The sequence below is a fragment of the Canis lupus genome, chromosome 31 (assembly GCF_011100685.1).
Source record: "Canis lupus familiaris isolate Mischka breed German Shepherd chromosome 31, alternate assembly UU_Cfam_GSD_1.0, whole genome shotgun sequence".
In the NCBI taxonomy this organism is placed as follows: Eukaryota; Metazoa; Chordata; class Mammalia; order Carnivora; family Canidae; genus Canis; species Canis lupus.
The window spans coordinates 14,386,020-14,666,575 of NC_049252.1; the positions used below are offsets into that span (position 1 = coordinate 14,386,020).

General features: G+C 39.3%; 2 protein-coding genes, 3 long non-coding RNA genes, 1 other non-coding gene and 1 pseudogene across 13 annotated transcripts; 4 read left to right on the plus strand and 3 right to left on the minus strand.

The window, feature by feature from the left end:
* Window positions 1–19,798: 19,798 nt before the first annotated feature.
* LOC119867044 lies at window positions 19,799–27,820 on the minus strand. 2 transcript variants are annotated; one of them, XR_005382164.1, is made up of 4 exons: window positions 27,673–27,820; window positions 27,132–27,269; window positions 23,414–23,493; window positions 19,799–20,407 (listed from the first exon to the last, which is right to left on the minus strand). It is a non-coding gene; the product is annotated as an uncharacterized LOC119867044 (long non-coding RNA). The 2 variants fall into 2 exon arrangements; XR_005382162.1 differs by lacking the exon at window positions 19,799–20,407 and adding an exon at window positions 22,262–22,311.
* LOC119867139 lies at window positions 26,966–27,069 on the plus strand. The gene has a single exon (XR_005382505.1). It is a non-coding gene; the product is annotated as a small nucleolar RNA U13 (small nucleolar RNA).
* A 47,798-nt stretch (window positions 27,821–75,618) lies between the features above and the next one.
* CXADR (CXADR Ig-like cell adhesion molecule) lies at window positions 75,619–134,256 on the plus strand. Of its 3 annotated transcripts, XM_038581254.1 has the most exons (8): window positions 76,095–76,245; window positions 100,087–100,253; window positions 106,642–106,846; window positions 111,821–111,976; window positions 113,418–113,540; window positions 114,280–114,418; window positions 115,479–115,662; window positions 133,926–134,256. In XM_038581254.1, exons 1-8 carry the CDS (start codon window positions 76,203–76,205, stop codon window positions 133,965–133,967), a joined length of 1,059 nt encoding a protein of 352 aa, XP_038437182.1. In that variant the 5' UTR covers window positions 76,095–76,202; the 3' UTR covers window positions 133,968–134,256. The 3 variants fall into 3 exon arrangements, with proteins under 3 accessions (XP_038437183.1, XP_038437182.1, XP_038437181.1); XM_038581255.1 differs by lacking the exons at window positions 76,095–76,245; window positions 133,926–134,256 and adding an exon at window positions 75,619–75,745 and having other exon boundaries at window positions 115,479–119,636; XM_038581253.1 differs by lacking the exon at window positions 133,926–134,256 and having other exon boundaries at window positions 115,479–119,636.
* Window positions 134,257–134,427: 171 nt separating this feature from the next.
* BTG3 (BTG anti-proliferation factor 3) lies at window positions 134,428–172,170 on the minus strand. Of its 3 annotated transcripts, none has more exons than XM_038581261.1 (5): window positions 172,073–172,170; window positions 150,125–150,303; window positions 145,906–146,043; window positions 140,384–140,591; window positions 134,428–135,108 (listed from the first exon to the last, which is right to left on the minus strand). In XM_038581261.1, the coding sequence occupies exons 2-5, from the start codon at window positions 150,295–150,297 to the stop codon at window positions 134,869–134,871; spliced, it is 759 nt and encodes a 252-aa protein (XP_038437189.1). In that variant the 5' UTR covers window positions 150,298–150,303; window positions 172,073–172,170; the 3' UTR covers window positions 134,428–134,868. The 3 variants fall into 3 exon arrangements, with proteins under 3 accessions (XP_038437189.1, XP_038437190.1, XP_038437191.1); XM_038581262.1 differs by lacking the exon at window positions 172,073–172,170 and adding an exon at window positions 153,621–153,755; XM_038581263.1 differs by lacking the exon at window positions 172,073–172,170 and having other exon boundaries at window positions 150,125–150,305.
* Window positions 172,171–172,227: 57 nt separating this feature from the next.
* Window positions 172,228–221,320, plus strand: LOC111093527. Of its 3 annotated transcripts, XR_005382160.1 has the most exons (7): window positions 172,228–172,331; window positions 206,538–206,743; window positions 206,927–206,999; window positions 211,543–211,627; window positions 214,824–214,959; window positions 220,589–220,786; window positions 221,265–221,320. It is a non-coding gene; the product is annotated as an uncharacterized LOC111093527 (long non-coding RNA). The 3 variants fall into 3 exon arrangements; XR_005382159.1 differs by lacking the exon at window positions 221,265–221,320 and having other exon boundaries at window positions 220,589–221,256; XR_005382161.1 differs by lacking the exons at window positions 214,824–214,959; window positions 221,265–221,320 and having other exon boundaries at window positions 220,589–221,256.
* Window positions 221,321–221,392: 72 nt separating this feature from the next.
* On the plus strand, window positions 221,393–222,989 carry LOC119877770. Its single transcript, XR_005382158.1, has 3 exons — window positions 221,393–222,064; window positions 222,301–222,451; window positions 222,931–222,989. It is a non-coding gene; the product is annotated as an uncharacterized LOC119877770 (long non-coding RNA).
* A 22,901-nt stretch (window positions 222,990–245,890) lies between these two features.
* LOC102156007 lies at window positions 245,891–276,981 on the minus strand (annotated as a pseudogene).
* Window positions 276,982–280,556: the final 3,575 nt, after the last annotated feature.

Here is a 280,556-nt window from a genome sequence, read left to right on the forward strand (position 1 = left end):
AAATAACCTGCAGCAACAAAACCAAATCATAAGTTAATATCTCAATAGTCTTGCCACAGAAGCTATATATTTGTCCTAATAATGAGCTTCATTAAAATATTTTCTAAAATTGCTTTTTTAAAAATTTTTTTTTAATTTATTTACGAGAGTCACAGAGAGAGAGAGAGAGAGAGAGAGAGGCAGAGACACAGGCAGAGGGAGAAGCAGGCTCCATGCACCGGGAGCCCGACGTGGGATTCGATCCCGGGTCTCCAGGATCGCACCCTGGGCCAAAGGCAGGCACTAAACCACTGCGCCACCCAGGGATCCCATAAAATTGCTTTTTTATATAATTTAGTAGCTATACAAGAGAAAATGCTCCTTTTCTGCAAATCACACCCAAATATGTATGTGCATAACTACAGAATTGTGATCCTTTTAGAACAATATCTAACTACACAGTTTTGGGTTTATAAATCATGTTATGATATGATCAATATTTAGTAAATGCTACTTTGAAAACAGTAGTACATAGTTACTATTGCCAAAGACCATTTTAGTGAGTATATAAATACAATAAAACCTATATAAACCCCATGATTCTCTTATTATATATTATGTCATCTTTATTGTTCAATATTCATATTACCAACTCTCAGGATAAATTATTTTTTAATAAAGATTTTATTTATTTATTATTTATTTGAGAGAGAGAGAGAGAGCATGAGAAGGGGGAGCAGTAGGTAGAGGGAGAGTGTGAGTGTGGAGTCTGACATGGGGCCTGATCCCAGGATTCTGAGATCATGACCTGAGCCAAAGTCAGACAGAACCGACCAAGCCACCCAGGCACCCTCAGAATAAATTAATTCAAAAGCATAACTGTTACAGAGAAAGTTTGCTCCGTAACATCATAACTCAATGAAAAAGGAGAATTTTTTTTATTTTGTGGGCACACCAATCATTAAATAACAAATGCAGAGAATAAAAATATTTTTCAAAAACATAAACATTATCGGTTTTTATTCTCATATTAAGAAACTTAGGTTACATGATAAATTCTTTCACCTTTTAAAAATCATTTAAGAGAGATTACAAAACTAAACAAATTCAATGAAGATGTAAAAATTACAGAACAAGATAGTTTAATGAACAAAATCACTCAACGTGCAGTTGAATCCATGAATGCTTATTGCTAGCAAGCACACAAATAAATAAATGGGGATGAAGCTTCAGAAAGCCTTGTCTTAACTTGAATGACAACTACTAAATATTGAAGAAATAATAAAGATAGAAAATCACTCTTTTGTGATCATCACAATAATTGATTCATGCAAGAATCAGCAATGGAGACTAAGAGATCATCAATGAATAAGAATTTGAGTAGAATAGGAAGAGAAAGAGATTATTTACAGCATTTCAAATTATCTCCCCACAGATGGCATTTCTGGCCTGAGGATCTGGGAGTGAAGCCCAGGGTAACTAGAGCCCACAGAGAGTGGGAGGGACATCACAGAAGGGAGAGAACCAGGGAAGTGGCAACCTGATTCTGTTAATGTCCTTATTCAAATTTATGGCTGACTTCAAAACCACATACACATGGTCAGACTCCAAAAATTTGCAGCTCAAGACAAAAATAAAATAACAATAATAATAACATTAATAATATTTTTTACTGCCAAGATTTTAACTTCCAAACTCCACAGGGGAGGCAGAAGTTACAGTTTAAGTCTAATCAGATTAATATTCTATAAAATAAAAACATTAGCACTCTTCAAATGAATATAACTGAGTCTAAAAATCTTTACAACATAGCTATCACAATGTCCACACATACCTCAAAATTACTTGGCATATGAAAAATCAGGAAAATGTGACCTGGTGAAATTTCTCAAGAGCTTCCATGTTAAAATGACCCAGATGTGGGAATTATCAAAGACTTTAAAGAGCTATTAGAACTACACTCAAGTAAAGAAGGCTTTACTTTAAAAGGCTTTTTAAACTATGCTTAGTGAAGTAAAGGAAATAAAAGGAAATCTCAGCAGAGAAATAGAAGATATTTTTAAAATCCAAGTGAAAACTGTAGTACTGAAAAACACAATATTTGAAGCTACAAAGAGAAAAAAAATGGTAAATTCACTGTTAAAATACTTGATGTTCACCATCTGAATCAAGTTATCAAATTGTACATCACCAGTAATGGGACAGACTGGTGTCATGTGACTTCTGATAAGATATTCTGAGAAAGACACACTGTAATTTCATAATATTTCTGCCAAAAATGTATAACCTAAATTTAAATTGTGAGGAAATACAAGATGAATCCATATTCATATTCTATAAAATAACTAACATATATTCTCCAATGTAATGAGAGACAGAAATATTGTTCCAGATTAAAGATGACCATGGTAGACAGCCTTTACAATGGCCTAAAATGATCCCTGCCTCTTTTTTTTTTTTTTTTTTTATCCCTGCCTCTTGATATTCATACCCTTTTGTAGCCCCCTCCCCTCTAGGGTGAACTGGACCTACTGCCTCAATTCTACTGAATTGAATACAGCAAAAGGGAAGGATGCCATTTCCAATACCAGTTTACAAGAAAACTACTTGTGGGGCGCCTGGGTGGCTCAATCTGTTAAACATCTGCTTTAGGCTCAGGTCACGATCCCAGGGTCCTGGGATCAAGTCCTGCATCAGCCTCCCTGCTCAGTAGGAAGACTGCTTCTCCCTCTCCCCATGCTCCTCCTCCCATCCTTGCTCATGCTCTCTTTCTGTGTCAAATAAATAAATAAAATCTTAAAACAAAATAAGACTACTTGTGTCTTGCTCAGTCTCTTACTTTCTCAATTGCTCTGATGGAAGTCAATAGCCATGAGCCAGCTGCTCACAACACAAGCTACTCTATGAAGAGGTCCATATGGCAAGGAACAGAGAGAGACCTTCAGCCAACAACCAGTGTAAAATTGAGACCCCTGGTCCAACAACCCAGGAGCAACTGCATACTGTAAAAGATCATATGGGGGATCCCTGGGTGGCTCAGTGGTTTGGTGAATGCCTTCAGCCCAGGGCGTGATCCTGGGGTCCCGGGATTGAGTCCCACATCAGGCTCCCTGCATGGAGTCTGCTTCTCTCTCTGCCTGTGTCTCTGCACCACCCCCCACCCCTGTCTCTCATGAATGAATAAATAAAATCTTAAAAAAAAATCCTATGAATGATCTTGAAAGTCCTTGGATCTTGGAATCCTTTTCCAGTCAAGCCTTCAGATGAGATTGTAGTTCTGCCTGACAACTTGATTACAGCCTTGGGAAGGATCTTAAGGCAGAGACACCCAAGTAAGCTGCACCTGGATTCCTGTCCAACAGTAATTATGAGACAATAAATGTCCTTTATTTTAAGACAAAGTTTTGGAGTAATTCTTATGTACCCAAAGAAAACTAATACAAAGACTAAGAGAGACATGACAATTAAATGTAATGTGTGGCCTGGGGATCCCTGGGTGGCTCAGTGGTTTAGCGCCTGCCTTCAGCCCAGGGTGTTATCCTGAAGACCCGTGATCGAGTCCCACATCGGGCTCCCTGCATGGAGCCCCTCTGCCTGTGTCTCTGCCTCTCTCTCTGTGTCTCTCATGAGTAAATAAATAAAATAATAAATAAATAAATAAATAAATAAATAAATAAATAAATAAATAAATAAATAAATAAAAAATAAGATGTGTGGCCCTGCACTGGATATTGGAAGCTGGGGGTGAGAGGTGGAGTAGATAACAGAGGATGGTATTGAACAAATGGCAGAATTTGAATGACAGTATTAGATCATAATATTAAACTTCCTCAGGGTGATCACTGTACTGTAGGTATATAAGAGAATGTCCTTTTCCTTAGGAAATATACACTTAAGTATTTATAAACAAAGGAGTATAATATATGCAACTAACTCTTCCATAATTCAGGGAAAATTAATAATAATATATATTATAAAGCGATGGAGTGATAAGGTATATGTGGCAAATTGTGAATTTGTTTCCTGGATAAACGGTATGCAAGGTATTGGTAATTTCCTGCAACTCATTTGAGTTTCAAATTATTGAGTTTTTTACTTTTAATTCCAGTATAGTTAACATACAGTGTTATAGTACTTTCAGGTGTACAGTATAGTGATTCAACAATTCTCTACATCACTCGATGCTCATCACAAGAAGTGTACTCTTTAATTCTTTTTTTTTTTAAAGATTTTATTTATTCATGAGAAACAGAGATTGATAGAGAGATAGAGAAAGACAGAGGCAGAGACACAGGCAGAGGGAGAAGCAGGCTCCACGCAGGGAGCCTGATGTGGGACTCGATCCGGGGACTCCTGGATCATGCCCTGGAATGAAGGTAGGAACTAAACCACTGAGCCACCCAGGCATCCCACTCTTTAATTCTCATCACCTAATTCTCCCATCCCCCTGCCATCTCCCCACAGGAAACCATCAATTTGTTCTTTAGAGTTAAGAGCCTGTTTCTTGGTTTGCCTCTCTTTGTTTTTCCTTTGTTCATTTGTTGTTTCTTAAATTCCACATATGAGTGAAAACATACGATATTTGTCTTGTTCTGACTTATTTCACTTAACATGTTCTCTAGGTTCATCCATGTTGCTACAAATGGCAAGATTTCATTCTTCTTATGGCTGAATAATACTCCATTGTATATGAAAGATTTTTTTAAGTTTTTTTCTAAAGTGATTAAAAGGAACAATTATTTATATATGACTCAACCTAAAATAGGTTGTTTCAGTATCTTAAAATAGAAAGAAGAGACTACATTTGTTTCATTTAATAATGAAAATTATTGACCTTTTCTTCTGGGTGCTTTTAAAACCAAATACTAGTATAAATGTATTGTGTGTATCATATTTTCAGGAAGGAATTGGATTTGGCTAATTTAGATTAAAACACTAATTACAATTTTCTGTATTTAAGTCCTACATTTCTTGTGAAACAAAGTGATTTTGGTCAAATAAAGAAATTCAAGAGAACAAATCAAAAGGCTAATAACCAACTCTAAAACAGATCTTGGGCAAAATGCCAAAATTTTATTTTAGTACCTTTCTTTTTTAAAAATTTTATTTATTTATTCATGAGAGACACACAGAGAGGGAGGCAGAGACATAAGAGGGAAAAGCAGGCTGCATGCAGGGAGCCCGAAGCGGGACTCAATCCCTGGACCCCAGGATCATGCTCTGAACTGAAGGTAGAGGTTCAACCATTGAGCCACTCAGGCATCCCTGATTTTAGTACCTTCCTGACATTCTATCTTGTCATGATGATTTGAATTGCCACCATACTCACCCCCTTTCCTAAGTTTATCCAAGGATATTTTCTGGTTAAAAATTTCATATTACTTGATTTTTTTTACATTTTAATTTATTGCAATTTAAAGCAAATGTCATGGAAACAAATATAGTCATGGCCCCTCACACCAATCTCCATTTGTCTCTCCCCTTTGTCCTTCTACTTCCTTCCTTTTACCTTCTTTGGCCTTCTACTTCCCTTTTCCCCCCATATCTTTCTCTATCTCTTTTTGACCCCTCCCTTCCTGCCTTCTCCTCAGTAATGCCACCTTAGTGCCAGCTTTCATCATTTCAGGCTTAGATCACTACAATTACCTCAAAACTGGTCTTCTGCCTCTAGGTTCCCCCAATCACCCTACACAATGCACATTACAAATTCAGCACCTTATACCTGTTTGTTATATTTGGTTTAAACTTCTCAGGGTAGCGCTCAGGGTCCTTCAGGACTGGTCCCAAATAATTCATGCCAGCACCTTAGATCACATAATTTCCCAGCACAAAATCTCCTCCCCACTCATCAAAGTCTTCTGTCATTTCCTTACCTCTAGGAGACCAAAGCAGATTTTTTCCTCCCTGAGTAACCTGAGCCAGGATTCCTGGCCTCATTTAGGACCACCTATTGCTAAAAGATCTAAGACAAGAGCTGGGAGGGTGAGTTCCACATAGCAATAGATGCCTAAGATATCCCGTGCTGCATCTCCTCTGCCCACCTGACATTAGTGTCACTAATGTGGACAGTTGCACACATGTTGCAGTGTTCTGCTTCCAGTGGGTAATGTAGTGTCCCTTGGGGGTATCCTCCAACACCATGGAAACTTACATAGTCAGAGCAGGGACACAGCCTGGAAGTGCAGAGGCATTAATAAATGATGGGGGTGGAAGTGAGTAGATAAATATCCCAGCTTCCTTGTCCTTCACTGGGATAATTCTGAGGCATATTCTATGTGATTCTATGGATGATCCCCAGAGTAAATGGGCCTTGGTTTCCATCTGGGTAACATACCATTTATCGGCTTTCTCCTTCCCTTGTCTCACTCTTTCCACTCCCTCACCTCTGCTTCCTAGGGTCGGTACCACCAGTCATTAGGTAAATGCAGATGAACTACCTATATCCAAGTCCTTGCCTTGGCCTCTGCTTTTGCAGAAATCCAAACTAAGGCATATAACAGTAATCGTTATTTTTCTCTTCCTTTAATAATTAAACCCCATGTTTTAGCTGTGTGTATGGCCACTTCGATATAGATTACATTCCCCACCATCCTTGCAACTAGATATGTCTGTATGATTTTTTATCAATGCAATATAAGTGATTTTATATGCCAAGCCATGCCTCAACAAGAAATAGGGTTGCATTTTTCTTGTTCCTTTTTCTGTTCCTGATGGATGAGATGAAGATGTGATGGCAAGAGACACAGAACCCAGATCACGAACCCAGAGATAGAAGCTATATTTTGGGGATGAACTTGAGCTTCCATCCACCCTGTACTACTTCATTGTGAGCTAATAACTTCTCTCTTCTTAAGAAATGGTATTGTTGGGATCTCTTTTAAAGTAGTTTAGACAGTATCCTTAGGAGGTTAAGACTTTGGACAAGTCACACAGTTTTTGAATCAGAGATTCAACAGCTTGAGCTCTTAGTAAGCCATTCATTAGTTGGGGAAGTGTGACATCCCTCCTACGTGTTCAGACACTGAAAAGGCTAAGAAATATTGAATTATCTATGGCGTCTTGCAAAAGAGAAGACTTGCCTCCCTTTTGCCCAAGAAGTAGGGAAAGACTGGTTCTAAGCTCCATCAAAATATAAATGAAAACAGAAGTCATGAAGCTAAAGAGAAAACTTGAATCTTTTGAGGTCAGTTTTGTCTTTTTTGTAAGACCCATGGCAGAATAAATTAATCACTGTTAGGGACTGAACTGTTCCTCTCAAAATTCATGTTAATGCCCTCATTTCCAGTGCCTCAGAATGTGACAGTGTCTGAAGATAAGATCTTTAAAGAAATGGTTAAGCTATAATGAGCCCACTAGTGTGGACCCTAATCCCTTCCGACTGGTGTCTTTACCAAGAAGACAAAATCTGGACACATAGAGACACCAGATAGGTGAACTCTCAGAGAAAAAAAACACATGAAGAGGCAGCAAGGGGGCAGCCATCTGCAAGCCAAGGAGAGAGGCCTCAGAGAAAACTAAATCCTCACATTGATCCAAGACACCTTGATCTTGAACCACAAACTTCCAAAACTGTAGGAAATACATTTCTACTTTTTTTAGCTACCCAGTCTGTAGTACTTTGTTAGGACAGCTCTAGCAAATTAACACAATAATTTACCTTCAAAACCATGGAAGAACTGGGATGGCTCAGTGGTTAAGCATCTGCCTTCGGCTCAGCACATGATCCTGGAGTCCCTGGATGGGGTCCCACATTGGGCTCCCTGCATAGAGCCTGCTTCTCCCTCTGTGTCTCTGCCTCTCTCTCTCTCTCTCTGTGTGTGTCTCTCATGAATAAATAAATAAAATCTTTAAAAAAAAATCATGGAAGAACCTAGACTCTATTTCCACCAGAGGAATAACTAAGTAAAGGAATAAGTGAATGGTGATGGTGCCATAGAGCTGAGAAATATTAAGAACATTTTACTCTGTAACAAGTCATTCACTAAATAAATACCTTTTAAGTCAGCTTGACTGAGGGAGAAGAGTGGCAGCATGACCTAGCTGAGATATGTGTTGCAATCAGAAAGGACACAATAGGGATAACTGGGTGACTCAGTGGTCGAGTGATGGCCTTTGGTTTGGGTCATGATCCTGGGGTCCTGGGATGGAGTTCCACATCTGGCTCCCTGCAGGGTGGCTGCTTCTCTCTCTGCATATGTCTCTGCCTCTCTCTGTGTATCTCTCATGAATAAATAAATAAAATCATAAAAAAAAAAAGGACACAAGAATCTCCATGAACTACTCCAACTTTGCTAAATATAAAATGACATTGGTCTGAATGCATCTGTAGCCAAGTCAAGAAATTTGAAATGATGAAGCAGCAGAATTCTGAACCACAGGCTGAGCAGCTGTGTGAATTTACTGAAGTGAAGAGTTTCTTAAATGAACCATTAAAATTTTATCAAAAGCAGGCCAGAAGAGGTCAGAGAGAAATGACGTTACATAACTCTAAAATAAAATATTGCTCGTGTTTGATTTCTAATGAACCGATATTGTTTCCATGTTTATAAGAAGCTTCCTGTATTCTGATAAAATATCCTTAAACACGAAATGTCAAAAAATGAACTTTTTTCCCCCTGGAAATTACCCTCTACTATATTCAGTTTTAGTTGGTGTCATCATCCTCATAGTGACCCAAACTAGAATTTCAGTTTTGTGTAGACCTAAGAACCAAACCTTCTCTGCCATCTCTTTATATAGAACAATATCCTGAGATTCCCAGATAATTTTAAAACTGTCACCACTTGCAACTATTTATCTCTGTGAATCAAAATTATCTTGCCACTGTACAACAAACAGAACTCAGACATAAAAGAATTGCAAAGCTGAGGCTGATATAAGACATAACTGTCATCTATAATCTCCATCAATTTTGTATTCAAACAAATGTCCGTATCTTCATTGTTTTAATTTGTAAAATAAGTGTATACTAATTAAAAGTCTTCTTAACCTAACTTTCATATTGGTGTATCATACAAGATTTAACTAAAAAAAAATCTGCTGCTAAAAAAAAAAAAAAAAAAAAAAATCTGCTGCTAAAATCACTTGAAAAAAATTTTTTTTAAATCACTGATCTGTGAAATAAAAAGCTACATGGGACCTAACAAGGCACACAACAGCATGACCCCTCTTATCTCTTCAGCCCTATCTCTTGCTACTCAGTCATACACAGATCCCTGAAAAACCATCTTGTTTCTCATCCAATCTTCTTCAGTCATCTTCAGTCTACAGTGCTCTTGCTCCTTCACTTGATCTAAGGCTCATCCTTTAAGACTCACTTCATACCTCTACAAAGTCTTTTCTGGCCCACCAAGGCCCTGTTGAAAGAGCCTCTTTCACATATCTCTTATAATAACATATTTTCGATTTTTAGATTTATTTATCTACCATACTCACCAAACTCTGAATTTCTGCTGCTAGAGGAATGTGCTGCTAGAGACTGCCTAGCGCATGGTGGACACTCAGAAATATTTGATGAAGGGGAAAGGCAAGATGCAGAATACAAGATTAATATAGAAAACCCAACAAGATACAAATTGAATTTGAAATTAAAAACATAATACCACTTACATTAGCACCCCTAAAGTTGAAATACATAAGTATAAATCTAACAAAATATGTGCAAGAGCTATATGAAGAAAACTGCAAAACTCTGATAAAAATCAAAGGGCCAAATAAATTCAGATATTCCATGTTCATGAAAGGAAGACACATTGTTGTCAGTTCTTCCCAACTTCATCTGTAGATTCAATGCAACCAAAATCAAAATCCCAGCAAGTTATTGTATAGGTATTGACAAAGTGATTCTAAAGTTTATATGCAGAGGTAAAAGACCAGAATAACCAACACAATATTTAAGAACAAAATTGGAGAACTGACACTACCTGACTACCAAGATTTATTATAAAGCTACAGGAATCATGACAGTGTGTTATTGGTGAAAGAATACACAAATAGATCAATTGAACAGAATACAGAACCCAGTGCTACAATCTCATAAGTATAGTCAAATGATCTTTGACAAATAATACAATGGAGCAAAGGCTGTCTTTTCAACAAATGGTGCTAGAACAACTGGGCATTCACATGCAAAAAACTAATAAATCTAGATACAGATCTTACACCCTCCACAAAAATTAACTCAAAATAGATAACAGACCTAAATGTAAAACACAAAGCTATAAAACTTCTGGGATATAACACAGAAGGAAACCTAAATAACTCTGAGAATGGTGATGACTTTATTTTTTTTAAGAGAGAGGACTTTAGATATAATACCAGAGACATAAGCCATAAAAGAAGTAATTGATAACTGGATTTCATTAAAGTTAAAAACTACTGCGGCTCTGCAAAAGACACTATCAAGAGAATTAAAAGACAAATCATAGACTGGGAGAAAACATTTGCAAAAGACATATATAGGCATATCTCATTTTACTGTACTTTGCTTTATTGTGCTTTGCAGATAATGCATTTGTTATAACCTTGCACTGAGCAAGTCTATTGCTGCCATTTTCCAACAGCATTTGCTTATTTCGTGTCTCTGCAACCCATTTTGGTAATTCTCACAATATTTCAAGTCTTTTTATTATTTCTGGTATGGTGATCTGTGATCAGTGATCTGTCATGTTACTACTGTAATATTTTGGGGTGTAACAAACTGTACGTATATAAAATGACAAACTTAATTTATAAATGCGTCTGTTCTGACTGCTCCACTGACCACTGGTTCCCCCATCTCTGTCCTTCTCCTCAAGCTTTCCTATTCCCTGAGACACAACAATAATAAAATTGGGCCAATTAAGAACCTATAATGACCTCTATGTGTTCAAATGAAAAGAGTGGCACTTCTCTCATTTTATTTTTTATTTTTATTTTTTTTGTTTTTTTTTTTTTTTTACTTCTCTCATTTTAAATGAAAAACCAGAAATGATTAAGCTTAGTAACAAAGGCATGTCAGAAAGTTGAGATAAGCCAAAAGCTAAGCTTCTTGCACCAGTTTGCCAAGTTGAGAATGCAAAGGAAAAATTCTTGAAAGAAATTAAAAGTGCTACTCCGGTGGATGCACACATGATAAGAAAGTGAAGCAGCCTTATCGCTGATATGGAGAAAGCCTAAGTGGTCTGCACAGGTCAGTCCGCCATAACATTCCCTTAAACCAAAGCCTAATCCAGAGCAAGACCCTCCCTCTCTTCAATTCTGTGAAAGCTGAAAGAGGTAAAGACACTGCAGAATAAAAGTTGGAAGCTAGCAGAAGTTGGTTCATGAGGTTTAAGGAAAAAAGTTGTCTCCATAACATAAAAGTGCCAGGTGAAGCAGCAAGTGCTGATGTAGAAGCTGCTGCAAGTTATCTAGAACATCTAACTAAGGTAATTAATGAAGGCGGCTACAATAAACAACACAGTTTCAAAATAGACAAAACAACCTATTGGAAGAAGATGCCATCTAGGACTTACATAGCTAGAGAGAAAGGCAATCCCTGGCTTCAAAGCTTCAGAGGATAGGATGATTCTTACTAGGGGCTAGGGCAGCTGGTGACTTTAAGTTGAAGCCAATAATTAGTTACAATTCCCAAAACCCTTCTGCCATGAGAGTTGTGCTAAATCTATTCTGCCTAATGCTCTGCAAGTGGAACAATAAAGCCTGAATGACAGCACATCTGTTTACTGAATATTTTAAGCCCACTGTTGAGAACTACTGCTCAGAAAAAAAATTCCTTTCAAAATGTTACTGCTCATTGACAATGTATCTGGTCACCCAAGAGGTCTGATGGAGATGTACAATGAAATGAATGTTCTTCTATGCCTGCTAACACAATATCCATTCTGTAGCCCATGGGTTGAGGAGCAATTTCGACTTTCAAGTCTTGTAACTGAAGAAATAGATTTCATAAGGCCATAGCTGTCATTGATAGTGATTTCTTCTGATGGATCTGGGCAAAGTGAATTGAAAACTTTCTGGAAAGGATTTACCATTTTATTTTATTTTATTTTTTAAGATTTTATTTATTCATTCATGAGAGACACAGAGGGGGGGGGGGAGAGGCAGAGACACAGGCAGAGGGAGAAGCAGGCTCCATGCAGGGAGCCTGACATGGGACTCGATCCCAGGTCTCCAGGATCACACCCTGGGCTGAAGGCAGCACTAAACCGCTAAGCCACCTGGGCTGCCCAGATTTACCATTTTAGATGCCACTAAGAATATTTGTGATTCATGGAAAGAGATCAAAATATCACCATTAACAACAGTTTAGAAGAAGTTGATTCCAGGGCACCTGGGTGGCTCAGTGGTTGAGCATCTGCCTTTGGCTCAGGTCATGATCCTGGGGTCTTGGGATTGAGTTCCACATCAGGCTCCTGACAAGAAGCCTGCTTCTCCCTCTACCTGTGTCTCTGCCTCTCTGTGTGTGTCTCTCATGAATAAATAAAATCTTAAAAGAAAAAAAGAAGAAGAAGTTGATTCCAACCCGCATGGATGACTTTGAGGGGTTCATGACTTCACTGGAGGAAGTAACTGAAGATGTGGTGGAAATAGCAGGAGAACTAGAATTAGAAGTAGTGCCTGAAGATAGGACTGAACTGCTGCAATCTCATGATAAAGCTTCAATGACGGAAGAGTTCCTTCTTATAGATGAGCAAAGTGGTTTCTTGAGATAGAATTTACTCCTAATGAAGATGCTGTAACATTTGTTGAAATGACAAAAAAAGATTTAGAATATTACATAAATTTAGTTGATGAAGCAGCAGCAGGTTTTGAGAAGATTGACTCCAATTTTAAAAGAAGTTGACACTTCACTAAATGCTATCAAACAGCATCACTTTTACAGAGAAATCACTTGTGAAAGGGAGTCAGTGTATGCAGCATGCTTCAATTTTATCTTATTTAAATAAATTGCCACAACCACCCCAACTTTAGTAACTACCATCCTGGTCAGTCAATAGCTATCTACATTGAAGCAAGACCCTATAACAGCAAAAAGATTATGACTTGCTGAAAGCTCAGCTGATGATTAGTGTTTTTAGCAAAAGTATTTTTTAATTAAGGTATGCATATTTTTTAGACATAATGATATTGCACACTTAGTAGACTCCAGTGTAGCATAAACATAAATTTTATATGCACTGAGAAACCAAAAAATTCATTTGACTTGCTTTTTTTTTTTTTTTTTTTAAGATTTTATTTATTTGACACAGAGAGAGAGCCTAATGTTAGGCTTGATCAGAGAGCCTAATGTGGGGCTTGATCCCAGGGTCCCAGGATCATGACTAAAGGCATGATGCTAAAAAGGCATAAAGCTAAACGCAGATGCTTCACCGCTTAACCACCACCCAGGTACCCCCATTTGACTTGCTTTATTGTGGTATTTACTTTATTGACATGGTCTTGAATGGAACCCACAAGTATCAGTATGCCTGTATCTGATAAAAGACCGTGATCCAAAATATATAAAGAACTCTTAAAACTCAACAATAAGACTCAACAATAATAAACAACTGGATTAAAAATGGGTTGAAATCTTAACAAATACTTCACCAATGAAAATATATAGATGGAAAATAAGTAAATGAAAAGATTGTCCAGGGACGTCTGGGTGGCTCAGTTGTTTAAGCACCTGACTCTTGGTTTCAGCTCAAGTCATGATCTCAGGGTTGTAAGATCGAGCCCGACATGGAGCCTGCTTAAGATTCTCTCTCCTGGGCAGCCCGGATGGTTCAACGGTTTAGCGCCACCTTCAGCCCAAGACGTGATCCTGGAGACCCGGGATCGAGTCCCACGTCGGGCTCCCTGCATGGAGCCTGCTTCTCCCTCTGCCTGTGTCTCTGCCTCTCTCTCTCTCTCTGTCTCTCATGAATTAAAAAAAAAAAAAAAAGATTCTCTCTCTCTCATTAGCCCCTTCCCTCCATTCTCTCTCGTAAAAAGAAAAAGTAAGAAAAGAGGGAAATAAAGGAAGAAAGAAAAGATGTTCCACATCATACGCTCCACCATGTTTCAGTGATCATGGTCTTTAGTGTTTATTCTAAGGAGTTAAAAATTTATGGATCAAATCTATACACAAATGTTTATAGCAGCTTTATTCATAATTGCCAAAACTTAGAATCAACCATGATATCCTCAGTAGGTGAATGGATAAACTGTGGTACATCCAGACAATGGTGCATTACTCAGTGTTAAAAAGAAATAAGCTAATGAGCCATGAAAAGAAATGGAGGAAACTTTTTTTTAAAGATTTATTTATTTATGAGAGACACAGACTGAGAAAGAGAGGCAGAGACATAGGCAGAGGGAGAAGCAGGCTCCATGCAGAAAGCCCGAGGTGAGACTTGATCCCAGATCCTGGGATCACTACCTGAGCCAAAAGCAGGTGCCCACCTGCTGAGCGACCCTGACATCCCTGGAGGAAACTTTAGTATATATTACTAAGTGAGGGGTACCTGGGTGGCTGAGCCAATTAAGCGTCCGACTCTTGATTTTGGTTCACGTCACAATCTCAGGGTTGTGAGATGGAGCCCCTTGTGTGCTCCATGCTCAATGGGGAGACTGCTTGGGATTCTCTCTTGCCCTCTGCCCCTCCCCACACTCATGCTAGCTCTCTTTCTCTCTCACCCCTTCTCAAATAAATAAATAAAATCTTAAAAGAAAGAAAGGAAGGAATGAGCCAATCTAAAAAGGACTCCATTTTGTGTGATTCCAACTATATGGCATTTGGGAAAAGGCAAAAGTTAGGGAATAAAAAGATCAGTGGTTGCCTAGGAGTGGGCAAAGGAGAGACATGAAGAAGCAGGGCACAAAGGATTTGTAGAGCAGTGAAAATACTTTGTATGATATTGTAATGATGAATGGATGTCATTATACATTTGTCCACCCCTCTAGAATATACAACACCAAGAGTGAACCCTACGGTAAACTAGACTTTGAGTGATTATGATGTGTCAGTGCAGGTTCGTCCTTGGTAAAACACACACACACACACACACACACACGCACACGCACACACACACAAGCCATTCTGGAGATACTGTGCATGTGTGGGGCAGGGGGCATATGATAAACCTCTGTACCTTTCTCTCAATTTTGTTGCAAACCTAAAACTGCTCTAAAAAAAATAGATTCGGTTTTGTTTTTTTACGAAGAAGGAAGGAATGAAGGGAGAAGAGAAAAGGAAGGAAGAAAACAAGTGCGTATTAAGAGGCTAATAGGGACGTCTGGGTGGCTCAGCGGTTGGGCGCCTGCCTCTGGCTCAGGTTGTGATCCTGGGATCCGGGATAGAGTCCCACGTCGGGCTCCCTGCGCTCCCTGCGTGGAGCCTGCTTCTCCCTCTGCCTGTGTCTCTGCCTCTCTCTCTCTCTCTCTCTCAGTCTGTGTCTCTCATGAATAAATAAATAAATCTTTTTTTAAAAAGAGGCTCATAAATGAGGAAATCTTTGCTACTACAGTATGATTTGAAGGAAACTCTGGCCGAGCTCTTTGCTAAAAATTATCCCTAATATTGGCCTTCAGCTAACTTGAAATTCCCACCACGAGAGGTTCAGAACTAGGAGAAAGTAACCATTTAACCTGAAATACTTACCTCTGCATCTAAAATATGACAGCATGTCCCCAAAGCTTCAAACTAGGTTAACTGAGAGGAGGGAGGGAAGGGTCTGGGAAGAAAAGACAGGAAAACAGAGGATGAGACCCATTATGTGCCAGTTTCCCAGGGTGGGTGGGAGAGAGAGGCTGGATTGGTACAGACTCACCCATGGCAATTCAGTACCCGGTTATGACATATTTAAATATTGCCTTTTGGTAGTTTGTTCAGCAACTCTGTGAGATGGGAGGGTGGCACATATTTCTTCATCTGGAGAAACTAGAAGAAACTTCGTTTTGAGCTCCTCAAAGACTAGATAGAGTCAGAGTTGGCAACAGTAGACTTCGCTCCCTGCCCAATGCCCTGTGCGAGAGAAGCTAGATTGCCACCCTAATGATAATGTGCTGATTCTGCTTGTTTAACTAAGGCTACACCAGATTAGGAAACCATAATTACAGCTAAAATCCATGTCTCTGATACAGTTGAGAGAATGTCTGTTTCACTGAACTGAGCGCCAAGGAAAGGTCTCGCTGGAGGTTAGGCCCGGCAGCCTCCTGCTCTCTGAAAGGGATAGTGCTGTTTCAGTGTCTCATTGGGTCCTTTATCTGAGCCGTGGGATTTCCTACAGCTTGGGTTTCAGATGGTTTACTTTGATTTCTGGGGGCGATAGAGAAGTCTGCCCATCTTTAAGTGGTATTTTTAGAGGCCACATCCTTGCAAAATCTTCAGTGCCTTCCTTTGGTCTGGGTGGGAAGATACCTGCCTTCTTATTGTTACACAAATTTACTCAGACTTCTTTTAAGGATTTCCACCCCTTCACCCCCAAATCTCTTCTTGCCTTTCATGCTTTGCAGAAAATACTGAAGTCTGTTGTTAACTGTCCTTCCTTCATTTAGTCGGCCTTGAATTTGATGCTTAGTTCCTGGAGAGTTAGAAACTGATCACTTCGCTCCGTCACTGGTGGTTGTCTCGGGTGGATCAGGGATCGGCTTCGCATTTTGCCAGAATCTTTAATACAGTTTCTGCTCTCTTCTCTGTCTGGTCCTTTCTCTATCCATTCTGGTCTGCCTTTAAATTATAAAGTAGACTATAAATCAAATTTGACTAAAATTTCAAGAAGTAAGTCAAGGTGAGATAAGTAAGTGGAGAACAGAATTGGACTAGAAAGAAACATTTGAAGGATTGTTTCATTTTTTCCTCAAACCATCCCAGACCTTCCTTAAATAGAGCCCACAGTTTGTGGGCTCCCTAATGAATAGGAGCCAAGCAGCAGCTTCACGTTTGAGACATGCTATTACCATTTTTTTCTCATTCCCGCTCCTTAATTAGGGGCTTTAAAGGAAGGTTGCCCACAGTTTCTGACAAACATCATTAGCTTTATCAGAATGAAATGCCTGATCCTGGACCTCTTTTCTGAAGAACTGACTGTTTTTGTTGAAAGATTGCTCGGAGTCTGTGACATTTTCTACCTTTGTAGAATGCAGGAAAAACACCTTGCATGAGGATTAGTCTTAAGAGTTTATGAAATCGAAAAATAAAGAGTTTATGAAATCGCTCTTCCTGAAGATCTAATTTCCGAGAATTGATTTTTGTAGACCTCAATTAGAGTGGGATAGACTACATCAGTTTTCACGGAGTTTCAGTTTGCTTGACTGCGACCCATGTTCTTATCTGTACAAACACACACACAAACACACACAGAGCCCCAAATTTTCACAAACAGTATTTACCCCAATATTTGCAAATCCTCTATTTTATTTCATTTTTTTAAATGCAAATCTCCACCCACTGAATTGATTTCCCACACTAAAGAGTTGCAACCCTCGGTTGGAAAAACACTCAACAGGATGCCCTTTTATTTTTTTTTCTAACCCTGTAATTCAATATAGTGTGATTTTGAATTGAGGACAAGCCTGATGAATTTGAGGTATGGAATAAAGGAATCAGATCAGCTCTGGGTTTGTTGTGTTTTTAAATCTCTCTGTGTGTTCATTCTCTTCACTCTGAGAGGATTCCATTATCTTTGCTCAAAGAGCAGACACTGCTCTGGCTGTTTCCCCTGCTTCTCTTTGATCCCTGCGGCTGAGCTGGGCCCTTCCCCCAAGCCCTCCCTTCTAGACTGGTTGAGGCTGTTCAGACCCCAGGGGTTTGCTGGGCTGGGAGCCTGCTGAGTGCTCACTGTGCTGTTTGGCTGTTCCCACCTCTAACCTGCTCCATCCCCCTGCTGGGTTTTCACTCCAGATCTGCCAGGTTAATGGGATATTATTGTTCTTCTCTTACTGCTTTTTTTTCTTTCATATTTCATACAATGTTTATCAGTTTCTTCCTCGGACAATTTTTAGTTTGTTAGTGAGATGATGAAAGTGGGTAAGGATTGTATTTTAGGAATAAATGTTTCCTCATCAGCCAGGACCTAATCTAGGAAGAATTTATTCACTCCCATGTAAAGTACTTCTGCAGGTAATTTAACAGATAAAAGGCAACACAATGTATCTGACACCACAAGCCACATTTAAAAAAATGTATATATCATCAACATTGAATCAATTACATGGCATTTTAGGTTCAAATTTTAATTTTGGTCAGAAAGATAAATTAATAAACAGATTGTATTATTTATTTTACCCATAGCATTCTATGACATTACTGAGCACCTGTTACGTAGAAAGCAAGATATGTAAATTAATTTTCTGACTTTAAGGCATCTAGACCTTCAGAAGGGAGATAAAAAATGAATGCAAATAACCATCTTATAAGATTTTAATAAGAAACTTGAATACATACAGTATAAAGCTCAATCAGAGTATTTCTTCCTGGGGATCCCTGGGTGGCGCAGCGGTTTAGCGCCTGCCTTTGCCCCAGGGCGCGATCCTGGAGACCCGGGATCGAATCCCACATCGGGCTCCCGGTACATGGAGCCTGCTTCTCCCTCTGCCTATGTCTCTGCCTCTCTCTCTCTCTCTCTCTCTCTCTGTGTGACTATCATAAATAAATAATAAAAAAAATAAAAAATAAATAAATAAAAAAAAAGAGTATTTCTTCCTTTTCAGAACCATGAGAGTCAAAAGAGAGAAATAATTTCTTTCTGTTCTGTCCTTTCAGGATATGAGACTGTCAAATTTCTCCATTCCCTATTCTCATTGAGTGTATGAATGGATGAATGAAGAAATGAATGAAACTGACTGCTTACTTTTGGGTGATGGAATGGCCTTCCTTTCTTCTTTCTTTTCTTTCTTTCTTTTATTTATTTATCTTTTATTTCTTTCTTTCTTTCTATTTAATTTATTTTAACAATATATTTTATTTAGCTCAATAATCTAAAATATTATTATTACAACATGTAATCAAGGTAAAAAATATATTACTTTTTTGTAATATATAAAATATATATTATGTAAAATATAATATAATAATATATAATATGTAAAAAAAATTTTACTTTTTTGTTTCTTTTTGGACTATTGTCTTCAAACTCTGCCATGTATTTTCCACTTACACACATCTCAGTTTTGACTAGCTGTACTTCATGAGTTCAAGATTCACAAGTCACTAGGACAACACAGTTCTAGATAAAAAGCAGAACAGAGGAAACACCTAAATACTTGATGAGTTTTTCCAACAGTTTGAGGAAAGGACTCATTTCATTGGGGGAGAGAGCTTGAAAATTATTTTTCTCTGAATATTAATGGAGAAATAGGAGTTGCCAACTCAAGAGCCACTCCTTTGTTTTCTTCTAGGCTCTCAGTCGCAGAACAATGAGATAGAACTGGCATAGTCTACTCTATTTCTCCAGTGCCTCAGGACCAGCACCTGTTGCAAGGACAACCCCTCTGGCCCTCACATTTGTACCACACCTTGTAGGTGATAATTGCTTTCATGTACAATATTTCATTTAATCATTTTAATCATACTATGTAGTAGTCAGTGGAAGCATTACTATCCTCATTTTACAAATGAATGAACCAAAGTTCAAGGAGTTTAAATGACTTGTTCAAAGTAGTACAGTTAGTATCCAAGTGTTTTGAAATTTAATCTAGTATGTATGCCACTAAATCAGAGCTTCCTAATGAAAGAAAATATATTATATATATGTAAATATATGTATATTTACAGAAATATGGAAATTTTTCTTCTTTGGCAACACTTCCAAAAATACCTCCCAAAAAAACAAAACTGGTGATCTGTTTACAAAAGTAATATACAAATAACTTCTTGGCCAATTGAGTTTTTAGCCAGGTTTTAGTATTTTTTTTAGGTTGGATATTGTCATTTAGTTTAGCAATTTTGAACATCTGAAGGTTGAGAGCAAGTTAATACATTACAAAGGCAAAGTTTCTGTGTTGGCCCTGAAGTATGTTGTAATCATTTTTGTCTGGGAAAACAAACAAAAGTGGATCAGCAACATGTTTGTTATATGAGATGCTGGCAGAGTCCCAGCCTCTAGGATGCTGGCTTACCTACCAACAATACCTCCCTTTCAGGCAATGCCAGCTGTTTTATGAGAATATCCGAGTTCTCTGGAAGGGAATTACTCCAGTCAGCAGGATTGAATTTTACTATTGCCATGTAGGGAATTAACAGTATAGATCAAAAGTTGATCAACTTTTGATGCATCCTTCTTCTGTCACTGTGAAAAAGACTGTGACATACTTTAAAGACAGTTCATGGGCAGCCCGGGTGGCTCAGCGGCTTAGAGCAGCCTTTGGCCCAGGCCGTGATCCTAGAGACTCAGGATCAAGTCCCACGTCGGGCTCCCTGCATGGAGCCTGCTTCTCCCTCTGCCTGTGCCTCTGCCTCTTTCTCTCATGAATAAATAAAAATCTTAAAAAAAAAAAAAAAGACAGTTCACCCTTGAGAATCAAAATTCTTTTGAAAAAAAGGTCCCTAGAATAAACAATATTCGATATGTTCATTACTCTCAATTTTAGAAACCTAATGGGCTTAAGAGCTATATTCACATTGATCTGTTTTAACTGTGCATGCTTTTTCTGCTCTACCCAACTGTGTTCCTATTTTCTATTCTTTTCATTCCACTCTGGAGCAGTTTGCCTCCTAGTCAGGCCACCAATTATACTCATTCAAAATATATGATTTATTTTCCTCATTTTTTAAAAAAATATTTTATTTATTTATTTGAGAGAAAGCAAGAGCCAGAGAGATCCAGAGGGAGAGGGAGAAGCAGACTCGCTGCTGAGCAGGGAGCCCGATGCAGGGCTGGCTCCCAGGACCCTAAGATCACAACCTGAGCCGAAGGCAGATGTTTCACCAACTGAGCCACCCAGGCAGCCCGCCTCTCTCATTTTATACCTTTCTTAGTTCCCAGCTACTTCTCTTAGTCAGCCTTTGACAAATCATAATGAACTAAGTTTAGCTTGTTGTAGAAAACAAGAGTCATTATGAAAACTGGAATGGTCTGGGAGCATCTTAAAAAATCATTTGGAGGGGTACCTGGGTGGCTCAGTCAGTTAAGTGTCTGCATTTGGCTCAGGTCATGATCCCAGGGTCCTGGGATTGAACCCCATGTTGGGTTCCCTGTTCAGCAGGGAATCTGCTTCTCCCTCTCCCTCTGCCCCTGCTATCTCTCTCTCCCTCTCTCTCATCCTCTCTCACATGTGTGTTCTCTAATAAATAAATAAAATATTTAAAAAAATAATTTGGTTAGTCCTCAGAATGTGGACAAACTGGTAAGATCCAGCTAAGAGACAGTGCATCCAGCTCATCTCATTCACAATAAATCCTCTGTAGTTTCCTAAAGCTGCCACAGAGATGCCAGTCATGGTGACTCGCTGACTAAAGTGCTGAGTAATGAACCCTGTGCCCCATTTATACAAAGTGTCCTAAGATTTCCTTAGTAGTAGGCAAATGCTGGAAACACAAAGGAAAGACACTATGGCCCACTAAACCACTCCCATTGTCTAGTTTATCACTCAGTTCTATCCTTCCTTCCTCTTTAGGAAATGAGGGTACATAAATGATAAGTAATATAAAACTTGCAAAAAAAATATTAAAATATCCAGGCAGTTTTGTATCAACAAGCATTTTTTCTTAGTGGACGTAAAGCATAAATAAAGGAAGTTATAATCCTCCATTCCTGCCTTCCCAATAAGTCCCTCCTTGGAATTCTTTTTTTTTTTTTTTTTTTTAAGATTTCATTTATTTATTCATGAAAGAACAGAGAGGCAGAGACATAGGCAGAGGAAGAAGCAGGCTCCATGCAGGAAGCCCAATGTGGGACTCAATCTCAGGACCCCAGGATCATGCCCTGAGCCAAAGGCAGATGCTCAATCTCTGAGCCACCCAGGCATCCCCCTCCCTGGAATTCTTATTCTGAACCTAGTAACCAGTCAATGTGGCAAATTATTTGATCTGCTGGGCCTACTCAAGGAGTTTATTAGCTAACTTTCTTTAGACTTTTTTTCTTAAAGATTTTATTTTAGAGAGAGTCAGGGAGGGGAGGTAGTAGGCAGAGGGAGAGAGAATCTCAGGCAGACTTCCCACTGAGTGGGGTGCCCGATGCAGGGCTTGATCCCATAACCTTGAGATCATGATCTGAACTGAAATCAAGAGTCAGATGCTGGGATCCCTGGGTGGCGCAGAGGTTTAGCGCCTGCCTTTGGCCCAGGGCACGATCCTGGAGACCCGGGATCGAATCCCACGTCGGGCTCCCGGTGCATGGAGCCTGCTTCTCCCTCTGCCTGTGTCTCTGCCTCTCTCTCACTGTGTGCCTATCATAAAAAAAAAAAAAAAAAAAAGAGTCAGATGCTTAACCAATTGAGCCACCCAGGTGCCCCTAGACTTTTTAAAAGAATAAATTTTTGCCCAGTAATTTACTAGCAAATGCAGAAAGTAATGAGGCTCATTAGCACTTTAGGGTTAATGTTACCAAAAACAGGCTGATTCAAAGGAACACATATTGGAATAAACATACCCTTATTCCATCATCTGCACAAGTTTGCATCCATGGGAGAACAGAAATTTATTGCAAGGTACATCCTTTTATAGTGGAAAATCTACTATACACTAATAGTTCCTCAAAAGAGACATATGCTGCTGAGATATTTCACTGATAAGATTGTTCCCTCTTCTCTGTCTCCTACATTTAAGGTTTGAGTGATTTCTCTTTCTAGGCTACCCTGTAATTTCTTTGTTGGTTAAAAAATATGCTCACATTTAAAGCATCTAATTAAATGGCTAAGAGCTGGCCTAAATGACCCAAGTTCTTTGCCTTTTTCACTCTCCATGCTCCCAACAACGTTTATTCTGTCTTTTCAACAAGCACCTCAAGAAGGTATCTTAAAAGTATCTTTTAAAAAAAGTATCTTACTTGAGAGGTGCCTGGGTGGCACAGATGATTAAGTATCCAACTCTTGAATTCAGCTCAGGTCATGATTCCAGGGTTATAGGATTGGGCCCCTTATCTAGCTCCCTGCTCAGCAGGGAGTCTGCTCAAGATTCACTCTTTCCCTTTCTATCACCTTCCCAACTCTCTAAAATAAATAAATAAATACTTTTTAAAAAAGTGTCTTATGTGGGTTTAAATGCAAGAGTATCTGCAAACACTAGTATGGCTTATAAAGTATACGGAAGAGTAGCAAGAAAAATGGTCCAATGGTCCATGTAGTCTGTGCATTGGCTTGGTTTCAGGTATTCTCTCTGAAAGTGCATACACACATATTCCCAGAAGCTGTCATCCAGCACTTCTTTTATTGTTTTAATAGCTCACTTCTTGGAATCTTAAACACATACACATACTGGCAATGTTCTTGGTTCAGCAGAATTGCTTAGGGCGACTGTATTGGAATAGATGCCAAATAGTAATGTTCTTACCTCTAAACACCAGAAAACACTTGACACGCCCTCCTGCCAGCTCTTCTCTGCCAAAAAAGTACAGGGCGTGATGAAGATCCCTGAGGGAGAAAGAAGCTATTGCTTTATTTTAAGTGAATAGAGTTTAAAGTTACAAACTAGGGGCACCTGAGCGGCTCAGTAGGTTGAGGGCCTGCCTTCAGCTCAGGTCATCATCCCAGAGGCCTGGGATCGAGCCCCACATCGGGCTCCTTGCTCAGCGGGGCATCTGCTTCTCCCTCTGTTTCTCATGCTGGTTCTCTCTCTCGCATAAATAAATAAAATCTTTAAAAAAAATGTTTTAAATAAAGTTACAAACTAGAGTAAAGTAAGAACATAAAACAAATATTTTTTGGGAAATAGTAAAAATATTAAAAGATCTGACGGGGCCATGAATCTTTCTTTGTCATCATCATACAAGTTAATTATTTTTATTTCATATGAAAGAAGCATAGAAATCATTAAGATGACTCAAAATTTCACTTCCTAAACATGTAAACAGAGTATGCTTGTGTCTTTGTAGACACATTCATACATATGGATTCTGATACAGACATATAGAGAAAGCTTTCTTAGCCAAATGATATCATAAATAATATTTAGTTGTACAAATTTGCCTTTAATACTTAACAAAAGATTATACATATCTCACCAGGTCAATAAGTAATTATCTACTATATCATCGTTAATGGATGCATAGTATTCTTTAATGTGGTAATGTAGTTATACCATAAGTTATTTAGCAAATACTCTATGGTTGATTTAATTGTTTCTGACTTTTATAAGAAATTCTACAATGAACATCCTTCCACATATATTTTTCTGTATAGGTCTGATTAATTTTTAGGGTAAATTCTCAGAATTGTGATTGATAGGTCAAAGGTAATGTTTATCTATCTATCTACCTACCTATCTATCCATCCATATTAGGTTTTAAATAAATAAAATTCTAAGTTACCCTATAGAAGAAGAGTGCCAGTTCATATCCCACCATCAATAGATGACATCTCTTTCTCCCACAAGTTTGCCATCATTTGGAAATCATCTTCAGATAAATGAAACATATATATATGTGTTTCCAGTCTGATAGGTGATAATTTGCATTTCCATTACTCTCAATGTGCTCTACTTTATAAGTAAAGTTGTATGCTATTTACATGCTTATTGACCACTTGTATCTTTTTTTTTTTTTTAAGATTTTACTTATTTGAGAGAGAGAGATGAGAGAGAGAAAAATCACAAGCAGGGGGGAGAAGTAGAGGGAGAAGCAGACTCCCTGCTGAGCAAGGAACCTGATGCCAGGGTTCCATCCCAGGACCTTGGGATAATGACCTGACCCGAAGGCAGATGCTTAACTGACTGAGTCACTCAGGTGCCCTGACTACTTGTGTCTTTTACTATTTGAATTGCCTTTGCCCTTTTATGATTTGTCTCTTCCTAGCTTAACTGAATTGGAAGACCATTATTATATAGGTTATTAGAACTTTGCCAAAACTATTGCAAATATTTTCTCATGGTAACCCAGATTTCGGATGTCCCCTAATTGGGTGGGGGAGGGGGTGGGGGGGGGATGAGACAATGTCCAAATAGCTGTCTTTGTATTTGATCCGTGCCTCAGACTACCAGGATACATGAGCTCAGCATCTCTCTTCTATTCTAAAAAAACATCTTTTCATCCAAAGACCTTACTGAACATAACTATAGAGTTTTCATAGGTTAGATGGAAAACAGGTTCTGCAAAACACACCTTAGAGAAAAATCCCTAGTGGACATGTCTGTGCTTATTCATTATCAGCTCTATTTGGGGCTGAAATAGGGAGTGGCTTGCAAACTTGATTGCAAGCCAGTCCATCTCAATTTGATTCCTCAAACTTGTCTTGATGTTCAAACAAAGGGCCCTCCAGTTACCAAAAATCACCCTCCTTAGAAGATAGTTGAGCAACCGTCTTATTTTGAAAATGTCCTTTGGGGATATCATGTCTTGCCCAACTCCAGCAGTTTGAGTATTTCTTCCAATCTTTTTCTGCTAAATCTCTCAAGAGTATTAACTTTTCTTCAACAACTTTCTACAATTTTGTTGTCAGCTTCATTTCTTTTTTTATATAAATTTTATTTATTTATTCATGAGAGACACACAGAGAGAGAGGCAGAGACACAGGCAGAGGGAGAAGCAGGCTCCATGCATGAAGCCCGATGTGGGACTCGATCCTGTGTCTCCAGGATCATGCCCTGGGCTGAAGGTGGCACTAAACCGCTGAGCCACCGGGGCTGCCCAGTCAGCTTCATTTCTAAGTATTTTCTTCTTTGGTTGCTACTACAATTGCTAATTTCCCACTACCACATTATCCAACCAATTATTCTATATATATCGGAAAATGATTGATTTGGATGTATTTTTGTGTGTGAAATCAAGTACTTTACTAATCTATCTCATTGTTCATAATGATATTCTCTTACTTATTTCTCTTAATCTACTATCATCTGCCAATAATGATTGTTGTGTCACCTTCTTTTAAATATCCATACCTCTCAGTACTTTCTCATGTCTAATTATATTAGTACTTCTAAACTGGGAGTACTAGTAGTGATGAGAATTCATCTGTCATGACAAAAACTTAAAAAGCTTCCATTAAAAATGATGCTGGCTTTAATATGTTGTGTATACACATGCATATAAAATTTTAATGTCCAAGAAGTTGTATCTTTTCCTATCACACTGATGGCTTGTGTTTCTTATTAATATATTTGTTTTCTTTTTCTTTCTTTTTCCTTAATTAAAAAGAAATGTTGGATTTGTCAGAATTTTTAAGACCCAAGTATAGGATTTGTCAAAGGCCTTTTAGGTACCAGTTCATTGATCCACACTAAATTTGAATTATCATTAAATATGCTTAGACATGTTAATGGACTGTTAGTTCCATTTTACTGATCTACAAGTCATTTCTAATACCAGTCTCATATAAGTTTATTTACTGACCATTGTGACACATTATAATAGCTAGTGACATGAGTCTCTTTATTTCTCTAGGGTTTTCTTGGCTAATGTGGCTCAATATTCTAATCATTATTTATATTGCTATCATGTAGATAGCAAAAATTAATAAAATAGAAAATAATACAAAATAATTTGGAGTACTTTGATTTCAAATTTTTTTAAAAATCAAGTACCACCAATTCTAGGGGAAGCAGAAATCAATATGAGCTTAAAAAGTGATGGACAAAAAAAAAAAGTGATGGACAGTTTTGTAGAAGACCTATCTTTTCTAGTTAAAGAAGAGAATAGGAGAAAGAGGAGAAAATTAATTTATAGGGTGATGAAGAAGGCAGACATCCTGATTAAGAGTTATTAGTTTAGGTTGAAGTATATTTGAGTAGGAAAGCACACTTGTTCTACTCTAAGAAGGATGTCTATGAAGAAAAACAATTTATTATTTAGCCAAATAATTACTAGAATAAGAACTAAGGAATTATAGTAAGATAAGGAAATAAAATCTAATATAAAATAATGATGTTGAGTCAAAGAAGAATAAGAGGATCCTTTTGTAGTTCATGAGCGTAATGATTGGGGGCTCATGCCGTTGTGTGACATGTGCCTCCCTGAAACCTTGTTATGACCATGGCACATTACCCATCTGACATGAAATTAAAAAAAAAAAAAAAAAAACTTTAAAAATCTTACAACATGAATAAATGTACTTACCAAACCAGAAATTTCCTATAAACATACTTTGAATTATTTTCTTCTCCAAGGAGTTTATTGTTTTATTTAAATATAATAGTATAAATCTCTGAAAACATCTAATTAATGCCACAGTGGTGGAGAGAGGTTGAGTGATTCCTAGGGAAGCGAGTAGAGATAATTATATGGATAAAGTTCAAATAAGATCTTCATAATATGCTCCCCCTATAACCTTTCCATCTTTCTCATCTCAAGCTGTCCACATTAGATTGAACTCTTTGCACTTCTCAAAGAACAGCACATCTTCCCCATCACCCCATCCTCCAGCATCCACTCCCTTTTCTTTTTTTTTTTTTTAATTTTTTTATTTATTTATGATAGTCACAGAGAGAGAGAGAGGCAGAGACATAGGCAGAGGGAGAAGCAGGCTCCATGCACCGGGAGCCTGATGTGGGATTCGATCCTGGGTCTCCAGGATCGCGCCCTGGGCCAAAGGCAGGCGCCAAACCGCTGCGCCACCCAGGGATCCCCACTCCCTTTTCCTCTAGACATTTGTACTCACAGTGCCAACATAGGATTCAAAAAAATTCTTCTATCTCCGTCCGGGACAGGCAGTGTTTTCTTGGCTTCCATTGCACCTCAGGCATACCTCTCCAAATCCCTGGTTTTCTGGACTGTCCCCCTCAGTATAGATACCATGGAAGGCATCTTCATCTTTCATTTAGCATTTAGTATATAGTGTTGGAAATAAAAATTTTTTATTTTAAATTGTGGAAATAAAAATTAACTCTTTAGAAAATCTTAAGAGGGACACCTTGGTGGCTCAGCAGTTGAGCGTCTGCCTTCAGCTCATGGCATGATCCTGGGGCCCAGGGAGTGAGTCCCACCCACATGGGGCTCCCTGTGAGGAGCCTGCTTCTCCCTCTGTCTATGTCTCTGCCTCTCTCTGTGTGTCTCTCATGAATAAATAAATAAAATCTTAAAAAAGAAAAAAATCTTAAGAGATTCAGGACACAAATTTGTTATTCACTTTTCACAACTCAGTGAGGTTAAAACGTCACATGATGGCATATCCATAACTGTGAATCAAATCAAGCAAGCCCTCCTCTTCCTATACTATCTATAAAGATTAGGTAGGAGAAGGAGTCCAAGTCATTAATATCAGAATAAGGGAATCATAAAGTTAGAAAGACCCATGAAAATCATTCATCCAGTGGTGTCTGGTTGAGCTTTTAATAAAATGCCAATGCCTAGGTCTTATCTCAGGGGAATCTGACTTAGCTCATCTAGTATGGCCAGACAGTTGTATTTTTGGAGTTCCCCAGATGCTTCTAATAAGCACTCAGAATTGAGAACAACTGACACAATCCTACTCCTTCATTTTGCCAATGAGGCAGACATGACAGGTGAAGTCATTTGGGTGGGTGGACCGGAGACACAATGAAAATAAGCAAGGTGCCTCAATATACAATATAGTTCTGTTTCCATCAAATCATATTTAATAACAAATTATTTCTGTAAAGGTGAGGAAATAAATCCTGTAAAGTCTAATGACACTATATGATTTATTACAGAAAGAATGATTAGGAAATCAGCAAATCCGGAAGAACCTGCTTTCTTAAGATGAGCACTGTGGATGAAATTAGCTGGACCGAAAGTAAATCAACCACAAGCTGCATGTGGTGGCACTTCAAAATAAATGTAATGAGAAGCAATTTGAAGCAAAAAAAAAAAAAGAAAAAAAAAGATTCCAACTGCCAGGCAAAGGCAGATTCTGTGCAGGAAATAACTTGGCTGAATAAATAGAACTAGCTAAGACTAGATTATACAAACATGATTTATTTCTAATTCAGACAAAGCTGAACTATACAGCAACTCTATCTACTTATGATTTCCTATCTGTGTAAATCTTAGGCTGGTAATAAGCATGTATTTACAGCTTTCTGCAAGTCTTATCCCTGACAAGGGGAAATAAAGGAGGGCTCTCAGGTTCACAGGAACTGAATATGGAAATTACATCGGTGTAAGAGGTCAAATTTTTCTAAGATTTATCTTCCAAATTTAGAATATTTAAAAAGTTAAATTGAGAATGACAATGAGGGAGGTCAATGGAAGAGACAAATTAATATTTATTGGCAGAGAAGGGACCAAGAAAGCATGTGGTGCTGTTTTATTTCCCCGCCGCAGCTCCAATCTCCATCCTCCACTCAAGTCAACTCTATTTCCAGATGGTCTTTCAGTTCCAAGACTCAAAGAAATAGTCTTATATCCAGGATAAAAACTGCTTGCCTTATTACTTGACATATATTTTCATAATTACTTTATACTATTTCTCAACTTTTTAAAAATATAATCTTTCAATATATAGGCATCCTATCTCAGTTTGTGATCCCGAACATATAGCAATATGATTTTCTGACTCATACAAACTTTAGGAATATTTCTTAGCTTCCTGTTTTTATATATATATATATACATATATATATACACACACACAAATTTCCATTTTTCATTTCAAGTTGAATTTTTGAGCTAAGAATATGTGATACATGACTCAAATTAGTGAAACTCAGGAAACTAAAAAATGTGCTATAGTCCAGAAAGGATAAGGCCATTTGGGTTCTTATGCTCTAAACCAGTGTTAAGGTTGATATTTAGGTATCACGAACAGAAAAATAAAACACTCTAAATAAAGACTATTATTAGCAAATAGGTTACATATATCACAGGTAAGTTGTAACCTTTATTTTTACCATATTAAAGTAATTTCTAGGGGTGACTGGGTGGCTTAATCAGTTAAGTTTCTGCCTCTGGCTCAGGTCATGACTCAGAGTTCTGTGATAGAGCCCTGCATGGGCCTTTCTGCTCAGCGGGGAGCCTGCTTCTCCCTTGCCCTCTGCCCCTCACCCCTCTCGTGCTGTGCTCTCCCTTTTTCTCCCTCTCAAATAAATAAATAAGATCTTCAAAACTATGTAATTTTTAGTTATTTCAAAGGCTGGTTGGTCAATGTATAGGTTGTGAAGACCCTTTCCATATCTGTCTCCTTCCAGTTATTCATGAGACAAACAGGAGTGATCTGAAAGGAAGACGAAGTAAATCTTTAACCCATCTCAAATGTTTCCTTTTAGTAGCTTTCATAGATATTGTGGCAATTTGGATGAAAGATAACTAATACTTAAGACTTAGAAATCATCCGTAGATGTTACTCATCCAGGTTCTCATAATGGAAAACTGCCAACTGGATCAACTATTCAAATCAGTATATTTTGTTATTGGGCCATGTGTTTCACAAACTCAGATCCCAAAGCTACAATTCCATTTTAGATCCAATTAAAATGTCAGTCAAAAAAAAAAAAAGAGGGGATCCCTGGGTGGCGCAGCGGTTTAGCGCCTGCCTTTGGCCCAGGGCCTGATCCTGGAGACCCGGGATCGAATCCCACTCGGGCTCCCAGTGCATGGAGCCTGCTTCTCCCTCTGCCTGTGTCTCTGCCTCTCTCTCTCTCTGTGACTATCATAAATAAAATAAAATAAAATAAATAATGTCAGTCACACCAAAATATCCACCACCCAACGTGATATCCCATAATCTTCAGGGTAAACCGGTGAGAAAATAAAAGCAGAAAAGACTTTCAGGCCCCCTATCTACCATCACTTACTAGTTTGTTTGAAAAAATTCAAATGGTTCCAATCTCAAAGTAAAGTTGACTCAATTAGCCAGGAAAATTCACCCCCAAAATGCACTCCTTCACTTTTACGCCTTAATCCATTACTTTTCCTTCCAATTTTTCCTAACAGAGTCCATGGAAAGCTTCTCGGATTTTTTTACACTTATCCCCCTGTAATCTCCTTCCATTCTCCCTACAAGGTACAATGGTATCTAATAATGAGTTGCAAACTTTTTCTGTTATTTGATATTTGCAGGACCTTTGCCATTACTAATCTTCTCTCAGCCAAGTTTACATCTTTAAAATAAGTGTATCCAGGGACACCTGTGGCTCAGGAAATGATCCTGGGGTCCGGGATCGAGTCCTGCATCGGGCTCACTCAGAAAGCCAGCTTGTGTCTCTGCCTCTCTCTCTGTATCTCTTATGAATAAATAAATAAAATCTTTATTTTTATTTATTATTTTTTTAATAAATAAAATCTTTAAAACAATAAAATAAGTGTATCCACCTTTGCCTTGTAAAATTATTGTCAAGATTTGTGATAGAGTGGGACGCCTGGGTGGCTCAGTGGTTTAGTGCCTGCCTTCGGCCCAGGGCATGATCCTGGAGTCCCGCGATCGAGTCCCACATCAGGCTTCCCGCATGGAGCCTCCTTCTCCCTCTGCCTGTGTCTCTGCCTCACTCTCTCTCTGTGTCTCTCATGAATAAATAAAATATAAAATAAAATAAATAATAAAATAAAATAAAATAAAAAGATTTGTGATAAAGTGTGTAAAGAAGCCCGATATATATGAAGCATTCATCAAGTGTTAGCTATTATTTTACTGTTTTCTCCTATGTTCTCTATATTCTGTATCTTGCATGAAGAGGCTCAAAGGGAAGATAAGAATTAAGTAATAAATGAAAGCTTGAAAAAAGTTTAAAAATAAATAAATAAACAAACAAACAAAAGCGGGTTTTCATTTCAGAGCTACTTCCTGATTAGGCAGGATCCTCAAGTCACCTTCTCTGAATCTTGATTCCACTGCACTTTTAGTTTGTGAAGAGGTGGCTTGAATGAGTCCATTTGAACTATTCAACTTACATCATTTGAGAAAATTCATAACCCTAGAGAGAGCTCTTACAAGCATGAACTAACAGAGCAAGCATGTCCTCAAACTCTAGAAGTTTTAAGTCTTATTTAGAAGAAAGCAGGGAGTCTCTCCTGTCTGTGGCAGAAACACCACATAAGAGGAAAATTAAAGACTTGTGTGATTAAAAAAAAAAAGTCAATTCATAAGAAGTTCTTTAAGTCTACTATTCCAAATCTTCATTTAGTTTCTAATACATTTGAGAGCCACTGAAGACTTGGAGAATAGTAGTGTGATCAGAACACTACCATGAATACCACAAGAAGGTAAGCCTTGTCACTTGGAAGAGATTAGAGGATAGAGAAAGTAAATGATAAAATTTTAGTCACTTGAACAACTGCTAAAGCTGTCCACTGGTAGCTATTACATATTTCAAGTTGTTGTAGAAAGTGTAGCTTTCAATAGGAGATGGAAAACCAACTGTTTCATTGATAAGGCTAAAGAAATAAAGAAGACTTTGTGGAGACATAACATCCAATTGAGTATGCACCAAACTTTTGTTCTCAAACACATTATCTCCCAAATGCACAATTTTTTAGATGTAAAATATTAATTAATTAATTAATTTTAGATGTAAAAAATTTTTTTTAAATACTTTATTTATTTATTCATGAGAGACACACAGAGTGAGAAAGGCAGTGGGAGAAGCAGGCTCTGTGCAGGGAGCCCTGACCTAAAGGCAGACACTTAACCGCTAAGCCACCTGGGCATCCCTAGATGTAAAATATTTATTTTTTATTTTATTTTTTTTAAGATTTTTATTTATTTATTCATGAGAGACACACACACACACACACAGAGAGAGAGAGAGAGAGAGAGGCAGAGACACAGGCAGAGGGAGAAGCAGGCTCCATGCAGGGAGCCTGACGTGGGACTCGATCCCGGGTCTTCAGGATCAGGCCCTGGGCTGAAGGCGGCGCTAAACCTGGGCCACCTGGGCTGCCCCTTAGATGTAAAATATTTAAAATTCACTTTATTTTGGACATTTCAGACCCTGATCTAGGACATGGGACTGTGTCACTGACCTTTTGAGTGACCTCTGGCAAACCATGTAGCTATTATTTTTTTTAAAGATTTTATTTATTTATTCATGAGAGACACAGAGAGGGGGAGAGAGAGAGGCAGAGACACAGGCAGAGGGAGAAGCAGGCTCCATGCAGGGAGCCCAATGTGGGACTCAATCCTGGAACTCCAGGATTATGCCCTGAGCCAAAGGCGCTAAACCACTGAGCCACCTAGGGATCCCCGCCATGTAGCTATTTTTATTTTAAATCTTAGGTATTTCGGGCAGCCCGGGTGGCCCAGCGGTTTAGTGCCGCCTTCGGCCCAGGGTGTCATCCTGGAGTCCTGGGATAAGTCCTATGTCAGGCTCCCTGCATGGAGCCTGCTCTTCCCCCTGCCTGTGTCTCTGCCTCTCTCTCTCTCTCTCTCTGTGTCTCTCATGAATAAATAAAATCTTAAAAAAAAAAAAATAAATCTTAGGTATTTCAAAAACCACCTTTGAAATCACTGGCACTCACAAGCTATCTTTAATCTTTACAATTCTTGTTATGCTCTAAAAAAGGTTTCTCTTGATTCATTCTGATTCATGGTACACTTAAATGTTGTTTTCCCAGATCTTTGGGAGAATTTGTGTTTTTTGTAGAGTTTGATGCGCCCGATAATTATGTGACCATTTCTTTAAGAAATATCAAGTTTAAAAATATATATATACATATATATTTATATAAAAATATAAGCTGCATTCACTGCTTCCCTGATTTTAAAAAAGATTTATTTATTTGAGAGAGAGAAAGCTCATGCAGGGGGAGGGGCAGAGGAAAAGGGAGAGAGAGTCTTAAGCAGACTCTGTGCTGAGTGTAGAGCCCAATGTGGGGCTTGGCTAGAACTCATGACTCTTGAGATCTGGACCTGAGCCAAAGCCTAGAGTTGGACACTTAACTGACTGTGCCACCCAGGTGCCCTGCTTCCCTGCTTTCTTAAGTAGACTGTACTAAATATGATTTGATGCTTTATTGATGACTCAGCACCATAATAAAATGCTTTCATTATAATGGTGAGCTGTGATTCAGTGCTGTGTGACCCAGCTGCCAAAGGAAGAAAATGCAAGGAAAGCCTACATACACAAAGTTCAGAATAAAAGGAGTAAGAGATGGTTTGTTTTCTAACTACTCATTTCACCCCTGAACTGGATACACCACACTGCACGTCCCACTTTAGGAAGGATATCAGCAAAGTAGAACATTCTAGGGCAACCAGGATGGTGAGTGGTCTTGAAATAAGGTCTAGCCAGGGAAATCACTGAAAGAAGAATTAGAGGTTTCACTTACAAGAGAAAACTTAGAAAAGATAAATATTTAAATGTTGGTAGTGTTGTCTTTTGAAGGTGCCTTAGCTATAAACTGCAAATACCTAAACTAAGACCAATGGGTAAAAACTATTACAGGGGAACACATTTTGGTTCATATAAAAAGAACTCATCTTTGTAATTTGCTTTCATTCACAATTCATATGCAAGATCCTATTTAGTTTCACAGGTAATAGAAAGATGAGTTACCTAAGTATAGCCCCCCCCACCCCCAATGAGGCAATAGCCTACTGCATTTGGAGCACAGAATATGTGAGATGAGAAGCATACAAAGTTAGAAAAGTAAATGGAACCAGATCATGAGGAACCTGGAAAGCTAAGTTGAGGACACTAGGTTGTTTTAAATAATAATCAGGGGGGTGTGCCTGGGTGACACAGTTAAGCATCAGACCCTTAATTTAGGCTCTAGTCACGATTGCAGGTCTGTGAGATCAAGTTCCATGTTGCACTCCACATTCAGTGGGAAGTCAGCTTATCTCCCTCATCTTCCGTTTCTTATCTCCCTAGCCCTGCGTGCACAGTTTCTCTCTCTAAAATAAATAATTAAATCTTCAGATAAATAAATAAATTTTTTTTGAAGATTTCATTTATTTATTCATGAGACACAGAGAGAAAGTGGCAGAGACACAGGCAGAGGGAGAAGCAAGCTCCATGCAGGGAACCTGACGTGGGACTCGATCCCAGGTCTCCAGGATCAGGCTCTGGGCTGAAGGCGGCACTAAACCGCTGAGCCACTGGGGCTGCCCCCAGCTAAATAAATAAATAAATAAATAAATAAATAAATAAATAAATAAATAAATAAATAAATAGGTTATTGGGATGAACAAAGCATTTTAAACCCCCTTTTAACTCAAATTTTATTTAGAAAAATAATTATAAAACAAGTTCACTATTAAAAATTCAAAGATAGCAAAATAGGGTACGTGCAGAGTGAAAGCTGACATCAAACCCAATTTCCCGGGGGTAAACATAAACAATTTAGCTTGTAGCTTTATTTAACCTTTTTGTGGCTCAGGATCTTCATCTGCAATAACAGATAATAACAGCACCTACTTCATAAAGGTGTTACAAGGATTGAGTGAATAATTGCCAGGACACCTGGGTGGCTCAGCAGTTGAGCGTCTGCCTTCAGCTCAGGACAATATCCTGGAGTCCTGGGATCGAGTCCTGTATGGAGCTCCCTGCATGGAGCCTGCTTCTCCCTCTGTCTATGTCTCTGCCTCCCTCTCTCTCTCTCTCTATCTCTCTCTGTGTGTGTGCATCTCTCATGCCTCTCTCTCTCTCTCTCTGTGTCATGAATAAATAAATAAAATCTTGTAAAAAAATTGCCAACTCCATGAAGGCAAGGATTTTGTCAAGTTCAGGGATTCTCAACCTCTGCACCATGGGCATTTTAGGTTGAATAATTCTTTGATGTGAGGAGCAGTCTTGGGCAATGTAGGATAAGTAGCAGCATCCTGGCTTCTACCTGCTAGATTCCAGTAGCAATCCCCCTATACATGCATTCTTGTGACAACAAAAAATGTTTGCAGACATAGCCAAATGTCCCTTAGGGGCAACATCACCCCAAATCAAGAACCACTGATTTCATTTATTGCTGAATACCTATCACTTAACATAGTATGCAAAGAATTATCTGTGGATGGAATTGATAAATACATTTAAAGATCCTTGAATGGTGCTTGTACATAGGAAGCCCTCAGTTAACTGCTAGCAATGTTAGCTATTTTTATTATACTATTTTCCCACAAGACTATGCCACATATAACTATTTCAGCATAAATGAGATCAAAATGTGTATATTTCACTGCAATTTGAAACTTTTAACTAATGGTATGTATTAGACATTGTTTTATGTCACCATGTATCGATACAGCTCTATCTCAATCATTTTCTTTTTTCATTTTATTTGAATTTCAGTGTAGTTGACATATAATGTTATATTAGTTTCAGGTATACATTATAGTGATTCAGCAGTTCCATACACTACTCAGTGTTCACCAAGATAAATGCACTCTTAATCCCTCCACCTATGTACCTCAATCATTTTTTTTTTTTTACCTCAATCATTTTCAATGAAATCATAACATTCTACTATATGGGATATATCCTATCATTTCAATTCATTTATTCAATTCACTACTGATGGATATTTAGGTTAATTCCAACTTAATGCTATTATAAATAATGCTGCAAAGAACACTTTCCATCAAGAATTTTTATTTATTTATTTTTAAAGATCTAATTTATTTCAAAGAGACAGAGAATGATTGTGGGGAGGGTAAGAGAGGGAGATGTAGACTCCCCACTGAGTGGGAACCCTGACACAAGGCTTGACCCTAGGACCCTGGGATCACGACCTAAGCCGCAGGTAAGACACTTAACCGACTGAGCCACCCAGGTGTCCCCATCAAGAATTTTTAGCCACATGGGACTCCTGGGTGGTTCAGGGGTATAGCACCTGCCTTCTGCCCAGTGCGTGATCCTGGGGTCCTGGGATCGAGTCCTGTGTGGGGCTACCTGCATGGAGCCTGCTTCTCCTATGCCTATGTCTTTGCTTCTCTCTCTCTGTGTGTTTCTCATGAATAAATAGCATCTTTAAAAGAAAAAAATAATTTTTAGCAACATAATGACACAATCTGAGCTATGCAATATGTTATGCCCTCAGTTTAAAGTAAAATAGCCTCATACTAAGCAGCAAAGCTGTATTATTTCTGTATTAATTCTTCAATTTTAGTAGAGAAGAACTTATTGGGACTATTTGTGGAATTTGTTTATATATTTGGTGCCTTGTTCCACAGATAATTTAGGCAGAAATGATAGGTAACTTAGGACAATACCATACCAGTGAAAAACTCTCCATCCAGCCATCTCACATATCTAGAACCCCCGACGGGAAAATAGAATAAACCACCAAGTCTCACTGCATTTAAATAGATGTTATAAGATCCATGCACTAAGTCAGTATTTTTCAATCATTAAAACACACACACGTATACACAGGCCCTCACCTATTACTTATTTAATTTTAGACGTAATTATAAGTTTGGTTATCTGGGTTATCTAGTCTGCAGGCAACCTGAACAGTACATTGCCGCACATTTCCTTGGCATTAACAATTCTACATAGGGCTTTGTCATCCATTATTAGTCGTTCAAATTCCACGAATAGTCCGAATAAGTTCTTCTCTACTAATAAATTGAAGAATTAATACAGAATTAATATGGTTTTGCTGCTTAGTATGAGGCTCTTTTACTTTAAAATTAGGTTCATAAAAAGTAATTTAAAAAATAATAAAATTAGGTTCATGTTCATGAAGTAAAGTTAGAAGTACAGGGAAAGGAAGAAATCCACTATTTAAAAATGTACCACTATTTATTTTTTGCTACCACTTTTTAGCACCTAGGCATTAAAATACATAATGCTTAGGCGTTAAGGGTATTCCATAACCTGTCATCATTCTCTCACTACAAGAGACCCATCATTAACCTTTCCATTAATTCCATATCTTCCAGATCTTCCTAAATCAACACCTACTCTAAATTACTACTCAAATTAAACCCTAGTTTTACATCTACATTCTCTCTGTTTTAGTCTGAAAAGCCTACAAGCTTTCCTGTCTAGTCTCCATTTCTGCCTCACTCCAGAATCTGGCTTGAAGCCTGGGCTTTCTCAAATCCAATTGCTTGCAAGTAAATCCTCTCTCAAACAGCTCTCTCACATGCCTGTATTAAAAATAGCTAATATGACTCACCAATGCTTTTTACTCACTCACACTAAAAGGCAGCTCTTGTGCCCCAAGGATGGAAGAGTGGAGGAGGGAAATGTGTGAAGAAAAGCACTCAATATTCGCAAATAATTTTCTGAATTTCATATTAATGTTGAATTTTATTCCTGTTATTTCCATCAGGAAACATATCTGCAAGTGATTTTATGTGGAATTGTCCTTTTTTAGCTGATGTTCCTGGAGAGTTATATTTTCTTAAATGTCTGGTACAGCTAATATGGCACTGTCATGTTTATTCATGGATCACCCTGTTTAGACTAATACTAGAATGGCTTTGGCTTCAAAAATGGCTTGTGTCAAACTCTCTTCTGCCTTAGCATTTTGAAATAACCCTGTAATCTATTCATTCCTTCATTCAAGAATCGTTATTGAATACTCTTTTTTTTTTTTTTTTTTTTTTAAGATTTTATTTCTTTGTGAGAGAGGAAGACAGAGTGTGTACAAGTGGGCGGAGGGAGAGGGAGAAGCAGACTCCCGGCTGAGCAGGGAGCCTGACTTGGGGCTGGATCCCAGGACCCTGGGATCATGACCTGAGCCAAAGGCAGACACTTAACTGAATGAGCCACACAGTCACCCCTATTGAATGCTTTCTATGGTGTACAGGGTTGCCAGGTTCCCCAACTCCAGAGAGCACTACTCTGGTGTTCTCTGGCATTGAGCTTGGGGGTGGGGGTACATTTTCTGCAGTTGTATATTTACTGATGGGGATTTTAAAAAGCTATATATGACACAGTCACCTAGCCCAGGCCCTCCAGGAGTGATTAATAAGCCTTTTTAAAAACAAGTAGATTATTGTGCATTCATTGTTATTTATTCATATGGGCTGGTCATTTGTTAATGAATAGTCTAAGTTTAGGTTTTCTTGGTCTCTGGTGGTTTTTCCAATATCCAGACACTCTCTCTATCCCTGACATGAAAGTACATTTAGTAATCACATAATCACAAACGAGGCAGAGATTTGAAAGTAACTATAAACTAGGCAATAAAAATACTTTCACATAAAGATTCTGTCTTGTAGAGTGTTGATAACTCTTATCAACCAATGGAATAAAGTCCAGCCCTGCACCCAACATAGCTGATGACATGACCTTCATAAATGACAAAAAGTCAAGTTTGATTATCATGTCCATTCCTTCTACTTTTTTTTTTTTTTTATCAAGCTAGAACAACAGAAAAATTGCTTCTCTTTAATACAAACAAGTCAGGAAGGTCAGACAATCTAGTCATGAGAGGTTTGTTATCATTTGTAAAAAAAAATAGTTCTTTTGGTAAGAAAATTTTTCCTTATAGTAACTGACCTTTGTCATAATTCTTTTTCACCCCTGCCAAACAGTCCTTAGATTTAACGCAACTACTTAGGTTAGTTGGATCAAAAACATCTTGTTACTCAGGTAGAAATAATTCTTCAAGCAGAGGAATTTATATGACTCACCTTTTACCATCCATTAAGCAGCTTTTTATGTTGGGCCTACTTGTAATGTGTATTACTGTCAGTTTGTAAGAGGAAATGACATTATTTTCATTGGTTTATAATAAGAAATCACTATTTCAAATAACATTCACTCAATTCTAGTCTGTACTGAGTGCTGGAAGGAGGTGGATACAAAGATGAACAGAACATTATCTGTTCTCTCTCTACGCATAGCCTGGTTCTTGAGACTCATGTCTGCTCCAGAGACAATCTAACAGTGGCTATAACCATGAGTTAAACAGAGAGCTTTGAGAAAATAGGAAAATTAACTCCAGATGAGGTATCTGAAGGTGTGTATAGCAACCCCATGGTGATGTCAGAGGAAGGAGATTAAGGAATGAAGAGAAATTTAAGAGAAAGTTTTGAGAAATTGAGGAATGTAAGTCTGGTTGATGAATTCAGACTTAACCCATGGAAATCCTAGGACTTGGAAGTAACATGTTCAGATTTGTGTTCCCTTAGTACAGTTCTATGCATTCTTCCGGTACCATACAGGGTACAGTCTAAATTGTATTACTTAAGGTCTACAAAAATCTCTCTCAACATACTTCTGTTGCTTGTCCTCTTGCCCATTCCATTCCTGTTTCAGGACTTCACTTCCATCAAATAGACTTTCACCTTGACCTCCTAGCATGTCTGGATCTCTGCCACCTTGGTTGTTTCCCTTAAATTGTACCACAAACCTTGAATCCTTCCCCATTCTTCTCCAGATATTCAATTTATACCCTCAGCACTTATTTAAATTACGTGTGTGTGTTTGCATGAATTACTGTTGTTGTTTTTTATAACTGAGGACCTAGCATACATATATTAAGCAGTTCATAAAGATCCGCTCTATTTCTCAGATCAGGTCACTACTAATTAAGGGATTCATAACTTGTCTAAATCCTATCTATCCTTTGAGAAAACTCCTCCAGACCAGCCTGGCTCCTAAAATTCTATGGTATATTCAGAAAGGTCAGTACCAATTACATGGAGGATTTAAATTATTTCCAGCAGGTGTCCTTTTCCTTGAAATGTTACTTGAAATATTTATTATTGTTTATTTTTCATCAGTTAACTACTGAGTACTTTTGAACAGAACAGGAATCCCATTTCATCTGTTTCTCCAGTAGCACTAATTAAAATGTTTCCTGTATTATAGATGCTACAGGTGTTCAACAAATAATTAGCACATACAAAAGAAGTTAATGGCCATATATATTCTATATTATAAATATCCTAAGTACAGACGCCTGGGTGGCTCAGTGGTTGAGCATCTGCCTTTGACTCAGGGTGTGATCCTGGAGTCCCAGGATTGAGTCCTGCATGGGGCTCCTTGCATGGAGCCTCATTCTCCCTCTGCCTATGTTTCTGCCTCTCTCTCTCTCATAAATAAATAAATGAAATCTTTGGGAATCCCTGGGTGGCTCAGCGGTTCAGCACCTGCCTTTGGCCCAGGGCATGATCCTGGAGTCCCGGGGTCGAGTCTGACGTTAGGCTCCTGGCATGGAGCCTGCTTCTCCTTCTGCCTGTGTCTCTGTTTCTCTCTCTCTCTCTCTAATAAATAAATTAATTAATCTTTACAAAATAAAAATAAATGAAATCTTTAAAAATAAATAAATATTATAAGTAGACATATATATATTATAAATATATGGAATAATATATAAATTAACATGATTGACTAGTGTTGAAATACAGTGATTATATCTGCATTTTAAATTTCATGAGCCAGTAATTTCTCTCTCTTTTTTTTTAAAGGTTTTATTTACTTGAGAGAGAGAGGGTGTACAAGTTGGGGGGAAGGGGCAGAGAGAGAGAGGGAGAAACAGACTCCCTACCTAGCACGGATCTCTATGGGGGGCTTGATTCCCAAGACCCCAAGATCACGACCTGAGTTGAAGGCACACACTTAACCAACTGAGCCACCCAGGTGCCCTGAACCAGTAATTCATTTAATTAATGTATATGTGTGTGTGTGTATAAACATATATATATGACAAGTTTATTTTCCTAATTAAGATTTCTTCAAAAAGCCATTCTCACATAAATTATATGACCATAAAGTTGAATGAAAAAAATCTGTTACTCTGGGATGCCTACTCTAAACCGCTGAGCCACCTAGGCTGCCCAGATTTACCATTTTAGATGCCACTAAGAATATTTGTGATTCATGGAAAGAGATCAAAATATCACCATTAACAAGAGTTTAGAAGAAGTTGATTCCAGGGCACCTGGATGGCTCAGTGGTTGAGCATCTGCCTTTGGCCCAGGATATGATCCTGGAGACCCTGGATCGAGTCCCACATCGGGCTCCCTGCATGGAGCCTGCTTCTCCCTCTGCCTGTGTCTCTGCCTCTCTCTCTGTGTGTCTCACGAATAAATAAATAAAATATTAAAAAGAAAAATCTGTTACTCTGTCATCAGATTTTCATAAATCTGAAAAAAGTCAATTTTTCATAAAAGTATAAATATTATTTCAGAATAAACTTTTAAATTAAATAAACATGAAAAAATCACTACAGCATCTTAATTATGTTTATTTTGCCATTTAGTTTGTTTTTTTATTTTGCCATTTAAATCATTTAAGTAAACTACAGAAATTTGGAAGAGAGACAGTGTTTGTGACATCAAAGTCCCTGCTTTCTGCCCCCTCCCCCTTTTTACCCCCAAAATAGGCTCCATGCCCAGCATGGAGCTGAATGTGGGGCTTGAACTCACAACCTTGAGCTGAGATCAAGAGTCAGAGCTTTAAAAATTAAAAAAAAAAAAGGGATCCCTGGGTGGCGCAGCAGTTTGGTGCCTGCCTTTGGCCCAGGGCGCGATCCTGGAGACCCGGGATCAAATCCCACATCGGGCTCCCGGTGCCTGGAGCCTGCTTCTCCCTCTGCCTATGTCTCTGCCTCTCTCTCTCTCTGTGTGACTATCATAAATAAATAAAAATTAAAAAAAAAAAAAAAAGTCAGAGCTTAACCCACTGAGCCACCCAAGCATCCTCAAATCCCTGCCTGTGCTGCTGTGCTGTGTCCCCTGGTACTGCTCTCAATGGAGGAGTACAAAGAAACGTTGAGGCAGTGGTGGTGGTTTAAATTAAACTTCCAGGGAGTGCTAGGTTTCTAAGGACAGACAGTAAAATATTCATGTATAAGGAAGAAATTGTGCTGAGACATGCTGCAGGGAATGTGGCGGATGTTGTGGCAAGCATCCCTCCTGGAACTGGAAGCATTCATTCATTCCCCCAACAGCTGGCAGGTTAGAACCACCTCACCCAAGAGCAGCTCACACAGATTAATTACTTAATGCGGGATGAAGGCCTAAATCCCTTGCCTCAACTCTGAAGGGTCACCCGGTTCCAGAATTCTGTTACAACTGCATCTCCTCCATCTTCAGCCTGATCCTATTTCCTTTGCTCCTCGGTACACCTTCCACATGCAAGTTTCCATTTCATCGTCTATTTCTCAGGAAAGAGGCCTATAAGGCAATAGGAAATATAACAAAACACAATATGGTATATAACAATGATATGAGGGAGATAAAACTCTGCTTGGAGAAAACCTTGAATTCCATGCTAGGGAATTTGGACTTTATCCTGTGAAACAATGGTTTCCAGGGTGGCTACAAGAATACTCAGGGGTACAGAAAGAAAACATTTATTATTTTTCATATTTATACAAATGTCTACTCTTCAGTTTTATAATATAGAAAATATATTAGTGAAGTAGTACAAACACACAAGGATACTTTGGTATGTGCTCTAATTTTTTTTAATAGATGTGTGCAATCAAAAATTGAGAGCACAGCTATTGACCCTGGGAACAAAACACAGTTTTGGTTTTGTTTCTGAGTTTCTTTTGAGAATAAAGATATGCACAAGATAAAAATTAGAATAGTGGTTCTCAACCTTCAACCCAGGAGAATTACCTGGGAACTACTAAACAATATTGATGGTCAGGCCCCACCCCAAACCAATTTATCATTCTCTGGGGGTGTGAACAAATATCAGTATTTTTCTTTGCCCTTGATGATTCTGAAAAAAGATTTCAATTACCTTTATGTTGACTTCAAACTTTCTAATTGATTAAGGTTTTTCTTTCCAGCTTCTCCTTCAACTCAGGCAAAAGACCCAATAGGCAAAGCATCCCTTGATGGGAACCAAAACTACCCCCTCAAGCGTTAAGAACTGCTTCGAGCCAGCAAGACCCATGTGGATTGACCCCAAGACAGTGGTAGATTTGGCTTTACTGCCCACCTGCATGGACTCGCCCACCTCTGCCACACATTTTCCTAATATAAACTTGGAAGTGTTATCAGCACTTTGGAGACAGTCTTTGAGGGCTTAATCCACTGTCTTCCTGGTTTTGGCCTCACTGAAATCCCTTTTTCGCTTCACCACCACTTGTTTCTCTGCCTTTGGATTTTGTCACAGGCAATGTCTATTTGGGACCCCCAGAGCCAGGTACTCTTGCACCCCGGCATCCCAGCTACAGTTCTAATGTTCTGGGGTTAAGAACCACCGATTAAGACTTAGAATTAAAGTTTGATCTGAATTGGCCAATAAAACATTATAATTCTTTGGGAGAGAGAGACAGACATAGACACAGACACAGCAACAGAGATGGAGAGAGAGAGCACAAGAGGGGAGGAGAATGAGAAGCAGGCTCCCCTCTGAGCAGTGAACCCGAAGCAGGGCTTGATCCCAGGACCCTGGGATCATAACCTGAGCCAAAGGCAGATGCTTAACCAACTGAGACACCCAGGAGCCGCAAAACATAATTCAAGCTATTAAAGATCCTTAAAAAGTAACCATCTAGTTACAGGGGAATACAAGCTAAAGATTTAAGAAATGCTTTCACCTTAAGTATTAGATCTGTATTGGAAATAAACGTGGTTATTTTCTCCACATTTTGTTTACTTCCTTATAAATCCTAGCAGTCCTACAAGTGGGAAGAAAAGAGCAACACACCCATTAAGCGACCTTTCATGTTAAACCACTTTCTTATCTGCTAGAATATGAGTGAGCTCTCAGCCTCTCAGCTTGTTTTCCAAGTTTACACAATAATAAAATACACACAATGACCCTCTTACTCTTCCTCACCAGCTGATTAATACTGATTAGCTTTGAAATGCAAATAGCCCTATCAAATAGCAAGCTGCTAGTCCTGGCCTGGGCTAAAACTGTATTGGAGTGAAAGCCAAAACCATTTGATGCAAAGACAATATAGTCCAGCTAAAGGCTCCTCAGAGATCTCCCATGATTTCAGGATTATATTCAGGATATGAAATTCTTTGTACTGACAAAACATTATCTTTACTCCTAAATGCATTAACCCTTTGCTGATCATTAGCTGAATTTTCAAAGCAAAGATAATGCTTTCAGCATTTGTGTTTACAACAAAAATGACCAGTAACAGCATGAGAGAGAATTTGTACAGAACAATCTAGGCAATTACGTTAGGACCACTATTTGTCTTAAACAGAGAGTAACAACTTTAAAGCAGCCGTATACCTTTGAGATTACCTAATTAATTCACCCTCTCCAGTTTACAGATAAGCGCCAAGATCTAGCATGCCTTTCCCAGGTCGGTATTTGGGTTGGAGGAAACGGGGTTGGGCTGCCGAATGTAAATTCCTGGTGGGGTGGAAACTGGCCTGGCATGGTCAGGCGGGTGTCAAACCAGCTGGAGTCCCTGGCCTGAAATTCAAGGCTCCCAAGGAAGGAGGAGAGGCTAAGCAGGGCCTAAAACAGGATATCAAGACTAGGGCTGATTTCTCAAAGCAGCAGGAGGGGAGGAGGCTGCGGTCAGGTCCCCTGGCAGCCCACAATAAGCCCCACAGAGAGCCAGGTGCTCAGGTCAAACTGGGCATTCCTCTGGGGCCACTGATGCCAAGAAACCAGATTAACATCTCAGTGGGATAGTTTAGAAATGATTTAGGCTTTCGATAGAAAAACAATGCCTGCCACAAGCTAGGGAAGCCCTATCCTGTTCCTTTCTCCTTAAAAATATGTACTATTAAAATTATCTTCCTGGTGGTTGCCAGGGGCGGAGGGAAGGGGAAAATGGGGAGTTAATGTTTAATTGGTGCAGCTTCAGTTGGGGAAGATGAGTAAGGTAGAAACGGAGGGGAGTAATGGTTGCATGATACTGTGACTGTCTTGCTGCCACCGAATCACTTACAAAGGGTCTCTGCCTCTCTCTCTCTCTGTGTGACTATCATAAATAAATAAAAAAAAATTAAAAAAAAATTAAAAAAAATAATAAAATTATGTTATATTTATTTTACTACAATAAAAAAAAAACACAAAAATCTGCCATTAGTTCTTCATTCACCAGCATCTGCCTTTGAATAAATTTCTCATTATTATTTAAAAAAAAAAAAACCCTCCAAGAAATTCAGGAATTCTGTTTGAGGAAATCATCAGCAGACTGAAAATGACTTGATATAGACAGTGAAATCTCTGAGAAAATCTTTTTTTTTTTTTTTAACATTTTGTCAGAAGCATTTGGTAAACAAAGAACACAAAGAACTGTTAATTTCAGAGAGCTAAAGTTTTCTCAGAACCCCAAATGCTAGTTTCGAACATTACTTCCCCTCCCAAATCTTTAAAAATAAGTAAATAAATAGCTAGGAACTGTCTCCTTATAAATATTTAAAACAAGCCAAAGAAAGGGGAGGGGCTGCTTTTTCTATTTGTTGCTGGCTATCATTTAATTGTCATTTTACAGCCAAAGGAATTGAGGATTAGTGAGGTTAAATGTTTTGCCCAAGGTCACACAGGAAGAACAAGGTCTACTGCTTTTCATATGCAAATGATTTCTTGCTTCAAGCTATGTAATAATTATAAATAATGCAGTAGGGATGGGGGTAAGGCAATGGCATTGAGTAATGCCCCAAACAACTAAAGTAAATTGCTTCTGTATAGTGGGAGAGTCCTCATAAAGCACTCCATCTGGAACTTCCCTCTAAAAGCAGGCCATCGGGGATCCCTGGGTGGCTCAGTGGTTTAGCACCTGCCTTAGGCCCAGTGCGTGATCCTGGAGTCCCCAGATAGAGTCCTGGGGTCAGGATCCCTGCATGGAGCCAGCTTCTCCCTCTGCCCGTGTCTCTGCCTCTTTCTCACTCTCTCTCTCTCTTTCATGAATAAATAAATAAAATCTTAAAAAAAAAAAATAAAGGCAGGCCATCAAATAAATAAATAAATAAATAAAATGAGGCTATCAATAAAACCATCCCACCACAGCAGTGGAATCAAAGGAAAACCATTTGCAAAGAGCAAAAGGAGAATTAGACCACGTACACAGGGCTGACTGTAGCAAATACAAAGAAATATCTAGAACAATTAGCATGTTGTAGATGTAAATTCTGAGCATTCCAGTCTGAACCTTGAACAGTTGTACACAGACCGAGGACTTCATACAGTTTCTATTCCCCTGCCCCATACCAGGAAATTCCCAGCCTGGCCTGAATCTGTATGATACAACCAAGGGTAAAGACTGGAATGAGAGTTACAAAAGGATCAGCAGGTGGATCAGAGCCAGAACAAGTAGAGATCTGCTTATCTTACTTTCAGCTACAGGTTTTTCCAACACCCTACTGAGAAAGTGTTGAGTCAATCCCTTCGTGATTATACATAGACTAAATATCTTCATACACATATGTACTTATATTTAGGTGAGCCAGGCCTAGGGTAAAAGTTTGGGCAAAAGCAGCCATAAATTTGTAGTTCCCCAGATCTGCTCCTTTTATTCTTTGGAAGTCCAGTTTTCTCATATCTTCCAGAATTGGTCTAAAGGGGTTGAGAGACTATATGTCCATAAAGCAACACGGTCTAGTTCTTGGAACCATGTTTCTCCTCTCTTACTCTACCTCACTGCGGTTATTAGATAGGACTCCACTCACTTCTGGTCTGCTGAATGGCAACCATGAGGCCAATGTTTGCTTAAGTTGCTGCCACTGCTGTTGAACATGAAGAGATGGGCCACTGAGGGGCCAATATCTAGATGTAGAAGGCAACATTCCCCTTCATCTAATCTAGGAAATCAAATGGCCTGGCTTCAAATTCAACTCTGCCGTCCACTAAGTATATCAATATGAAAGTGTGTTTGTGTATTTATCAAATGGGGATTTTAATAGCCCTTACCTGATTGAATTGTGACATGATGCATATATAGCACTTAGTTAACATTATTGAGTGCTTATTATAAACTGTCTTAATCCATTTGGGCTGCTATAACAGAGTACCACAGATGGAGTGGGTTATACACAACACAAAATTATTCCTCACAGTTCTGGAAGTTGGGAAGTCCAAGGTGAAGGCATTGGCAGATTCAATGAGAGCCTGCTCCCTGGTTCACAGGATGCCATCTTCTCACTGTGTCCTCAAAAGATGGAAAGGACAAGGGAGCTCTCTGGGGTCTCTTTTAGAAGGGCATTAATCTTATCCATGAGAAGCTTCAATCTTGTGATCTAATCTCCTCCAAAAGGACCCACCTTCTAGTACCATCACCTTGGGGCTTAGGATATCCACACAGGACTTTTGAAAGGACCTAATCATTCGGTCTATAGCTTGACCTAAGCAATGTACTAATCTTGTTTTTATTGGTAAGAAGCAAGGGGGAAGATGCGCTCTTTGCACTGTATACAATAAATAGTTCTGCCCCCCTTTTATTTATTTATTTATTTATTTTTTTTATTGGTGTTCAATTTACTAACATACAGAATAACCCCCAGTGCCCGTCACCCATTCACTCCCACCCCCCGCCCTCCTCCCCTTCCAACACCCCTAGTTCGTTTCCCAGAGTTAGCAGTCTTTACGTTCTGTCTACCTTTCTGGCATTTCCCACACATTTCTTCCCCCTTCCCTTATATTCCCTTTCACTATTATTTATATTCCCCAAATGAATGAGAACATATAATGTTTGTCCTTCTCCGACTGGCTTACTTCACTCAGCATAATACCCTCCAGTTCTATCCACGTTGAAGCAAATGGTGGGTATTTGTCATTTCTAATAGCTGAGTAATATTCCATTGTATACATAAACCACATCTTCTTTATCCATTCATCTTTCGTTGGACACCGAGGCTCCTTCCACAGTTTGGCTATCGTGGCCATTGCTGCTATAAACATCGGAGTTCTGCCCCTTTTTTTTTTTTTTTTTTTTTTTTTTGAGTTCTGCCCCTTTTTAACTGGATGATCTTGAAGAGAACCCAAAAATGGAAGAAAAGTTTTATTCAAAGATCTAAGACCTATCCCTGAAATGAAACAGAAACTAAATCTGTACACACAAAAAAGTCACCTCTAAGAAAATCTGATATAGAACATTCAACTCCCAAACTAAAGAGCTTTAAAAATAAATATTTTTTTTTCCAGGCATCTAGGTTTTATAGGTAAACTACTAGCAAGGGAAGGAATTTAGGCTGGTTTCTGACTTCTCCATGGTAATACTCAACAGAAGTAAGGAAAAGAGCAGTATCAGCCAGCTTCCAAGATGATCTTATATGATCCCCACCTCCTGGTGTCCATACTCTTGTGTGGTCTGCTCCCTCATTTTAAAGTGTTGGACTGTGCGACCAAAAGAATCCTGCAGAAGTAATGGTATGTCACTTCCAAGGTTGGGTTCTAAAAGCACTGCAACTTCAGTCTTGGTTGTACTCTCACCCTCTTGGGTCACGCATTCTGGGGTAGGTCAGCTGCTATGCAAAGGTCAAGGCAATGAAGAACTGAAGTCTTTTTGCCACCACTCAGGGAGGAAGAGCCTCCCAAGAACAACCACATGAGTGAATCATCTTGGAAGTAGATCTTCTAGGCCCTGCCAACCCCTGAGATGACTACAGTGCCGCATACAGCTTGAACACGTTATCAGGAGAGATCTGAGCCACCACCATACAACTAAGCCACTCTTAGATTCCTCACCCTCAGAAACTGCATACCATAAGAAAGATGTGTTGTAAATGGCTAAAATTTTGAGTAATTTGTTACACAGCCTTAGATAATTAAAGCAATCCTCAAAAAGAGAAATAAAGCATGAGCCAAGAATAATCTATTCACAGAAGATAGTATTCAAGAATAGAGTAACTTTGGAGCTCCTGGCTGGCTTAGTCCATGGAGCATGCAACTCTTGATCTCAGGATTGTGAGTTTGAGCCCCACAATGGGTGTAGAGATTACTGAAAAATTAAGTCTTGACATTTTTTTAATTAAAAAAATAAATAAACAGATATTTTCACAAGCAAAAACATTAGGCAATGAAGACCCATTAAAATTGTTAAGAAAAATTAGGCAGTTAAGAGACTGAAACAAAGAGCTCAGGAACAAAGAAACTGGTGAAGAAACTGACAATGAGTACTGGCTCTGTTAAAACGGAGAAATGACACTAAGTTACTATGGAAATTTTGCTATAGACCGAAAAATAAATATTAAAAATCATATGATGTACAACTATAATAAGAATCTAAATAAACAGCATGGGGAGGGAGGAATCGCAGGAGTGCTAAGGTCCTTGATCTTTCCTTAGCAAGACATTAATTACTATCAGCTAAGGCATAAAAATTGTATTGAGAAATAAACACAACTCCAACCTCATTATATTTTCCACAAGTCCTTTGTTAACTAACAAGGAATCTTTTAGAAAATATTACCTCTAAAAAAAAAAAAGAAAATATTACCTCTTGTAATGAATGAAGAGTTCTGTCCTGATGCTGAATTTCAACAATTTCTTTAGTTTCACTTGTTTCTTTTTTTATATTGTATATCTGAAGTAAATTGTGATTAGAGACAGGATTTATATTCTTATCCCTCTCCTTTCTTCCTTTCACCAAAAAATATAAGTGAGGTTCGCTACTGTGAACTTCTGGTTCTAGACAGGCTTGTGGGGCCAACTCCTCCCAGGCCCTGCTTCCCCTCTTGACTTAGGGTCAAGCCAGAGTCTAGCTCCCACAGTCTCATTTCAGGGGCTCAGCTACATGACTGACACCGGGGCCTCAGATGGGACTACCTAGTCCAAATCTATGAATCTACTTGAAGCCAAACCTCAGGTAGAAAACTTGGGGGGTCCAGGATAGGAGCAATTTGTCTCCCTTCCCAGAAGACCCCTGGGCTCCTGATGTAAATGGTTCCCTTCCACTTGTCAGTTCAGGAGCTGGCTTTACACTAAATGCCTTTTTTTACCTTTCTCCTATTGTCCATGCCTTGTCCGACTCACAAAGTGTAATGATCTGCTCAAAGATGGTCTTCCATCTCTATCCATACAAGGACAGAACATCTTTTACATAAGAAGAGAAAGGAAATACTCATGTAATTCCCTCTAGGGCAAAAATTTGGCAGATTGTCCCATTAGGCAAGTCAATAAAACCTTAATATTTATATACTTGTAATTCAGTGGAATTCAGTGAAATACTTCAAACAGTGCTGAGAATTATCATAGTAATTTGATACACTAGTAATCTAATACATTTTATCTATTGGTGTTTCAGGAGAATATGTATCTCTATTGTTTGTCAAGAGTATTACCTTGGTAGTTTATTAGTGGTATTTTTGATTAATCCTGATGTTACATGCCTTTTTTTTAAAGATTTATTTTTATTTATTTATGATAGACATAGAGAGAGAGAGAGAGAGAGGCAGAGACACAGGCAGAGGGAGAAGCAGGCTCCATGCTGGGAGCCTGATGTGGGACTCTTTCTGGGACGGGGATCATGCCCTGAGCCAAAGACAGATGCTCAACTGCTAAGCCACCCACGCATCCCTCTTTCTTTGGTTTTACATAGTTACAAAGGAGTGTTCACTCGGTGAAAATTCATCCAGCATACTTATGACTTGCGTACTTTTTCTATATGTATATTTCAATAAAATTTACCAAAAATAAATAAAAAGTAAAGATCTTTACTAGTCTCTAAATATGTATATGTATGCGTGCACACACACACACACACACACACACATACATTCTTTTGGTTGTTTTGTTCATTTTTAAAATTCTTTAATCCATTTGAATATGTTGTTATAAAGTGAACTAAATGTGTTTTTCCAAACTGTCAACTAGTTTTAGCAAACTAATTTTCCTTTGAATATGGATAGATTAATATCTTTTGTCCCTGCTGACCCTTAGCTTCCACAGTTGCAAAATGAGTAAGATGGATTGATCTCCTGGCTTCTCTCTGTGTCTAAATTTGTATGATGAAGTTACATAAATGTTTAATAATTATCAACAGTGATTTAAAACCATAAGAGAAGGAGACACTGAATCTACATATACCAACCAGGCACTTCATCTAACAAGTCCTGACAAACATGAATAACCAACCTGTTAATGGCAATTGTGTTCATACAAATGAAGTTCAAATTATTAAAAAAAAAAAAAAAAAGATGACAATGAAGGTCGAAAAGCTGTTTCTTCCAGGCTTAGACCAAGGAAGAAATTACCAGAAGCAGCAAATCTAGCCCCATCAGCAGCTAAGCACCTTCTACCTTCTGTAATGGGAGATCTATTTGGCCCCATGATTCCTGTTCATCTGTATATCCCTCCATCAGCTCCTGATATTGATCTTGGAAGCCCTGTAGACATTGACCTAGTTAGGCACAGACTCAAAATTGAATGAGCATTTTCATGTTCATAGAAGTCAATTATCATTTGCCCTTGAGCTCTTCAGGAATTGACACATTTAATGAGTACATTTTGGTATTGAAGATTTTTCTTTTTTTTAAGAGAGAGTACCCACGTGAGGGCAGAAGTGGGGGTAGGTGCAGAAGGAGAGAGAATCTTAAGCAGCATGAGCCTGACACAGGACTCAATCTCACGACCCTGAGATCATGACCTGAGCCAAAATCAGGAATCAGTTCCTTGAGCCACACAGGCGCCTGAGTATTAAAGCTTTTAATCCCAGAAACTGGACCTAATAGGGTTTAGTATAGAAACAAAGGAGGTAATTCTACTCATAATTACTAAATCACTATTCTTTCTAATGATTCTCATGGTCTCCTCATTGGAGAAGCATATGTTGCCATCATGTAGCCTAGCATCAATATTCTAGAATCTTTAGCTCCTGCTATCACTATCATGACTACCTACTACCAACTGTATTAGTAAATTCATGGAGACACCTATGCTCCCTCATAATTGTGAGGGCCACCCCACACCACAGTAACCTGAGGTACTTTCTTAATTCTTTGGTCTTTAGAACATGGGGATTCATGAAATCTGTATATATCCCTTTTGACTCAACATCCAAGTGCTCTTGGAATTCTGAATACCAAAGTTCATTAAAGACTCATAATAGCTATTAACATTATTGACAACACAATGCATGTTCATTGCTAAGAGCCAGGGTCAATAATAAATTGTACTTTGTATTTACTATTAGGAACAGACTGCCATTATCAACTAATATTTGTTTACTGTCTCTTTAATCTCAGGACATTTGTCAAAATTCTAGCATGCCTGGGGGCATCAGGGTGGCTCAGTTAGTTAAGCCGGACTCTTGATTTCAGGTCAGGTCATGATCTCAGGGTCATGAGATTGAGCTCCATATTGGGCTCCATGCCCCCTCCACCCCCCAAAATTAGAACATGCCTGGTTTGTACATCCACTCATTTGAGTAAGGGAAGTCAGGAGTGAAAAAATGAAAACTGCCTTCCACACCAGTATTGACCCTGATAACTATAATAGTATCTGTCACATATTCAGTGGAAAAAAAGAGAGTATTTTAAATCTAATAATTTTTTGAATTGGTAATACATGCATACAGTACAACATTCAAAAGACATTAAAGAATATACAGTAAAAACTTAGTTTTCCTCCTGTGTCCTCTTAGCTACCCAAATATCCTCCTCAGAAGTAATAACTATTATCTATTTTTTATGTCTTTCCAGAAATCATACGCATACATGCACATATTTCACACAAATGGTGGTATATACTAGATACAGTTTTACATCTTGCTGTCTTCAATTAATGAACTATCCTTAACACAATTATTTCATGAAGATACATTAATATTTCATAAAAAGCTACCTCAATGAAAGACATTCTAGTTTTCTTACCTAATCAATGAGAAGTTACCACTGTTTTTGCCTTCCAATGAGAATTTTGTAATTTATTTATTCATGAAAGACACAGAGAGAGAGAGAGAGAGAGAGAGAGGTAGAGATACAGGCAGAGGGAGAAGCAGGCTCCGTGCAAGGAGCCCGATGCGGAACTTGATCCCAGGATCCCAGGATCATACCCTGAGCCCAAGGCAGACGCTCAACCGCTGAGCCACCCAGGTGTCTCGAAGGTAATATAAGTTAATGCAGAAATTAAATGTCTTCCTGGATTAGAGTGTATCCTATAATTTAAAATTCTTCCAGAATGCCCAAGGTTTCAGACAGATCTAAGTAGAGTCCTTTCAAAGACTCAAGAACTTGTAGAAGAGAAAAGGTATTTTTCCCTTTGAAACTGTGAGTACTAAAAGCCACACACAAAAGCACCTACCAGGGCAGCCCCGGTGGCTCAGCGGTTTAGCACCGCCTGCAGCCTGGGGTGTGATCCTAGAGACACGGGATCGGGATCGAGTCCCACGTCAGGCTCCCTGCATGGAGCCTGCTTCTCCCTCTGCCTGTGTCTCTGCGAATAAATAAAGAAAATCTTAAAAAAAAAAAAGCACCTACCAGAATTAAAGAAGCAGAGTCAAAGGAGCTGGCTCATGTTGTGGTCATTTGAACCTCTCAATTCAGTTATGTGTCAGAAGTAAGAGGAGGCAAGTGAGGTACTCATCTCAGGATGGAAATTCAAAGGGATGCAAAAGGAAAAAAAAACAAAAACAAAAACAAAACCCAAAACCCTGCCATCAGGAAAAAAAAAACAAAAAAACAAAAAAACAAAACAGAATTTTAAACAGCCTTTTATTTTTATTTTTTTTTTTTTTAAACAGCCTTTTAAAAAAAATCAACATTAGTGTAAAAAAAAATCCATGATCAAAAAAAAAAATATTGACTTTTAAAAAATAAAAAGATCTCATTCTACACTTGCATGATATTGACTTTTAAAAAATAAAAAGATCTCATTCTACACTTGCATGACCTACCTCACTTGCCCCACCTTTAATCCCAGCTCTTAGACATCTTGGTTATGAGAGCAGTTAAATTCTATAACTTCTTATTTTTCATCCAGGTTAATTTTAGGTCTGTCATTTCCAAATGAAAGAGTTCTATCTACTATAGTACTTCACAATGTTATCACAGCATTTCGTGATTTAATGCATGTATAAGGCTTAGCAAGTACTTGATGCATATATAAATGGTGGTTGTTTAAGCTGTAGTTATTCCCTGAAATGTCATGTCCCCTTCCCAACAACCTTGAAATATTCTAATCTCTCACACAAATTTTTGCGCATATCTTCAAAATTATAAAACAGTCTCGTCTACATGAGTCCTGGGGAACAACCCCAGGTGTTGTGCTCTGAATCCACCACAACGTAGGCTCCCAGGTCAAGCTGCCTACTAGCTGCTCACAACAGATGACCAAGTGTGGCAGGGAAACAAAGGCAGACTCATTCTTCACTGGTGACTTTGCCTTGAGGACTCCCCATTGGCCTTGCTGAACCTTTTAGCATTCTAAGACTCTTCCCACCTACCATTCCTTTCTTCCCTCTCTCCTTTACAGGTGTCAGAAGGGTGTGGTGGCCTGAAGCTCTCTTAGGCTCCTCTATTCCCTCTCGGTTCATTTTCCCTCAAAGACATTTTCCCCAAGAAATTTCATGCACTTCTTATCTTGTCTTGACATCTGCTTCTCTCTAAATAACTCAGACTATGCAGAACTACCAGACTTGTTAAAACAGAGAGACAGACAGACAGACACGCACACACAAAGAACAAAAGACCAAACTTCTTGGCCACCAAGGTGGCTTTAGAGACGTGGCAGTGTTACTTAGGGGAAGCTGGGCTGTGGTTAAAATCACCAGGAACCACAAGCACTGGCAAATTATCAAGAAGCTGAATCATGGACAATAGTTCCTCATCTTCTCTATTCCTCCCTTTTGGGGGGCCATTATTTATTTAAGTCAGTTAAGAAATAGGAATGATTCCAGTATTTTCTAGCTTAATTTTCTGAAATACCTATATTCTTGCCACCCCTAAATTGGACTTTCTGCACATAAACCGTAGTTCTCATTCCCACTTATTCAGGCACCACATGGGAAACATGTAGATCAAATGTGTTGCTACCATTTACTCTTTTTTTTTGTCAATAGCTCCTCTTGGAAAACAAAGGAAAAGAATTATTAGGCTTTTAGGAGTTGTTTTATGATACCTACATTGAGCACCTTCTGTTTAAGACAAAGGCTCTATCTTGGCAACAAACCAGACTGCTCCCTGTCTTGCTCCACAACATGTGCCAGAACCCAAGACTTTTCAGGCTACATCCTCACCAGTCTCCTTCTCAAAGGAGAGTGGGCATGGGGGAACCATACTTACTGGTTTTATAATATTGCCTTTGTTCCAAGGTCATGATGACATCATAGCATTTATGGCTATTGTTTCAATACTGATTAGTTTTCCTAGGTACTGGGAATCTTTCCCACAGCCATCAACACTACTGTGCCAGAAACTGATAACAGTTATTGCTTCTGGAGAAATTCTAGATGACTGGCAGGCCATAAGGAAAAAAAATATTCTTATATGCTTTACTAAAATTAGAGCAAAATATAAAAAAATAAAAAAATAAAAAAATAAATAAAATTAAAGCCATACAATTGCATTACCTATTCAACAAATTAAGAAAATGTAAAATAAAATAGGCTTTTGAATTTTATGGGTTTTTAAAATTTATTATTATTTTTAAAGATTTTATTTATTTGAGAGAGAGAGAGAGAGAGAGCACAAGCAGGGGGAGGAGCAGAGGGACAGAGAGAAGCAGACTCCCTGCTGAGCAGAGCCCCTGATATGGAGCTTGATCTCAGGACCTTAGGTTTGTGGCCTGAACCAAAAGCTGATGCTTAACTGATTGAGCCACCCAGGCATCCCTGTTTTGAATTTTAGATGGCCTAACTAGAATCAAATCAGGTTTCATAATTTGCCCAGTTAGGGATGATACTTATTTTAGTCTGTTCAAATTGCTATTACAAAAATTCCATAGATTAGGTGGCCTTAACAACAAACATTTCTCACAGTTCTGGACACTGGAAAGTCCAAGATCCAGGCACTGGCAAATTCACTGTCTGGTGAAGACCTGCTTCATGGATCGTCTTCTTCCCGCTATGTATTCACATGGTGGAAGAGGCTAAGGAACTCTAGGGTGTCTTTAATAAAGGCACTAATTTCATTCACGATGGCTCAACTCTCATGACCTAATTATTTCCCAGAGGCCCCACCACCAAATACCATCACATCAGGAGTTAGGGTTTCAACATATGAATTTTGGGGGGAGTCACAAACATTCAATCTCCACCAATACCATTCTTCACAATACTGTTTTGATGCTATCTTAGTTATACCACCTGCTATAAGCACACCTGAACTTCCCTCCTTCACATCCCTAAGTCCTTCTAATAATGTCATCCATTCCTCCATCAAGAACATAATATTTCAATATAACAATGGGATCCATTTCATAATACTTTCTTTCACAAGGCTGTCTAAGATTGGTAATTCCCTAACTGGCCCCAATCACCCTGTATTCACTTTCCAGCAAAACGGGACAAGGTAACAATTTTCCATAGATCAGCATAGATTCCAAAAGATGGTGACTCTTTGGCACTTCAGGTATAACTTTAAATCCCAATAAGTTGAATACAAAATCATGTACATATAAGCACTTACTGTTTTTTTCTAGTGCAATGATCCAAAACTTTAATCAAATTGTCCAAGTGTTGGGCAGCCCGGGTGGCTCAGCGGTTTAGTGCCACCTTCAGCCCAGGGCCTGATCCTGGAGATCCAGGATCAAGTCCCATGTTGGGCTCCATTCATGGAGCCTGCTTCTCCCTCTGCCTGTGTCTCTGCCTATCTGTCTCTATCTCATGAATAAATAAATAAAATCTTTAAAAAAAAATTGTCCAAGTGCTTGATAACCAAAAAACCTTCAGAACCATGTAGCAGATGTTTTGGTGCCAGGCCTAGATTTACTCAGCATTTACTGTTCCCATACTTCCTATGGGGAAGAATCCATAGTCAGGAAAGACTGCCTGACTGCCTGAGGGTCTTCTCCAACTAAAGGAGTGTGCTGGACTCCGAAAGGAGAGATGGGGAATGCTGGGGAGTTAATATCCCAGGAACAGCTTCCAGCCATCAATAGATGGGAGTCGGTAAATAAACACCCCAACTCCTCACTCCTCAGATGAAACAACTACAACACTTACTCTACATAATCTACCAGGTTCTCCTATTGGGATTGATCCATTATCCAGAGTCAATCTGCTCATCAATATACCTTCTGTTGTTTTTTTCCCATGGTTGTCTCACTTCCCCATTTCCTTACTTGTGCTTCCTGGAATCACATTCTAAATAAAAACTTGCACTCGCATCTGTACCTCAGGGTCAGCCCAAGTCAAACCACATTGGTTCCCATATAGACTATCCATTCTGGCTATCATTTGGTTTATCTATACTCTAATCAACCAATACTAAAATCAGAACGCTTGCTAAATGGGTCAAGTTCTATATTCATCTTTGGAAACCAGCGGTGTTTCACTGATCTCCCCTATAATGATTACATTAGACCCTTGCCAACAAAAAACATCCTGGAATGCAAGGACTTTTTCAGAGACAAGGAAAACCTTAAATCCCATGCACTCTTGCAAACCAGGGAGATACAGCCTTTGGCTGCAAATTGAAAGTACACTCTAAAGGGGAAGGATTAGGCTCAGGGTTAAATGGGCAAAAACCGCAAGTTCTGTGCCCTTTTTGGGGACTGGTCAGACTTAAGTCCCAAACTGCAAATATCATGAGTGGAGTGGCAAGGACGATAAAGTTCACTATTTCTGGTAGCACTTTCAGGATGTGGCAGCTGTTTGAGAGCATGACAGGATGTGTTGCAGGGGTCTTTTTGCAAATTTTGCTGAATTTTGTGCAAGCTGGCCACCTTACATTGTGCTGACTGGTTTTGTCCCACATGGTCATTCAACCTGTTCAAAATCTTAGTTTTTTCTCCTTTGACATGAGGGAACCCATTTTGTCTTTCAGTAGTTACTGTCTAATTATTGGGGTCTTCTAACCCTATTTTGTATTTAACCACACTACATTCCATATCATGCTAGAGGTAGCTGATGGAGAAAGTACATTATTCTTGCTAATACCTTAGGCTTCTGTGCCAGCACCACACCACATATGATCATCTCAACAGAAGCAGAAAAAGTGCTTGACAAAATCTAATACCCTTTCATGATAAAAACACCATAAAACTAGGGATAGAAGGAAACATCCTCATCTGATAAAGAACATCTATGAAAAACTCATAGTTAACATTATACTTAATGGTAAGAGACTCAATGCTTTCCCCATAGGATGAGAAAGAAGAGACTAATTTCCACTCACACCTGTAGTAGAGGTTCTATCCACTACAATTAGAGAAGAAAAAGGATTAAAAAAAACACCCAGATTAGAAAGGAAGAAATGAAATAATCTCTATTTCCAGATGACATGATTCTGTAGATATAAAATCCTAAGGAATCTACTGAAGAAAAAAAAAAAAAAAGAACAACTACTAGAACAATAAATGAGTTCAGCAAGGTTGCAGGAGATAAAATCAACATACAAAAATCAGTTGTATTTCTATATACCAGGAACTTTGATCTTTGGTCAATTTAACATTGCTGAGCCACTGGTTCTTCAAATAATCAGAAAATGAAATTAAGAAATCAATTTTAGTTGTAACAACATCAAATATAATAAATTTAACAAAGAGGGCAACCCCGGTGGCTCAGCGGTTTAGCGCTGCCTTCATTCCAGGGCGTGATCCTGGAGTCCCCATGTCAAGGCTCCCTGCATGGAGCCTGCTTCTCCCTCTGTCTGTGTCTCTGCCTCTCTCTCTCTCTCTCTCTGTGTCTCTCATGAATAAGTAAATAAAATCTTAAAAAAAAAAAAAAAAACTCTTAGAAGAAAATGTAAGAGTAAATCTTAATGAGCTTGGATTAGGCATAGGCTTCTAAAACACAGCACCATAAACACAGGGAGAAAAGAAAATTCTCAGCAGCCCTTTGGAGTCCAAGGGGAAAAATAAAAGGGTGTGAAAAGGAGCTGACCTAGGATAGTGGGAGGCTAAATGTTTATTTCCTCATTCTGTTGAAGATTATAATCTACTTTGGTTTATTTGGTTTTCTACTTGAATTGAGACCCTTCCTTCTTGCTGCCTTTACTGGGCTCTCAACCTTGAGAGAATGGCTGGAATCTTAGTACCATTCTAAGAAGTTGGCCCCTGGAATTCTGCAGGCATGTCTTTTGGCAGATGGCTTTTTGCAGTTCTGCAGACCAAACCTAATTATCCATTTTGAATTATCATCTGAGTTTCTATTTGAGTTGCCAATGTTTGTCCATTTGATTCTTCTCCTGTCCATTAAGCAATTTTAGTGCATGAAAGAGCATCTAAAAGAATGTCAGGAAACCAGCAGCCATTTGTTGAGAGCCATATGGGATATCCTGGCACTATTCACCAGAAGTCCATTTTTTTCCTTAATCAAGCAAGTAGGAAACATATTATTGTAATAAAAAACTCAAAAAAAAAAAAAAAAGGCCTAACACATCTGTAGCAGAAGCACTCTGCAAAATTCCTATCATGTTAATGGAATCCAACATACACATCGAATGCAATTCTACTTGGTCAAGAAAAAATGTACTTAATCTCTATCAGAGATTACAAAAAACTAAAATGCCATGAATTGGAGTTACCTAATAGCTTTTTTTTTTTTTAATTTTTATTTATTTATGATAGTCACACAGAGAGAGAGAGAGAGAGAGGCAGAGACACAGGCAGAGGGAGAAGCAGGCTCCATGCACCGGGAGCCCGACGTGGGATTCGATCCCGGGTCTCCAGGATCGTGCCCCGGGCCAAAGGCAGGCGCTAAACTGCTGTGCCACCCAGGGTTCCGCCTAATAGCTTTTGAATAAATACATATTAAATATGCTTAATATTCTTTCCTCAGTTTTCTTAAGTGTCTACAAAAGGGCCAAATTCCATCCTCATGCCCACTCCCACATAGCATCTCTTGTCAATTATGAAGCTTTGGGGATGCCTGGGTTGTTCAGTGGTTGAGCCTCTGCCTTTATTTAGCTCAGGTCATGATCCCAGGTCCAGGGATCGAGTCTCACATCAGGCTCCCTGCAAGGAGCCTGTTTCTCCCTCTGCCTGTGTCTCTGCCTCTCTCTGTCTCTCATGAAAAATAAAACCTTAAAAAAAAAAAGTATGAAGCTTTGTCTTATTCAACAACACAACAGAAAGTAATCTCCTTTCAATGATACTTCCTATATTCCTTTCTTGCTTAGCAATAGCAACAGAAGGGAAATTAAACAGATCCATTAGCCAAAGTTTATTTTATTTTTTATTTTTTAAGATTTTATTTATTTATTCATGATAGACACACACACAGAGAGAGAGAGAGAGAGAGAGAGAGGGAGGCAGAGACACAGGCAGAGGGAGGAGCAGGCTCCATGCAGGGAGTCTGACATGGGACTCGATCCTGGGACTCCAGGATCATACCCTGGGTGGAAGGCAGGCGCTTAAATCGCTAAGCCACCCAGGCTGCCCCCAAAGTTTATTTTTATATGCAATAAAGTTTTCATAAAAGTTAAATGATAATGCTCAGTGGTGACAAGAATGCTTTTTAATGATAAGTGGGCTTCTTCAATCTTTCAAGTGCTTTTGAATCAGGAATGCATAATGGACTTTTAAACATAAAAGCAGGGACAAATAGGATCACCTTGATAGCAAGTCCATCCACACAATAGTAAAATTCTTCCTTTATTAGAAATTTACAAGTTTCCTAGTCCTTTAGAGCTGGTGTTTCAAATTAGGGTATGTTCTCACTATTAGCAATCTGAAATTAGAAATATCCAATGTACCTGTGAAAGGCTGTCCTAACCAGGGAGTCACCTGGTGGTCTAAAGAATAGCATTTCCCTGCCCACTGCCATTGCCCCTGGGCACCCTCTCTATTTCATTCTCATTCTCTTCTTCACTACTGATTAGCAGACTGCATGACTGATGACGGTTCTGCTCTCCAATTTTTTAAAAAAGATTACTTCTTTATTTTTTAGTTTATTTATTTAAAATATTTTTTAGTTTAAATTTTTTTTTATTTTTTTTTAATTTTTATTTATTTATGATAGTCACAGAGAGAGAGAGAGAGAGGCAGAGACATAGGCAGAGGGAGAAGCAGGCTCCATGCACCGGGAGCCTGATGTGGGATTCGATCCCGGGTCTCCAGTATCGCGCCCTGGGCCAAAGGCAGGCGCCAAACCGCTGCGCCACCCAGGGATCCCTTAGTTTAAATTTTTTAATGTAATCTCTACCCCCAACATGAGCCTCGAATTCATGATCCTGAGATGAAGAGTCACATGTTCCACTGAGGTACCCCTTCTGTTCCCCAATTAAAATGTGTGTCAGGCAGGGGAGGGGGCAGTTCTACACCACCAAGTAATTCTCCAACACCAGCCAGGTATCCTACAATTCAACCTGATTCTGACACTATCTACCCAGAGATTGCATCAGATTCTGTAGGTTGAGGGCTCAGTTCTACACATGGCCCCTTCCCTACCTTATTATGTGTGCTTCTGACCAACTAGCTATAGATTGGGGGTTCCAAAAAACCCCTCCTTGGGTTTAGTGGACATCAGATGCCAGGTGTCAAGACCAGGTTGACATCTGTGCTTCTGATTGGACAGTGATAAATCAGAGATTTCCACAACTCCCTCTTTGGGTTTGATGGTTTGATATGCTAGAGAGGCTCACAGAACTCAGGAAACCCATGTATCCACTTGAGTAGAGTATACAAAAGATATTAAAGGATACAAATCAATAGCCAATAGCCAGATGAAGAGATGCACAGGGTGAGGGCCCAAACAAAGGGGTTTTTGTCACTGTGGTATTTGGGGCCCCGCATGGTGGCACATGGGAGAGTTTTGGTTCTCCAACAGAGAAGCTCAGCTCTTTGAAGACCACCCCCCCACCACCACCCTTTTGGATTTTTATTAAGGCTTCCTTACATAGGCATGACTGATTGAACCACTGACCACTGATGACTGACTCAACATCCAACTCTTCTCCCTTCCCCAGTGAGACCCAAAGTTCCATCCTTCAATTTCAGGTTATTTCAGGTTGGTTCTCTTCATGACCAGCCCCCAAAGTTAGGGAATTTCCAAAAATCACCAACTTAGTGGTGGTCAAAAGGGTCTGGCTATGAATAACAAAACACCCATTTCATCTGCATGGTTCTGAAGCATTTTCAGGAACTGAAGATTAAGAGGCCAAATATTATAACAAAAGAAGTTCCCATTGCTCTTATTACTGTAGAAATTCCAAGAGTTTTGGCAGCAATGGGTCAAGAGCTGTAAATGAAGATCAAATATATATGAGAAGTATTTCTCATATATATTTGGTCATTCAGGTGAACAAAAGATTTTTTTTCTTAAATGATCAAAAATATATATATGTTTTTTCTACATGACCACACATATATGTATATATATATTTCTTATAAATCACAATATCAAAAAAAGAATCACAATATCACAGCTGATACCTTCCCAAACTTATTGATAAGGCTGCCAAAGTTGCCTGGGATCTGTGGTCCCAAGCTTGCTTTCTTGCTGATTCAGCACTCCTGCTACTCCCACATTCACTCATTCAACTCTAACCAGGGTCTTTTACTCCAATTTTCCACTGTATTCCCACCAGCATCTATTGGTGCTAGATCACTAGATAATGTGCCAACTCTCTCCTTCACTTCTTTAAATGCAAATACAGTCCCTTCTCCCTAAAACTATAAACAACGTTAGTGCCGTACTCTAAACATACACAACTTGTCCTTTAACATTCTATGCTCCATTGTTCCTGGGAAAAGAATAAGGTTTGGCAAAGAAGTCTTGGCTCCCAAATCTATGTCTGAGGGAGAGAAGCTGCTTTACTGGAGTGCAGAGTTGGCCCTGTGAATGCAAGTCCCCAAAGAAACATTCTTACAAAGGATGTTTCATCCTGCTGTGTCAGGAAGACCATAGGGTAAATAGGTGTTTGTCAGCTTCCATGGGAAATTCACATTTATGGCATGGCTTCTGGGAGATTTACAACCAACACAAAAAACAAATGAATTCCTCAAAGGAGTGTAATCTAGGTTCCAAAATCTGGATCTCCAGCCAGGTCGTCTCTCTTCCTGGCATCTTCACTTGGAAGTCCCCCAGGCGCCAAAAACCTAGCATTTATACTCCACTAAACCTGCTTGTCTTCTATTCCCTATTTAGTTAATAGCACCCTTATCCACTGATTGCCCCAACCTGAAACCTGAGCTGGCTTTGTTTCCTGTTCCTCACAGTCCATGTGCAACTGGGCTCAAATTCTGCTTGTCCTTTCTCCGAAATGCTCCTAGTCTCTCACCACAACTGGAGTTCAGACCCATTGGCTTTTAACTATGACAATGATTTCTTCAAAGATCTCCTCCCTTGTTTCTTCCTGCTCTCTTCAGATCTATCCTTCCTTGCACAGCCTCTAGAGTTTCTTTCCCAAACAAAGATAGAATTAGGAAAGGCCCTCTTTAAAACAAGACAAAAATGACAACACACATACATACACCCCTTGGATTGCTCTTCCTGCTAAATCAAAAAACCTAACTTCAGAAGAGAGATTATTGCCTATACTGTGTTACACTAAAGCAACTGGTTAGTGCATCGAAGGCTTTTGCGGGTAGCACTGCCTGTAAGTCTCATTATGAGAGCCTTTCAGTAGGCCAGGGAACAGTTTGAATGTAGCTTGTCTTTTGTTAAGTCTTCTTCCTCAGGAGTGTCCTAGAAAAATCTATAGTGAGCCCCTCCAGACCACTCAGATTAACATGGGAAGATGATTGGACACCAAAGAGAAATAGAGAAGTCCATTTTCTTGGGTTCTTGGGATTCTTTTTTTTTTTCTTTTTTTTAAATACTTTGTTTATTCATGAGAGAGAGAGAGAGAGAGAGGCAGAGACACAGGCAGAGGGAGAAGCAGGCTCCATGCCAGGGAGCCCGATGTGGGACTCAATCCTGTGACCCTGGGATCAGGCCCTGAGCTGAAGGCAGATGCTCAACCGCTGAGCCACCCAGGCGTCCCTTGGGACTCTTGTTATAGAAAAATTTCACTGGTTTTCCGTCTAATCTCAGACTTCCAAAGACCAGACAAATTTTGTGACAAAATATGGTAGCTCCCCTTAATCACATTTTTTTTTGCTCTTCATCTTTTTTTTTTAATTTTTTTTAATTTTTATTTATTTGTGATAGTCACACAGAGAGAGAGAGAATGAGGCAGAGACACAGGCAGAGGGAGAAGCAGGCTCCGTGCACCGGGAGCCCGACATGGGATTCGATCCCGGGTCTCCAGGATCGCGCCCTGGGCCAAAGGCAGGCGCCAAACTGCTGCGCCACCCAGGGATCCCCTTAATCACATTTTTTATGAGCCCCTGCCTTTTCACCATTTTCCCAATTGTTTTTTTTTTTTTAGATTGTATTTATTTATTCATTAGAGACAAAGAGAGACAGAGGCAGAAACATAGGCAAAGGGAGAAGCAGGGTCCCTGCGGGGAGCCCGATGTGGGACTCGATTTCCCAGACTCCAGGATCACGACCTGAGCCAAAGGCAGATGCTCAACCACTGAGCCACAAGTTTCAGGATTTGAGTTCAAATTCTAAAAGAACACTTTTCCTAAAATCTAAATTAATTCAGTCACCAAATATGTTTTGAGTCCTTATTTAGGACCAAGCACTAAACTAGATGTTGGGGTTAAAATAGGAAAAAAACAAGAGGCTCCTGTCCTCCTAGAGCCTACAGTTGGTTAAGTAGTGATAGGCATTAATTAAACGATCAAATAATTTACACATTTAAATATAAAATTGTAACTATGGCAAGTGTGCTAAAGGGGAGGTACCTGGTACTTTAGGAAACTATTATTCTAGAATTCGATTTAATCAGGGAATCTTTTTAGGAGACATGTACTCTGAAATGGGAGTGATGACTGGGAACCACTTGGCAGGTCAGATGTTCTGGGCACAGTCACAGTATCTGCAGAGTGGCTACAACTATGCGAAGGGAACTGAGGAGGGTAGGGATAAGGAGATGAGCTGGAGAAGAGCTAAAATCTTCATAGTTGAGAGGTATTTATCACAAGCACAACTGCAGTCCTTGTAGAGCTTACCTTTATAGGGATGGAATGTTAAGGTCTAATCAAAGAAAGGGAGTCTTAACCTGAATCCTAAGTCTGACTCCGGAAATATCTTAACACTTTAATGCCTCCATCACTCTAGTTTCTTTACCTCAATAATCAGTTTACCTCAATGCATGTCACCTCAGGTTTTGTAGAGATATTTTAAGGAACAATGAGTCATAATTGCTGAGTTCTTTGAACTCCTTGGATGAAAGATGTTATATGGTCTATAAATGTAAAGCATTGCTATTACCTATCAGACAGAAAGCTGTCTCCAGCCAAAAAGAAACCAGCAAAATACAAAGGATATGAGTCTCCATCCACTTCTGTCAGAGTTAAATATATAATCTGGGCATAAATTAAATGGGCTTAATGCTGGGTAAGCTCAGCATCTTTGATCTAAAATGCCCAGAGCACTGTGCAAACATTAAGTCATCTGTTCTCAAAATGCCCTCCATACACGTCATGAACACCAGCCATTATAATTCTTCCTGAGGCTTATGATAGAGTTCACAGACTTTAATTTTCTTTCCAAAGGTAACCAGCAGTTGGTGTAAAATCCCAGAAAGACGACATAAGATCCTGGTTAATTCTGCCCGCCCCATTTACTGTCCCCCAAACAAGCAAAAGAAGTGAAACAGAGATGAGAAGGAAATGTGTAAGTTCACTCTTTCCCTTACCTTTCATATTAAACCCTTAATATTATTGGTACAGAACAACTTATAATAGGGGAATCGAGAGGGAGGGAGAGACAAGCAACGCTCAGAGCCAGTTTCTCCAGGGCCTTTGAAAATGTCTTCATTTCTTTTATTTCTCTTTAAGATTTTGAGAGACAGAGAGAGTGTGTGAGCGGGAAAGTGAGAAACAGACTACCTGCTGAACAGGGAGCCCAACGAGGTCCCTGAGGACCCAGGTCCAGGACCCTGAGGTCATGACCTGAGCCGAAGGCAGACGCTCAACCGATTGAGTCACCCAGGCGCCCCATCTTCATTTCTTTTAAAAGCAGAAGAAATAATGCTATGATCCAGCCTGGATTTAATTCGCCTCATACCAACACTTGTAAAAGACAATTTTATTTTTATTTTTGAATTTTTGGGGGGTTTCAAGGTTTTATTTAAATTCTAATTCGCTTAAAAAAATAAATAAATAAATTCTAATTCGTTAACATATATAGTAAAGTTGGTTTCAGGTGTAGAAAGCACGATTTCAACTATGATTGTGGTGGGAGCGGCCCACAAAGACAAAAGTACCCCAGGCCCTGTATCTTGCTGCTGCTCACTCCTCTGACCACTTCTATTCTCATTTAACTCCAGCCACATCAACCTCCTTGTGCTTCCTTAAATATACCAAGCCCATTCTCACCTCAGAGCATTTGCCTACTTTTCCTGCAGCCTTGAATGCTCTTCTTCCATAGGGCCCTCGATAGTCAGAATGTGGCCCTTAAAACTTGTATATTTTGAGGAAAACCTGTTGAGGAAATCCTTGACAAGGATTTATTTATTCCACCTAACCTAGAGAATCTTGCAAAAACTAAATATAATGGTTTTCAAGTGATTCAACAAACTGACCAGAGCAAGCCAAATAAAAAAACCGGAGGGTTGTCAACAATGGAAGATGTGGTTTGATTTCTCCATATAGCCAGCCCATCTACAGAACACAGGAATGTTGTTTTATTTAAAAGGACCAATGAGGGATCCCTGGGTGGCGCAGCGGTTTGGCGCCTGCCTTTGGCCCAGGGCGCGATCCTGGAGACCCGGGATCGAATCCCACGTCGTGCTCCCGGTGCATGGAGCCTGCTTCTCCCTCTGCCTGTGTCTCTGCCTCTCTCTCTCTCTCTCTCTGTGACTATCATAAGTAAATAAAAATAAAAAAAAAAAAAATAAAAGGGCTAATGAAGATTTGAGAATGATGAGCTTCATCTGAGAAATTACAGCTACTAGCTTCCTCTCATGCTGGTTTCTGATCCAAATTTATATTAACTGTGTCATTTGGGAACTTTACGCCAAAAATTATTCTTAAAGCTTTCCTGGATTGGTAGAGTCCCTGGATCCTGGCAAAAGCTAATACAAATCATCTCTCAAGGAAAACACTTAAAACTCTCAAATACTTCACACAGAAAAAGTTCCACAAACACACACTTGCAATAAAAAGTAGTCATAAAACATGGAAAAAGAAGCCTAACATTAGTAAGAGCCTGTATAAACAACCAAACACAGAACATAAGGGGTGCCTGGGGGGCTGAGCCAGAAGGACTGGTTATTGGTTTCAGCTCTGGTCAGGATCCCAGGGTCCTGGGATCAAGCCCTAGTGGGACTCTGTGCTCAGCGGGAAGGCCGCTTGGAATTATGCTCCTGCCCCTGGCGCGGCTCACATGTGCGCTTGCTCTCTCTCTCTCTCTCAAATAAATAATCTTAAAATAAACCAAACAACCCACAAAATAAGATACCCAAAGACTACAAATCATGTAATTATTGCACACATAAAATATATTAAGCACATTTATTATGTTTAAAGAAATAATAAGAAATACTTGGGGAAAAAGAAATATTTGGAAGTATGAGTACAGAATAAGAAACCAAACATAGGTAAAAGGATTGAATATCTATAAATGGAAAAAATATAACTGAAACTAAAGCCCATTTGGAGAATTGTATAGTAGTAGATTCAACACAACTGAAGAGCAAAGGTGTTAATTAGAAAATAAAACTGAAAGAATTACTTGGGATTCTGTTCAGAATATCAAATACATGAAAATGATAAAGGATACGATGTGGAGGCTAGAATAAGAAATTGTAACATTAAAAAAAATAGAAATTGTAACATATATCTAATTGGTATCTTGGAGGGCACATCTTAGAGAATGTGAATAAAAGCAATATTCAACAAGAATTTGAGTACTGAGATTTTTCCAGTATTGAGAAATGACAGGAATTCTCTCAAGTTAGGAAATCCCTGGAGGGGGAACCCTGAGTGGCTCAGCTGTTTAGCACCTGCCTTCCACCCAGGGCGCGATCCTGGGGACCCGGGATCGGGTCCCACGTCGGGCTCCCTGCATGGAGCCTGCTTCTCCCTCTGCCTGTGTCTCTGCCTCTCTCTGTCTCTCTCTGTGCCTCTCATAAATCAATCAATCAATCAATCAATCAATCAATCTTAAAAAAAAAAAAAGATGGAGAATCAAACACACAAATTTGCCTCTATTCTTCCTGAAGAAAACCTCATTTAAATGACACTAAATGTCTTCCTTTCTTAAAAGTTTTTATTTATTTATTCATGAGAGAGAGAGAGAGGGAGAGAGAGAAAGGCAGAGACATAGGCAGAGAGAGGAGCAGGCACCAAGCAATGGAGCCCGATGCAGGACTTGATCCCGGGACTCCAGGATTACGCCCTGGGCCGAAGGCAAACGCTCAATTGCTGAGCCACCCAGGCATCCCATACTAAATGGATTTTTTTAAAAAAAGCCTCCAAGTACAAAGAAAAACAAAACAGAATAGAAGATAACAATATCAAATTTTTGGAATCTGAGAAACAGATGGATGAAAGTTTACTTACCAAATACACTCAAGAAAGCTGAGATCTGGGGAGCCTGGCTCCATCAGTCGGCAGACCAATCAATTCTTAATGTTGGGGTTGTAAATTTGAGCCCCACATTGTAGAGATTATTTAAAAATAAACTCTTTAGGGGTGCCTGGGTGGCTCAGTCAGTTAAGTATCTGACTTTTTTTAAAAAAAATGTTTTATTTATTTATTCATGAGAGACTCCAGGATCACGCCCTGGGCCAAAGGTAGACGCCCAACTGTTGAGCCACCCAGGCATCCCAAATATCTGACTTTTGATCTTAGCTCAGTTCTTTATCTCAGGGTCATGAGTTTAAATCCCACATTGGGCTCTACACTGGACTGGGAAACTACTTAAAAAAAATTCCTTTTAGGGCACGTAGGTAGCTTAGCTGTTTAAGTGTCGAACTTCAGCCCAGGTTGTGACCTCAAGGTCTTAGGATCAAGCCCCACATAGGTCTTCCAGCTCCAGGGGGAGTCTGCTCCTCTCCCCACTTGAGCACACTAGTGTCCTCCCTCTCAAATAAATAATAATCTCTCCAGATTGACCTGGTCACCAACAAGCCCAGAACTTTCAATATGCTTCTTTTTTTCTGTCCTATTTTAACCTTTGAGCAGAAAACAATAAATTAGCAGAAATTGGAGGAAAGCAACTAGTATTAAGTGACAGATACCAAAACAAAGAAAGCAATGGGAATAAATAGACTGTTCTTGGATAAGAAAATTAAAAGGCATCAATAAAATTTAAAATTTTGGTCTGTATAAACATATCTTTTAATTTTGATTTTTAAAATTTTTATTTTAAAGATTTTTATTATTTGAGAGAGCAAAAGAGCATGCACAAGCAAGGGGGAAGAATAGAGGGAGAAGCAGATTCCCCAGGGAGCAGGGAGCCCAATGTGGGACTGGATCCCAGGACCCTGGAACCATGACCTGAGCTAAAGGCAGGTGCTTAACCGACTGAACTACCCCGACACCCCTAAACATATTCTTTTAAAGATTTTTTTAAAGTAATTTCTACACCCAATGTGGGGATTGAACCCATAACCCTGAGATCAAGAGTTGTAGGCTTTACTGACTGAGCCAGCCAGTTGCCCCTAAACTTACCACTTTTGTGTATTCATTCTGGAATCACATTATTAGTGATGAAGGATAACTGGAAGAAAGGCAGGCAGGGACACAGGGTCCCCTCTTCAAAAGGAAACAATCCTTAAAAGGATTTTACACCCACCCTGGAAGGAGTCCTCCATCCTTTACCATGTGATAGATGACAAAAATCTGATTGGAAATCAGATGCAGGGAGGGTTAATTAGATTAAAACAGCCCTTCAACAAGCTCATAAAAATCCCTAGATTGGGCAGCCTGGGTGGCTCAGTGGTTTAGGGCCGCCTTCAGCCCCAGGGCCTGATTCTGGAGACCCAGGATTGAGTCCCACGTCAGGCTCCCTGCATGGAGCCTGCTTCTCTCTCTCATAAATAAATAAAATCTTACAAAAAAAAACAAAAAACACAAAAACCTAGATTTAGAAACCCGATGGCAACCCTCTCTGGCCCCTCTCTCCTCAAGAGCTTTGTACTATCACTTTGCTATCACTCAATAAACCTCGCTTTGCTGCCCACCACTCTGTCTAGTCTACGTCATTCTTCAAAGCAGTGTAACCAAGAACCATGGACACTGACAGAGAAAAAACTCCTGTAACATTAGGAATCTAAAGAAAAATTCTAGGTCACTGGCTAAGGGTTGATTTCTAAATATTATATACATGGCACAAAACTAAAAGTGTATGATTTATAAATTCATTTGCATAGAGATAAATAGATGACTTAAATATTAACCCATGAAATCCATGCTCTTGGTATTTTAAGAACCCTGAGAAGCCTTCATTTCTTTCTTTCTTTCCTTTCTTTCCTTCCTTTCCTTTCTTTCCTTCTTCCTTCCTTTCTTCCTTCCTTTCTTCCTTTCTTTCTTTCTTTCTTTCCTTTCTTTCTCTTTTTTTTTTTTTAATTTAAGTAGGCTCCACTTCCAACATGGGGCTTGAACTCATAACCCTGAGATCAAGAGTCCTATGCTGCACTGGCTGAGCCAGGTTGGCAACCCAGAAACCTTCATTTCTTAAGAACAGCATTATCATTTCCTTGAAAACATAAATATCAGCAGTGTCACCTATGAAAAAAAGTTTCCTGCTTTACATGCCTTCATATTCCAGGTTGTAAAGAGCTAAAAATCCTTTCATTCTTAGGGATAAGTCAATCTCTGAATGTGATCATAGGATTTTACTCATCTCTCCGTGTGTCAACAAATCCATTCCTGCTGAAAAATCTTTGTAAGAACAAATGTTATATTAACCATAGTTGTTTGTGTATCCACAATTATCACCTTCTTGACAGACCAAGAATCGCCTTTCTGCCGGCTATACACGTGGAGTGCTTGCAGCTTTACTAAGGACAATCCATTTTTTAAAAATAGATTTTATTTATTTACTCATGAGAAACAGAGAGGAGAGAGAGAAAGGCAGAGACATAGGCAGAGGGAGAAGCAGGCTCCATGCAGGGAGCCTGACGTGGGACTCGATTCCAGGTCTCCAGGATCACGCCCTGGGCTGAAGGCGGGGCTAAACCGCTGAGCCACCGGTGCTGCCCAGAACAATCCATTTAATGGCTGTGCACTACTGTTAGCTTGGTTTGAAAATATCAATAATTTGCATGATCCAGAATTAATGAGATTATCTCATTACAGCTTTCAGGAGACATAACTTCTGAGCTAACTATAGCCACAAACTTTTTAAGGTGTCATTAAGAAGTTTCAGATACTTGCATAATTTTAGCAGTTGTTTATATGAAATAATGTAGTTCTGAGCCAAAGTCTAGGGGTGCCTGGGCTAGGATCAAGCTCCGAGTCTGGCTTCCTGCTCTCCTGCTCTCCTTGCTTCTGCCGCTCTGTCAAATAAATAAAATCTTAAAAAACAAAACAAAAACCAAAACACCAAAGTGTAAAGATGACTCCATTTAAATTTTTTCCTTTTCCCCCCAGCTTTAATATAATTGTATAAAGGATAATAGTTTCCTAAATAAGATACATTGCTCCTTTCAAAGTTACTTAAATCTTGGAGATGATACATTTGGAAAAATTTGTGTTCAGTAATCTAATGAAATATGAAATATTAATTTTGTAAAATTAGCATTTTATGCAAAATGTTCTAAAAGGATATCATGATATAATGATTTATGAGTAATTGTATGCATATATATATATACACATGCATATGTATATATACATAGTATATTCAGTTCAGGGACACCTGCCGGACTCAGGGGTTGAGTGCCTGCCTTTGGCCCAGGTCATGATCCCGGAATTCTGGGACCGAGTCCCACATCAGGCTCCTGCATGGAGCCTGCTTCACTCTCTGCTTATGTCTCTGTCTCTCTTTGTGTCTCTCATGAATCAATAAAATCTAAAAAAAAAAAAAAAAAGGATTTAGAGACCTACGATAGTCTGGCTTCCAAGAGTGACAAAGATGAATGATCTGCCTTTTTGGCCTTCTAGAAATATTTAGAGTAAGATAAGAGATTTGTTGGGGGGATCCCTGGGTGGCGCAGCGGTTTGGCGCCTGTCTTTGGCCCAGGGCGCGATCCTGGAGATCCGGGATCGAATCCCACGACGGGCTCCCGGTGCATGGAGCCTGCTTCTCCCTCTGCCTGTGTCTCTGCCTCTCTCTCTCTCTGTGTGACTATCATAAATAAATAAAAAATAAAAAAAAGATTTGTTGGGTTATGAAAATGCCTATCACATGAGGCAAAAAGTAGGGACTGCAAAAAAAAAAAAAGTACTAGAAAGAAAGGGATTAAGATAAAAATCCTTTGGAATAATTTCAAAAGATTTCCTCTAGTAGTGGTTGAGATAACCCATGAAGGGTGAGTTTAATTTCTACTAGAGAAGACACAATGAAAAAAAAAAAAAAAAAAGAAGACACAATGAATGTGTGCTGCTTTGAAGTAATCATAGAAAAATTCTCATATAACAGTCTTTTTTTTTTAAATTTTTATTTATTTATGATAGTTACATCAGAGAGAGAGAGAGAGGCAGAGACGCAGGCAGAGGGAGAAGCAGGCTCCATGCACCGGGAGCCCGACGTGGGATTCGATCCCGGGTCTCCAGGATCGCGCCCTGGGCCAAAGGCAGGCGCCGAACCGCTGCGCCACCCAGGGATCCCATCATATAACAGTCTTAACTAGATATAACTTTAATACTCTTTTCTAATTTCATGAAGTATGTGTTGAGTAAAAATTTTAGTTCTAGATATTTTATACCTTCAATTATATCTAGGAGAGTTTTTGTTTCCTTAATAGGAAATCCCTAGGACTGTCCAGGGCGGGGCGGGGCGCGGCAGCGGTTTAGCCCCAGGTTGTGATCCTGGTACCCGGAATGAGTCCCACGTCCCAGGTCCGGCTCCCTGTGTAGAGCCTGCTTCTCCCTCTGCCTGTCTCTGCCTCTCTCTCTGTATGTGTGTCTCTCATGAATAAATACATAAAATTAAAAAAAAAAAAAAAGAAGGAAATCCCTAGCAGTTATTCTGGACTCTGCTTAGATCAGTCACAATTCTACTGGAGACAAGGTAAATCAGAATCGCTGGAGTGAGGGTTCAGATACTGGTATTTTGTAGAAGTTCTCTACATAATTTTAATTTTTTAAAAAATATTTTATTTTATTTTTAAGTCATCTCTACACCCAAGGTAGGGATGGAACTCAAACCCTTAGGTCAACAGCCCCATCCTCCACTGACTGAGCCAGCCAGGCGCTCCTCCAGATTATTTAATTTATTTATTTTTGTTTAAACAACAGACATTTATTTTTGTACAATTCTGGAGGCTAAGAGTCCGGGGCATAGATGCCTGCAAATCTGATTTCTGGTGAATCCTCCAGATAATTTTAAAGTGCAATCAGGATAGCAGACCACCAGGCTAAATTTCAGTTGAGCAACTTTGGTCTTACTAATAACTGATTTACTTTCCTTTGCTGCTTCAATAAATAATAAGAAATGTCCAATATCAGGGCACATGGGTGGCTCAGTGGTTCTCGTATAACAGTCTTAAATAGATATAACTTTAATACTCTTTTCTAATTTCATGAAGTATGTGTTGAGTAAAAATTTTAGTTCTAGATCATTTTAGTTCTGGAACTGCCTTTGGCTCAGGGCGTGATTATGGGGTCGAGTCCCCAATCAGGTTCCCCACGGGGAGCCTACTTCTCCCTCTATGTCTCTACCTCTCTCTCTGTGTCTCTCATGAATAAATAATAATAAAATATTTAAAAAAGAATTGTCCAATATAATTTTTTAAAAAATATTTTATTTATTTGAGAGAGAGAGAGAGAAGAGACAGCGGGCGCAGGAAGGGGCTGGGGAAGCAGGCTCCTTGCTGAGCAGGGAGGGAGCAAAGGGTGGCTGGATCCCAGGACCCTGGGATCATGCCTTGAGCCCAAGGCAGGCGCTCACCAGACTGAACCACCCAGGCGCCCCCCCCCCCAGTATATTTTTTTTTTTTAATTAGCTACCACTGGACTGAGTATTTACCATGTGCCAGGCACAGTGCCAAACATTCTTTTGTGCATTATCTCTTCTGATTTTCCTAACTAGGTGAATTTCCAGACTACTTGCCCAGTTAACTGCCCCATTCCCGGACCCAAGGACTTAGCCGCTGCACCACCCCGCTGCCCTCTTCCAATTCACTCCTGATATGGAACGGTCCGGAACACCAAAGTCTATCGGCAGCTATAAATAAACAGTATCTGCAAAGAGCAACCGAGAACACAGATGACACAGAAGAAGTATGGAGGATACCAGGAAGTGACACCGTAGAGTTGACCAGGCAATTCGAAATCTGCCATTCCCGGGTCCCCCAACACCTCGTCCAGCCTTTAGTCACCCCTACCCGCCCCCCCCCCCCCCCCCGGGAAGCTCACTGGTTCTTGGCGGCCAATTTTAGGGTGAGAATAACCTTTGAATACCTAGGATCAACAACAACAAAAACCCAAAAAGCAGTCGAGGTATTTCTCACATCCATCCGAAGCTCTGGTTTAGAGGGTTCAGTCATTACTGGAGATGGGGAAGAGCCTTCCAGAGCCTTCCAGAGCCTTCCAGAGCGGCCCGCCGGCTCCACGCAATGGGGGGGAAGCCGGCGCGGCGGAGGGGGGCGGGGCGCAGCTCGGTTCGCTTTCCCCGGAGCCCGCGGTGGGAGGCGAGGCTGGACCCGCACCCCGCCCGGTGCCCTCCTGCGCCGGGCGGGGCGGGGTGAGGACCCGCGAGGCCAGCGCGACTCGCGCCTTCAGGAGCGCGGCCCGGAGGCGAGTGTTGGCGACGCCGCTCCCGGAGGCGAGGCGCGACCGCGGCTGGAGCTGTCGGGGCAGAGGCGCTGGCCCGACCCTGGAGCCCAAAGCGCGATTCGACGGAGGGCTCGGAAGCCGGGCCCGGCTCCTGCTGGGGCGAGCGGGCGAGCGGGCGGGGTCCCGCCCCCCACTCTGGGCGCAGCCCGCGCGGGAGCTCGCGATTCGCGAGGGTCCCCAGGGCAGCCCGCGCTGGTTGCCACGGCAACGCCACGCTCCTGGCGGGGCCGGCGCGCGCCGCGGGGCCCCGTCCCTACCGGAAGTGACGCGCTTCACCTGCCGAGCGAGGGTGGGGCGGGGGGGACGGGGCGCGGAGGTGCCGCGGCCGCCAGCCAGTCGGGAGCGCGCGGGCCCCGGGTGGTGAGACCCCGGGCGAGGGCCGCCTCCTCCAGTCGCCGCCCACGGCCGCGCCGCCACCATGGCGCTCCTGCTGCGCTTCGTCCTCCTGTGCGGAGTCGCGGGTGAGCGGGGGGCAGTGCGCTTCGCGGGGCTCCCGTCGCCGGCACCGCCCCGGGGCGCTCGCTGCCCGCGGCCGCCCGGGAACAATGAGCGTGGGGGAGGGGCCGGGCGCGGTTTGGGGGCTGCGGCCGCGTGGCCGGGAGGCGGGGTCGCCCTGGGGAGGCTTTGCGGAGCCGGGCCCGCGGGCCGGGAAGGTGGGCGGGCGGGGAGGGAGCCGTGCGGGGCCGCGGGATGCCCGGGGGCGGCGGGGGGCTCCGGGGCGCGGGTGGGTGGGCGCGGCGTGCGGGGGCGCCTGGCGTCTTCGCTGCGGGGCGACCTTCGCTTTATTCGCTCCCGCCCGTTTCCTCGTTAGCCGCCGAGTCGTGTCGGTCCAGCGTTCCTGGGCTTCAGAAGCCGTGGGCTGCGAGTTTTCCAGGTGTCGAGCAGTGCGGGCGGGAGGCTGAATTTCCAGCGCCGAGATCGAGCCGGCCCTGAGCTCCCCCGTGCCTCGACCGTGCAGCTGTAGCTGCCTCTAGCGAGAGGCGCTGGACGGGCGGCGGCTGCAGCCTCCCCGACCTGGTTCCAGAGGCGAGCCCGAGCCCGAGCGCGAGCGCGAGCTGTTAGCCCAGAGGTTAGCTCGACCGAAGGGGAGGGCTGCAGATCCACGTAGGCTCTCGATTCTGCAGTCCCGGAGCAAAGTGCACGGAAGAAATTCAGAGCCTCGCTTTGAGTTTACGACGAGTTCATTCATTTTTGAAGATACGAGGGGATGGCTTGTACAGGGCAATCCCTAAAGGATTCGCCAAGTGCATTTTCTGACTGCGCTCTTCTCGGGAGGGGAATTTTAAAAAAAGGCATCTAAAAAATGCGTGGACATTTGAAGGCACAATCATTTGATGCTTTTTAAGAAACGGATCTGTTTTCGTGGCAGTGTTTTAACTGATCTTGTTTGTCAAGATGAGCACTTGTCGCTGTTGGAACCAAATGGTTAGTTAAAAAAAAAAAAAAAAAAACCCGTAAGTGTGACCGTCGCAGGCACACTTTTTATAGTCTCTGGAAGGATTTTTCTTTCTTTCTTTCTTTCTTTTTTTTTTTTTTTTTGATGTGTTGGAAAGGATCGAGTGGCCCTTTCTGTTGGGATAGCTCTCTGCTTCCTGTTGAAATGTTAATTCCATTGTTGGATGCCACATCTGTGAGCGTTACTCAGGGGATCAACATTCTATTAACAAGTCTAATCTTCCATCGATAGCACCACCTCCACCTTTTTAATACATATCATTTAGATTTGGGTGAAAATTTCAAAGTAAAGCTTCCGGAAAAGATGAAGGGTCAGTAACCAGTTTACGTGGTACATTCCCCTCGTTTGTTTTGTCGGGGACTAAATTTGAAGTGGAGAGTGCATGTTCTCCATGGAGAAAATACTTTAGGCTACATCCAGAGCAGAAAAATGGAATAACAAACCATGTAGAGGATCTCTCTTTTTTTCCCCTTCTGGGGATGTCCAGATAATTGGATTTCATTTTTTTCTGGACACCTCACTTTACTAGGTACAATCTCAACTGAGGACATGTTTAATATATACAGAGTCATTCTGCTTTTAAACTGTAAGCTTGGATAGTGAACTTCTCATTAAAGGACTGTTTTTAGCATAAGAAGACAACTATTTTTAGTTCCAGTTTTCCAGCTTAGGGAACAGCTCTAAAGCTATCTAACTGATGGGTGGCTTTGAGTATTTCTTCAGATACTCTTGCCATTTTAGACACTCATTGCTGTGAATTCAATTTGAGTGGTAACGTGATTGGCTTCTACATTTGGCAAAACAAAGCAGAGGAGGCTTTCATATTAAAAATCGCAGTGCCATTTTTCCTCTAGATCTGTTTCCATATGGGCTGTAAAGAGTTTTGTCATATGTTCTAGTTGCTAGTGGAAGGCCTTTGGATGCATTTTATTACCTACCCAGTAGGAAATCATACTACCAGTAATAATAGTGGCAATAGTAGTAAAATTAAAGTCTTGATTGAAAGTTATTAAATGCCAGCCACTGTTAAGGGCTTTATATATGTTCCATTTACCTAGCAACCCTGGAGGGTATGTATTATAATGATCCCTGTTGTACATGTGAGGAAACTGAGACACGGAGTAGTTCTTTAACTTAATTTGCTGAGGTCACAAATTTCCTTCTTAATCCTTACCCTTCCCACTATGCTGTTTTGCCTCTGAAGCAGTCACTTTCTTCTTTGGTTATCTCTGACATTCTAAATTTCTATCACTGCTTCTCTGTCACATAGTAAGAACCTGCTGTTGGTTTGACTGTGTGCCAAATACTGAAGACTTCTTTATTAGCCCTTTAATTTCTTGAACTTAGTTTAATGCTTTCAGACACTATTAGGAAAGCATGAGGAGCAAGAAAAAGCTTAGGCAGCTATTGTAAATTGATGTGGCCCATGTACCATCAGCATCACCTGGGGATCTTGTTTGAGACGCTGCTTCTCACGCTGGCATCATGAGTGAAACTAAAAAGTTCTTGTCTCCCCACCACATGTTAGCCATTTGACGACAGCTGTAGGCTTCTGTCCTTTGTGTGTGCCTCAGTTGCTTTATGTATCAAGAACAAGGATCCTATCATCTCAGAGCCATTAAGGAACAAAGTGAAATGTTTATCATCTTTCCTGGAGTCTTCCTTTGCATAAAAAATGGGAAGATTAAATATGAACTTTATCTCCTCTATATATCTCTTTGTTTACATTTTGGCCATTATACCAACCACCTAAAAAAAAATGTTGCCTCTTCTTCACAGCAACCCACTTTCATTGGCTCCTTACCCTATTTGTTGTGGGGTGTCCATCAGTTTACTCAGTTTATCTCATTGCACTAGGTCAGAGGGTAGGGGCATTCTTTGTGTTCTTGTTATAGTCCTGGTGTTAGTGTGTGGAATGTGGTAGATAGCAAATGTTCCATAAATGTTGTATGACTGAAAATTTGCAGCCTTTTTTTTTTTTTTTACCACGAGGCCCATGTATATGGTGTGGCTCTCATCAGTTCCATCTCTCTCTCTCTTCAAATAATGATGATCTTTGTAGTGGTCTTTCCAGTAGCCTTGTCTCAGTTGCTGGTCTAAAGAAGTTAAGCTTTTGCTTTATCTTTGATCTCATTGTTCTATTCCACTTCAGTTGTGAGAGGTAACTATAACAGTGTGCCAAATCCGTTTATCTTTTTTGGAGCTCCTTGATACCTATTTTGACTCTTTTCCACCCTGCTAACCTGCTCTTCATACTTCTACAGTAGGTCCCTTAAATATCAGCCTTCCCCATGATTTGGCCCACAGTCCCCTTCTTTCAATCTTAAACCGGGGTGACTTCATTTATCCATTACTATAACCTCTAAAAAGTTGCTAGTGACTTAAAAATAGTACCAGTTCAGCCTACCTCTCCTTTGAATTCTGGGTCCCTGTTTCCAGGTGCCTACCATTCACATTCCACCTGAATGATCTTTAGTACCTCAGACTCTACAAATGTCAGGCCAGGCTCACCCATTAATTAATTGATTACATGATTCAATCATTCAAATATTTATTGCCTACTATGTGCTTGTGTTAGGTGTCCTTACAGTAGTATAGAACTTTGCAAGGTGCAAAGCTTTGATAGGTCATTCCCAGCAGATGGTATAGCTTTTGCAAAGACATGGAGATCTGAAAGGGTATGATGTGTCTTGGGAGGTGAGAAATTCAGTTCATGAGAGCATCTAATCACCACTTCTCAAACTTTTGATGGAAATCTGAGTCATTCTCCTAAGAAAGTTGGGCGAGGCCTGAGATTTTTTTTTTTTTTTTAAGATTTATATTTATTTATTCATGAGAAAGGCAGAGACACAGGCAGAGGGAGAAGCAGGCTCCATGCAGGGATCCCAATGTGGGACTCGATCCCAGGACTCCAGGATCACACCCTGAGCTGGAAGACAGATGCTTAACCGCTGAGCCACCCAGGCATCCCAGATTTTTGGTTTTTAACAAGTTCCTGATGATTTCACTACTGACCACACTCTGGGTGAGTGAAGCTCTAAGGCTGTGCCAAGAGCTTAGGGGATGAAAGATAATGGACATGTGTCAAGTTATACCACCCTCTGTGGTGGCACTAAGAAGCTTGTGGAGACATTAAAGAAGTGAGATGAAACACTGAGATTATTCTCTGGAATGATGAACTCTGTAGCAGTTCTGGAGGCAGGTAGGTCTAACACAGGAAGCTATCTGGGATGATCTACACATAAGCAGTCCTTGAAAAACAGAGCGCTGTTGGGCTTTCCTCTCTGATCTGAAAAGTTCTTTTGAGGAAAATGTATTGAAGTCTGATAATTTGGTTGGTTCCAAGCAGAAGTTGGAGAGAAGCAGTAATATACCTGGTTTTGAATGAATGGTGAAGTCCCTAACTTGCAGAGGATGAAGAGGAACAAGTTTTAGGAGAAGTGACCAACGAGCTTAAGTTTAGACAGGTGGTATTTGAGGCACTTGAGGGGAATGGAGGTAAAAAAAAATATCTGGTAGGAAGATTTAAAGGACTAGATCTCAGGAAAGAAACAACGATTGGTGATAGAGATTTGAGAATCACTGCTAATATTGTGTAAGGTGCCATCTGTGTAAGATTAACCAGGAAAAGCTGGTGACACTAGAGAGATGAACTTTCACACTGAAGAACATCAACTAATAAGTACACAGAAGGTGAACAGTAAAGAGTGATGTGGGGGTTGTAGGAGAACTGTGGAATGAGGGTGTCCAGAAACTGATGCAGAAATGAGGTCAGTGGGTCTTACCAATAAGAGATCATTGGGAACATTCAGAAAGTTGTGGATTCCACATGGAGGACAGTTTCTATAGTGAGTAGAGCTAGATTTTTATAGGTTAAGAAGTGGGCATCAGTTAAGTGAAGAAAGAGAAACCTACTTAGCGTTTGCAGTTGGCCTGACAGTGCAGTGTTGCGTGCATGACCGTCGTTCCAAGGGACAGCAGCAGACCCAGGTAGAAACCAGTAGGTAGGGACTCTCTTAACTTCCAGCCACCAGACCTAGAACCTTGTTCCTCATTTTCCTTTGTGTACCCAGTTTCCTCCTTATACCTTTAATGTTGGGGTTCCTCAGTTTATGGCTTCAATTAGCATTTTTGTGTTGACAGCTTCCAGTCTATTTCTAGTCTGTCTCTCAAGCTTTTTCCCATCACTTGTTAACCACCCACCTGACATCCCCTGCTTAGACTTCCCACAGGCACCTCCAGTTGAACCTGTCTGCATAACCACTGTTCTCTCTCCCAGGAAGTGGCTTTTTTGGCTATCAGGATGCTGGGGCAGAAGGCTGGGTACCCTGCCTTCCTGTTCTCTCATCTTACATCCTGTCAGTTTCTAAGTCACCTGTATTCCTCCAGCCACTACTTATAGTCCCGGTTATACCAGCATCTCTTAAGATGGTTTGAAATACCAGCTTCGTTGGTGTCCGGCTAGTGAATTTTTCCCTGCTCAAAGCACGTTACATTACTGGAGGATGTTGTAACATTTATCAAGTGGACCTTTATTGTAATTGTTTTTCCTCAACAGACTGTACATTTCATGATGTCAAGGATTATCTGTTTATTCCTTATTTTTGTTCCCAGTGTGTGCACAGTTGCATGTTAAATAAGAGGGGAAAGTGTTCTAGACAGGAATTGGTGTATATTGAGTTGAGAAAAAGACCTAGAGAGAAAGGGCATTTGAAGATCAAGAATAGGCACATCATTAAGATTAAAAAAAAAAAAAAAAAGAATAGGTCCGTCATGGGAGAGGTGAGCAGGGCTGGAGACTGTATCCTGCACAGGCTAGCTTTTTTGTTTGTCAGCTCTGCTTTGCATTGAGTAGTAGAATGAATTTGTGTTAACACTTCGGCCTCGTTTTAAACTCCTGTTGCAGCCTGTTCTTCCAATCCCCTGTTTTATCTTTCCTCTGTTACATACAAATCATTGTCAGGTGTAATTAAAGTCAAGAATTGATACTGAGAACTTTGGATATCGTTCATTTGGTGGCAAGTAATGGATGGATGTGGACTTTAAGATGGTAATTTTTAATTATGTCTGGGTTACTTTAAGTAAAATGAACTTACGGTTTTATCCTATTGCTTTTCATCTGTCTTGTTTTTTAAGAAAATAATCTAGAATAGTTGTTAGATTGATACTGGAATTAGACTGGTTTCTCTTAAGAATGTGGTGCTAAGTATAAGTTAAAAGCAACTTTTTCTAGTGCTGGTTTCCTACTTTAATTTTCTACTCAGCCTTTCTGGGGGGCAGAAATGACAAATGGTGGAATGTGAGGGGGTTGGGCAGATATCACCGTGGCCTGATAAAGTGCTCTGTTGAGGAAGCTGGTTCGAAACTCATGGTTTGGTTTGGTGATCCCTTGGGGCTGTGATATTGGTGTTGCTTTTGTAGTTTGTTCTGCTGAATCCATTATTGTCTTCTGTGTAAAAATGCAAAGCAAGCTGAAAATGTTTCTACGTTCTGTGGCGAAATGGTGATTTAAAAAGAATTTCTCTTTGTGCTTCCCTATAGGCCTTTTCTGTTACCTTACCTCATTGACTCACTCTTCCAGGTTTCTAAAAGAGTTAGCCAATTAGAGTTTAAGCGTTAAAGGCCTTAACTTGACTCAGCAGTATTTGCAATTTATTTTAATTAGCAGTGTGCTGTAGAAGAAAAGACTGTGGCCTGCCCTGTTGACAAAGGAGAAGGTAGCTAGGAGAGGGAGATAATAAGTCTATTTTTAGGGTAGGTGTGAGATCAATGGCATGGTTTAGTTTGTCTTTTGATAGTTGGTGAGAAAAAGGATTAACAGTCAAATTAACCAGTTAATTGGTTAACTGAGACAATGCAAATTTCCTTTGAAACTATTAAATTACTTTCATTATTTCAAATGTATTTTAGAAGTTGGACTGGGAATGACTTTAATTTCATTTACTTCTAAGATAAATTGTGTTTAGATTTCAAGAAGAAACAAGTAACTAAATGTGGTTACTTTTTCACCATCCCATAGTGTAAATGTATGCTCTGCATGAGTTTTATAGGTTTCTCCAAAGTAGGGGTAGTTTGGCTACACAGATCACATGCTCTCAAGGAATCTCAAGAAACATTCAGATACAGTGAACCGAGTGTGTTCAGCTACATCTCTGTTGAAATGTTAGTGACTGTAGCTGACCCTTTCAGTCTCCCAGTGAAGAGAGCTTTGAACTCTTAAATACCATAAAATTCCCATAGGAGTTTTCCCTAATGGGCCAGACAAAAACTTTGGAGTGTTTTTTGTCTTGGGTAGTTGTACAGTAAGAATTGAGAAGACTCTTTAACCTACTTGGTTGTAGAGTGTGAAATCTTACACTTTTAGGATCAACCGGTAACTAACTGTGGGCTAGAAAAATTATTGTACCTTTTTTCATGGAAATATACACATACTTTCTTTCAAAAACATCATACAAGTTTTAAATTCATATTTTGCAATAGAAGGTGTCAGTATATGCATTATTTATATAACTTCACCACGGATGGATTTTGAATCAGTGCTATAAACACGTTGCAGTCCTAAATCTAGATCATCACAATGAACTAAAATGCATAGTTATTATGATATAATTTACTATTTTTTTAAAGATTTTATTTGTGAAAGAGAGCATGAGCAAGGGGGAAGGTTAGAGGGAGAGAGAGAGAAGTGGTCGCCTTGCTGAACAGGGAGCCCAGTGTGGGACTCCTTCCCGGGACTCGGATCATGAGCTGAGCTGAAGGCAGCCACTTAACTGACTGAGCCACCCAGGCACCCTTCCTTTTTTTTTTTTTTTTTTTAAAGATTTTATTTACTTATTTGAGAGTGAGAGAGAGCATGGGCAGGAGGGAGAGGGAGAATGCAACTTACTATTTTTTTTAAGAATTTATTTATTTTAGAGGGAGCAAGTGTGTGGGAGGGGCAAAGGGAGAGGGATAAGCAGACTCTCTACTAAACGTGGAGCCTGACAGGGGTGTATCTCAAGACCCTGAGGTCATGACCTGAGCAGAAACCAAGAGTTGGACCCTTAACAGACTGAGCCACCTACACACCTTGGTATAACTTTTTTTCTTTTTAAAGATTTTATTTATTCATGAGAGACACTCAGAGAGGCAGAGACACAGGCATAGGGAGAAGCAGGCTCCATGCAGGGAGCCCGATGTGGGACTCAATCCTGGGACTCCAGGATAGCTCTGAACCGAAGGCAGACTTAACTGCTAAGACACCCAGGCATCCTGGTACAACTTACTTTTTAAGACAATTTTATAGGTGTCTCATTTGAATCTGATCTGACAACCTTGGTGTAGGAAGAACATTTTGTATTCTTGTTTATAGGAATTAAATTAAAAAAATTGTGACATTGGTCTAAGTTGTGCTGTCCAGTTGAAATATAGTGTAAGTCAAATATGTAATTTAAAGTGTTTAAAAAAAAAATAAAGTGTTTTAGTAGCCATGTTTAAAAGTAAAAAGAAAAAAAGGTGAAATTAATTTGAGTATACTTTTTTTTTTTTTTGCTTTCCTTTAGCATATCTGCAGATGTTTGCTTTCCTTTAGCATATCTGCAGATGTTATAGGGGTGGTGGGATTTAGATGGAATTGGAGCTCTTTGGGCTCCTGAGTCCCAGCAGGTTGTAGCTTGTAGAAATATTTGAGTCTAGAGTTGTGAGACATTACAGTTCTTATATTTTGTTTAGCTCTGTATATACAAAATATCATTTACATATGTGATCAAATTAAACATTAATAAGATTAATTTTTTTCCCCATACTAAGTCTGAAATCTGGTTAGTATTTGACTTAAACACATCTCAATTCGAAGGAGCTGTGTTGGAAGTACCCAGTAGCCCTATGTGGCTAGCAGCTACCCTGTTGGTCAGCACAAGTCAAGAGATAAGAGCTTCAGTTCCAGTCACCTTCTAATGCATCTAGTCTCCAAACACCCTACTAAGAAGCATGGGTGTAGTGTGCTCACGAGATAATTATAACTAATTCTTTGTATCACGCAGTATTCCTGTTGGTAACAAGCTAAGTAAAGTCTCTTGTTTCTTAGTTTCTTGAAATTATCAGAACATCTGTTACTCATGCCCAAAATCATATCAACTGCCTTATTCAACAGCTGTATACATTTACATTTTAGGTATAAGGAAGAAAAAAGAAATACATGCACACAAAAAAATCACATTTTTAACTTGCCTGTGAAGGAAATACATATATTTATGAAAGATAGAAAATAGGATAGAATGACCCCTGGTGATGGTTGCTAGGGAAATTTGAATTCACTTTGGGATATTAGAAAGGAATTAATGCAGGATTGAGGCAATCTAGTTAGACATGTTTATAACAGAGGTGATTTTCTTTTTGTCATCAACCCTTTCTTTATTACCTTCAGGATTTTTCATGAAGAGGTAATATTATTTACTTGTGCTCTTCTGTCTGTATCTTTGCTTTCTAATTTTTTATGATCTCATCTTTATAAGACACTTTACCTAAGTTTTGTGTGTGTTTGCTTTGTTTTTTGCCAAGTACTCAGTTACTTTTACTGTCTCCGTGTTAAGGGAAGAGAGCATGAAGTTTTTAAGAGCAAGGAGGCAAAGGCAGGTTTTTAAAAATAGAGCAATACAGGGATCCCTGGATGGCTCAGCGGTTTAGCGCCGCCTTCAGTCAAGGGCGTGATCCTGGAGACCCCAGATCGAGTCCCACATCAGGCTCCCTGCATGGAGCCTGCTTCTTTCTTTGCCTGTGTCTCTGCCTCTGTCTCTCTGTGTGACTATCTCTCTCTCTGTGTGATTTCATAAATAAATAAATAAAAAACAACAAAAAAAGAAAAAATAAATAAAAATAAAGCAATACATATTATTCTGTGAAGGTGATGAAAATACCATGGCAATAGTCTGCTTTACCCATAATGTAAAATACATTATTTGCATTTTTTAACAGAGAATTGTGAAATTAGCATCCGTGTGTTAAAAAATGCAGGGAAGGTAATATACTACATAGATTGAAAAAAATCTTAGTTTTAATAGTGTTTGAAATTCTCGAGTGTTTCTCTGTGTGTGGGGAGGGGGGAGAGAGAAGGGTGGGGTAAGGGTGTGTCACAATCCAGTTCAAATACTGACAGGAAAAAATGTCTGGATGTTTACATTCTTAATTTCCTGTGGCTTTCCATTTTAATTTACATTTGCCCTGGTCTTGATGTATTATGTATATTAAATATTTCTTATTTAGAACTTCAATTCCTGAAGATATTTGGGGGTAGATAAATAATATAATGTGTACACATGGGTGAGGAGGTATTGTGATTGGTGTCTTCCTCATATCTTCTGAAGCATCTTTCTGATACTGTCAGCAAGCTTGGGGCCAGAGAAGTGAGTCAGGCATTTACTCCCCCAGCTACGATTCTCAGAGCGGGCAGGGATCAGAGTAGAAATGTCATGTGATATAAAGATGTATGGTTTTCTGATTATTCTCCTGGGGCCCCACTAGCTTCTCCAGACCACTTTCCCCTCCTTCAACCTTGTGTATCTCCTACCCTCTGTTTACACCAAATTTCTGGTTGCTTCTCCACACTGATTGAGAAATGCCTTGCCTCATATTCCTAACCTGCCCCTCTCCCATTATAGTGTTGTCTTGGCCTTTTAGAATTTACATTTTTCAGTTCACTCTCCTCAAACATTCTTTTTTTCTCCCCTGAGATTTACTTATTTATGTATTTGAGAGACAGCACGAGTCGGGGGAGGGGCAGAGGGAGAGACCAGCTGAATCCCTGCTGAGCCATCCCAGGATGCTGGGATCATGACCTGAGCCAAAGTCATACACTTACCCGACTGAGCCACTTAGTGCCCCTCTTCTAACACTCTTACACAGCAGTTCCTTGACCTCCCACATACAGTGATTTTCTTCCCAGTTTACTTAAATAATCTTCTTCTCTTTATACTTATTCCCCTGAAATCTGGAACTCTGTTGGCATTGTCACCTAGCTCCCTGAACTTCCATCACATCCTGTTATCTGTAAGATCTTCAGGCCCTGACACTGTCAACCCCACTTCTGGTTACTTTAAAACCAGAATTTCTTTCTCTTTTTTTTTTTTTTAAGATTTTATTTATTTATTCATAAGAAGCACAGAGAGAGAGAGGCAGGGACACAGGCAGAGGGAGAAGCAGGCTCCATGCAGGGAGCCCGATGCGGGACTCAATCCCAGGTCTCCAGGATCAGGCCCTGGGCCAAAGGCGGCACTAAACTGCTGAGCCACCAGGGCTGCCCAAAACCAGAATTTCTTCAATAAGTCAAGGTCCCCTGGTCAGACCTCAGCTCCTTCTTCAGGGTGGATTGATCTTAGGCCAACAGCTGTGTACATTGGGAAAACTGTATTGTACCAGTTTGGCTAGACTTCTTTCTTTTTTTGTAAAGTACATTTATAAAGCATTGGGACATTATATTTTTAACAAAAATAAAAGTAGTCTTTGTCTCTAACTCTTTCAGCTCTTTAAAAATTTCTTTAAAAGTAAACCTTTTAGGGGCACCTGGCTGGTTTAGTGGGTAGAGAATGCAACTCTTGATTTTGGGGTCATGAGGTTGAGACTCATGTTGGGGGTAGAGTTAGAGTTTGCTTATATTTTTTTTAAAATTAAAAAAAGAAAAGTCTTTTATCTGAAGTGTGACATACATAGAGATAAGCACAGTGTTTCGAGCATTATTTGCAAGTATATAGGTAAAAGCATTATTACAAAGCAGAACCATTTGTGTAATTCTCTCCCTGATCAGGAAATAGAATATATCCCACATTTCTCATTTCCAAAGAACCCTTTCTTGACCACATATCATCACACTGTACCACTTTCCTTCTACCCTTGAGACAAGTTCCTCAAGACAGTAGTCACTTCTGTCTCTACTCACACATCTCAAGTCTCCAAGATTTCCTAGTTCTTCACTCTCTTCTGATTTGTAAGTGTAGATTATTGTTTACACTTTATGTAAATGGAATTATACAATATGTTTTTTGTCTAACTTTTTTGTCTAACTTTCACTTATGTTAGGAGTATTGATTTTGTGTAGCTGCAGTTTACTCATTTGCATTGCTATGTGGTATTCTATCATGTGACTATATCACAATTGATTTACCCATTTTACTGCCAATGGACCTTCCCCCCAATTTTTCCTATTGTGAAAAATGCTGCTGTGTCATTTTTGTTCATGTGTTTCATTGCACATATGTATACATTTCTCTACCTATGAATGGTGTTTCTGGTGTCCTGTAGGTAATACCTATGTTTTAGCTTGATTATTTTTTTTTTTTTTAAGATTTTATTTATTTGTTCATGAGTGAGAGAGAGAGAGCAAGAGCGAGGTAGAGACACAGGCAGAGGGAGAAGCAGGCTCCATGCAGGGAGCCCGACATGGGACATGATCCCAGGACCCCAGGATCACGCCCTGGGCCAAAGGCAGATGCTCAACCACTGAGCCACCCAGGCATCCTGTTTTAACTTTAGTTGAAACTGCCAAGCAGTTTTCCAGGGTTAGTTGTGCCCGTTGACACTCTCACCAGTAGAGAATGAGAGTTTCAGTTTCACATCCTTATCATAGCCTTTTTTTCATTTTGGCTATTCTGCTGGGTGCATAATCTCAAGCAGACTCCCCACTGAGTGTAAAGTTCCACACAGGGCTCCACCTCATGACCCTGAGATCACACGATCTGAGCCAAAATCAAGGTTCAGATGTGCAACCTACTGAGCCACTCATGTGCCTCCCTCCCTCCTTTCTTTCTTTTTTTTTTTTTTTTTAAGATTTTATTTATTTATTCATGAGAGACAGAGAGGGAGGCAGAGACATAGGCAGAGGGAGAAGCAGGTTCCATGTGGGGAGCCCAGTGTGGGACTTGATCCTGGGTCTCCAGGATCATGCCTTGGGCCGAAGGCAGGTGCTAAACCGCTGAGCCACCCATGGATCCCCGCCCTCCATTCTTTTTTAAGGTGTCTTATTTGCTATTTTCTAGGCATCATTCTTTTGTGTGGTGTTGATCCTTCAGTCCCTGTGTATTGTGTCCGTCCCATCCCCCCCCCCCCCCCCCCCCCCCCCCCCCGCCCAGGATCTTATTTATTCTTAAGAGAGCGAGAGAGAGAGCATGGGGGAGCGGAGGGAGGAGCAGACTCCTAGCTGGCAGGGAATATAATGTGGGGCTCCATCCCAGGACCTGAGATCATGACCCAAGCCAAAGGCAGTTGATTGAGCCACCCAGGTGCCCTTAGTATATATATTTTCAGACCTCTTTTGTTCTATTTGCTCTTTCCTTTTAACTTATACAAACATACTCTACATTTCTCATTTCAAAACAACTCTTCCTTGACTCCACATCACACACTACCATTTTCTCCCACCCTTGAGAGACAAGTTCCTCAAAACAGTAGTCACTTCTGTCTTTATTCACACCTTAGCCTCTATAGATACCATTACTAAATCAAATTTGACCTACATCACTAGTGGTGCTCTTCTTTTAAACATCATAGATATGGGGCAGCCCCGGTGGCGCAGCGGTTTAGCGCCTCCTGCAGCCCGGGGTGTGATCCTGGAGACCCGGGATCGAGTCCCACATCGGGTTCCCTGCATGGAGCCTGCTTCTCCCTCTGCCTGTGTCTCTGCCTCTCTCTCTCTCTCTCTGTGTCTCTCATGAATAAATAAATAAAATCTTTAAAAAAAATTAAACTAAAAGCTTTTCATGCATTATTTTTATTTAATTCTTACAATGGAGTAGGTATTATTACTATTAATAAAGTTTTTTTTTTAGACATTATTTATTGGATAGAGGGAGCGAGCACACAAGTAGAGGGAGTGGCAGGCAGAGAGAGAGAAAGTATATAACCTCACACTTAAGTCCTGCAGGGCTTGATCCCAGGACCTGGAGATCATGACCTGAGCTGAAGGCAGAGGCTTAGCCTTACCCCTAATTTCCATTTTAAAGAAGAAAAACAGTAACTTAAAAAGGCTGGAAACTTGCCTATGACCAAGCATTTAGTAAACTCAGTATGAATTTGAACCCAGATCTGACTGGAGCCCACACTATTAATGGATAGAACTGCTTCCATAATTTATGCTAATGTTTCAAAAATGTCTTCACATTTAAACGAGCTCTTGAGAACTGCTGCTTATTATCTTTTAGTTGTGGAAGAAGGGGAGGAGATGGATGTGGGGGGGTGGGAAGACTTCTTTTTGGTTGGCTTATTGTCTGAAATGGACATATTTAGATCTGAAATAGGAATTTTAATTCAACACTCTTAATTTATGTTTAAGCCCTAAAGAAGCAACAACAGGTCCAAAATGATAGTGACAAATGACAATATATTCCTAGTTTGATATTTATTTATTTATTTCTCTGTTTAAAAAAGGTTCACCCAGGGGCACCTGTCTGGCTCTGTCAGTAGAGCATGTTGTTTTGGATCTTGGAATTATCAATTCAAGCCTCATATTGAATGTAGAGATTACTTAAAAATAAAATGTTTAAAGAAAAAATAAAAACAAAGTTTCACCCAAACACATGAACCATGTGCTACCTAAAATTCTGTCTGCTTATAAGTTTAGTATAGCAGAGGAAAGTAAATTCCAAACCCTCCTCCACCATGGTGATTGGAGGTCTAAAACGTACTTCTGATGTTTCATAGTGATTTTTAAAACAAGATCTGTTTTCAAGGGTATTTACTGATGGATTTCTACTTACAGGATGAATGTGGCTTGTCAGCCAGTCTATCTAGATTTGTATCTTGTTCCTCTTAGTAGCTTTGGTACCTCTCAGCATCTCTATTTCTTCACTATAAAATGCGGTAATAGTAGTACCTCCTTCAGGTTGTGAGATTTTAGTTAATATATTTACACTTTTGAAAAGTGCCTGACACATAGTAAGTACCCAGTCACTGTTAGTTACTGTTGTTAAGATGATGATTTCTCCATTTCCATCTCAGTTTATTTCCTGGACACCTGCTTTTGTATTTCTCATTGGGGATAGGGGGCTGGAAATTTGTATTTTAAAAGCTGCATAGAAAAGTATATAACCTCACACTTAATGTCATTTTTCATTCTTATTAACTCCTCTAACTGTATTATTTTCTTAGCTCTGAGTACATATTAATATAGTGCACTGGGTAGCTCACATGGGAATTTAACAGACAAAACCCAACCCCTAGACAGCAAAGAGCATAATTTCTACCTTCCTGTAAGTGTTTTTCTTTTATCCTCCAATAATATTGAAAGGCCTGGTTGGAATAGTTAACTCATATTAACATATTTAAAATGTTTTTTTTTTTCTTTTTTGCATTCTAGAAACACTCAACTGTTTAGGTGACTTAAAGATTGCTACTCCTAACGCAACTTCCTGGTGAGAAGGAAAGTTGCCATAGGTCGGAGGGAGGGTCAAGGAAATGATCTAAATAGTATGGCAGTTGCATTTTTGAAAGCAATTCTGTTTATCTATTTTATTTTGATTTATTTTAAGTAAACTCTACCCCCAATATGAGATCCAAATTCACGACTCTCTCAGATCAAGAGTCACATGTTATACACTGACTTGCGCCAGCTAAGTGCTCCAACAGTTGCACTTTTGCATAGTTTCGAATACCCTAGTGACTTGGTTGTTAACACAGGCATCTGTAGTTATTTGTTATGAGATACATAACAGAATTATACTTGTCCTGATCAACATGTTCCTTACACATACCAGTTTCTGGTTTACCCAGTTCATTTCTTAACAGTAAAATAGTACCCCCTTATGACATTCTTTGACATTTCTCAAAATCAGTATCAGGTAAATTTTAACAATTGATGTTAAGGTCATCATAATGTACTCGTTACCAAGAAATCAAAGAAATATACAAGACTTTTGGAATATAAATTTAAATTATTTTTTCTAGTCTTTTTCCCCTTTTTTGTTTGTATCTTTGGAATGACTCCAGATATTTTGAGAAACCACATTGTAGTATTTTTTTTTTCTTTTTGCTTCATGTTGTTCTAAAGATAGTTGAAAAATAAGACAAGTAGCTTTACTTCAGCTACAGTTGTAGTTGTAGAATATTTACAAATAAAAGGTTTTTAAGTTTTCCTTAATATCCAATTTCTCTTACATTAACATAACTATAAAGTTGCATACATATTATCAGATTTGCTAACATTTCTTGTAATGTGAGTATTAAATTAACGAGCATCAGTCTTTGCTCCCATCATCACCTGACCAGGTTTGTTAAGCTTTTTCTGAGCTCTCTCTCCTATCTAAAGATCATTGGTCCATTCCTTTGCTTTCCTGAGTACATGGTCTCCCATGGCCCTCCTTCCCATGCTTTTCCCACGATGGGTTTGTGTCCCATTAATCACTTCTTCTGTTTCAAACAGCTCCTTCACCTTCTCTCTACTCTGCTCTCCACTTGAGGTTCAGCAGTTTTGGCCAATGCCAGCTCTGTTTTATTTATTTGTTTTATTTTTATTATTTCTTATTTTAAAGAGTGGAAAAGAACACAAGCTAGGGGAGGAGCAAAGGGAGAAGGAGAGACAGAATCTGAAATGGATTCAGCCCTGAGTGTGAAGCCTGACAGGGCTCGATCTCATGACCGTGAGATCACAACCTGAGCTGAAATCGAGTCAGATGCTTCCGACTTGAGCCACCCAGGTGCTCCTTTGGGGGTTTATTAAATTAGGTTTGGACGTACCTTCCATAGATGAAGACCTGAGACACTGACAACTAAGTGAAAGTATGTGCTGAAGATGGGGCCCTGTGAACAACTACCAACAATAGAGGAACACTTTGTGTAATCCAGAGGAGGAGGCAAGAAACTCTTAAGAGGTACTTCGATAAGTGCCTAGAGATGTTCTCAGAGGGAGACGGTGGAGCAGGGGAGAAAGTGAGCAGGGTACACAGACACAAGTGCTCCACAGACACCAACTTCCTCATCTTTTTCTTGTGAGTGCTTCCTCTTGTTTCTTTGATTTCCTATGAAATCAGACACTTTGCTGTAGTACCATCTTTAATAGAAAAATGTCTTGGGATCCCTGGGTGGCGCAGCAGTTTAGCGCCTGCCTTTGGCCCAGGGCGCGATCCTGGAGACCCGGGATCGAATCCCATGTCGGGCTCCCGGTGCATGGAGCCTGCTTCTCCCTCTGCCTGTGTCTCTGCCTCTCTCTCTCTCTCTCTCTCTCTGTGACTATCATAAATAAATAAAAATTTAAAAAAATGTCTTAACTGATTTTCACCTAACTTTTAGCTGTATTACAATTTGCTGATTTCCCTACTATGTTGAAATGGACTGTCATCTGTCTTCCTTCTCTTATATGAAGGTACTTGTGCCTGTGAGTTGTTTTGTTTTTCTTTTCTCTCTCTCCTTCCCTCCTTCCTTCTTTTTGTAGCTGAGTCATTGACTTCAAAATCATGTGAAATGCTCACTTGAGGGTACAGGGTACGAAAGACACACAGAAAGTAAGCAACTTGACTAAAGTGGGAAGAGTGCTCATGGTGGAGGCCTTATCAGTTGTCCAAGGTGTGCACAGAGGACATCTAGTTCAGTCCATGTTTGGGCATAAGGAATGCTTCCTAGAAGGGATGCCTGCACTCACATGTGAGCTTTAACATTCCTGTGCTTATGCCATCACTGGTCAAACTTCACATTTAGTATCTTGTTGGAGGTAAAAACATGAAAAATGTTCGAAGTTATTCTGTTTTGTTTCCCAAGTGATAAAACAACAGAAAACCTGCTTTTTTTCCAGCAAGTTTGTTAAAAGCTAGCTTCTGGTTTTCTGAGCTAATGCAGTTAAATTTGTGTTTTCTTCCTTCATCGCTTTGGTGTTCTCTATTTTTTTTTTTTTTTAAGATTTTATTTATTAATGAAAGACACACACAGAGGCAGACACAGGAGAGGGAGAAGCAGGCTTGACACAGGGAGCCTGATACGGGACTCAATCCCGGGTCTCCAGGATTGCACCTTGGGCCGAAGGGGGCGCTAAACCACTGAGCCACCCAGGGATTCCCCTGGTGTTCTCTATTTTTAAGACTTTACTGAAAACATTATTGAAAAGTCTCACTTTTACTTCTTTGTCTTTTTAAATCAGCCATAAAGTTTCATAAGCACTTTCCATTTTCCAGTGATTTTAAGATTATGAGAAAGAAATAATACCTGAAGACCATCCAGGTAATGTGTAGCTTAACCTTGAAGTCCATTAAAGAAATCAAAGCAGGTCACCAGTTCAAAATGTTTCCTTCCTGCTGGAGGAATAGTGTCTTCCAGTATCTCCAGTTCTACTCCATTCTTAGGGCAGAAAGAGATCTTGTAATGTTTGGAGGAGATGACAACCTCAAAGCCAAAAAAATACTTTGATGAGCTTATTTTATTTTGATGCTCCAACAGAAGTCAGACTGGACAGGAGAGAAGTTTGGAAGATCCAAGTTTTTGAAATTTGGAGATTAAAAAACACATAGAAAACTGGGAGATGTTATTTCAGTCACTACCAAAATGGGATGTGTTTTAGTTTGTTTACTTCTTTAATCCAGTGCTGAGCACTTAACTGGATTCTGCAAATACTTGCGGTTCATAATGTTCTACATATTTCATCATACTGAATATAAGCTTGAATAAATTGATAAGATTTGCTATTTGAGGTAGTGTCCAGGCCATGTTTGAACCTGCAGGTACTTTGCAAGTTAAATGATCACCTAATATGCTACGTAAATAGAATTGGGCAACACATACTAGGAAAAAATCCCCAGAGACATTGCATGGGACCAAGGGTCAGCCTTTGTCTCCTCTAATTTGTAACTGTTGGGTACTTGAACACTTGCAAAACTATACCTCCGTGCAAAGAGCCCCTTCAGTGTTGCTAGGAAACCCAATAACTGTTTTGTACAATCTTGAGATTTTTTAATTCATTTCTAGGGCAACCCATTGAAGAGCAGTTGGATGTTTTAAACATTTTTTTAGAAGAAATATTGAAAGCCATTTAAAAATCTGCTTAATTTTTTTGTAGCAGTATTCACATTAAAATGTCAATATAAAGCAGAAATGGGCAGTCACCTTTCTTAAAATCTCAGTTCTCAAAAAATAATTGCTCTTAACTGTTTGGTATATATCTCTAGATCATTTTTATGCATATGTAACTTTTCCTAAGGTAGTCTTTTAAGATTAAAGCAATTTTTATGCGTCAAACAAGAAATCATGAAAGATGCTATCATGAAAACTCAGTGGTATTTTTATTCTAATGACTGTGTGGTAGAAGTAGGGAGAAGAACATGGAATAGGATATGAACATGTATACATTTAGATGTTTAATGTCATTTAACTTTTTTGATTTTTTATAAAATAAAAATTCAAAAAGCACAGGGGAACCAGAATGTTTTAGTGGTTTTTTTTAAAACAAAAGTTCATTTTCTTTTATATTCTTCCATATTTTGGGACTATGTCTTGATTCATTTTGGAATGGAGTTTTCATTCTGGAGTGTACTTAGTTGTCCTTACCTTGATACATAACGTATCAATACCCAGACAAATTAATGCAGGTAACAAATTGTTGTAGCTGTGGAAAGGAGATCTTCAAGTAGCAGGAACAACTTCTGGTAGATTAATAGTCTTTTTCAACCTTTATAAAACTGATCAAATTTATAATCACCAGTTCTTTTCTACTAATATGCAAGGATACAAGAGAAGATAGAGGTATCCACAAAAATTTTTTAAACCCTTTTAGAGCTAATGATTTAAATCAGGACATGGGTTTTTTAAATTTACTTAAATACAAGGTAATATGGGAAGACGATAAGCTCATCAATATCTAGATAGAACACTTGACAAAACCTTGGAGGTTACCTAAGTCAACTTCACAGTAAACCTTATAAAGGGAAAAAAAAAAAAAAAAAAAAAAAACCCGAGATAGTATATACTGAGTAAGTGCCAAATGGGTGATCCAGATAGCAGAAAGCAAAATTCATAGAAAGAAAAAATCACTAAGCTAGATAGATAGAAGAATGCCTTAGTGAATGAGGTAGGAATTAGAACTGAGCTTATTACAAATGATAGAAAGTATTTATTCAGAAGATTGAATATTCAGGAGAAACATTTGAGATTATATACATAAATATCAAATCATAATTTTAAATAGAAATGGGCGTGGAATGGAGATTGGAATACTAATAGACCTTTTTTTAAGGTTATTAAATAGTTTATTTGGGCTGAATCAGTGGGTTTGGACGGTATATCATCAGTCTTGGCTGTTTAACAAACCAAGCCAAACACTAGAGACTTAAAACAAAAATTAGGCATTATTTCATGATCCTGTGGGTTGCCAGTGTAGGTCAGGCTGAGATGGGAAGTACCAGGCTTGCTCATGGGGCTGCAGGCAGCTAGTCTAGAGCTGGGGGTGGATATTCTAGTGTGGCCACATGTTGAGCACTTTCAGCTGTTGGTTGAACACCTTTCTCTCCTGTGTGGTTTGGTCTTTCCATGACAGGGGTCTGAGGGGGCGAGGCTGGGAGCAGCAGGGTCTCTTGAGGCCTCACCTCAGAACTCAGAGCAGTACTCATACTGTATTCTGTTGTCAGAGTTAGGCCAGCCATGATTTAAGGGAGCAGAGAGTCTTGTGTCCAGTTTTAATCTATTTGAAGAATGCACTTAAATGTCATTAAAACCTTTGATGGTGCTTGAATATAAATGTTTTTTGAATGTAACCTTGCTTCTCTTTCATTCTCAATCTATTGGCTTCAACTTTATTACCATTTTATTTCAGGTGACAGCTGATATGTATTAAGCTTCTTTGGGGAATAATGGAAAAGATCATGGGATATGTATTAAGCTTTTTTGGGGAATAATGGAAAAGATCATGGGACAGCTAATTTTATTTATTTATTATTTGTTTATTTTTATTTTTGGGGGGCAGCTAATAATTTAATTCTTCGTTTTGGTTTGGTCTTTTGGGATTTATTATTTAAAAAAGAACATAAAATCATCATTATGGAGAATTAGGACTTGAAATTACTCTTAATTTTAGTGTAAGATACTAGTATTTTGGTGGCGACAGAAGGAAAGGGGAGAGAGGAAGGCCCTATGTACCATAATCCTAGTACTTAGGGTCTCTTCCAGGTCATCATCCAGCTCTGTAAGTCAGAGTTGGGTTATGGGGAGGACCAAGTGAATGACCATTTGAAACTTTGGTTCTGGGGTGCCTGGGTGGTGCAGTTAGGCGTCTGCCTTTGACTCAGGTCATGATCCCAGGGTCCTGGGATCAAGCCCTGCATCAGCCTCTCTGCTCAGCCAGACGCATGCTTCTCCCTCTCCCTCTGCCATTCCCCTTGCTTTGCTTTCTCTCTCTCTCTCTCTCTCAAATAAATTTAAGAAAAAAGAAAGAAAGAAAGAAACCTTGGTTCTGCAATATATTGATACTTAAAGTTTTTTTTTTTTTTGATACTTAAAGTTTATATGTGAAAAAATGTTGGGTTATCTCAAAACAGATGTGACAAACTAGTGCTATGTAAACTTATATAGTGTAAGTAGTTTAAAAAATATGTTTTGTGTGATAGTTTATTTACATACTAATAAATTTACATTTTATATCAAATTGTTGACTTTTTCAAACTTTGTATAAGACATATTGAACAAACCTATTTGTATATGTGAATTGATGTGAACAAAATTGCTTTTCTCTTGAAAAACAATGGGAGTGGATTAAACTCAGTATTTTTTTTCTCTTATATCAAGAAACTGCCATTTTGCTTGTAATTTACTTTTACCCTTTTATATTGCATGTAAATGATACTAGTTTTGTTATAGTAAGCTATTAGCAACAAAGAGACTTATTTAGTTCTTATAAAGATACTGTGGGTTTAAGGCATCTCTTTCAACAAACTCAGAAGAGTCTTGAAGTTTTTGTTTGGTGCTCAGGACATCTTATTTTGGTTTTTACATACTTTTCTAATATTGCCATTCAGCATTAATTCTCTGTGATCTAAGTGGAAATTTTATACAATATAAATATATTTCTGAATGTTATTTAAGATGTCTTTAACAATAATAAATATGACAGACTTTTCCAGAAGAGAAATAGGAAGAGATGAACAGTAAGAAAAGTCTTAAAAGATAATATTAAGGTCAACTATTTAGTAAATTCCAAAATACATAAATTGAGGCGCCTGGTGGCTCAGTCAGTAAAGCATCTGCCTTTGGCTCAGGTCATGATTTCAGGGTCCAATGGTTGAGTCCCATGACTAGCCCCATGTCGTGCTCCCTGCTCAGCGGGGAGTCTGCTTCTCCCTCTCCTGTCCCTCCCCCTGCTTGTGCGCTCTCTTTCAAATAAATAAATGAGATCTTAAAAAATAATAATAATAAGATAAAATTGTCAAAAATACAAAAATTGACAGCATTTCTTCTCTTTGAGTTGTCATCAAATTTATTGCTTAGAAATACTTTAAGGGGGGATCCCTGGGTGGCGCAGCGGTTTGGCGCCTGCCTTTGGCCCAGGGTGCGATCCTGGAGACCCGGGATCAAATCCTACATCAGACTCCCGGTGCATGGAGCCTGCTTCTCCCTCTGCCTATGTCTCTGCCTCTCTCTCTCTCTCTGTGTGACTATCATAAATAAATAAAAAATTAAAAAAAAAAAAGAAATACTTTAAGGGGCACCTGGGTGGCTCAGCTAGTTAAGCTTCTGACTTTTTTTTTTTTTTTTTTTAGGATTTTATTTATTTATTCATAAGAGACACAGAGAAGAGAGAAAGAGAGGCAGACTCCTACCCAGTTAGGAGTCCAATGTGGGACTCAATCCCAGGACTCTGGGATCACACCCTGAACTGAAGGCAGATGATTGGTCAACCACTGAGCCACCCACGCATCCCAGAGGAAGAAATATTTATAAGCATTCAGTAAAAATTATAGAATCTAATTTAATAAATAAAGATTTATTTAACTTTAGCTCTGTGCCTAATGTGGGACTTGAACTCATGACTCTGAGATTAAGAGCCACGTCCTACTGACTGAACCAGTCAGCCACTTCTAATTTAATAAAAATTTAGAATTAAAGAAATCTTGGTAGAAAACATGCTGGGACTCCTGGGTGGCTCAGTGGTTGAGTGTCTGCCTTCAGCTTAGGTCATGATTCTGGAATATTCTGAGATCAAGTCCTGCATCGGGCTCCCCACAGGGAGCCTACTTCTCCCTCTGCCTATGTCTCTGCCTTTCTCTCTGTCTCTCATGAATAAGTAAATAAAATCTTAAAAAGAAAAAGAAAAACATATCAAAATTCATCAGCATATGCCCCAGCAACAAGAGTTACCAGTGTGTGTCTGTGGCAAGTATGAATTAATATAGCCCTGAGTTAGTATGACGTAACTGACCTTTTAGACTCTAAGTTTACTTGTATTTTTTTTTAATATTTTTATTTATTCATGAGAGACAGAGAGAGAGAGAGGCAGAGACACAGGCAGAGGGAGAAGCAGGCTCCATGCAGGGAGCCTGACTTGGGACTCCATCCCGGGTCTCCAGGATCAGGCCCTGGGCTGAATGCGACGCTAAACCGCTGAGCCACCCGGGCTGCCCTAAGTTTACTTTTAAACATCTGCTTGGATGTAGAATACCTTCTACTAATAGAAGCTTGTATTTCATATAGCGATGGGAGATTCACAATGCTCCTAAAGGAAACTATATCAGATAAGATGATATTAATATTGCCATTCCATTTCTACAAAGACACAGACTAAAAACTGGGGACCACTGAATTTGAACCTCATCACTCTGGTCCCATTCTCATTCTGTTCCTGCCACATTCTGTTCTCCTGAGTATGCTGCCAACCTGACAACAGATGCTTAGTCCATGTGCATGTTTCTTTCTCCAGATTTCACCAGAAGTTTGAGTATCACTACTCCTGAACAGATGATTGAAAAGGCCAAAGGGGAAACTGCTTATTTGCCATGCAAATTTACCCTTAGTCCAGAAGACCAGGGACCGCTGGACATCGAGTGGCTGCTGTCACCAGCTGATAATCAGAAGGTGGACCAAGTGGTAAGTTTTAAGTGTTTGCTCTCTTAGTAGATGCCCAGTGGTACTTCTTAGGTGTCCATCACTATGCTGATTGTGTGGGTGAGGGTGGAGTGGGGAAGCTACATAGAAAGGCCCAGGCTTCTCAGGTTTGTGATCTGGGTGAGGATGGCAGTCACTCTGATGGAAAGTGAGGACACATGTGTAATGGAATGGAATGAAATGGAAAAGTGGCCTTAGGATTTCTTTGTGAAGGCTTTAAGGAAGAAGAGGAACTTAGGAACATTCTGTAAATCTGGAGTTGGAAATGTGAATCAGGGAGTGGTGGGAGGGGTATGTGGAGCAGGCATTATAGATAGCATGATAGGAATATGAATAATGTGTTGGGGACAGCAAGCAGATTAGACTTCGTGAAGAACTAGAATTCAGATTTTTGTTTTCGTTTTATTTAATTTTTTTGTTTTCATTTTATTTTTTAATATTTTTTCAGAATTCAGTTTATTTTTTTAAAAAATATTTAATTTATTTATTCATGATAGACCGAGAGAGAGAGAGAGAGAGAGAGAGAGAGAGGTGGGGGGGGTGGGGAGGCAGAGACACAGGCAGAGGGAGAAGCAGGCTCCATGCTGGGAGCCTGACGCGGGACTCAATTCTTGGACTCCAGGATCGCGCCCTGGGTCAAAGGCAGGGGCTGAACCACAGAACCACCCAGGGATCCCCCAGAATTCAGTTTTTAACACAAGGATTCTGTTACCAGTGTAAGGGTCATCGACTGTAACAGTGTAATGCAAGTGCATAACACAGCAGTCTGTTTTCCATATTCTTCAAGTTAAATATCCTGAATAATGAATTTGTTATTATTATTTTTTAAATATTTTATTTATTCATTTGAGACACACACAGAGAGAGAGAGAGGCAGAGACACAGGCAGAGGGACAAGCAGGCTCCATACAGGGAGCCTGACGTGGGACTTGATCCTGGGTCTCCAGGATCAGGCCCTGGGCCAAAGGCGGCGCTAAATCGCTGAGCCACCTGGGCTGCCCGTGAATTTCTTAAAGAGTAAAATAAGGTTCATGGCAGGACAATTTATAAAATATTTAATCTTAAATTTAAAAAATGAAGTACCAAAATAATGTTACAGAAGTTTTTCTAATTATAAAGCAGTAAGAGCCTGGGACTCTTGGGTGGCTCAGCGGTTGAGCGTCTGCCCAGGGCGTTGATCCTGGGGTCCCGGGATTGACTCCCACGTCGAGCTCCCTGCATGGAGCCTGCTTCTCCCTCTGCCTGTGTCTCTGCTGCTCTCTGTCTCTCATGAGTAAATAAATAAAATCTTCAAAAAAGAAAACAAAAAACAAAGCAGTAAGAGCCTAATGTTTCTTTTAAGGCTTATGTTCTCTTACCACCTGAAAACCTTTTTTTCTATTTTTGGTTTTCAAATATATTACAGAAATATGGCTATGTATGATTCATTCCTCCTGCTCATTATTCATTGAATCCTACTTTACTTCTTTTTATCTACTGACACAAAAGAGAGACTAACATATGTGAATACAAGATTTTTATGATTGTTTGCAGAAGAAACACCCATGAAACCAGGTCCAAGCAGAGTAAAGAATATACAAATACCATGGGAAGTACCCTCTTCCCACTGAAGGTTTTACCATCTTGAAGTTTGTGTTATTTTCATGCTCTGCTCTGAAGTTGTTAACTCATGATGAACAGTATATGCAACTGTTTTTTAAAATGATATAAATTAAATCATACTGTATTTAAAAAAAAAAACAACACCTGGAGAGCCAAAAGTGGCACAAAGGAGGAAAATTGTCCACTAATCTCATCTCCAAATACATATATCACACTTTGTCTTTTAATGGTACCAAAATATTTCACTTAGAATATTTCGTGTTAGCTTTGTCTGACACATTTAATTCTAAAAAATAACAAATTATATTAGACCAGGGAGAGAAACAAGTTCAAATATTTACAGGAATATAGTAATACATTTGGAAGAGAAAATTTTAATTTATGGTCCATAGCAAAGACAAGGTTATTAAGCCATTTAATGACTGAACAGTGCAATTAGATAATTACTGTTTTTGGCAAATTCAGGCAGTTTACCCATCATGTATTTGTGAAGGAAAAAATTAACGTCTTTCCCAAGTGAGTGACTAGGGCCACTGCCTCCAAAGGCTTAACTCTGCCCTGATTCTGCTACCAAAAGGAACTTCATTTGGCTCTGTAAGCAAAATAGAGCCTGACTCATTCTATCTACTTAGCCAGCTACTGTGTACCTCCCTACTTGTCTTCTTTCCTCCTACTGTCTTTCCATGGCACTGCAGGGGTCATCCCGACCCCTCTTTAGAGCCCATGACTGCTCCCATGGCTCATGTGAATGAATGGAGAGCATGAGTTTTAAATGCTTCACAGCTGAGGACTAAAGAGTGAAGAAGCCCTGTGAAGAGGTACGTCTAGAGACCGAGAAGCACAGTATGCCCTGTAGCCTTGCATGTCTGTTCCTGGAAGGAGAACCCAAAGTCTTCTGGGCTGAGTGGGAGACACAGCTTTGTTGGCTACAGTACTTATGAGATAATTATGAAAGTAGGAACTGGGTTTTAGTGTCCATTTCTGTGTTAAAAATCTAGTCTGGGACAGCCTGGGTGGCTCAGCATTTTAGCGCCGCCTTCGGCCCAGGGTGTGATCCTGGAGACCTGGGGTCGAGTCCCACATCAGGCTCCCTACACAGAGCCTGCTTCTCCCTCTGTCCCTCTCTCTCTGTGTCTCTCATGAATAAAGAAATAAAATCTTAAAAAAACAAAAACCTAGTCTAATTTAAAAGACAGTAAAATTCAGCCAAAAAGAAAGGTAAAACAGATAGGGAAAGATTGATGCAGAAGGGGTTGCTTTCACATAGAATTTCAGCTATGTTTTCTGTTACCTGAGCCATCATTTTAATTTAGTTAAGCTAGTAGTCACTGTAGCGGGGACAAGGCTGAAGAAGTTACCATTCTTGTTTCCTGTGTGAACTCTTTAGTCAGCAGTTACCATGTACTATGCACTTATGTGCTGGCCGGTGTTTTATATGTTTTAATTATGTATAGTTATTTAAGCCTTAAAACAGCACCCTAAAATGAAAATTTTTAGGTGTGTGAAGAAGAGGAAATGGAGGCTCAGGATCACACAGCTGGCAACAGCTGCAGTTGGGGTTTGAACTTAGAGGTCTCTGGATCCCCTCCTGCACTTTATTATCCTTTGCCTGACCCCATACTACCTCTTGTGTTTCATAAGCCTCTACTCTCATGTGTAAAATAGGAACAAAGACACCTACCTCTCAGAGTTGCCATAAGAATTCACTGAAATACTGTATGCGTAAGGATTTTGTAAGCTTAAAAGTCCTGTAAAAATTAATAAGGTCAGTACCAAGTCAATCAATGTACCAAGTCAAATGGATCTGGTTTGCATCTTAGCTGTGGGACTTTGCAAAAGTTGATCTGTGAGAGCCACTGCTCTCCTCAGCTTACAGGTTAAATGTGGATGGCGCCACTATCATTGCAGGGTTGTGAAGAATCAGAATTGGCTTGGTAAAAGTTAGTTCTCCACTGCATGACAACCATTTGTAATACTGTTTTCCTAGGAAAATATTAAGAGAGTGTACAAAATAACAGTGAAGATACATCTTGTCAGACTCTCCTTAAAAAACTGCTAAGGTGTGTTTGTAGCAAAATGAGGAATTGAATACAGTAGATTGAACAAGGGAGTCAGTAGTTAAATGCAGATGAAGAACAGCCTCATCTGAGGAGTGCAGTGTTGCTGTTGACAAGTCAGTGTGGGCAAGAAGATGAGCAAGCCAGTAAAGTAATGACTTGTGTTCTTAGGGTAAGTCAGCTGTGGACCTTTCAACTGCTGCTTTTATTTACTTAGCAAACTGGTATTGGGAGTGCATCCTAGATATAGACATTTAATACACAAATTTAAAAATCTAGTAGACAAGGTGTGGGGTTAGCATGACAGTGGAGCTGATGATACCAAAAAGAACACAAGTCCTTGCCATCAAGAAATTTCTGCAGAAGACACTAATTCTGATTATACTGTCTGTAATTAACATCTCAGATAAAAATTACTTCCAGAATATAAACAGTAGTCTTCTTCTCTGATTATTAGTTGAGTTTGATTTCACTACTCTTTGAACCTTGGGTCTCAGAAGACCAGAATATAGGATTTCATTAACGAATGTGAAAAATGTTAATTTTGGTCGAAGAGGTGACTATTGTCATTCTCTTCCAAGCCAAGTTTAATACAGAATTTATCTTCCCTCTAAGTCTAGCCTTTAATTATTCCCATTAAAGCCTGTAACAGTGGCTTAGAAAACTCAGTGGAGGAGCACTTGGGTGGCTCAGTCAGTTAAGCATCTGCCTTCAGCTCAGGTCATGATCCCCAAGTCCTAGATCAAAGCCCTGTATTGGGGCTCCCTGCTCCATGGGGAGTCTGCCTTTCCTTCTACCTCTGCCACTCCCTGTGCTTTTGCGTGCGCGTATGTGCACTCTCTTCCTCTCCCTCTCTATCTCAAATAAATAAATACAAATCTTAGGAATAAAAAACTCAGTGAAACTAGAAAGAGGTCTTTACTCTTAGCCTCAGAAGACCAGTTGAGGGATGCTTGGGTGGCTCAGTTGAGTGTCTGCCTTCAGCTCAGCACATAATTCCGGAGTCTGAGGATTGAGTCCTGCATTGGGCTCCCTGCGGGAGGATCCTGTTTGTCCCTCTGCCTCTCTGTCTGTGTCTCTCATGAATAAATAAAAGTTTAAAAATCTAAAAAAACAAACAAACAAACAAACAAACAAAAAGACTAGTTTTAAGGTCCTGCTAACCAGGGCCCACACATCTTGAGGTGGTGTTTTTTGTTTTGTTTTGTTTTTAAATGACTTTGTCTTTTAGAGTCTAGACCCCGCTAGTGTCTCTGACTTAGAAAAATTGTTGTCTTTTTTGTTGTTAGATTCCACAGGGAAATTATCACAAGCCTTTTTTGGGGGAATTTGGGTGGTGTTTACTGGATTTTATTCATTTGATTGACATACATGTAATTGACATTGCAAGCTCTGAGACGCTGAAAAAATAGTGTGTGTAGGAATTCACACATCTGTGTTCTTGCCCAGTCTAAATCTCTCTCTTATGTGGGGCTGTATTACTTAGATTGAGTCTTTGTTTTCCTATGTATTTTTTCTTACAAATTTGTTTTTATTGGGATATAAGGAATGGGTTTGAGAAATGTCACATGGGTTATGCCCTACCAGGTAAATGTCCATTCTGATCTTTCTAGGATAGCTTCTAGAGCTTTTTCTTTTTCTTGGAGCTGCTGCTCTTGCTGCCAGCAGCCTCTTCAGGTCTACTGCTGAGTGGCTCCTGATTTTCCATTTAAACTGAAGGTGTGCGGCTGTATTCAAGGATCCTACTGATCTGTTTTCTTTTCTTTTCTTTTTTTTTTAAAGATTTTATTTCTTATTTTTAAATTAATTAATTAATAAATTACTGTTGAGAGAGAGAGAGAGAATGTGAGTGGGTTGAGGGCCAGAGGGAGGGGGGGAGGGAGGGAGGGAGAAAGAGATTGAGACTCTCAAGCAGGCTCCACAGCACAGAGCCTGACGTGGGACCCAGTCTCGGGACCCTGGAATCCTGACCCAAACTGAAATCAAGAGTCAGATGCTTAACCAACTGAGCCACTGAGGTGCCCCAAGATTTTGTTTATTTTTTAAAGATTTATCTATTAGAACACGAGTGGAGGGTAAGGGCAGGGGGAGAAGCAGGCTCTCTGCTAAGCAGAGGACACCGTCCCTGCATGTGCGGGTGCGCGCACACACAGCCTGATCCCAGGACCCTGGGATCACGCCCTGAGCTGAAGGCAGATACTTAACCAACTGAGCCACCCAGGTACCCCACCTCCAAGGTTTTTTTTTTGTTTTGTTTTGTTTTTAAGATTTAATTTATTTATTCATGAGAGACACAGAGAGAGACACACACACACAGGCGAGGGAGAAGCAGGCTCCATGCAGGGAGCCCCATGTGGGACTTGATCCCGGGTTCCCAGGATCACACCCCGGGCTGCAGGCGGCGCTAAACCGCTGCGCCACCGGGGCTGCCCACCACCTCCAAGATTTTAAGTAATCTTTATACCCAACAGGCTTGAGTTTACAACCCCAAGATCAAGAGTCACATGCTCTACCAACTGAGCCAGCCAGGTACCCATGAGCTCTCTGTTTTCTTAATCTCTGATTTGAATAATTGTAGATTTCCTGATAATACTGTATTTAGTTCTTTTTTTTGGATCCTGCAAAGTATCATGGTGTATCCAGAGCTCCTTTAATGAGACAGAGGGTTTGCTTATTTTTCTTTTCCCTGTCTTATTTTTGTTTTCTTTAAGATTATTTTATATTCTGGAGACAAAATTTATGACGACTACTATCAAGATCTGAAAGGACGAGTACATTTTACAAGCAATGATCTCAAATCTGGTGATGCATCCATAAATGTAACCAATTTACGGTTGTCAGATATTGGCACATACCAGTGCAAAGTGAAAAAAGCTCCTGGTGTTGGAAATAAGAAGATTCAGCTGACAGTTCTTGGTAAGTTTTTTGTATCAGTGCAACTTGTTAACAAAGTAATACAACTGGGTTCTGTAGTAGCAGCATTTGAAGTAATTCTAATGCCCTCAAATAACATAAAATATAAACTTGCACTTTTTTGGATTAAGAACTTAAGAGGTGACCGGCTTCTTTGTGAAATTCATAAAAGTTTAAAGGCAAATGAAGGAGTTTAGTGATATGAAAAAAGAGCCCTAAGCCGGCCATTAGGAGATCCAGGGGTTTTTTTGTATTATTCTCAGATTTGCCTTAAGAATGAAATAGAATCTCTTCATTTCCTGGGCCTCATCTTCCCTTTTTTGAAACATGAGAAGATTTAATTGTCTGTAAGTCTCTATCTTATTCCATTCAGTTCAAAGGTGTTTGTTATGGGCACTTTAAGCTTTTTTCAAACTATGTAATTTTCATAAATGAGATTTTTATGATAGAATATTTAGAACAGAGAAGATGGAATATAGTAGAAGGAATATTAAAGGAATAAGGCCACTAGACATCAGATAACCATTTAGCCTCCCTGAACATCACTGCTTTTCATCCTTAAAGGGATTAGACAGATGATCACTAGGAAGTCTTGTTGTCTCTATGACGGTTAAGGAGGAGATCAGCAAATTGTCAGACTGCAGTGTTTATTCTTTAGATTCTGTGGTTGTGTATACTCTTAACTCCTTCAAACTGAGAAACTGAAAGGTTATTGTTCATATATATACTTCCAAAGACTTATTGTGTGCAAAAGTACAATGGCTGCTATGTAGAAAAACACAGCTGTCTAGCTCTGTTTATGACCGGACACTACCCTGTTTTGTGACCTAAGGTCTCCTATTTTGGCTTACACTTGGAGACCCATTTTGTGTAGGAAGTTTGAATTGCTAGGACTGTCTACCATACTACTGGAAATAACTAATCGTTGAGGTTCTCTCCCTACATCAACTCTACCTCATTCCTTTTGTTTTAGAGAACTGATCGGTGGGAGGAGGATGGAAAAAAGATGTGTTGGATTCCAGGCTTACTTAGAACATCACTCTTTTCTAAAGAATGCATATCAGAGCAGGTAGAGACTAGGAACAAGATTGTGGATTAAAAAAAAATGGATTTTTGTGCACTCTAATGGCAACTTCAGGGGTTGTCTTGGTTGGTAAGGCTGCCTTCCACTGGCAGCATTGTTGAATGGGCACATAAGGGAGTCCTGGTAAAAGGCACTTCATCTTAAATGACACTAGTTCAAAATGTCTTCTGTGGTATAAAAGCCAGGGAACCAGGAGAGGGAATCTGGTAATGTTGGGAATTCTAGATTTCTGTGTCTGCATTTAGTAAACATGGAGTTACCTTTCTTTTTCATAAATGTGAAGGCAGGTAGAACTTTAATAATTTATCTGAACTCTTACTCCAGGCCCAGGCACACCTGGGATTATAACTCTGTGTATCTTCTTTTAGCACTAACACTCTCTCCAGGAAGCATTGAGTTAGGATATATATGGAGTTTTTAACTGGTCCATAATGTACCAATCAGACTATGCCTGTTACCACAGTTACTTGTTGTGGACCCTGAGATGGGCAGGTATACTGGGAAGAGTGCAGTTAGTGTGCGTTTCCAGAAATGGTGTGGACAAGCACAGTATGTGTGGGCGTGTGTTATGGTTCCATAGGACCAGGTTCTGGGTTGAATTTGCAGGTCCCGACTGATGAGATCATTATAGCACAAGGCAGCTTTATATCCTAGAAGGAACCTGAGTCAGTAATAATGGTTGGCACATAATATGACTAAGCACACTCAGGACAGCAGCCATGACTGCCATATAGGAGAAATGTCCCTTTTTTTTTTTTTTTTTTTTTTTTTAAATTTATGATAGAGAGAGAGAGAGAGGGGCAGAGACATAGGCAGAGGGAGAAGCAGGCTCCATGCACCGGGTGGCATGGAGCCGGGTCCCTGGGTGGCGCAGCGGTTTAGCGCTGCCTTCAGCCCAGGGCATGATCCTGGAGACCCAGGATTGAGTTCCACGTTGGGCTCCCTGCATGAAGCTTGCTTCTCCCTCTGCCTGTGTCTCTGCCTCTCTGTCGGTCTCTCATGAATAAATAAATAAATCTTAAAAAAAAAAAAAAAAAAAAAAAGTCATCTTCCCTGTGGTGTAATGGCTAGGGTTGGCATGTAAAGGATTTGCCCATTCTCCTCCCAATGGAAATCAAGTGGGCCACTCCAGAGTGACACCCAGAAGCCAGTGTTGGTAACATCTTGTTCTGTTGTAGATGGAGTGTGTATTTCAAGCTCAGGGGCCTTGAATTTCCTCAGCAGCCACTAAGTAACTGCCCATTATTGGATACATTTGGTTTATGGGAAAGGGATATTTTGTTAGGAAAGATGAATGTTAGCTTTAGAACACTGTATTACCAATGGATTTTTGATGTATGGAGCATTGTTTTAATATCTCACAATATCTGCTGATTCATGTAATGAATGATTTATTTGCTTGTTTGAAGAAATGGAGAATAAAGCTCATTTCATTGAAGAGTCACAGGATGAAATAATTTGCAAAACTGATTTAAAAGTCTAATTGCTGGGCAGCCCCCTGGCTTAGGGGGTTTAGCGCCACCGTCAGCGTGGGCTGTGATCCTGGGGACTCGGGATCGAGTTCTGCATTGGGCTCCCTGCATGGAGCCTGCTTCTCCCTCTGCCTGTGTCTCTGCCTCTCTCTGTGTCTCTGCCTCTCTCTGTGTCTCTCATGAATAAATAAATAAAATCTAAAAAAAAAATAAAAAAAAGTCTAATTGCTGTAGTCCCCAGGGCAATTGATCAATCTGAAAAAGAAACACATTTGCTTAGGCAAGTCATCAATGCAATTAAATGCATGTGTTCATCCTTATTAAAAGGTGCAGGCAGTAAGAGATAGAGTGGAGAAATAAAAGGTTTAAGTATTATCAAGAAATGTATAAAAAAATATGTGTGAAGGAGATTATGATTGACAGCCTTTCTTAAAGATGTTCCCCAACAGTCCTCTTGGTCAACTTTGGAAAACAGTTTGAATGTTTCTTACTGAGTTAAATATGTACTTGCCATATATGACCCAAGAATCACCAAGAAAAAGAAAAATATGTATCAATATTTACATAGTGTTCAGGTGTTCAGGCAGCATTTGTAATAGCACAAAACTGTAAAATCCATTTACATTTTCATAGCAGTGAAAGCATGAAAGCCCATCCAGGACTGAAAGAATAAAAATTAGCTCAGACTAAAAAATATAGTCCTGCTATTTATCTGACTGGGAAGACATGCAGTAAAAACCAGCTGTTCATGGGGAACACTATTCCTCTTTGCCTCCCCAGTGATGCCCCCATTTTGCACTACTCATCTTTTCCTAGGGTACTACATTGCTTAACGGCCCTCATCTCCACCTGAATCCCTACCTCTCCTAATCCTGGCTCAGAAATAGCATCTGATATAGCATGGGGCTACACCTTTCTTGGTCTGCACTCAGCTACGCATCCCATAGCTTCTCATGGTGCCCTCCTTACTGGTGCATCAGCCTGCAGGTGACAGACTGCACACCTGTTCCTGTTCAGTTTAGCTGATTGAGTTTTAACACCAGCCCTAAAACTGGAAAGAGTGTTCATCAGGGCAGCCCCGGTGGCTCAGCGGTTTAGCGCCACCTGCAGCCCAAGGCGTGATCCTGGAGACCCTGGATCGAGTCCCACATCAGGCTCTCTGCGTGGAGCCTGTTTCTCCCTCTGCCTGTGTCTCTGCCTCTCTCTCTGTGTGTGTCTCTCTCATGAATAAATAAATAAGAAATCTTTAAAAAAAAAAAAGTGTTCATCAGTAGAAGGATGGATGAGCAAACTTATGTTTATTGTGCATCAACAGAATACAGCTCAGCATTAAAAAAGAATGAACTACTGACCTGTACAAGTGAATATATCAGTCTCATAAGCCTCACAGGGAATAAAAAGAACATGACCAAAAAAAAAAAATGTAATTGTGTATTTTTTCATTTATATGACTCTGGAAGAAGCAGACCAAACCTGTAGTGTGATAGAAATTTGATCAGTGGCTGCCTGGGACCAGGGTTGTGGTTTCAGAGGTCAGTATGGGGGAAATTTCTTTGGAGAGGATTGGAGCCATGCTTAATGGTGGTGCTTGTACATTTGTTAAAAGTGATCATCTCACAAGATTCGGTGGTGTTGATTTTATTGTATGTTTATTGTGCTTTAGTTCAGCAGAAGAGTATCAAGTGCCAAGGTGTTATTCCAGTGCTTGGAGGGTGTTACAAGTAAGGGTTTTAGCAGCTGTTCTAAACAGTTACCCAGAGAGATCTGGAATATAACCTCAGATTTACTGTTTTTTTTTTTTTAACACTTCTCTCTGCATCGTTTGGGGTTAAAGTCCCCTGATTGGTGAGATAACAGCACTAAGAGGGATATGACATGGCACGTACTCCCAAAGCACTACCTACATGTCAAGCACTGAGTAGAAGAATAAGGAAGGATTGGAGGGAGGTGGAAGCTTTCTTGGGTCTGAAGTGGGCCAAGCCTACACTCTCTTTTCTTTTTCAGATGTGTCCCTTGGAATGAAGGAGCACAGAGCTTCTACCTGAGATGCCTGAGCTCTCATTCATGCCCGCTGTGTGTTGAATAAAAGCTGAGTTGGGACTCCTGGGTAGTTCAGTGGTTGACTGTCTGCCTTTGGCTCCGGGCGTAATCCCAGGTCTGGGGATTGAGTCCCACATCGGGCTCCCTACAAGGAGCCTGTGTCTCTCTCTGCCTCTCTCTCTGTGTCACTCATGAATAAATATTTTTTTAAAAAAGCTGAGTAAACTGATGTTGACAACCTATTATAGTCTTTCAGTCTTGTCAGCTCAACTCAGGACCAAATGATAACGAGTCAGTGGTTATGCAAAATATTGTATGTTCAATCCTTGCAAACATAAATTCTGTTCTCTTGTATAAAGTTACAATTTATTCTTTTCTCAGTTAAGCCTTCAGGTATAAGATGTTACGTTGATGGATCAGAAGAAATTGGAAATGACTTTAAACTAAAATGTGAACCAAAAGAAGGTTCACTTCCATTACAATATGAATGGCAAAAATTGTCCAATTCACAGAAAACGCCCCCCTCGTGGTCAACAGGTACCAGTGATATTAAGATTTGTACTATATGCTGTTGATTTGGACTTAGATATAGTAGTAGGGGTATGTGTGTACATGTATGCATATTTTTAAATTCCCAGATACTTTCCCATTAATGTACAGAGCAGTCAAGATTCCATGAGAATAATTCAGTGTTTTACAATGACAACTTAGTGTCATATAGAATTAATGAAAATATTTTTATAATTTTACTGCTTAGGATATTATAGTTAGTTTCTTATATGTTTTCTAGTTGATAGTAATACTGGTGGAAAATAATGATCATAATATAGATAATGGCTTGGTTATAATAAGTAAGATTTTGAATGTTTTGCCTAGATTCATGTTGAAGTAGGATTTCTCCCCACCTTTTTCTTTTTCTCAAACTAAGAGACCAAACTATATGACTGACTTTGTTTTGTATATTTCTTCCATCTGTGGGGATAAAATAGGTTTTGAAATCTTCTCGCTGCTTCAAAGAGCCTTTGTGTGTTGGAATTTTTTGTTTTTGTTTTTTTAAATCTCTTTGCCCACTGTGGTTCTCACACTCCTCACCACCCTGAGATCAAGAGTTGCATGCTCTACCAATTGAGTCAGCCAGGTGCCCCAATATTTTTTATAATTAATGTGGCTCTGCTTCAGCCAACCCTTTCCCTGGCTAATGCAGTCATGGTTAACTCTGGGTTGTGATACAAATGAACTGGTGGACAATTAGAGTTGGTCCTTGAACAACACAGGCTTGAACTATGTGGGTCCATTTATACATGAATTTTTTTACAGAGGGTCCTATAAATGTATTTTCCTTATGATGTTCTTAGTAACATTTTCTTTCTAGCTTAATTATTTTAAGAATACAGTATAGAATACATAATATAAAACGTTTTAATCGACTGTTTAAGTTATTGTGAAGTTTTCAGTCAAGAGTAGGCTAATTATGGTTTCATTTTAGGGGCACTTGGGTAGCCCAGGTAGTTGATCGTTGGACTCTTGATTTCGGCTCAGGTGGTGTTCTCAGGGTCATGAGATGGAGTCCCACTTGGACTCCAGGCTCAGCACAGACTCTGCTCAAGATTCTTTCTGTCCCTTCCCCCCTCAGGCATGCACACACACTCTCTCAAATAATAAATAAAATCTTTAATTACATTTCGGGGGAATAAAAAGTTATACCCTGATCTTTTAACTGTTCAAGGCATCAGAATCCTTATATGCTTGCTCATCCCCCACCGTCCCATCCCCCCTGCCATTGTTCAGGAGTAGACCGTGTTTGCATTCTGGAGACCTGCACATCTCCTTGGGAACTTGTTCGGTACCTTGCTTCAATTTGCCTCACTTTTACCTGGATTGTCAAGCTTCAGTAGGGTTTGCCTTTACTAAAAACTTAGCAATACAATATTGTAAAGATGGGTTTTACCACACACTCTCCCTCTTTTTTTTTCTGTAGATATGACTTCACCTGTTATATCTATAAAAAATGCCTCTACTGAGTACTCTGGGACATACAGTTGTACAGTAACAAACCGAGTAGGCTCTGATCAGTGCCAGCTACGCCTGAATGTTGTTCCACGTAAGTACCTTCTTTCTGTCTATTGTGACAAAGTTTGTTTCTTTTGTCTTTATGCAGCTTCCTTTGGTTCAGTCAGCAAGTGTGTTTTTAGAGGGCAAGGGGATGCTAACTTTGAGCAGAGCATTCTGTGGCTTGGTTATTAGCTATTCTAAGTCATGGAAAGGGGAAAAAAACACTATATTCATAAAGCTTCCATTATGTAATGACATTACGAAGGTAAGAGTTATCAAATTGACTCCTGTACCATATTTAGCCATTATAAGTATGAGCTATTTAGAACATTCTTATATGCCAGGATGCCTGGGTGGCTCAGTGGTTGAGCATCTGCCTTTTAGCTCAGGGCATGATCCTGGAGTCCTGCAATCGAGTCCCATATCGGGTTCCCAGCAGGAAGCCTGTTCCAGCTCCCTCTGCCTCTGTCTCTGTATCTCTCATGAGTAAATAAATCTTAAAAAAGAAAAAAAGAACATTCTTACATGCCAATCAAGATAGCTGTGAATATTAAAATCTTTTAGTCTGGTTGCATGATTTTTATGCTTGAAATAGATTATATACACAGTTCAGAAGAAAATTCTTTCAAGTGAATTTTCCCACTGGTCCAAAAACTCATTAATTTGTCTCTTAAAGTTAATATATGCAATGAAATCACTTCATCAGTGGGTATCCTTACCTTCAATATGACTAGATACAGAATTTTTTTTTTATTCTTAATTATTTTCTTGTTAACATCTTATTCTAGCTTCAAATAGAGCTGGAACAATCGCAGGAGCTGTTGTAGGAATTTTGCTTGCTCTAGTGCTCATTGGGTTTATCGTCTTTTGCTGTCGTAAAAAGCGCAGAGAAGAAAAATATGAAAAGGAAGTTCATCATGATATCAGGTAATAAAGTGACACAAGAGTTGGCTGCTATAAACCAAATTTTATTATATCTCTAGAGCATTAGTTCTCTTAACCATCTAAAGCATTTACCCCATAAGAACTGGATAAAAGCTGTAGTTCTTCCCTTCAATACATTTGAAAGCTTTTATTTGCAATTTCAAGTGTGCAGAATCAACCAACCTCCATTGTGCCCTCCCTCCCGCCCTAATTTTAAATCCTATTTTAAGAGCCACTGCAAAATGCTTACCTCAAGACTGTCTGTCTTTTCCCAATAAAGTGCGCAGGCATGAAGTTTTCAAAAAAGGAGCAGGTGTTGGGGTTTAAAAAGAAAGACCTGATAGTATCAATTGATATAGGTAGTTTATAGAACTGTTGGTAATGTGATTTTATTTTTTAATATCCTGAACCAGTAAATCTTAACTAGAAGTGTGCATTGCATTATAGAACTTTAAAAAAATAATAACATATGACTTAAATAACATCCAGGAAATAAATTGACATTTGGTAGGTCTAGCTTGGGATCTGGGCACTTGTCTTTCTAAACTGCACCAGAAGGAACCCAGATATATTTATTTTTGTCAGTGCTTGGTTTAAAAATTCTTAGGCCTAAATTCTTAGCTTTTGCAAATTTCAGTCTGCTAAGTTTTCAGCTAAGGTCTTAGAGAAGTAATTTTCATAACAAAGGTTTTCTTTTTTTGTGTGGATATATTACTCTAAGTGTTAGTGCCTTATCAATTATGTGTTGCTTGATTATAATTAGATTATCTTGATCAGTGATAGTAGAGTATGAAGAGAATTGAAGTTTGTTTCTTATAAGACAACATTATAGAATCATACATTTTTGTAAAAATTGCATCTTATTATGCTCTGTAAATGATAGATTTGAGACAAATACCCAGTCTGTGATATTGTACCTCACTGTGATTGCTTTTTGTGTGTCACGCGCACTTTTATATACTTGGAGGATCCTTCCTCACCCATATCCATTTTTCGTAGCTTACATAATTGTAGGTTCTTAGAAACTTGTTTTTTGAACTTGTATGGGATCATTGCTTTCTAGGGAAGATGTGCCGCCTCCTAAGAGCCGTACATCCACTGCTAGAAGCTACATCGGCAGCAATCATTCATCCCTGGGATCCATGTCTCCTTCCAACATGGAAGGATATTCCAAGACTCAGTATAACCAAGTACCAAGTGAAGACTTTGAACGTACTCCTCAGAGTCCGACTCTCCCACCGGCTAAGGTAGCTGCCCCTAATCTAAGTAGGATGGGAGCGGTGCCTGTGATGATTCCAGCACAGAGCAAGGACGGGTCTATAGTATAGAGCCTCCATCCTTTCATCTGTGCTTTCCATGTTTCTTTTCTCCTCTTCAAATAGGAAGACCATTCCGTTTTAAATTCTGCTACCAGCCTCAAAAAGTATCAAGAAGCTATCCAGAAACTGAAAATTATATTTTAAAAAGTTTTGTTTGGTTGTTGAAATAGTAAAGGCATTGAAGTTACAAAAGACAGGTTCACCATTTTAAAAAAGATTTCCTTTAAGATATTGATTCAAAAGATTTCTAAGTATCAATCAATATTGAAGATAGAGCACTTTGAATGTGAAATCATAGGTGAAGAAATCGGTGAACTTACATGCACTCATAAGTTGATACTTGAATCATGTGAAAGTGGTACTCACTATTTTCTACCATTGTTTTTAAGTTGCCTTTCTCAGTTTATGACCTGGTGTCCTTTCCAAACCGATTAAGAAGCATTCATGGAAGAAATACTCATGACACATTTATGTTTGTTGCTCTTTTTTATAGCTTCTTTGAAAGATCATTTAAATATGAGTTTGAAATATCTTTAGTAACCTAGAAAACACTATGGCAAACTAGAAGTTACTGGTTTTACTTCTGAATCATTCATAAACCTTGTCTATGAAATGATTTCTAACTATTTAATTGACAGACTGCTATAGGAAACAGGGACGTAGTAAACTCTTTTATATGCAAAAATAAAGGAGCATTTCTCTGATTCACTTAGAAAATTTGCTGTCAGCTACATACAGCAATGACACTAGTTAGTGGTGCAATAGTGAGTATGGGTTTGGTTGATGAGTGATCTGATGCCTTGAGGTTTTATGGCAGTTTTCAGAACAATGACCAGTCAGAACAAGGATAGAATACTTTGCAGCTCTTAACTAAATACTAGCCTTGGAGGTGATATTTTAAAACATTTTTTTCCTGATTGGTTCAGTGTTTTGAGGAGGGGTGGGGGTTGTGTTGGTATTATATATTATATGTTCTAGAAACACGTAATCCTAAATTTACCCACTTGAATGCAGTTCTAGAGGATAGTTTCTTCATAGACTCAGAATGATGAAATCATTTGAAGCTGGTGGGTGTTCTCCATCAGTTCTGCATTTCAGACTTGGGAGGATGTACAGCTGCTATTCTGTGGCCAACATGTCTTTGTATAGTTGCAGAAAATCAAGATGAGCTTTGAGAAGAGCAAATCTTAGTTTTGTGAAAGTGATTTATTCTTTAAAAAAAAAAAAAAAAAGGAGTAAAAGTATACTCCTAACTGCCAAATGTGTTAAATACTGTTGTAGTAGAAGAAAGTGAGTTTATTGTATTTCCCTTAAGATTGTGAGGGAGTGTGGATATAGTAAAATGAGCCAACAGCTTCTTTATAGTAAATACAGTTTGCAATAAATTATTTCACTAGCTCTAAAACCTTTTCCCTAGATTTTGGTAGGGAGTTGGTTTCTTTCAATCTCTTTGGGTGCTGTGGTGGTAAATGCTACATTATAAATCAATGTTGATCTGAATTTGAGATTAGGCAGAGGATTGTGTATGCTTTTTCATGCTGAACTTAAGCTGAATATCTGTGTAATGGATTAGTGTATAGTTTTATATATTTGGAAGCATTTTTTAGTAGGTTTTTAACCTTACGTAATATTGCTTTTATACTTGTGTTAACATTTTCATCTGTGCCTTTGGGTAATTTAATTTTTATTATGAATTTCTGGTGCCTATGAGCTAGCTATCACCTGAAAGGTGCTTAGAGGTGAAGGTACTGTTCCTAAAAACACATCACTGTGACACCTTTCTCTTTCCATACTTTGAATCTTGCCTCCTGTTCCCTATTCTTTTTGGATGCAACTTAACTGATGGTATTATTCATAAAGATTTTAAAATTTCAGCATCCCCAGCACTCTTTGGTTGTGTTTATGATTTTATAACAGTAGCTATTTTTGAATGCCAGAAGTTTGGCCTGTTTTATACGATAAAATTTACAAGATAGTATAAGAATAAATAACAGATCACCAAGTTGAATAATAAAAACATTTGGTCGTTCCTGTCCCCAGTTTTTGTGAAGATTATGCTGTCACTTTAAGTAGGAACTACTATAAAAGGTGGACACATAAGACTCTTGTGAAGGATTTGGCTACAAGTAATCAGACTCTCCCAGAAGCACTTTCAGGTCCATACTGTTTACAACCTGAGAACAGAGCTCGTAAAACATCAGTTGAGTGACCTGAGAAGACCTGCTGGGTGAGATTAAGTTTTGAGGACAGAATTCAGTTTTAGATTTAACCTCTCCAACAGTTCTCATTGTAAATTTCAGTTGGTCCAAAAGTCAGATTAGTCAGGTACTGATAATTTCCCAAATAATTCTCCGTGATAATTCAGTTGAACTAGAAATATTTGTCCTAGAATAACTGTTAGTAATCATCAAGCGATTCCACCCAAACTGGTTATTTAAGCATTACCATTAGAAAGCCAAACCCTGTCGCTCCAGAATGGCACTGCATCTTTGAAGAGAATCAGTGTGATTCTACTTGACACCACTATCTTTTTAGGTACACAGGATCATCTGAAAAGAAAAATGATACTGTAGAGTATGAGTCCTCTGCTTAAAATATGTAGTCTACTGGTGTTCTTTTTCTTATTGGCATTCTTACAATAATTCCCTCTTTGAGAACCCCCAAAATTTCTTATCTGTTCAGGCATATAACTTTCTTTGAATTTGGGCTATCTGCTGTGGAGTTAACAGTGGAAACACAGCCTGAGTGTGTCTTGGGAGGAGTTAATTGAAGAAATATAATTAGATTATGGATATAAAAAAATATCTGATTTTGTTAAAATGGTAATTTTTAAGATTGAGTTCTGGAAATTTGGAGCAAATGAAGGGGCAAGTAAACATTTTGATTAAATATAGAAAGAACTCATTGCATGAAGTTGGATATCAAATTCTGTAATGTACGGCTTCTTAAAATAACTATTCTGTCTTTTTGTGTGTGTGCGGCATGTAAATTTAAAGTTATATGAATGTTTAAGGTTTTTTTCCCTACTGTCTTCATCTCCACAGTGTTTAGGGCTGTCAGATGCCTTATTCCAGTGTGAACAGAAAAAACAAACCTATTTTATGTGGTTAATGCTTTGATGTGTCACATAAGGAGTAGTTTATAGAAAATGTTGGCACAATTTTAACTTTTTAGTGGCTTGTGACATATATGTACATATATCTTTATAATAATATTCTTGTGTTTGGTAGTATAAATGTTCTGGGCAAGTTTTAATATTTCAAATGCCTTTAGATAGTCTTGCAATAGAGGCAACACATTCTGCAGTTGGAGTCTTTACTTGTTTGCCTATTTTGACACTAAAAAAGGTCCATGACTGAGCACAAATTCTACAGTGTAACAAGAGCAGGGAAAAATAATAAACTTGTGAATTGTGGTTCTGTTTATCTTCTAGATGGTAACACCAGCAAATAATTTCTTCAGTCTCTTACTGTTATTTAAAATCAAGTTTTAAAAATACCCTATTTTGTAATTTTAAAAGTGTGGTGAATATCAGTTGGATTTGGCTTTGGTTGTGAACACTGAAAGCTCTAATTAAGGAAGAACTCTGTGTTTTTTGCTAATTTAATGACACGAGAGTTAAGAGAACCACAATTTATTCACTATTCTCATTCCTAACTGTGAACTTTTATGATAAAAACACTTGTACTGCTGAGAAAAAAATATTTTGACACTTCCCATATGCAAGTAGAGAATTGACAAGTGTCAGTTTAAAAAATGATTTTGTATTTAAAGTTTCTGGCTTACGTATCCAATGATGCAGATTTTGAGATTTGTAAGAACAGAATTTGTTTAAAAAAAAAAAAAAACTTGCTCTAGTTTTGTGACCTTGTGTACTTTTGAAATAAAATTGAGAAAGCAGTTTCCTGCCTCATTGTGTGGCTTCATTGTGCCTTTTGAAAAATGTCTACTTTATAAAACTTCAATATGCTATTCTTCAGGGTTTCCTTTTTTTCCTCCCCTCCTTGCATCCTTTGTTAAACAGAAGATGAAACTGTCACACATCAGTGAAAACATGTCAGACATACTTCTCTTTCCTCACTCCTTTGCATTTATATGACACCAGATAACATACTATAATATTTGGGATCGAAACCTCCACAGAGTTTCTGTGATCCTTTCTCAATTCATAGCATAAACTCAAATGTGAGTACTCAGAGTAGCATGAAATACATAAACATCTAGTTATGGTTTGAAGCTGTTTTGAGCAATGATTTCAGAAAAGAAAACAATGAGGTAGCAATACTTTTGTAAGAAGACATTTTAAGGAATATTTTGTTACAATAGGGTTTTTTAGTCTTAGCACTTTTAGCATCTGGGCTGGATAATCCTTTGTTGTAAGGGACTGTCCTTGTGCATTGTAGCATGTTGAGCAGCATCCCTGACCCTCCACCCACTAGATGCCAGTAGCATTCTTTCTGCCTCCCCGAGATGCCACAATCAAAAAATGTCTGCACGTACTGCCAAATGTCCATAGGGGTGGAGGGTAAAATTGCTCCAGTTGAGAACCACTGCTCTATACTAATGTGAAATTTTCTACTCTCAGATTAAAAGAAGAGAATAGGCCCTGTAGTCAGACGTGTCTAAATTTCTGCTTTACTTAGCTTCAGTGTCCTGGTGTTTAAAATGTGGTTTAGAAATACGTAAATCATGGGGAAGGTTGGATGGTCTAAAGAGAGAATTAATATCATAATGAAAATTCTGTGCATTTGCCCTGGGATGCTGGGATGCTGATAGTGATACACAGATTTACAAAGAATCAAGATTACAATAAAGATGCTGATGAAACTATTGAGCATAATTTAATGCCTTTAATTTAGACCATATTTTAATCTTGTAGCTCTAAAGGCCAGACCATATTTCTGGTTAATTAAGTACCAGATGTCAAAACTGATGAAATTGAGATAAAACTGAATATGAAGTAATTTGTTTTTAAAGTGGTCTAGTTTTAAGCCTAAGGCATAATCAAATGTAATTTCTAAATGTAATAAAGGCAACAGTGAAAATATCATAAAACCAGTCCTAGGAACTCAGCTCTGTTTTTCTTGCTGGTAATTTTGAAATTTAAATCAAATATGATGTTACTTAAATGATTTTCCTAAGTTTGATAACTATTTATAGAAAAAAACTATTGCCCTGAGGTATAACTGCAGGGAAAAAAATTTCTAGAGTTAATGAAGAACCAAGAAGTAAATTTCAGAATAAAGTCCTTGATCAGTTTGCTGCTTTTTTCACTACTGAGCTGTGAAAAAAATTTTAAGATTTTATTTATTTATTCATGAGAAAATGGGGGGTGGGCAGAGACATAGGAGGAGAAGCAGGCTCCCCCCCTCAAGGAGCCTGATGTGGAACTCAAACCTAGACCCGGGATCATACCCTGAGCCAAAGGCAGGTGCTCAACTGCTGAGCCACCCAGGCATCCCTGAAAATTCTAACTCTAATGGAGCATGAGAAAGGTGGGAGAAGATGCAGGAAATGAGAGGTAAAAACCATTGCCAGACCCCACCAAAGTACTAGAAAGCCTCGTGATCTTGACTGTCTTTGCTGAGTGCTTGTTGCCTCATCCATCCACTAAGTCATGGTGGATTGATTATCTTCAGATGTAAATCTGATCATATTAAAAATGAGAACATCTTAACCGGATATAAAAAGATCTTTCAAGATCCAGTCCATGTCTCTGTGCTTGGTTTCTGCATCTCCAGGTGCACCTTTGTGCACTAACCAAGCTCAGTAGCAAAGGGGCCCCGGTTTCATACCTTTGTGAATATGCAGGGTCTTCAGCCCGAGAACAGCCCCGCCTTGCTTACCTGCCCTGCAGGTGTTAGTTGAGTCATTTTTCCTGACTTGCATCCCTGCCCCTCACAAATTAGCGGTGCATCTGGGCCCTCAACGTTGCCGGTAGAGGTTTTTTAGGGCACAAAATCCTTGGCATCCCAATTGTTTAACTTGCTTAATATGCCCTTTTGCAAGGGAGTGGATTTGAAGTGGACTTACTCCCCTTATCCTCAGTGCCAAACTCTGACTTGCATATTGCTCTGTAAATGCTGAGTGAATTTTTAGACAGAAAACTGAGCACTTGAGGCAAGTGTGTCATATGTTCTCCAAGACAGCTGCCCTGGTCTCTTCCAATAAGACAGTGTCCAGAGAAGAAGAGTGAGTGAGTATGTGTGGAGAGAGGAAAGTGCACGTGGCTTAAAAAGTTAACTTGCACAGGGGCGCCTGGGCGGCTCATTCGTTTAAGCCTCCGACGCTTGGTTTTGTTGGGCTCCGGTCCCCATCCCGCAGCTGTGGGATTGAGCCCCGCGGCAGGCTGTGCGCAGGGCTGTGCTCTGCTGCAGGTTCGTCATCGCTCTGCCCTTCCCGCTCGCTCTCACTCTAAGAAATCTTTTTTTTTTAAAGTTAACTTGCCCCAACACAGAATGGAGTGACTTGATTGAATAGGAGCAAACACAAGAACAAACCTAATTACTTTAAAAACCTAGAGAAGCATTTTAGACGTAAGTTTGTAACCCCGTCCTGAGAGATTCAGAGTAGTCTGGAGTGAAGTTAAGGACCATTTTCTCTCCTGGGTTGTTTTCATAATTACCCACGGGAACTTCGGAATTGCTCAGGAATCCCTTTGCAGGTGACTGGTTTCCATGCTAAGTCATTAACGGTGCTATATTTTTTTCTCAGGCTTCACAAACTTCTAGAAGTGTTTGAGTACTCCTTTAGCGAGGCCAAAAAACTTACATGCTTAAGTATCATTGCCTACTTGTGGTATGCTAATATTTCTTGGTATCAGGATTTATGGAGATGTACATAGATGACTAAAATACCATTTTTAGAAGATTTTAATTTCCAAAAAACCAGTTGTTTTCAACTTTCTTAAAATAGTTTTCTGAAATGACTAGTCATTCATAATTAATTTCTCTGTATCACCGGATTAGTGTGCTAGGGCTGCCATAACAAGGGCCACAAACTGAGTGGCTTAAATTTATTGTCTTATGTCCTGGAGGTTAGATGTCTGAGATCTAAGTGTTGGCGACATTGGCCGCTTCACGTTGCTGTCAGGGGAGGATCTGCCCCCGCCTTTCTTGTTGGTTTGTAGATGCTGTCTTCTCTGTGTCTCTTAAATCCCCTTTCCTCCATGGGTGTTTGTGTCCTAACTTTGCTTTTTTATAAGGACACCGGTTATACTGGATTAGGGCCCACCCTGATGACCTGATTTAAACCAACTGTAACTACAAAGATCTATTTCCAAATTCATTCTGAGGTAGTGGGGATTAGGACTGTAACCTAGTTTTGGGGGCACACAGTTCAAACCACATCAGCATTGATGATTGGACTAATCGTCAGAGTTGACGTGGAACACATGCTCAGTTTCTTTGCTTAATTTTTAGTGGTATAATAAAAATAGCAGCACCGAGGGGCACGTGGGTGACTCAGTGGTTGAGCATCTGCCTTTGGCTCAGGCCATGATCCTGGGGTCCTGGGATTGAGTCCTGCATCAGGCTCCCCACAGGGAACCTACTTCTCCCTCTGCCTATATCTCTGCCTCTCTCTGTGTGTCTCATGAATAAATAAATAAAATCTTTAAAAAAATAGCACCTAAATAATGCTAACAGAGTTACTTAATGGTTGTCCATCTCCCCCATCACCTCCCCCAGGAGTGTACTTATCTTTATTTCAAGTGTGGAGTTAACCATCTATCTGTCAAGTGAAAAAGTAGTTGGTGACATGGTTATGGATTTGTCTTTTCTTATGAATCTTCCTGACAGGATGAAACTATTTTTCTGGGAAAATGGTTTTTAACTTCAGGAAGACATGAAGAGTTTACATGACTGTAAAAAAAAAAAAAATCCATCTGGTTGTGGAAGCAAATAGATTGTAGATTGTTGCTCTACAATCCCCTATGATCTAGACAAGAGTTGATTAAAATTCTTCACTTCTAGGTTAATTTTCTTAAAGCACTTAGGCTCACTCTCTTGCTCAAAAGCTTTCCTGGACAACCTCTAACTTAAAAGTTCAAAGTCTAGCCTGATGTTAGACTTTCACAACTGGTCTTCCACTATGACATTCTATGCTTACACTTGCATATACCTGTTTTGTTTTTTGAATAAAGTCTTATACAAAATTTTTAATTTAACAAATCCTCTCAGATTATTCTATCTCACCTTTTAGGTATCTACCTACCTAAAACCTTTGTCTTCAAAACCATGTGTTGCATCATTGTGATACACTGTAACTTAACCAGTCTCCAATTGAGGACCATTTAAATTGATACCATCCTTTAGATATAATGAGTAAAATTACAAGCAGTATATGTGTATCTACATGATTTTGCACATATATGACTATATCTTTAAGGTAAATGTCTAAAAGAGGGGGTGCTGAGTAAAGAATATTCTGAGAGCTATTATTAAAATACCTTTTTGTTACAGCAGCTTATGCTTGCAATGGATGAGGTTGTTTATCTTCCCCCAAATTCTCACCTATATTCTTTTTTTTTTTTTTTAATTTATTTATTCATAGAGACACACAGAGAGGCAGAGACACAGGCAGAGGGAGAAGCAGGCTCCATGCAGGGAGCCTGATGTGGGACTCAATCCTGGGTCTCCAGGATCAGGCCCTGGGCCGAAGGTGGCACTAAACTGCTGAGCCACCCGGGCTGCCCCTCACCTATATTCTTTCCAACTTTTTGATCTTTCCTGATTTCTGAGAAGAAAATTATCTCATGGTTTAAAATTCTATTTCTGTCTATTTACTTCACTATCTTTTCCTGTGTTTAAAACCCCTTTGGACTTTTGAGAACTGTGTTCATATGCTTTACTCATTTTTCTTTGTATTACCATTTTTCTAATTTGAAGGAGCTTTTAAATATTAATTAGCCCTTTGTGACATGAAATGAACTTTCAATTTTTTTTATAGTGATATGAAATGAACTTAAAATTTTTTTTTTTATATTTTGGCCAGGTTACTTTTTTTTTTTTTTTTTTAATTCATGACAGACACAAACACAGAGAGAGAGAGAGGCAGAGACACTGGCAGAGGGACAAGGAGGCTCCATGCAGGGAGCCCGATGTGAGACTCGATCCTGGGTCTCCAGGATCAGGCCCCCGGCTGAAGGCGGCGCTAAACCGCCGAGCCACCGGGGCTGCCCTGGGTTACTCTTTCAATGTTTATGGTCTTAACCTTTTCTGATCATGGAATCCTAACCCTTCCTAAACCATCTTCCTGTTTTATTTTTTGTTGTTTTTTTGTTTTTTTAAAGATTTATTTATTTACTCAGAGAGAGAGAGAGAAAGGCAGAGACACAGGCAGAGGGAGAAGCAGGCTCCATGCAGGGAGCCCGATGTGGGACTGGATCCAGGGTCTCCAGGATCACACCCCAGGCTGCAGGAGGCGCCAAACCGCTGCGCCACCGGGGCTGCCCCCATCTTCCTGGTTCAACCCGACTCTCCCTTCTTGAAATTGTACCCTCAGGGGAAGCTGAGGGTCACCTGTCTTTCAACACTTGCCTCCTTTCCTTAAGCAGATGTGACAACTTTCAAAGGTGGACCGTCTTCATATCCTAATGATCAAACATATTCACATCCAAATGATCAACGCAGTAATCTATTGATGATGGTAATTGCAGCAGCTCTAGCTGGGTTCACATCAAGTCATTGCCAGTCATACCCCATCACAGTGTTTTTTTCCTCAATTTATGTGTGGTTTCTTCAAGTTACTGGTGTTTTGGCTCAGCAGTTTCACGGAATCAGCACAAACTACACTAATGAAAAAAAAAGAGTTATCTTGCACTTGGAAAGAAGAGTTGTCTAGGCCACGTATTAGGTCAGCTGTCACACAGTGTTCCAAGTTGAACGTTGGCTACTGGCGCTGTGCTCTTTTAATGTTGTTAAGTAGGGCAATTTCCCTCTCACGTAGTCCCAAAACTGTCAACAGTGAGAACATTTCTAGGGAACAGTAGAATGAATGACCTTGCGATTTTTTTTAAAGACATTTATTCATTTTAGAGCAGGCATGAGGGGGGTAGAGGGGAGCGGGAAGCCAGATGCGGGGCTCAGTCTCACAACCCTGAGATCATGACCTGAGCTGGAGTCAAGAGTGGGTCCCTTAACCGACTGGGCCATTCAGGTGTCCCCAACCTTGCAATTCAGAGTGTGATAAAGAAGAAATCAATGACTGACTGATTTGCAACCTGCTGGCAAATCACAGTCCTCTGACATTCAGCCTCCCCTAGTCTTTTGATCTGCTAACAAGGAGGGGGTCTCTTAGGTATTCAGACACAACAGAGCACAAAGTAAAATTAAATAATCACATGGAATATAATCTGCTCTGCCCGCTGAACGATTGTGTGCTAGGCCCCAGGGCAGGGTAAAGGTTACACAGTACGGTAGCCAACCGGGCTATTATGCCATGTTTATGTAGGTTTGATTGGAACTTTCTGCAATATGGGCAAAGACTTGTGATTTAGTTAAGAAAATTGACATGGCAGTTTAAGTTTTGTAAAAACAACCAAGATATCCATAGGCTACAGTATCTAGTTCAGTATCATTTTATGAAAAAATTCAAGATTCAGAAAGTTTCAATCCCCCCAGGCCATATTGTTAGGAACAAAATCCAGGTCTCCTCTAACTCCTGGTCTAGTATTTTTCTAAGAACCTCCAGTTCTTGGCAGTCTGGGCCCCCTGAGAGCCACAGAAAGGGAAGTTAGAGCGTGTGGCTCTCTCATCTCTCACTGCTCCCAGCAACACCAACCAGGCCGAAGGCCAGTGGGAAAGAGCAGACTCGCCCGTGGCCTAACCACGGCTTTCTGTCCCTTCCTAAGCAGTCACCGGTGCCCAGGGCACACTGAGCACTGACAGCTGCACTCTTCTCCCAGATGAATGATGCTCCCGCCGGGGGTTATGACTAGAGTCCCCGTTGTTTGGTACCAAGCCCGTTTATGCTTGTTACATGCTGATTACATAATTTAAGTAAATTCTACGTATCAGCTGTACTAGATGTGGTGACAACAATGTATCCAAGGAAATGATTCTGCTGGCACATAGCTTCAAAATATGTTGTTTTCATTCGGCTGCAAAGAAACTAGACTTTAAATTAGGGTTGGTATATTATGTATGTAGGTTATGGGAAAAAGAAAAAACTAGCAATAGACCCATTTTTTTTTCTAAAGATAGTATTTATTTGAGTCTTAGAGCCTGAGCAGGGGTCCAGGGAGGGAGCAGAGGGAGAGGGAGAAGCAGGCTCCCTGCAGGGCAGAGTGCCCTGCTGATCCCAGGGCTCCAGGATCATGGCTGAACTGAAGGCAGAGTCTTAAGCGACTGAGCTACCCAGGCACTCTGCAACAGGGTGCAATATTCTATAAAAAATAACTACATTAAATTTAGTGACTGAAAGTGTATTTTAAAATATATAAGGGATACATTTTTAATGGTTTTCCACTTAAAACTTTTGATTGGCCCTCCTAGTTGTGTCAGGGAAGAGGGATTTTGCTGTAAACCCGCATGCCAAATCCCTGTCAGATCCCGTATTTTAACTTCTTGTGTATTCTCTCCCAGATTTCATAGTATCAAGCATCACATGGTAGCTTCAAAATTAGTTACCAAAGGATCTTACTAGCTAACAATATCAGATTTTAAATATAGTCTGTGTGGTCTTTTCACTGGAAAACATGAAATAGATTTCACTTAGATGACAAAATGGAATTTTACATTTTTGATGTTCCAGTCATTTTAGACAAATTTCAAAAAATTTAAATACTTTCACTGTTAATCAGTGAATTTTACTGCAAAATTTAAGATGTTATTTATTTGAGAGAGAGCACAATTGGGGGGAGGGGCAGAGGCAAAGGGAGAAGCAGGCTTCCTGCTTAGCAGGGCTCTATCCCAGGACCCTGAGATCATGACCCAAGCCGAAGGCAGACGCTTAACTGACTCAGCCACCCAGGTGCCCCTATTTCACTTCTTTAGAGGAAGTGTTTGATGGATGATTTATAAGATGCAAAAACTTTTTTTTTTCTATTGAATTTAGTGAAACTGTCAATCACCGTGGCTTATTATTAACTCAAAAAATTACCATCTATACATTTCCTATATGAATTCAAAAAGTTGGCAGTTCTGGTACATGATCAACTTGTCCTTTTTTTCCCCTCCTAAATTAAGCTCTAGGCCCAAGGTGGAGCTTGAACTCACCACCCTGAAGATCAAGAGTCACATGATCCACTGACTGAGCCAGCAAGACACCCTTCCACTTGTCCATTTGTTTCTAAACTTGAAAGTACTCCCCTACACCTAACTCCACTCCAACAAAGGTGGTATATTTAGATATATGACTGAAGACAATTCCAAAAGAGATCCATAGTTTAATATCTTTTTTTTTTTTAGATTTTATTTATTCATGAGAGACACAGAGAGAGAGGCAGAGACACAGGCAGTGGGAGAAGCAGGCTCCATGCAGGGAGCCCCATGTGGGATTCGATCTCAGATCTCCAAGATCACGCCCTGGACTGAAGGTGGTGCTAAACCACTGAGGTACCTGGGCTGCCCTGTAGCTTAATATCTAATGATAAAGATTGGTTAAGTCACATACATATGAATAGAGGAAACTACTAAAAATCATGTTTTAGAAAAAAAAGTCAATGACATAACAAAATGTTAAACATTTTCAAATTGTGACCATAAAATGAATATATTTCATAATACAACAGGATAGGCATATATAAAGTAAAAGCTCTTTTAAACACCCCCATCTACTAAAATAACAGTGGTTATATCTGCTGGAGTGATTATTTGAGTGATTAATGATCTTTCTCTGTGCTTCTAGGTTTTTTTTTTTTCCCTGAAGGAGTATTACTTGTTAACTGAAAAATAATTCTAATAAAGAAATGTGTAAATGAGTATGGCATAGTTAGAATTCCCCATTCCCAATGACAATTCTACATGTAGATTGTGTTTACTTGCTTAAAAAAGCTAAAAAACAAAACTGTAGCCAGTTTTCATGGATTAACTACAAATAACAGCCTTCCACTTCTAAGTGGGGAAAAAGAATATCTGATGCCCCCTTGTGGCCAAAATTTTAATAAGGTAGTTGATTCCTTTTCATTCAAATCAGTCTACACCAAGAAAATTATTTATTCTATTGCTTTCTAAATGATAAAATGCTCACATAATACTCTTTACAGTTTAGTCTATGTATCATCATGTGTCCCGGAGTTATACTTCCAGGCTTTGAAGCCCTGATAATTTAGGTCACCTGGGGCAACCTACTTGCATATGTACTTGTAGAAGATGAGAATAGTAAAATATACACGGGTTTTTTTTATTTTGTTTTGTTTTTTAATATACACGGGTTTATCTGAGAATGGAAGGGACTTACTGGTAGTACCTATCACACAGTATGGTGAACATCTTCCCACATGAGTAGATACAAATTCTCATGCTTTTACAAAGTTTGAATTAATTTATAATCTTTTATTTATGGCAAATGATGCTGCATCAATTTTACATTTTTATGTATTTGCAAAAGTATTTCCATAGGTTATCTTCTAGGTGTACAGAATTTGAATTACCAGGTAAGAGAATTATATGGTAAAAAACACTGACAGTATCAAATTCTCTTCCACAAAGAATGCAAACCACAATCTTTCCCATGTTGGTCAATTTGTGAGGTCAAAAATGGTATTTCATGGCTTCAACTTATATTTCCCTGGTCATTAGTGTGCCATTAGCACATCCTCTGTTTTTAGCCATTTGCATCTATTTATATTTTATATTTATTTAGTTCTGCTAAATAATTATTCGTAGAACCTTTTCATATTCTCAGAATAGTAATTCCTTTTCTTTTAAACATGGTGTGGAGATTTTCTTTTAACTTTATGATGTCTTTTGATAGGCAGTTTACTTTTAATTCCAAACCACCAACCTTCCTGTTAAAATTGGGAAGAGTTTCCTAAGCTAAAGTTACTAAATACCTCCCTTCATATTTTGTCAGAATTTTTAGTTTCATAATTAACATTTTATCTTTAATCTACCTGGGATGTATTTTTATACTGTAGGGTAGGAATTTAACTTTAAAAACAATGCATATAGGGGAGCCTCCCTGGCTTAGTCAGAGGAGCATGGGACTCTTGATCCTGGGTCATAAGTTCAAGCCTCATGATGAGTATAGAGATTATTTAAAAATTTTTTAAAAAAATGTAAAAATACATAGCCAAACAGTTCACTATTAATTTTTTATTAGTGAATTATTTTCAATTTGAAAAGTCACATTCACTCTACATTAAACTTTTGTTTCTGGTTGTGCACTTGTAATCCTGTTTCATTGTTCATTCCTATGTTATACTTTTGAGTATATACTGACAAATCATGTAAAGGGAAGAATACTCCCTGTCCATTATTCTTTAAAAAAAAAAAAAAAAATTGCTGGTTACTTTTGAGAATTATTTTTCCATGTAAACTTAAAATCAGGGTTTCATGTTCCATTACAATTTTATCAGACTTTTAATTATGACTTATATTGACTTTACATATTAACTTGAAAAGTGAGGTTTCCATAATGTTGAGTCAATTTAGAAATCTAGCATATTCTTCTAGTCAGTTTTTTGTAAATTCTTATAATTTTTTCTCCATTTGACTCACTCATTTCTGTTGTTACAGTTTATTTCCAGGTATTTAGTACTCTTAATAATAGGGGTTCTCTCTTATAAAGCACTATTTTAAGTTTTTCTTATGAAATTAATATTATTTACGAATAACTGGGAACAGTGGAGGAAAAGCATATATTACCACTCTATTATTACAAGCATTATTTTGAAATTTTTCCCTGTAGATATAGTTTGATCAAAAATTTTAACCACATTGCAATCCTTTAATTCAGAAGTTTAACACGCTGCCCATGAGATATACATGCAATTTGGTTATCATAAAAAATGTCGTCTTTCTGCATCTCTAGTTACAACGTAATAATGCTCAGTATAAAAATCTAGAGACTGAAATGTACCATCTAGAAAAATAAAGTTCTTTGTATCTGGCCCCTTCCCCTGCCTCTGAGAACACTAGCTACTGTTAATGTGGTATTTATTTTTCCAGACAGTTTTTGGCACCATCATAGAAATAATATTTTTCATCTCCCACTTGCAGTATTTCCCCAATTTGCAACATTTTATTCCCTGTGATCACATTTTTTTTTTTTTTTGTCACTACGTGGTATTTTCCACGGTATTTTCTTGAGTATATGTTCAGATTTTACTTAACTGTTTACTTGTTGGCTACTTAGATTTTTGTTGTTTTTGCCACTCACAATTTTGCAATAAACACTTTTATATATATAATGGTCCCTTTGAGTATTTTTCAACACAGATTCCTAGAAGTAGTTTCTTGGTCAAAAGATAGGCACATTTACATTTTTAACTGCCCTTCAAAAATGGTGACATTTTAAAGCCTCGTTATGATGTCTACATTATAATACTTGGTATTTTCAAGACTTACGAAATTTGAGCAAGGCTCCCATTATGTAATTTATAGGAGTCATTTCTATAGCAAGTTACTCCTTTTTTGAGGATAAAGACAAAGTTTAGCACTTTTATTTGTGCTGATCATGTGCTTTAAGGAATAAACATCAAATCACTCTAATTGTAGTGGGGACTGCTACACGTACTAATGGTAAATTTGCTTCTGACAAGGATTAGATGGGTTTCCATTTCTTTTCTTAGGTTATCCTTTAAATTACATGAAAGAGCCATGGAATATGGAAGGTGCTTCATGTTATAAATTGGGAGACAGGCCATATTTTCTGTGAATAGTGTATACATTTTAAACAGGAATTGCATGAGCCTTCTCTAGAACTAGTGTTTGCATGACAGCTTCCCATTATAAGCCAATGCTCCATCAGTAATGTAGGGATATGGTTGGGTTTCCCTTCAAACCTCACAGTATCACTGCCTCACAAGTGGAATACAAAACTCCAGAGAATATTATGAGAATACTGAATAGTAGGTTAAATTACCAAATATTTGGTAACTAAAAGAAGTTAAAGCCTATCATGAACTTGGGCCTTTATAATACCACTAATTCTCTGTGTGATCTTCCTCCTGGACCTATCATTGGTAGTTTGCTTTGTCATCTCAGTCCTGTCAAGTGGGCTGTTATTTCCTATTGCAATTTGATTTATAGTTCAAGCAAATAAAAAGTCTGTTATTAGTCCCTCTTCAGAAATATCTGAACACTTTGTAAAGAGGAACTTTGTCAAGGCTTTATTGTTTATCAACAGATATTTTAATGTCTTCTATCCTCACTTGCTTAATCTAACCTTTGCATCTTGTTACTTATTTTCAAATATTGGCTTGATATTAAACCTTCTCACAGTATTATTGTAAGTAATGAGCTGACCCAAGCAAGGTACCATCAACCATGGGCTTTACAAAACAGGGTTGGTTTAAGTCAGGGCTTCATTTCTTAGGTTTTTGTTATCTTGGGCATTTTTTGCTTCTCGGAGAGTCCTTTTCTAAATTGGGATAATAATGGTACCTGCCTTATGGGGTGATTATGAGGACTAAATAAGTTACAATAGATATGAAATTTTTAAAAACTTATGTTATCTATGAAATGGATAGAATGGCACTCTGGCAAGGTAAATGCATATGATAGCATTTAAGTTTTTCTTTCCAATCATCAAAGAAGTCACTTTAAGAGTGATAGTTGAGAAGTCAACATAAATGTGTTATTAATCTTAAATTGAAATCATAAGTTTGCTTAAAAGTTAAATATTTTAAGATAAATATTACACTAAAAAAAAAAAAACAGAAATAAGCACTTTACTATTAATAGAACTTACCAAAAGAATTTGTATTTTTTAACTTTAAAATTTCTCATGTCCAAGTTTAATCTCTGAATTTAGAGCCTTGTCATTATGCCTACAAATGTAAGATGGAGAATTAAAACAAATAATCATCATTCAGTCACAAGCCACTTGTTTGAAACAGCCTGAAAAGGCTTCAAGCTGAAATCATGCAGCAAGTCTTCATTAGCAGCCCTAAATTGTCTACGGGAGACACTTAGAGATGTTAAAATTCCTAGAGTCCTAAATACCATTAAAAGTTTGACAAACTTCTATCCCATGCTTACGAGACTGAATTTAAGACCCAACGGCTGAAAGATGGCTTTTTCCATTAGGAATGGATTGGAAAAACTATTCTGAGTCTTCTTCTGCTTTAAATAACTTTCCTAACAAGCTGAGAGGCTGGATAGCCAATCGAAGGGCAAAATCTTCTAGAGGTAATAGGTCTAATGCAAAATTAGCCTTTTTCACAAGGCACTCAGCCATTTAGCTGTCAGCACTAATGAAGAGATTTAGGTTTTATAGTAATCTAATGTGGAAAGAAAAATCTAGTTACTAGATGTGTGCTAAAAATAATTCCCTTCTTGACAGTATGACTATTATGCTTCTAATTTTCCCAATAAGCTTGTAACTACAAGCAAACTAAAAGAAAAGCTGTTAACTCCTATGCTTCTAATTTTCCCAATAAGCTTATAACACAAGCAAACGAAAAGAAAAGCTATCTGTTAACTCCATGATAAAAATACTTGTAACCTGCTACCTTTACAACTGCAATCTGCCATTATCACACAGAACTCTCTAGGACCCATAAGGGAAGCCTAACAGTTAAAAAACATTTTAAATTTAAATAAAGCTTATCATCCTGTGATGTTGGTTACCCTAAGAAAAATCTGCTCAAGTTTGAGTAGGTATTCATTATATATTTCAGGGAAAAAAGATTATCATGGTTTAGAAATATATTAAAAGATATATAGTTTACCCAAGATAATATTAAAACTAGAAGAGTCTCTAAGATTTAAAAACAAATTTCATGTTGAGGTTGCAGAATTTAAATTCCACATACTTCAAACCTTTGGGCTATACGTATCCTTAGAATTTGTGCACTTCTCTGGTACTCTATACTTAAATAGAACCTATCATAAAAAATGACTACAGGAATTATTTGGAGTAGCCAAGGGCTTCTAATCATTTATTAGGAAGCTGTGATTTTTCTGATAAGTCAAATAATTTATGACTAGAAATTTAAAGATGGTGCAAAATAGGAAAAAGTATCTAAAAAATTTAATTTTGGGGGAAAAAAATCCAAATTCTTCTCTCTCTCTTTTTTGTAGTTCAAGTACGCTTACAAGACAGATGACGTTACGGTGGTATAAATATGAAGGACTACTGAAGAATCTGAAAAGTACCGTACTATTTGGCTTTATTTCAGACATCTGTTAAAGACTTTCATGTGTTGAAAAAAAGCACAAGGATCAGAGATTAAGAACATTTCTGCTTTATAAAGTGGCACCAGGCAATTAAGTCAGATGCCATATCAAAATTAATACAGACTAAATCTTTGGTTAGGGAAATCCTACCTATAGCAACTTTTGATGGCTGAAAAAATGTTTTATTATATTTATATTTTCAATTCATACTAATAAATTGTGGACTTTTTATATGCATTTTCTTATGGTTGCCTTGGGGAAAGTTACGGTTAATAAAAAGTTGATTTTTTAAAAGAAAATATTAAATTCTTACATTTTTTATTCTTTGCTAAATATTTAAGCACATTAAACTGAAATATCCCGTTTGCTATTTCTCCTTTTATGCACAGAAAAGAAGCACACATTGTCATGCCTCAAACTACTTTTTATTTGCAACTACATGATTTCACGCAATTTTTCTAAACAATGACATAAAATAGATTTCCTTGTGTATAAATAACTTACATACTCTCCATAAAGTAAATGCTCAAAGGTGCTAGAACAGATCGTCTGCTGCTACAGTGTTCTCGTATCCAACAGAGTTGATGCACAATATATAAATACTCAAGTCCAATATTAAAAACTCAGGCACTTGACTAACTTTAATAAAGTTTCTCAAACTATATCAATATATCTAAAGTGCATATATATTTTTTAAGAAAGATTATTATCAATAACTTTTCTATAAAAATAAGTTGATGGTTTGGCCCATCTAACTTTACTAGTATGAGTATGAACTTTTAACTTTTAATGTGGTCAGGCTTGGTCTACCTTCTCTCAACACTGACACCAACAGAATCAAAAGCAGCTAGTGAGGTGCTAACATGTGAGGATTAATCCAGTGATTCCGGTCACAATGCATTCCAGGAGGAGGTACCCATGTTACTGGAATTGGGCGATATGGTTTATTCTTTCTTCCCTGATTTGGATAACCAAATGGAATAGGAGGAGGGTAGTGATTCTGATGACCATTCCCTCGGTACATTCCTGGCTTTTTTCTGGGCAAAGGGTGCCACATTGGAAGAGGCGGGAATATTAATTCTGAAATCTGCATGAAAGAGAAAACAGTAAATTCAAAGGAAAAATTAGTCACATTATGTAAAAACAATGCAGAAGTACAGGTTACTCTTTAAAGACGAACCAAATCACTCACCCATACTCTTAAGAGGTCTAAGTGACATCCTATGGTCAGATATAAATATGTTAAAAACTTCATATATAATAGGTGACTGATTTATTTTCTGAATGAAAATGACTGAATGAAATTGAAAGAATGAATGAACTCAAAACAGCATTCTAAGAAAAGATTAAAACAGAAATGAATGGAAGCGTGAAAGGACACACCATGTTTTAGACCAGTGGTTTCCACAGCTGGATGGTTATTAAGGAGTCACCTAGAAAGCTTTTAAAACACAAAATATTCATATCCTAGCCCTGACCAATAACAAAAATGTAAAAACAGAGGTCAGGTATTCTGACTACAATGTATGTGATTCTAATGCAGCCAGTCTTGTTTCCGAACAACAGTACTAGATTATCCCAAAGTCAAATGGGACATCAAATTCACAAAACAACTCAAAGTCATCAGCAGTTTTGGAGCCCCCTGCTCAGAATGCTGTACCTTGTGACTGTGAGTTTCTGAATTCTCTCATTTCTAATCTTCAATTTTTAATATAAGTATTTTAAAATTTATATTCTCTATAAAATTGCATTCATAGCCTAAAAAATACAAACAGTATATATAAAAGCATACACAATGAATGTAAAATCCCTGTATCTGATTGACAGCTACTCAGTTGCCCTCTCAGAGGCAACTGACACTAATTTTTTTGGTGTATACCCTTAAATTTTCATGCATATACTTGGGTGTACATCTGTACATACATTTTGAAAAACATGCACATACAATTTTCTTCACTACTTTTTGCACTTGATAAACACATCCCAGAGATACTCGTATCATACCTAAATTCCTTTTTCATTATCTGACAGCTAGGTGTAATGCAATGACTATGCCACATATCAGTGTCCTATTGATGGAACATTAGGCTGTTTTCAGTGTTTTACTATTACAAACAATGCACAAAATAAAACAATGCTTCAACGAATAACCTTAGTATGTTAATTCCTAATTATATAAAATAATGCTAAAAAAATAAAAAAAATAAAAAAATAAAAATAAAATAATGCTGAAATAAGGAAGAATTTAGAGTTCCAACTAATAATTGACTCATATTACAAACAGCAAAATGAAATGTTTTCATTTCTTTTTATACTGAGGTGCTGAAAATGTTTTAAAACTGTCAAGAGATGGGGGATCCCTGGGTGGCTCAGCGGTTTAGCGCCTGCCTCTGGCCCAGGGCACGATCCTGGAGTCCCGGGATTGAGTCCCGGGATCGAGTCCCGCATCGGGCTCCCAGCATGAAGCCTGCTTCTCCCTCCTCCTGTGTCTCTGCCTCTCTCTCTCTCTATGTCTATCATAAATAAATAAAATAAATAAATCTTTAAAAAAAAAAAAACTGTCAAGAGAGAAAAGGGTGCCTGGCTGGCTCAGGGAGAAGAGTATGTGACTCATCTCAAAGTTGTGAGTTCAAGCCCCACTTTAGGGGTACAGATAAAAAAAACTGTCAGAAAAGACAAAATTCTGGAGCTTACATTATCCTTTCCAGTTAATCCTCACCCCCATAAGCAACCACTGTTCTGATTTTTATCATCAGACTTGAGTTTTCCCTGTTTGTGAACTTCATATAAATAGAATCATCTAGCATGTGTTCTTTGGTGGATGGCAAAATTCACTTGCTCGATCAAATGTTTTTGGGGTCCTTCCAGATTATATTTATTATTAGTTCTTCCTATTTTACTATTATTCTACTGTGTAAAAACCTCACAATTTTTCTCCCATTCACTTGTTTGTGGACATTTCAGTTGCTTTCCATCTTGCTACTATGAAAAAAAGCTGTTATAAACATTCTAACACATGTTTTTGTAAATATTTTCATTTCTCTTATTAAATACTTAAGTGTTAATGTTGGGTAATAGGGTAGATGCATATTTAGTAAGCGCCAATAGTTTTCCAAAGCGGTTGTGCCATTTCACACTCCCACCAACAGTTTATGAATCTAGCTACTTCACATCCTTGCCAGCAGTCAGACTTTAATTTTAGCCATTCTGGAAGAAATTGTGTTTCACTGTGGTTTTAATTTGCATTTCCCAGATGACAAATAAGGTTAAGCACCTTTTCATGTGTGTTTACTGGACATTTATAGAACTTCTTTTGCACGGTGTTTAATCACATCTTCCCATTTTTAATTGGGTTGTTTGTCTTTTATTACTGATTTATAGGAATGATTTATAAAGTATATTCTGGAAACCAAGTCCTTTGATGTATGTATTGAGAATATTTTGTTCCAGTCTATGCTTTGCCCATTCATTTTCTTAATGGTATGTTTTGATGAGCAAAGATTTTTAATTTTGATGAAGTCAAATTTAACAAGTTCTTTTCTTTTGTTTTTTGTATACCCTGAAAGAAATCTTTGCTTATCCCAAATAATAAAGATATCTCTGAATACTTTCTTCCGAAGTGTCAGAGTTAGCTTTTATGTTCAGGTCTAAGACCCATCTCAAATTAATTTTTTTGTGTATGCTGCCAGGTAGCAGTTACGTTCATTTTTTTTTCTTATATAGAGTATCCAATGTGCCAGTTCCCTTTTTTTTTTTTTAAGATTTTATTTACTTATCCATGAGAGACACAGAGACATAGATAGACGGTGAAGCAGGCTCCCCATAGGGAGCCCGATGCAAGATTCAATTCCACAACCCCGGGATCATGACCTGAGCCAAAGGCAGACACTCCACACTGAGCCACCCAGGTGTCCCTAGTATGAGTTCTTAAAAGACTTTCCCTATTGAACTGCTTTGACACTTTCATAAAAAAAAAATAATAATAAAAAATAAAAAAGACTGTACATATGTAGGTCTATTTCTGGGCTCTCTATTTAGTTCCATTAATATATTTGTGTATCTATAAATCTTTAGCACACTATCTTATTAGACATAATGGCTTTATAGAAGTGTAGGCCTTTAACTTGAGTCTCCTTTTTATAAATTTTAAAATCAATGTCACTTTCTAGAAAAATCTTGTTGGGATTTTGACTGAACCTGAATTGACTCTATAGATCAATGTGGGGAGAAATGACATGATCTTCAATTCTTAATTAGTACAGTAATCTCTGGAAGGATCTTTAAAAAACCAGACAGATTCCTAAAAGAACAAAGGCCCCAAGCTAGGAACTTTGTGTCCTTACTTTGACAAGCCCCCTATTTACACCTTTTAGCAGTGCCAGGTTCAAGATGAAGTGGATAGGAAGAAAAGATTAAAGTGGGCCACTTGTACCAGCTTTCTACACAATGGCTTTTAACAGCCATGCTTCTCTGTCATGAAATGTTTTGTTAGTGAATAAAATGTCAAGGAAAAATGTCTTATTTTAAAGGCCCACAGAAGATACTTCAATTTCCATGCTTTTGTTATAATTTTATACTAACAGTTTCTCAACATGGGGGGAAATAAATGCAATTTAAAAGGAAAATCTGGGGGTGCCTGAGTGGTTCAGTCAGTTGGGCATTTGACTTTGGCTTGGGTCATGATCTCAGGGTTCTGGGATCAACCCCCCCCCATGTCTGGCTCCCTGCTCAGCAAGGCGTCGGCTTTTTCCCTCTCCTTTGCAGCTCCCCCTGCTTGTACTAATAAACAATAAGTAAAAATCTTTAAAAAAAGGATAATCTAAAAATTAAAGGCCAATTTACTTGCAATCAATTTGAGACTTACTTTCTTGCTTTGTTGAGTAATAATAAAATTCTGAGATAAAATTGCCACATGTGAATTAATTCCAGGCAATTTAACAACAGTAATTTAGAGTATATAATACACCACAGAGGGGAAAAAAAACCCAAATATTTACGGTAAAAGTCTTAAAAATCATCTCTGAAATACAAATACTATGTTTACTTATCTATATAGGGAATCTCTCAGGGAAAATACAGAAAAAAAAATCCTAGTAACAAATACTTCCATAGAAAAGTATAGCACTGCTGGTTGGGGGGAGGAGAGAGAGGACTTGGTCACCATTATAGTTTTTTACACTTAAGTTGTTTAAAGCAAGTGCATGTTACCTTACAATATATACCATATATCCTTACGAATATGATAATCTTCATAACTAATCTTCCTAGAAGGATAATTCAACAAATGTAAAAAAAAAAAAAAAAAAAAGAGAAGTTAAACTGAAAGCATGTTCATGTTCATTATATAAATGTATGATGAATTTAAAGATTTAGTTTCTCTTGGGACACCTGGGTGGCTCAGCGGTTTAGCGCCTGCCTTCCGCCCAGGGTGTGATCCTGGAGTCCTGGGATCGAGTCCCACATCAGGCTCCCTGCATGGAGCCTGCTTCTCCTTCTGCCTATGTCTCTGCCTCTCTCTCTCATGAATGAATGAATGAATGAATGAATGAATGAATGAATGAATAAATAAATAAATAAATTAAAAAAAAAAAAGATTTAGTTTCTCATACTCAAAACCCTGATTTCTCATTAAAGTCTAACTACTCGTTGTAGCCCAAATCCAACCCTACAACAAATCTGGTATGTTTTATGTCTAATTAAGGCCAAGTTAATAAAAATAGGTATATTTTAAATATACTCAAAATTAGAGTAAAGTGCATGTATAGAACACAGCTCAAATCAAAAGATGTCTTTAAATTTTCTTGATTTATCTTTTTTGTTGAACAGTATTGTATTGACAATTTAAAAAAGTATATTAAATGTTCCTTGGTATGTGGGGTATAAACAAGTGGATGAATTTCTAAGTGCATGCATAGTTGCTATATAACTCTTCAACTGCTGAAGTAAAGGAGATAGTGTTCTGACTTGAGTGAAAAATCTTATATATAATTCAGTGAAGTTTCTCTTTAATCTTGGAGAGAAGAAAGTTAAACCTAATGGTATGCAACAGAAGTGTTGAAGACTCTAAAAACTGAATACCTCCTTTGTAATAGTAAGGATCTTGAAATATCAGGAATGTTTTATCACCATAATTTTTTCTACTTTTTGTCACACCTTTTAAAATGTATTTACCATAAACAAACAACCAAATAAAATGTATTTATCCTACTTATATCTCAGAGGATCAGCTTCCCTTTATGTGGAAAGTAAGAAATGGGATTCAGTATCTCAAATCAGAAACCCTCGGCAATATGAGCAGGACCCCCTGGAATGACCTCGCAAGCCCTGCTCATCATCTTTAATAGAGAGACATCCATGGTTACCTGGTACACAGGGCTTGGGGTCGCAGTCACTGAACTGGGTTTCACTTCTACTTCTTTACTTGTTTCTTCATCTGAAGAAGAGGATCCTGAATGATAATCAGAGGTAACCTTATCAAGAGCCCTGGTAACTTTCTTGGAGATTTCATCCTTGTTCTCATCCTCATTTTCAAAGCTGGCAACAATGAATGCATTGTTTTTCTCTCCATACCTAAGGATTAAAAAAAACAAACTTACAAACCCTGAAGTACCATCAACAAAAGCAAGAAATTGTCCATAAAAACAAACAGCCTTGGATATGCCATTGGTCTAAAGCAAAGAAGGAGCTCTCCCCAGAACTTAACCTTACATATTCAGTATCTTTTATTTTTATTTTTTATTTATTCATGAGAGACACAGAGAGAGAGGCAGAGACACAGGCAGAGGGAGAAGCAGGCTCCATGCAGGGCCCAATGCGGGACTTGATCCTGGAACTCCAAGGATTGTGCCCTGGGCCAAAGGCAGACGCTCAACCGCTGAGCCACCCAGGTGTCCTCATACAGTGTCTTAGCCCAGGTTCCATGACAACAGGCAAACCACGATTTTCTACCTCTGGCTTTATTCAATTACAAATAAAAGTGACTCCACATTCTCTTTCCCAATTTTCTTTCCTACTGCCACCCAACAAATAGTTGTTTAAAACACTGAAGAGAAATTCACTGTTTTGATTATATTTTTGTATGTACCATTAAACTGGCTGTACCTTAAAATTTTCTTTTCTTTTTTTTTTTAATTTTTATTTATTTATGATAGTCACAGAGAGAGAGAGAGAGGCAGAGACACAGGCAGAGGGAGAAGCAGGCTCCATGCACCGGGAGCCTGATGTGAGATTCGATCCCGGGTCTCCAGGATCGCGCCCTGGGCCAGAGGCAGGCGCCAAACCGCTGCGCCACCCAGGGATCCCAGTTTTCTAATGTATTTTTAACTAACCACTGTAATGTAGATATTAGTAATTCAAGTCACAAATCAACTAGGTATTTCCTTTGAGATTGACTTTTACCATGATTAAATAAAGAAGGGGCCTGGTTTGCCTGTATCCACACTGACAAAAATAAGAACTGAGGAACTAAAAAACAAACAATTGTTGAGGAAAATAAAGAGGTTTTGCTGGAATTATATTGCTTATCTCATGGAGATTCCTACGAAAACTGCTCATTTCTCATCCTAATTCTTTTTAAAAAGTAAAACTACCCTTTTAATCCTCCCAAAGTATTTTTAGAGCCTTGAAATAGAAAATAATTGTTAGAATATTTAACTATAGCTGTTGGCTACTAAAAAAAAAAAGGAAAGTAAATTCTGCAATGAGTGAAAATAGCATAATGAATAGTAAAACTAGTAGTTTTTTTTTTTCTGAGACACAGAGAATCTTAAGAAAGCTCCATTGCCCACCGAGAAGCCCAACAGCCCAACGGGAGCTTGATGTCACGCCCTCGAAATCATGACCTGGGCTGAAATCAAGAGTTGGAAGCTTAACCAACTGAACCACCCAGGCCCCCATAAAACCAGTTTTTATTTGGAGATTAAGAAAAACCCACAAATCTATTTAAATAGACTGTACAACATAAACACTATGAAACAATTTCTAGTAAGTGTTAGGACAAAGGAATTAATTGTTAAGCAGTTCTTACACAACATGTAATTAAAGTTAGAAAGACAAAGTGATTTTAAGCTTAAAAAAAAAAACCAACCTTGACAGAAAAACCACAGTTAATAATATAATAATATGTCGATTAATTTGTCTTTTTTTTTTTTTTTAAAGATTTCATTTATTTATTCATGAAAGACAGAGAGAAAGAGATATAGCCAGGGGGAGAAGCAGGCTCCCTATGAGGAGCCTGATGTGGGACCTCGTCCCAGGACCCTGGGATCACGACCCGAGCCAAAGGCTCAACCACTGAGCCACCCAGGTGCCCCTCAAGTTAAGTCTTCTCTCAAATTATTTCTCAATCAGAATATGTATAAAGTAAAAGGCCAAACTGCAATAAAGCCTTTCTTTGAAAGTTATATGGAGATCATGTAGCCTCATAGGTGAGTTCTACTTCTTTATATAGCTGTGCTGACTTCCACTCTCACACAGGCTGAATGGGCCATAAATACTACCTAAATATGGGACATAACTCCCTTTTTTATTCTTTTTCAGTTTATCTCATAAAAGGAGTTGCTACAGATGGTAGAAGGAGCACTGAACATGTTTCTGGTTCCAGCTCTCCCACTAACTAGCTCTGTGATAAGGGGCAAGTTATTTAATGTCTCCAGGCCACAGTTTCCTATCTGCTAGGCAAGAAAGCTGAACTGGCTGGGTACTGGTTGGTCTTCAGCTAGTGTTTTTTTCCTAGTATAAGATGCCTGAGCATTTAGGCAAATCCTTCTTAACACAGAACTCCTGTACTGTAATTTCAACTTTACTTTGCATAGAGTTTTAGCATCGGAATTTACCTGTCTACCCATGGGTTAAGGACTCAACAAATTTCAATACAATGGTTAATTCACATGTTAATAATGTCAGCAATATTAAAGGGTTTATTAGGCCTATCTTCGGTTTTGCCCATTAATGGAATCAAAATTCAAGTAAAACAGAAAGGCAGGCAATTTGAGAAAAATCCCTGCCTCTGTAGAAACAGAAACCTAAATCAAGGGCAGACTGAAGGGTCAAATGACTGAAGGGTCAGCTTTATTAACTCAGATTTTTTTGACATGCAAATTCAATTAGGTTCTGCATCTTTCCCTTTCTACTATTTCGGTATGATGGTTCTCTTCATAGTAAGCAAAGCTCTTCACTATATATTACTGTAACATTGGCATGTGTGGTTAATGTTTTAGAATTAGTAATGGATAACTTACATTTTCCATTTTTCAACCATACACTGCTAAAACATTAAGTCCAATTTAGTTAACTGGAACAAATCAATTGCATCTAATGGTCTGTGTATCAGGAAAAGGAATATAGAGATTCCAAAAAAAAAAAAAAAAAGGTATGGAGTATGTTGGATAAATAAGAAAAATAAGAAAGCTGTGAGCCATTCTCAGGCATTCTCTTTATAAGGAAGGAGGATCTGTTACCTATTCTGTATCTTCTCACATAGTTCACTAAATGATAACCTAACTACGTAAGGTTTCTTGTACACTTCAAATATTTTATCCTGATGGGAATAACTCAGTTATACTATGAAGAATGCTCCCTTTTAGTCAATTTCAATTTATTTATAAGCTTACTCTCTAGTGTACCAATGAGTTATTATTAATGTCTCTCAGATATTTGTTCAATTATAGAACTGCTAGATCAGCTTTATTTTGGTTTTCAGAATATTTATCTTTACAATTTTGGTCCCAAAGCAGTATCAATATTGAGATTTCTTCTCTTAACTGCAATCACCTCTACTCAATCACCAGCATGAAGTTCTATTATCACAGAATGAGAACCCCATATTCTGAAGGTGATTAAAATATCACATCATAGCCAACTTTTGGCAAAATTTTAATCACATGTAAAATTGTTAAAAGGCTACTGAATGAAAAGATTTTCATATATTGGGATCCCTGGGTGGCGCAGCAGTTTAGCGCCTGCCTTTGGCCCAGGGTGCGATCCTGGAGACCCGGGATCGAATCCCACATCAGGCTCCCGGTGCATGGAGCCTGCTTCTCCCTCTGCCTGTGTCTCTGCCTCTCTCTCTCTCTCTCTGTGTGTGACTATCATAAATAAATAAAAATTAAAAAAAAAAAAGATTTTCATATATTAATAAGATGAAAGCACAGAAATTTTTCATTATCTGGCATCATAAGTAATGAAGTATCCACCTAAGTAGAATGGCTATTTAACTAAAGCTTTTATTTTCAGGTGCCAAGATTTAGTTTAAGCCATTTCGAATAACTATGTCCAAAATGTTTATACAATTACCTGACTTAAGCATTTTTGGACATAGAAATATTTCCCTAATGATTTAAGATTGTCATATTAAATACTCATTATTTGACTAGGTGATAATACATTTTGCCAACTCTTTTTTCTACTTTTTTGTTTCTGCCTCCACGTAAGACTCTATATTTTTTTGGTAGCTTTATAACTACATGAAAAAGCCCCTTTCAAATACTGCTTATACTTTTTTATGGCTGAAAAACTACATAACTAAAGAACTGTGTGTTAAAGAAGAGTCAGTCAGAATCTAAGTGCAGACCTAATAAAAAGTAAGCAATTCAATATGGTAACTTTGTGATAACTATTTCTTATATACTGAGGTCTTCAGCAGGGGTTCAGTGGCCGAAGTCTATAAAGTCTGACCTTGGCCTAAGATGACTCCTGAATTGGTCCCAGAATCTAAAAATGTTTGACCTTCTTGGACCAAAACTTAAGATATCTTGCTCTTCTTTTTTCTGAGAAAGAAGTGCTGGAGAATCTAGTAACCTTAAGTTTCCCAAAGCAAGCAGCTTACACCAACAGCTTATACCAAGTACTTCCATGGTGGTCCAGAGTGGCATGGCATATCACCACCTCTACTTTTATTGCTGGAGATCAGGTCAAAGGTCATGATCACCTTTGGAATTTATTAGGATTGTATCAAAAAGCATCTCAACTGTAGTCAACAGGTGAAATGCACTTAAAACCAAAGAGAAATACCTTAAAGGAACAACTGTAGGTAATCACTTGCAGGGTATTCCATATATCTACTCATCCTATTCTTCCTGCCTGGAAATATCCTTGCCACCTTATCAACTAGTCAACTGCATCCTTCCCCACCCAACTCTAGTATCACCCACCTGGTAGTCTTTTCTGATTCCCAGTAGAGGCAGTAACTTTCTCCTTTGTGCCACCAACTACTGCATTTTGTACGTATTTCTATTACAGCATAAATCACAGTTATAATCTGCTCATTCGTTTTTCTCCATTATACTTCAAACAATCTGACAGCAGAATGTCACTTTCACTTTTTAAAAACCCCACAATTAAGAATGCCTGGTCCACAATGTATGTTTTTCAGAATGAATGGAATTCAATTAGATATCACATCTAACACTCACCTTTTACAATTCTGCTCATTAGGAGATGAGAAATAATCTCCATTATAAAAACAAAACTATGAAAATAATGGGTGAGGGAGGCAAGAGAAGAGACAAACAGAAACCAACTGAACATTATTATTATCCAGTAATACTTGAGATTAACTTCTTCCCTAATTTGAAGAGGGGAAACACAAGTGCACCACCAAAGAAAGACAGTAATTGACCTACAAGAGGCTAGGTATCTAAATTCTGCCTTTTGGTCTATAATCAACTTCTTGGCAGAGCCCTATAAAAACCCTACCCAATCAAGTTTTTAAGTTTAACTGTAAAAAAGGAATGTAACCAGTCCTTCACCTTCAGATGACAAAATTCACAACTAAATAAGCCCACACAGCCAGCTTCTGGTCATAAAGACACACAAGCAGGCAGTAACTGAGAGAATTTCATAAAATTAGTTCCAGCATGGTAATCAGTTCAGCCAGCACACTTACCGACAGCACACCTCACATGGATCCACCCACAGAGTGAGTTCCTTTGGTAAGCCTAGATCACTGTATAAGATGCAGCTGTTCTCACAGGCTTTCAGAACATCAGGATCAACTCTCTGAAACTTATTGACACGAATGCATCTACAACGAAGTAGAATAATGTTAATAGCTTTAATTGAATCTTAATCATAAACCTGTCATATTATTAGTATTTGCCAATGTGATTTTTTTTTTATAAATTTTTATTTATTTATGATAGTCGCACAGAGAGAGAGAGAGAGAGGCAGAGACACAGGCAGAGGGAGAAGCAGGCTCCATGCACCAGGAGCCCGACATGGGATTCGATCCCGGGTCTCCAGGATCGCGCCCCAGGCCAAAGGCAGGCGCCAAACCGCTGCGCCACCCAGGGATCCTACCAATGTGATTTTAAAACAAACAAACCCTGGTGGGGAACCCAGGTGCATATCTATCCTAAGTAGAAAATAAATGTGAACTGAAGGCAAAGAGGCAGCATCAGTAAGACGACTCAGCCTGGTAAGAAGAGGAGGGCATCTGTCCAGGCCCAGGGAAACAATAACAACTGGCTCTACGTCATTTTAGCCAGACAGAAACCACTCAATCTCACATGTACATTAAATGAGGAAGGAGCACTAACGTTGCATAAAATTACTTAGAGCACTAAAGGTAGAAGCATTAATAGGCCAAGTTACTATATAACAAAATCTCCAACAAAAGACTTCTAACCAATGCTTCAAATATTTTGAAATTCTTGTGATGTTTTGATCATTTCCTTGCTTATAGATTCCAGATAGCAAGTGTTAAGAAAGGTGTCCTTTCCTCACCTATAATTGTTCTATAAATATACAATCAGTCCAAGACATAGAACCATTCATATCACAGTTAAGATTAAAATATAATCCAAAGCGTTATTGGCTTACTCATGTATTTGTTACCAAAGGGTTTTCGTTTTTTAAAAAAGCCAAAAATAACTGAAAAAAAAATCTAAACCAACAGAGCCTTTGTTCCATTTTTTAAACCTAAGAAAATACGTATCTACCCAATGGAATGCTCAAAGATGGCTCCGAGGATGAATGCAAAAATACATGTTAAAGTAAGCATTTTGCTTATGTACAAAAAATGGTGGCTACAATAAAAGTATTTACTGCCTACAACTAAGAAATCAATCAAGAGAACCCAGGTTTTAGTGCTACTCCTAGTACTTATTTATTGGGTGAATTTAGATTAAGTCGCTTCACCTCTTCCTCAGATGCAAAGCTCTCAAATAAGGAAAACACAAATTTATTGACAAATAGTAATTATACCATTAAATACAATGACATCAATAGAAAAATGAATAGAACCTAACACGATGCTTAGGTTCTTAAAAAAATTATTTCATTATTTGACTTCAATTTTCATTTAAAACAGTGAAAAATTTCTAACAGCTAATACAGATTTCTAAGTACTAATAATAACTCTTTCTGAAGGTTTACTATACATTTGACAGTTTCCTAAGTGCTTCATGTATACTAGCTTTTTATTTTCACAAATATCCTGTAAGTTAGATATCACTTCCCCATTGTAAGAAAGGAGGCAGAGTTGATAACTTTCCCAACTTTACAACTAGAAGGAGGTAAATCCAGGGGGCATATCTGGACAACTGGACTCCAAAGGCTATTATTATTCTATTCTGTCTATACTAATCTTAACATGACCGTTAACAAGTAAGCAATTCAGAATAAAAAAAATATTTTACAGCATATAAGATGCTACTTGTTCCTTTCTTTACGATGGTCTATGTTTACAAATTCTGGTGTTGTGTAGGTTGATTCAAAAGTCCTACTTAGCATAGGATCAAAAGCAGTTATAGGTAAGGAGATAGAACTTAGAAGTACGTGTTTTTGTTATCTATAATAAGAGTGATGTAGGCTCTAAGCTTAAAAAAAATATATATGTAAATAAAGATGCTTAGAGACTCTGCTTCAACAAAATTTGCATATCTTACATATTTTGTGCTGTTTTTTCAAACTCTATATACCGTGACTTCTTATCCATTAACCGATCTTCAAAAACAAGATTTTAAAAGTTGCATAAAAATAGTCTATCATTTACTTAATGTTGACAGTTCTTTTCAATTTTTTGCAATTATAAAGTGTAAGAAACATCCATATTCATACATATTTATCTGCATTTCTAATTATACTTCTAGAATAGATTTTTAGGAGACTTACTGTTCAAAGAGTAGGAGTATTTCTACAGATCTTGATAATATTGCCAAATTGCCCTCCAAAAGCCTCTTATTTGTAGATATTGTGGAGAAACAATTTTAATTTATAAACACTTTAGAAGAAAAAGAACACTTCCAACCTACTCTATGGATTCAAGAGTCTCACTCTGGCTAATCCTATATTCTGTTCATTTTTATAATAGTAACAACCCACCATTAAGTCTAATAGTTTTCTACTCCAAAGACAGCTTCAAAATGACTCAATAATGATACTTTTGATCATATGCCAATTTAATCCTGTTTAGCTAATTATTTTCCTCAAGTTTTTAGAATTAATGGAAATGAAACTGTACACTGTCTGACCTTTAAGCATTTACTTGACAGTGTCTTCTTTTCTCAGTAATAGTAAAAAATTGGTTTGGCACTTCCAAAAGCCTTTGTCCAATGTCAATTATATCAGTGTAAAAAGCCTCAACAGCTCTAACTCAGAAAAGCTGTTCACTATCAGAAATGACGATGTGCAGGAAAAAAAGTAAGAGAATCAAGTGAGAAGATAAAAAATAACGAGTCTGACTTATACAAAACATTCATATTTCTACTTTTTTTAATTTTTTATTTATTTATGATAGTCACAGAGAGAGAGAGAGAGAGAGGCAGAGACATAGGCAGAGGGAGAAGCAGGCTCCATGCACCAGGAGCCCGATGTGGGATTTGATCCCGGGTCTCCAGGATCGCGCCCTGGGCCAAAGGCAGGCACTAAACCGCTGCGCCACCCAGGGATCCCATATTTCTACTTTAATCCATCACATCTTCCAATTTACTAGGAAACCTCCTTGGATAAAAATGAAGACGAAAATACATCAATAACTTTTCAATAGAATACTTTTCTTTTTTCAATCAAATAAATGCTCACCTCTGGCTTTTAGCGAATGAGAACTAAACAAATCACATTTTCATTACTTTGTAGACTCCCTGAATAGTCTTACACTTGTAAAAGCTAAGTGACTGAAAGAAGTCCTTTTTACATCAAAGCACTGAAGTGCTGATCTGAGAAGGAAACTTTGGGGGCACCATTATGCATAAATAAAAGAATTTCTGTAGTCACAACTGCTCGACTTTTATTTTTTTGTGGCCACCTCCACAAATGGGGCATAGTTTGACAGCTGAGTTTATTTAGCAGAACCCAGGTTCTCAACACAGTGATCACGTAAATACTAGGGAATGAGCATGCCAGAACATGTTTTGCAGAAGCCTGTTCTTCTTTACTTTAAGCCATAAGTGTAACTTATAAACCAGAGTACAAAAGACAGCTGCAAGTGAGAGTTACTTTCCCTCTCAGATACAAGGCAGTGTTCAAACTGTGGTGTGCAGAAGCCCAAAGGAATTTAGGACCAGTCAGACGTGAGTTCAAATCCCAGAGCTAGTGTCTGCCAGTTGTGGGTCATAGTAAGTTGCTTTCATCATTAAAAGTCACAGTGGCTTCTACTAAGAGGATTATGCATAGTATAAATGAAATTTTTGGGGTCAACAATGTATTAGGTATTTAATATTCTTAATTATATGCGCCATAAAACTTTTATTTTTCCAAGAACATGTAATTGATTTGTAGAAACAAAGAGACTGCGTTTCTCTCAACTCTTACCATGCCCATTTATGGGTGAATTTTAGGGGTCCTCTAGAATTGTGAAAACCCTCACGTACCTATGATACATAAGAAATCTGTTCAGTCAGAAGCCAAACTACCACCTCAAGACTAACTCCCATGACCCAACAGTACTGACTACCCAAGTAGTCAGTGGTAGTGGGACTTGAACAAATACTTGTATCTTAAAACATGTATGGAAAAAAAAATGCCAAAGACACCCCAAAGTTTTGTATTTTGCAGTTGAACTGTGAAAGAAATGAACTGAACACCCTTTAGTCCTCTGGCCTTGTACTCGTTTCAGGAGCTATCAGCCTCTTAGTCCAATCCAACTGTTCAATCTAATCTTTTACCTGTAGGCCTGTCCTTTTGATGGTTTTTCTGGATACCAATGATTTTTATATTTTTCTTGAAGTATAAGAGTCAATTTCTCAGCAAACCGCTCAACCGCCTCTTTTTTCAACTTATCATGTTTTCGAACCAGCCGTGTAAAAAAGAAGACAACAGCAGCAATTTCGTTCTTCATCTTTCCCTGTAAAGATAAAACAGTTTTTCTCAAAAAAACAAAACATAAAAACTGGAAAATGAAGCTCTGCAAAACATCTGTCCTTCATAGCTCTCCTTCTTTCAATTTAATCTTGTGTTTCATTGCCTCATATCTGGAAAAAGGAACAAATAATGACTAGTTTATGCCATGAAGACTTTATTATAATACTGTCTAAGAATCTTATCACTTAGCTTTGTGAAGAAGTTCAGTAAAGAGAGCACACCAAATTGCTTCTGTTGGCTAAATAAAATCAGGTATCAAAGAAAAGCACTACAATGATATTACACACTTTTTACTAAACCTGTCAATATTTAGCTACAATAATTTAAAATTCTGTGTAATAATTTAGACTTAAAACACAAAACCGTATAGCTACTATAGAAAAATGGTAATACCTAAAAAAAAAAAAAAGTTAGAGTTACCATAAGACCAATCGATTCTACACTTATAGCTATACATCAGAAGAATAAAAATGTATTTCTACACAAAAACGTGTACACAAGTGTCCAATGCATCATTCGTAACAGTCCAAAAGTGGAAGCACCCAAATGTCCCAACTGATGGGACAAATAAATGTGGTATATACATGCAATGGAATATTCTTCAGCAACAAAAAAGAGGAATGATGTATTGATACAGGCTATGACAAAGGTGAACCATGAACACACTGTATTAAGGGAAAGAAACCAGTTACAAAAGACCAAATATTGTATGATTGCATTTATTTAAGTTTTCTAGAATAGGCAAATCCATATAGACAGAAAGTAGGTTATTGGACTAGGGGAAGGAATGATGGGGGGAAAAAAGAGGAGGGTGTCAATGAATACAGGGTTTCCTATAAGGGTGATGAAAATGTCCTAAAATTAACTGTGGTGATGGCTACACAACTCTGTGAATATACTGAAACTAATGAACTGTAGATTTTAAATGTGTAAATTGTATGCTACAGGAGTCCTATTTGAATAATAAAGCTGTTACACATAAAGAAAAAAATTTTAGCATGAATTTGTTAGCATTTTTCAGGAACAGAGATATATTTACCTGAAAGATATAACCCAACAGTGGTTCTATCAAAACATATTTAATAGAGCAGAAATTCAGGGTCATCCACAGAAAAATCAAACTAAAAGAAAGCCAGAGATTTAGCTGCACTGTGGAATCGCCTCAAGAAAGACTCTCTTTAAATGGCAGATCTGATTTATCATTGATTAATCCATAAAGGCAAAAATCTTATCCTGGGATTGCTTCAATGTATATTCTATTCTGTCTTTATGCAATGAGCTCATTCACTTGGCGGCTGTAAGTAACTTGGGAGTTTTTCATATGCTGCATTTACTAAGCAATATCATCCCTTCCAGAGCCAATTATTAAAGATATACAGCCTCTGCTGTGTTTAATATAAAAACCAAAACCTAAAACCAAAAACCTAGCTGATAAGTTTGGGTTCTCACACATTTGTTTTCTCAAACCTCTTGACATCTCTCCTCATAATATGATCCTTTACTCCTTGAGCAAATTCAAACGAGGGATCTCACTGTGAAATACTAGTTATCTGAGAGGTGTGCAGGCAGTCCCACCCACCCTGATCTTGGATGGGTAGACACCTAAACCTTCCCCTCTGGAACCCTAGAATGCCAAATCCGCCTTCTTTGGCCAAGTACCAGACAAGAGGAACTGAGTTGCACTTAACAGTTGTGGAGGCACATACAACCCCAGCCTTCCACAAATGCTATGAGGCATCCTCCTAAAAAAAAGTTAGGCCATTTCCACTTTACAAAGCTGTATTTATATCCCACCATGTTATAATGGAAAATAAAACCCACTGCAATTTAATATACGGTTTGAGAAGAAAGTTGCTTGCTGATGGAACTACATTAGCTTCTATCTCATCAAAGAAAACAAGGAACCCCACGAAAGAAAAGTACTGAATTCTAAACGGTCTCGTTCTCATTCATTAAATTCGTCTACTGTGCTCTCCATATCTGAGGTTAGGGTTTTGTTTTCCTTTTTGTCTTGTTGTTTCGTATCAAAAAAATAAAAGGAAGGAAAGAACCACTCAGTGGTTGCTATTGCTTTGGAACACAGGATGAGTCATATGGAATTACTCTTTTTTTTTTTTTTTTTTCAGTCTGAGGGAATGATGCGTGGAAGAGCATAAAAATTAACCCACTCCCACCAGTTCGGATCCCGGGAGCACCAAAGGGTCAAAGAGGGAGTTGCAAAGTCAGAGAAAGAAACTAGAAGCGAGCTGGGCCGGCGAGCCCTCAGGCGTCTTCAAGCAGCCGCAATTCCTCCACCCACCCTCGGAGCGAAAAGCTCCCATTTTAAATATCGCACGGTGACGTCATCCCGGGACGTAGTCGCCGCGGCGGCGGCTCCTCAAGTTCTACTTTGTTCCACAGGCTCCTCGGCTCGCGGCGCGGGCAGAAAACCCAAGGGAGAGCGGAGCCCGGCGTTGCAGCAGTTCCTAACTTTGTACTTTCCCCCCGTGTCGTGACGATTCTAGAAACCAAGTATTCCTGACAGACGTTCCCGAGGTTGAGGAAGCGGGATCCCGGCGGCGGGGGTGAGGACCCCGACCCGCCTCCGCGGCGCTGCCGAGCGGGCTCCGGGCGCGGAGGAGACGGGGGTTCCCACGGGGCCGGGGCTCGGCCGGCTCAAGCCCCCCGGAGCCGCGGCGAAGGCTCGCGCTCGGGGGGGGAGCGCTAGGTGAGTAGGCGCCACCCGTCTCCCCCCCCGGAAAGAACGGCCTGCGAGCGCGTCCAACTTCTGCGGTCGCGGCTTTCCCCGAGTCCAGGGGGAAGGGAAGCGCCGCGGAGCCCGCTCCCCCCTCCCCGAACGGCCTCCCTCGCAGGGCGCGTCCGCCGGGCCGCTGCGTCTCCGGGCGGCCCCGGGCTCCGGGACGGGGCTCCCCTCGGCGCGACCCCGCGGGCAGCAAGCCGGGCCCGCGGCTCCGGGGACGCCCCGAGGGGGGCGGGTAGGCGCGAGGCTGTCGCCCACCCCCAGCGGAGGCGAGGGCGCGGTGGAAACGTGGCCGGAGCCTCGCGGCGGCGCCTCCCCCGTCCCCATCCCGCCGAGGGTCCCGCGGAAACCCCCTCGGCCGCCCCGCTCGGCCCACAGCCCTCCGTCCGCGCCGAGCCGGGGCCGATGCAGCCCGGGTCGAGCCCGCACTCCGCCCCCTGCCCCCGCGCGCCGCTGGCCGCGAGCCTTCGACGTGGCCTCCGCGGCGCCGGGACCCCCCCCCCCGGGCCCTCCGTTCCACCACGTCCGCCCCCCGCCCCGGCCCGGCCCGGCCTCCTCACCGCCGCCGCCGCCGCCGCCGCCGCCGCCCTGGGGCCGCAGATTCGGCGGTCCCGACAGTCTCCGGCCAGGGATCCGAGGGCGCCGCCTCCGCGGGCCGGCGCTTGGCGGCAGCGAGCGCGGCGAGCCTAGTCCGGAGCGTGCGGCTCCCGCGTCGTCGGGCGACCGAGCGCGCGCTGAGGGCGGGCGGGCGGGCGGGCGGGAAGGTGCGCGCGCGAGGGAGCGCGAGAGAGGAGCGCGCGCGCGAGCGCAGCCCTGAGGCGACGCGCGGGGGGCTCGCGGCCCGGAAGAGAGGAGGGGCGATGACCCGGGAAAGGCTTGGCGCCGCGCGGGACCGGCTCGCGCGCCGCGGGGGGCGGGGGGCGGGGGCGGGGCCGGGCGGGGCGGGGCTTGCCCGGGAGCCCGCCCCTGGGACCCGGACCGCGCGGCGCCCAGACCCCCTGGCCCGACGGCTGGGCCCGCAGCGCCTCGAGGTCCGCGCCGCGTGCCCCGCCGCCCCCGTCCCGGCCGCCGCGCCATCGGGGTCGCGCTCGGGTCCCCGCGTCCCCCTCGCGTCCCCTGGTGCCCCCTGCCCCTGCCCCTGCCCGCCTCCGGCCGCGAGCTCCAGCCCCGAGAGGTGGGGTGGCCGCCCGCGCCGGAGGGGAGGCCGCGTTTGTGGGCCGACCCCCGTCCTCGGGGTGAGCTCAGGCACGTCCACTGTGTAGCTGCCCCGTGGTGCTTTAGGTCGTTTGCTCAGCGCCCCGAGTTGCGCGGTTGCCTGGCCCGGCGGGAAGCGCCCTCAGAGCGGGGGCTCCTCCCGGCGGCGGGGCTGCGGCCTGGCTCCGAGTCCGGGGTCTGGGGTCCTGCACGAGGGAGGGCTCCGGGGCTGGTGCCCGAATGAATGAAGCCCTGAGAGTTCAGGCTTTCCATCACGGAGATATTTCTACTCCAGGGCTTCCCAGGTACAAAGCTTAGTCTTTGGGCAAATACAAATGTGGAAAAGGTGCATTTTAACATTGTGGGAAAAAAGGAGAATCTCTCCAGTCTTTTACGTTGAATTGGCACCATGTTATTAGTTTTGCGAAAGCACTTGAATACATCAGACCAGAAAAATACAAGCTATTTCTTTTAAAAATTATTATTGAAAGAGAGCCAGTTTTCACTGTTCCCAGCTAAAACATGTGAATTGCTCAAGCACTGATTGTTCAAGTTGTAGATTGTCCAGATTCTTCACCGCCCTCTAGGCCTAGGAACATGGTTTCAGCCCTGTCCGATGACTATTTTAATTTTTAAATTACAGCATTTTTATTACTGATACTGGTGATTATAGCCTATTCACAATGCAAAGCGATTTTTTTTTTAGCATTGATAAATAGGCAATTCCAAAACCACTACAGTAAGTTTTATTTATTAAAAAAAAAATTATACTGTTCGACCTATGTCTACTTATTGGTTGATTTAATGAGGATATTGATATTTACACCTGGGGCTATTCTAGGAGATTATGAGGGTGTTTTCATCAGTGTAAACTAACAATCCGGGGACGCCTGGATGGCTCCTGAGACACCTGGGTGACCCAGCGGTTGAGCGTCTGCCTTTGGCTCAGGGCGTGATCCTGGGGTCCTGGGATGGAGTCCCACATCCAACTTCCTGCATGGAGCCTGCTTCTCCTTCTGCCTATGTCTCTGCCTATCTCTGTGTCTCTCATAAATAAATAAAAATTTAAAAAATTAACAATCCGATCGAGATTATTTTACTGTTAAAGGCTTTTATCTCTGCAATTTCATAAAATAACTGTGTAGCCACAAACATTACAAAGATTTTGTCCAGAAATTCTTATAGCTTGAGATGAGTGTTTTGTGTGATGTCTATAAATCTGTGACCCACATGGCCCAGTCTTAGAGCAGGACTGTATTCAAAATACATAAGCAAATACCTGAAACCTAATATTGAAATAACTCTTAAAAAATTCTGGTAGTCCAGACTGTGAAGCAGATACATAACAACATATCTTAAGCATCTCCTTTTTTTTTTTCCCTCTCATCCACTATTCTCACACAAGATAGCTGCTTGCTGCCTCTGTGTTTTAAAAATGCCCTACTCTTCTCTAACCCTGGATGTGTGCTTCAGATCTTTTCCCCCAGCTCTCTTTCATCTGATTCTGAATCACAAAAGCCCCCAAAAATTGGTCTACAGGGCTGGGGCCTCTTTAGGAGGCTGGAAGAGGGGAGCAGAGTTGATACAATTACCCATTAATACATGTTTTTCCTTTCACAGTTGATTCCTTTCCACAGTTAACTCCAGTGTTGAGTAATACTGTGTATTAATAGGTATAGTAGTTTTAGAACAATTTTAAGGCAAGTTTATGTGTGTATGTTTTGGAAATGAGCTGCCTTAGTAGATCTGGGGGGGTCTATATTCACACACATCTTATGGTAGTATCCCAAAGTCATAGAGAACACGACTCATAATCACCAAAGTCTGAATTGCTTTCATTAATAAGGACTTATTTTCCACTAAATAACTGTGTAACTCTTTAAAATCTGTTATTCCTTTGAGCTCAGAGAAGTTCAGCATTGTGAACAGAACAGTTTCAAATACCATCTTTTCAATCCACATGTCAGGTTTAAATCTGAATACAGGGGCAGCCCCTGTGGCGCAGTGGTTTAGCGCCGCCTGCAGCTTGAGGTGTGATCCTGGAGACCCAGGATCAAGTCCCATGTCGGGCTCCCTGCATGGAGCCTGCTTCTCCCTCTGCCTGTGTCTCTACCTCTCTCTCTCTGTGTCTCTATGAATGAATAAATAAAAAATCTTAAAAAAAATCTGAACACAAAACCATTGCTTTTATAGTAGACAGAGAGAGTTCTGTTATGTAACATCAGGGAAAAGTTGTGCAGCCTCTGAGGGCCATTGAAGGTCTACCAAGTGGGATCTAAGACTTTTTAATTCTAAAATCACTAATATATTTCTTCAGAAATTTCTAGGACCTAACCATTTGGCTGAATTAAAGGAAACTAAATCTACTTTCTTTGCTTCAACTTCCTAAATATCCATAAACTGGCAGTGGTTAAAAAAACATAAGCATAAAGAAAATTTGTAATCTTCATTATTTTCTCCATTACATCATGCAGTAAAACTGACTTCCAAGAGTCACAACACAAACTCTCTTGATGAATGAGGCAATGGAAACTGGGCACACCAACCTCCTATTCTGAGTTGCATTAATTGTTGAAACCCTCCTCCCTGCCCCAACCATGCCCCAAACATGGCACATCTTTTTTTAGAGGAAAATGTTTTGATCCAGCTATTCAGATTCTTTATTGGTTAATTGCTTAAGATTTGTTAATTTCTATAAACTAGCTTAGGAAAATGTTCCTAGTTTATGGAATAGGGTATCATATTTAGATAGGCTGCACACTCTGGGCTCAAATAGAGCTTCATATTTGAAACCTGGTGTAAAATTTCCCTACTTGGCAGGACATGTGCCATTGTTGTTGAGTTCCTTTGACAACTCTCTTGTTCTCTGGACCAACAGAGAAACTGACTTCTATTAGTAAGTAGTATATAAGCTCCTACTCTTGCTCTATGTAACAAAATTAAGAATATGATATATTCAATTAGCAAAAGGTTCAGAAGTATTATAAAAGAAAGAACTATTTCAAAATGCAGTTGTTAGTAAAGCTTCTCCAGAGAAACAGAACCAATAGGATGCATATATGGAGAGATTTATTTTTTATTTTTTTTTAAAGATTTTACTTATTTATTCATGAGAGACACAGAAAGAGAGAGAGGCAGAGACACAGGCAGGGAGCCTGATGTGGGACTCGATCCTGGGTCCCCAGGATGGCGCCCTGGGCAGAAGGCGGTGCTAAACCGCTGAGCCACTGGGGCTGCCTGAGAGATTTATTTTAAGTGGGTGCTGGCAAGTTTGAAATCTGTAGGGCAGCCCGTTGGCAGGCTGAAAATTCAGGCAAGAGTTGAAGTTGCACTCTTGAGTCCGAAATCCATTAGTAGGATTTCTGTTATGATCTTGAGGAAATAGTATTTATTTTATTCCTAAAACCTCAATTTTTGTTCATAAGGCCTTTACCTGATTGAGGCCCACCCACATTATTGAGGGTAATATCCTGTACTTAAAGTCCACTGATTGTAAATGTTAATCACAACTACAAAATACCCCTCACAAGCAACATCTATCTAGTCTAGTGTTTGACCAAACAACTGGCACCATGGTCTAGCCAAGTTGACACCTAAGATTAACTATCACAATGACCTTCATTCAGTAGTATTTCCTCAAAGTCACAATGATAACTAAGTTTAAATATATGTGTGTATATATATACATATATTTATATATGAACGTATATATGGACAATATAAGGTATATTTTAATTAAGAAAATCAGTCCCCTTGTTTTATTTTTCTTTGTTCTTTTCAGTCAGTTGTGTTGCGGTAGGGATAGGAGAATGTGGGGGAGGGAGGACTGGATGTGTTCACATTCTCTTTTCTGCCTAACCACGTCAAATATTTGTGCTAGAGCATTGAGAACACCGTGTCCATCCGTTAGCAAGGATCAAAATAGGACAAATTAGTTACTCACAACCTAGTGGAAGATAGAGATATGTAAACAATCTACCTAACATATTACATTTTATAAATTATAAATTCAGTGTCACAAAAGTTATAAAGGCAATAATGTTGAAGGCATATAAAAGGGTTTGGATGTGATTGGGCTCCCAGCTGAAAGGAAATTTCAAAGACTTGTAAGGGCAGAGTTTCAAACCTTCCTTACTACTTTTCAGGACAGACAGGTGTGGGGGCGGAGCATAGCATAAGGAAATTGTTTCGAAGGTAGGGTCACTCCTTGGTTGCATCACAGAGATTGCTAGAGCTAATCAAAATCACAAAGCAAGTCCTGGCATTTGATGGCCTAATTAGAGTGATTATGAGTATGCTTTAAAAATGTGCTTTGTCAGCAGATGATCCAATGAAATGTTTCCATAAAGAACATGTTCCCACTCCACACCTGGCCCAGGAGAAGCTTAAAACATGGAACTACAGTTAGTACATTAATAATTGTTTGTGATGTGGTTGGCAAAAATACTTTGTAATTGTGCTCACAGGAGTGCTTTAGGGAGATAATTGCAGCAGGTCAGGTTTTTCTCTACCTTGTAGGAATGTTTCAGTAACTTTTTTTGTGATTAAAAAAAACTTTATATGCATGAGATACATATATATATAAATATTTATAATCTATATATCAATAAAAGCTTTCTCTTTGAGAGAGGGAGTAGGAAAGTGAAAGATTCATGACAGATTTGTGAGATATATATTATATATTAGTGTATTTATACTAGTGTAAATTGCTCATAATTGCTTTTTTTTTTTCACTCAGAAGGAAAGTTGGTGAGAATAATAAACTAGCTATGACCTGTATATATCATGAGCAACTACTCAAACACTATGGGGGCAATAGGTGTAGAAAGAAGCAGATAGAACAAAGTTGTTAGGTTAGTAATTTTGTTTTGTTTTGCTTTTCCTTTTAATTGCAGACATGTAAATACTGAATTCTCACAGTATTATGGAACCACAATGAATTGAAAGAATAATACTCCTCACCAGATGTTCAGCATAAATGTTATATAGAAATGTAAACAATTATAGAATGTGAAACTGTCCCAGAGCAACAGCTACTGAGGGAATATAATTCACTTGTCTTTTTTTTTTTTTTTTTTTGAAGCTTTTATTTATTTTATTCACGAGAGACAGAGAGAAAGAGGCAGAGACACAGAGGGAGAAGCAGGCTCTCTGCAGGAGCCGGATGTGGAACTGGATCCCAGACCCTGGGATCATGCCCTGAATCTAAGGCAGAGGCTCAACCACTGAGCAACCTAGGCATCCTAATTCACTTGTCTTTTGTTATCAGTGTGTAGCTTATGCTAATGTCACTTGAGTTTTTCAAGTATATGATCTGTGTTTGATTTGGAAGACCTGAAATTAATTGGTGACCCTTTATTTTGAATTTTTTTGATAGTACAGCTATTACTCAATTTTATTATTTTTAAAGCAGTGTTGGAAAAATTAACTTTACCCTTCAAGGTTCGTGTAGCTGGTCTAAGAATTAAAGTAACATGAGAGTTTAATGCAAGAAGAAAACAAAATTTTATGATGTGTGCACAGAGTCCCAGTAGTAAAATTGAGACCTAAAGAAATGACCAAGGTATGTGCTTTTATATTTTTTAGACAAAGAATCATAAATCTGTGAGGAGTTGACAGGACAAAGTAAATTTATGTTCAGGAGCTTCAATTAATGAGGAATTCTAAACTGAATTTGGGCTGGGTAGTAAATTAGTAAAAGTAACAAGATTTGTTTATATAGGCTTCTTTGCCCTGAATTCCCTATCTTTGGTGATAAGGATGTCTTTTTACCTCCAAGAGAGAGGACACTTTTCACTTGGGAGATTTATTTCCTGCTTTCAGGAGACAAAGGAGGGTCAGAGTGTTCTTGCACTGGCTATATCTTAAATAACTTTAATTCAGAATAATCAATATACCATTGTGACACATTTTGGGGCAGCCTGGGGCCCTTCAGCAGGTAATTCATTAGTTATATAACTAAATATTTAAAAATTTCAGATTGTGAGATTATTCATACATTTGTATTAAAAGTCAGGAAAAAAATTATCTAGGAAAGACTTCCAAAAAGGAGTAAGGCAGGAAGCACCACCCTTCTCTCTTTACACTCATTTCCTGCGTGTTTGAACTCTTGATCTCATGGCTTTGAACACCGTTGTTGTTAGAGGACTCCCTAATTAATAGTTCCAGCTCAGACAGTCCTCTGAATTCCAGACTTGTATAACTAACAGTTTAATGAACATTTCTACTTAGATGTCTGATCGGCGTTTCATACATAACACGTCCCAAGATGAATCCTTGTTTGCCTTTGCCCCTCAACCCTCACTAAACTTGCCCCTCCTGCACTGTTTATCTCAGTACAACTCTTGTACCCTTGGTTCAAGTCAATGATTTTTAGTCAACAATGACTCCTTTCTTTCCCCAACATCCCTTAGGCCATCCATGAGCAAATCCTTTTGACTCATCCTTTGATTTTTTTCAACTGTTTTTGAGCCACTCAAATAGCAAGTTTATATGCTTCAACCTAACATACCCAGAATTTGACTTGTCTCCCTTATGATTTCCCTAGTTTATACTGTTTTGTGAATTATTGCAAGAATACATTCAGTTGAACTCTATATAAAGTAGTTCAGGGGATCCCTGGGTGGCTCAGCAGTTTAGCGCCTGCCTTTGGCCCAGGGCGTGATTCTGGAATCCCGGGATCGAGTCCCACATCAGGCTTCCTGCATGGAGCCTGCTTCTCCCTCTGCCTGTGTCTCTCCCTCTCTCTCTCTCTGTGTTTCTCATGAATAAATAAATAAATCTTTTTAAAAAATAAAATAGTTCAGAGTAGTTATTTTATAATATAGATTTGATTATGTAATGCCTGCCCTCAATCCCCTTTGGTACCCATTTCATCTGTGGTTAAAGAAAAGGTCTTATAATGATCTAGAAGGCCCCATAGTAGCCACCCTCTTGTTTACCTTCTTCCTGCAATCCATCCTTTCTACCTCTCTTGTCTCATCTTCTATCATACCCCCTATCTGTTTCTTTTTTTCTTCTTCTTTTTATTAAGTAGCCTCCACGCCCAGCATGGAACCCAACATGGGGCCTGAACTCACAACCTCAAAGATGGTGACCTTAGCTGGGATCCAGAGTCGGACGCTCAACCAACTGAATCACCCAGGTGCCCTTCCCTGCCCGTTTCAATCCAGGGTAGTCTATATTTGTTTTTTATTGCTGTCAAAGCAAATGACCACAAATTGCCAAAAATTTAGCACTTTAAAACAATACAATATTATTATCTCACAGTTCTGCGGGTCAGAAGTTGGATTGGTTTAACTATTTTCTCTGGTTGTTGGCAGAATTTTGTGCTGTGTTTGAAGGACTGAGGTCTGTTTTTCCTTCGGGACTGTTAGGGCTTTCCCTTAGCTTCCAGAGACCTCTTTCTGGTCCTTGCTCAGGGGAACTTAAGGTCTCCGAATCAGCAACAATGTATAGTATTCTTTTCATACTTGGAATCTTTTCTGATTTACTCTTCTGCCAAATCTTTCTTGCTACAGCCAAAGTTCTCTGCCTTTCAGGTTCATGAGATTCTGTGAATCCCACTTTGATAATCCAAGATAATCTCTGTATTTTAAGGTCTGGAACTTTAATTCCCTCTGCAAAGCCATTTTTCTGAAATATAGCTGTTTCAAAGTTCTGGGAATTGGGATATGGAAAGCTTTGGGGTACTATTATTCTGCCTACCATTGGGCCTCTTGACCAATCATGCTTCCACCTTAGGGCCTGTATGCTTGCTGTCCTGTTCTGTGGAATATTCTTCCCCTGGATAATTACACAGCTCATTCCATCACTTCTTTTAGGTTTTTGCTCAGTTATCACCAGATTCTATCAGCCTCTCTGACCAGCCTTAAAAGAAATAACCTATCTACTATTACTCTTTTTTTTTTTCCTTTAAACTTCCCCCCCGCCCATTATCTGACCATTGCCTGATATAGGATATATTAGTTTACTTGTTTATTATATCTCCCTCTACTAAATCCCTTGACATCAGGGACTTTGATTTATTCGCCATTGGATTCTCACTACCTACAGCAGTTCCTGGCATATGGTAAAATGTTCAATAAATATTAGTTGAATGAATGCAAATCACCAAAAAATCCCTAGAACCCTTATTCCATTAATCGTGTCTGAGAAAAATGAGTCAAGTAAATCTGAATTGACCTAATAGAACAACTTTAAAAAAGCTTATTCAGGGCAGCCCAGGTGGCTCAGCAGTTTAGCGCTGCCTTCAGCCCAGGGCGTGATCCTGGAGACCTGGGATCAAGTCCCACGTTGGGCTCCCTGCATGGAGCCTGCTTCTCCCTCTGCCTGTGTCTCTTCCTCTCTCTCTCTCTCTCTCTCTGTGTCTCTCATGAATAAATAAATAAAATCTTAAAAAAAAAACCTTATTCATAAGAATATAATTAGTTAAAAAAAAAGAATATAATTAGTTCATCAAATGCCTTGCTCGAGTCATTAATTGCAACTTCTATAGCATCACCTAATCTATAGTAAAAGAAAAGTTTGGCATTTCTTTTTTTTTTTTTTTTTTTTGACTTATTTATTTATTTTGGAAGTGGGGAGAGGGAGAGAGAATCTTGAGCAAACTCCTCGCTGAGCGAGGAGCCCAATGTAGGGCTCAATCTCATGACCTGAGGTAATGACCTGAGCCAAAATCAAGAATCAGATGCTTAACTGACTTGGCATTTCTATCGTTGGCATATATAAACTAGCTCAGAGTCTTCATTTCTTCCATCTCTAAATGCTGACAAGCTTTTAAATAATCTGTTCTAAAACTTGAAAGAGTTCAAGTCTGTAGTTTTCAGATCCATTTTTTCCATTTTTCAAAATAAGGATATCTCTCATTTGCCAATTCTTGTTATTTCTCTTATTTTAAACATTTCCTCAAAGATTATTGACAGTGAGCCCTAAATCTATAAATGACTCTGGAATTAGAGATATTAATCCCCTCAAAGTTACCATTCCTTCCATTCCTTCTTTTTCTTTAACTCCTCTCCCTGTGATGTTTGTTTTGTTCTTTCTTGTTTAAAATCACTTTGCTTGGAGGAAAGAATGAACACAAAATGAGATTTTGAAGATTTTGCTTTCTATCTCCATCTGCACTGTGCAGAGATCTGAACACTTTCTCTGAACTTAGCTAAACAGCCCCTTGTGAGAGTATCAGCTCATTCTGACATTTAGCCTTCCCTTTACCATTGTTAAGGGTTTCAGCCCATGTCTTTGTTATCTGTAGCTGATCCATCAAGCAGCACCTTATGCAAGCAGTTTCTTTAGTTCTCTATTCATGTTTCTCTTTACTTTCCTCTTGGGAAATATCTTTAATAATGTGGGCAGAATATTTTAGAGTTACCCATCCCTCCTGAGCCATTTTCTATGTAAGAACTTTCTCAATGTGGGGTACCTGAGTGGCTCATTTGGTTGGGCAGCTGACTCTTGGTTTCAGCTGGGGTCTTGCTAGTGCTCTCTTTCTCTCTTTCTCTCTCAAATAAATAGGTAAGTCTTTTAAAAAAGAATTTTCTCAATGCAAACATACCTACCTTTCTGAATTAAAACAGATTTTTTAAAAACATTTTCTTTTCTTTTTTTAAAGATTTTATTTATTTATTCATGAGAAGACAGAGAGAGAGAGAGAGAGGCTCTCTCAGGCTGAGGGAGAAGCAGACTCCATGCAGGGAGCCTGACATGGGACTCGATCCAGGGACCCCAGGGTCATGCCCTGGGCCCGAAGGCAGGTGCCAAATCACTGAGCCACCCGGGGATCCCCAAAACAGATTTTTAAAAAATAAAGTTTTTCAACCCATGCCAACTGCAAGCAAGAAAACGTATTATATGCAGTGGAGCAGTTTTTTCTCAGAATTATGGGACAGGGAAGGGGTACTTTTTACAATGTAGATTACCAATTATAGAATCAGAATCGGAAGGAGATGGATGAGAGGCTTGAGAATCAACATTGTTAATAAGTTTCTCAAGTATACTTTTAAAAGTTTGAGAATTTATCTGTCATGTATATGTAGAAGAAGCATAAGCCGCTGCTCCTAGGGAGACAATACTATATTTAAGATGATAAGGCCTAAAAATAATATGTGGCAAATGAATGGCATAGAAAATAAATGCACTTGAGTCAACAAGTCCAGCTGTTAGGGGTGTGGTGAGGGGTATTCAGGTTTCATAGAGCAGGTGTGCATTGGTCATAAGAAATACTCAAGAACGATTGAATTATTGACAGAGCTGTGCTGGTAGATGAAGAAAATATAACATTTTTTTAATTGAAAAAGAACTTACTGGGCAGCCAGGGTGGCTCAGCGGTTTAGCGCCGCCTTCAGCCCAGGGCCTGATCGTAGAGACCCGGGATCAAGTCCCATGTCAGACTCGCTGCATGGAGCCTGCTTCTCCCTCTGCCTGTGTCTCTGCCTCTCTCTCTCTCTCTCTCTGTGTGTCTCTCATGAATAAATAAATAAAATCTAAAAAAAAAAAACACCTTACTATCCTCTTGTCTTTTCTCATTATCATATAGATAAGGAAATTGAGTTCTAGAGAAGTGATTTGACTCAGTTGCCCCCGTCATACAACATAGTGCTATTGGAAAAAACTAGACACAAGGTTTCCTAAATCCAGACTTGGTGATTTCTCCACTATTTCTTAAGAGAATTTGGGCTTGCTAAGAGTAAGGGGGAAGGTATTTTAAGAACTGGACTGAAAAAAAAAGAACTGGGCTAAATTTAGTTGAATGTATGTAAAAGAGGTATACATTAACCAACCTAACAGGAAGGGTGGAGGATTTGCTTGAGAGTCTGATGAAAAGGTAGGTTGTGATCAGATTGTGAGCAATTTTGAATACTAGGGTGAAGAATACAGATAGTACAGGACTGCTGCTGAAAATTTGGGGATAAGACAAAAGCAGTATATTAGAAAATTAACCTATAGTTGCTGCTGGGAAAGATAAGAGGGATGAAATGCCAGAACCAGGGAGAAATGGAAGGAGTTAGCTTCATGGTCCATAAGGAGAAAATTCAGACCCAAACTGATAAGAGAATGGATGTGTGACCAAATTGAAAGAATGGATCAATAAAACATGGTAAGTAGTTTAAATTTAGTCTAGTAGTTTCCTTCTCTTATTTTTTTTAAATTATTTTTTAAAAGATTTATTTTAAAGAGAGAGTTGTGGGGAAGGGTATGGGGAGAGGGAAAGAGAATCTTAAGCAGACTCCACTCTAAGCATGGAGCTCAACCAGGGTCTCATGACCCTGAGATCACCATGTGAGCCGAAACCAAGAGTTGGACACTCAGCCAACTGTGCTACCCAGATGCCCCAGTTTCCTTCTTCTTTTAGTTGACTAACATTTTAGCTGCAATTTTTAAAAAACAAGGAATTCACTCTTTCTCATACCATTGTGGGGCTCAACATTTGCTATTTTCAAAACCAACAACTAACTAATCAAATATAAGTCTTACATTTAGGAGACCATAAAACACTATTAAAATATCAGTTAATTCAACAAACCATTAAGAGAAGCATCTATTTGTTGTTAGGCACTGTGCCAAGTTCTGGGCTATTAGAAATACATAAGATAAGGTTTCTGTATCAGGGTTCTTCAAAATAACAAAACCAATAGCATGTGTGCATATTAAAAGATTTTTTTATAAGGAATTGGCTCATGTTATTATGGAGGCTAAGAAGTCCCAAGATCTGTGGGATGAATCAATAAGCTGGAGACACAGGATAGTTAATTTCCAATCCAATGGTTAGCAAGCTCAAAACTTAGGAGAGCTCATGTTAATTCAAGTCTGAGGCAGGAGAAAGAGTGTCCCAGTTTGAAGGCAGTCAGGCAGGAGGAATTTCTCTTGTACTTGGGGAAGGATCAGCTTTTTTGTTCTATTCAGGCCTTCAACTGGTTAGATGAAGCCCACCCACATGATGGAAGGCAGTCTGCTTTACTAAGTCTACTGATTTAAATATTAATCTCATTTGGAAACACCCTTGCAGAAACTCAGAATAATATTTGACCATATATTTGCTCAGCATGTGGCCCAGCTAAGTTGACACAAACTTAGCCATCACAGTTGTTGTTCTCAAGGGTCTTAGATTTACTTGGGAAGACAGACAAGTAAAATAATCATAGCTTTAATATTGCAATATAGATATTTTTAAAGTGCTGTGCAAGCACAAAGGGGAGAATGATATATTCTGCCTGTGGAGAGAGAAGTCAATGAAGTTACAGGAAAAATACCTTTTGTTTAGAAAAACACCTGGGTGGCTTGTTTTACTTATGGATATCAGACTCTCTGAGCAATGTGAGAATAACCCACGATATCTCCAAATCACCCTGGGTGGGAAATAAATGTGATTTGAGGGTTAGATATAGCCAGGAGATTAAGAGCTAGAATCTAAGAAGAAATCAAAGCAACCCCAAAATATGTTGCTTTCTAGGAGGGTAGTAGGTTGTGGGAAAGAGAATACAAGTGTAGAAATTGAAATGGATGGCATAGATCAAGAAGACAAAGGAAGCAGAAATGGATAGAGAAAAAGTTGATGTAGAGAAGCAGACTTCTCCTCGGTCCCTCACACCGGCCAAAGGGAGTGAACCAGATTTGAGAAAATGGAGACATCAAGTGTAGACTTTAAGGTATTGTAGAAAAACAGTATTTCATTAAGAGGATGATGGAAATCTGAATAGTGAAATGTATTAAATCCTTAAAATAGATTTTTATTACATTGGTATTGTAGGTTCTTTAGCTTAAATATAGAACTGGCAATTTTTTCTTGAGGAAAGGATAGATTATGACACTTAATGTAGAATTATGTAGAATTCAGTGGTAAATAGTAAAGTTTTAGTTTGTTGCTTTTATAGTCTTAGACTATAAAATAAAACAGTTGAACTGAAAATGTCTTGCTTTTACCCAATTTCATCTCCCCACTGCTTTTCATGCTCTTTTGCTTTTTGTTGGCCAGCACACTGCTTCATTTTAAGCCAAGCATTTGAAAGTGTCAAATAAAAGTACTGTTGCAGTCAGGCAACAGCTGACTTTGTTTTTACTCAAGTGTGAGATAGCGCCTACAGATGTCAACTTGGATTCTTTTTTAATGAAATAATTTCTATAATTTCTATGGAAAAAATTCACTGCTGATATCCTTTTCATTTTATATATTTTTGTATAGATTTCATTTTATATGTTTCTCCGCGTTACTTCCATCTCAGACAGACTGTAAGCCAAAGGCATGTTTGTGTTGCCTAACCACCCCCAACTGCAGTAGACTAGACACCACTTGATTATAGGAACAATGAAAGGAAGATGAGCTTTATTTCTCACTATTTAAAAAATGTCTGAATTTGGGAATTTTCAATAGGAAGCAAACATGATTGAGAATTTAGGGATAAATAACTTGTTTATTTCTAGTTTCAGTACCACATAGTGAAAGATTCAGAGTGAACCAACTGAAGTGAACAAAATTCACACATTTTTTTCAAGAATGAAGGGTTTTACAATCTATAGGTTAAAAATTGGAGCCTGAGTTCAAAAAGTCTGTGAGATATAAAGTTTAAGCATTCAAAAAAAAAAAAAAAAAAAAAGCTTAGGGGTTCAGAGGGAGACTTAGGAGAATACAACGTGAGTTTACAGCCTTAGGAAAGATCAAGGGTGGGAAGAACAGTAAAAAGAACAGATAAAGCAAGCAGAATAACAGAGTTGCATATCGTTATGGGAGCTCAGTTTAGAGAAAATTACGACAAAGTGATAGAAGTTTCCAAAGGGCAACATTTAGGAGACACAAGCCTGATTGGCAACGCAGGTGGTCATTAATGGTATAACTTATAATTAAAGCTGAACAGAATAGATTTGAGTCAAAGCTTGTGTCAATAGTATGAAAGGGTTAAAGGAGGGAACTTAGATTTTGGCTAGAGCTATGGTCAAGATGGTCCCAAAGTTTAAGTCGTTCTTTAAACCTATGCTAAGGTTTCTACACCGGGAATGTTCTTTAATCATATGAAGCTTATATCTCAGAATGGCCTCCCATACACTAGTAAAAAATAAGCAGGTCTTTTGGACTGATGGTAAGTTGTAGAATAAAGGTGAACAAAAGAAGAAAAAAAATCTCAAAAGATCATGAACCCAGGAGTATGATCTTTAGAAAAGAGATTTCATCTGTAACTCTACATAATAGTGGTGGCTTATGTGGGAGGATCTGCTAATTGGGACCTGCCTGGGACAGAATAAGGTAGCGGTACCTCATTCTAGCCACAGCTAAAAGACAAAATACTTTTTAAGACTGCAAAATTTCATTTATGTTTCCTTATATTCTTGAATTCTGTCTTTATGCACTAAAAAGAGCCTAAACCAGCTTTCTTTGGATTACAATCCTTATAGCACAATAGCTTTTCTAGTAAGTCAGGAATCAGACTTATAAAAATATCGAAGGGGGCTTTTCAGATGTAGCTAGAGAAAGATAAGGTGGTGAACTTGAACTAGTTATTTCCATTTAGAACATTGAACCTCTTAGTTTACTTATCTACCCTCCAATAGTCTAGCTTGCTTTGGAAATCAGTAGAGAAAAAATAATGGTCATATTTCACGCATGTGATGTATCAAAGACTACATTTTAGAGGACTGCAGAAAGAATTAAAAATAGAAGTATCCATAATCATTGGTTACAGACATGCTAAATGCCTTCTTTACTGGTCCTGGCTGAAAGAGAAAACCATTTTATAGCCCTTGATTCCTTCAAAACAACCACAATCCCATCATAATGGTCTCTAATAAAGATATGGAAATTACAAGGCATTGGATTCTGTAGAGAAGAACTGAATGGAAGTTATCTCAAGGTATAGTAGTGCTGAAACACATACAGAAAGGCCTAAATAAGATTTTTAGTATAAATCTGGGAGAAGTGCTTAGAAATTATGTCCCTCAAAACCCTCCTTTTGAAAATGTCAAGATTAAGATCAAGAGAAGTAAACTAACCTGCCCAAAGGCTGGTTAGTGACAAGCCCAGTACTAAAATTTTAGGTCACAGATTCCTAGGTTAGTACATGTTTTCAAGTTTTTAAAAATTGATGTTACTGTTCTTTGTTTTGCCCTGTTAAGGCATAATTATAAGCATCAAATATTTGTAGAATATCTTTCTTTTTATTAGTAATTTTATGACTATTTTTAATTGATTTAGTAAATTAGACTTTTTTCTTCCAGTGCATCCTATATTTCACTAGCAGGTAATCCCATGCCACACCCTCTCCCCATCCCATTTCACTCTTGACTGGTGTCTGAAGGATAGAGTCATTCAGGCATTTCTTAAGCTGATGACAACTACTAATATGCTTTTAAAATATTTCAAACATAAAAGGATTTTGAGCTGCAAAAGATTGTTTTTTCTTATAGATATTTCCAGCCTTTTATTCAGAACTATGCTCCTAGAAACAACTTCCTAGAAAAAGCTCAAAATGTTCCCTATGTTCTTTTTTCCCAAAGTTGTTTTGGCTATTCTGAATCTTTTGCATTTCCATATAAGTCTTTTTAAGACTTCGACAAAGTCTGTTGGGATTTTGACTCAGAGGTCCTGAATCTATAGATCATTTTGGAGAAAAATGATTTCTTAACAATATTGAGTCTTCTAATCTATGAACATAGTATATCTCTCCATTTACTTAGATCTTCTTTAATTTTTCTCAACAGTGTTTATAGTTTTTAGTAAATAAGTCTTAAAATCTTTTACCAAATTCATTCTTAGGCATTTCATAATTTGTTGCTATTGTAACTGGTAAATTTTAATTTCAACTTCCAATTGCTCATACAAATTTATAGAAATATAATTGGTTTTTGTGTATTGACTTTGCCATCCTACTAAACTTAGTTTTAGTTCTTATAGCTTATTTGCAGTTTCTTTCTTTCTTTTTTTTTTTTTTTTAAGATTTTATTTATTTGTTCATGAGAGACACAGAGAGAGAGAGGCAGAGACACAGGCAGAGGGAGTAGCAGGCTCCATGCAGGGAGCCCGACATGGGACTTGATCCCAGGATTCCAGGATTATGCTGTGGGCTGGAGGCAGGTGCTAAACCACTGAACCACCCAGGGATCCCCTTATTTGCAGTTTCTTTAGAATTTTTACATAGATGATCACATCATTTGTGATAAACAAAGATTTGTGTTTTCCTTTCCAATCTGTTTGCTTTTATTTTTTTCTTCATCTTCTTATGGTATTAGAACCTCCAGTACAATATTGAATAGACATGGTGGGAGTGGACATCCTTACCTTATTTCCCATTTTAGTACTGATGTGTTTATTTTTTTAAACCATTAATATAATACTAACTATAGGATTTTCAAATATGTCTTTTATCAGGTTGAGGATATTCCTTTCTATTCTTATTTTTCTGAGGTAATAATGCAAACTGAAAAAGTAATTGTCAGCTTCGCATAATTTTGAGTAATTAAAATATTGCATCTGAGTTGTGTTTCTTAATCTTGATGTATATTATCTTTTCAATAAAATTTTCATCCATAATAATAATAGCTGAGTCAATTAGAACTCTTTCCTTCCTTTGTGCAGGAAAAAACCCACTTTGGCCAAAGTAAAAAGGGGGGAGTTATTTGATTGTGATTCTGAAAGTCACACACACTGACCTGTGATGCTATCACAGGTCATTTCTCTTTCTCAGCATCTGTGTTCTTTTCTTTCTTTCTGGCACTATTCTTAGACAGCCTTTTTTCTTGTGATGGCTAAAACAGCTATAGCAGTTCCAGACCTTACATCTCCTCAGCCTTAAGGCCACCAGAAGAGAGTGTCTGCCTCTGTCTTGAAAGTCTCAGCAAAAGTCTTGCTGCATTTTTGCCCTTGATTGGGTCACTTCTCTATCCTTAAATAAAATAGCCTGGCTTAGGAAGTCAAACAGCTCAAGCTGTGTCCAGTGTACCACTTGGCATTGGGGTGGTGCCTGAACCAAAAACCACACAGCCTGAGAGTGGCAGAGGTCCTGCTCTGAAGGGAAATAAAGATATGCTTACCAATTTAGAGGGAATAGATTTTGACTACCAGAGTCAATAACAGTCCATTGTGCTAATATTTATCCAGTACTATATATATATATATATATATATATATATATATATATACACATATCTCCTTAAATTTCCTCATTTATTTCTCCTCTAAACAATCCTATAATGCAGGGACTGTTATTCCAATTTTCTAAATGAGAAAGATGAGGTTCAGAGATATCACACAGACTCAAACTCAGGTGATCTGACTTCAGGGGGCAAGGAATTAAATCAAAATGACTCTAGATATTATATTTAAATTCTGGGCAATAAGATTGGAAAGGTGGAGGCATAAGATACCTACTAACTGAATTGGTCCCTTTTTTTGTTAGGAATACAATAGCTTTCCTGGAAGCCTTAAATAGTAAATGTCCACTTATATTCCATTAGCCAGAGGCAAATCATATGTCAGCACTAGCTGAAAGACATCTCGGGAAATAGGTTTTTATAACTGGTTATTTTTCTGCTCTAAAGAAAATTGACATTCTACTTTTAAGAAGTAAGAAGAGGCTATTGGACAGGCAATTAGCAGAGATAATATTAATACTAACACCCACTATGCCATTTATCCAACGCTATGCAACCAACCACCCCAAAATCTAGTAATGACGACATTTAATTTGCTCACAGATCTGTATTTTGGCAGGGCCCCACAGGAATAGATTCTCTTTTGTCTACCCTGCATCAGTTGGAGTGGCTCAAGGCTGAAAGTAGAATCATATGAAGGCTTACTCAGTCAGTCACACATCTGGAGGATTATGGCTGTTACCTGGTATCATCACTGGGCAGTTACTGGAACACCTTCATGTGGCTCTTCTATGTATGCAGCTGCTTGGCTTCCTCACAGCATGGCGGTTGAGTTCTAATGATAAAGGCAGAGTTCTATTGTCTTTTATGACATAGCCTGGAAGTCATATGGTTTCACTACTGCTGTTGGCATAGGCCTACTTCAATTCAGAGCATCTTTATATTGTAAGAAGAACACATGGGATGGGATATATTGGTGCTGCCTTTGAAATAATCTGCCAGTAAGTGCTTACCTGTCGCTATGCTAATGTCTGAACATGAATATTTCATTTCCACAAACATCAACCAAAGCATTGTTTTTCCTTCCTTCCTTCTTTTCTACCCTTCTTTCTTTTTTGGACATTCTTTTTAAAAACAAATGCTGGAACATGTTGTTTGTCCTCTTAAAATGTTTCAATTCTGGATGCCTGGGTGGTTCAGTGGTTGAGTGTCTACCTTTGGCTCAGGTCGTGATCCTGGGGGTCCTGGGATCAAGTCCTGCATTGGGCTCCCCTTGGGAGCCAGCTTCTCCCTCTGCCTATGTCTCTGCCTCTTTCTCTGTGTCTCTCATGAATAATATGAATAAATAAATAATATCTTTTAAAAAATTTCAGTTCTCATTATAACTTAAAACAGTAAAATCTGTTACCATGGTTTATGAACCTGGTTTCTTTATCCAATTTTCTTCTCTCCTTCATTGGCTGTTCTTTTATAGGACATGTCAGTTGTGCAAACTTTTCAGCTTCTTTTATTCTTCTAGTTCTTTGTACATGCTGTTTGTTTCACCAGGAGCTCTCTTCCTCCAGTGCATTGAATGGATCACTGATCATTTTTCACCTTCTTAGAAGGCCTTTAAATGGGTGATCAACTAAGATGTTGTATATCAGCATTTATTATTACTCATTTATTACTTATTCCCCCTCCTAAATGAAGCTTCATAGCTGTAGAAACTTCATATGTTTGGTTACCGCTGGATACTATGTTTACTACTGTGTGTGACATTTCATCGTAATCCAATGAGCTCGATGCTATTCTCATTGCCATTTTACTGATAGTAACTGAAGCCAAAGGCCTTGTTGGGGAACAAGAATGTCCTGTCTCTTTCAAGGTCCTTCTAGCTGGACTAAGAATCAAATTGACATGAGACAAAGTAGCAGGAGAAAATCAAATTTAATAGTGTATGTGTACAGGGAATCCACATAGACATGGAACTTGCAAAGACATCAGCAAGGCATCTTGAACTAGGGACAAGGGGTTAGGGGCCTGGGACTTCAAAAGGAAGGAATGCAATCCTCAGAAGAATGAAAAACAGAATGTTTGGTAAACAAATGAGACATTTACCAAACAAATATTTACCAAAGTCCCAAGTAATGGGAAAAGAAAGGACTTTGATCAAAAAGACCTTGCTAGTTTCCTCCCTATCTACCAAATGTACTTCATATCATAGTATAGTTATCTATGGTGATAGCTCTTTCTGAAGCAAGTCCTCCACCTAAATTCTTTTTAAGCAGTTATAGAGGAGGTAAAGAGCTTTTCCTGATCCTGCTGGATCTTGATTACTTTTAACTCAATCTTTATGCCAAAGTGGCATATTTTGAGGGACTTGTCCTAAACTTTGTCAGCCTGTAGGGAGTAATGACAAAACAGGGCTGGCACCCAGGCACTTGGACACAATGCTCTGATTCACCATGCTCTAAGTGATTTGGTAAAAGAGAGAAAGTATGCATTAATTTGGCCTGTCATAGCTGATCGAGAAAGGGCTTCATGGAGGTGAGGCCATTTGAGCAGGTCCTTGAGTGAAAAATACAGCTTTGTTGGAGAGTGCCGGGAAGATAGATGATGATGATGATAATAGATAGATAAATAGATAGATAGATAGATAGATAGATAGATAGATAGATAGATAGATGAAAAATAGGTAGATAGATGGAATGATAGATAACAAATAGATGATAGATAACAAACATCTTAGATAGATAACATAGATGATAGGTAGGTAGATAGAGAGATAGATCACTTACTATGAGTTATGAGCCAGGTATTCTTCTAAGAGCTTTACAATATAAAACTCTTAAACTTGCCTTCCTGGATAATAGTATGTTATTAAGAAAGAAAGAGGGATGGTGATTAGTAACTTAATAGGGCAGTTATTGTAAAGGAAGATTGCCTTAAGGATGGGAAAAACTGCTAAATTTGTTTAAGCTGAGAGAAAAGAAGCAGTAGAGAAGAGATGACTGGAGAAAGGAGAGTTGGGGGGGACAGGTGGAACAGGTACTTGAGAAAAACAAGAGGGATTAAATCTAATTACAGACAAAAGTTAGACCTAATAAGAGGATAGTTAAAGTTTAAATACAGAGATGATTTCAGGCAGAGGAGATGCTAGGGAAAAGATGGCATTAATATCAGATGGTTTAGTTTGCTGAGTGCACATAGCTAAGGCAGATGACTGAAGGAACATAGAAAAGATTTGGAGCAGCTCTCTGGGCAACAAGACAAGGAACAAGGAAAGGTGAAATAAGGATGGCTAAGTAGAATGAGGATTCACTGGGGTGAGAGCAAGAATATATGATGATGCCAAGTGGCACCATTAAGTGACTTCAAGCAATGCAAAGCTGCCTACAATGGACTAGAAGTCCACGTTTGGGCTTATACAGTTGTTGGGAGCTGGATCTGTGGATCCTGGTGAAGGTCATGCTGGTTACTTTTTTTTTTTAAGATTTTAATTATTTATTAGAGAGAGAGCAACATGCCATCGCACAGCTGAGAGAAGGGGCAGAGGGAGAGAGAGTAGCAGACTCCTAGCCGAGCAGGGAGCCTGACTCTTGGTTTTATCCCAGGACCCTGGGATCATGACCTGAGTCAAAGGCAAATGCTTAACTGACTGGGCCACCCAGGCATCCCACATTTTGGTATTTTTTATTATTGCCTTAAGGTTGGCTAAAGAGACAAGTGAAGCTAGGAGAAAGGACAGAATCACGGGTCAAAGCAATATGAATTGAGGTATAAATACTAGACTGAGAACAAGGAGACCAAAGTTCCAACCCTTCCTCCACTTTCTAGAGGGTTGACCTTGGGTCATCTGCCTTAGTTCCTTCATCTTTATAACAAAAACGTTGAAGTAAATCAGCTCTCACACTTAGCTATACATAGAATTATCTGGTGAGGTTTAAAAAAATATTATTCTTAGTCCCTATCTTAGAACAATTAAATCAGATTGGGAAGTAAAACCTAGATATCTGTTTTGTTTTGTTTTGTTTTGTTTTAGAGCATGTCGGGTGATTTTTACTCCAACTTTTTTTTTTTTTTTGAGATTTAATTGGCATATAACATTGCATTAATTTAAGGTATACAGCGTGATGATTTGTTACGTGTATATGTTGTGAAATGGTAAATGCAGTAGGGTTTGTTAACACATTTATCATCTCCCCTTACCTTTTCTGGTGGTGAGAACTTTTAGGATTTACTCTCTTAACCACTTTTAAGTATTCACCACATAATATTGTCAACATGCTGTACATTAAATTCCCCGGTCATCTTATAACTGGAAGTTTGTACCCTTTGAGTACCCTTTGACCACATTCACTCAATCTCTCCACTTCCCACCCCTGTCAACCACCAATCTATTCTGTTTCTATAAAGAGAATATAGAAACTTTGGCTTTTTGTTTTGTTTTGTATGTTTGTTTTTAGGTTCTATATACAAGTGAAATCATACAATATTTCTTTCTCTGTCTGACTTATTCATTTTACATTATGCCTTCAATGTCCATCCATGTTATTGCAATGCCAGGTGATTTCTCATGAGCATCACTAGGGTAAATGATTTCTAACATTTCTTCTCTGTTCTACTTAATGAGAGGTCTCAGTGAAGGCAAAAGCAATTCAGTTATAGTGAGTGAGTGAGCATGTGGGAAAAATAGATCAGAAAGTAGAATTTCAAGTTGATGATGAGGTTTGGAGAAGGCATTCCTTGAGGGTGGAGAAGGCATTCCACTTCCATACTGCCTAGTGTTGAATTTTGTGATGGCAGAGAAAGAATTCTTTTACTGAATTTCTGTTAAGGCCACTGTGCAGAGTCAAACAGTTGATATGGGTTCTAGCCTTAAAGACCAAGCTAACATCAGTGGGTCACCCAGTGCCTGAGCTCAGCTGACACTGATAAAACCACAGAACTTTGTTAGCTATTAATTGCTCTCGTGCTTTTTTTTTTTTTAAACTTTTTTTTTTAAATTTAATTTTATTTATGATAAGCACACAGTGAGAGAGAGAGAGAGGCAGAGACACAGGCAGAGGGAGAAGCAGGCTCCATGCACCGGGAGCCCGACGTGGGATTCGATCCCCGGTCTCCAGGATCGCGCCCTGGGCCAAAGGCAGGCGCCAAACCGCTGCGCCACCCAGGGATCCCCGCTCTCGTGCTTTTCATAGACATCACCCTTAAGTCTAGAATGCGAGCTCTTCACGCATTTCTTTCTTTCTTTTTAAAGATTTTTATTTATTCATAGAGACAGAGAGAGAGAGACAGAAACACAGGCAGAGGGAGAAGCAGGCTCCATGCAGGGAGCCCGACAGGGGACTCGTTCCCAGGTCTCCAGGATCACGCCCTGGACTGAAGGCGGCGCTAAACCGCTGAGCCATCCAGGCTGCCCCACGCATTTCTTTCTCATTTTCTTCTCTACCCCGCTCTGTGCAAAATTTCCTCTCTGAGTCATCTTCTCATTGCTTCCCACTGCTGACCTCTCTCACAACCCTTTCTACTGCTTTCTGGAAATACTCTATTCTCTACAATGTCCTCAGTCTCTTTGGAACTCTCTGTATTCTTGTTCTAATGTAAACTTGGCTTTTCCTTGACATTATCACTTCTCAGGCAGCTTTCTTTAGAGATGCTAGCCATTTTTTCTTCATTTGTATCTCTGGGCCAGGAAGTGGTATTCATTTAGACTTTTATTGTTTCTTCCAAACTTTGACTCTCCATGTCCAACAAGCCCTCTTTCTTTGAGTTGTATGATACCCCATTCTAACACCCGCCACAGTCACTTCCACAATAACTGAGGACAATGACAAGTGGTTCCTCATCAAAAAGAATATGTAATGGAAATTGCCTTCCCCTCATGTCTTCCAGTCCCCCACTACCTCTGTCTGGAAGGAACTTTCATCACCAATTTTTGGATATCCTTCCAGAAATATTTTATGAAAATAGAATCATATGCATTTATGTATATGTATGCATATTTATATATAAATTGTTTCCTAGAAATACACAAGTGGTAAGCTATTATAGACACTGTTCTGAAAACCATTTTTTTCTTAACAAAATATTTTGAATAATTTTTCCTATTAGTACATACAAATTTTACTTCTTAAAGAAAAGTCTTAAAAAAAAAAAGAAAAAGAAAAGTCTTCTGCTATTGCAAATGAGGCTGCTATATATAACATTTTACTTAGGTCATCTTTTATATTTGCAAGTTATTTGTGGCATCAATTCCTAGAAGTGAGGTTGCTGGGTCAGAAGTTATTTGCAGGGCTCCTGGGTGGCTCAGTCAGTTAAGTGTCTGCCTTTGGCTCAGGGCATGCTCCCAGGGTGGTGGGATTACACCCTGCATTTTGCACTCCCTAGTCAGTGGGAAGCTTGTATCTCCCCCTGCTGCTCCCTTGCTTGTGCTCTCTGTCTGTGTCAAATAAATAAATAAAATCTTAAAAAAAAAAAAAAGTCATTTGCTTTTTTAAAGTTGTAGTAGCTGTTGACAAAATTGTTCTCCATAGGCTGTGTGCTGATTTACACAGCCATCAGTGATGTGTCAGAGTCAGTGTCATTATCCTTGCCAACACAATGTTTAATTTTTTTTTCCTTTGCCAGTTTGATAGTTGAAAAATATTTCATTGAAGTTTTAGTTTGCAATTCTCCTACTTTAAGTGAGGATGAACATCTTTTCAAATGTTTAGCTCTGTATTTCCCTTTTGTGAATTTTTGGCCATCTCCTTTGCCTATATTGTTGATACTGCGATTTTTAATAAGAAATATATATTTTGGTCTTCATCCCCATTTCTGGCACAAAGTTTTTTATAACTATGGAATTGAGGGTTTTTTAAGTAACGAGAAGGATGAATATGTCTTTTGTTATGTCAGTGCGGTGACTTTGGACTCTAGCTAAGGTGGGAGACTCATTGTCAGGAGAACCAACCATTCGATTAGAGGGCTGGCATGTTGAATCAATCACCAAGAGCTAATGATTTCATCAATCATGCCTATATAATGAAGTCCCTGTAAAAGTCTAGAAGTAGTTGGTTCAGAGAGTTTCCAGATTGGTGAAAGAGAACTCTTCTATGTGCCACCATGCTAGGCCCCAGACTCCACTAAGACAGAAGATCCTCTGTTCAGGACCTCACCCGATATATTTCATCTGCTTGTTGATTGGTTTTTTTTTAAGATTTTATTTATTCATGAGAGACAGAGAGAGAGAAAGAGGCAGAGACACAGGCAGAGGGAGAAGCAGCTCTCCACGCAGGAAGCCGGATGTGGGACTCGATCCCGGGTCTCCAGGATCACGCCCTGGGCTGAAGGCAGCGCTAAACCGCTGGGCCACCCGGGGCTGCCGTGCTTGTTGATTGTATACTTTAATATCTCTTATAATAAACTGGTAATCTTGTGGGTAAATGGGTTTCCTGAGTTTTGTGAGCTACTCTAGCAAGTTAATCAAATCCAAGGAGAGGTTTGTGGGAACTTCAAATTTATAGCTGGTCAGTCAGAAGCACTGTTAACCTGAACTTGTGATTGGTATCTGAAATGGAGGGCAGTCTTGTGGGACTGAGCTCTTAACCTTTGGAATCTGATGCTATCTCTGGGAGCTGTCAGACTTGAATTGAATTGTAGGTCATCTAGCTGGTATCAGAGGATTGGTCGGCAGAGTGGGAATAAAAGCCCCCCGCATTGGAACTGGGTGCAGCACCCTTACCTGTCTTCTTGCTATTTTGTTGCAGGTTTTTACCTAATAAGGAAAATAGACCTCTATTGACATATGAATTGAAATATATTTTTTCTTGGTTTGTTAAATGGTCATTTTTTTTTGTTTTTTTTTTGTTGTTTGTTTTTTAAAGATTTTATTTATTCACTTATGATAGACACAGAGAGAGAGACAGAGGCAGAGACAGAGACAGAGGGAGAAGCAGGCTCCATGCCAGGAACCCGATGCGGGACTTGATCCTGGGACTCCAGGATCACACCCTGGGCCAAAGGCAGGCACTAAACCGCTGAGCCACCCAGGGATCCCCTAAATGGTCATTTTGGTTTTGATGTTTGTTGTGCAGAAAAAATTTATCTGCATTGTTTACTAATCTCTCCATTTTGCTCTCTGTATTTTGTATCATGCCTATCCTTTCCCTATTTTGAAATTAACTTTAAAAATTTCTGTACATGGTGACTATAGTTAATAATATTGCATTGCATATTTGAAAATTGTTAAGAGTAGATTTTGATAGTTCTCATCACACACACAAAAAAACTTCATTACCATGTATGGTGACAGACATTGACTAGACATCAAGATCATTTCACAATATATAAAAATAACAAATCATTATTGTGTTGTACACCTGAAACCAATGTAATGTCTTATGTTAATTATACTTCAATTTTAAAAAAAGAAATTCACATTAGTTTTGGTAGAAAAAATACTTGAAATATATTTTATTATTATAAAAACTAAGGAACTTCCCAAATTCCACTTAATGTGTATTTTGAAAATAAATGTCAATGTAAGAAAAGAAAATCGGGAGTGCCTGGGTGGCTCAGTGGTTGAGCATCTGCCTTTGGCTCAGGTCATGGTCCTGGGGTCCTCGAATGGAGTCCCCCAGCAGGCTCCCCTCTGGGGATATCTGCCTATATCTCTGCCTCTCTCTCTCTCTTTGTCTCTCATGAATAAATAAATAAAATGTTTAAAATAAGAAAAAGAAAAAGAAAAAAATGGGTTTCTTCTAGCACTTCAATTTTTATATAAAAAATTTTGGTTCATCAGAAATCCTAGTCTTTCTAATTCCTGCCACCATCTTGGATCACTTCAATGTTAATGACCTTTTCAACCTCCCACCTTCCATGCTCCTTGATCTCCTCTGCTCCAACAGTCATGTCTCTTCCCATCTCTCACCACCATGTCCTGGAGCTTCTCATCCCCTGTGAGACCCCTCTACTTTTCTGAAAACTTAAACCTCTCCCATTCCACTCTTTTACCACAGTCTCTTATCCTTTTATGTTTCTTGCTCTCCTGATTTGACTACAGATTCATAATCGTTTCCTCAAGACCTCTGACCCTTAACTCCTCCTTTTTTTCTCATATTGTCTGGCTTTACTTGGCAGGACCACATGATGACTTTCACAAGACCTGGGCATTTTTGCCTTTATGGACCCCATTCTCCATTACAAAAGAAAAAAATGGTATATTTTATAATTGCACTTATAAAAGGTAAATATAACATTTTCTTTGGCCTAAAAGTTTATTTTTTCTTCTTATTCTAAAAGAAATTAAAACATTTTTGTGAACCCTAGACCATGTGTCTAAAGTATCAGTCGGTCCTGCTCCTAGGCACTGATTTACTGCTTAATCACTTTCTTGGCACCAGTCTCTGCTCTCTTGGCCTCTTGTTTTCTGTTTATCCTCATTGCCCAACCTCAAACCTATATGGATCTTTTACATTCTACTAGAGAAAAATCATACAGGGGGATTGATGCCATCACAGAGTTAGGTCTATGACATGCATTGTGCTCTTGACAGTGTTTAACAATTTTTCTACATAACCCTGATCAATTTTCTGTTTCATTCCTCATATTAGCTATACCAAATCATTTAGCATTCTACTCAACTAAGAGAAAATTAAGCTTGAACTCTTTAACTTCCCATTCTTCTATGTTCTGACTAGCTTTGACTGGGTAACAAAACATGCTAAGATTTAGTGGCTTAAAACAGTTATTTTTCTCTTAAGGTTATGTAGGTTGGTGGGCACAGCTGGACAGTTCTCATTTTGGGGTGTTTGCACCCCAAATGTGATTGCAGCTTGACCAAAGACAATCAGGTTGGCCTATGGACAGTTGAAGATTTGACTTGTTTGGGTGTCCAAGATGTCTCTCTCACAAGGCTGGCAATGTTGTTGGTTGTGAGGTAAGAACTGGGTTGGGCTGTTAACCAGAGCACCTATTAGGGGCTGGCCTCTCCAGTGGCTCTGTATGGCTGCTCACAGCATGGTGGCTAAGTCTGAAAGAGAGTGTCCCAAGATCCTGTGTTCCAAAATGTGGACATAAGCCTTGGAGGTCCTGGAATATCAGTTCTATTGTATTCTATTGGTCCAGCAAGTCACTAAAAACAGCCTAGAATCAAGGGTAGGAGAATGACCATCTTTTAATGGGGGAGTGACACAGTCACATTATTATAGAGCATACAGATAGAAAGTGGTAATCTGCCACACGCTAATACAAAATTAGTTGCTTCTATTCCCATTTTTATTGCTTCATTCCCATCTCAGAGGAAGCAGCATCCCAATATCTATTCATGTCTGTTCTTTTAGCATTGTCCGTTCTTTGCCTTCCCACCTCTTCAGAGACCTCATTTTGTCAAATATCTTGTCTGTTCTCTATTCTCCCTCTATTGGTTATTTTCTTCTTTCTTTCTTCTTTCTTTCTTTCTTTCTTTCTTTCTTTCTTTCTTTCTTTCTTTCTTTCTTTCTTTCTTCTTTCTTTCTTTCTTTCTTTCTTTCTTTCTTTCTTTCTTTCTTTCGATTTTATTTATTTATTAATGAGAGACAGAGAGAGAGAGACACACACACACACACACACACAGGCAGAGGGAGAAGCAGGCTCCATGCAGGGAACCTGATGTGGGACTCGATCCTGGGACTCCAGGATCACGCCCTGAGCCAAAGACAGACGCTAAACCACTGAGCCACCCAGGGATCCCCTATTGGTTGTTTTCTTATGAATATCCTCAAGTTTCCCCCTAAAGAATAATTAACTTTGGGTCTTTGTTCAACTCCAGATAAACATCTTTTATATCTGTTTCTATATGCAAACACAGTGTTTGAAAATCAGATCTATCCTTATTGATTTCATCTTTCCTAGTTTGTATACACTGCTCAGTCTACTGGAAACTGCATATGGACTACCATCCCCACCACCATGTTGAAATTCTTCTTCTTTTTATTACTAAAGACTTTCTAATGAATACCACCATTTGCTTCAACGTGGGTGGAACTGGAGGGTATTATGTTGAGTGAAGTAAGTCAGTCAGAGAAGGACAATCATCATATGGTTTCACTCATACGTGGAATCTAAGAAATAGTGAAAGGGATTATAGGGGAAAGGAGAGAAAATGAGTGAGAAAAATTAAGGTGACAAAACATGAGACTCCTAACTCTGGGAAATGAACAAGGGGTAGTGGAAGGGGAAGTGGGCAGGGGGTGGGATGACTAGGTGACGTGCATTGAGAAGGGCACTTGATGGGATGACCCCTGGGTGTCATACTATATGTTGGCAAATCGGACTTTAATTAAAAATATATATTAAAAAATAAAAAAAGGCATCCTAATTGTCTAATCCAATAAATACGTTAAAATATTTAAACTTTTGATAATATTTAATGATATTGATCACTCCCTTGTTCTTGAGACTATTCATGGGCCTTTATGATCCTTCTCTATTGGTTTTCTGTGGTAAAATCTTAGAGATTTTGCACAAGAGAAGTAGTAAAATCTTAGGGAATGAAAGTAAAGAATAGATAATATGTTAATAGTCTATGGTTCTTTAACAAAATGCCACATACTTGCTGGCTTAAAGCAACAGCAATTTATTCTTTCTCAGTTCTGGAGGCCAGAAGTCCAAAATCAGTACCACTAGTCTGTTGATGTTGACAGGGCTGTGTTCCCTTTGAAGGTTCTAAGAGATGTTAGGTTCCCTTTCTCTTCCAGTTTCTTCTTCTTCTTCTTTTTTGCAATTTTTAAAATTTAATTTCAATTGCCAATATACAGTATAACACCCAGTGCTCATCCTATCAAGTGCCCTCCTCATTGCCCATCACCCAGTTATCCCATTCCCCCCACCAACTTCCCCTTCCAGAACCCTTTGTTTGTTTCCCAGAGTTAGGAGTCCCTCATGGTTTATCTCGCTCTCTAATTTTTCCCACACTGTTCCTCTTCTTTCCCTTGTAATCCCTTTCACTATTTCTTATATTCCACGTATGAGTAAAACCGTATGATAATTGTCCTTCTCCAATTGTCTTATTTCACTCAGCATAATACCCTCCAGTTCCAACCACATCAAAGCAAATGGTGGGTATTTGTCTCTTCTGATGACTGAGTAATATTCCATTGTATGTGTATATATATCTTCTTTATCCATTCATCTGTCGAAGGACATCGTGGCTCCTTCCACAGTTTGGCTATTGTGGACATTTCTGCTCTGAACATTGGGGTGCAGATGTCCTGGTGTTTCATATATCAGCATCTTTCGGGTAAATACCCAGTAGTGTAATTGCTGGGTCAAAGGGTAGCTCTATTTTTAACTTCTTGAGGAATCTCCACACAGTTTTCAAGAGTGGCTGTACCAGTTTGCATTCCCACCAACAGTGCAAGAGGGTTCATTTTCTCCACATCTTCTCCAACATTCGTTGTTTCCTGTCTTACTAATTTTCGCCATTCTCACTGGTGTGAGGTGGTATCTCATTGTGGTTTTGATTTGTATTTCCCTGATGGCAAGTGATATGGAGCATTTTCTCACGTGCTTGTTAGCCATATGTATGTCTTCTTTGGAGAAATTTCTGTTCATGTCTTCTGCCCATTTCACGATTGGATTTTTTTGTTTCTTGGGTGTTGAGTTTGATAAGTTCTTTATAAATCTTGGATATTAGCCCTTTATCTGATATATCATTTGCAAATATCTTCCCCTATTCTGTAGGTTGTCTTTTAGTTTTGTTGACTGTTTCTTTTGCTGTGCTAAAGCTTTTAATCTTGGTTAAGTACCAATAGTTCATTTTTGCTTTTGTTTCCCTTGCCTTCATAGATGTATCTTGCATTTAAAAAAAAATATTTTTTTTATTTATTTGAGAGAGAGAGAGAGAGAAAGAGAGAGAGCACAAGCAGGGGGAAGGGCAGAGGGACAAGCAGACTCCCCACTGAGAACAGAGTCCCATGTAGGGCTTCATCCCTGGATCCCAAGATCATGACCTGAGCCAGTCAGATGCTTAACCGACTGAGCCCCCCCAATTGCCCCTCTTCCATTCTAATGGCTACTGTCATTCCTAGCTTGTGGCAGCATCTCTCCAATCTTCAAGGCCAGCATCTTCAACTCTCTCTGTTTCATCTTCACACTGCTTTTTTTGTGTGTGTGTCAAGTTTTCCTCTGCCTTGCTCTTACAAGGACACATGTGACAGCATTTAGGGCTGATACAGGTAATCCAGGGCAATCTCAAGACCCTTAATTTAATCACATCAACTCCTTTTCCAAATAAGGTAGCATTTACAGGTTCCACGGATGAGAGCATGGATATATTTTGTGGTTCCATTTGTTAGCCTATCATAGATAGAGAAGAAAACTGACCTAGTAATTCAAAACCTTATGGAAGGTCATGGATAACTGACTAGATGGGTTTAGCTAATGTAAGTAAGTTTCAAAAGAATAATAGAAATTATTGAGGCTTTTTTCCTTTCTTCTTTTTCTTAAAGCTGAAAACCACAGTCTGGAAGAAGAAAATGGCATCTCTCTCTCTCTCTCTCTTTAAGAATTTATTTATTTATTCAGAAGAGACACACAGAGAGAAGCAGGGACATAGGCAGAGGGAGAAGCAGGCTCCCTGCAGGGAACTAGATCCCAGGACCCCCAGGAGCATAACCTGAGCCAAAGGCAGATGCTCAACCACTGAGCCATCCAAGCTTCAGGATGGCTTGTAGGTTTAGGACTTGTAGAAGGAAGCAGCCCTCACTGGAATTGACTGCAGGGAAGGAAACAGGAGAAAGCTAAATTTCAGTTAAAAAAAAAGGTGGAAGATAACCGTCGATGAGAACCTACCTCGACATAACAATTATAACATAGTGAAGTCCTGTTAGTATAAGAGAACACTATAAATGCATCTGAAATATAATTTGTTTCAAACTAGCAGTGGTAGCACAAGCCATTTATCATGGTTTCCCTGTTGCTGTCCTAAAATAGATACTGTAGAGTTAATGCATAATTAATTAATTATGACTTGTCTAGAAAGACTACTAAACTTCCAGACAATAGTGCTTGACTATGTGCTTATTCAAGAACTCTAATTAAATGGAATTAATTCAATTAATGATCTAATGAACACAGTGATTTTTTAAAAGACTTTATTTATTAATCATGAGAGACACACAGAGAGAAGCAGAGACATAGGCAGAGGGAGAAGCAGGCTCTATGCAGGGACCCTGATGTGGGAGTCCATCCCAGGATTCCAGGATCATGCCCTGACCCAAAGGCAGACGCTCAACCGCTGAGCCACCCAGGGGTCCCGAACACAGTGATCTTTAGAAGAACTTGCAGTCTGCCCTCCCCTAGCTGAAGAACAATTGTCCCAGAAAACTCATTTGAGTATTGACTTACCAAGGTAAGCACACTTGCTTGTATAGCCAAGTAGTCAATCAGATATACAGCTCCTTGAATCTAATTTATGTACCATTTTCATCTTCATTTGCTATTTAAAATGTAAGAATTTAAAAAGCAGTCAGTTTTAATTAACGTAAAATCATATTTCAAATTACCATGTATTTGCTTTGGAATGTAGGAAAAAGACTTTCAGTGTTGACCACAAGAGACTGACATTCAAAAAGAATAAAGGCAAAAATGTACCATAATTGCTCCTGAAACAGAGGCTATTGATTTCTTCCTCATCATCTTATCAAAGAGACAGTGAAAGGAAAAAAATACAGGTTCAAAGGGACCAGCTACTCAGGTATTGGGCAGGAGCTTTGAGTGAAAATTTCAGCCTTATTTAAAACATTTAAAGGAAGTAGCTTGTCTTCGTGTAGGAATCATTATTCTCAGTTCATCCTCTGGAGTTTTTCACATCTTTAGAAGGGTGCATTCTGTGCAATTTCTAAGAAGTGCTTCTTTAATGGGAGGGATTTATGTTAAGTTGGTTCAGGAGAGGTAGACATTTGTGGAGCCTTTTTAATGGACTACAAAAGACTGTCGAGTAATTAAATAGATTTCTTTTCCTTTAGACTGTTCCATGGTTTTAAAAACACTCCGCTGAGCATGTAAAATCAATTTCCATTACTGGCCTTGACCTTTGCAGTTTTATAAACATGTTTTTTCCCTGAGTTTGGAATGTGGTTCAAAGGCAATAGTAGAAGACTGGAGAATAAGGTCATTGTAATAAAAGTTACTGCTTTTACAGTGAAAATCTTTTCACACAGGCATTCATTCAACTGTATGTATTACAAATATAATTATACAAATATCTGCTTCTCTATATTTATATTGTATATGATATGTGTATTTATATTAGAGGCAGGGCTTTTGTTTTATTGGTGTATAATTAGAAAAAAAAATCTTTGTTTTCATTGCTAAAGGTATTTTTCCCTTTCCCATTCCAAGAAAGTAGCCAAACTATTGTGTTCCTTTGCCCCAGGGGCTCTGGGTTGCTGAATGGAAAGCAGATGTTGCCAGAGGACAGCTTCATTCCTTTTGTTTTGTTTTGTTTTGTTTTGTTTTGTTTTGTTTTTCTTTTGAAAGACTAGATCCATTATGAGGACCCATTGTCTGCTCTGGATGAGAAGAAAGATTAGGGTTTTGGCAGGGTGGGGAGGTTTTGGGGGTAGAAATAAAACTGGATATAGGCAAACAATTCCTTGAGTCCAGCAGGAGGAAGAGGATTTAGGTGGTTTCCAGAAAAGGTAGCACAGATCCTGCTTGTTAACTCCCAGTTGGATGGATTTCTATAGGATGATAGGGAAGAGGAACTCTAGGAACCCTGGCCTCAGGACTTACAGAGACCCTCAGTTGTGAATACAACTTCCCTCAGGGACAGATCATGTGACGTGAACAATGAGCATATCAGTGGAGACTAGTGGAGACTGTGAGCCTTTCTTTCAATATTTGGAGTGTAGAAGACATCCCCATTCTCAACCTTTGTATTACCTGAAGTGAGAATGGAAGAGGTCAGTCCAGAAATGACTGAAATGGAATTTCCTGCCAACTGATTGCTGCTCTAAGCTGCTCAATTGCATTTAAACAAAATAAAGAAATGTGATATCTTACACCCAGAGTTGTGAGATTTTCACTGCCCTTTATTTCCCCTCCACTTCATCTGTAAGATAGCAATTTTTAAAAAAAGATTTTATTTATTTATTCATGAGAGACACACAGAGGGAGAGAGAGAGGGAGGCAGAGACACAGGCAAAGGGAGAAGCAGGCTCCATGCAGGGAGTTCGATGTGGGACTCCATCCCGGGACTCCATCCCGGGGCTCAATCCCTGGGCTCCATCCCGGGGCTCCAGGATCACTCCCTGGGCCGAAGGCAGGTGCTAAACTGCTGAGCCACCCAGGGATCCCCAGGATAGCAATTATTAAACTCATGTTGCACAGTTGTTTTAGCATTAAAGTAGATGACATGTACAAAGTGACTATATCAAATCATCTATGTTCAATAAATTATCACCAGGAAATATTTATATGTGTACATACTATTGCAAGAGTAGAATCAGGTGCTAGGTTTTCAAAGAAGCACAAGACATTCTTCTGGTTTCCAAGGATTTTGTTATAATTAGAGGTATAGATTAAGTATATAGGACTATCTCAAAGTCCTAGGTTTAGATCTTTAAGCAAGAAATGCAGGCAGGTGAAACATGCAGAGGGCCATAGGAAAATTGAATGGAAGAATTTGGAAGCAGGAATCATGACATAGAACAGAAAACCTATAGGAAGCTTAGATGAGAAGATGGCAACTTTAGGTGTGAAGGAAATTTGAGTATGATGCTATCATTGGAAAATTTCACCGAGACATAGATAGTTATTCATACAATATTTGGACAGCAGGTTTTGATTTTTCTTCCCTGTGCCTTTTTTCCCCTCCATTTTTTGAAAATCAAAATTTTAGGTGCACAAAGTTTAAATAATAATATAACTCAACAGAATAATACAAACCACTACCACCAACAACAAATACAATCCTTAATTTCTCCATCCATTTATTTTTACTCAGAAGCAGCCACTTTCAGCTATTTTATTGTATTGGTTATATGACCTTCCAGTTTGTAAATACTATTCTCTTGATTTTTTTATTTCAGTCATTATCTATTAATATATCCCATTTTGGATGATGGTTTTTTTCTTTTTTAAAGATTTTATTTATTTATTCATGAGAGACACACAGAGAGAGGCAGAGACACAGGCAGAGGGAGAAGCAGGCTCTCTGCAGGAAGCCCAACATGGGACTCGATCCCGGGTCTCCAGGATCAGGCTCTGGGCTGAAGGCGGTGCTAAACTGTTGAGCCACCCAGGCTGGCCCAGATGATGATTTTTCTTTAATCCTCATACCTATACCTCACTCTATCACATGTTTCTCTTTTTCTTTTTTTTCCCCATGTGTCTACTACCATAGTTATTTCATGATTTGGATTAGAGCAAGATTATTGCATTATTATGATGATGATAAATGGTATTCACAGCTATGCTTTATAGAATGCAGTGATTTATATAAGTATGATTATTCTTCCCACTCACAACTGTGTTTTCCCTGGATTAAATAATTGTCCTCAAATTTTTAAAAATTTAGTTTTCTATATATTTCTAATTGAAACTGTCTGCCAGTTGCTTGAGGGGCCTGAGTAGTTCAGTCAGTTAAGCCTCTGACTCTTGATTTCACCTCAGGTCATGATCTTTGTGTGGGATCGAGCCTTGCAGTGGGGCTCTATGCCCAGCACTGGGTGGGCTTGTGATTCTCTCTCTCTCTCTCCCCCCTCCCTCTGCCCTGCCCCCCCAACTCCCTCCCTCTCTCTCATTCCCTCTCTTGCTATCTCTCTCTCTAAAATAAATAAGTAAAATCTTAAAAAAAAGAACCCATCTGCCAGTTGTTTAAATCTCTTCTTGATATGTTCAGACACGTAAGGTATTCTGGCATTGCATATCCCTGAAGCTCTCTAACCTGTCCTAATCTAGAAAGGCTATCCTCAGGGCCTCCCCACACCTGTGACCATGGAATTGCTCTTGACCAGAGTTCCATAATTTCTTCTACCTCTCTCCCCTGTAGAATTCCTATCTCCAGACGGTCTCATGTCTTCCTTGTTTTTGGTTTTACCCACTGCCACACTTAGCCTTTAAGTGGCTATCTGAGAAAGGGTGCAGGTGATACAAAGTTTTTGATACCCTGAATGTCTGAAAACCTCCTTATTTTTCCTCATACTTAATTGATAGTTTGGCTGAATAGAGACATCTATGTTGAGAAATATTTTTCCTCAGAATTTTTAAGGTGTTGCTCTTCTACTTCCAGTGTGCTGTTGAGAAATCCAAAGCTATTCACATTCTCCCATCTTTTTAGGTGACCATCTACCCTTCAACCCCCACCCAGAGGCTTGTCTTTGTCCCAGTGTTTTAAGATTTCACAATGCCATGGCTTTGGTGTGGTTTGTTCTCGGCCATTGCTTGGGTACGCTGGGTTCTCTTTTAGTCTGGATACTTAGGTCATTCTGTTCTAGGAAATACACTCGAAATGTTTCATAAGTAACTTTCTCCCCTCATTTTCTCTGTCCTGTTTCTTGGGAACTCCTTTCATCTGAATGTTGAACTTGTGAACTTGTCCTCTACTTTTCTCATTTTTTTTCCCCTTTTCCATTCTTTATCTTTTTTGGCTCTGCTTTCTGAGAGATTTCTCCAGTTTTATCTTCTAACACTTATGGAGTCTTTCTTTTTTTTTTTTTTTTCCAAATTTTTTTTTTATTATTTATTTATGATAGGCACACAGTGAGAGAGAGAGGCAGAGACACAGGCAGAGGGAGAAGCAGGCTCCATGCACTGGGAGCCCGACGTGGGATTCGATCCTGGGTCTCCAGGATCGCGCCCTGGGCCAAAGGCAGGCGCTAAACCGCTGCGCCACCCAGGGATCCCTTATGGAGTCTTTCATTTATGCCAGTGTATTTTTAAAATTTCTAGTATCTTATATGTATTTACTGATTTTTTTAAAACAGGCTATACTTTTTTCATTAAAAGAGTATCTTCTCTTACCACCATGAAGATATTAGTAATAAGATGTTTTCTTCTCTCTTTATTGTCTGGTTCTTCCAATTTGCTTATACTGTGACTGGGTTCTGTTTTTTTATTAAAGATGTCTTATGTATGTATCTGGTGGTCCTTTGTGTTTGCACATATTTAAGAGTGTGGCACTCTTGAGTGTGGTAGTGGAGATTGTTGGTAGGGAGATCTGACTAGAAGAGTGCTATCTGATAAAATTTTATTACATGATGGACATATTCTGCATATACATTGTCCGGTATCCTAGCCACTAACCATACTGTCAATCACATAAAATGTGGCTAGTGCAACTGAGGAACTGATTCTTAAATTTTACTTCATTTAATTAATCAAAATTCTAATGTAAATCATTACAAGTGGCTAGTGGCTACTATATTGGACAATACAGGCCTATGGTTTCTCTTTGAATTTTTTCCTTAGTGAATTGGGTTGGATTCATTAAAGAAAGAGCTTTGATCTTTTTCCTGGAAGGTTCAGCTTTGAATGCTACCATTCTGAGAGCCAGACAGAGATAAAGGACTAGGGGCAGGAATGAATTTTCATTACCAATATGCCAAAGTCCACCTGTCCTTAATTTTCTATTTATAGTATTGCAGCCCTCCAACTTTCCCAGAGTTCTCTGGCTTAGTTTTGCTAGAATATAAACTTCTAGGCTTTTGTGTTTGTTTTGGGTAAATAGGGGATTTTTTTTTAAAGATTTTATTTATTTATTCATGAGAATACACAGAGAGGAGAAAGAGAGAGAGAGAGAGCGGCAGAGACACAGGCAGAGGGAGAAGCAGGCTCCATGCAGGGATCCTGGGTCTCCAGGATCATGCCCTGGGCAGAAGGTGGCGCTAAACCGCTGAGCCATCCGGGCTGCCCTAAATAGGGATTTTAAAAAAAGAGTGTTTGTTTGTTTATTTGAGAAGGAGAACACGGTGGAGGTGGGGGTGCAGAGGAAGAGAGACAGAATCTCAAGCAGACTCTGCTGAGCCCGGAGCCCAATGCAGTGCTCGATCTCACAACCTTGAGATCATGACTGTGGCTGAAACCAAGAGTCGATACTTAACCAATTGCACCACCCAGGTGCCCCTAAATAGGGGATCTGAGGCTCTGCATCTTCTTTTTTGCCCTACCGTCCGTCCTATTTCCAGGGCTGTCCAGTGCCATTATTTCCCAAAAACTTGTTTGTAATCAGTGCTTGGTAGCCTTTTTTTTTTTTTTTTTTTTTTTAAATTTAAGTAGTCTACACTCAATGTGGGGCTCAAAGTCACAACTCTGAGATCAAGAGTTGCATGCTCTTCCAGCGGAGCAAGCTAGATGCCCAATGCCTCTCAGCTTTCCTACCATCATCTTAGGACCCAGCACTCTCAGATCTGATACATCAATTACTTTTCACTTATATCATCCCTACTTTCAAATTTTGATGTCATATCTTTCCTCATTCTTTGTCCTTATGATTTGATATCTTAAAAAATTATTTACTATGTTTTAGTGGGGTTTCAGAAGAATATAAACAAATGTGTGCATTTAGTCACCATATTTATTCCACAGTTGGTTTATTTCATATGTGGGTTATCTTTGTCCATTAAGGCTGCTCTAACAAAAGTACTATAGACTGGCTTAAGCAACCAACATTTATTTCTTGTAGTTCTGGAGGCTGGGAAGTCTAAGATCAAGGTGCTGGCAGATTAGGTGTTTGGTGAGAACACTAATCGCATTGACAAAAGGCTTCGTTTTGCTAGAAAATAAACTTCTAGGCTTTTGTGTGCATAGGTCTCATGACCTAATCACCTCTGATAATCACCCCACCTCCTAATATCATCACTTAGTGGGTTATGATTTCAACATATTAATTTGGGGAAAAGGGGGAGGAGCAAGATGGCGGAAGAGCAGGGTCTCCAAATCACCTGTCTCCACCAAACTACCTAGAAAACCTTCAAATTATCCTGAAAATCTATGAATTCGGCCTGAGATTTAAAGAGAGACCAGCTGGAATGCAACAGTGAGGAGAGTTCGCGCTTCTATCAAGGTAGGAAGACGGGGAAAAAGAAATAAAGGAACAAAGGCCTCCGAGGGGGAGGGGCCCCGCGAGGAGCCGGGCTGAGGCCAGGGCGAGTGTCCCCAGGACAGGAGAGCCCCGTCCCGGAGGAGCAGGAGCTGCACCGACCTTCCCGGGCGGAAAGGGGCTCGCGGGGAGTTGGAGCAGGACCCAGGAGGGCGGGGATGCCCTCGGGTTCCCTGGGACAGTAACAGACACCTGCGCGCCCAGGAGAGTGCGCCGAGCTCCCTAAGGGCTGCAGCGCGCACGGCGGGACCCGGCGGGACCCGGAGCAGCTGAAGGGGCTCGGGCGGCGGCTCCGCGGAGGGGGCTGCGCGGCCCCGGGAGCAGCTCGGAGGGGCTCGGGCAGAGGAAGAGGCTCCGTGCGGAGGGGGCTGCGCGGTTCCAGGAGCAGCTCGGAGGGGCTTGGGCGGCGGCTCCGCGGAGGGGGCTGCGCGGCCCGGGAGCGCGAATCCACCAGCGCAGGCTCCGGAGCACAGGGCGCCGGGACACAGCCCAGGATCCCGCCTCCCCCGGGACAGGCAGAGGCCGGGAGGGCCCAGGACAGCGAGGACGCTCCTGCCCCAGCTGAGCAGATCAGCGGCCCCGCCCCGGAGCCTCCAGGCCCTGCAGACGGAGTTCCTGCCGGAGCTGAATCCAGGTTTCCAGAGCTGCCCCGCCACTGGGGCTGTTCCTCCTGCGGCCTCACGGGGTAAACAACCCCCACCGAGCCCTGCACCAGGCAGGGGCACAGCAGCTCCCCCAACTGCTAACACCTGAAAATCACAACAGGCCCCTCCCCCAGAACACCAGCTAGACGGACAACTTCCAGGAGAAGCCAAGGGACTTAAAAAACACAGAATCAGAAGATACTCCCCGGTGGTTCTTTTTTTGTTTGTTTGTTTTTGTTTTTGTTTTGTTTTGCTTTTTGATTTGTTTCCTTCCCCCACCCCCTTTTTTTCTCCTTTCTTTTTCTTTCTCTTTTTCTTCTTTTTTTTTTTTTTTTTCGTTTTTTTTTTTTCTTTTTCTTCCCTTTTTTTTTCTCTTTCTCTTTTCTTTCCTTCTTTCTCTCCTCTCTTTTTCTCTTTTTCCCAATACAACTTGCTTTTGGCCACTCTGCACTGAGCAAAATGACTAGAAGGAAAACCTCACCTCAAAAGAAAGAATCAGAAACAGTCCTCTCTCCCACAGAGTTACAAAATCTGGATTACAATTCAATGTCAGAAAGCCAATTCAGAAGCACTATTATACAGCTACTGGTGGCTCTAGAAAAAAGTATAAAGGACTCAAGAGACTTCATGACTGCAGAATTTAGAGCTAATCAGGCAGAAATTAAAAACCAATTGAATGAGATGCAATCCAAACTAGAAGTCCTAACGACGAGGGTTAACGAGGTGGAAGAACGAGTGAGTGACCTAGAAGACAAGTTGACAGCAAAGAGGGAAACTGAGGAAAAAAGAGACAAACAATTAAAAGACCATGAAGATAGATTAAGGGAAATAAACGACAGCCTGAGGAAGAAAAACCTACGTTTAATTGGGGTTCCCGAGGGCGCCGAAAGGGACAGAGGGCCAGAATATGTATTTGAACAAATTCTAGCTGAAAACTTTCCTAATCTGGGAAGGGAAACAGGCATTCAGATCCAGGAAATAGAGAGATCCCCCCCTAAAATCAATAAAAACCGTTCAACACCTCGACATTTAATTGTGAAGCTTGCAAATTCCAAAGATAAAGAGAAGATCCTTAAAGCAGCAAGAGACAAGAAATCCCTGACTTTTATGGGGAGGAGTATTAGGGTAACAGCAGACCTCTCCACAGAGACCTGGCAGGCCAGAAAGGGCTGGCAGGATATATTCAGGGTCCTAAATGAAAAGAACATGCAACCAAGAATACTTTATCCAGCAAGGCTCTCATTCAAAATGGAAGGAGAGATAAAGAGCTTCCAAGACAGGCAGCAACTAAAAGAATATGTGACCTCCAAACCAGCTCTGCAAGAAATTTTAAGGGGGCCTCTTAAAATTCCCCTTTAAGAAGAAGTTCAGTGGAACAGTCCACAAAAACAAAGACTGAATAGATATCATGATGACACTAAACTCATATCTCTCAATAGTAACTCTGAATGTGAACGGGCTTAATGACCCCATCAAAAGGCGCAGGGTTTCAGACTGGATAAAAAAGCAGGACCCATCTATTTGCTGTCTACAAGAGACTCATTTTAGACAGAAGGACACCTACAGCCTGAAAATAAAAGGTTGGAGAACCATTTACCATTCGAATGGTCCTCAAAAGAAAGCAGGGGTAGCCATCCTTATATCAGATAAACTAAAATTTACCCCAAAGACTGTAGTGAGAGATGAAGAGGGACACTATATCATACTTAAAGGATCTATTCAACAAGAGGACTTAACAATCCTCAATATATATGCTCCAAATGTGGGAGCTGCCAAATATATAAATCAATTATTAACCAAAGTGAAGAAATACTTAGATAATAATACACTTATACTTGGTGACTTCAATCTAGCTCTTTCTATACTCGATAGGTCTTCTAAGCAAAACATCTCCAAAGAAACGAGAGCTTTAAATGATACACTGGACCAGATGGATTTCACAGATATCTACAGAACTTTACATCCAAACTCAACTGAATACACATTCTTCTCAAGCGCACATGGAACTTTCTCCAGAATAGACCACATATTGGGTCACAAATCGGGTCTGAACCGATACCAAAAGATTGGGATTGTCCCCTGCATATTCTCGGACCATAATGCCTTGAAATTAGAACTAAATCACAACAAGAAGTTTGGAAGGACCTCAAACACATGGAGGTTAAGGACCATCCTGCTAAAAGATAAAAGGGTCAACCAGGAAATTAAGGAAGAATTAAAAAGATTCATGGAAACTAATGAGAATGAAGATACAACCGTTCAAAATCTTTGGGATGCAGCAAAAGCAGTCCTAAGGGGGAAATACATCGCAATACAAGCATCCATTCAAAAACTGGAAAGAACTCAAATACAAAAGCTAACCTTACACATAAAGGAGCTAGAGAAAAAACAGCAAATAGATCCTACACCCAAGAGAAGAAGGGAGCTAATAAAGATTCGAGCAGAACTCAACGAAATCGAGACCAGAAGAACTGTGGAACAGATCAACAGAACCAGGAGTTGGTTCTTTGAAAGAATTAATAAGATAGATAAACCATTAGCCAGCCTTATTAAAAAGAAGAGAGAGAAGACTCAAATTAATAAAATCATGAATGAGAAAGGAGAGATCACTACCAACACCAAGGAAATACAAACGATTTTAAAAACCTATTATGAACAGCTATACGCCAATAAATTAGGCAATCTAGAAGAAATGGACGCATTCCTGGAAAGCCACAAACTACCAAAACTGGAACAGGAAGAAATAGAAAACCTGAACAGGCCAATAACCAGGGAGGAAATTGAAGCAGTCATCAAAAACCTCCCAAGACACAAGAGTCCAGGGCCAGATGGCTTCCCAGGAGAATTTTATCAAACATTTAAAGAAGAAATCATACCTATTCTCCTAAAGCTGTTTGGAAAGATAGAAAGAGATGGAGTACTTCCAAATTCGTTCTATGAAGCCAGCATCACCTTAATTCCAAAGCCAGACAAAGACCCCGCCAAAAAGGAGAATTACAGACCAATATCCCTGATGAACATGGATGCAAAAATTCTCAACAAGATACTGGCCAATAGGATCCAACAGTACATTAAGAAAATTATTCACCATGACCAAGTAGGATTTATCCCTGGGACACAAGGCTGGTTCAACACCCGTAAAACAATCAATGTGATTCATCATATCAGCAAGAGAAAAACCAAGAACCATATGATCCTCTCATTGGATGCAGAGAAAGCATTCGACAAAATACAGCATCCATTCCTGATCAAAACTCTTCAGAGTGTAGGGATAGAGGGAACATTCCTCGACATCTTAAAAGCCATCTATGAAAAGCCCACAGCAAATATCATTCTCAATGGGGAAGCACTGGGAGCCTTTCCCCTAAGATCAGGAACAAGACAGGGATGTCCACTCTCACCACTGCTATTCAACATAGTACTGGAAGTCCTAGCCTCAGCAATCAGACAACAAAAAGACATTAAAGGCATTCAAATTGGCAAAGAAGAAGTCAAACTCTCCCTCTTCGCCGATGACATGATACTCTACATAGAAAACCCAAAAGTCTCCACCCCAAGATTGCTAGAACTCATACAGCAATTCGGTAGCGTGGCAGGATACAAAATCAATGCCCAGAAGTCAGTGGCATTTCTATACACTAACAATGAGACTGAAGAAAGAGAAATTAAGGAGTCAATCCCATTTACAATTGCACCCAAAAGCATAAGATACCTAGGAATAAACCTCACCAAAGATGTAAAGGATCTATACCCTCAAAACTATAGAACACTTCTGAAAGAAATTGAGGAAGACACAAAGAGATGGAAAAATATTCCATGCTCATGGATTGGCAGAATTAATATTGTGAAAATGTCAATGTTACCCAGGGCAATATACACGTTTAATGCAATCCCTATCAAAATACCATGGACTTTCTTCAGAGAGTTAGAACAAATTATTTTAAGATTTGTGTGGAATCAGAAAAGACCCCGAATAGCCAGGGGAATTTTAAAAAAGAAAACCATAGCTGGGGGCATCACAATGCCAGATTTCAGGTTGTACTACAAAGCTGTGGTCATCAAGACAGTGTGGTACTGGCACAAAAACAGACACATAGATCAGTGGAACAGAACAGAGAATCCAGAAGTGGACCCTGAACTTTATGGGCAACTAATATTCGATAAAGGAGGAAAGACTATCCATTGGAAGAAAGACAGTCTCTTCAATAAATGGTGCTGGGAAAATTGGACATCCACATGCAGAAGAATGAAACTAGACCACTCTCTTTCACCATACACAAAGATAAACTCAAAATGGATGAAAGATCTAAATGTGAGACAAGATTCCATCAAAATCCTAGAGAAGAACACAGGCAACACCCTTTTTGAACTCGGCCATAGTAACTTCTTGCAAGATACATCCACGAAGGCAAAAGAAACAAAAGCAAAAATGAACTATTGGGACTTCATCAAGATAAGAAGCTTTTGCACAGCAAAGGATACAGTCAACAAAACTCAAAGACAACCTACAGAATGGGAGAAGATATTTGCAAATGACATATCAGATAAAGGGCTAGTTTCCAAGATCTATAAAGAACTTCTTAAACTCAACACCAAAGAAACAAACAATCCAATCATGAAATGGGCAAAAGAGATGAACAGAAATCTCACAGAAGAAGACATAGACATGGCCAACATGCACATGAGAAAATGCTCTGCATCACTTGCCATCAGGGAAATACAAATCAAAACCACAATGAGATACCACCTCACACCAGTGAGAATGGGAAAAATTAACAAGGCAGGAAACAACAAATGTTGGAGAGGATGTGGAGAAAAGGGAACCCTCTTACACTGTTGGTGGGAATGTGAACTGGTGCAGCCACTCTGGAAAACTGTGTGGAGGTTCCTCAAACAGTTAAAAATATACCTGCCCTACGACCCAGCAATTGCACTGTTGGGGATTTACCCCAAAGATACAAATGCAATGAAACGCCGGGACACCTGCACCCCGATGTTTCTAACAGCAATGGCCACGATAGCCAAACTGTGGAAGGAGCCTCGGTGTCCAACGAAAGATGAATGGATAAAGAAGATGTGGTTTATGTATACAATGGAATATTACTCAGCTATTAGAAATGACAAATACCCACCATTTGCTTCAACGTGGATGGAACTGGAGGGTATTATGCTGAGTGAAGTAAGTCAGTCGGAGAAGGACAAACATTATATGTTCTCATTCATTTGGGGAATATAAATAATAGTGAAAGGGAAAATAAGGGAAGGGAGAAGAAATGTGTGGGAAATATCAGAAAGGGAGACAGAACATAAAGACTGCTAACTCTGGGAAACGAACTAGGGGTGGTAGAAGGGGAGGAGGGCGGGGGGTGGGAGTGAATGGGTGACGGGCACTGGGTGTTATTCTGTATGTTAGTAAATTGAACACCAATAAAAAAAATAAAAAAAAAAAAAATAAAAATAAAAAAAAAAAAAAAAAAAAAAAAAAAATAATTTGGGGAAAAGGATTACCTAGAATTCATACCTGTAGGAATTTCAAATTTGGAATATATTTTTGCTCCCCCCCCCCCTTTTTTTAAAATCAACTCTATCAGCTGACTTCTATAAGCATTTTAGGCTTCCACTGATTGAGACTGAATAGGATAATTGAATAGGTCTCCCATATTAGGAGAAACTTTTTACAGGTTCAAATAATAGATTTTTATCTCTAAGAAAAAATTTGGGAAAAACTATACCATCAATTCAGAAATATGCAATTAGCTTTTTGAATTAATTGAATAGGCCTCCTATAAAAGGAGAGACTTTGTAAAGACTCACAAGGCAATTGCTTTTATTTCTTTGGGATAATTTTTGGAGAAAGCATCACTTATATTAAAGTTCATATGGTATTTAGGCAAATCTATATAAAAAATAAAGCATGGATATAACCTAATCAGCACCATTGTGTTTGCTTTCCTCATCTCCCACCGAGGAGGGGTGGTCAAAAATGATGGTTAGATTTTTGTGGCGGTGCAGATTCAGATTACCATGATTTGCAGAAAATAAAGTACTGTTTATTGTTCATCCATGTTATGGAATTCAGCATAAGCCCAACATATATTTAAGAGAATATATAACAAGGGAGACCAGCAGAGTCATGGGTAGAATAAGCCTTTTGACTTTATAAAGTAATACATTTTAAACTCCCATCAGTTTGGACCTTTTTATGAAGTTGGATGATTTATTTCTGCTTCTCATTTTCTAACTAGAAGCTGGCTTTCCTTACAAAATAAAGGTGGTCACTCATCTCCTAACCTCCACAGATGAGGCCAGTCAAGGTCCATGCTTAGAACTTTCAAAGTCCTCCAGTCTTCTTCAGGACTGTGACCTTGGGGCATGAGCAAATGAGGCTGGCTGGTTTTACTAGCATGTCCTTTGGGTACTAAAATGAACCTCTTCTCGGTGGATTGGTCTTCTGCTTTTGTTAAATCTACAATTTGATTTCTGTGTAAATCTTAGTGGTTGGCAAATCACAGTTGTGTTTGTTTTTCTCTTCAGTGGTTGAAGCCATCACCCCACCTGCATTGTTCTTTTTTTTTTTTTTTTTTCATAAACTCGGATTTGTACCACACAGTTAAGAATTTCATTCTATAGTGTTTGGTTGCTGCTTGCTTTAGACAGTCCTTACTTCCCCCTCGGCCCCCAGTCCCCTACACATCCAACTAAATTGTCATAGTTCAGAAGACACAAGTCATACTTGAAATGTCTTTGTAATCCCACAGTACTGCACATGTAAAACCACTCAGATTAGGCTCTTTTATCATGAGACAGAACTGTGAAATGTGCTACCATTTATCTTGTACATCCTCTGTTCCCAGTACCATGGAGATACTTTATATATTATTTCTCATCCTGCATAGATCCTGAAAGGGAGCTGATATTCTTTTTTTTTTTTTTAAGATTTTATTTATTTATTCATGAGAGACACAGAGAGAGGCAGAGACATAGGCAGAGGGAGAAGCAGGGTCCCTATGGGGAGCTTGATGTGGGACTTGATCCTAGAACTCTAATCACAATCTGAGCCAAAGGCAGATGCTCAACCACTGAGCCACCCAGGTCCCCAGGAACTGTTATTCTTATCTGATTTCTGAGTGGGATCTGACACTCCAGAGAAAGTAACTTGCCTGTATTTCATAAGCATCAGAGTCTAGATTTGAACTCAGATTGAACCCAGGATTTGAATCCACGTTATTTCTACTACTGTATATACCACTGCATATCAATTTAGCTCATTCTCCAATTTCACATAGAATCCAAATAAGCATATTATAGCAGCATCACTTAGCTTTCATCTAGATTTGTAATTTGGACTACTAACCTAGATGAAATTCAAGCTCTAGCTGATGACTTCCAGTGTTAGCTTTGCTTTTTGGAGAATTAGGTGACCAACTTTCTGAGCAAAAGTACTTGGCTCTTTAGGGCCACAGGAACCTATGAGTGAGTGTCAAGATATTATCGGTGAACAGCCTGGTCTTGAAACCCCAGGACTTCCTGAGTCCAATAATGACAGGGCTGAGTAGTGATGTAGGGCCTATAACTTGTCCCTTCATTTCCTTCTCTGCATTTCATCACTCCCACATTTTTAAATCAACACTACCTCTATGATATAATAATGGGCAAGCACTCTGAGTTTTCAAATGAAAAGTGAGTGCCAGGAATATTTTATTTGGCTTGGAAAGATATAAATTCCTAGGTCTATACAGATTCCAGTGGCTTTCAGAGAGACAGAGCATGCTGGTCTCCTTAAGAAAGGCCACCAATGGGAGTGATTTCTGGTGATGCAATGCTGATATTTTAGTACCATTCTGGAGAAGGGAAGAGGTGGGGTTTCTCTGGAGCCAGATGAACTCACAATTAGTTCTCACCCAGGCTGCTTAAGCAATTATGATGAAACCAAATCACATTACTTTTTCCTTCTACTCCTGATAAAAGCCTCAACCCTGTTCCTTCTGCCCCACAGGGCACTTGGCTGGCCATTATTCTTAACACTATAGATGCTTTTCTTTGCTTCTGTTTCCAGGCTACAACTGTCACAGTGTAAAATAAGAAGTGTGGGGGAAATAATGTACACCTCTCGATCTCACTACTTCAGAGGTACCTAGCAACCCGGTCTCCAGGCAAGTAGCATGAATCTCCCTGGTAGTTTACTGCCCACTCACAGCAGAGGCGGCGTGCTCTCTGCAAATAGCCTACGTCTTTGCCAGTGCCAGCTTAGTGGTGGTGGTGGGGGGGTGGTGTCATTTGGTATCCTTGGGGACGTTTGGTTCTTGTTCTGGGAAGACTAGGGCAAAGCAATGACAATTTCCCCAAAGCTGTTTGTGGAATCAGAAATTAGGTCAAGCAGTTCTGTTCTTGGGGTTGCATAGTCTAAAATCAAAAGCGATCATTTTCAATCTTTGTTTTTTTGGTCTTTGACACATTTCTGTCATGGATTTTCCAAAATATTCATCACATTCTTTCTAAAGGATGAAAGGAATGTTTTCCAGGTGTATCTATGCAATGAGTAATCCTCCTGACTCATTTGTCCATCTATCAACCCACCCAAAAATGCTACCATATCAGTTGTGCTCATAGTTTTTACCAAATCCACTTCCTGCTTCCAAAATGTCATTTGGGCTAAAGAGAGCCCTGCACTGGTTTACCAACCAGCCACATGGACTTTCCACTTCAGGCTCATGCACCACAGGGCCTTAAATATGGATATGGTGCTTTTAATCTACTTTCTGTACCTCAGGGAATCGTTAGAGGTTCTTTATTTCTTTACTACTTATGTTTCCTCTGCATTTTAACCCTCCCCCAGAGTAAAAGCCTTGGAGAATGAAAGTCACATCTTTTGTGGAGGGAAACCAATCTTTTCCTGTGGTGGCTGATTAAAGAATAGAAGGACTCAGGCTTCTGTGCATGCAGAGCTTAATCTAGGAAACTGAGTGCTGCTACATAGAGGGCTGATCCCAACATATCAGGAAGAGAATAGGTTAGTTTAACCTCTGAATCACTCCCTCACTCACTCACCAAGCAGTAAGTGAATTCCTACCATGTGCCAGGCCCTCTACTAGGAACAAGGACGACAAATACAAATAAAAAAATCTTACTGGTAAGCTGATAGTCTGGATGATATTTTAATGAAAACAACAATTAGGAACAGTGTCAGATTCATTGTAATACAAGTACTTTTAAAGTGTTTTGGGAGCTCACATGGGGATGGGGGTACTCTTTAGGGAGGTAGGAGGGGAGAGGAAATGAGATTAATATAATTTAATTTTTAATAATAGATGTGTTAAATAACTGGCTCACAACATTCCTGAAAATTTAACACTTGACTCTTATGAGCTGATGTGAACCTGCTCCAGCACACTTTGGGATGAAAGTGAAATTGGGAAGTGTAGATATGTCTTATAGCAACACTATGGACATATGTTTGGACTCTCCATGAGCAGGATAATTTGAAATGTAGCTAGTGTTTTGTTTTTCTTGTTTTATGTGTTTTTATTTCTTCTCAATGAAGGCGATTAAGACGTGATTAAGTTTTGTTTTTTTCTTGTTTCAAAGGCTTTTTTCAAGTGTGAAATTAAAAAAAATATTTTATTTATTTGAGAGAGAGAAGGAGAGCATGAGTAGGAAGGCAGAGGGGTGAGGGAGAAGCAGACTCCCTGCTGAGCAAGGAGCTCTGTGTGGTGCTCGATCCCAGAACCTTGAGATCATGACCTGAGCCGAAATCAAGAGTCAGAGGCTTAATGAACTAAGCTACTCAAGTACCTCATTTCAGAGACTTTCATATTGCTGGGCAAAAACTTTTTCTAAAGAGCTAGACTGCACGTTACTTACTTTCACAGGACCATCTGGATATAGTCAAGGTGAAGGTCAGTAATGAAGTTGTAGACTAAGATCAGAGGGTTCATTCTTGAATGCGGTGTGTGAGATCCTTGTAAATTTTAGAAGTTTCTTGGTGGAAAGAATGAGCCTAATAAAAAGACTGAAATTGACTTTCTCAACTAAGTAGAAGAAAGCTCAGCGTAATTTGACTATTTCAGAGAAGTGATGTTTCTTATACTCCAGTGTTGTGGAATTAAACTGATATCCATTTCAGCTGTAGGTCACACCTGCTTTTCTAACCAAAAATATGGCCTGATTGTATTTAAATTTTAAGAGAATAATTGTCACCTACAATTTGGAATTGGAAGAAATTTTTCTCATTGAAAAATGAGGCTAGTTAGGTGTGAATATCTACCATGATAAGGAGAATAATCAGGGTAGCCTATGGGAATAAAGAGGAGAAGAACAGGCTCTGCAATATTTTAGAGGATAAATCACAAAGGGTGGAATACAAGTTGCAGGATTTAAAATGTGAATTGTTATGGCTTAGAAGCAAATGCAACTCAATGCCTCTGTTGGTTACCCCTGCCTTCTGCATGCTTGGCACAAGGCCTCATACTTAGCAGGTGCTTAATACATGTTGAATGAATGAAAGAGTGAATAAATCCAATGCATGAACAAATATGCATGTTTTTACTACATTAAAAATGAGCCTGGTCAAGACAATGTCAAGACAAGCCATAGCTTGGGAGAAAATCTTTACAAAAGATGCATCTAAAAAAGAGCTGTTATCCAAAATATACAAAGAACTTTTAAAACTCAGCGATAAAAAATGAACAACCTGATTTAAAAAGACGTGAAAGACATCTCACCAAAGAAGATATACAGTTAGCAAATAAGCATATGAAAAGATGCTCTACTTTATATGTCACCAGGGAAATGTAAATTAAAACACTAATGAGCTAAAATTATACATGTATTAGAATGGCCAAAATACAGAACACTGACAACAAACAAATACTGGTGAGCGTACAGAGCAACAGGAACTCTCTCGTTCATTGCTGGTGGGAATACAAAATGGTACAGCCACTTTGGAAGGCAGTTTGGTGGTTTCTTATAAAACTAATCATACTCTTACCATATGATTCAGCAATAACACTCCTTAGTATTTACCCAAAGGAGCTGAAAATTTATGTCTATACAAAAACCTCCACACACGAATGTTTATAGCAGCTTTATTTATAATTTCCCAAACTTGGAAGCAACCAAGATGTCCTTTCATAGGTGAATAGATCAACAGACTGGTCTATCCAGTCAATGGAATATTATTCAGCAGTAAAATAGAATGAGTTATCAAGCTAGGAAGAGACAGGGAGGAGCCTTAAATGCAAGAAAGAAGCCAATCTGAGAAGGCTACATACTGTGTGATTCCTACTATATGACATTCTGGAAAAGGCAAAAATATAGAGACAATAAAAAGATCAGTGATTGCCATGGAATAAGGGAAAGGGAAGATGAAAAGGCAGAACACAGAGGACTTTAGGTGATTGAAACTACTCAGTATGATACTGGACTGATGGATACATGTTATTATTATACATTTGTCAAAATCCATCAAATATACAATACCCGGTAAAGCATCCAACTGTTGATCTTCGCTCAGGTCTTGATCTTGGGGTCGTGAGTTCAAGACCCATATTGGTCTCTGCTGAGTGGTGATCCTACTTAAAACGTGTGTGTGTGTGTGTGTGTGTGTGTGTGTGTGTATCACCAGGAGTGAACCCTGATGTCTACTATGAACTTTAGACAATAATGATGTGTCAGTGTAGGTTCACTAGTTGTAATAAATGGGCCAGTCAGGTGGGGGATGTTGATAGTGGGGGAGGCTGTGTGTATATGTGAGAGGGTAATGGGAAATCTGAGTACCTTCCACTCACTTATGCTGTGAACCTAAAACTCCTCTAAGTCTATTTAGAAGGAAAAAAAAAAAAAGATTCTGGGAGCTAGCATGAGGATTTGTGACTTAGTACCTGAATGATGGTTATGAAAACAAGAGTATTCCTACATTGCTGGAAGATGATATTCTGACCAGTAGACTACACTTATATAAAGATCAATGAGCTCATCAATGATGACAAATAAGAGTGTGGCAGGAGGAAATTCAGGTATACCAGATTATTTTGAGGTATGTGTTGCAGAATAGAATATGAGAAGTTGAATCAACTCAACCCAGTTTTCTGTTCCACGAATGTCAGGTAATTTTTTTTTAAAGATTTTATTTATTTATTCATGAGAGACAACAGAGAAAGAGAGAGAGAGAGAGAGAGAGGCAGAGACACAGGCAGAGGGAGAAGCAGGCTTCATGCAGGGAGCCTGACATGGGACTTGATCCCGGGACTCCAGGATCACGCCCTGGGCCCAAGGCGGGCGCTAAACTGCTGAGCCACCCACGGATCCCCGAATGTGAGGTAATTTTGAACTTTATCGAAACTCTCCAGTAGTTTGGGTGGGGGGGACTGTTCTGCTCCACTAGGTTTTTACAAGACACTTGTAGCAAAAGCACATTTCAGACCACTTTGTTCTATGCAAACAAATATTTGCTAGCAAGCAGATACAAAATAATCAGACAGCCTGTGTATTCTTGGAATATTTTCAGTCTCAACCCTTGACACAGTGAGACCAGTCTCTTCATGAAAGGCTGTCTCCAAGATGAAAACAGGCATATTCTGCTGGAGGGAGGGTCAGGCCTTTTGGTCAGATCAGATGATAGGATTATCCACCCATGGGAGAGGTGCAGGACCATAGCAGCTGTCCCCCTGGTATGAACTACTCACCTGAATGGATACTTATGTATATATTATTCCTGCAAAGATGGAGGTGCCTAAGTCCTCACAATCATCTAACTTAAATTCCACTAATTTTACCCATTAGAAATTCTTTCCTAAACACACTCAGTAATAGAGCTTCTTAAGTTTTGTTTGTTTTTTTGTTGTTTTGTTTTTTTAAGAATTTATTTGTTTGAGAGAAAGCACGAGCAGGGGGAAAGCAAAGAGGGAAAAGCAGACTCCCCACTGAACAAGGAGCTGAATGCAGAGCTCAATCCCAGGACCCTGAGATCATGACCTGAGCCACAAGGCAGACCGCTTAATCCACTGAGCCACCCAGGCACCCCTGAAGTTGGTTTTGACAAAAATACTTCTGAATGCCACTGGCCAGTTCTTAGGATGTTAATTCCATTTGGCCACCTCATATGTTAACTGATCCCTAGGATATAGGTAGATGAGAGTTAAATTGTTCACACAGAGCTCCTAATGTTTATATACTGCAGTACTGTAAAGGAAATTACAAGAAACAATAAAACCAAGAGAAATATCATGAAAAAGCGTTTTTAAAAGCTTCAACATCAAAATGAAACTGTACTTCTGCTTTGCTCTATACTGGTAACTATGAGATCTAATTGTATGTGTTCTCAATTATTGTGCTGGAGAGAGTGAGTGGGTATGGGCTTTATAACATTTAAACAAAAACAGTTTAAAGCAATTTACTGCCTTAGTTGATGTAGCTTCATGGCTCCTTTATGAGATTCCCCATTAACAAAGCCTTTTATGTAAGGCTTTATTTGATGGATTTTCTTTTCTTTTCTTTCTTCTTCTTTTTGTAACAAGAAGAGCCACAAGTACTATGGCTGAACAGAAAAATATCCCAGAGAGAGGTTGTCATAGGAACTGTGCCAGAAGAGCAGCTACTCAATAGAATGTACCATCCAAGGAAGAGAGGAAGGAACTTATCTTGAAGCTTCTCTTACCATCCATTTTAAGGAACAAATCTTTCATGAATCTCCTCATGGAAATTGTCTGCAGTGACAGCAGGGGTAGGTGAGATACTAGGAAGCAGTGGGGCTGATGATATATATATATACCTCATAGGATTTTTGTAGAAGATTAAAATAGATAAAATATATTAAAATACCTACTCTATAAAGTCCCTAAAAATAATAGTAATAAATAACAATAGTCTTTACTATCTCATGTAATCCTCACTTGAACTCTCCAAGGAAGACTGTCATTCAGATTTTCCAGATGAAAAAAAATGAAGCACAAAGAAGTTGAATTATTCCAGGTCCCATGGTAAGTGGTAGAGCTGGAACTCAAATGCAATGTTGCCTGACTCTAGGGCTCTTGCCCTTAGCTTCTCTGTTGGGCTAAACTAGTGGGCAATCAATAATTGGTAATAATTATAAAAATGCTTCTTTGGTGGTGGAATAGTGGGAGTTTCAATTGACATAAGATACATATGGTAGAATGTTGCAGCGTTTGTTAGTTTTGTTTTTTCCTTGAGCTTATTTTTCTTAAGCCACATAAAAATGTGGTCCTATAGGTTGAAAAACTTTGTCCCATTCTCCCCTCCTTACTCCCCAATGAAGAGCTTCATTTCCCCAACCAATTGATGTCTTCCTAGGGAACTCTAAAAGCTCTTTTTCTCCCTTCCTCTCCCCTTCTCCTTCTCTCTCCTCTTCTTTCCATCCTCCCCACTTCCTTTTTTTTTTTTTTAAGGTTTTATTCATTTATTCATGAGAGACAGAGAGAGGCAGAGACAGAGGCAGAGGGAGAAGCAGGCTCCATGCAGGGAGCCTGGTGTGGGACTTGATCCTGGGTCTCCAGGATCACGTCCTGAGCTGAAGGCAGAGCTGAAGGCAGACACTCAACAGCTGAGCCACTCAGGCGTCCCCCTCCCCCACTTCCTGAAGGAGGAATTCATAGCTGGAGCTTCCTTACTATGCCTTCCTCAAAGTTTTGAGACCCTATGTTATGGCTGAATTTTTTCCCCTCCAAAGTTCATATGCTGAAGTCTGTTAAAGAGAAAATTACTCATGGCACTTGTTAAGAAAAACTAAGGCAGGATTTATTCAGGTGGGATACTACAGTAGGTACAGGGACCAGGACAGTGGAGTTTTATATAGGAGGGGAGAGATATTGGGCTCAACTTTGAATATACAGAAAAATAGAAATTTATAACCACGAAGCAGGGTTGGGGATCAGTGGACAGAGAATTACTAAGAGGAAATATTATAGGTAAGGGAGGATTCTGTCTAAACAAACCTGACCGGATTTTTGCTGAAGTTAGGCCAGGGTGATGAGATATCATCTGGGGGAAGGTGGTGATGGGGAATCCGATCAGATATTGAGGGTGATCAGATATCGAAGATGGGCATTTCTTGTTAGACTGACTTAGCAGGATTCTTGCTAGAAATAGTCTACAAGGAAGGACATGGGAGCCTGATGTCAGGCCTAGTGAAAAAGAGAGCTCAGAAGAGCTGATCAAAGTTTGGTCAAGGCGAGAATCTTTGTCAAATCCTAACCCCCCAGTACCTGAGAATGTGACAGTAATTGGAGATAGGATGCCTAAAGAGATCATCAAGGTAAAATGAGGCAATTTGTGGTGTCTTAATAAGAAGAGGGGGTTAAAACACAGATACACAGAGGGTGGTCCTTGCGAAGACATCAGAGGAAGACAGCCCTCTTTAAGCCAAGGAGAAAAGCCTTTAGAAGAAACCAACCCCACCACTGTCTTGATCTTAGACTTCTAGCCTTGAGAACTAGGAGAAAATAACTTGCTATTGTTTAAACCACTCTGTCAGTGGCACTTTGTTATGGCAGCCCTAGCAAACTAATACACCCTACAGTGGTCTGAGCATCTTGAACTTTATTCAGATCTGTGTCACCCATTTCTCTTGGCATCTCTACTCTTGCCATTCTGTGGCTATGTCTGTTTCATTTTAGTTAAGCACCAGGTGTGGAATGCGAACCTCTGTGTAAAATGGCACAGGTTTACTCTTGAAATGACTCTGCGAACTCTAAAGCCAGGAAAATTAACCAAGGTACATGGTGCTTTCCTCTGTGTTCTTATGCCTGCCTTCAACTTATCCAGAGTGGATCTTCCTCAGATTAAACACCACACTGCTCATCTCTAGATGCAAGTTCTTACAGGATTGTACTGCCATTAACTTTTTATATGTCTCTTTACTACCTCCACCTCACCCCCAGTTAATTTCTGAATTCACAGACACTGAGATTGTGCCTATGAATTATTCATTTCTGTACACCCTATAATTCCTGGTTCAGAAGAGGCACTAATTTATGTTTGGATTTTTTTTTTTTTTTTTTTTTTTTTTTTTTTTTTATGTTTGGATTTTTTTAATGGAGTGTGTGTGTGTGTGTGTGTGTGTGTGTGTGTGTTTTCTTCTTTTTTATCTCTGATGAGGGGATTTTTTTTAAGAGACTCAAATGAAAGAAATTTAAAGCACTTTAAACATGTAATGGTGTAGTAGTCAATGTCATAAGAAATAGGTTTGTTTTTATTTATTTTATTTTTTAAAATTTTATTTTTAAGTAATCTCTACACCTAATGTGGGATTTGAACCCACAATCCTGAGATCAAGAATCACATGCTCCACTGATTGAGCCAGCCAGGCACCCCAGGGTCTATTTTTATTTTAAATCCTCCAGTCAGAAGATTCTGAAATGCCTAAACCTCTTCTTACAAGGGAGACTGCAGGTATGATGGAGGTTGAGTTGTCTAGGAAAAATGGTCATCATGACCTAAAGGAATCTTAATGCCTACTTTACTCTCAGGATGTAGCCAGCACTCCACGCAGGGAGTCAGGCATCATTGGGGAAGTGGAGAGAGAAAGAAGATTGCATAGGAAAGGGGTTCCCAGGCTCCCACTCAAGAAAGAGTCTGTAAAGACTATCAGGCATCTCATTGGAAAGTAAATATTTCACCTGCAGACATCCTTTGGCCTTCTTGTGTGTCTGGACTAGTTTCTTTCTTTTTTTAGGATTTTATTTATTTATTTACATGAGAGCACAGAGAGAGAGGCAGAGACACAGACAGAGGAGAAGCAGGCTCTCCACAAGGAGCCTGATGCAGGACTAGATCCTGAATCCCGGGATCACACCCTGAGCCGAGACAGACGCTCAACCGCTGAACCACCTGGGCATCCCTGGACTAGTTCCTAGTAGGATTCTTTTTGGTAATGAACTGTGCCTCCTTCTTGGACTTTTGGTAGAATAAAGGGAAGATATATTTGATTATGAATTATATCCAGCTGGGGATATTGAACCACAGAAACAGCACACCTGCTCCTTGGTCCTGAACAATGGGAGATGCTTGCTCTAGGGATTGGGGGTGGGGATGTGTCTGGTTAGAAATAAGATACAGTCCTCCATAATATAGCCCTTCACCTGGCTCTTCTAGAGACATGATCCAAGGAAAGCCAACTTCTCCTAAAAGTGTTAGTAAAAATCTGGGTCATGAGCAACCATTATTTTTAGACAACAGTAGGTGATGTTCAAAGTAAGACATGTAACTAGCAACACGTATTTTTGCACTACTTGGATCACAGTCCTTCAGGAATTTACTGTTGGTAAAGACAGTTGCCAATATGCCACAGATTTGTATCAGGGACACCAAAGAAACAGAATCAATTATTTGTGAAGAAGCAGAACAATCCTCCATTAAACTTTGTATAATATCAAAAAAGAGCACAAGGAAAGGTCGAATCTATCCTCCAAGTTCTTAATTATAATTCAGAGAGCCAGGAGGGAAAGGGAATGGAGAAAAGGAAAAAAAAAAAAATTAAATGGCTGCCTGCAGTTTGGGAACACTGAGTGGAAATGGAAGATATTTCTGTCTTTGATGTCAAACATCCACATGGTCACTTTTTTTCCCCTAAAGGCATTTAATTTTGTGGGATTGAATTCTTCTTTCTGAGACCTAGGAAAATATAAATGCCATCAACTGTTTGATCTCATCTGTGTAGTTTGAAGGCTGTTTGTTTGTGGGTAAGGAAGTTAACACCACAAAAAACACTAAAACCCTACAACATGCCAGCTTTGGATGATTCATAGAAAACAGTCACAATGCAGGTCAGATGGTGCATTTCTGATGTAAAAAAGAAAAAAAAAAGGATTGCTTAAAAGTGTGTATCCAGAAAATACAAGACTTTTGTATTATTTGTCATCCACTGAAAGCTAAATAGCATTGGGATATGGTTATTTTAAGTTACAGTTTGAAAAACCAAAACTGGTGATTTCTGAAAACAAACAAAAAAATGCTAATCTAAATGTTTTGAAAATTGGCACAAAGGAGAAAAAAGGGCCTTTCATGTGATATATAAGGAAAATCTGTTGAAGACAATTAGTTCCTACAGGAATAGGATTGATAATGTGACATTTATTCACTTTGATCTAAATTTAACATCTACCCACATTTTCAACGTTCCAGTGCCCTTCTGGTTACTATAGTGATCATACCTTGCAACTCAACATTTAATTCCTAGGTAACAGACAACAATCGTGGATACCAAGGAGAGCATAGGTAAAATCTGTTTTATTAAATACTTTCTGGTGATGCCTGGGTGGCTCAGTTGGTTAAGTGTCTGCTTTCGGCTCAGGTCAAGGTTTCAAGGTCCTGAGATGGAGTCCCACATTGGTCTCCTTGCTCAGTGGGGAGCTTGCTTCTCCTTCTCCCTCTGCTGTCCCCCCCCCTTCTACTCTCTCTCTCAAATGCATTAATAAAAAATCTTTAAAAAATTACTGTCCGGAGTTTGCTAATTGAAAAGCATCTCTCTCTTCCCTGCCCCCTCCCCCTCTTTTTTGCATGGTTTAGGTTTGCTACACCTAATGAAGAGATTGAAATATCCCCAAACATAAGTTGTACAAGAAGAATCAAGAAGCATGTTTAGGCACTAAATGTGAGTGTAAGGATCTTGATGTGATGGCATAACATTGCTAGGGAAACAAAAAATAAGGGTTCTAAAATAAGTACTTTTTGGGGCACCTGAGTGGCTCAATTGGTTGAGTGTCTGACTCTCGATTTAGGCTCAGGTTATAATTTCAGAATCATGGGATTGAGCCCCAAACTGGGCTCCATGCTCAGCGGGGAGTCTGCTTCTCCCTCTCCTTCTCCCTCTCCCTCTGCCCCTCCCCTACTTTGTGCACACACTCAATCTTGTCTCATAAATAAATTTAAAAAATATATATTTTTTAAGTACTTTTCAGCTGGAGCTGACCTAAAAAGTCATTATTGATGTTTGATGAAACTGTGAACAAAAAAATACCCTCAGTAGTTGGAGTGTCTGTTCTAATAATGTACCATATTTAATGTTTATTCTTCTTCTAATATAGACAGATCCAGGGATCCCTGGGTGGCGCACCGGTTTGGTGCCTGCCTTTGGCCCAGGGCGCGATCCTGGAGATCCGGGATCGAGTCCCACGTCGGGCTCCTGGTGCATGGAGCCCGCTTCTCCCTCTGCCTGTGCCTCTGCCTCTCTTTCTCTCTCTCTGTGACTATCATAAATAGATAAAAAAATTAAAAAAAAAGATTATAGACAGATCCATGATGTGAAAGATTTTTTTCCACAAAAGCAACTTGCATTAGAAACTTCCAAACAAATGCAGAAGAATCTCCTGACCACTGAAAAAACAGGAAGAACTTCATTATATTTTGCTCCATACTTTTTTATAATTTTTTTCTTTTTTTATGATAGTCACAGAGAGAGAGAGAGAGGGGCAGAGACACAGGCAGAGAGAGAAGCAGGCTCCATGCACCGGGAGCCCGACGTGGGATTTGATCCGGGGCCTCCAGGATCGCGCCCTGGGCCAAAGGCAGGCGCCAAACCGCTGCGCCACCCAGGGATCCCTGCTCCATACTTTTGAAACATCTTGTCAAAAGGTCTTTTTCAGCTCTCCAATAAAAACTGTCCAGAGATTCATACCTGAGTAGCACTGAGACACTCCAACATTTACATGTCTAGGTTTGGGCCCTGTGATGCAGTCTTAATGTGTCAATTGAAGTGCAAGTCAATTGAAATGCAGGATTCTGAAATAAGGACCCACACTTTTTTTGGATGTTTTTAAGTAATCTCTATGCCTGAAGTGAGGCTTGAATTCAGGATCCCAAGATCAAGAGTCTCATGCTCTGTATACTGAGCCAGTCAGGTGCCCCAAGAACCCACACTTTCAAATCTAGCTTTTCTATTGCCACACAGTAATGGCAATATAAAAGGAAAACATAAACAAAAAATTTAAGAAAACAGACCAGAAATATACTGGAAAAGTGGAGAGTGATAAAAAAAGAAGAATATCAAGAAATCACAGTGTTGAAATATCTTCGGAAACCTAATAGTAATACTGATGGTAACAGTTATGACTCTCTCCTTATGTGCCCAGCCCTATGATAGGTACCTTAACTTTCATCCTGTGTTTAATCCTCATGACAGCTATGGCAGACTATCATTATTAACACCTCCGTTTTACGGATGAGAAAGTAAAACTAAGAACATTAGAATGAGTAACTTGCTCAAGGGTTTCCAGCTATGCTGGTAAGTAGTAGGACTCGTACATATTTTTTAAAAGTTGGGGATCCCTGGGTGAATCAGCGGTTTAGTGCCTGCCTCCGGCCCAGGGCATGATCCTGGAGTCCCGGGATCGAGTCCCACATCAGGTTCTCTCATGAATGAATAAATAAAATCTTAAAAAAAAAAAAAAAAGTAACAACAACAGAAAAAGGCAGAGAGGAGACATTATGGTAGTTGGTCTTATCAGTGCCAAAATATAACATAGGGGATCCTTGGAGCTTGCACTATAGTCCAAACCATTGAATGCATGGTCAAGTGGCCAGAACAGGTACCCAAAGCTCCCCTTGAAAGGAACCAGAAACTGGCACAGAGATTTGACTTTCATAAAGCCTTTTTGTTTGTCTTCTTAGAGAATTTTTCATGTGCTCTTTAATAAAAAATATTTACACTTATGTATATAGCCACACTCTCACATTGGGAACATTGGGAAGGGGAGTAGGTCGAAATTCCTTTTTTTTTTTTTTTTTAAGATTTTATTTATTTATTCATGAGAGACACAAAGAGAGGCAGAGACACAGGCAGAGGCAGAAGCAGGCTCCATGCAGCGAGCCTGATGTGGGACTCGATACTGGGTCCCTAGGATCATACCCTGGGCCGGAGGCAGGTGCTAAACCGCTGAGCCACCTAGGGATCCCCTATTTTTTCAAAATTCTTTAGAGTACCTGATATGCCCCAACATGCTAGCGGTAAATATTTATTTATTTATTTATTTATTTATTTATTTATTTATTTATTTATTTATTTCTCCTACGGAGTAGTCTATGGATCAAAATGGGTGATAGGTTTATTTCTGTTCTTGGGAATTCAGGGTGGGTGGCAAACAGTGATAATCATATATTTCATTACAGCCTGGTGTAATTTTAGCAGTTCATTCTGCAAGTCCCAGCATGTATTATTGATTATTGTTCCATAGGAATCAGTACAGATGAAATGTAAGATCGAGTGGTCTCTTGTAAAGTGACTTGCATAAAATTTAACGGTTCATACCGAACTTCTAAGGACTACTAGAAAAGAATAGTAACTGCAGTGCACCACAGGAGGGCGCGCTGGTACTTTTAAATTCAATAACTTGGCCGGTATTGTGAGTGTAAAGACAAGGTGCAGATTTCACTTACAAGCCAGTTGCCTTTCTACAATCATTAAATATCAAATCTCCATGATTTTTAAAGTAACTTTCGTGGGATTTGAAAATAGTGATGAGGTTTTGAAGGCATATACTTTTTAAATATTTTATTTATTTATTTGACAGAGAACAAGCAGGAGGAGTGGCAGGCAGAGGGAGAGGGAGAGTCAGATTCCCTGTGCAGAGCCCCACACGAGGCTCAATCTTGGGACTCCAGGATCACCCCCTGAGCCTCCCAGGCACCCTGGCATGTTGTTTTTTTATTTTCATGGAAAGAAATGAGACTTTTTCCCCCTAAAAACATATTTTCCTGGGTTAATATTTTATTAAATATTACTTTGTACTATCGCCAGTTATCAAGACAGCTTGGAAAAAATTAAAAGAAAAATTGTTTCTTTTTCTTATCAGCAATACAAATTACAAAGTGGTAAAACCGAGATTCATTTTAGTAGATGGAGGAAAGGTTACTTGGAGAGAATTATGACAAACTAATAGAGATTCACATAGTCTTCTCCATACCCGTCACCCTCACACAAGTAACAAGGTGATTTATTATATATTAAAGAATAGCTTTTATTAACAAGATTGTCTATCATTTTTAGTTCCTGATAGTACCTCTTTAATAACCAATGAAATCTGAACATGGGATTGAAAAAGGAATATGAATGTTGTACCCTAAAGTTATGGATTAAAAATAAAGAAAAACAGGCAAACAACAAAATTCTTATAGCATATATGATTTGAGGTGATCCTGGAGGTATATGTGGTCTTTCTCTATCAGGGTGAAGTTTATAAATATTTTCATTGGAAATGTTCCTTTAGTCCAAGGATTGGCAAACTTTTTCTGTAAAGAACCAGATAGTAAATACTTCTAAATACTAGGAGCTATTCACTTGCTACTGTAGCGTGAAAGCAGCCACAGATAGGCAAATGAATGGCGCTGGTTGTGTTCCAATAAAATGTCATTTACAAAAAAGCAGGTGCCGAGCTAGATTTGGCCCCAGGATCATAGTTTGCTTAATCTTGCTTTATTCTAGCGGTGGATCCCTTAACAGATAAAAGGTGAGGGAGTAGGAGAAATAGCTTTGGAGACCAGGACATGGTGGGGAAAAAAGAACCTCTAACTGGAGAGCATAAGGATATAAAAAGCTTCACCTCAGGTCCCAAGAGATGCTCAACAGTCCTTAGCAAGAACCAAAATAACAGCTGTCTTAGGAAGGAAGTGTATTTTAGAAAATTGGTTGAAACATATGCATAGACCTACATCTAAAATAAGTAAAGCCCTGAAGGTGCAGTAAATCAAAAATGTCTGAGAGATGGGGAGTTTGCTCTGCGCATCAGTTGCCCTGGCATGGTGAGCCACAAATAAGTAAGGAAAATCTGGAACCCTGCAGGAAACTATAGAGTTTTGCGGCAAGACAATTGTGGGTGATAAATTAGAATGGACTTTATGAACATAACGAAGCACCCTTAAGTCCCAACCCAAGATATTTTCTAAAGGACTGCTGGAATTTTAAATATTTTGAAAATAGATTCCATGATTCATAGAAAGAGCAGATACATTTCCTAAGAGTGACAAATGCATTATACTTTGTTTTAGGAGATGAGGTAAGATTTCCATGAAATCAATTAATTGCTGGGAAAAAATAAAAAAACAAACCAACACAGGAGACTTATACATTGCCATAGTTCCCAAGTCTGGCAGCAGAAAAATGTCAAGGAGATTTCTTAAAAAACACAGTTTCTCAGGTCTCATTCCAGACTGATTGGATTAAATTTCCCAGAGCCTGTGGCTGAGGCATTCCTGACAGTGCTGCACAAGTGGGTCCTGAGAATGGCCAGGCTACCACAAGCCCAGGGGCCAGCATTTGGAAGCCAGTAGGACAAAGGACAAACCCCAGATTTGAAGTTTGGCCATATTAGGTTCAGATTTCAGGCTCTGCCTTATATTAGTCATTTGACCTTGAGCTGGTGATGTAATATTTACAAGCTTCAATCACAGTTCCGGTAATGTGGAGCCTATGTGTGCCCCTATGGGAAGGGTTAAAAATCTGATGTGGCTGTCAGGCTTGGAGTATAGATGCTTCTGGCTCATTTACGTCCTATCTCCCCATTCTTCATGGGGATGATATAGCTGGATTTGCTCCATTCACCACTTCACAGGATTTTACTAAAAGTGAGAGCATTTTTAAGAAGATTCATAGGTTTAGTTTTTTTCCACAGAAGCATTTCTTCTTGAATTTCCCGAGAATTCTGTGATCAGGTCGTGCCATCTCTACTCTTAAACACTAACTAGAGAGGAAGAAGACAAAGAGGGGAGATGTTGAGCTCTCAAGCATCCCATCAAGTCCTAGCTTGTGTTGACTTTGCAACTTTGTTTAAGGCAGTTACAAACTCCTTGCTGGTAACTTGGCCTTGGCTTCCAAATTCCTGTTGTAGTTGAGCTTTGTTCTTACATGCAGGTATAGGAGGTTTTTCTTCTCAGAAGTTGAGGCCACACCTGCTGCTCCTTTATTTTTCTCTCCTCTATGGTTTATATGAACGAAGAAAGTTCATATAACTTTCATATAAAGTAAAGTAAACTTTACTTTACTCCCTCTGAATCTGGAGTGTGGAAAATCATGGGCAGCCTACTATTAATTGTTGCTTGGCGGCAGACGTGATCCCAAGGAGGGAGTTGGCAATTCCCTTCCTCTGGCCAGCAGCATGCTTCCTATTTGTAAGTAATTATTCATCTATTCTTTGGGAAGAGGGGTTGTACCTCTTTCCTGAAACACACGAGACCAAAATGAATTCATCAAAGAGGAAAATAAGTTTGTAGTGCATGTTGTTAACAAGTTCTCTCCACAGTAGGAAAGTGATTGGGGGACATAAGAGAAGTGGAGTTTAGTAATCATTTCCTTATTTTGGTGAAAGAAGAAAGCCACAAGAAATAAAATTCTGGTTAAAGGAAGAGTTGCTTTTGTTTACAGGTTCCTAGTGACTTCTCCAGTGGTTATGGTTGGCAAGTTTACATTTCAGGAGCTTGGGAGCTCAGCATTTGAGTCAATTTCTTTGCAAATAAAACCTGAGGGTTTAGTTTGTTCTAATTTAGAGTTGGACATTAGCCAAATTAGGAGTGAAGAATTCTACATCAGCAGGTTTACTGCTTAATTTTACTATCGGTTCTACTTAGCAACTTCAAGCACATTAAATGAGGCAGCTATAATCTTTTAGGGAATCAAGATAGGACAATTGGACATTAGAGGTTTTTTTTTTAAAGGACAATAGCTCTATAAATTGAATGACACTTGTAAGGTCCAAAAGTAAATCTAAATTTTAAGTTATTCCCTAAAACTGCACATCTCTCAGAATCTCAAGAGAAGTAAGTATTCTCTTGAATATTCAAGAGTGTTCAGTCCCTGCTCAGCAGGTAGCCTGCTTCTCATTCTCTCTCTGCCTCTCCCCTAGCTTGTGCTATCTCGCTCTGTCAAATAAATAATTTTAAAAAATTCAATTAGTTCAAATTAGTCAGAAGTAAAATTGTTAAATAAAGCTGAAATACTCAGGTGGGGAAGAAAAAAGGAGACAAAAAGATGAGTGGCCTGCCACTTTTTTTTTTAGGCCAGTAATCTTGTATGTGAAAGGAGTCACATCTTTAAGATGAACTATTAATGCTTTTTGTTTTTCTAAAATAACACTTGAAGGATTACTTTGGGCTCAGAATAATGGTATTACTTGGGTGCTTGAAATGATTGCTTTGTGCATTTCCAGACACTTTCGATATTTGTGATGGAAAAAGCTAGTTCAGGCCAGGAGAAAGACTTTCAACACTTTGGTACTTACAGTGTGTTTTTACAAATGGGCTGAGACACACTGAGATATCACTTGATAATGGTGCTTCCCCACACAATGAAAACTTGGAGTAAAATTTAAAAATGAGTAACAAATTATATGGAAGCAAGTAGCTAATTCAGCTAAAACATTACTTTGTTTTAGAAACTAGAAACCTTGACATCATCTTTTGTTCCTTCTGCCCCTAATCAGTGCCCAAGATCACACTCCCTTCCTCTCATTTTCTTGGCTGCTGCTTTGAACATTTCTTCAATGTCTTCCCTCTAAACTACTGGAGCAGTTTCTAAATTTGTTCCTGCATTTCCCTCTATTTTTTTTGTAATCCATCCTCCTGAAACATAGACCCATCCTTCTATTATAAACCTTTGTTTGGCACAACTCTGATAATCCTGGTGAAGACAAATGTTCTCTGGGTTCTCTTTGCTTTGGAGTAAAACCTTCACTGAGAGTTCAGTCCCACAGAGAGGGAAGTGTTAGGGTTAGGCAGATTGTCAGATGCCAACCAAGCAACTTGGGGTTCTTCCAGAAGCTGCAAGTCTAGGGGAAAACTGGATTGCTGACGAAGACACTGAGAAGCCCAGTTGCATGCACTGAGTACATGGTGAGGGTGGGAGTAGGATGCAGGCCCAATGGACAATGTGTGCCCAAGTATGCTAGACAATGGAGAGTAATAGCTGGACTATATCTACAGCCCATTCTCTAATAGATATACAACAGTCTACTTCCTTCCTGTTGGGAAACTCCTGAAGGTTGAACTGACCAGTTTTGGATCTTGATAATGCCAGTGAAGCAAGACTAAGAAGGGCTTCCTCCATTTTCTATAATCATGATTTCCAACCTGAGCTCATCCTATGAATTTCTTAGGAAGATTCCGGGGGTCCATTACAAGTGGTCTGAATCAGATTATTCAGATTATCCAGATGTGACCCCAGAAATATGTATTTAAAACAAGCTATCCAGAAAATTCTTTTTTTTAAAGATTTTATTTATAGCATTGAGGGGAAGGGCAGAGGGAGAGGGAGAGGGAGAGAGAGAGAATCTTAAGCAGACTCAGCACTGAGCTCAGAGCCGCACTTGAATGCTTACTTGACTGAGCCACCCAGACACCCCCAGGTAATTCTTAAGTAGCCAGTTGAGCACAAGTGTGAGGAATCAGTGACTTCAAGGGGGGAAAAAAATCAACATTCCTCACCATGATGTTCAAGGTTTCAGCCACAAAATCCCCATCATTCTGTAGCCATTCACCTTTGTCAGTTTTTTTTTTCTCTGTGCCCCCCTCAGTGTTGTGATGTTGAGTTCCCCATCAGGCCCTGTGCAGGGCATGGAGCCTGCTTAAGATTCTCGCTCTCCCTTAAAAAACAAAAAACAAAAAAGTCTTCATTGCAAGAGAGTGTCCTCAGTTTCAGATGTCAATTTGTGCTTGTTACCTGTGCTTCTGTGATCAAGCAGCTGCGGTTGGAAGTTTCCAAGATTCCCTCCTTGGACTTCAGATACCAGTTACACATCCAAGCGGTTATCTGTACTTCTGACCAATTAGCTATAAATCAGAGGCTCCCATAGCCCCCTCCTTGGATTTGGTTAATTTGCTAGAGTGGCTTACAGTACACTGAACTCAGGAAATCTGTTTGCTTGCTAGTTTACCAGTTTATTATAAAGGATATTTAAAGGCTGAGAACCAATAGCTAGATGAGGAGATAACATAAGTCAAGGATGTGGGAAAGGGCATGGATCCTCCAAGCCTCTCCAGGCATACCACTCTTCCTCACATCTCCACTTGTGCACAGGCTGGCAGCTCTCCAAATCCCATGCTTTCGGATTTTTATGGAGGCCTAATTACATAGATGATTGATTAAATCATTGACCATTGGTGATGGAACTCATTGTTCAGCCCTTCTCCCCTTTCAGGAGGTCAGGGAAGTAGGATTGAAAGCTCTGACCCTCTAACACATGGTTGGATTTTCTGGCAAACAGCCCCATCTTCAGGTTACTTAGAGGCTTTCTAAAAGTCACTCACCAACATAACAAAAGATGTCTTTATCATTCTCATCACTTAGGAAATTACAAGAGTTTTAGGAGTTCTCTGCCAGAAGCTGGCACAAAGACCAAATATGTATTTCTTATTATAAATCACAATGTCACACCTACACAACCCTTAATATAGTATCAGTCACATAGAAGGTGCCTAATAAATGTTGAGTCATGGAGTATTTATGTGAACATGGTGCTATCACTGTGAAGGCTAAGATAATTTTAGCAGCACTCAGAAATTGGGAACTCCAGACTCCTCTCAGAAAGTGAATGGGGAGAGTTTTTTTGTCTTTTTCTTTGTCATATTTCAGTTAAGACCAGTCATAAAGCATGCTGGGACATCATCAATATCACACCAGGAGGGTAAGGAAGGAATCCATGATCTACCAGAAGAAGGACTAGAGTTGCCTTATATAGAGATATACAAAGTCTCGGCTCTCATACCTTTTAAATTCTAGTGGGAGAAATGGACCAAAACCAAGTTAAACAAGTACAATTTTTCCAAAATGGTAAGTGTTTATCCTAATAAAGGAGACAGTAGAGACTATATAAATCAGATGATTCAAATAGTGGTAAGTGCCATGAAAATAAAAGTGATGATGTGTCCAAGAGAGTTTGCTTATTGAAGGTGGTGGGGACAAGATTAGGACTCTCAGAGATGGCTTCTGTGTTGAGAAGCGAATATGAAGAAAGAGCTGACAGGAAACATTTCCAGGAAGAGGAAACCCCAAGTGGCACAACCTAGAGATATGAATGAACTTGAGTGTTTAAGGAACAGTAAAAGACACATGTGACTAGAGGCTGGGAATGAGGGCCAAATGTGGGGCCTTGGAATTTTCATTTTATGCCAATTGTGTTGGAAAGGCATTGGAGAATTTGAAGGAAGGAGTGATATGATTTCATCATTTGATCAATCCTGAGAAATATTTAAGAGGTGTAATTAGCAGAATTAGGTGATTTCTAAAATACATTTCTTTTTTTTTTAAGATTTTTTATTTATTCATGAAAGACACACAGAGAGGCAGAGACAGAGGCAGAGGGAGAAGCAGGTGCCTCGCAAGGAGCCCGATGCAGAATTCGATCCCAGGATCGCAGGATCATGACTACAGCTGAAGGCAGACGCTCAACCACTGAGCCACCCAGGCGTCCCTCTAAAATACATTTATTTATTTATTTATTTATTTATTTATTTATTTTCCTAAAATACATTTAAAGGAAAGAGTAGAAGGTATTGCAAAAATTCAAAGGTGAGTTTCAGGTTTTTGGCTTGGCTAATTGGGTGACTGAGAATAATACAGAAAAAGTTTTGTTTTTTTTTTTTAAGATTTTATTTATTCACAAGAGACACACAGAGAGAGGCAGAGACATAGGCAGAGGGAGAAGCAGGCTCCTGGAGAGGAGCCTGATGTGGAACTCTATTCTAGGACCCCTGGATCATGCCCTGAGACAAAGGCAGATGCTCAACCACTGAGGCACCTTCCAGGTGCCCCAAAAGGTGAAAACTGTGTGTAAAGGTTGATATATTATTTTAGACATGCTGAGTCTGAGGTTCCCATGTGCTATCCAAGGGGAAAGGTTGAGTAAGAAATTGAGTATATGTATCTGAAGCTTTGGGAAAAGTCTCAGAGGTATAGATTAGAGACTCTTCATCTTCATGTAGGTAGTTGTTAAAACCTCAAGTGGATGACATTACACCAAGAGCGTGCAGCATGAGTGCACTGAGGACAGACCCTTGGGAACAAGAATATTTTAAGAGTGGATGGAGAAAATATCAAGTAAAAAACATGGTAAGCAGTCAAAGGAATCATTTTTATAATAAAAACTTGCACATTCATTATACTTTATAGAATGGAGGCACTGATGAGGCTTGAGGAGGCAAGTTGAAGCAGAAGTGACATCACTTTGTGTTGACTGCTCTTTGAGAAACCTGGCAGAGAGTGGAAGGAGACAAATTATAGAGAGCAGTACAAGATTAGTGGAATTTTTTTTTGGAGGGGTGGAGAATGCTTGATACTATTTACAGGCTAAGAAGAGAAAAGAAGAGAAAGAAAGAAATTTAATATTTAAGAGAAGAAGGAAAGTTGGCAGAATGAGAGCTTGAAAGAAAGATGGAGGGATTTGGAAGAGTTAACCTTATATGAGAAGGACACCTTATTTTCTTAGCATGAAATGAGGTAAGTAAATAATAAAGTGTGGATGTCCACACATTTGCATACAAGGTGATAGGATTTTAAAAGGGGGATTTATAGTGGATGGTCCCAATTGTCTTATCTAATCTAGTTAGATAGTAAAAGATTGCTGATCCAAGAGCTCTGCATATATATAATGGTTTATTTTTTTTTATTGGAGTGAAATTCACAAACATAACATTAATTATTTGATTTATTTATTTTTAAAGATTTATTTATTTATTTTAGAGAGAGAGAGGGAGTATGAGCCAGAGGGGCAGCGGGAGAGGGAGAGAGAATCTCAAGCAGACTCTCTGCTGAGCCAAATGCAGGGCTCAATCTCATGACCCTGAAATCATGACTTGAGCCCAAACCAAGAGTTCCATGCTTCACTGACTGTACCACCCAGGTGCAGTAATAATATAATAATAATAAATATTATTTATTTAATTTTAAAAAATATTTTATTTATTTATTCATGATAGAGAGACAGAGAGAGGCAGAGACACAGGCAGAGGGAGAAGCAGGCTTCATGCAGGGAACCTGGCAGAGGGAGAAGCAGGCTCCATGCAGGGAACCTGACGTCGGACTCGATTCCGGGACTCCAGGATCGCACCCTGAGCCAAAGGCAGGTGCCAAACCACTGAGCCACCCAGGGATTCCCTTTATTTATTTTTTTAAAGTTGGCTCCACATCCACTGTGGGGCTTGAACTCAACCCTGAGATCAAGAGTGGCTCTACCAATTGAGACACTGAGGCACTCCTAAAATTAACTATTTTAAACATTTTATTTATTTATTCATGATTTTATTTATTTATTCATGAGAGACACAGAAAGAGGCAGAGACATAGGCAGAGGGAGAAGCAGGCTCCCCGTGAGGAGCCTAGTGTGAAACTCAATCCCAGGACCCCGGGATCATAACCTGAGCCAAAGGCAGAAGTTCAACTATTGAGCCACCCAGGTGCCCCTAAAATTAACTATTTTAAAATGAACAATTCAGTGGCATTCATTCATTGTTATATTCACAATGTTGAGCAACCACTACCTGTGTCTAGTTCAACATCCCATCCCCATGTTGTCTAGTTCAACATCCCATCTCCCATCCCCTAGCAATCATTAATTTGCTTTCTGTATATATGACTAAACCAATTCTGCACATATCTTTTTTCTTTCTCTTCTTTTTTTTAATACCAATTCTGCATATTTCCTATAAATGAGTCATATAATATGTGAACTTTTGTGTCTGACTTCTTTCACTTACCATAGTGATTTTAAGGTTCATCCAGGTTATAGCATGTACCTTTTTATGGCTGAATTCCTTTTATATATATAACCATAATTTGTTCATCCATTTATCTGTTGATGGACACTGGGGTCTTTGATGTATAAATCTTTCAATTTCTTAGTTGTGTTTATTCTTATTTTATTTTTGATATTATTGTAAAGGGCATTGTTTTCTAAATTTTCTTTTTGTAGTGATTTTTTCTTTTTGTTAAAGTTTTTATTTAAATTCCAGTTAGTTAATATGCAGTGTAATATTAGTTTCAGGTGTAGAATATAGTGAGTCAATACTTCCATACAAAACTTGGTGCTCATCATAGCAAGTACCCTCCTTAATCCCCATCTCTTATTTTACCCATCCTCTCACCTACCTCCCCTCTGTTCTCTACAGTTAAGAATCTGTTTCTTGGTTTGCCTCCCTCTCTCTTTTTGTTTCCCCTTTGCTCGTTTGTTTTGTTTCTTAAATTCCACATATGAGTGAAATCATGTAGTATTTGTTTTTTTATTTATTTCACTTAACATAATATTCCTTAGCTCCATCCATGTCATTGTAAATGGCAAAATTTCATTCTTTCTTTATGGCTGAGTAATAATACTCCATTTTGTGTAAGTGTGTGCGCACGTATACATATATCTTCTTTATCCATATACTTCTTTTAAAACTTAGTTCATTCATTTATTTTTCTTAATTTTTTTTTAAGATTTATTTATTTATTTATTTATTCATGATAGACATAGAGAGAGAGAGGCAGAGACACAGGCAGAGGGAGAAGCAGGCTCCAAGCCAGGAGCCCGACGCGGGACTCGATCCCGGGACTCCAGGATCCCGCCCTGGGCCAAAGGCAGGCGCTAAACCGCTGAGCCACCCAGGGATTCCCTAGTTCATTCATTTATTTGTTTATATTTTCTTTTTTTTTTTTTAATTTTTATTTATTTATGATAGTCACAGAGAGAGAGAGGCAGAGACACAGGCAGAGGGAGAAGCAGGCTCCATGCACCGGGAGCCCGATGTGGGATTCGATCCCGGGTCTCCAGGATCAAGCCCTGGGCCAAAGGCAGGCGCCAAACCGCTGCGCCACCCAGGGATCCCTTTGTTTATATTTTCATTCACTAATTTATCCATTCATCACTCAAACAAGGTGACTCCTTTGAAATAAAACTGATTTTTGCATGTTGATTTTGTATCCTTGAACTTTGCTGAATTCATTTATTCTAACAATTTTTTGGGGGGGGAATCTTTAAGGTTTTTTATGTATAAGATTATATCATTTGTGAACAGAGATAATTTTACTTCTTCCTTTCCAAATTAGATGACTTCTGTTTCATTTTCTTGCCTCATTGCTCTGTCTAGGACTTCCAGTACTATGTTGAATAAAAGTGGTGAGAAGGAGCATCCATACTTTGTTCCTGTTTTAGAGAAAAAGGTTTCAGTTTTTCACTGGTAAGTAATGTTAGATATGGGTTTTTCATATATGGCCTTTATTATTTTGAGGCAATTTCCTTCTATTCCTAGTTTGGTGAGTGTTTTTTTTTTTTTTTTCATGAAAGGCTATTGAATATTGTCAAATGCCTTTTACGCATCAATTGAGATGATTATGTGATTTTTATTCTTTGTTATGTTAATGTGGTATATTCATTGATTTTTGAAGTTGAATCATCCTTGTATCCCAGGGATAAATCTGACTTGGTCATGGTGTATAGTCCTTTTAATGTACTATTGAATTTGCTTTATTTGGATTTTTTTGAAGATTCTGAGGATTTCTATATATAATGTCTTTTTTAAATTACATTTAAAAAAAAAAAAAAATAAATAAATTACATTTTTAATTTTAATTCCAGTATACTTTACAGTATTATATTAGTTTCAAGTATCCAATATAGTGATTCAACAATTCTTTTTTTTTTTTTTTTTAAGATTTTACTAATTTATTCATGAGAAACACAGAGAGAGAGAGGCAGAGACATAGGCAGAGGGAGAAGCAAGCTCCTTGCAAGGAGCCCGATGTGTAACTTGATTCCGGACCTGGGGATCACACCCTGAGCTGAGGGCAGATGCTCAACGGTTTAGCCATCCAGGTGTCCCTGACTCAACAATTTTATACAATATCAGTGCTCATAATGATAAGTGTACTTTTTAATGCGGGTTACCTATTTCACCCATTCCACCCAGCCTCCCCTCTGTAACCAGAGGATTTCTATTTCTGAGACCCAAGAAAGAAGAATAGGTAACAGGAGCAAGTCATGAACTAGAAGGGGGGAGGGATAGAGATTCTATTCCTCTAGTTAAGAGTGGGTGACGGCAGGTTTAGAAGAAGGGGCTGGAGTATTAGGAAAATAGCTAATCAGAAACAAGGAGAGTCAGGTGGAAACCTACAGGATCAAAATATGTGGTTAGAAAATAAATGATAATAAATCCATAGTTTGTTTAGTAGCAAAAGAACCTTGGCCACTGGGAAACCATGGATATAGTTTCTCTTACTGGGTCACCAGGACCTGTCCTAGGAGTTTGAGTCAATTCTGAGTCATATCAGAAGGAAGGCTATAACCTTTTTCTGACTGTGTAATAGGGACAGGCAAAAGCTCATCCTGGAATTAATCATTAGAGACCTTAGCTGCAGGGAGCAGGAGATCTAGGGGCGGGGGAAGCCCCAGAGGGAGTTCAGCATTAGCTTCGAAGCCTCATTATTTTCCTCCTCAATCACTTCATCCTCTTCTGTCTCCCTTCCTTTATCCTCCTTCCTTCCCTTCATCCCCCTTTCCCTCCTCCTCTTTTTGCTTTTTCTCCCCTACCTCCTTTTTTACCTTCTACCCCACCCACCCAATTCTCTCCTTGTCCCTCTGCTGGTTTTGATTTCTCTTAAATCTTCATGGACACTCTGTATAGGAAATAAGTGAGGAGTAGCTAAGACTATTTGTCTTTTCTACATTTTTGTTATCTTTGTACTCTCAGTTCCCTACAGGTTCACATCCCTTCCCTGATACAGATCAATTGAGCTTAACAGCTGCAACCAGGCAAAGTTTTCAAAGATAGAACCACTGCTTGTGGCTAAAAAAATCTCTGCTTGCTTGATCTTCTCCCAAAAAGAGATTATCTTAAAGGCTGGAATCCATGTTCTCACTGCTTTTATGGAGCAAGTCTGAGCCTGCTGGAGGTGCTCTCTCCCTGTTCCTGCCCACTCTGGATATCTAAAGAGATAAGGAAGGAGTCTGGCTGCACAGCCTCAGGCACCTCTAAAGAGGACATGAAAGAAGGTAGTAAGTGTAGCCCAATCACCAGGGTTGGCTTCCAACTCCTCAAATTCTCACCATCCCTTTGTCTTGATGACATTGAACACTCTTTATCAGAGCAAAGATCAGAGTCTGAAATTATTTCTCTCTTCTGCCCACTCCAGTGCGCCTGACATTTATTTGTGCTTTAGTGAGGTTGCATGAGTCAGCTCATGGCTAACAGGGACTCAGCAGCAAGTGCTGAGGTAGGAAGACTAGCTTCACCTTCTCAAGCCAGAGAAAGAGGAGGGCATGGGCTTGCCAAATGAGTGACAGTTGCTTCCTAGGTATTAGCATCAGTCTGTTCCCTGATGCATGAGCAACTTTGGCGGTGGCACATAAATTAAACATTTACTCATGCTTTTGTACTTTATTTTAGTTTTTGTTGTTGTTGGGGAAGGAGAACAACAAGTTTTTGGTTCATGGCTAGGTCTGCAGAGAGGATACATGTGGCACAGAAGTCTAGTTAAGCAGTTGGCAGTAAGGGGAGTCCAGGAGAAAGGTAAGAGTTCAGTAGGAGAAAGAGGCCTAGCCAGAGATCCCTTAACCATTGCTCCCTGACCAGCTGTAGTTGTCTGATGCACAAATCCATTTCTGTGTATTGCCTGGAGGATTTTTGTTTGATTTGTCTTAGAGTTGTAAAAATATTTACTTCTGATTGTGAGGCAGGTAGTAAGGGATAGGACCGGAGGGAGAAGAGGGAGGCCCCTTTGATTTGGCTGTCAGGTCTGTATGTTCCAGGAATTCCAAGAGGGAGTTCATGATAGAGTTTCCTACAATAATCGTTTATCAGCTATGATCACATTCAGTGAGTTTGACTATATTAGGTAGACAGACTTGGAACCCTTTAATACTACTTATGCATTATATCTATGAAGATAGGCTTTCAAGCCCTGGATGACTGGAACTAGGTGTGAACTCTTGAAGCATATGTCATTTGAAATTGTCTATATGTGAAATGTCTTTGTTTTTTGTTGACCTTTAGTGGCTCATATTAATTCATAATCCTGCTCAAAGCCATACTCTTTTTAGGACCAGTCTAAGGTAATCTCTCTTGGCCAGCTCTGGAGGAGGAGTGGATTAGCCATCACGCACAGAAACCTATAGAAACCCACCCAGGCAAGATGAATAAAGAGTTCTTCATTCCCAGATAATCCAAATTCCCAGTCAGTTAATTTTTTTGGGACTCAAGCACAGTTATATTGGAGGCTGTGCTGGATATAGAACAGCATGATGATGAACTTGTTGCAATAATTTGATCTCTGGTATCTGCAAAGTAGACTGGCCCATGGTAAATAAGGATGACCTTTAGAATCTTAGAGGGAATTGATAATGAATACATCCTAGGAAAGGCCCAGAAAGGTTATCTCCCAGGCTTTCCTAAAAAGTGATAACTGAATTAGAGGAAATCTCCAAGAGACTTCTGGGTCCCTACTGTAGCCATGTCATTAGATAACACACCAATCTCAAACAGAAGAAAAGCATCTTTTGAGCCTTGAAACAGAAGTTGAAGCACTCCTGTAGAACAACTTTCTTGATGCTCTTTACCTTATCTTGTTTTCTTTCATAACATTTCCTTTTCTTTTTTTATCTTTCTTTTCTCAGTCTTTAGATTGCCAAAGGGGTGCTTGGGATCTTACAGACTGTTCTTTACAACAAAGGTGGATACCCATATTTCCTAGGGCACCATGGTTAAAAGGAATATAATCAATGGTGTTTACCTTAATAAAAATAGGTTGTGTTTTAACAGACATCATTAGGGTAATTGCTCAGTTTCAGACCCAAATTTCAAACCACTTATAAAGAAACACTTCTTCTTGGATATCAGAAATGCATTCCTGTTAGTTTCCTAAGACCACTGTAACAAAATACCACAAACTGGGAGGCTTAAGGCAATAGAAGTTTATTTTCTCACAGCTCTGGAGACCAGAAGTCTGAAATCAAGGTGTCAGGAGGGTTGGTTCCTTCTGGAAGCTCTGAGGGAGGATCTGTTCCATTCCCCTCTATTCTAGGATTTGGTGGTTGTCTGCAATCAGCATGCATAGTTTGTAGAAGCATCCCTTCAAGTTTTGCCTCCATCTTCAAGCGGCTGTCTTTCCTCATGTGTGTCTGCATGTCTCCAAATCTTTCTCTCCATATAAGAACACCAATCATTAGACTTAGGGCCCACCCTCATCCAATATGACCTCATTTTGACTTAGATTCCCATCTACAGATTTTCCAGATAAGGTCACATTCAGAGGTACTGGGGGTTAGGACCTCAGCATATCTTTTTGGGGGACACTATTTAGCCCCCAACAATTCTGAAGCCTAACTCATGATATTCTCCCTAAGAATGCCTCAGACTTTTTTTTCAGTTTAGTCCTTCATTTATTCAACAAATATTGGGTACCTATGGCGTAATTGTTGATGCTGTGAATATAATAGTAAAAATTAACAAACACCATGAAAATCATTTGTGTATGTCTGAAAGCATCCTGTATTTTATCACTTCTCCTCCCCAAATCCAAACCATTATCATGTCTTGTTAACTTTATTTCCTAAATATTTTTTGGATCCATTTACTTTTTTTCCAACTCCACCTCAATCTCCAGAGCTTAAATTTGCACATTCTCTTGCCTGGACCGTTTTAATAGTCTAATTGCAAATCACGTGTAATGCTACTCCTGTCTAATAAGTTTCTACATAGCAGCTAGATTCCCTTCTACTTCCCCCAACACATCCATACTTCATGACTTCCCAGTACTTTTAGGATTAGGATATAGCCAAACTCTTCAATGTGGCCAGTAAAACTCTGGGTGTTTGTTTTCTGTCTGCCTGCCCAGCCATGGCCCACACCATGCCTCACCCTTTACTTGCTTAGATGCAGCCACTCCAGTCTTCTTTTTGTATCACAAATGCTAAAATTATAAAGATCACCTGGGAATCTTGTTAAACTGTAGAATGAGGCAGATAAAGACATCTGGGATGTGGCCTGACATTTTTGCAGTTGTAATCCAGCTTCCAGGTGATACGCATACTGCTGGTGTGGGACTCTGCTTTGAATCCAAAAGTCAGCCAGTCCTGACATTCCTATTGCATATGCTCTGACACAACTTTTTTCTTTTTTTTTTTTTTAAATATTTTATTTATTTATTTGAGAGAGACAGCGAGAGAGTGAGAGGGAACACAAGTGAGAGGGAGGAGTAGACTCCCTACTGAGCAGGAAGCCTGATGTAGGGCTTCGATCCCAGGACCCTGGGATTCATGACCTGAGCCAAAGGCAGAGGGTTAACCAGCTGAGGCACCCAGGAGCCCCTGGTCTGGCACATCTTATTTTCAGTTTTCCTCAATACTCTTTCCTCTTAGAACACATAATGGAACACATTATTCAGATCTCAATACCTTTTTGCGTCGTAGGGAATTCCCTGATTTCCCCAACAGAAGCCAGTCCCCTCAGCCTCACTGTGAAGTCTCATGAACCATCTAACTCTCCTTCTTAGCGCTTAGCACAGTTGAGTTCTATGTTTTCTCTGGATTTTTTTTTAAATAAAATATTTATTTCTTCCACTAAACTCTAGGCTCCATGGTGAAGAATCTATGTATATGTCTGGTTACTATTGCATCCCCAGAGCCCAACATGTACTATTGTCTTCTAGAATTAGACATTCATAACTAATTGTTGGAAGAGTGACTGCAGGACCCTAACAGTCCTTCCCTTCACTAGCAGGGTAAAGAAGTGATTTAATCACTCTGTTTCTGGAGATGCCTGGGTGGCTCAGCAGTTGGGTGTCTATCTTCGTCTCGGGTCATGATCCTGGAGTCCCGGGATCGAGTCCTGCATCGGGCTTCCTGCATGGAGCCTGCTTCTCCCTCTGCCTGTGTCTCTGCCTCTCTCTCTCTGTATCTCTGTCTCTCATGAATGAATAAATAAAATCTTTTTTTAAAAAAATCACTCTGTTCCTGATGGATATTTAAACCCTTGGAAGAAAATGACTGTCTTGGTTGTTGCTTCTATTTTGGATTGCCTCTGATGATGTCAACAACCTTTGTACATACTCTGAGTTTGTTTCTGCCTTGTGGCTATTAGTTCAGATGGTGACCTAGGGTTAATAAACTCGTGTCTTTGCGAGCGACAGAGATCCTATCTGATTGCTTCAAATAATAGGGGCTGATCATGAGAACGTATGTGAAAATGAGGAAGATGGAGATGCAACAAGCAGGCATTGTACTCAGACAGCTCTACACCACTGTCTGCAGTAAAATGCTTTTCTCCAGGCACCGTGTCCACAGTGCAAGCTGATTGCTCTCTAGGGTATGGCCCCATCACTAAGATAGTTCAGTTGCTCTCCCAGTCTCTTTATCACTTGGAGTGTCTTTCCATTGCTGATCTTGCCACATTTGGGTACCTTTCATTCCCTACTGCTTATTCATAGTTTTTACTGCTTCTTGGTCTGTATACCATCACTGCATCTGCATCCTTAGCTTTTACTCTCCCGCGTTGGGAGTTTCTATTCTCTGTATTCACTTTGTGTTCATATTCACTCAGCATTTGATTGCTGAGCTTAGTTACTATGATCTTCTGATTCTCGTGCCACAACAAGCCTAAGCCACTGACAAGCTTATATCAGATTTTCCGTAAGTTTCATGTTCATGCTGCTCCACAAGTCTCAACAGCACTGTGTGCTCATGTGCAATGGTGCCCTGAGGGTGGCTCCCCAAGAGCTTATTGTGAAATATTTAGGAATTTGATGAGCCCAGTGGTTAAACATCAATAGTTTGAAACCAGCCAAACTATTTCATGGATTTCAGTAAGGTCTCTTTTTCCCCCCACAGAGCCAGTTTTCCAGCACAACACTGAATGGAATAGAGAACAAGGCTGACCCCAGGAAACACTCAGAGCCATTACCATTGGTTGTGTGGTTGCCATTCTGAGGCTTCCCTGATGGGAGCAAGTGTAACTAACAAGTGCCCCTGTGTGGTTGATTCCGCCTCACCTAGTCACCCTCAGGGCTTCCAAAGTAAACATAGACTTCTTTCATCATTGTTGTCACCCCAGTTGCTATTACATTTTTAACCGAGTTTCCTGGGAAACAAACTCTGAGATAGACCTTTGCATGCAAAGACTTATTGGTGACTGCACTTGAGTTCAATTCTTACGGGGGAGAGAAGGAGGTCAGATTGCACAGAGGAAGGCTTGAACTGCAATGTAGTCATCAAAAAGGCATCAGCCAATCCCATGAAAAAAGACCAGTAATTGCATGGGGGCTGCCCATTGGACAAGGTGGCTTTTTAGCAGTAGTGTGATTGCTGAGGAGGAACTTAGCTGAGAACCATCAATCTTCTGCTAGCACTCCCTAAGGGCGGGAGAATGAGGTCCTCAGTCTTAAAGGGTGATCTGAGTGGCTTACCTACAGCCACTACATATCATAAAGTGAGTACTGCTTTGAGCTCCCTGGGCTTGGATTTCTCTATTACACAGTAGTAAATCACAGGATCATCAGGTATGTGGCATTTTCATTCTTGACCGGGACAGAGGTATTTTCTTTTATAGCTGTTTCATAAGCACAATGAAATATTCCAAAAAGTATTAGCAATACAAATATGTTATCTAAACTTCATTAGGGAAATAAGAGTCTAAGACCTCTTTTTCTTACCTGTCTAGACATGTAAAGGAATGTGAGTTCAGAGTTCAAGGCTTTTCCAGTAGATATGGAGAATGCCAGGTCTTTCTCTGTTTTCTGCTCCCCACTTCTTTTCTTTTTCTTTTATATTATAGTCCTTTTGATGCAACTTATAACCTTGTAGAAAGGAATATGAAGAGATTGGTAAATAGAGTTGAGAGGGTGTTTGGGGTCACTTTTCTTCCTTCAGAATGGAGTGGACCATATGCTATTTATCAGTTGGGGTGTATGTCTCTTTACAAGGAGAGAGAACTTCAAAAGTTTGGTCTCACTAAGGAGATGCTCTTATCTGGTCTCCTTGCATGGAGGAGAAACCAGCTTTTCACAAAAAAGATTTAAATTGTTTTTAAAAGGAGAGAGAATAGAATCTTCTCTGTGATGCAATGAAAATATGGACTTCATGGAAGGAAATATGATTCTGAAATTATTCCTAAATTGAATCAGACAATGCACAGAGAACCTAACTTCTGCATACTGAGGCTTTGTCCCAATGAACCTTGTTGTAAATCTAACGTGATCAAGGAAACACAGATATCTCAAGAAACCTCCTGAAAAATTATTGTAATTTGATTCATAATTTTGCATCCCTGCCCTTCCCTGGTGTGCTTTTGGGTAAATATAGAGAAGGCTGATGAACAGACAAGGGAAAGAGTGTAGAAACATTAACTAAGAAATGTTAACTGGTTCACAAGACACAATCACAGCTTCTTCTGTGCATTGGAATCACAAAGCTGAGAAGGGATTCAATCTTAATTTCCTCTTTCACCCACGAGGAAAGGGAGGCCCAGAGAATTTAAATAACTTGTCCAATATCACACAGCCAGTTTTGGCAAGATGAGATTAGATTAGATTGTTTGTACTGTGACTATATCATCTCCTGCTTTGATCAATTTATTCTTCCCTAAATACTTGTCAGCCTTTGCATCATACACTGTGCCATGCTGTGATAATCAAGGGCTGAATAAGACTGAGGTTGGGGATCCCTGGGTGGCTCAGCGGTTTAGCGTCTGCCTTCGGCCCAGGGCGTGATCCTGGAGTCCCAGGATTGAGTCCCACATCAGGCTCCCTACATGGAGCCTGCTCCTTCCTCTGCCTGTGTCTCTGCTTCTCTCTCTCTGTGTCTCTCATGAATAAATAACTAAAATCTTAAAAAAAAAAAAAAAAAAAAAAGACCAAGGTGGTTTTGGCCTCATGAAACTTATTCAAGACAATCTAGTGAGACTGAATAAAAAACAGTACCCTGTGTTGGAGAATAGAGTTAATAGGAAGGATGGCCATCATATTAAACTTTCCATAACATCATCTTACTTATTGAACCAGTGTTAAAGCCAGCATAGTTTCCTCTAGGATAACATTCTAATGGGAGAAAAGTTTGCTCTACTTGCCTGCTTTTTTAAAAGAATTTAGAGAACTAATTTTGCAGACTTTGTGTCTGTCATGTTACTGCCAGTTTGCCCTTGTTCTCAAAGAAACTTGGAAGGTGAACTAGTTAAATAAATCTCAGTTCTCACTGCTAGGGTTGATAGCTTATAAAAGGTTTATTAGTCTGATTTTGTTGTCAGGGAGAGTCACTTATTTATGCTACATCCTTTGATTTACACTCTTTATCAAGTGGGACTGATTGTTGATATGAGGCAAATAGAAAGATAGATAAGCTGATGTATGAATATAGACAATTCTGATGTGTTGGAAATAGTATTTAGAAGGAGTTTACAGAGGAATATCAGGCCATAACACAGATCTTCTGTATAAACATGTGAGCAACAACGATTGAATAAGAAGCATACCCTAAAGACAAGATCAGATGGAAATGTATTAGGATAAGCCCTGTAGAATTGCCTGTATTAAACTATTTTCAATCTACAAAAATGGCAACATTTTCTAATTCAACCAAACATATTCCATTGCCTGTATAAAAATCAGTTTGATTTAATTTTCATTTATTTATTTTTGAGCAAATGTCCTATTAAGAGCTTTGGGCCGCCTTACCTCTCCATGACTCAGCTTCCTTATTTGAAAAGTGAATATAACAATAGGTTTTATGTATGTATATATTTTTAAAAATCAGTGGATCTAGCCTGGCACACATTGGCTTACTACTTAGATTCTCCACAGCCAAGAGCCCTCGGTGTCACCCCCAGATGTTGGCTCATGCCTTTAACTTGTTCCTTGGATTACTTAGGCCTCTTTTGTTCAACCTCTTAGTCATAGACTGAAATCACTCTGTTCTCAGCTATCTGTAGCTCAAATCATTGGCTCCAGCACATTTATATTGCATTTTTTAATCTTCAAGCTCTGCCATTTTGTTTTTAGCTTTTTGTTTATTGAGATATAATTAACGTACAGCACCATATAAGTTTAAGATGTACAGCATAATGACCTGACTTACATATATTATGAAATGATTACTACAGTAAATTTAGTTAACGTCTATTATCTTATATAGTTTGAAAAAACAGAAAAATTTTTAAAATGTTTTTTTGCCTTGCAATGAGAACTTTTAGGATTTATTCTCTTAGCAACTTTCAAATATACTGTACAACAGTGTTAACTATAATCATCATGTTGTGTATGACATCCCTAGTACATATATATCTTATAACTAGATGTTTGTGCCTTTTCATGATATTCATTCAGTCCCTCTCACTTCAGCCCCTGCCTCTGGTAATCACAGATCTGAATCTTTATTTCTATGCATTTGGTTTTTTGGTTTGTTTGTTCTTTAGATTCCACATATAAGTGAGGTTGTACAGTATTTGTCCTCTTTGACTGATTTCACTTAGCATTATGGCCTGAAGGTCTATCCAATGGCAATAAAATCACAATAATATCACAATTTTTTTACCCATTCATCCATCAATGGACACTTAGGTGGTTCCTATGTCTTGATTATTGTAAATAATGCTGCAGTCCCTGTCTTTTTAGATCAGTGGTTCACAACCCAAGATGCACAGTAGAACCACCCAGAGAGTTTATAAAATGTAGTGATGCACGGACTCTACCCTTTAGTTCCTTATTCCATTGGTTGTGGAGGTACGAGGCATTGGTATTTTTTCAGAAGCTCCTTAGGTGATTTTAATATGAAGCCTGAGCTGAGAAGCAGTGTCCTGAGAAATCACCTCATGCTTACACATCTTTTTTCTTTTTTTAAAAGTAAGCTTGTGCCCAGTGTGGAGCTCAAACTCATGATAACAAGATCAGGTGTCATATCCTCTCCCAACTGAGCCAGTCAGGCACCTCATGCTTACATATCTTGATTAGTGTTTCTCCTCTCCCTCCCAATGCCCCAGCATCCTGAGGACTTATCCCACATCATACTTCTACTTTTTGCCTGGTTTATGCATGTAGTCCTTTTCATCTCATCCCCTATCTGAATATGTAAGTCATTAGTGAGGAAGAGTTTTTTCCCACAGTAAGAGAGGTGCTCGGAACAAGGCTGCTGACACTGGAAACTGGAAGGTATTTGGGCTCTGGTTGCTGCTAGTGGGATTCTCGGGTTCCAGTGGGAATCCCAACAGACTTGAATGTAGCTTTAAGACTGCCCAGAGATATAGGAGATAGGCTTTTGAGGTCTCCTGAAACATGCCAAGTGGCTGACCCTGAGATATATCACTGTTCTTTCATTTCTGTCTCACTCAGCTGGTTCGTTTGGTGCAACCTACAGTTCTGGACACAAGCCCTTGTACCATCTTTACTGGGCCAGTTACCCTCTCCTTATCTTGATAGAATTTTATCCATGAATTAATTCCAAATTCTACCCACTCCACAAAGCCTTTCCTGATCACTCCTGCCAGTCTCATGTATTATTTGAAACTTCCATAGCATATGGCAGCAGTCAGAGTAGAAGGAGCTGTGGATTGGGAACCAGGCCAGGCTCTAATTCTGCATAAACCAATAGTGTCTGAGCATCTGTATCCACAGTATTTGTTGACTAAGTGACTGATTGAATGAATGAATACATTGTCTTGGGTGAGAAACTTTTCTGAATCTCCATTTCTTTATTCATGGAATAGGATCATTATAGAAAGGTGAAGGTTGTTTTTGTTTTTGTTTTGTTTTGTTTTGTTTTGTTTTTCTAAGAGTGGTCCTTGGAATGCCTATATCAAAATCGTTGGGGTTCTCATTTAATTGCTGAGTCCTGCCCTCCTATCTGTATCAGAATTGCTGAAGGCCTGAGAATGTTTAATATTGCATCGCAGGTGATTATTATGCTCAATAAAATTGAATCACCATTGAATTAGTTGTTAATTGTTCAATGAAAGTAACATGATGGAAATCCAAGTGTAAAACCTTGGAATTATAGAAATGGGAAATGCTCTGTGGAAGGTTAATGGAAGAGATCTCTTGGTTGGAAAAGTGATAGGTAATGGAAAGGACTTGAAGTACTCCAGGAACATTAGGGTCATCTGCCGGTAGAAATACAATGGGTCAGAGTAATAGTGGTATATTTGAATATCATCAATTATTCATATATCTTTCCCTTTGTAGGTGATATTATGCATTAAATACCTTGTTCATTAGGCTAAGGGAAACAGTGGGGATATAGGAGGTGATTTTTGCCACATCAGCTCCCTGTAGACATGGCCATTATTATTGCTCATGCTTGGTTGTGTTAGTTTCAGGAACAGAAACCAGAATCTTGGGGAGGTAACTGAGTCCCAATTTCCAAGGTATTTGACTGTCTTCTTACAAATCTTGACTCTGCATTGCCACTTTTTCAATTACAGTCTATGGATTCTGTCTATGGATTCTGTTTTCCAGGAGAATAACTTCTGAATTTTATAAATGAAGTAAGAGAGAATAAGATTTTCTTTATAAGAATATTTTTAGTAGATATCTTTGCTGTGGTGTACCAAATCTAAGCAAAGGCTACATGTTATGTTACAGGTTTTTAGACTGAACATCTCCTAAAGATATAAAATTACCAGCTGTGATGACTTTACTCATGGCTAAATCAGCCTTCAGCTTCAGATGAAATTTCTAGTCATTAAAGAAAGAGCAGACTTGCTGTGATTCTGATTAATTGTCAGAGACCTTCTATAAGAAAAGCTGGCTTTTATTTCTGATTATATTACTGAGCCCCTCTGTGATCTGAAGTATGTTAAAGAGCTTTGGGATATCTAGGTTTCACATTCTGTAAAATGGAGATAAAAATATATTGCATACATCTTTCAGAAGCACCATGAGGATTAATGAGATAACGTTAGCAGGCATATTAAAGTCACCCAATTTTTTTTTTGTATTCAGACTTTTGATTCATTTCCTAATACTAAAAAAAGGGTCATGTATTTAAAAAAAAAGAAACTATGAAGGATTAAGATTATAGTGAGCTGTAATAGTAATTTCCCAAAAAGAATGAACAGATGACAAGGAAGATTATTAAGCTCCTATATATATAAATCTTCCCTTTTATTTAAATTCCCTGTTTTGTCCATACTTTAGAAGAGAATTTTCTTACAGTGCTGGGAATCTTGATCCATATGCCAGGCTGTCTGTTTAATGTAAAAACCACTAAAAGGGACTAAAACCTTACCTTGTCAGTAATAATTTGCTTTACTGAGTAATGAGGGTGATATCCTTAAGCAAGTAATAAGCCCAGAGCCCAGCTCCTGGCTGAGTGTCATTATCTTATCTCTGGGACAACTCAGTCCCCGCTGGAGGAAATTCATGAACCAAAATTCATAGACTAAGGGTAAGAGAAGAGCTATCAATCATCATAGGCCCATCCATCATGCTGTTGCCCCACATCGTGCAGGGAGTTTGCCTGCCATGAATTTCATCAGTGACTGTATTTCATAAGTCGAGCCTGGTGATCAGACAGGGTCACCCTGAAACCCCATCTGGAAAGTCGGGCATCACATGGCTGCCTGTCTCTTCTAGATTGATGACTATCCGAGCATCTGTAGGTTTTAAAGATATGGAAAGCAGCTTAGAAAAAGCTAAAGGAGCAGCTCTCCAGCTACATAAGTGGACACAAATGACAGGAGTTGTGAGCTGAGGGGGACAAGAGTGGCTGGAGGGGGAAACGATGGAGCATAGAAAAAAACAGGAAATAAAACATGAGAGAAGAAAAATATATAAGCAAAGTCGGTGAAGTAGATGCCAGAATTATATGTAAAAGTGAGGATAAAAGGAAAAGAAAGCAAACTCAGATGGAAGTAAGCCAGAAAGATAATCCCTTCGCATACACTGAGAGGATAGGTTTGGAGGCAAATTCTCCAGAGTTCTGGTGTCAAGTGTACATGCATTTCCTGTCCCAGGAGCCTGTCATTTTCATACTCAGTCCTTTCAATAAGGTAGGCCAGTAAGATCTCTATTTTACGTGTGCAAAAAGGAAGGCAGGTTTATTGTGAAACAAATAAAGCTAAGCTGTAGGGCACTTCACTAGCACGGCTCCTTCCAAGGCACTAGGAAGGGCCCTAAGAATATGATTCCATATTCATGTATTTCAGTAAACTTTAAAAGAGGAACCACAGTCCAGATTACTGCTGTCTTTTTCCTTTCTGATTTCTCCATCATGTGTCACTTCCTATTGGGTGACCTTGGACCATTTTTGGCAGCTGGCTGAGGGAGGTTGAGTGGAGGCTGCATTTAGATGAGGTATAGTGGACTATATTTAGGGGTTTTTAGGTTATTTCCCTGAATGGATAAGTTCCTGTTAGCTCTTCCAGGTTGGGAGTAGCTTTCCAGACATGCCCTCTAGTGCCCTTCTCCCACTCAGTCTCCAATTCTGATAGCCCTTGGCTTGTGGACAGTAGAGAAGAGAGAAGACTTGAAATGAAGGGTATCAGAAGCTAGTTTGGGGGTATGTTTTCTAGTCATCAGAGTGTGAGATTGTAAACAGACCATGAAAAGACATGAGGGAAACTTGAATGGGTATTACTAAGTGAAAGAAACCAATCTCAAAGGCTATATACTGTATGATTCCAACTGTATGACATTCTGGAAAAGGCAAAAAGTAAAAAGATCAGTGGTTGCCAGGGGTTTGTTGGGGGGAGGTAATGGCGGAGGTGATTAATAAGACTGCACAGAGGAATTTTAGGGCAGCGAAAATACTCTGTATATTATAATGATGGATAGATGTCATTATACATTTGCCCAAACCCATAAAATGTACATCACCAAGAGTGAACCCTAAAATAAACTGTGGTCTTTGGGTGATTATAATGTGGCAATGTAGATTCATCCTTGAAATAAAACGAAGACTGTAGCATTCTGATGAGTGCTATTGGTAATGGGGGAAGCTCTGTATGTGTGGGGGTGGGGGTAATGGTAAATATCTGTCTCTTCCTCTCAATTTTGTTGTAATCTTAAACTGCTCTAAAAATGTTTAACAAAATTGGAAACCCAGTAAAAATACAAAAATTGCAAAAAAAAAATGTAAGCAGAGAGGATTCAGTTGTTTTTGAAGCCTAGTCAAAGTGGAGATTCCTTATGGTCAGGAATATACTATGATAATATAGTACATATACTTAATAATATGGTACATATAATTATAAGCACATCATTTTTCTTCCTTTTTGATGGGAAATCCACAAAATAGAATTTATTATAGTTGCTGTGTTTGTAAGGCAAAACCAATGCAAACAGTAAGTACAATTAAATGTGAAGTTCCTTTTTATTTATTTTTTATTTTTATTTTTTTGAAGTTCCTTTTTATTATTTATTTATTTATTTATTTAATTAAATTTATTTTTTATTGGTGTTCAATTTACCAACATACAGGATAACACCCAGTGCTCATCCCGTCAAGTGCCCCCCTCAGTGTCCGTCACCCATTCACCCCCCACCCCCTGCCCTCCTCCCCTTCCACCATCCCTAGTTCGTTTCCCAGAGTTAGGAGTCTTTATGTTCTGTCTCCCTTTCTGATATTTCCCACACATTTCTTCTCCCTTCCCTTATATTGCCTTTAACTATTATTTATATTCCCCAAATGAATGAGAACATATAATGTTTGTCCTTCTCCGACTGACTTACTTCACTCAACATAATACCCTCCAGTTCCATCCACGTTGAAGCAAATGGTGGGTATTTGTCGTTTCTAATGGCTGAGGAATATTCCATTGTATACATAAACCACATCTTCTTTATCCATTCATCTTTCGATGGACACCGAGGCTCCTTCCACAGTTTGGCTATTGTGGCCATTGCTGCTAGAAACATCGGGGTGCAGGTGTCCCGGCGTTTCACTGCATCTGTATCTTTGGGGTAAATCCCCAACAGTGCAATTGCTGGGTCGTAGGGCAGGTCTATTTTTAACTCTTTGAGGAACCTCCACACAGTTTTCCAGAGTGGCTGCACCAGTTCACATTCCCACCAACAGTGCAAGAGTGTTCCCTTTTCTCCGCATCCTCTCCAACATTTGTGGTTTCCTGCCTTGTTAATTTTCCCCATTCTCACTGGTGTGAGGTGATATCTCATTGTGGTTTTGATTTGTATTTCCCCGATGGCCAGTGATGCAGAACATTTTCCCATGTGCATGTTGTCCATGTCTATGTCTTCCTCTGTGAGATTTCTGTTCATGTCTTTTGCCCATTTCATGATTGGATTGTTCGTTTCTTTGGTGTTGAGTTTAATAAGTTCTTTATAGATCTTGGAAACTAGCCCTTTATCTGATACATCATTTGCAAATATCTTCTCCCATTCTGTAGGTTGTCTTTGAGTTTTGTTGACTGTATCCTTTGCTGTGCAAAAGCTTCTTATCTTGATGAAGTCCCAATAGTTCATTTTTGCTTTTGTTTCTTTTGCCTTCGTGGATGTATCTTGCAAGAAGTTACTGTGGCTGAGTTCAAAAAGGGTGTTGCCTGTGTTCTCCTCTAGGATTTTGATGGAATCTTGTCTCACATTTAGATCTTTCATCCATTTTGAGTTGATCTTTGTGTATGGTGCAAGAGAGTGGTCTAGTTTCATTCTTCTGCATGTGGATGTCCAATTGTCGCAGCACCGTTTATTGAAGAGACTGTCTTTCTTCCAATGGATAGTCTTTCCTCCTTTATCGAATATTAGTTGACCATAAAGTTCAGGGTCCATTTCTGGGTTCTCTATTCTGTTCCACTGATCTATGTGTCTGTTTTTGTGCCAGTACCACACTGTCTTGATGACCACAGCTTTGTAGTACAGCCTGAAATCTGGCATTGTGATGCCCCCAGATATGGTTTTCTTTTTTAAAATTCCCCTGGCTATTCGGGGTCTTTTCTGATTCCACACAAATCTTAAAATAGTTCGTTCTAACTCTCTGAAGAAAGTCCATGGTATTTTGATAGAGATTGCATTAAACGTGTATATTACCCTGGGTAACATTGACATTTTCACAATATTAATTCTGCCAATCCATGAGCATGGAATATTTTTCCATCTCTTTGTGTCTTCCTCAATTTCTTTCAGAAGTGTTCTATAGTTTTTAGGGTATAGATCCTTTACCTCTTTGGTTAGGTTTATTCTTAGGTATCTTATGCTTTTGGGTCCAATTGTAAATGGGATTAACTCCTTAATTTCTCTTTCTTCAGTCTCATTGTTAGTGTATAGAAGTGCCACTGATTTCTGGGCATTGATTTTGTATCCTGCCACGCTACCAAATTGCTGTATGAGTTCTAGCAATCTTGGGGTGGAGGCTTTTGGGTTTTCTATGTAGAGTATCATGTCATCGGCGAAGAGGGAAAGTTTGACTTCTTCTTTGCCAATTTGAATGCCTTTAATGTCTTTTTGTTGTCTGATTGCTGAGGCTAGGACTTCCTGAAGTTCCTTTTTAAAAGTGAATGCCAACTATCAAGAGAAAAACATTTCAATAAATCATTTTTTGTTCCCTTTAAAGAATATTATAAAATTGTCATCATATGAAAAGATTGTCCAAGAGTATGCAGCTGAAAATGTAGGAGGGAAAGTATTATAACAGTATGTGAGGCAGAATAAAAATATCTTATTATCAGGATTTTGTGATATTTGTGGTATTTGTCAGCTTTAAATTTTTTTTTAGTTATGATTTCATTTCTCACTATAAAGTATTTTCATACTTAATTTTGGATTATAGTTGTGTATTTTTCTTAAAGTAAGTCTCTAAATCACATACAGTCTTTAGGTTTTGCAAAACCTAGATTTGATCCTGGACATAAAAGATCAGATAGATAATTTTTCTGAGGTCACATGGTGACTGGCAAAATGGGCCATGCAGCACAGAATAATGGAGTTCTCGTCAGCCATCTATCTATTCTACGGTCTTCCTCTAGCTTTAAGAGATAACTAAACGACAGTACAACCTTGGATATGTAATCCAGAGCAGACACATACATTTAAATTGATGTCACAAAACACATAAACATTATAAGAATGTGACCCAGGTTCGCCTGAGTGGCTTAGTCATTTGAATGTCTGGCTCTTGATTTTGGCTCAGGTAATGATCTCAGGGTCATGGGGTCAAACCCCATGTCAGGCTCTGCATTCAGTGCAGAGTCTGCTTGAGATTCTCTCTCTCTCTCTCTCTCTCTCCACCACCCCCCATGGTACCATGCTCTGTCTCTCCCAAAATAGATAAAATCTTAAAAAAAAAAAAAAAAAAAAGAGAGAGAGAGAGAGAGAATGTGAGCACCTGGGTGGGCTCAGGTGGTTAAGTGTCTGCCTTTAGCTCAGGTCATGATCCCAGGGTCTTGAGATAGAGCCCTTCATTGGACTCCCTGCTCAGAGGGGAGCCTGCTTCTCCCTCTCCCTATGTCTGCCACTCCCCTTGCTTGTGCTTTCTCACTCTGTCAAATAAATAAATAAAATCTTAAAAAAAAAAGTATGACCCAGAAGGAAATGACTAATATGTCAATAATTTTACTAAGTGGTAATTTAGTTATAAAAAATATATTAAAAGGTAAAACAAAGCATTAATTGAATTCATTAGTTGTTTTCCTTTTATATAGAGGTGAATAGAGAGTACAAATGTGTACTCAGCAATCAACAGGAATAGTGCCAAACTCAAAAACAGAAAACCTAGATTAAAGACCCACTTCCACTTTTGGGAGCCTGGCCTTCATGGTAGATTCTGTTAATTGTCCCCATAATTTCTTCTCATTTTCTTCTGTTTAGTGCTTGGTGTTCAGGTATCGCCTCCCTGCTAGACTCCATTACTCAGTCTTCCTGTAAGTTTTGGCCAGTGGGTTGCAGGTAAAAATGATGTGGGCAATTCTGTATAATGTACCTATACAGTTCATACAATATTCAAGAAGAGTTTATCTGTGTGTCCCTTTCATCTTTTCTTCTTCCTCTGACCTGGAATGCAATATTAGTGAGCCTGCGTTCACCTGCTAAGGGCAAAACCCAAGGGAGTAACAAGACAGAAGGAGCTTAGGTCCTTGGACAATGCCATGCTATCTCTGAACTGTGACATGAGAGAGAAATAAATAACTCAATGATTTTTTTTTGAAGAGGTGTTAACGCTATCATGGTAATCATATTGCAATATAAAAATTATAAAAATGTATCAAATCAGCATGTACATTCTAAACTTATACATTATATGTCAACTATACCTCCATTTAAAAAAATTGTTTTTGAGCCACTGTATTTTTGAAGTCTCCTTGCAAAAACAGTTTGCACCCTAACTAACACATTGAACTATGAGCAAGCTACAGCTCCTAAAGCTTCTGTTTCCTCACGTATAAAGTAGGGAGCATAATACCAATCCTGGCCATGCAGGCAGTTGCTTTGAGTATTAAATTAAATCATGTAAATCAGAAATGAGCACATTGTATAATTTAAAATATTATTTATGTTTGGGTGTTATCACTACTGGGGAAAGAAGATGAAATGAAGGTTTTATTTTTTTTAAATGAAATTTTATTTTGGAATATGTGTCAACTAACAAAATAAGTGCATATTCTAGAGAACCCTTAGCCAGTACCTCTGATGTTAACATTTTGCCTTGCCATGGCATATTTTTTAAAACAAAAAAATCAACATTGGTCCAGACTTTATTTGGATTTTGCTAGTTTTTCCACTAAATAAATACTTTTTTTTTTTTTTTTCCTTCCAGGATCCCATCCATGAGACAACATTGCATTAGTTGTCATATCTCTTGGTCTCTCTGGTCTGGACATTTTCTGTTTTTCCTTATTTTTCATGACCTTGACAGGCCACCTCCCCCACCCCCACCTTCTTTATGACCCTGACAGTTTTAAGGGTACTGGCTGGGTATTCTGTGGAAGGTCCCTCTGTTTGGGTTTTTCTGATGTTGTTTTCATGATTTAACGGTGTGATTGGTTAGGGGGTTTTATTTTTAATGAAAAATGAGATGTAGGATAGAAAGAGATAAGGGGTTAAAAGAAAAAAAAAGGAGAGAGAGAGAGAAAGAGACCAAGAGAGAGCACACAAGTGAGAATTACCACTCTATTTAAATTTGATTGCTTAATTAGCTCTAACTACTGTCCCAGTTAGCATGTCCCTGTGGCAGAATAGAATTTTGTACATTAGCCTATTAAGATACCTCTGAGAATGGCGAGAAGATATTCAGCCTCCTTCTCTCTCCTTATACCTCTGAATGGGCCCAAGTTGCTCATTTACTATCTCTTTCATTTATTCTAGAAGAATAAAAAGCAGTAGGTTTGAGCCTGGAACTTGATGGCAGACAGGTATCCAGTGGAGTGGACATCTTTTCTAGTGGAACAGAAAGTGGTCAATATTTTTTTTTTAGCAAAGCTGTTCACTGACAGCTTCAAAGCCCCAGTGAGCTAGTTGGCAAACCTTAGCATATTTAGAAGCCTTCCCCACCGCTTTTTTTAAGAGAGAAGAGGAGGGTAGGGTAGAAGAAGAGAGGGAGAGAGGAACATTACAAAGGCAAGTATCAATTATAGGTGAAAAGATAAGAGACTTGGTGAATTTAGAATTTTTTTAAAGATTTTATTTTATTTATTTATTTTTTTAAAAGACACATTTATTCAGCATCATGATCAGACTATTACATTTAGCAATCAACAGCATGGGTGCAAAAAAAAAAAATCTACATTAAAACCCTTTGTTGGAATGCTTTACACTTTCCACAGATCAGAAACTAAAATAACCTGTTACACAATTAGTCACAAATACAGTCCTCGAGTTTTTTGCCCATACACATGAGTATTGTCTAAAACATGTCTTCTTTGTAGCAGCTAGGCCCTGCCACCACTGTGCTTGGCTGAGTTCACAAATCTGTTGTAACCTGTAGCTTCCTGTCACTTCTCTGGCTCTCCTCTCCTGCTAAGCTTTGTTTCCTGGCAGTAATTAAAACCTTCTGCCACTGCCATAGCTGCTGCTGCTGGAACCACCGTAGCCACCTTGGTTTCGTGGTTTGGCAAAGTATTGGCCTCCACCACCATAGGGGCCAGAGCTTCTGCCTCCAAAATTTCCTCCTTTCATGGGTCCAAAATTTGAGGATTGATTGTTGTAATTGCCAAAATCCTTATAGCTTCCGCCACCTCCAAAGTTGCTTCCATCATTACCAAATCCGTTATAGCCATCGCCACTGCCACCATATCCACCACCACCTCAATTGCCACCAAAGCCACCTTGACCACTGGAGTTCCCTCCACGACCAAAGTTGTCATTCCCACCAACACCACCTCCACGACCACCACCAAAGTTTCCAGAACCACTTCGGCCTCTTTGGCTGGATGAAGCACTAGCCATCTCTTGCTTCGATAGGGCTTTCCTTACTTCACAGTTGTGGCCATTCACAGGATGGGATTTTTGAATGACAATCTTGTCTACAGAGTCATGGTCGTCAAAGGTCACAAAAGCAAAACCTCTCTTTTTGCCACTGCCTCGGTCAGTCATGATCTCCATCGCTTCAATTTTCCCATACTCTTCAAAACAATCTCTTAGATGATGTTCTTCAGTGTCTTCTTTAATGCCACCAACAAAAATCCTTTTCACAGTTAAGTGAGCACCAGGTCTTTGAGAATCTTCTCGGGAGACAGCCCTCTTTGGTTCCACCACTCTTCCATCCACCTTGTGTGGCCTTGAGTTCATGGCTGCGTCCACCTCCTCCACGGTGGCACCTGAGGAACCCAAAGCCTCTGGAGCGCTTGGCGTTGGGGTCTCTCATTACTACACAGTCCGTAAGCGTCCCCAGTGCTCTGAATTGCTCCTCAGACTCTCATCAGTTGTTTCGAAGCTCAAACCTCCGATGAAGAGCTTCCGCAGCTGCTCAGGCTCTTTGGGAGACTCTGACTTAGACCTGACGGCGGTGGGAGGGGAGACTTTAAGGATGCTTGCTCCGCGGGCGGCGTCCTGGGGCAGAAAGCTTTTTTAAGATTTTAATATATTCATGAAATACAGAGACAGGCAGAGGGAGAGGCAGGCTCCCTGTGGGGACTTGATGTGGGACTCGATCCCAGGACCCCAGAATCATGACCTGAGCCAAAGGCAGACACTAAACCACTGAGCCACCCAGGCACCTGTGAATTTAGAATCTTGAAGAAAAGCCTCCATGAACTTTAGCCATGGAGGCTAAAATCTTTCCTTGGATGCTCCCCTGATGTGATAAAAGGAAAGTAATATTTTGAAGTTTTTTGAACTCACCACCCTGAGATCAGGAGTCACATGCCCCTCTGACTAAGCCAGCCAAGCACCCCAGAAAGTAAATATTTTGATTGAGATAGGAATTAACCTACATATTTCATTTTGTATTTTGTATTTACTTTTCTTTTTCTTCTTTTAGTTTTTTTTTTTTTTTTTTTTTTTGAGATAGAGAGAGAGAGAGAGAGAGCAAGAGCAGAGGGGAGAAGCAGAGAGAAAGGGAGAAACAAACTCCTTGATGAGCAGGGAGCCCGAGGTGGGGCTCAATCCCAGGACCCTGAGATCATGACCTGAGCCAAGGGGAGACACTTAACCAACTGCACCACCCAGGCCCCCCTTGTATTTATTTACTTCTCAAGTTAATCAAATCCTGAGCAAGAGCCTGCTAGGCAATATTGTTTTTAATATTTTAAATAAAGATATTCATCTTGAATAGCACTAGAATTATCAAAAATGTTTACTATGTAATTTATTTCCTGGCCACATAAAGTCTTGAGTATATAAACACACACACACACACACACACACACACACACACACACACCCTATACTTAAAAAACCTAAATAGAAAAAACTATGATTGGGAAGGGTGTAATTTTGATTAAATTCCAGAGTCCATTTTTCAAAGAGCTCTTTTGGCTAAGTGATCAAATCCAACCCAGAGATAGCTCTGTACTGTTATCTTCCATCTAAGATCTATCCCTGCAAATCTTGTCTGTACTCAAAAGGCAACACCTCAGAGAATACTTGGTGTATATGATCCTTGTCAACACCTGCTTTTCTCTGTCTGTACCTGGCTTTCCTCTGATCATTAGTCTCCCTGTTGAGCACTATTTCCCTCTATCTCCATGTCCCTCCCTGCCTCTCTCCTCCTTCAAACTCATCCCAATTTTCACCACATCTTACTGAGTCTGCTGCTTAAATGCATGTCAATTCCATCCATGTCTTTCTCTACTATTGGGGTCTGACACTACCAGTTTTCTGGTGTGACACTCCACTGCTTTTTTTTTTTCTTTTTCTTTTTCTTTTTCTTTCTCTTTTTCTTTTTTATTTATTCTTAAATTTTCTTTAAAGATTTTATTTATTTATTCATGAGAGACACAGAGAAAGAGAGAGGCAGAGACACAGGCAGAGGGAGAAGCAGGCTCCATGCAGGAACCTGATGTGGGACTCGATCCCGGGACTCCAGGATCATGCCCTGGACCAAAGGCAGGTGCTAAACCGCTAAGCCAACCAGGGATCCCCTTTTCTTTTTAAAGCTTGTTTCTGTATGTATGTATGTATGTATGTATATGTGTATATAATCTCTACACCCATCGTGGGGCTCTAGCTCATGATTCATCAAGAGTGGCATGCTCTTTGGACTGAGCCAGCTGGATGCCCCTCTGCTACCACCTTTCCTTCCGGACTAATGCACAATTGTTGGTGCAGGTGGAGTGATATCTCTGACACACGATTCTCTTTGTATCAGTTCCACATATGGCTGTTAAGTGGCTTCATTCTCCTACCGCAAGGAAAAAAAATCAAAATTCCTGAGAAACACTGATAGTAGATCTGGCCTTAATAGATTCTGTCTAGATAGAACTGGAGGGTATTATGCTGAGTGAAGTAAGTCAATCGGAGAAGGACAAACATTATATGGTTTCACTCATACGGGAATATAAAAAATAGCGAAAGGGATTATAGGGGAAAGGAGAGAAAATGAGTGGGAAATATCAGACAGGGTAACAGAACATGAGAGACTCCTAACTCTGGGAAATGAACAAGGGGTAGTGGAAGGGAAGGTGGGTGAGGGGATGGGGTGACTGAGTGATGGGCACTGAGGGGGGGCGCTTCACGGGATGAGCACTGGGTGTTATACTATATGTTGGCAAGTCGAACTCCAATAAAGAAATATATAAAATAAAATATAAAATAAAATAAATAAAATAAAATGAAATGAAACAAAATAAAATAAAATAGAAAAAAAAATAGATCCTGTCTACCCATATTTTCCCAGCCAAATGTTTTACATTTCCACCTTGTACTTTCTTTTTCTCCATCTCTCTAAATTCCCTTTCTTTCTTTTCTTTTAATTTAATTTATCTTAATTAATTAATTAATTAATGTATTTGTAGGCTCCACACCCAGCATGCAGTCCAACACAGGGCTTGAACTCATGACCTTGAGATGAAGACCTGAGTTGAAATCAATAGAGTCAGATGCTTAACCAAGTGAGCCTCCCTGGTGCCCCTCATCACCCTGTGTCTTATTTCTCTCCCCACAGTTGATGCCTTAGTCATTCCTTTCAGTCCCCAAAAGATGCTCTGCTCTTTCCATTTCTTCCCAAGACCTTCACTCACTCTCCAAATCCCTTTTCTCTCATCCCTCAGGATCCAAGCCCCTATACAGCCCCCAGGAAAATCTCTCTGACCCTTCTCTTCTACTACTTTAGGTTGGGTTTCTCTGCTATGCATCCAAAGCACCTTCAACTTCTTTAATAAATCATCCTCTTTTGTGATTGTTTGTGGGCTTGTTAAATACTTTGTAAATACATAAATTTCTTAACTATTTCAAAGAAGCATATGTTCTAACCCCTCATGGGCCATATTACAGATTAGGGGAAGACTCACCAGCTTTGCAAAAAAATGGCAAATAAATAGTAGCAGGGTCTAATACCTGTTCCTCCTTGTTTGTGTAAAAATTTTCCTTTTCTGTACAAATATTGACAACTGTTTTGCATTGCACTCCAAACCTATGGGAAAATTTCTCCTTTATGATATGCTCAGACTTAATTTCCTCTACCTTCTTTTCCCATCCTAAGTGAGAGCCTGCTGTAGGAGGAACTGGGTAGTGTGGTTGAACATATTATAATTCTAATGGAGAGAGTTAAGCATGCCTGGGATTACTCAAGAAATCACTGGCTACCTGATAACAACCTTGGTTTTGTTATATGCCTACATACATATTTATATTCTTAAACTGGTATCCAAACACAATTAACTGTAACAACTATGGGAGTGGTTGCAAAATGCTCTATTGATGAAATACTATAATGAAATATTATCATAAAATAAAAAGTGTAATTGTGGATTGTAGGTAGCAATTCTAAAAAGATTCATAATCACAGATCTATTTCTCTAAACACTTCTGTGTCTGTTCAAGCTTCTAACATGAACTATGTATTTTCCCTTGGTTATTTCTAGAAGAATAGTTTTCAGTTTTTAGTTATAAAAAACAGCTTTAAATTTAATTCTGAAAAATTTGCTTTTCTAGCTAGAAAGATGGGGTTCTTTGGAAGCTATTGAACACAATTCACAAGTTTCTGTTATGTGTATTCGCATTGAGAGAAAAAGTGCATTTAGGTCTATTTATAGTGTATGTCACTAGATAGAGATCCCATATTTTATTCCAACTGAACAGAGTAGATTGTGGGAAAATATACAGGAATGTCTTGGTATTTGCATTATGACTATGATTGACTTGCTGTGACATTCTATCCTCCTAATGAATATAAAATCATTGCTAAAATGTCCTCGTTCAGCAGAAATACATAAACAATGAAGAAAAGTAATTTAATTTTAGCTTACACTCTATTGAGTAGTTACCAATTTTGGGTGGCAGCCATAAAAAGCCAGGCAAATTCCCGTGATGCCAGGCTATAAAGCAGTTTCTAGGAATATTGGGTGATTAGTTTTCTTCTTAGAAAAGTTCCCAAATATTTCATAAAAAGTTCTTAAGGTTGAATAAAGCATATATTCTCTTGCTTATGAAAATGCATTTTATAAATATCTTTTATGTGCAGTTTCTGTTTTGTGGCTGCCATGGAGTTCCCTTCTTTCCCTGTTCTCCGGGACTTCCTTATTCTAGCTGACAAAATTCTGTGGCCACTCATACCAAGTCCTGCACATGCCTGCCACCTCCCCGCTCCCGGCCCCATTGCCAATACTAACCCATCTTGTCACTCTTTTCTTCTTGATGCTAGAGCAGAGTTCGGTTTCATAACTCTGGGACTATGATGTATTTGGTACAATCCCAGCTGGAACTCTAAATGTGTTTTCCTATAGGAATTCACATAAAAGAATTCCCCCATGAAGTTTTGAATAGGTTTTCCCCTCTGCCTTGGGATAAAATCATCATATAAAAATGGTTGTAAGTATGTTAAAAACTGACGGGGATGGGGGTGGTCATGATTTGGGGGAAAACCGAAATTTCCTGGACTTCTAGCAATATTCATATTCCTATACTATTTATATGTGCTTAGTATCAAAATGAATTGAGATTTTAGGGCATCTCAGTGGCTCAGTTTGTTGAGTGCCTAATCTTGGTTTCGGCTCAGGTCATGATCTCAGGTTTGTGAGAATAAGCCCTGAGTCAGTCTCCATCCTGAGTGTGGAATCTGCTTAAGATTCTCTATTTTCCTGTCTCTCTGGCCCTCCCTATCCTCAAAAAAAAAAAAAAAAAAAAAAAGAAAGAAAGAAATAAAGAAAGAAAAAACAGTTTGCATTTAAAAAAAAAGAATTACGATTGTAAGAAATATAGCAGTTTGAAACAATCAAAAGAGACTATTATTAAAGGCATGGTATATCAATCAAGTCAAAATCAAGCAAGGCTTACAAGACTGACATCTGAGTGTGGCCTTCATCCCATATTTACAAAGCATTGTAATTCTAGAATTTCACCAAAGGTTAACTCTGTGAAATCTGTTAACTCAAGATGAGTGGGAATAATTTTGAATTTGACTTCTTTTTCACCGCTCCTGCCCCTAAAACTTAATGTGTATTTAGAAAGCAGATTTAGAAGTATATGGTGTTTTATTTATTTTTTTTTATGTGTGGATTTTGTTTTTTGGGTTTTTTTAAGAGAGGGAGTAAGGGAAGCCCAGCCTCATGCTGGACTTGATCTCACAACCCTGAGATCATGATCTGAGCTGAAATCAAGAGTCAAATGTTTAACCAACTGAGCCACCCAGGGACCTCTTATTTATGATTTTTTTAAAAGATAAATGTTTTTATTTTATTTTAAAAACTTAAAAAAATTTTGATAAGTTTATTTATTCATGAGAGACAAACAGAGAGAGGCAGAGACACAGGCAGAGGGAGAAGCAGGTTCCATGCAGGGAGCCCAATAGGGGACTTGATCCTTGGACTTTGGGATCATGCCTTGAGTCAAAGGCAGATGCTCAACTGCTGAGCCACCCAGGTGCCCCCCAAATTTTAAAATTTTAACATGCAGTGTTATATTACTTAATGTTTAATGTTAGCATACAGTGTTATATTTACTTCAGGTGTACAATTATGTAATTCTCGGTTATTTAGATTTTTTTAAAAAATTATTCCTAAAGGAAATGTCTAGTGAGCCTTAATCACTGTGCCCGTTGGGGATTAGTAAGATATAAATGGGTAAGAAAGAAAAGAAGTATCTGTATTGGTGCAGCTGAATCTACAGGTTAGAAAAGTCCTTGTGGCTATAAGAATGGGGATGGATTTCATTAATTAAAATTAAAAACTTGGAGTGGAAACCACATGGAAAATAAATCTTTAGAGGAAAGAGATAAACACTTCTTGGGCAAGAATCAGGTAAGTGGCCAAAAATAGTTTACCACATAATTGTATAATCATATGGATATTTTCTTTAATAAAAGAAAGACAAATAATTTTAAGACTAATAGGGGAACAGAGTGGGGGCAAATAAGCCAGATACATGAATGGCTTTTTTTTCTTCAGCCAAAGTCTTCCTATTGATGTGTTACCCTTTTTATTGGATATGAAGTTTTCTCTAAATATGAGGTCTCTAGTGTATGAGTTACATCTTTTACTATTTTATTTTTGCACTCTAAATTTTTTGCCTTTCTAAAGGCAGCTTTATAGAAAGATACTTTCAAAAGCATCTGGGGAATTATGAGTAATAAGAGGTTGGGGCAGGCTGAGAAACAAACTGTGAGCTTGAGTAGCTAAGAGTGCAAAAAGGAGATTGCATCTTAGTATAGAAACATCTGTTCATGGGCAGGAAAGGTTTGAAGGGCACTCTGCTTATAGAAAGGAAACCAAAGTCAAAATGTCATACCAAACTGGGGTTAAAAAAAGAGTCACTTGTACTAAGCCCCATGTCTGCAAACCAAGACTTACTACTTAACCTAACTGCAGTTGCAGCCTCTCTCAGGAATATAATCTTTAACTAGTCCATCTGGAATTATCTGGCCAGCACTAGTGAGGTAATCTGCCTGACAGACAGACACTTGCCTTCCTCCAAAGGGAGGTAACCTTGCCTGAGACAATCTACTCTGCCAGAGCAACTTCCTTGCTCTGCCTCCTTCTGCCTCTAGGAGTCTTCCATTTTGTCCAGCTCCTTGGAGCTCCTTGCTATCTGCTAAAACAGGATGCTGCCCTACTCATGAATCATTAAATAAAGTGAATTTGATCTTTAAATTACTCGGTAGAATTTTGCTTTTTAACACAAGAGAATACAAGGTTCAGAGTCCAGGAAACTAGGTCTGGGTTTAATGGGTTTGATGTCCAAAGATTCAGGTCCATTTTAAGAGACTCACAAAGCAAAAGATCAAGAACATTAAGCAGAATTCCAGGCCAGCAGAACTCCGTTGAAATCTGGGTTTGTGGGCAGCCCAGGTGGCTCAGTGGTTTCAGCCCAGGGCCTGATCCTGGAGACCCGGGATCGAGTCCCACGTTGGGCTCCCTGCATGGAGCCTGCTTCTCCCTTTGCCTGTGTCTCTGCCTCTTTCTGTGTGTGTGTTTCTCATGAATGAATAAATCTTCGAAAGAAAGAAAGAAAGAAAGAAAGAAAGAAAGAAAGAAAGAAAGAAAGAAAGAAAGAAAGAAGAAAGAAAGAAAGAAAGAAAGAAAGAAAGAAAGAAAGAAAGAAAGAAAGAAAGAAAGAAAGAAAGAAAGAAAGAAATCTGGGTTTGTGGGTGTCCTGGGGCTTCAGTGACTGTTGGAAGAACAAGGAGGGTAAGATGTGAGTAGGCAAGAGCAGGCAATGGGATGAATGGGTTGCTAGTGTTTACTATAAAAGAAATGAGTCTTTTAAATATTAGAGCAAAATTGGCTTTAAAGAAAATAAAATTGGGTTTATCCAGTAATGTTACAGAGAAGAATTCCTGATGATTGAAGGAGATAGGAAACTGAACAAATGAAGTTGACAATATCAAACTATGACTGGGATTTCCTTGAGGAATGGACTTGTCTTAGTCATCTCTGGGTCTTTAGGATCTAGAACTTGGAGCTGAGTTGTCACTCAATGAAGTGTTGACTCTTCTTTATAGGATCCTTTAAGTCTTTCTTAGTGACCTGGGAAGAGCAGAAACACATTTGAATGAATTAAAACAGGTTCTAGGTAAGTGAGTTGTAGAGTATCAAAGTGTTAGCTGAGATGTTGAATTCAGCCTATAGACTTAATGATATGTGTTTTCCTTTGGCTTAATCAGCTCACATTTTTTAAAAGCAATAAGTTTTGAGTCCTTGGAAGGGAGATGTACCCTTCAGTTTGCCTTGCTTCTTCTATGACACAATTGTTTTACAAGCCTTATTATACCTGAAGCCATTTGAGTTTGACCCTTTGTCACTACCTGGGAAACAAAGAAGCGTGGTCAGCTGAGTGAGTCGATGTTAGTGAGCTAATGTAAAAAACATTTCAGGGGATCCCTGGGTGGCGCAGCGGTTTGGCGCCTGCCTTTGGCCCAGGGCGCGATCCTGGAGACCCGGGATCGAATCCCACGTCGGGCTCCCGGTGCATGGAGCCTGCTTCTCCCTCTGCCTATGTCCCTGCCTCTCTCTCTCTCTCTCTCTCTCTCTCTGTGTGACTATCATAAATAAATAAAAATTTTAAAAAACCATTTCAGAAGTTCACATAGGATATTTTCAAACTCACATTGCTGCCTCAAAACTAGGGGTCAGGTGGCTACATCCTCTTATAAGTTCACTTAGCATCTTCAGTACCCAATTGCCTATCAACAGAAGCCGAGAACCTCCTTGTTAAGGACCCACCCAGTTGTTGAAGGACTCCAGCCAGGTTGGTCATATTTTCAAAACCAGAATTTCCAAACAGCATCTGAGACCGATGATACAGTTGGTTGACAGTTTTCTTTGTGCTACTCACATGCTTAAGTGGTTGTTTTCCAAACACAACTGCTAAGGCCAGGTTTATCAGCTGCACACTGTGCTCAAACGCACACTTCCTTTTCCTCCAACAAACTTCCCAGCACTTCACCCCAGGTCCTCAGCCAGGTAACTGCCTCCAGGACCACCCTGTGTTGGCTCAATTTTCCCACCTTCAGGTTCTGGGTGCAGAGTTGGACTATGGATACCTTCTCTCCCAGAAGACTCTGGATTCTTTACGTGAAAAGATTCATTTTCCCCCCAAGTGATAGCTTTGCTGCCTGCTCTTTCCTTGAACAACAAACTTTGCTTGAAAAAGAAAAGTTACTTTTTCATTCCTTGGAGACCTTTACCCACCCTGTATAGGTCTATTGCCCTTTAGTTTATTTTCTAAGGAAGGCCAATGCTTCCTAAAACAGAGATAACTTACTTCTTCGTAGCTTTCCCTAATTTATTTTTAAACCACATCAACCTGCTTGCCCCAGGCATAGGCACACTACTGCCTTCACATTTTCCTTTTTCTTTAAAGATATTATTTATTTATTTATTTGAGAGAGAGAGAGAGAGAGAGAGAGAGAGAGAGAGTGAGCACACGTGCACAAGCTGGTGGAGGGGCAGAGGGAGAGAGACAAGCAGATTCCATGCTTAGCAGTGAGCCTGACTTGGGGCTTGGTCCCAGGACCCCAAGATCATGACCTGAGCCAAAGGCAGACCCTTCGCTAACTGAACCACCCAGGCACCCCTGGCTTCACATTTTTTGTGTGAAGCTTTACAATGACACAAAAAACAGAAACTCAGTTCTAAAAAAAATTATGTGGCAAGATGATCAGATTTAGCAGTCTGGGCAAATTCTGTGAAATAGTTACCTGAAGTACAAATTATGTGAGAGAGGCTATAGAAACTCAATTCTTAGAAGGCTTTCTTTTATCAAATATAATTATTAGGCCAATTGCCATAACTTTATAGATGCTGAGGGCTTTCCAGAAGGGTGTCATATATGCTCCCTCATATTGTATACATAATTTAAAAATCTCCAAGGAGATACCTTGGAAGACTCTAAATAGGAGTGATCGAATCCTAACCAATTAATTTTTTTTCTATTTTGGTTTTATTTATTTATTCATGAGAATAGAGAGAGAGAGAGAGAGGCAGAGACACAGGCAGAGGGAGAAGCAGGCTCCATGCAGGGAGCCCGCCGTGGGACTCGATTCCGGGTCTCCAGGATCACGCCCTGGGCTGAAGGCAGCGCTAAACTGCTGAGCCACCCGGGCTGCCCCTTTTTTTCTTTCTAACATCTGTTTTATCAATGTAATTCCATCTGGCCTGAATTGAGAAAGTATTTATTACATATTGTAAAAGGGCAGCCCCTTTACTAAATTAAAAATATGTTAACTAAATAGAAATATCTAGATCACATGCCTGATCCCTTCATGATGTGCTATAAATCTGAGCTTCCCAGGTAAACATTCAATAAAAAGGCTTTAGACCTAGGGTTTCTACTACTGGTCTTCTACATGATTAGGTATAGAATATTTTAGAAAAATATAGACATTTATGATTTTAATTTACTTTTTTTTTTTTGGCTTTGACTCAAAGCAGGCTTAATTGTGGCCTACTTTGCATGTGCTTAGTAGAGTTCCTGCTTTAAAATGTTTGTTATTTTAAAAATAATAACATGCACTGTATGTTAACTAACTAGAATTTAAATAAAACTTTGAAAAAAATAGATCTGCTTGATTAAAATACCTATAAAAAATACCTATAAAATTCTGTGCACTGAGAAGTCTCCTTCCTATGGCATCCTCCGTTGTCCCAGTTGGCACCCTCCTTCCAATAAGGTAACCACATTTATTTCATTAATCTTGAATTTTTTATGGCATTTTTGTGGAGGAGGGGGGAGGGAGAGAAATAACTTTATAATATATAAATAAGTACAAATGTTATTCTATGCCCTTTTTACATAAATGGCAGGCAGCATACTATATAAGTTGTTCTACATCTGTTTTTCATATTTATTAATATGTTTTGCAGGTAATTATCTAAGAGTACATAAATAGCTTCCTCCTTTTTATAGCTGCATAATATTGTTTTGGATTGTTTCCAATTTTGTGCTGTTACAAAAAGTGTATCAGTGAGTAACTATGTACATATGCCACTTTACAAATGTGCAGGTATTTCTGTAGAATAAAAAAGTTAGAATTGGAATTGTTAATTCCAAGAATATGTTATGAATTTGTTACTCTTGTATGTGTTGTCCAGGTACATTACATTAGGGGTTGTACCAAGTTATAGCCTCACCAAACTGTGCCAGTTTTTCTACAGTTTAATCAGCATTGTGCATTATCAAACTTTTGGTTTTTAAATCCATCCAAGAGATAAAAATAACAGTTTTAATCCGCATTCCTATATTATGAGGGATATTACACATCATTTTCATGTATTTGAGACCTATTTACATTTCCTTTTTGGTGAATTATCTATATCCTTTATCCATTTTTATTACTTTTTAAAAAAGATTTTATTTATTCATGAGAGACACACAGAGAGAGGCAGAGGCTTAGGCAGAGGGAGAAGCAGGCTCCCCACAGGGAACCTGATACAGGACTTGATCCCAGGACCCTGGGATCACAACCTGAGCCAAAGGCAGACACTCAACCACTGAACCACCCAGGTGCCCCCGTATTGCTTTTTTCTTATTTGTTGAAACATACTTTATATTTTAGGAATATTAGGTCTTTATCTACATTTCGTATATCTTTACCAATTTGTCATTTGTTTTGATTTTGCTTATAGACTTTCTATTTTTGATTCTCTGATTTGTTTTCCCACATAGCAGTTTTGGTTATGTGGTTAAATTTATAAATTTGTTTTTCTTTTATTTATTTTTTTTGTTTTTGTTTTTGTTTTTGTTTTTCTTTTAAAACTTCTGGATGTTTTAGTCATCATCAGAGAGATCTCTCCTTGTTTTTTTCTCCTAGTACATTTATGGTTTTATTTTTTTTATTTCATCTTTTGATTCATTAAGAATTTTTTCTGGTGTACATTGTAAAATTTGAATTTTATGTTAATTTACCCCTCAGATGGCTACCCACTTGTCCTAACAGTATATATTAAATAGCTTATCTTTTCCCCTACTAATCTGAATTGCTATCCTTAATCCTCTTATGCATTTTGGTCTATTTTTAGACATTTTATTCTGTGACTTGATCTGTTTATTCATGGGTCAGACAACACTACTGTACCTGTTAAGACTTTAAAATATATTTCAATACCCAGAAGTTACAGTCCTCGTGCATTGCTCTTCATTGCTAGTTTTCCTGGCTGTTTTTCCCTATTCACTTTTTGAAAATGTACTTCAGCATTATCTTGGCTAGTTAAAACAAATATTATTGTATTGAAAGGATAAGAAAACTTATGAGTAATTGACATCTTTATGATGAGTTTTTTTTCTCGTACTGAAACAAGGTATGCCTTTCCTTTTGATCAGTTCTTCTTTTGCATTCTTCAGAGGGTTTTAAATTTTTCTACCTTTAGCTTTTGTTCATTTTTTAAGATAATTCTTAGATGTTCTGAAATTTTTGTTGCTCTTGTAGATTAGATCATCCCTTCAAAGCTATTGACACATATAAGAACAAATACAAATTAAAAGTAAGAGGTTTAATTCTCTCTGTTGAAAACAAGGGAAGAGATGTTCCTCCCCTTCTTTTTCTTAGAAATTTATAATTAGAAGTGCTTTCTCTTCTCTTTGAACTGTATATAAATTCTTATGAAAACTGCATAGGCCTTTTGTCAGCTTTTCATCTGAGGAATGCCTTTCTCAAGAACTCAGGAATCAAAAAAAAAAAAAAAAAAAAGAACTCAGGAATCATCTCCTTTCCATGTAAACATCCAAGGAAGATAGCACCCTATTTCCAAGTTTCCACAGGAGGGCAGGTGCCTAACTTTAGCTGACCTGGCTCCCAGTTGTAAAACTACCTCCTGTCATGGAAATACGAGAAGTTTGTTTTTTCTTTGTCAATTAACTAACACAGATGGGCACTTCAATTGCCAGGTAAATTTAGGATGAACTATGTGAAATAAAGTGGTGCTGTTAAGTCTTATGACTTAAGGACTAGTTATTGTCTATCTTGAGAACATGTATGCACTGTGTTGGATCTGCCTTGACTATGTTGCTGAAGAGTGAGATTTCTCTCTGCCTTTGCAATCTCTTATGAGATTCCCTGTGATATGTATGACATTCTAATTTAATGATCATTTAGTAATAAAATTGTTTTTTCTCTACTGTCTTTGTGGAGAGGATTTCTGGATTGGGAGATTTTGTTTTTAGTTGTATTTCCTCACATTCAGTTAGGAGTTGTGTCACTTGTCCTCCTTCTTCAATTGCAGCCACCGTTTTGGACTCCGCAGGTGACCTTGAAGATGAAAATGTCCTCCTCTATGTTGGCTAAGATGTTAAGGAAAAAGGAAGAATCTGGGAGCCTGTTGACTATGGAATCACTGTACCAGCCTTGAATTGCTTAGCTTTATATTTCTTTCATATGAGGGAAAAAGAAATTCTCTTGTTTCAGCCACTGTTAATTTTGGTTGTTCTGTTAAATGAGGCTGAATCAGTTATTCTAACTGATACATTGCCAGAAAGAATAACTTCAGATAAAATAAAGCCAAATCAGCTTTCTTATTTAAGCATCCTTTAACATTTAACTGTTTTTTTGCTTACACCCATGTACTGCAAGTCACTGATTTAGTTATCGAGACATGCATTTTGTAACCAGTTTATTTTTAGTCTTTTACCATGAAGCCATTTGTTCAAATTTAAATGTCCTCTAGTGCTTTTCTGGCTTTAAAAAATGACTAAGATGGACTTTTGATAATACATGTCTTTATCTTTTACAGATAAAAATACTAAACATTGGTCACATTTTTGAGTATCAATCCACCATTAATGCATATGTTGGAATTGGCCTATGATGCTCTTAAGGGCAATCTTGACCTTCTCATAGACTCACTTCTATGCAGGGGACTGGAAGGGTCTTCAGCTTTTGTTAAAAGATGTTAATTCAGTTCTAGCTTTGCTGATGATTAAAACCCATCATTCTGTCCTACAGTAGCACTGGAGAATATCTCCAGGCACTTGTCAGGAAGTATAACATTAAATTCATAGCCACTTAGTATGAAGTAAATGCCCTCCGAGAAGAGTAATATCTATGGAGGATAGCTTGAAGAATATGCAGTCTTTCCTTTCTTCAGATGATCTGAAATCCATCCTTAAGTCAAGCAGATCCTCCTAGGGCTATTTGTCTGGGTGCTATTGTTTTGGTACCTTGTACAATGGCTTTTACTCAATTATATTTTGTTGTTGCAACTCCTGCCTACATTTAAAGATATTATAAATAATAGCTGTGTGGAGTTATTCTAATTACTATAAGGCTATTATTGACTCAGTTATTCATTTCATCGCATGTTTTTTTTTTTTATGAGGTCACATGCAATAACTTTCTATTTGGTTTCATTACAAAACTGTGCATTTATAGAGTGGTTACTTTTGATTGAACAATTGGTTTGTTTTATGGATTATGGATTATTTTATGCATTTTTGTGTGGCATATAGTTTACTAAATCTGATGACATCTTTTTCTGAAACGGACATCAGAATAAACCCTTGGCTTAATGTAGTTTCCCATTTCATACTTTTTCACATATTGTCTTTCTTTTTCATGATCTCTGTTCCTGTGACTTTTTCCTCTTTGGGCTCATATCTTTGGTTTTGTCTCTTTGGATTAAGGGTGAAGAAACCTACTTGTTCACTCTGTTTTTCTTAGCAGGATAAGCAAACAAACAAAATCACTTTTTTTTTTTTTTAAGAGTGGAGAAGTTTCATTGAGCTCTTAAGAAAAGGAGCTTCAAAGTTGACAGCATTTTAGAATGATTATTTCAAGAAAAATTGGAATCTCTACTCTATTTTTCAGGCTAATAATTTAGTTACTTAGTATTTAAACTTGTTTAGGATTCTTATTTTATCTCATTTAAAAAAAAATTGATGATACATCCATGCAGCTGTAAATGCAAAAGAACAAAAAAGTATGGAATGAAAACTCTCCCACATCATAGTCCCCAAGTTCCTTTCCCTTGGAAGTTACCAACGTTATGTTTCTTTTGTACTATATTTTTGGGTATACTTTTTGTATAAGCAAACAAATATATATAAATGTTTTCTTCTGATTTTTTAAAAAGATTTTATTTATTCATGAGAGACACAGAGAGAGGCAGAGACACAGGCAGAGGGAAAAAAGCAGGCTCCACGCAGGGAGCCCTATGTGAGACTCGATTCGATTTCCTGACTCCAGGATCATGCCCTGAGCTGGAAGGCAGATGCTTAACCGCTGAGTCACCCAGGCATCCCTTCTTATTTTTTTATGGTAATATACCCATCTCAGTGTGCTGCCTTCCCCTTTTGTCAAAAATGGTATATATTAGAGCTTCCTCCATCTTAGTGCATAGAGTGCTGTCCCATTCTTTGTTCCAGTGGCCAAGTGTCTTATGGTGATACTTTATTTGACCACTTCTCTATTCATGGTCATTTTAGTCATTGCTAATCTTTTAAAAATTGTTAATACAAACAATATTTTATTGGATAACCAGTTTGCCTATTTGAATCTATCTGCAAGATACCATCCTAGAAGTATGACTTTCAGCTCACTTTGTACATGTATTTTAAGTTTTCATGGATATTGCCAACTTGCTGTCCATAGAAGTAGTACTAATTTACATTCCCCCAGCTATTTTTGTATTACTTCTTAAATGAGGCCCTCAAAGCATCAAATTACTTTATGTCATTTAAGTGTTACACAGAATTAACCATAGATGGTCTTTGCCCTTAAGAACTAGCATTCACAAGGAATGAATTTTTTCTAAGCACACACATATTTTATAATTGTTCAGCATTTTGTAATTTACTTGCCCACATTTCTTTGTTGCTTTAGAAAAGTCAGGAAGAGTGAGCGTGGGAAACTGTCAGAAACAGCTAGGAAGGTAGTTAAACAGTAGTCCTCCCTTGCCCCAGGGCCCATCATGTTGTCTCAGACTGGCTTTCTCCTGGAATTAAAAGAGGCCTGTGGCTGCAGGAGATGAGGGTGGGGAGAGATGAGCTGAAGTCTGGTGTCTAAAAGTGGAAACTTAAACATAGCCTTGCTCAGGAAACTTTCCAAACTACAAATTACTCTTAACTTTAAGAAAAAAAAAAAAAAAAGGGAGGGGGCTCCAAACCATCCCCATGAAGGATTCTGATGTGAAAGAATAAAAAGGCAATTTACAAACAATGTCCTCTGCACTGGCTGGCAACAACCATGAAGAAACATCTAGTTTCCCAGGGGTGGGCCTGGAGACATAGCTCTGTCTCCAAATGGCTCTAATAACCATTTCTGCCCCTCTCATTTTACCTGTGAAATAAAAGGACAAATATATTTTTCTCTTTGTTAAAACAGAATCTCAGAGACTTCACCTGCTTTGCCCTGGGATCCCACGATGGAGATGTGGCCAACAGAGCAAGAATTTGAGAAGGTTGTGCTACCCGCCTCTATCACAGGCCTCGGGGCTTCTGTTCTCACTTCCAGGAGAAGCCAGAACTCTGCCTCAAACTCAGGGCCCTCCCTCCCAAAGTCGATCCCACACTATTGTGACTTATTCTCGGATTAATCCTTTTCGCAAAATCTGCATTCCAACACAGAATTACATGCTCATCTGGTAACATACTCTTCTTTTCCACTTCATGTCTTTATGATCTTCCTGTGCCTGGAAGATTCTTTTCCCCATTTAGGACACATCACAATTCTAGCCGCTCTGTGCATTCATTAAATATCCCCTAACCCTGCTCCAACAAGCTCTGTGGAATCTCTCCCTTGGCCAGACGCATGCTGCACTTTCTCATACTTCTCATCTGGCATTCTGGGCAGAGCTGCTTGTTTCTGAATTTGCTTCTTATCTTCCTCTGCATTGGATTATAAGCCCTTTTGTGGCACAAACCATTATCCTTATATCCACTGCTGTGCCTGACTCACTTGAGGGGTTTAAATAAACACGCGGGTGTGCACATGTACACACCGACATGCACGCATCCATGTGAGTGTATTTAGCATAGGCATAAAGCAGTTATGATTAAATGAATGAAGAAGTGTAACTTTTTTTCTTGTAGGTTGAACGATGGAGGAAGACATTTATTATAATTGATGCAACCAGAAGATATTTTTTCCTCCAAGTCTCATTAACCAGTGGTTCTCAATGCTGTCAGGATCACCTGCATAAGATTGTTAAAACTCAGGGTGCTGGGCCCCACCACCAGACTTTGATTCAGTGGGTTTGAGATGGTATATTTCTGACAAATTCCCAGGTGCTGCCGATGCTGCAGGTTCAAGCACCAGATTTTGAGACCCACTGAAATAAGCTATTACTTGTGTAAGTATAGTGACATAATTATTCCTCAGTCACTTTTGTCTAATTAGCCCTGGTATGTTTCCTCAGGAGGATGTTTGATAGATTCCAGAAACAGTTTGGACTGTGTCAGTGTGTCAGTGGACTGTGACTGATGGGAAGACCAAGCTTCGTGGAGGGCATTGTTTGGGAATTCTTGCTCCCTCAAGCCTGTGAGGGAACCAAAGAAATCCTTTTTCCACGTCCCCTACCTCCCAGAGGAAAGACAGTAGACTTGAAGGTCAATCAGTATTTAAACTTTGGTGCTCTGTTGTGATAATGCCTGGGATGGTACACATCTCAAAGAGATAAGTGCTGTACTGACATGGAACTTGTGTGGTTTTAATGCCTTATTTTTTAAGAGAATGGAATTACAAGGACACAGTCTATGGGATCCAGCACAAAATGAAAATGAGGGGTCTTTTGATAAAGAATTATGAAGAATTTCAGGGTGGCAATAGCAGAGCATAAAGTGCCTTTGAGGTCCTTCTCATGTAGAGCCCGTGAGACTGCTCAGGTCACGTGTCCATGAGGTTAGTCCTGACTTTGGCTGCATAAGGGTTTCCAGCCATTTCTGGAAGAGAAAGCAAATGGCAGGGGTAAAAACAGGGTGAGGCAGAGGAATTGTATGATGCCTGTGGAGATGGTGGAGCAGGAGGCTGGAGTTAGAGCTGACTTTTCTGGTCCTTCTTTCTCTCCACTTTGTTACTGTGGTGCTTTTCCCCCCTCAGAATAGAGAGCAATGAAGGGTGGGCGTGTCCCTCAGGATAAATGGGCCATGATGGCTTAAGAAAGAATGCCAAGGACGCCACCAGCCTGCCACCCCCTGCCAAGCAGGGAAGAGTCTGAGAAGTGCCAGGCTGGCTGGGGAGCAGTGGGTCACCCCAGGAGCCTACCAGAACTTAGAGTTGATGCAGTTCTCCCCGTCCAGCCCTCTTTTTGCATCTTTTTCTTGAGGTGTTTTTTTTTTTTATGACATATATTATTTTTCTGTGCAAATTTTTTTTTTTTTGGAAAACACATTTATTTAAAAAATAAAGGGATCTCTAGGTTTCCATTAAGTGCCTCCTAGATGGCAAGCTCCTTGGGAGAGGGGATCTAGTCCCATGCGTATTGGTGTCCTTTTTTTTTTTTCCCCTTATTTAAAGATTTTATTTATTTATTCATGAGAGACACACAGAGAGGCAGAAACATAGGGAGAGGGAGAAGCAGGCTCCTTGCAGGACCCTGGGATCATGACCTGAGCCAAAGGCAGACGCTGAACTACGGAGTCACCCAGGTGTCCTGCATCTTGGTCCTTGTTCCCAGTACAGTGCTAAGCCCACAAAGTGAGGTACAGTTATGATGAAAAGTTGAACAGAATTGTTTCTGACATTTGCTCTGAAACTTCAAATATGCTGCATAGTGTCTAGCATAGTGTCATTGTTTAAATATTTTAAAAGAAAACAGCTAATTTGAAGGACATGTTTAGGGATCCCTGGGTGGCGCAGTGGTTTAGCGCCTGCCTTTGGCCCAGGGCGCGATCCTGGAGACCCGGGATCGAATCCCACGTCGGGCTCCCGGTGCATGGAGCCTGCTTCTCCCTCTGCCTGTGTCTCTGCCTCTCTCTCTCTCTCTCTCTCTCTGTGACTATCATAAATTTAAAAAAATTTTTTGAAGGACATGTTTAGGTTATGAGCTAAAGTTTTGTTAGCTTTGTTATGGAATTTTTCTTGTTATAGTAAAACCCTTTGCTAGAATACATATGCAAAAAAAAATTAAGGCCTTTGAGAGTTAATGTGACACAAAGTTGCTGTGTGATCTGAGTAGCCAATTAATAAGCCTGGGCCTTCTTTTTTTACATTCATTAATTTGTCTTCTAATTGAGCAATCAATTAACACCCATTTATTGAGTCAGGCTTTTCTAAGCACAGAGGATCTTCACACATACAAGCAGACATAAGTACATGTGTACTAGTTCTTACCTTATCAACTGGTGTTCATGGAAAGGTAAAGAAAGAACAGTGTGATTATGACATGTGCCAAAATGGTAGTGGTTGTAAAAGGGCTCTGTGAACCTGGGGGAGGAGTCCCCTCTCTCTGCCTGGGAAGCTGAGACAGATTTTACCAAGGGGATGCACCTGAGAAGAATCTCCAGGAGTGGTGGATGAGCTCCCTGGAATTGGCCTCAAACTTCTCAGCATGTCAGTCGAAATGGAAGAATCCCTAAAGTTCCCTGCAGAGCTCGAGTAGGCTTTAAAAGATGGCCTAAAAATGTTTGGGAGCAACACATATTTCTATACACCCTATTTTTTTCTCTCAGGCACTCACAGCTAGTTCCTATTCCAAGAACATAACTGTTTGACCACATGGTTCTTTTGTTGTGGTGAGCAGACTGTCCTTAATATTTTTCTTAAGGAGCATAATTTCTGTCCTCACCACCCTCCGCCCTCATATACTGGTTTCTTCTTTTCACTCCACTTTTTTAAAAAAAGATCCTTGATAAAGCCTTGTTTTACAGAACCCTCTTGAGGAAGAGCTAATTAGTTTTCTCAGCAAAATTAAAGGTGAATCATCTTTGAGACTCATAGACCTTTATACATTTCTGAATTCTTCAATTTCCAGTAAGATTCCTTTATCTTCTGGTGGTTTTTGTTTGTTTGGTTGGTTTGGTTTTTTTGCTGATCATCATTTATAGTGCAAATAGATTCCTTAACTCTCTCTTAGGAGGGTGGAAAAGAATCTGTTTCTGAAGAAACCATGTGATGCTTAAGACTTTCATGATTACATTAATTTGGGGGAACATTTCAATGTGACCCTTTTTAAAAGAAAAAGTGTACAAAGTTTCATCCTGCCAATTCTTTATTGTCTGAGAACTTGTTAAAAAAGGAGGCTCCTGAAGACCCAGAATTCCTGCAACAGGCAGTTTTGACCTTGAGCAACAATTCTGTGTTCTCAAAAATGGCTACAATGGAACCTTTGAAGCTTTGTGGAAATGAAAAGTATAGCAACTTCTTAGAACCTCAGGTTCTCTAGCTACTAAACTACAATGTTAATTCCCATCCCATGATGTGTGATGATGTTGCTTCAGTTTTATTTCTTCATCATTGTTTTGAACAATGGGAGTGAGGGGGCATGGATAGATGGAGAATATCCCACATATGGGTTTGTTTGTTTGTTTGTTTGTTTGTTTTTATAGTGTGACACACATGAGTGTTTAATAAGGGTCTTCTGGTGATTGCTTGTGTCAGTCATCATTGAGGGAAGCACAGAAACTACTGAGTTTTGTGCTTCCCTAAGATAAAGATACCGGGCCCTTCATCTCCCAATTTCTGCTCCAGCTTTAGGGGTGGAGGTGGAGATTGCAAGAGCTCAGAGAAATAGGTTTGATGGGAGGCCTACACTCTTCAGCCTCCCAGGGAACTGCCATTCACCTTCCTGCCCCCATCCCCTCCCTACTCTTTACACAATTGGAGCAAAAATGCTTTTTGTCTATTTTATGGCTTTACTCTGCCTCCTTCATTCCTCATCACCTCCTCCTGCAAAATTTGAACTCCGTAAGCAAAAGATGTTGCTACTAATTTTCAACAATTTCAGGACAGCTGAAAAGGTTGAAATAATTTGAGTTTGATTCTCTCCCCTGCGTCCCCTGCATATTTAACCACGGACTTAAAAGCAAAGTTCTAAGAGTTATTGAAACAGGGTTTACTTGGCAACTGTCACATCTGCTAGGGCATCAGTGTTCCCTCCGTGTCCCTTCCTCCTGTGGAAACTTTCTTTTAAATATTGCTTCCACCGCTAAACTAAAGACAAAATAAAGATGAAGTATGATGACAAATTCCTAAGAAATGTTTCACGATTCTCTCATTCAGAGTAAGGTAGAGTTAGCCATTCACTTAAAAAACAAAAACCATCCTTCTCAGCAGAATTCACTTTTGTTTTTCTCTCTGTAATTTACTGCCTGGTTAGGGTTTAATAACACAATATACTCTAGTTCACTGCCCCCATAAAATTTGCAGACGGAAAAACAGCTACAGTCGGATACGTTCCCACTCTGGGTAAAGAAATGAAATCCCAGAGTTTAATCTTGGTGGCAGTGGAGCTGTGAAATGATAAGACAAATCAAGTTTACCAGACATTTTTGCTGAGATCAGGTTGCTAGCCACTCAAGCGCTGCAAACCCCCTGGGGGCCTATCTCATTCAGCACACTCCCCTGCTCTCACTTGGCTTAATTTCTGAACATTTATTTATGTTGATTGTTAGTATCAAGTGATGCAATATTTTAAGAGTCATGAAGTAGCTGAATAGTGCTTCCAGAGCTTTTCCAAACAGAGAACACTCGTGCATGCCAGAGGGGTTAAATCTAAAGTGCTTTCAACATGATTTTACTTTCTGTTTCTTAAGAGAAGCATTTTTCACTTCATTGGTATTAAAGGGGATGCAGGATGTGATGGGGTGCTGATTGTTGAATTACGAGAGATGCCGGTTTATGTGTCTGTTGCAAAATGAGACCTGGGGATGGGTTTATGAATAGGCATTTGGATGCTAGCTGAAGAAACAGCCTCTTTTGTTAGTTGTCTCCTAGTTTTTAAACTAAAAGATCACCTATGATCTGGTCCATTTAATTAATATCACATGACTAATTGAATGTATAATATCTCTCCTTTCATAGAAACTCTTTAGCATGAGGGCTGTTTGCAAGGCAAATCTGCGGATGCTTAAAAACCCAAACAAATAGAATCCTAACAGGAGTTAAGAGCAGTACATTTTGTACATTGATACTAGAATTACTAAACGTTGGAGCTAGCAGCTGAGCCCAGACCTTGTTAGCCAGAATGCCTGGTCTCAAACCCCAACTTCACCACTTATAAGCTTCCTATGTGGTCAACTCAATCTTGTGCCTCAGTCTCCCATCCATAAAGTAATAGTACCCACCTCTTAGGTTTCTTAGGAGACTAACTCATTTAATATATGTAAACCATTAGAGCACTTTATGGCACTCGATCTCTGTTGTTTTGTCGTTATTTGCTATTATCATTTATCCCAAGTCCTCTGGTCAAATATCCTGACTTCTAGTTCAGTGCTCTTCTTTTATACTACTGCTACCCAGAGAAGAATCTAATTTGTAGGCTCAAGTGGGCTACATCATGTTGGTAGACACAGAAATTGGAAGTGTGTGTGTTTGTATGTGCGTGCGCCCCTGTGCATCTCAACTATGGCAGTCTCTACTTCAAATCATGCTACAGAAGGGTACTTGAAAGAAATGTTTCTGTCTCCTTCCATTGAGGCAGGCCATCTAGAATATTGTAGGTGCCTCCTCGGGGATGTGTCCTTAGCCATCGCTCTCACTGCCCTCCCCCAGAGTGACCTTTCATGCAAATGTTGAGCCTCTTCTTCCAATGGAAATTTTAAGGTCATCAGTCATGTAGTTAGCAGCTGAAAAACCTTCTCAAAGAAATGTCTTGGCCAAAGAGCTTGTTATAGGCTGTGTTTGTACAAGTCATCTTAGTGGGACTTTGGAATTGGCCAATCATTAGTAGTAATAATGGTTACAAATAACCAGCTCAATACCAAGAACATGCCTCCAAAAACTGTACATTTTTCTAAATGATACTAGATTTTCATCACTGGCCACAGTCAGCATTGGATTTACTGTTTTAGTTTTCAAGACTCTAGCTCTTTTCTGCAAACAAAAAAGTGTTTTTACCTCAAGGGCAAAATGTAAATGTGTGACATGTGCTTTTCCCCAGGCAAGTGACTCACTGCAGATGTAATGACAAGCTATCCTTCAGTTTGATAGTTGATCAGTGAACTGGATGTGGAACTGAAGGAAAACTGCAATGTTAGGAAGTTAGATAAGCAAGATTATCTCTAAAATAAACCTCTACTTATTAAAATTACTACTGCAGCTGAAGTTAATGGCTATCAAAATTTGGAAAGTGTATTCATAGATCCAATTCATTCCCTCAACATTAATTTAATAAGCATTTACTACCAGTCTCTGCAAGCATTGAGGATACAAAGACAAGGAGATACTGTCCTTGCCCTTAGGGCATTTTTAGTCTTTGGCTGAAACTGATCCTAAATAAATGCTTTCCAGAATAGAGCCATAAGCAAAGTGTTAAGGAAGCACAGAAATTTGGGAAATCTTTTCAGAAGATTAAATGCTTAAAAGTGGGTCTCAAAAGGTAAAAATAAATTTCTGGAGAGAGAGAGAGAGAGAGAGAGAGAGAGAGAGAGAATATGGGCAGGACATTCCAGAAACAGAAAGCATATATAGAGGCAGAGAGAAGGGGTTGTATAGGATATTCTTGGGGACTTAGCTGGAGAGAACATTGAAAAATGTAGTGAGAAATAAAGTTAGTAAAAGTAATTGGGTTCAAACATGCAGAATATCGAATACCCTCCTGATGGGTTTAAACCCCACCCTAAAGCAACATATCATCCACACATTTTTAAATATGAACGTGGCTTGGATAGATGTCTTTGAAAGCTGACATGGGAGATAGCCTGGACTATGGCTAAGGATGGGGAGAGTCTGGGCATTGGGGGAGTATGTTGGTCAGCTCAGGCTCTATAACAAAATCACAAACTGGGTGGTTTAAACAACAAATATTTATTTCTCACATTTCTGGAGGCCAAGAAGTCCAAGATCAAGATATTGGGTGATTTGGATCCCCATGAGAGCTCTTTTTCTGGCTTGCGGATGTCTGCTTTTTCACTATGTCTTCATAAGGCTAAGGGGGCAGAAGGAGGAAGGGGGTTTATATGTTGCAAGAGAGAACATTCTGTTCTGTCTTCTTTTTAGGAGGACACTAATCCCATTGTGGGCCCCCTCCCTCATGACCTCACCTAAACCCAATTACCTCCCAAATGCCCCAGCTCCTAACCCTATCTCATTGAGAGCTAAGGTTTTAACACATGAATTTCTGAAGGCACACAATGAGGGCATAACTGAGAGAATTAGAAGGCTATTTAATAACCAAGGCTTTAGATTTAGAATTAAGGTTGAGATAGTCATGGTGGCAAAAGACAGCTCCTAAACAATGTTCGTAGATCTTAGATAATCAAGTAAATATGTGAGGAGAGATAGAACTATGGGTTAGGGACGCCTGAGTAGCTGGGATGCCTGGGTGGCTCAGGGGTTGAGTGTCCGCCTTTGGCTCAGGTTGTGATCCCAGGCCTGCTTCTCCTTCTGCCGGTGTCTCTGCCTCTTTCTCTGTGTCTCTCATGAATTAATAAATAAAATATTAAAAAAAATAACTAAGGTTAGAGTTAAGGATTAAAACTGCCTGTGTAATGATTAAATTCACAGGTCTAAGAGTGAAACTCCTGAGTTCACTCCTCTAATTGTGTGATGTGGCACTTGGTTCTTAAATTCTCTGTACCTCAGTTTTCTGATCTGTAGAGTGGGGATAATAATTATACCTACCTCTTATAGAAGTTTTGAAAGTTAAATGTCATAAATTATATAAAGCACGAAGAACCATGCTTGCTGTTTAGGAAGACTACGTGCCAGATAGTATTTTATTACCTACAATAACAAATAATAGTATTCACTACATTTTTGAATTGATTCTTTCAGATTGGTAACATTTGAAACTCTAAGGATCAGGATCTGTGATGAGAGCCATTATATGATTTTTTTTTCCTTTGTAAAAACCTTATCATTCATTTTTTAAGTGCTATGTTATCAGGAAATAGCCTTAATACATAAAATTCTTTATTTTCTAGCTTTCAGTGAATAAAACTTAAGAATAATAGTCAAAAATTTGTATTAAATGTTTTCCAATTCGATTTTTTTTCCTCAGTTTTACATTTATATCATTAAAAAAGTCAGTTTGCATTTTCTGATGGAAAATAGCAGCCACATGCCTCTTCCCACCCCACCTTCACCCTCACTCCTCAGCATCACTTTGATCACTTGATTAAGGTGGAGTCTTAAAGTTATTCTTTTCTACTTCTATAATTTGTAAGTCATAATTATTTAGGGGGAGGTGTTTTGAGATTATACAACTCTTCCATCTCTCATGATAATTTATTCACTTTTTAAAATCAGTACAGACACATATTTTCCCATTTTATTCAGTTGATTCACTAATTGTTTTGATACCTAAATGGTCTCTGATTTAGTCAATAGGGGTCCCTCTAATGTGGCTTCTGTGTTCTTTTGACACGTCCACATCATTTTTTGAGCACTTTTCTAACTTTTTGGAACAAAAAGACTTATGTTCTTTTCCTACCCTAGCCCTACAGTCAATCATTTCCCCAAAGGGCCTGATTTAGTAGAGAATGATTTGTAGAAATTAAGGTTTGGTTCTAAGTGATACTTGATGCTTTTATCTAGGGTCAGTCTAACAGACTCTTCCAGGGGACAAGCACATATAAATGTGTTTACATGTGTTTGCACCTATATTCCTCTATATCTACCTTGAAAATTATGAGTTTTCTCTATTATCTTCAATTCCAGTCAAGCCCACAGAGTTCATTCTAGTATTCTCCCTTTCCAATTTGTAACTCTTCAGGAGTGAGAAACCAGGTTCTCATTATCCTTAATATATTTATTTGCTCAATCTTTGTGATGTAACCAACTCTCCATCTATGTCCTACAGATGCCCTCATCAGCCCACTGAGGCTCTGACACCCCACAGCCAGGCTTTTATCTTTCCTGATGCCCGATTGGCGCCTTCCTTATCTCTCTGGTGGTCCATCCCCCTGCGTCAGCGCTGTCCCCAACCCCCAGCTCTAACACCCTGCACCAGCAAGCCCCCCTCTCACCCTCTGGACACCTGCTTATTTGTCTCACCTAGTAGTTCTTACACCGAATTGTTCTAGAAGGAAAGGGGAAGAGGCAACACAAACTTCTTGACTTTTCTTAGGGCATTTTGCTCATACTATTTCTAGCATCTCCAGTAATGTAATTTCACCTAAGTTGACTGATCAGAACAATTCAGCTCCCCTAGACATGTGGCCAAGCTGCAGGCTGCATTCAGACACCAGTTCTTGCTTTGCAGTAGTCTCTATATCTCTTCCTGTCTATTAGCACAACAGGAAACCAAGCAGTGGGTAATTGGATAGGGCCTCCTTTTACTTTTTTTTTTCCTTTTACTTTTAATGAGCATTAAGTTAGTGGTAATGACTAAGAAGAGGTTATTTACCTAACAGTTTCAGATCTTCTTCTAAAGTTTCCTTGTATCTAAGTTTCCATTTCAAATTCACTTGGGTATGGGATTGGAATTTGGCTTAATGAGCATTGCTGGTCCAACTACCTTAGTCTTCTCATTGGTTCTAGGATGTGGTTCAGAAACATGTCATTTCTTCAAGAGAGATTAATATAATATATATAGAATATGGGGCACTTGGATTTTATTTTTATTTTTTATTTATTTTTATTTTTTAAAAATTTTATTTATTTATGATAGTCACAGAGAGAGAGAGGCAGAGACACAGGCAGAGGGAGAAGCAGGCTCCATGCACCGAGAGCCCAACGTGGGATTCGATCCCGGGTCTCCAGGATCGCGCCCTGGGCCAAAGGCAGGCGCTAAACCGCTGCGCCACCCAGGGATCCCGGGGCATTTGGATTTTAGACATGCTGTTGTCATTTTCTTTCTGTTGACAGAGGAGTTTCCACCCACATTGTGCACAGTCCATTGAACATACTACTGCAATAATATATGACTTTAGCACTTCTGTCTTGAAGAACCATTTAGGAGCAATGTGGTATATGTCTTCCTTTTTTCTAGGTAATAGCAATGAGCATTTATAAGCTTTCATTTTTTCTCAGAATGAATTTTGCTGAAACTGCCTTTTTGATGTAGGGAAGGGACTTGTTGTCTTCAGGTTCTGATAACAACTGTTCCTGTAGCCTATCCTGATTGGCTTCCAGTATGAGGACATCTAGGATACTCTCTGGATTCACTCACAGTTGTCCTGGCTCAGACAAAACCTTGCTTTACTTAGCAGAGAAAACTTGCCCTATTTTTTTTTTTTCTTTTCCCTGTGTTTTCCACTCTTGTTTTTTTTCTGTGGCCCATCAGAGTATGCAGAAATATCCTACAGAAATATCCTTGGCAGGAGATCTTGTGTGATAGAAATAAAAACTAGGAACCTAGGTACAGGTGGTATATCACAGGAGCTCTGGAAATGGAATTAGGGGATTTGAGATTTGGTCCTTGCCTCTGTGGCTAATGAGCTCTGTAAAATGCTTAAAAGTTTCTTAAGCCATTTAGGCTACTTCAGGAGGTGAGACTAGATCAGCAGTTTCTTACAGCGCTTTGTAGATACCCTAGGCTGTAGTCACTCAAAACTGACCTACACTTTGGTGCAGGTGACAGTTTGGGGGATCTGGGAGGACAGTCACTGAGAAGGTGTGAAGGGAGCTTTGCTCCGAGAATCTCCATGGTCTTTCATGTAGAACAGTAGCAGCATCTCTACATTCATATATATGTTCTTAAAGGATCTTTTTATTTTGAAGGGTTCTCCTACAAGAAAACAAAATCAAATCAAATCAAAGCTATGACACTCTTGAAGGCCCCTTTAGCACCACTTGTTTAGTCATTGCCTATGATGTTTATGTATCTCACAGGCTGGGGCACTTTGTTCTCTGAGATGAGACGAGTCTGTGTCAGTCTGGGATAGAAATTCCCTCCATACTTTGATAAGAAGCAGGGTAGCCCAGCAGGATGTGAACTTCTATTTGCTGTGCTTTGTTCACACAGGTATGAAGATGAAAAGAGATGGAAACAGCAAAGGAAATGTGGCTTTCTATGTCTGTAGCTCAACTCCCCCTGCATTTTCTTTTCTGTTAAGGGAAGCTCCCCCTATCTCCCTGAAGAGCAGCAGCACACAAGGCCCCCACATTGTTTTCTGGTGCTTTTCTGAGAAGCAGTGTAACAGCAACTTAGCTGCATTTTCTAGTTTCAGAGCTATCTGATCAGGACAAAAAAGGAACAAACTCCCCACTGCGAGGTAGCCAGAAATTTATTTACCCAGTTAATTGTGGGGAGCACTAGGGCTCTTCTATGACCCAGGACCACGTAAAGTTGTTTCAAGAATGTTTGCTTTGGGATAATGGTGTTTGAGATTTGGTGGCATCTTTCTGATACAAAATAATTCTAGAGAATTATTTGTGTGGTAGGGGTAGGAGAGACCAAAGATAAGAGATATACAAACCAAACATTCAATATTCCAAAACCTTTAGCAATTCGTCTAAAATTATTAGGTATTGAATCTACTGGGGGCTGTATTATAACTTTAACTTTAAAAGAAAAAAAGATTTTGTTTATTTGAGAGAGAGCACAAGCAGGGGGAATGGCAGAGGGAGAGGGAGGAGCATGCTCCCCACTGAGCAGGGAGCCAGACATGGGGCTGGATCCCAGGATCCTGGTATCATGACCCGAGCTGAAGGCAGACACTTAACTGAGAGCCACTCAGGCATCCCAATCTTTTACTTTATTAAAAAAATTATTTATTTATTTATGACAGTCACACACACAGAGAGAGACAGAGACAGAGACACAGGCAGAGGGAGAAGCAGGCTCCATGCACCAGGAGCCCGACGTGGGATTCGATCCCAGGTCTCCAGGACTGTGCCCTGGGCCAAAGGCAGGTGCTAAACCACTGCGCCACCCAGGGATCCCCCAATCTTTTACTTTTTGTATAACATTCAGGTTTCAAATAATTTAAGACCAACACCAGATTAAGAGAAAACATATTGGTAGATAACTGTCTTTGTTACTCAGAAGATTATGTAAGAAATGATGAAAGTTATTCCTCTAAGCCCTCTTAGAACGTGGAAACATTCAGAATAGTAGAAGAGCCTGTTGTGTGCATTTCCTTCTCTGGAGATCATAACCTAAACTGACAGTTTTAGGGGTAGTGCTGCTTAGCAGCGCCCATCAATGAGTTAATATCAGACCCGTGGTGTTCAGACATATCAAATGCATGGAATATTAAAATAAAAAATAGTGACCAACTATGATGGTTGAATTCACGTGTCAACTGGATTAGGTCGTGGTGCTTAGTTCTTTGGCCAACACCAGTCTAGATGTTGCTGTGAAAGTATTGTTTTGATGTGATTAATATTTAAATCAATAGACTTGGAATAAGGCAGATTACACTCCACAGTGTTGGTGGGCCTCATCCAATCAGTTGAAGGCCTTGAGAGAAAAGATTGAGATTTGCTGGAAGGGAGGGGTTCTGCCTCCAGATTACTTTTGGCTTCAAGACTACAACATTAATTTTTTCTGGAATTTCCAGCCTGCCCTGCAAATTTTGGACTTGCCAGCACCCACAACTGTGTGAGCCAATTCCCTAAAATCAGTCTCCTTTTCTGTGTGTGTGCATTTGGGGGCATACACACACACACACACACACACACGTATACAAATATTTACACATATATATTAAACATACTGGTTTTATTTTTCTGGAGAACTCAAATTAATCACAGACATAAGATTGTGGTTTTTAATTTATAACAAGTAAGGACTCAAAATTAAATAAATAAAAATAAAAACCTACCCTCTACTGTCACTGTCACTTTATGAAAGAAATATTCCACTCCCATAATAGGAAAGATGTAATTTCAGAATAAATGGCAGCTATACTGACAGAATAAATGATGCTCTACCACAGATTTTCACAGTGCTTCACATCTTCATTTTCCATGCACAGGTGGAAATGTCCGAGCCAGTTATCAGGAGCTGAACTGCAGATGACCCAAGTTCTGATTGTGTGGCTAAATCATCCCACTGTTACTCCTAAGAGAAATATTTTCCCTGATATAAGAATGTGGGTGAGTAATAAGATGTCAAGACTTCCAGTCTTTTTTTTTTTTCTACAGACAGTACATAGAGAATTGTATGGCTGTTTATGAGCCGGGTTGATTCTGTTGTCTTTTCTTTTTCATCACAGATGATCATAGAAATATCTTGCTGTAAAAGCACCTCACAGTTTCTTCTGAAATGAAACCACACTTCCTTTCTATTCTTTTCAGCTCAGTTCTGCTGTTCATGCCGGGGCTGGGGAGATTTTCCATCACAGGCTTCTTAAAATTTATGATCTTTCTAGGGTATGAGCTTTCAGTTCCCCTAACGAGCACCAAGTTCAATGCCAGTCTTCACAGATGAGAACACAGAGGCTACGGGAGGTGGAACAGTGCCCAGCAGTGACAGAGGAGGGTTAGAACCCGAGTTCTCCACTGTCAGTGTAGCAATGGCCTTCCTCTTTATAACTTCCTCTTCTCCGTCATCACTCCCCATTCTGTTGCGTCTTTCCCCTAGAAGAGTCCTCCTCCTTCTACATTTATTTGCCTTTGCTTTAAGTTGCAGATCTGAAACCGTGTGTGGCTCTGGCTTGGCTTTCCTCCACATCCTGTATACTGACTAGCCTCTTATAAACTGCCTTTTATGCGAGATACACGCTTCCCACTTGCCTGCGTTGAAGCTTGATAACCAAGTGACCTACATTGTCTTAGTCTCTCATGAAAATAATTGCTTGAGTTAAAGCTACAGAATTCATTTTTTCCATTATGTTATTTGTAGTAGCTTTTCAAATTTCCCGTTTTTCCCATGTTTGAAATTTTATCTACTGGGTAAGGCTCAGAATTTTCTGAGCCACAGATTTATCTGTTTCAGATTCTATTTCCAGTAGTGCTTTCAGTTTCGTTTACTCCAATTACAGAAATAGTCCTACTCTCTATTTCCAGCAACAAAATCTGAATGCAAATTGAGAAATTCTGTCAGTGGCAAGTCATGGACCCCTCTTCTAAATAGCCTGGCAACCCTGTCTATTGTAGCCAGGACCTCTCTCACTCCTCAGAAAGCAGTTATTTAGCACATCTCCACTTTTGAGCCTCTGACCCTGTCATCTTTTCCTTTTCTCCAAGAAAAGAGAATCAGCCAGGTGGAGGCTTTCTCAACTTACTCTCCAGTGAATCTCCCTCGAACACATTCATCTGCAGTTTTGCCTTCTCTCCAGTGTGAAAGTCTGAGATGGTCCTAAACTTCTTGAAAGACAAAACATCCTAGATGTGCTATCGTGTTCTCTCTCTTCAGTGCTTTCACACCCAAGCCCTACTATCCTACCTCTTTACCCACACTTCAATTCACTGTGACCTACTTTTGCTCCCACTGGTCCATTACAACAGTTTTCATTGAATTTTTGGTTGCTAAATCCAATGGACACTTTTCAATCCTTATTAACCAGGAGACCATGAGGTGGAATCCTTTTCAGTTGACCAAGAAAGTCTTGTTGGCATTTGTATCCCTTGGCCCGAAGCCTATAGGACTTATTAGAGTTCCTGGCACGTAACGAAGTCTCAATCTGATGAAAAAAATTTAAATGGAAAATAGGCAGAAGCCAAATAGTGAAGGCTTTTAACACTGAACTCTGGGGATTAATTTTGATTTTATGGGCAATGGTAATCTAGAAAAGTATGAGGAGGAAAGTAATAGTATTATTACATCTTTTGGGAAATAAACTGAGGTGGTGGATGGTTTAGAGCAGGGGCTTGCAAGCAAAGAGCTATGTAGACCAGCAGGCAGCAGCATCACCTGGGAATGTTAGATAAAAATTCATAGGTCCCACTCCTGACCTATTGATGCAGAAACTGTGGAGGTGCAGCCAAGTGATGTATGTGTCCCATGAAATTCAGAAGAAACAGAGACAGGACAAGTGTTATCAAAAGTCTGAAATACTCATGGAGGTGTTGTGAAGAGTGGGGTATGTGGAGAAATGTATTCAGTCACTGGATGAAGGCCTTAGGCATTTTTGGGATAACTACTGATTTACTTTTAGAGGGCATGCAATCCTAGTCTTGCTTCTGAAGTCTCATTCACACATTCATTCAACAGATGATTACTGGGCTGAAGGTCATTTAGTATTACCAGGGAGAACACAGGGAGAGCCCTGAGCTAAAGTTATTATCTTCACTGTTTCTATTAGATTGCCTCTTCCAAGATCCTGGTAGGTACAAACCGTGAGCACTTTCAGTAATTAGTGGAGCACAGTGAGAAGTTCTCCGATGTCACCCCAAGTATGAACAATGAACACATTTAGGAAAATGGACACCCACATTACCAAAAGATTTACTTCTTTAGATTTTCCCATCATGTTCAGCTGACCAGCAGGCTGACCATGTGGTCCTGAGGGCTCTCAGCAGTACACTTTTAAAAACCAATTTTGTTAAGATCTCAGAGCAAGAGAGCATTGGACATGGACCCAATGGATGAAGTGAGGAGTAACTGAGTTCTCAGTTACAAGCTGAGGAAAGCAACAAGTTGACTTAGGCTGAAAAGGAATTTATTTCAGTGGGCAGAAGTCACCTCGGGAGGTTTGGAAACCAGCAGGAACAAAACCTGTAAGATTCATGGGCAGATTTACAGAGCAATGGCTACTCAACACCAGGTGCCAGGAGCTTCCCTCTTGCCTCCACTGGATACTGGATACTGGATGTTTCTCCTGTTGATGGGCATTGCTGCTCTAACATGGGTCCTCCCCTAACCAGATTCTCTGCTTTGCCAGTCAGGGTGGGGGTCTCAGATGCACGAGAGATTGGGATTAAGTTTTTGCTTCTAGAGGTAAAGGTGGTTTGTGCCATTTGAACACTGGAATGGAATTCAGATGCCGAGCACTGAGAGAGAGAGGGAGGAAGAGAGAAGAGGGAGAGAAGGAGGAAGAAGGAGGGAGAGAAGGAGGGAGGGAGAGAGAGGAGAGAGAAAGAGAGAGAAAGAGAGAGGGAGGGAGGGAGGGAGATGGAGAAAGGGGAGGGCAGGGAATCCACTAATATAAACTTGCAAGTCATGTGCAATTTAAGATCGTAGTGATCTTACATCAGATCCCAAAAGTCAAACCTTTCAAGAATAACTCAGAATACCAATATATAAGGCATCTCCCTCCTTTCCATCTGACACATGCACACCTACTTGCTAGGCTCTAAGATGCCTGCAAAGAATTCTGGGCTCTATAATGACATTTAAAAATGAGGGAGAATAAATCATTTTATAAGTAGTTTGAAAATTCCCATGAAGTCTTGAAAACTGGGCAGGAACAAAGGTGATAAAGGAGCAGTAGGCTTGCATTTTACCAACTATTTGCTCTAGCTTGGAGAATTCAGGCTTAGAAATATTAAGTAACGAATTTCCCCTAACATCATAAAGTAGTTAAAGCTAAACAGAAGAACGATTTCTTTTGTGGTATGGTGCTCTTTCCAGTATTTCTCCCAACCAGACTCTCTTGATTTTCATTGCCTCCTCTGGAAAACAAAGTGGTCTGACTTAAACTATTAGGCATCCAAGACCTTCAAGGATGATTACTGTTCTCTTAGCAACCCATTAAATATTTTAGTTCTCAAACATCCCTTGTTTTGTATTCTGCCTCTGATCTTTTGTACAAATGTCCCTGCTTCCTAGTTTTAAGTTATCACAAAAGCATATACGTTACTTAAAAAAAAAAATCATTTGTGGGGAAAAATAGTAATTTATAAATGGACTCATAATGCTAACAAGTGACCTTGAATACTTTAATTTCTATTTTTAATTTTCTTTTCAGAGCCAATTTAAACATAGTCACAACAGCTTTATTCTCATCAGCCCCAAACTGGAAACAACTCAAATGTCCATCACAGGGGAATGGATAAACAAATTATAATACATTCATACAATAACAGAAAACTAGTCAGGAAAAAAAGAGGGCACAAACTAGTGATCTTTGTGTTACTATGGAAGAATTTCAAAGAACCCAGTTGAGTAAAAAAAAGCCAGAGGCACGTGAGTACAGTGCATCCAGTATAACATTTATGTCAAGTCCTAAAGCAGCCAAATGCAAATTATGGTGA

Excerpts from the sequence above, each read along its gene's own strand:
- BTG3 (XM_038581261.1), bottom strand. The coding sequence starts at position 150,297 with ATGAAGAACGAAATTGCTGCTGTTGTCTTCTTTTTTACACGGCTGGTT. Across the intron at positions 146,044-150,124 it reads TCAAAAGGACAGGCCTACAG|ATGCATTCGTGTCAATAAGT; the intron begins GTAAAAGATTAG and ends ACTTCGTTGTAG. Across the intron at positions 140,592-145,905 it reads CCATGTGAGGTGTGCTGTCG|GTATGGAGAGAAAAACAATG; the intron begins GTAAGTGTGCTG and ends TTTAATCCTTAG.
- CXADR (XM_038581253.1), top strand. The coding sequence starts at position 76,203 with ATGGCGCTCCTGCTGCGCTTCGTCCTCCTGTGCGGAGTCGCGG. Across the intron at positions 76,246-100,086 it reads CCTCCTGTGCGGAGTCGCGG|ATTTCACCAGAAGTTTGAGT; the intron begins GTGAGCGGGGGG and ends TTCTTTCTCCAG. Across the intron at positions 114,419-115,478 it reads GAAGTTCATCATGATATCAG|GGAAGATGTGCCGCCTCCTA; the intron begins GTAATAAAGTGA and ends ATTGCTTTCTAG.